The sequence below is a fragment of the Leptosomus discolor genome, chromosome 1, assembly GCF_034619465.1.
Source record: "Leptosomus discolor isolate bLepDis1 chromosome 1, bLepDis1.hap2, whole genome shotgun sequence".
Classification (NCBI taxonomy): Eukaryota; Metazoa; Chordata; class Aves; order Leptosomiformes; family Leptosomidae; genus Leptosomus; species Leptosomus discolor.
Genome location: NC_141391.1, coordinates 157,013,542 through 157,301,899, shown reverse-complemented (window position 1 = coordinate 157,301,899; position 288,358 = coordinate 157,013,542). Strand labels below are relative to the sequence as shown.

At 37.2% G+C, this 288,358-nt stretch overlaps 5 protein-coding genes across 7 annotated transcripts; 4 read left to right on the top strand and 1 right to left on the bottom strand.

Moving 5' to 3' along the window:
* The first annotated feature begins 80,863 nt into the window (after positions 1 to 80,863).
* IGF1 (insulin like growth factor 1) lies at positions 80,864 to 125,978 on the top strand. Its single transcript, XM_009958491.2, has 4 exons — positions 80,864 to 80,926; positions 85,273 to 85,429; positions 117,541 to 117,722; positions 125,919 to 125,978. The coding sequence occupies exons 1-4, from the start codon at positions 80,864 to 80,866 to the stop codon at positions 125,976 to 125,978; spliced, it is 462 nt and encodes a 153-aa protein (XP_009956793.1).
* Positions 125,979 to 170,721: 44,743 nt separating this feature from the next.
* Positions 170,722 to 180,333, top strand: PMCH (pro-melanin concentrating hormone). The gene is made up of 4 exons (XM_009958490.2): positions 170,722 to 170,833; positions 179,184 to 179,380; positions 179,861 to 180,062; positions 180,284 to 180,333. The coding sequence occupies exons 1-4, from the start codon at positions 170,722 to 170,724 to the stop codon at positions 180,331 to 180,333; spliced, it is 561 nt and encodes a 186-aa protein (XP_009956792.2).
* A 353-nt stretch (positions 180,334 to 180,686) lies between these two features.
* Positions 180,687 to 234,751, bottom strand: PARPBP (PARP1 binding protein). Its single transcript, XM_009958489.2, has 10 exons — positions 234,602 to 234,751; positions 224,066 to 224,296; positions 222,241 to 222,348; positions 220,590 to 220,760; positions 216,965 to 217,119; positions 201,532 to 201,715; positions 196,227 to 196,405; positions 191,766 to 191,847; positions 181,671 to 181,821; positions 180,687 to 181,021 (listed from the first exon to the last, which is right to left on the bottom strand). The coding sequence occupies exons 1-10, from the start codon at positions 234,749 to 234,751 to the stop codon at positions 180,687 to 180,689; spliced, it is 1,746 nt and encodes a 581-aa protein (XP_009956791.2).
* A 3,258-nt stretch (positions 234,752 to 238,009) lies between these two features.
* NUP37 (nucleoporin 37) lies at positions 238,010 to 262,243 on the top strand. The gene is made up of 9 exons (XM_009951899.2): positions 238,010 to 238,165; positions 240,387 to 240,511; positions 241,527 to 241,599; positions 248,012 to 248,106; positions 257,697 to 257,787; positions 259,607 to 259,788; positions 260,320 to 260,370; positions 261,166 to 261,259; positions 262,100 to 262,243. The coding sequence occupies exons 1-9, from the start codon at positions 238,010 to 238,012 to the stop codon at positions 262,211 to 262,213; spliced, it is 981 nt and encodes a 326-aa protein (XP_009950201.2). The 3' UTR covers positions 262,214 to 262,243.
* Positions 262,244 to 270,169: 7,926 nt separating this feature from the next.
* WASHC3 (WASH complex subunit 3) lies at positions 270,170 to 285,732 on the top strand. 3 transcript variants are annotated; one of them, XM_086468181.1, is made up of 7 exons: positions 270,170 to 270,248; positions 271,954 to 272,052; positions 274,375 to 274,440; positions 275,834 to 275,941; positions 277,469 to 277,576; positions 281,550 to 281,614; positions 283,987 to 285,732. In XM_086468181.1, the coding sequence occupies exons 1-7, from the start codon at positions 270,198 to 270,200 to the stop codon at positions 284,069 to 284,071; spliced, it is 582 nt and encodes a 193-aa protein (XP_086324307.1). In that variant the 5' UTR covers positions 270,170 to 270,197; the 3' UTR covers positions 284,072 to 285,732. The 3 variants fall into 3 exon arrangements, with proteins under 3 accessions (XP_086324307.1, XP_086324300.1, XP_086324294.1); XM_086468174.1 differs by having other exon boundaries at positions 277,466 to 277,576; XM_086468168.1 differs by having other exon boundaries at positions 275,834 to 275,962; positions 277,466 to 277,576.
* Positions 285,733 to 288,358: the final 2,626 nt, after the last annotated feature.

Genomic DNA, 288,358 nt, shown 5'->3' with positions numbered 1-288,358 from the left:
TTTGCTTATCCCTGTTTGTCGCAAGAAAACCTGCCCCTATACCTCTTTGCTCTGCCTTCCTTGCTTCTTGCCTGTGTCTTGGCTACACCTGTGGTAGCTAGCCAACATTGGCCAAAATAAACTGCTTCTCCATACTCATGTGTACTGTCAACTACACGCTACCTTTGAGACCTTGTAGCCATTGCTATCTGCTGTGCTCTCTGCCAACTCCCTACCATGTGTCTGGGCTTCAACCAGCCTTTCCTTAGAGGCAACCAAAAGATTTGGACCAGAAGCAGCAGAATTTATCAGCATGAGGAACACAGAGTCACAGTGAAAAGGGGAAAATAATACCAGGTACTTAATACAGGGAAATTGTTTTTCCCAATCTGTCTGAGAATTCCCTGGAACTAATAAGGAGTTTGAAAATCAGGCTTGCTGGATCCTCAGTTCAATGACTTTGAAAAAACACAGGAAATAAAGACAAGCCTCTCCAACTCTAACTCTTACTTGTGGTCTAACATGCCAAATAAATTACAACTCCAAAGTGGTCTTTCAGTCCTTTGGGCAGGTCCCTTTCTTCTGCTCAGCAGATACTTCTACCCTCACCCTTAGTACCTCTCAGGGATTCTGGCCAGTGCCGGGCATGGCCTTGAAGGTGATTCACAAAGGTCTGGGAACTGTAAAGAGCTGTCTGTAGAGAGTCTAAGAGCAAAGACATCTGCCAGCAACTTCTGCCCTGACTGTTCTAGAAACCTGGCAGAAATCACATGGCATAAATTTCTGGTCTGATCAAGAGCATCTCTGACAACTTTATGTGCTAATATTTAGCCAACCACCCTTCATGTTTCCTCTGTGGTTAAACAGGATTTGACCCTTGGGTCAAGAAATCTCATTCCTCACATTCAATTATTTCCCTCTCTGTGATTAACCTACCCTCTCGGCTTCCAAAGTGTGGCTATTCTCTATCCCACGTGCTTCTCTAAATTTTTGTGATCTTTGACTCTCCGCAGTTCTCTGACCTCCATATCTGTCATTGTTGCACAGTCCCGTTGCAAATATCTCCCTAATTTCTTCTGATTTGCACACAAACATGCCCACATTCATCACCTTCTGCAATTCTTCACCACTACCACAAGATCTTAGGAAGCAGTTCTCTCTGTGCTCTTCCTTCCTCTTATGGCTGTTGAAAAGCAACTTCAGATGTTTTCAGAAAGACTGGTTAAGCAATGAAGCAAAAAAAGAGGCATTTTCTTGCTCAGACAAAGTAGAGAATGGGAATGGATAGAGATATTCTAGCATATTGTGATCTTCCTATTTCATTCTTGTTAAGGGGAGGTGCAAAGACCTTTGCCTATTTTTTCCAGCAGCCCTTACTAAGTGCTCTCCCAAGCAGGTAACCAACTAGGACTTCGCCCCAAACAGGACTGGCATTCCATAAAGAGTTGGAAAATTTTGCATTATTCACCAGAACATAGAACCTTAGCCTTCATCAAAATACTGTCACTAACAAAAGCATTGCAGGAGTTCTCAAAACTCCATTACTCTATGTTTTCCCCAAAACTACAAGTTTTTTGTTTAGAAGTGTTTTATCCAGAGACTTCTTCTAGAGATTAATCATAAAAGGTCAATAGAAACATACTGCAGGAACAGAATAACTTTTGCATTTCAAAAGAAAAAAGAAAGCTATCTTTTCCTTCCAGATGAAAAACAACAAAGTGGAGTAGTTTTTAACCCCACAGAATTACAGCCATAATCTTTTTAACTTCTATTTCATTATGACCTTGACAACATGCAAAAGAAAGTGTTTTTTATGATCCAGGCTTGAAAGGAGGGTTTTATAATGAGGAACTTGATCAACCTTTGAGACAGACTTTGAAACCACAGAATTAAAGTGAAGAAGCTGGATTAAATGCAGACTGTTACCTCAACAACAGTTAATCAAACAGACAAATCATGGGCTATAAAGTATTTTTTATTTTGAACCATGCAAGTCCTTAGGACTTGACCTTATTACACTTTTTTTCGCACTGGTGCTGATACTTAGAATATGCAACAGACATAAGTCTTGAAAATAAACATCCTACATCATGTCAGGTGAGGATGTATGCTATCAGAGAAATGCAGGAACATGAATTGTTTGAATAGTTGTATCCAGAGCATAGTGGTCAATGGCTTAATGTTCAGATGGAGATAGGTGACAAGTGGGGTCCCTCAGTGGTCTGTACTGGGGCCAGTGCGGTTTACGATCTTCATCAATATCATAGGTGGAAGGATCAAGTGTACCCTCAGCGAATTTGCAGATGGCACCAAGCTGAGTGGTGCGGTTGACTCTTCTGAAGGACAGGATGCCATACAGAGGGACCTGGACAAGCTCGAAAAGTGGGCCCATGTGAAACCCATGAGGTTTAACAAGGCCAAATGCAAAGTCCTGCACCTGGGTTGGGACAAACCCCAATATCAATACAGGCTGGGGGATGAAGAGATTGAGAGCAGCCCTGCTGAGAAGGACTTGGGGGTGCTGGTGGACAAAAAGCTGAACATGAGATGGCAACTCGAACTCACAGCCCAGAAGGCCAACTGTATCCTGGGCTGCATCAAAAGAAGTGTGGCCAGCAGATTGAGGGAGGTGATTCTGCCCCTCTACCCTGCTCTGGTGAGACCCAACCTGCAGTACCGCATGCAGCTTTGGAGTCCTCGGTACAAGACAGACATGGACCTGTTGGAGTAGGTCCGGAGGAGCGCCACAAAAATGATCAATGGGCTGGAGCACCTCCCCTATGAGGACAGTCTGTGAGAGTTGTGGTTGTTCAGCCTGGAGAGGAGACCTTACTGTAGCCTTTCAGTACTTAAAGGGGGACTATACGAAAGATGGAGTACTGGCTTTAAACTAAAAGAAGGGAAATTTAGACTAGATAACAAGAAGACATTTTTTACATTGAGGGTGGTAAAGCACTGGAACAGGCTGCTCAGAGAGGTGGCAGAAGCCACATCCCTAGAAACATTCAAGGTCAGGTTGGATGGGGCTCTGAGCAACCTGATCTATCTAAAGATGTCCCTATTCTAGATGGCCTCTAAATGTCCCTTCCAACCCAAACTAGTCTATGACTCTACGATCCTATAACTTGTGAAACGGTAAAGTTACTGGACTGGAGCCTTAGTGTTTATTTGCTTGTGAGTTCCTTACCTATATTCTTCCAAGAAAAAAAAAAATCAATTAACCCACACAACTTTAGGTACAAAGGCTTTAAAGAAAAAGCAGAAATTGCATGGTAGCACAAGTGGAATGCTCTTTTAAAGAATGAAGGTGTTCTGTCACTCACACAGTCTTACAGCTGCTGTGGGGAATGAAGCCTTAAATTTTCCCTCCTTTGGAATAGACACATTCAATAAAATGTTTGTGGTCTTAGATTACCCCTTTAACATTCAGAAATATGAGGCAGAAAATATTGCACGTCATTCTTTTGTCTTGTAACAAGAAGAATGCAGGGGTACACACGAGGAAGACTTTCTAGGGATCAGCTAGAGCTCTAATAACTGATCAGGATGCACAACACCTGGATGGACTGTCCCAGGAGCAGAACAGGGAAGACAGTATCAGCGCTCCCCTTCTCTCTATGAAAAGAAAACACAACTTTGACCCTTTTTTGGGAAAAAAAGCGCTTACTTTCATCTGTGTACACAAGTGCTGATCCAAATCCACTGAAATCAACACAAATATTTGCGTGGACTTCAGAAGGCTCTGAATCAGACCTAGAGCCATTTGATCTAACTGGCATGTGGAGGTGGGTGCAGAGTAGGGCTCCTTGATCTCCTCACGGTTCTTTGCCCTCTTGTTCACCTCATTAGGTGATGAATCCTTGTACTACCAGTACCTAGGCTGGGGCCACTATTCCAGTAGTAAAAGTGGTCAGGAAACAAGAAGAGTGACAGAGAAAGAAAGGAGGGGAGGGATGATGGGAAGGTTATTCCCCAATGGTGCTGAGTAAGGATTGTGCTTACTGTTTCCCATCTGATCACTACAAAACTATTTATAACTGTCCTTGCAGGAAAATATACAAGATATTAATTAATGCTATACAGCAAACGGCTGAGTCACAATGTCCCACCCTCACATTCTCCAGCACTTGAACTCAGCCATCTAGGAAATGACAGAAACTATAAGGCACTTTTACAAAGAAAGTGCTCATATCTTTTAGACAGACTATGTTTGCCTGCTATTGGCTGCTGGAATCATAGCCTTCATCTCAATTAAGAGTGGTCACAAATATTCCCATAAACTCAGTAGTCATCCAACAGCGTGGTGTGAGCAGACAGATGTGTGATACAGAAGACTCAGAACAGAGCTGGCAGGTGAGCCAAGGAAGTTTTGGCTGTCCCTTAGAAAGGAAGACTTCTGCAATGTCATTTAAGCCTCCTCTGAAATCAGCTGCACTGCAGTGGCAAAAAAAAAAAAGCCTACTTTGTAAGACTTCCCAGCCAGGAGGAAAAGATCCTGTGAGATCCTCTGAACAGATGGACTTTGCAACTTCATATGCTAAGCCTACTTGTTAGCTAAGAGTTAAATTCAATTGTGCAATCAAAAAATATGGCTTAAAATCTGACTTCCAAATCAAACAGCCCTGTTCTCATCTCTTTTTAAGTTCTGACAGCCTTGCCTAGCTGACTGACTGCAGTTGTTACCAGCCTCAACCGTAATGCTCTATGCTGCCACTTGGGTTTCCTCCCATTTTATTACATCATCGCTTCTATAACACTGTTTCCAAACAGACCTGTTAACCAATAATGTGTTTTCCATTTATCAGTGAAATAAACAACATTTCGTTTAATATTAATCAATTATCACATGTTTGTCCAGGGAAAAGGGACACAGGAGCATAGAGAGTAAGGTTTGGGATTAAAAACATTTCCCATCTGGTGACTGAAGAACTATTTATAATTGGCCCTGTAGGACAACATGTAAGACACTAATAACACAAGAACATCCTGTAGATTAGATGTGCCTTATTCCTGCTCACAGAATACTTTCCTCTGCACCCCGTGATGCATTTTAACCCTATAATTGGTACAAGGTAGTTTTAAATTGCACTCTCAGACCTCCAGGGGCAATACAGTTCCAGCAAGACTAGCATCAGCACTGATACTGTATCAGCTTGCTTGGAAAAGGGAAAGGTATGTCCAGAGCTATGCAGGTAGTGAGGAAAATAATGGTGATAGGAGGAATGAATGGGGACAAGTGCAACAAAAATGTGGTATCAAGAGGCACATGGGAAAAGGAGAGGATATTAATGTCCAGCATGATCTGTGAAGGAAAGGGAGTGTTCAGACACTGCTGGAACAGAAAAACTTTCTGGAACAAGGTACTTATTCTTGGTTTATCATTGCAATGTTTGGGGTAGGGTTTTTTACCATTTCTGGTTTTATTTGATATTTAGTTGCAATTACAAGCCAAAATTAACAGCCCTACTTCTAGGCAATATAAAGTCAGATCAAACAAGCCTATTCCACAGTGCAGAAAAAGATTGCCTAGGGAGGCTCAGGAATCTGTGGATAGAGTGGAAATCACAAAAGCTAGATAGCAATGTTAAATCAGACCTAGTGTGGTTTAGTCTTTTAGGCCTCTATTAAGGCCATAACCTTAAGTTCGGAATCGTGACAAGGTGTAGGTGTTACAAAATGTACATACAGAATTAAAAGGCAATTGTAGAACAAAAGGACAAAACAGAAAAGACAGTGAGTGGTAACAACAAATATCCTTTCTTGTACCTTTCAGGAACATCATATTCTGAACATCATATGTGTAAGAATGCTGGTCAGAGGAAAAGAAGTATTTATTGTGCTTCAGAAAGATGTAGTACAGAGATCTCAGCCCAAGAACAAAAACCTGTCTCCATGAAAGATCAGTCCTTGGAACTCCACCTCATCCACAGCCTGTAAATTGTGGGATTGAGGTCCACGGTGCCTATATATTTTTAGGTATATCTGTGACAGAGGCAATGAGACAGAGGCCCTGATGCAAAGTTATCAAAAGTAAACAGAAGTCTCCCATGGAGAAATATTCAGTGCACTTCAAGAACTGGAGCTCAAAACTCCGAGTTATGCCAATACTTCCTTTTTTCTTAGCTATGATGAGTTTGTCCCTTCTCCCTTTCTCAGGTAAAGTAAGACAAGGTTTGCAATCTTCTTTCAAAATGTTCTGATCAAGTATAACTGTTAATCAATACACAGAATTAACTCAAGTTACTAACAGCAGTCTATTGTGAATAATAATATTTTCTTGATTTTTTTACCTTGTTGTTGCTTTCCCACATTGTTAAATATCAGGATGGTAGAAGATAGAGAATTTTACCCCTGAAAAACCCTTCTTGAAGTGTTTGGTTTCAATCATTGGGGATCTATGTTATTCATTTTTTGCAAACAAGAGCTTCCACTCCTCTGTCCTGCCATTCATTAGCTGAATGCACTTGGAAAACCACCTTCTCATGATTCCTTTCACCCTACCTCTGCTAGCACTACATCTCGCAGGAAATTTTGAGGTGGTCACACCTAGAGGCAGAGGAATACAATTTATCCTGAAAAGGACTCCCAAAGTGAGGTATATGGAAGCAGGTTATAAAACTTTGACAACCTATGTGTTAAAAACAACCTGAACAGACAGAATAAAGTCATAAGACAGCTGAAAATTCATTCAAATCCAGTCACTACAGATCAGATTATTACTTTGTCTTCATTATCACTAAAAGCAGTAGCAAATCTCCAAGCAGGTCTGCAGGGGCTGTGCAGATTTGATCCCTGCTGTTCATGGCTGCTTACCTCTGCACAGGTCTACCACAAGTAGAATCTTGGTTCTTCGCCTTTTTCTGTCCAGCACAGATCAGTTTTAAGATTAACTCCTCCTTGGACCTTGCAGCAAGGATCATACCTGATGTGGAGGCATGTCTTCATCAGAGCTATCTGCGATTCCATCTTCTGGAGATGTACAGTTTAAACAGCAGGCTCTGCCTAAAGACCCTCTTTAGCACTCCAAATTCTTTTGAAGAGGGATAAACAGAAAGGCAGCTAAAATATCACCTTCACAAAGAACATTGTCAGCTAGAGATCAGTGTCAGTGACACTGAATTTTTTCATGCTTTAAAAATAATAATTCCACAGGTTTTATTTTTAGGTCTGCTGAAAGGCAAAGCAACAACTAAAAAAACCCCACATTTTAATTTTATGTAATTATATAAATATTTATTTATACAAAAGAAAATAATGACATCTTTAAGCTTTCCTCTCTATTATTTAATCTAAATGAACAAAACTAAAAAAAGCAACCCTTGCCTGCTGCCCCAGGGTTTAAGACAACAGGTTACACTTAAACCAGAGGCTTAAAGAAACCCGGTAGAGATAGTCTAGATATTCCTACTATTACCCTGTGAGTTTTCGAAGAAAGCCTGCTGCAGCTGCCTGTACGATGGCAACCACAAATGCCATTCAGCACTTGAAAAACTATATGGACAGCAGGACTGGTGGAACACTGAAACAGACTGGCAAGCCTATGGGATCTCTGTCAGCAGAGAATCTTAACAAGAAGGCAAAAAAACATTTGTCCAGAATGACATGTGGGTCTGGCCTTGGGTCAGAAGAAGTGGCCTGGATGGCCAACACATGGTTGTTTTTCAGCCTATTTTCAGTGAATTTTTTGACTGAGATAATGGATTATTGGTTTTTTGCAAACTTTGTGTTCATGTTGGATGTGACTATGTTTATAATGTCACCTGCTACACCAAGCAGTAACCTTTATAAGTATAATCCTACTTGATTTCCTGTACCATGAGAACCCAGTTTCCTGTTATCACGTGTTTATATCGCACAATCTTTTTTTGTAATCCTATTGACAACCGTGATTAAACCAGTCGGTTTCTTCTTTACCTTCTCCCTTCCACTACCCTTTTAGTTATCAACAATACAGAGGCAGCTTGCTAATACTTCAGTGAAGAATGCAAAGCTAGCAAGAAGTAATCTGCCAGCAATAGTACTGAAAGGCCAGTTTTCTGAGTTTTCAGAGAAGGAGGATGTGTGGTAGTCTAGTCGCAAATGTGAATGGAAATAGAGTCACCAGTAACGGATTATAGTCATAGATTTACAGGTATTCTTAGTTTGAGAGCAGTGCATCACAACCACAGCTGTGCTCGCAGGTTCAGCTCACAGGTAGGAGTAGTTTAGTAGATGGGAAATGTTGCCAAAGCATATATCCTCCTGTTTATCTGTTTATTTATTTATTACTGATGATACACACTGCAGTACAATGCCGTAGAACAATCTTACAAGGGAAGCTAGAGAAGGGAAGGGTTCACAAGGTTATAACTGCAGTTTAAATCTTCCCTGGGAAGGTATGATACTTAATAAGTTTACCCCAGTTGAATTCTAGAGAAATTTCTCTGCAAGTCTATAAATCAACAAAGAGTATTAACATTTCTGGAGGAATCTAGGACAGACTGTGAATGCAATAGAGAATAATTTCCTGTTACAGTATCCTATACATTCTTATGCAAGGTTATCATTCCCAATAAATTCTGCAGGACTTTTCCATGAGAGGACATTATAAAAAGAAGTAATGGGTACATACAGTGCTGGCCATATCAAAACAAGAATAATAATGGGCAGATTTTTTTGAACGCATATCCAAACCAAATTCTCCACTGATGTAAATCATCCTGAATCAACCGAAGCTGATTAATAGTAGGTTAGGAACCCACTTCCAAAGTCTATGTTATTGGCTCAGAAAAGATTTGCAATATTTATTTTTCTCCCTAAAGACTGGATTCATGCAAGTTGAATTTTTAAGGCCAACACACGGAGTTGAAGCTGACGTACTGTCTGTTTGAAAGACTGGATGTGATCAAATAAAGATTTTTTTTTTTTTAGTCCCAGAAGATGAGTTTCAGTGGGTTAAGCCTAGCTACAGGATCCTAAAATATAGCACACATTTCACAACCTTCTTGTGTCATGCTTTTGTTATATCCATAAATTAAGTGGCACTTGAAAAAGATGCTCCCTTGACATTGCAAGACCTCTGACTCTTGAAAATGTTTCTGACCCAATGGGAGAAATAAAATGAAAAAGTAAAAGCAGCAATATTCAGGTGAATTCACTGGGGCAATGAAGGAGAAACTAAGCAATGAATCTGAATTCAAAATGAAAAGACAAACAACGGGACAGGCCTTGTACCCAAACACATGAGACTAATCCATCCTAACAGTCCAGGAGTTGCCAAAGGAAGGAGAAGACGAAGATGAGGTGCTGGCAATGGGTAGAGAAGGATTTTGGAAGCACGAATACCAGAGTGTTAGATGAAAGAAAATTTAAAAGCAGTGGGAGTAAAGTATTGGGTCACAGAGGGAAAAAAATGGGCTGAAGAAGAAAGGCACAGAAAAAAAACATCTGCAAGCAGCACTAGTGATGGGGGAGAAAAGAAGCAGGAGACACACACCCAGGTGCACCATTGCCAAGCAGCCTGAAACGAAACCCAGCATCATTTGTGTGGGGTTTTTTTCTCGCGCTCGCTCTTTAGATCAAAAGGAGAGCAGCGATGCAATCTGCTCTTTGCGCAGAGCGCTTTCAGCCAAGGGAAGGAGAGTGCATACACTGGAACATCTGTTCCAAGAAGCCACTTGAAAAATAATCTTATAATAGCATGGGGAAAACATCTGTGCAGCATGCACCAGACCACCAGTAGTGCAGCAGTGGAGGAGTAGAAGAGGGAAGGAAGACAGGAGGGAGTGAGGGAGACAAAGTGGAACACGATTAGGTCAGGGGCAAGTACCCCAGTGAGGGGCATGACCCACATGTGAAGAAACTGCTCATTTGGTGTCTTTTCTCTTCTAATCCTCAGCAAGAGGCAGACAGATTTCTCACCCACTGAGCTGTGTTTATTGGCAGATATTACTCAACATGTGCAGCTTTGAAAAATCCCAAGCTACAATCAATGTGTTTGAGAGGCTGCACGAAAAGCTCCCTGCCCTTGGCCTCTAGTGTAGCCCCCACCCCTTTTTCCTCAACTTGCTTTATCTCTGCTGATACTGGAATAAATGTGCTGGAAAAACAGTCACTGCTAGCTCAGGTGGGGAGAACTAGGAAGCCAAAGCACATTCACACGGTGGGTGAATTTGACCTTCTGTGTCCTTAATAAAAGACAGGGCCACTTGTTTTCACCTTCATTCTCAAAGCAAACAAATTCAGAAAAAAACACCCTAACCACACAAACATGCACACACACATGCAGTATGCAGTATGTTCTTGGCTTCTCCCTTGATCTGTTTTATTTCAAGAGAACTGTACACTTATAGCCGCCTCTGTGCAAGCATCAGCAGCATGACAGCAGTCAGGACACTTCTTATTCCCACCTTGTGACACATTTTGCAGCAGTTTTCTAAGAAAAACAGTGTCAAATTTGCTCAGCCATTGTTTGACTCTGGGTTCTTTAAACCACAAAACCCTTCCCAAATGTGTACCTTCTTACCGATGAGAAAAAGAAATAATCAACAGATCCTTCACATAAAACTTGCATACAAACATTTAAGTGATGTGACTAGGTACATAAAATTGAACAAGGAGCTACTAGGAGTTGAAGTACTACCTGTGTACATGTAAGTAGGTGTAGCCTTCTGTTTCAGTGTAGACAGGAGAAAAAGGCCAGTCTCCCTATCCCCCACATAATCAGATTTCATTGTGGGAAAAGTGATAGGGAAATGAGAAAATTTGAGTTATTTTAGAAGTCAGTTGTTATACTGATTTAACTAGATACAGAGACACATCAACAGTGGGCAGAAAAAGACATACTGCGTATTAGAACATAGCAAAGATTGGGTGTACCTGTCCACAGAGGCATGCATAGACGGGATATAGGATAATCAGATTGCTGTACTGGAACAGACTCCTCAGCAAAACGTACACAGTTACAGCTAGAGAAGTGTACCACGCAAAGCTCTTCTTTATACCAATCCTGTCTTAATGCTGCTCTAGATGCCTGTCTCTTCTGTACCTTGCCTAGAAAGGCGACAAGCAAAGACAGAAAAAAGCAGAAAAGACATACTGGGAAGTTAGGAAGAGAAACTGAGCAAGAGAGAGAGGAAGAGGCAGCTTCCCTCCAGATCCCAGACCAACAAAAAACTTCGTAAGTAAGCAAAGTGTGAGAAATCAGGAAACACCCAGGATCAAGACTTCCATCTGTTTGATTCATAAGGAATTGATCTTTTTATCATGCCCCACTGTTACATTACTGGTGCAGGACTTTCTCGCTGCTAGCAATGCTCCAAGAGCCTGTTTCCATGGGAAGATAGGAATTTTATTTTTCTTTTGAAATCTCAAAAATGTACAATGGAAGAAAATTAATTTCTTTTCAACTCTAACACTCATATTGTCTCTCAAAATTGTTTTATCAATTCAGATTCCACATGCCAACATAAATTAGCGTATGCATCATAAGCTTAAACAACAGTAAAAGGAACACCCGAAAAGAAAGCTGCCCTGGTTTGATTATATTGGCCTGAATCATACTTTCAGTTAAGCAGGTATGACTTGCTATGGAAACCAAGGGTTTGATCAAAAGCAGTTTCATTCCTGTCTTTTCTTCTGTGGGCCACAAATCCTGTGGACTGAAGTAATTTCCAGATAAGGGATGTGGGAGGGGAAGTCAGAGGAAATGAAACTGTATATATAGGTGGGGGCACACAATAAGGGCGTTGTAGGTAAAGACGAACAACTTGAATTTGCGATGGCAAGTGACAGGAAATCAATGGAGTGCTAATGTGTGGGAAGAAACAAATATGACTTCAGCAGAAACATTTAGGACAGATGTGAGGGAGAGAACAGTGGAACCGTGGGGCCAGGAGAAGCTTACAGTAACCAAAGCAAAAAACATCTGAAACACTGACAGCAACCTATTTTGGGAGTTTCCTCTTTTCTCACTCACAGACAATTCAAAATTTAAGTGAGCTGTTAGGTGTTATGTGAGCTTTAAACCTTTAACAGCTCCAAAACTAATTTTATGTTACAGTGTATTGTAATTGTGCCATGGGTTTTCAAAGAGAAAGCATCATGCAAGGCCGTATCTCCCCAATTCCCTAATCTCATTTATCTTCATGGTTGTCAACTGGAATATCATCCAAGAGATCAATATTCAGAATATTGTCCCCATTATTTAATTAGTAGAAGTACCAGAAATCCCACTCTCTAATCCCATGGTTCAAAAGCATTTGCTTAGGGTGAGTCCCACAATGTATTTCACCAGCATCAGCATTATGCCTGGTTTTCTTTAATCCTGAAAAAGCCTTCCATTAACCTAGACTAATGACTGATATTCCATGGAATCAGCATTTGGCAGGCTCCTTGCACAGTACCTCTAACGCAGCCTGGGCTCTGGCATGCTAGGCATGATTACCTGCGGGAGGAAACAAACACTTCTGCACCTCCTTTGCATGCTAAAAGAACTCTTACAGAAATGTTGATCCTGAACAGGATCATTCAGATCTTGGTAGAGATGTCTTACTTTCAGAGTAGTCATAAGAGACGTTCCTCATTCACTGAAAATCTGCAGCATGTTCTTCAAATTAACATCTCTTATACTGAAGGTGAACCCACCTCCCTTCTGAGTCGGTATCTGTTTCCATAGCTCCCTTAGATTAATGTGCCGCAATACCACATTGGTTATTACAGCTACTTGTGTAACACATTTAATGCAAAACAGAAAAGAAAAACATGGAAAGGTAAAGCTACCAGTAGCACACAGCTTTGTTCCATAGGCAGAGACACGTCTCCCTGCTAGCACAGCCAATTTTGCTTGTTCAGGGCTGCCTTCCTTAAAATTCATAAGTACTTTTTCCCCACAAGCAGGGCAAGTGATTTGCCTGCTGGCACATATTTAGAATTGTCTCCTACCTAAACATGATGAGTATCATGATGTTCAGTAACCAGTATCTCCCTTGGGTAAGTCGTGCAACTCCTTTACCACTTTTTTTCCCCAACCAGGCAAAATCTGGCTTTTATCCCCAAGAAAACAGGGAATAGCAACTAAAGTAATGTATTACTGGGGTTTTTTAGTTTTCCTTTCTTGTCACTTGAAATTGAATCAGAGGACAGAAGTTGAGCAGAATGTTTTTACCATTAGCTTATGATGGCATAGATAAAATTGCTTCTGGAAAAAAAAAAAAAAATTGTTGATTAACAAAGAGAAAAATGTGCTGTAACCCCAGCGAATGAATCAACCTTTCATTCCATACAAGTCTTTTACTTTTTGAAACGTTAAGGCAGAGGGTCCTGAAAAGTATGCTGTTCTGAATGTAATACACTGAAGAACAATTTTGAGTTAATTCACTCAGGCATTCAATGATACATATTTTGAAGCTTCTCAGACTATTCAGGTTTTACTCACGGATTCAAGAGTTGTAAATTTTCATACACTACATTTGACTGTAAAAGAAGCAGATTGAATGAGTTTAAAACAGAATACAACCTTCTACTCCTCCATTATGACGACGAAAACCTGGACCACCTCATGAATTTCTGGAACAACTTTAAATAATCTCCTAGATCTCAGGAGAGACCACAGGCTCATCTAGAGGAGGTGAAGATGGTAGATTCAGAGCATTGTGGTTCATTAGGTGGCACTTATCCTTAAATAAACTTGCATTCCAGTTTCATTCAAGCTGAAGAAAATGGGTAACAGGTTGCAAAGCTGTGTTCACAACCCAGAACCCTGACATGTACAATCTACTACTGAGTTTGTCCACTTATGGAAAAGACTAGGTTAATAAGATCCGCATAAGAGTGGACCCTGAGCCCAGGGGATTGAGTATGAGTGTCTTCCAAGAATCTCAAATGCAAAAAGAACCTTTTATCAATTCTGAGGGGCTGAGAAGGAGTCAGCCTTAATGATGTGGTTGTTAATATCGTAATACTTGTTCCTTGCTCAAGAGGTCAGTTCAAGGAGGAGTCAGAAAACAGAAAGCTAAATGGTAGTGTTGGAGGTCCTGGTGCTACTGAAGACTTATGCAGTGTATAAGGACAATAGCCTAAGAATCTCTTCAGTTACGGCAAGAAGAGTGAAGACAGGAATAAAATCTGTTACTAGCAAAAGAAGGAGTTTTGTGATTCTGTGAAATGAGTATGTGTCACTAGAAGAATAATTTCCAGTGGGTGAAACAATGTAGAGACCTGTCTCTGAACGACAATAGGTCTCTGTGCAGTCATGGAGTGACTAAAAGGGTCTACACGGTTGGATCAACAGTTCTCAGAAGATTCAATTTTTATTTCAGTGGATCAACACCAAAGACTTCCTATGGTTCCTGATGGCCCTTATTATGTCCTGAACCATAACTGAGTGCTACTTTGGAGAGTTGGTAGTACTAGTACTAGTTGGTATGCATCAAAACTGTGCAAAGATGTGTGTTATAAGTTAAACACTGTGGATTGTAAGAGAATGGTAGCCAAATCTTAATTCATCACCCTTTACAGTATACTGATGTAGCCTGTGGGACCAATAAGTCGTGGAAGTTAAAAAGCAAGGAAGAAACAAGAAACATTTATTTGAAGACTTTGGATTGAATTATCTTCCTTGAATTCACCATGCATTCTGTTGCACCAAAGAAAAACTCAGATATTAATGAGAAAAGACTTTCCAAGAATGGAGTCCTTGCTCTCTGAATTGTCTTACAGGTGTCTGAACTTGTCCTCTTGGATTTCAAATTAAGAACAAGAGGCTGCACTCAAGGTCTCTTCTAGCTGAGGAAGTGAAGGACTTGGAGGTAGCAGAATCTCCAGAATAAGGGATTCTTTCTGACAATAAGGAATTGTCTTCCTGACAATAAGGATTCTTCCTGACATGTGCCCTCAACACATGTGATAGGACGTGCAAGCAAGAAGGCCTTGTCACGAAAAAGCCACGTGGGACAGAGGACTAAACTATTCTGAGGCAGAGAACTAAAAGGCTATTGGAAGCTACGTGGCTTAACTCAAACTGAAAATCTCCTCTTTTCCCTGTTTGCCAGGAGGGAAGTTCTTGGCAACAAAAAAAGTCCAAGAAAACAAAGAAAATTGCTAAGTAACTAATGAACAAACTAACAAGCAAAATGACAGGAAAATGATCACAAGGCCAAAAATATTGCAGCCCGTGATGAGAGCAGAGCTACATTTGAAGCCAAAGGCAATTGAAGCAAACCAAGAAAGAAGAAGCTCACACCACTCTTTATGACCTCAGTGCAGAGTGCAAATAGAAATAGGGCATATATACACTGTTTGGGCACTCTAAATGCAAAAAGTACCTTGGCTTGAGAGTGCAAGGCACTTCGTCACCCCACAGTAGATACGCATATAGACCAACGCTGCAAGGAGCAATATGGTGTTTTACTATAATAAGAAAAGACTGAGTTCTCACTGTAAGTGTAAAACAGAATGCAACCTTAAATATGGCCTCACAGTGGCTCCACCATAATTGCTAGTTCCCTGCTGTGTTCCCTATACAGCAGGTCTAGTCCTGACATCTGGTACTAATTTAAGGTTCATCTGCTCTACAAAAACAAACATATTGTGGGGCCTCGTTACAGCATGCTTGTCCCTCAACTTGGTTAAACCACGTTCCATCTTGTAAAGTAGATGTGACATAACTGTTTGCATTTTGGCCCTGAATCACACTACAGATGTTGCAATGTTCAAGAGCCTGAAGTGGCTTAAACTGCAATGCTAGTGATCTACTAGGAAGCAGCAGCTCTTCCAGCTCCTTAAAGAGAGTGGCATTAACCCCTTACCCCCACTCCATAAAACTACTCCCATCTTGTTAAATATACTGATAGGCATAAATCTAACATGAGGCAGCTTAATTTTGGCCATGTTTTAAGCTGAGGTTATTTGATATCAGGTCAGAAAGTTTATGGGAAGTTATTTTGACCCTGCACATAAACACATCTGCCATTTATAGGTGAAAGGCTGTACACAGAATTCTCGGGCAAGAGGGACATGTATATGGAGATCTTTCTCCATTTGTTCACACATTCATTTAGATTTAAACATTTAGATTTGAGGCCAAATGAGGGGCTGCATGAAATGCACAAAACTTCGTGGAAAGTACCTAAGGCGCATCCACCTGCCTTAGCAAAGTATTTATCACAAATGCCTTTCTGAGTACCAGAAAATTAACAAAGATTTCATTCTAGGATATTTCAGTGTGTACATCCCCACTTACTGCTCCAGTGACTGCATGCTGACAAAGCTGCTCCAGTTCCAGCTATTGCAGAAACTTCTCATGCTCTGCATGCTGTTCATTCTCATGTGGCATTCTCTTTCACTTTTTTGCTCCAGCTACTGTTTCTCTTGCCAATAAAGATTAGCATAACCTTCAAGAAAATCTGGCAGAAGGTCACGGTCATTTCAGGGAGAAGTAAACAGAGTGAGAAAAGCATAGAATGGGATTACTATAAGAGTGTAAGAAGTTTTTGCCCACTATGTACAGGTCATGCTGTCAAATAAAAATATATTGGTATTTAACTCAGTCAAAACTTACATAAACTCTGCTAGACATCTGAGAAGTTGCATGGGTCTGGAATTCAGGACTGCATTGGACTTTAAAAATATTCACAATCTACAGTCTCTCACTCAACGTGGATTGTTTTTCTGTTACTTAGTGGGTAAGCAGCAGAAGAAATAAATTGCAAATATTTGGAATGTTTCTATTTGTCATTTTAAAATCAATACATATATCTTGTTATTCTCCATAGAGTCCTTCTCTGTCTCTTATGTAACCGGTAAAAGTAGATTTTTATTTTAACTTTAAGAAAAAAGAAGTTGATCATATCAGTCCAGGACTTTTTCCAAAAAACCTGGAGGGAGTGAGGTTTCCATATACCAGGGCCAAAATACAGATGTTTGGCCTAAAATTGGTTTTATTATTTTTATTTTGGCTTTTGGAAAAACAAGCACACAAGTCTCCACAAAAGAATACAAGTCTCCACAAAATAACACAAGTACATGTGTTCTCTCTATTACACTGGAAGAAAATGTAACGACTGAAAAGGACAAAATGAGTACGCCTGCTTTCTCTAAGCAGAGCTCTTAGAAATGGAAAAACCAAGCAGGCAGAAAACAAGTGTAATGAAGGGACTCTGACCCCGCAAGAATGTCCATTTTTTCCAAATGAACCAAATGGTCTAATAAAGGATATTACCTTCCCTATAAATCTTGCCTCACAGAAAACAAAGGCATAATGATTTCAAAATGCTTCCACAACAAGGAGCAGAAGCAGGCTATAAAGCAGCCAGGGCAGAAAACAGGGAGAGACCGAAGGTGGTGTTTAAGCTGTGTATCATTATGAGAGGAAAGACCTGAATATATGGACAGTAAAATCCTCCTGTTTGGATTTTTTATGAACAATTACAGGAATGTGTCATTGATGTTCACGCACACCACCTGAGGTGTGTGATCTTCATCTGGTGTTTGAACTTTGCTGACAATTCTTGACACAGGATGAGACTGGCTTAAACAATGAATAAAAGCTAGCTAATATCAAAACAGTGGAGTATAAATAGACGAGTTAGCAGCAGAGTTTCCAGAATTTGCAGAGTAGTGTTTATAAGCTTTGCTGTATACATGTGTTTTGCTATAGCAACAAGGATGCACCGTCATCATTTTCTATGACCAATACCAAATCTAGTATTATCTGTAGTCTGTCTTGTGAAGAGAAATTATTTAACCTCTATATGAAGTTCAGACTGGTAGCCAAAACAGGGAAGAAGTCCATGATACTGAAGTTCACGTACTGTGCATGTATGGGATTCCCCAGTGGATCATCTGGGTTGATACTATAGCAGATCTTCCAGCCTTCCAATAACAAGTAACTAAGTCAAGTTAGAAAATACAAAGATTAGTCTGTCCTCACTGACAATTTTAAGAGTTTCTAAAGTCTCTATCTTACCTGATACTTGGTAAGACATCAGAAAAGAACAGTCTACAAGAACTGATCTATTAGTTTAGCAGAGGAAAATTCAAAGAGATGATGTTCAGCTCAAAGCAGGGTACTCAGAAGTGCCCCAGAAGTATTTTGAACATGTGGCTAAGACGTATTCCACAATACACTACAGACAGCAGGATAATTTCTCCCACCCAACAATAAACACTAAAGGCAATTAAAAAGCTTTGAAGCTAGGAATATTTATTTATTTCGGGTGATGTTCAGCAATTAACAACATTCATCAACTAGGGAGCTGAGAAAAACTGAAAAAAGCTAACCCAGCTGATATTTTAGAAATGTTAAGCTGTTTTTCAAGTAAGATTAAAAAGCAGGCAAAACATAATGGAGTTCAATAGTAGGGGTGGTAGGTGAAGTAAGGGAAGACTTCTGTTCAATAAAACAGCAAGGTAACCTCTAAGGAAATAAAAGATCTCATGGTTTTATGACCTTCATTTCAGCAAAATACGTACCAGTCTTCTGGTTGACAGATGAAGTAGTCAGGAAGACTTAATCTACTCAAACTACACGAAAGGAGAGAATCATGATGACAGAATAAGACATACATATCCAACCGCATAAGCCAACTAAAAGGATAATTTTTTAATGACAAACGGAAAAAGAAATAAGTGTGCTGAGAGGTATTATTAATATTGCTGTGCGAAGTGTCAATAAAAGCATTTGGAAGTGGTCACGTAGGAGAAAAGAAATTATGTGATTAGTAATGGAGAAACTTGATGGGGTATGTCCTATGGGTTTTGGAGGATTGCATTTCCTGTCTAATGTGCTCCATAAAAGCTACAGTGGAAAACAACGTCAGATGTGGTAATATTTTGCATCCAATATTCTGTTATATGATTAGAAAGTCATAGATGACTGAGTGCGCACCTCAGTGTTTGTGGTTAAAGTATTAATTAGTTAAACAAACAAAATCAAAGTAACAGACTACTACATTTTACAAAAATATAGGACAAGCTTCCCCTCAAAAAATCTGGTTATTAAGAGCAGAAAGGAAAACTCTGTTACTGTGTCTTTCATCCTGCAGATAATTTTCTCAGTCTACACAGCCAGTAATACAATTTCATAAATTTCTAAAAATAATGTATCTTTTTCTTAACACAGAAATCCTACACGGGATATCAAATAACTCAGTAACATCCATTATCAATTACTCACCATAATGGACTTCATTATGATAAATAAGGAACAGTTAATGGCTTTTATAAAAATTGAAAAACTGAAAAATTGCCTAATGAAATGAGGTTTGATTTATTTAACGCAAACAGGATATGTCACCAACCCGAAATATCTCGTGTTGGATCTTTCAAAACCTGCAGGTTTTGAAACTTAGAGGAACAGCTGAGATTAGAGTTGGGAATATGCATTTAACTGAAGAAGTGCTAAAACAACTGGGAATTTTTCAAGAACATCTTTCTGGATGCCCAAGAAGCCAAGATTCATCAGATATTCAAAAAAGATACCTGAGCCAAGAAGATATCTTTCTTGGTGAAAGCAATGACAGAAATTGTGTGTTTACACCTGTATACATACATAAGCATATAGTACAGGTGCACATATACATCTATGTGCATGTATATACGGAAAGGGAATTAAAAAACAATAAAATGAGAATGATTACAAACTACAAATAGAAATAAGTGGGTAATTAAATCAGTAGGTCAAATGAATGAATGAGTTGTCATAAATCATAAAATTTTAAATAGTAAGGCATTTAAAAAATATTCCAGAAACAATAAACTCAGTGGATTAATTATAAGTCAATAGCTAGATTCAGACAGCAAGATGGTGAAGTGTGATCAAGGAAGAGCAGAAGCATTCATTAGGTATTCCAGTGGCATTTGGAATGAATCAAGTTATGTATCTACTTCTTAAGGTATTACTGATAGGTAAAAAATTATCCATAAATTACAAAGGAAGATGTGAAGTAGTCTCTGTGAAAATCAAACATTTACAAAATCACAGGCTCGGATATCTTAGGTTCAAGAGTTTTAAATACATTAGCTGAGGAAACCTCTAAATTACTAATATGATATTCTGGCAAATAGTGAGAAGCACTAGAAAAATTCCAGAAGATTGTAAAATTGTCACCATAGTCATAGAGAAAATCTTGTAGTAAATCTTCCACATCCTCAACAAAAAAGTGAAATTTACTAAGGCAAAATACTGACTATTTTGAAGGTCGTCTAAGATGAAAGACATGAACAGCAGACACCTGAATAGTGGCACTGAAGAAATTAATAACTCAGACTTGGAAGACAAAATCAAATGAAAAATAAAACAACCCAGAAAGTATTTCATTGAGTGTTACAGAGATAAGCAAAATAATCACATACATACAAAATAATTTCAATGATGCTGACGAAAACAGCTTCATTAAAACCAAAATCTGAAATTCACACCTTAGTATTTTAGTCAATTAGCTTGAACTTGAAAGAAGAAATTGAGACTCTTTAGAAAGAAATTGCGACTCCAACAATTACATAATGTAAGCATAGATATTTGCCATTAATTAATCCAATAAGCTGACCTGTTTCTTTCCATCAATACCTCTTAGAAAATTTAATGTTAAGTTTCAATAATCTAAGCAACATCCACCCAAAAGCGAAGATAAAAACTGATAGTAAATCAGATCAAACAACAGGCCTTGGGGATAGACAGAAAAGCAACTTGTATACATGTAGTTTAGAGTTCTAGTGTGGCATTTGAAGCAAGTACCCCACTCACGTCTCCTTACCAGGTGTCAGTTCAGACTGCAGACTCAAGTCAGAAACTCTGGTTCAGGTGACTACTCACCATTGCACAACAACTTCTGATGAGAAGACCGCATTACTGTAAAGTCTTCCAGGTTGTATTAACCACACATACAAAAACGCAGTGCTCTCGTGCTGTTGAGATCTAACAGTCTGGAGCACTTCTCATACAATATAAAATGACAAAAAATGTCTGTGCCTTCATGTGGTTACTGTACACTGGCTCTCAAGACTCTACAACTGTATTTCTTCATCTATACAACCTTTCTTCTGCCTCAATACACCTTCTTTTTTTACCTGACCTTGCTGTATTTGTTTCTGTATTCAGACTCTTTTTATTACCTTCTGTTTCCTTCCCACCACATTTTCAAATGCTTTTTTCCCTAATGGCACGGAGAAACTTCTCTGAAGACAATTCAAGGTGTCATCTAAGTCTCCAAGGACATGACACCTGTCAGCCTGCACTGGGAGAAGTCCAAATGTTCCTCCAGCAGAAGGATTACCCCATAGAAGTGTCATGGATAACTGTAAAAATGCTACTGGGTCTGGGAGAACTGGTGATTGGTGCTCAATAAAGTTCATGAAGAAGACTGGCATTTTCCTGAATGCAGGGATAACAAAGAGGTCTTGGAGATGGTACAACACCATTCCACTGTTATGGAAAATTTTCACCTCTTCTGGTTAGAAGCACTGTGCTGAGCCTGACATAGAGTTGGATATGTCCTACTTTGTCTAGCAAGATCTCCACATTAGAGACTCTAGACAACAGTGCAGCCTTTCACGCTCGTCCAGGAGCCCCACGACTAAAGCCTGCAGAACAGCCCTGCAAAGAAAGATCATAATCTGGGAAAGACTGCTTCTTGTCACAACCAGCATTGACAGCACCCCGTGCCAGTGGCCAAGATTCCAGTCTGGGTACGGGTATAGCTTCTTCACGCATGTCCCTGCAGTGGAAGGAAGGGATCCTAAGAAGTTTCTGGCAGAACTAAGGCATTAATCTTAGATCGGCAATGGAGATTAAAACCCTGAGTTTCATAGCTGATTTCATAGCTGACCCTGCTTTGAGCAGGAAATTGATCTGGATAACCTACTGAGGTCCCCACCAACCCCAATTATCCTATGATTTTTGACTTCCCTGCAGGGTCTTTAATGCCTTTGCACACAATTCAATTAGAGCTGTGAGAATTATCTTGTATTCAGAAACTAGCCATGTCAGAAGCCATTCATCACCCTTTATGGGTGCCTTTTCTATCTCAGTGACTGAAAAAGTCACACATAGAATGTGCTGTTCTAACGCAGTGCCCAAGATGTCTGTCCAAAGACCATTACCCTTCCTAAACACAGCAGGGCACAAGCTTTAGCACCTGCTGCTGGTGTAGGGAAGGGCTATAGGGAACAGAGCTGTGTTGTATCTTCACATGGCATCAAGAACTAACAGACTTGCTTTCGTTAGTGCCTCAAACTCCACTGCTGAAGAAGAGCTCCTACTGGCCCCATCTCCTTCTCTGGTGCCTTACCTCCTCACTGGTGCAGGCAGGAGGCAGTCGCAGAGGTTTAGCCTCAGGGCCCTGACACAGTACTTAAGACCTGAGGGTGCTGAAAATGGTGGGAATAAAAGATAGGAGTAGCAGACCTCACAGCAGTTCTTGGGCCACCTAGAGAGCAGATTGGAGCATGCTTGCCCATAGACTTGAGAGCAGGAAGCTGTGGAGAAATTGTGTGAGCAGTGGCTCCTGTGACACCTTTGGTCTGCCTGCAAAACCATGCTCCCTGGCTACGAAGAGTCAGCCAGCTGCAGGAGACACCAGAGAAGAAAAGTCAGATGAACCCCGACATGGGATCTCCATCCTCCCAAAATGAATGCTATCCATCCTCAGTGCTCAGAAATGCCCCTTAGGCATCCAGATTGGCCCAGGGGAGCAAGGCACGTCAGCAGGCTTCACACAGCAGGGCATCTGCTGGGGCCTTTCTAGTCCTCTCAATAATCATGAGTGTGTGTAAGAACTGCTGTATTGGCATTTTGGGGGTATTTTTAGTCCTTAGTGGGCCATACTATCTTACTAAGGAATTTCTGAGTTGTGGGCATTTTGTCAGACCCACTTCCTTTTCTGTCTTTTTCTTATTCACTCACCCCCCAAAGAAAATCTCCCTCCCTCTTCATCTCCTGACAAGTTATGGGTCATGTTGGCCCTCTCAGGGAATAAAAATTTATTGTTGTTTGAACACTTTTGCTGACCCGTTTCTGTTGAGCTGCAGGTGTTCCTCCCACTCAGATTTTTGGCTGTTGCTTAAAGCTACATGCCTGGGCCATGGGCTGTTGAACAGTGGTCCCTCTCTGACTTTGCAGGGGAATAGGCATGCAGAGAACTTGGCTGCTGAATGCATTGTGAGTGGGAGGATGGAGGTAGTTGCTGGGACTGAGGAGGTCCAGCTGTGAGGACCTTTAAGACAGGGTATGCAAGCCGTGGGGTGTTAATGGCCCTTCATTACGCTGGAAGGGTGTAGCAGCTCTAGGAATAGGTGCTTCAGCCAAAAGCATAAGCACAGGACAGATTAATCATTTCACTGAAGTGCTGAAAAAAGGGGGAACAGAAGGAGAGAAGCTCTTGTTTCAGTAGGGCAAAAAGCTTTCCTGTTTGAGGATACCTTTCCACCCAACAGGGAGTAATCAGATGGCTCTGTGCAGCTGTCTTTTATAAAGTCTTACACGAAGTCATGCAGAACAATAGTAGTTTTAACCCACTTCCCTGCCCTTGTGTGCCCTTCTCCCCTGTTATGTGCCAGTGAAATGAAGGGCAAGCAAAACCCCTCCCTTCCTCTCTTGCTTTCTTGGTGAGATAGCACCACTTGGTGCGCTGCAGTTTTTCAACTCCTTTTTTCTTCCCCACAGTAAACATTCAGGCCATTGCAGTTTTGTATAACATTAGCTATCCTGGGCTGGGCCCCAGAATGGAATATGCATACTGTCAATGCCATCCATAAGGTGCAGGAACAGACAGAGAGCGAAGGTCTAGTCTTTCAGATTGCTGTTTTTCAGATTACATGAAATTAATTACGGCCTTACTAAGTCTTGTCCAAAGTGAGATCTTGGAAATGTTGATAGTATCTATGTTGGGTCCTCAGCACTAAGTGCTTTGCTTTGCTAATCTATTTGTATAGCAATGCATACTTGCTAAAACAGTTTATACAGCCTGCGGTCTACTAGCTTCTGGATTTACTACACCCTCTACTTTCTATAGTTGTAATCCAAAACCACAGTTTTTGTCTAGTTCTCATACCTAGCAAAATAGGCATGTAAAATGCTTATTATATGCTTTTCTTTTCTGGAGGATAGGATGATTGTGAAACAATAGCTCTGAAAAGTATCAGTTATCCTGTTCATTTCAAGAAATTGACACTGAAACTAGAATGTGATCATTTGAATGGCAATATAAAGAATTATTTCCCTGTTATTTGTCAGATATAGGTAAGTAATGTGCTCATCACAAAATTCTACTTTGCTGCTTCTTTGGGTACACAGAACCTGATGTTTAATCCATCCTTTCTAGCAGTGAAAGCAGGAGCTTTTGTCCTACTATTTGTTAACAACTTTGCCTCATCAGTGGAGCAAAGAAGTGTTTAGCATTCAAAAGCACTGTTAAAAGCATCATTGTAATATATGCATGTCTACTGGAAAAAGAACAAATATCTTCAATTTTGGCACAGTTTTGAAGTACTTAACTTCGCAACTTCAACACTCTTGCAGTACTTTTTAGTGTAATTTCCTGAAATTTATCTTAAAAACTAGAAGTCTGACCTGAAGTAGTCTATTGGTCCTCATCCAAATCACAGCACTGTCCTTCACAAACTGAGCTAACACAATAAATGGCAAGAGTAGAAACTTAGAATCACAGAATCATAGGATGGTTTGAGTTGAAAAGGACCTTGAAAGATCATCTAATTCAACTCCCCAGGGACCTCTTTCACTATATCAGGTTGCTCAAAGCCCCATCCAACCTGACCTTGAATGCTTCCAACAATGGGACACCCACAACTTCCTTGTTCCAGTGTCTCATTACCCTAATTGTAAAAAACCTCTTCCTTATGTCCAGTCTAAATCTATCAGTTTAAAACCATTGTCCCTTGTCCTGTCACTACAGACCTTGGTAAAAGGTCTTTCTCCATCTTTCCTATAAGCCTTCTTTATATATTGAAAGGATGCAACACGGTCTCCTTGGCACCTCCTCCAGGATGAACAATGCCAACTCTCAACCTTTCTTCATAGGAGAGGTACTCCAGCCCTCTAACCATTTTTGTGGCCCTCCTCGGGACCGTCTGTAGTAGGTCCACTTCTTTCTTGTACAGAGGACTTGAGAGCTGGATGTAGTACTCCAGGTGGCATCCCACGAGAGCAGAGCAGAGGGGGAAAATCCCTTCCCTTGACCTGCTGGCCATGTTTCTTTTGATGCAGCCCAGGATACAATTAGCTTTCTGGGCTGCAAGTGTACATTGCTGGCTCATGTCCCATTTTTCATCTACTAGTAGACCCAAGTCCTTCTCCTCAGGGCTGCTTTCAAGCCATTCAACCCCCGGTCTGTACTGATGCTGGGGATTGCCCCAACCCAGATGCTGGACCTTGCATTTGGCCTTGTTGAACTTCATGATGTTCACATGGACGTACTCCTCAAGCCTATGAAGTTCCTCTGGATGGCATCTTTTTCCTTTAGTGAATCAACTCCCCAACTCAGCTTGGTATCTGAGAACTTGCTGAGGGTGCTCTCAATCCCACTGTCTATGTCTATGAAGATATTAAATAGTATTGGTCCCAGTAAGGACCCTTGAGGGACACCACTTGTTACTGGTTTCTGCTTGGACGTTGAGCCATTGAATATTACCCTTTGGACATGCCCATCCAGTCAATTCCTTATCCATCTAACGGTCTATACATGAAAGCCATATCTTCCAAATTTAGCAGCAAGAATGTTGTGGACCATGTCAAAGTTCTTACAGAGGTATAGGTAGACGACAGCTGTAGCTCTTACCTTGTCCACTGATGCAGTTGCTCTATTGTAATAGGCTTACCACCCTCTGTCTGAGCCTGACATTGATGACTGTCAAGAGATTCAATCTGCTAAGGGTTTTCATACCTACTTAACAGGCAGTACGGGAATGCAAGGACCAGAGTGACTAAGACATTTGCTTTTGTGTTTCCAGGCCCTTGTCGCCCAATTTACAGAGCCTTCCCTGCTCAGCACACCTCCATGCCCTCCCTGTGCAGCTCTTTTTTCTCTGCCTCCAGGATTCCAATTACACTTAGCCTCCGCTCTTCTTTCTTGTAGACCCTTCCTCCTCTACCTTCTCCATGATGTTTCAGGAGCAAGAGCAAGATTATGGAGAATACAGGTAGGCTGTGGATATAATTGCAGCAGGTAAGGGGGGAAAATGAAGAGATACCTAAACTGTTACTACCTATCCAGGATCAGCAGCAGTGCAGGACAGCCCTATGTAGAGGCAAAAATAGCCATATGTGCCCTATGCAATGCAGATATAGGCAATCATTTCAAGCTAACATGGAAACCACTAAAACTTTGCATGGTGTAGACACTGTTTTTCATCCACTGTCCTTCAATCAACTGCATAGGGAATTAATTTGAATGATTTCCTCGATGAGACTGAAGATGTTTCAAGGAGTTTCAATTGTCTATTGGCTCTCTGAGTAGACAAGGCATGCCTAAGGTATAGACAATATTCATAAAATGTGTGTGAAAGTTTATTAACAAAACTGTGCTGAGGATGTGTAGATTAAGACTATGCAAAAGATTACAAGTTGGCCAAAACTGCACAAATTTTCAAGGGCAAGTAAATGATTCATCCCTAAAACTCAACCAGTTCTTCTCACACATAACAAGTCCCTGCTTCAAAGTTCAGACTTGTGATCATTGTCATGGCAACAAGTGTAAGACAATGTGTAAAACTTTTTTTCAAAGAAACTAAAACTTAAATTTAACAAAACCAGCCACAGTCAAACAAGGAAATTCCAAACCAAGCAGTTTAATTTTAGAGAGTTATAAACAATTTTAAAAAAATCTTAAATCTTATAATGGAAAATGTCAGAATTTTCTTGCATATAATGCCTCTAACAAGTCAAAAGATCTTAAGCTATCTGTACTTCCAATTTCTGCAGCACATGACTAAGTGACAGTAATTTCTTTGATGCTGTACAAAACACAAATAATTTTCCTTCCATGTCTCGAATTACAATGCAGAATATAGTATTGTATTGTTTGTAGTATCTTGGGCATAAATTTGGATCCAGGACAATTACTGACTCCAAAAGGATAATGTTTGTAGATTTTGTGTTAGAAAAAAGTAATAAAGATGAAAGCAAGGTGAAATTAGAATGAAAAGAAAAAATGGCCCATTGAATTAGAATGACGTTGTACACCTAAGGGACAACACAGCAGATGAAAACAGGAGAGATATGAAAGGAAGATAATTTAGTTTGGAGTATTTCACCTTTCTTCTGCACATATCAAAGGATTCTATAAAAAACAAACAAACCAAAAAAACTCGGAAAACAAAAAAATATGTATTAGCTAATATTACCACTTTAACATCCAGGACAATTTTCTCCAATTTGTATCTGTTCAGAGACATATTTAAAATAACAGAGGATCACATCATACACTCTTAAGTCCTACATTTAATTGCACGCTTTTACTCCCAACCTGTGTATTTTCTGGGCCAAAGATCTCCAGCATATAATTCATCATATTATAAAGTTTCTCTTTTAAAAAAAACCAAAAAAATTACACACAGGAATTTCCATCGCTCCACTTGAATTACTTTAAATTAACAGTAACAAAAACGAACTCATAAAAAATGTGAAATTAACACTACTATTCAGCTTTTAGTAAAGCATAATTTTGTTTTTCTATGCATTGAAGTAATCTTCAGGAGCTATAGACTAAATCTTTGGCCATTATGGTCCTGCTCTGGCAGGGGGGTTTGGACTAGATGGTTATCGAGGTCCCGTCCAACCCCTAACATTCTGTGATTCTGTGATTATTTTGTAACTAACTAAACAACCTTTTTTGAGAGAGAAGTTACACGGCAACTTTCCCCTGGGATACGCTAACTTGAAAATGAATATAATGTTCTTTTTTAAGTAGAGGGGGAAGTGATGAGAGTTCTTTAGAATTAATCAACTAATAAATAAAAAGGACGCTTTTTATGGCATCCGAGAAACCTTGCAGGTCAGCAAATTTAAATAAGCAAAATTAGCATCCTAAATATTTATAAATGTCACATAAATCAAATAAGCTTCTAGTGTGGTTTTAGTAAATGGACCAATGTCACACTCATAAATACCAGCATGAGAACTTCACAGCTGAAGTACACTGTAGCAAAAATATCCAAGCACAGAAGCCTTGAATCATTAAATCCAATTTTCAGGTAGATGCTTCTCTGACAAATAGTTTGAAACACGAAATAATGTGAAAATAGGTTGCTAACCTGAAGTCAGATTTCATACTTTCCCTTTAGTGTCTTACAGACAGATGTTATCTTGAATACAGTGAAGCTCAGCTGATCTGCATCATATAAACATGTATAGATCTTAAGCAAATGAACAATCTTCACCAAAAGTGACCAAAAATATGAATAACAGATATACCTGGTGTAGAAAACCATTGCAAGGAATAAGCCCCTAAATTCTATGTGAAAGATCAAGTAGGTGTGGTCTTTTTTTTTTTTTTTTTTTCCAAATTAGTCACTAATAATCAATTTTGAAGGCAGGAATCAACTTCTTAATCTAGATTGTATCTAATCCAAAAAAATTCTATTTGAAGCGCAAAACTGCTTATAGTTCATATACTTCTAACCTTTACATGTAGAAGGTAGTCAACATTGGCTTGGACATGATGTAGTAACAATATCGTCAGGTAATTAGTATTTTAGTTGGGAATTTTCAGTTAATGTTCTTTTATGTATTTGAAGGTTTTCAATTCAGAACACATGACAATATCCAGCCTTGACTCTCTATCAAGATAGAGATAGAAATGGGCATTTTGAAAATAAGCTGGAGTGAAACTAGGCCTTAACAACATAATAGGCATAATCTAATATTAGCTGTTAGGAAATGAGGAATAAAAGTAGACATCTGTCTCTTAAGCAGTACTTTTCAAGCTGTATAATGGACCTACAGTGACAGAAAATACTGACAGAAATATTTTTCAAAAAATATCTGAAAAATCACCACTCGTCAGTGCCAAGTGAAATGTATAAATTGAAGACTACTAGCAGTGAAAATAATCTTACACAATTTTTTTCATATCAGCGCTACAACCAGAACTAATACCATAGCTAAACTGAAACATATTCTCAGGGCTTTAGGAGCTAAGTGATAGTTTACTGTCTGTAGCTTGAGAGACCAAATGAAACCCTTTCATTTAGCTGTTTCTAAAGCCTACTGAGTAAGTAACTTTGCAAAAGATGCTGTGCGGATAATTTTGAAAAATTGGTGTAGTGCATGAGGAATGGTTCCAGGTTGATTTTTACGGAACCTAAGGGCGAAATGCTGGTCCCACTGACATCAGCTGCAAAATGTGTATTTAATTCCAAAGAACCTTCAGCTTTAGCTGAAGACTTCTTCCTCCACAGCACAGCTATGGTATGAGCAGTAAAAATGTGTGTCTCACTCCGATCTATATCAAACACGAGACTTCAAAACAATGCAGAGAACTTCAAAACAATACAGAGATACCTTAGGGAAGAAGATAACTGTTTCTCCTTGATTTCTGGTGAACTCATCAATTAAGGTTAATTCTAACGGCTCTTTGTACTGCGTTCAAGTTGTGGGCAAATATTATACCAAATGAAACTTCCGATTTCTTTAACTGCTCTCCAGATAATAAAGCATTTTTGTTGCTACAGAAAATTCAGTCAGCAACTCAGAGATGAAAGATTCATTATACAGTAATAAAACCCACAAGATGATTTTTTAAGTTCTAATATCCAGACTTGTAGAAATTTAGGAAACAGCAAACAAGCTGCAGGTTTGACACTTGTTGGTGTATGACGTCTAAGCCATAGATTAGGTCCAAGAGCTCTAAAAAGGCACTATTATATTTCAAAGTATAAAATTTACCTCAAAGTGTCATTTAAAATGTTCTGGTAAAATGTACTGCTATGACTAGAGTACTATGGCCTTTTACTGAATTACGGAACTAATGTATTCCATAAGTTCATGGTATTCTCTTTTTCAACTTAAAAAAAAAAAAAAAAAAGACATCATACTTTCAGGTTTTTGAGGTAGAGTTAATTTCTGAAGAATTTGCCAAGATGTTCTGCGGATTTTTGCTGGTGCTGCATTTTAGCAGCACAAGCAAAAAAAAAGATTTTTCAACAGTTTAGTGGAAAATCAATTATAAATTATGTGAGGTACCTCCAAAATTTTCCACAGAAATGGGAACACATCCATTCATTTTCTGTAAAACAAAATGGCAAAGTTCCCTGCAAATTTCTTCCAATTTTTCACCTCGATTTTTAACTAGACTCAATGATATTCTTGTTTCATTTGGGCTTAAGACATCTTTTTACAAGACAGTTTTGTTTATTTTTCATGTGAAGTTTTCCCATTTCACTTAGGTGGTAATTTTACTTAAGTAGTGCCCATGAAATCTACTAACTCCAGTCTTTCTGAAATTGGGTTAACCTTTGCAGTGCATACCACAATGACATTTTGGATATCTGGACAACACAGCTTGTTTGAATATTCATTTGAAAAGGAAAAAAAAAAAATCTTCTTCCTGCAGTTTTTGTCAGGTTTTTTTATCACAGTGTGGTGGAGGTCTGTAAGTTTGAAAGAGGCAGATGAGAACTTTGTATTTGAAATTGCCAGAGAAGTAGAAAAATATCTGGAAACATGGAATACACTTTCGTGCCTTGTCTGCCTGAAGAAATTATATTCATTCCAGTAATCTACATAGCCTACTAACATTCATAGCCTGTTTTCAAATAAATAAAAATCCATTTTAAATGTAATTGGAATTTGTATAAGCAAAATAAAAAATAATCTGCAAATGCAAATCAAAACCTCATACGTACAGCCCTCATGTTGAAGAAATGGATGTCTCCGGCTCTATCAGCCTAGAACCACCTCTGCTTATATTGATGGGATAATTTTAGAGCAGAAAAAGTTCCACTTGAGAAGGAATAACAATACCCAGTCTCAAGATACATGGATGTACACTAAATATATTCGTAGTCTGAATGCAAACTAGATATATTCCTTGTATGGAAGCATTCTAGAGATACTTCCATAAGGGATACACCAATTCTATCTTCAGTTTCGTAAGTGCACCACTACTGCTAGTATTCTTACCATCAGTTCTTTTGAGAAGACAGAATAGTCACCCAAAATTAAAATAAAAAGAAAAGAAGGAAGGTACCCGAAGATCTTCAGGAAAGGACAGCGGATCTTAGAATCAAGTTTCAAAGAAATGAGATAATAACTCAACTGATTACTTGCTGTTTAAAATTCAATTTCTGTTTTTTCTATTTTTAACATTTACCACCCCCCCCCAAAAAAAAGTGATTACTCAATTTCTCTTTTCACATAGAAATATAAGAGAGCATTTAAAATACAAAACATAAGCAAATCAGGGGCCTTTCTGCCCCTCTCTCTATCACACACAGTTTCAGGGTTTATATGTCATGACATGAAACAAACAAAAATCTACATAGATCATATGCCAAATCACTTAATATTTTGAAAATGAAACATTTGCATTGACAGATTATTAACTTCCAATGTCATCAAAAGGAAGGAATGGCCCTGGTGCTTTACAAAATTGATTGATTCAAAAGCAATTCTTTGAATCGTAGGAAAATAAGTCTGCATACTAGGCCACTAACGCAGCATGATCTTCATGGGTGGTATCCTTACTCTTTGGATGGCTTCTTTTCAGTAATATTCCTTCAACACATCTATCTTAATTTTGTTCTGAAGACAACGAAAGTCATGGATCTGCCTTTCTTCAGGAAAAAAAAGGAAAGAAGCATCTCTTATTAACTCCAGACAGAACAAACCCAATCTTTTTGCCTACAGATCTCAAAACAACACTATGCCTAAAAGTTCATCATCTCTCATATTGCACCTTTTCTATACTTCTGTGTTGCTAAATCCTTGATCCAGGCCCTCATCATCTCACATGGGGATTCACTTTATCCAACCATGGCCTGTTAAAATGTACCTAATGCAAACTACTGGCTTTTGTTGTCTACAGTTAGGGTACACAGACAGGAATGTTCAGAGATAGATTCATCCCAGCCCACAACAGAGATCTCAGATGGCAACAACACATGCAGAGTCTGGATGTGAAGATCTGGAATAAAGCCCAACCCGAAAGTTATGCCTGGGTTCTGTGACTGAGTAAACAGATTAACATTGTTCATACTGATTCGAAAGAAGGTAAAAGAGATTAACATGGAAAAGATTAAGAGTCTTCGTTTATCCATATCAGTTTTGAGGTAACATCTGGAAATTGGTAGAAAGATCTTAAAGAGACAGTAGTTAAAGCCAGTGAAGTGAAGCATGTTTTAATATATCCGGCTGGAGTGTGACATTAACGCTCTGGCACTATTTTTCAAATTCAATATTTATGTTCATATAAACAGTATTTGGGGATATTATAATGATTATCATCACCATCCAAAGCACAACTACTACAAATCACCTCTCTCTTCCAGTTCTTTTCTGTTGATGTGCAACGCACAGCCATTTTTAAGACCTGGAAAATAAGTTCATGTGGCTTTCAGGAAAAAATATTTTGTTTCTCTGCTAGGCAACAATATATATATAGTTTCTCTTAATGTTTTTATTTAATCACTGCAACTGGCACATCTCTTGTGTCCTACCACTGAAACTGTGTCATTAATCTGGAAAAGGTCAACCACAAAGTAAAATTTTAAATTGAGTTAAGCACAGTTAAGTTATATTATTCTATAAAAACTGTGAGGCACATTCAGCACACTGAAGATCCGTCTAACCTTTCTATCTTTCCTTTTTGCAAAATCCTCATGGATTGGTGTGTCCCAGAGGGTCTTTGTTACAGTTTGTGAGTTTAATGCACCTCTAATCCATTGCGTCTCTTTCAGTGGTCCTTTTTAAGTCTTAAGACCTTGAAATAACATAATTTTTAGATAAGGAGTCCCTTATTTTCCCTCTGTCCAGGAGAAGATTGATGGTGTGGGTCCTCAAGATGATCTCTGCAAGTCCGACTTCAAGGAAGAACTTCTGCCCATGTTCACACTGGGACAGTGTCAGGACTAAGACCTGCAGAGTCACCTGTAACAGTGCTAGTTATCTTCTACTTAGAACAAGAAAAGCTTCAGAGAAACAATGCATAAAGCAATGAAAAACTTCTGTGCAGATCTAGTTTATCAGGCAGGCAATTATCTTCTACATGAGGAACACATATAGAGGTATTGGACACCCTGAGTAAATTACTTCAGATCTTTTCATGTCTCTCTCTAATACAGACGCTTGTCCTATTCTGGAATATATGATGTCAACTTTTCATCCGTAAGGGTTGGTACAGACAGTTTTAAGATCATGATCTGCCAGAACTCTTTAATTTAATCAAATCAGTATGGGTTATTTCTTAGAGAAAAAAGATTATGAATCACCCTTGGCAACTGAGGTTAATCACCCTGACAGCCTCCCTGAGTCCACGAACTTTCCCCTTTCCCCAGTAACCTTAGTACCACCAGAAAATGTTCCTTTACCACCTTTTTTATGCAGGAAGATAGTTCCTGGAAATCTCGGAGATATTTGGTAAGCTTTACAGCATTAATATTATGCTCTGCACATGCCATGTTTCCAAAGTATTCCAAAGTATGCTTTTTGGCTTCATTGTTCAAAATGCCAAGCTCCATGAAGTACCAGGCAATGTCATATTCTAGAGTGTCTTCATTACTAGAAGAATTTTAGTAAAATTACTTTATTACTATACTAAATTATAGTAGTAATAATTTATTTTAATACACACTTGCATTTTTTTCCCAGAAAAATATGCATCAGCTTTAATCTGGAGAGTTTAGAATGCTGTGAAAGGTGTTAATTCCTGATTGTTCATAGATTCTGTATCAGACATACATACCTCTGTCTGAATTTATCCCTAGAAAAGGAGATGGGAAGCTTGAAGGCTTAAGATCCATCTACTCTGTTATGCAGAGCATTTTCTCTGAAACCAAGAGAATTTTGTGTGAGGACCGAGTTACTAATTTATTTCTAAAACTCAGGAATACTTGTCTTTCATTTTCATTAAGAATAGTACAGATGACATTTAACCATTCTGCATCAGGCTTACACTGTTTCAGCTTCTTGAAGTGGAAGAGTTAGCTTTCCATTTATATGACGCTGATGATTATTGCTTGATTATCCACTTTATAAAACAATATTTGCAGTCAGCCTTAAAAGAGACAGATTCTAGCACATCCCCAAATTATACACTCAGCATAATGCCCACCATCACAAATTACATCCTATCAATGTTTACACGAGATAGAAACCAAGTCTAACGGTATTCTTCTGGCAAAACAAGCAGGCAGAGATGCTTCCAAGTATTGCTTTTCCACTACTTACTAACGTTTTCTTTTAAATCTTCTGTCAGTTAGCTACCAGGCCCAAGTTGAAGACAGTTTTGTTCTGAATTAGGTATCAAAATCAGAAGTGGTTCCCAAGATAGATCTGTCTCCTGTTCCTACTGCCTCTTTTCTTAGGTACTCTACTATTGACACTTGGTTTGTCAAGCAGCTCCTTTCTCTTCCTCTGTTCCGGTCATCTCAGACTTGTTACCTGAAGGCCATTATTTCCTCCATTTGAGGAAAGGCCCAATCTTCACCCTCACATCTCCATCTCTTCTGGCACCACTGAATATTGTTTTCACAGCAGCCATGCTAAAATTTGGTTCATAAATTTCATCTTATGAATGTGATTCAGCTGTTTATATCCTGCATAATCAAAAAGCGAATAAAGAGAGGGACAGTACTAGGCAAATCCTTTATTAAGGCTTAAAATCATCACGGTCCCAAAGCAAATTGTCTTCCAAGAAGCTTCCAACACTTAATCAGCTTCCAAGAACCATTATAGAACACTTCTAGCCATTAAGCATACTTCTATTGCTAGATACAAGAACTGCTATCCTAATATAATATGATACAATGTGAATAAACCTTCTCCATAATATATTTAATAAATCTACAAAAGTGGAATAGCAGATAATGGGCCACCTCAGTAAATCCATGAAAAGTACGATTTACTTGTTAGATTTCATTGCTTCTTGACTTTCAAAACAGATTATCCAAATGCAGCCTACTGCACATCAGAAAAAATAACCACATCCTAAAACTGAGATGAAAAAATGTGTGGGAATGTTATTCCAATATGAATTTCATTGGATTTTTTTAATTGATTTTCAAAAATAGATTAGCTCCATCACTGTTGAGATGACAGGTTTCAGTTATTGAAAGTCCTGAAACGTCTATGCGGATAAAGAAAGAATTACTGTGGTTATAAGTACCAGTATAGTATTAAAACATTGCCTATATTACTTGATTCAAGAAGAATAAATGTATATTTTATGTAAAGATGTCTCCTGTATAAGCTTGATATTGAAAAATTTCTTGCCCTGGATAGATATACTCTCTAAGGCAACTTTTGCTTACTGTACTTATTCCAAAGCAAGAAACATGATAGAAGTTCCAGTATTCTACATAATGACATTTGTATAAATCAGGCTGGATTTGTCCCTGAAGTTAAAATAAAATAACTCCCAGAAGAACAAAGAAAAATAATTTATTATAGAACATACACATCAATATTGAAAAATCTCCTTAGTTTCCAAAGTCTACCTTAGAAGCTATGAATATTAGTTAGTTTCTCCTCATAAAGCTAGATATTTCTTTTAAATTCAGTAAGAACTGTGAATTTCCTAAAAATACTTATATAACATACAAGAAATAGTTGAGGAAAAAGTAAAATCCCTGTGAGCTGAAACTTAATAGATTGCAGTTGGTTGCTCCAAACTGTTTGTGGTTAAAAACATTTTAAAAGCACAGTGTTATTACACTATGAGTAAGTCAGGTTTTCTTTCTTTTTTGTTTTTCCTCTCCAGTGTAATTTTTTACCAGGAATTGTCACCTAAAGCAAATCTTACATTAACCCAAATGCCAGATGTTAATTTCCATAAACTGCTTTTGTGTGAACTGCTTTTCCTGAAGTATCATGGAAGCCATAAGTCCAGTTTCAGGGGCATTGAGCATCCAAAGCTCCAGTTAAATCAGTGATGGCTATGGATACTGAGTGGCCTTTAAAAACAAGTTATAGGGCAATGCTGCTGACATAGAAAAAGTAGCCCTGGAAGTTCCTAGCATGGAGAACACCCATTGACTCATCTGGATATTTCCATACATGAAAGCTTGGAAAACTGCTTTCTGTTCTCAGATCTTAGGGCGTGCTGGGACTTCATTCAGTCTTATTATGGATTTTCTTAGTTTCCATCTCACAAGTACACATACGCATTTTAAAGTAAATTAAAACTAACCTCTGCGTTTATCTGTGGTTGTATGTGTGCACGTACATACATACATTCTTCTATATTGTGTTTTGAGGTAATAAACATAAACTCCTTTTGCTACTTAGAGTCCAGCCCAAAAGAATGGAAACAAGCTGCATGTACATATTTTAGTACCTTTGACAATAATAAAGTGATGAACTGTCTCCTGGAGAAGCAGCAAGACAACCAACTTACTACTATTCACCTGCCACAATATCACCTCTGTCATTTTGGTAAGGTCTTCCAACTTTGAGAATCTGGGCAGACAATCGCTTTCCTGGGATGTCACCTTATTTTTGGAAAATTCAGTCTTGTAAACTTTTGCTGTTCTCAGCAAAACCATACAGATGAAACACTTAAGTTTAATGTAGCTTGTACTAATGTTACCAGGAAGCTCTTTTCTCAGTCTGAGATTGCCAGAGTCCCTGCACACTTCTGCTAGCCTTCGAAAAGAAAGAAAGGTGGAAGAAATAAGTCTGGTAACATGTGGTACACTATGTCAGCTTTATACGTATTTGGAATTCCCCCACATTAAAAAAAACAGGTTGACTTCTTTGCGCTGTCAGAAAAGTACAAGGAAGTGATAAAAGGGGTAAGTATGTGGACCTCAGAATAGGTAAGAGAAACTGGTGTCCAATAAGATGACAAAAAATTAACACTTAATCTGCCAAATGCCTACTACACACAGCTCTGACTTTGAAGAGCAAAAAGGCATTGTTTCTCCCCCTGCTTTCTACAGATGTTCTGCAAAGTGAAAGCTAAATAAAACTACAAAGAAAGAGGTGATTTATACTGATTTATTTTGATGGAGGAAAAAATCCTTAAGACAGCTGCAAAAAGACACTTTCTATTGAACAGTATTAGACACTTTAAATTAGACAGTGTTGCGCTGAGACCCAAATCTGTATAAAAGAGATTTCTTCTGCAAATAGAGCTTTTAGACAGTGTTCTAAGCAATCCCTTTTAGCCAGTGGCTGGCACAGGCCTAAGGTCTTCCAGATCTTTTGAGAACAGGTCTGGAGATCACAGCTCCTAAAGTCTCATCACAATTGGCTTTGAAATACTGATTTACACCTTTATGAAAAGATAAGGAACGAAATAATTTTCCAACAACTGTTGCCTTTCTGAAAATAAGTCAATGTTTATTGACTTTCTGGATATACAACAAAAGCTTTTGAGTTACAAAAGTCACTTCAGTGAAGTTTTTTGGTCAGACAGAGAGCAAATTAGCTGTCCAAGACTTTTTCTGATCTCTCTGTCTCTGGAATACTTCTTTTTATTCAGCTTCTCTCCAGGGCTATAGGCATACTGTATGAATGTGAATGTTACAGTTCGTTCAGTGGTAAAGTAAAATTACAACTTTCCTATCCATTCCTCTCTCATTCCTGTCTTGACCGTTTATGGTGCTGCACTGTAAACAGATCTTTGAAACAAAAAAAAAGGCCACCCATATAGCTATATCAGCACAACAGAGGATGAAGTTCCCTACTTTTTTAGTCTAACTCGTATGCAAGTTGACATGGAAAAAGATACCGAAAAAGGTAACAAACAAGGCAACAAAAAAGGATCCCTCTGCAGCCAGATCAGTTCACTGAGCTGAGTTACTGAACAAATGGTCTCTCCCCAATGTCTGTGAAAGGGAGGTGGCAGGACAGAAACATACAGTCAGAAGACTGGGAAGGGAGAGAATGCTGTTTAAGTGACAATCCTCACTCATATTGCAATGAAGTGACCATAAAATCACCCCCTGAGAGGAAAATAGTGTATGGCATAGTGGTGGGGTGAAGCTTGGGTTTGGCACTTCCTGTTCTTTGCTTGTATAGGGACAGTAGTACCCATGGACTCTTCAGGTTCTTCTCTTTCTTCTCCAATTGTCCTTGTCCTGTTCCCCTCACTTATTTTCTCCCACAGATTTCTCCATTCCTTTAGTTTTCGTGAAACTGGGTTCTACCCGTACAGGAGAAATGCAGCATCTTCCTCCTCAAGGAAGAAATGTATGGGTTTGGTACGTATTTTGCTCTGCAGGCAGTCAATCCTACATTGGATTAATGTGGCAAGAAAAGGACTTTTTTTTTCAAACTTAGAAAACTCCCCCATATGCGGGAGGAAGAGTATTCTGCTGGAAGTGATTTGACTTCCAGCAATAGACTTCAGGTCTGTGACCTGAGCAGTCATTAGGAGGCAAGACTTCAACACACGATTTCAGTCAACAATCACATGTAAACATGAACTTATTTTGCTGTGTGATGTTACTCAGAAAACTAAGGCCTACAGTTTTAATATGAAGACATATTAGACAGTACTTATAGGTAGAATTGGGCAGACTTTTGTCAATGTGAACAGAGCCTGTAGTATTAAAATGTTCAAACATAGAAGAGAGCGACTATGGAATCAATGAAGTAAAATCCAATTAAAAGACAATAAAAGAGTTTCTAGTGTAAAAAAACCCACTCTTTTTTTTTCATTAAAACCACATCTCATATGAATAAAAAAGAAAGGAAAAAAAGTACAAAGAGATTTTTGTTCATTTGTTCACCTTTAACATTCAGGAGGACAAATAGTCTACAAGTTGGATGTGGTATGGACAGAAGAGGTATCATTCTAACTACTGTGGAACACTGAGCTTTTATTGGAGAATAAGAGCAATGAGTGCAGAATGGTGACTTTCTGTTTAAAATATTTGGAAGACAGGCTCACACTATGACCTGCTTCCAGTTTCCAGTGGTATTAGGGATGAAGCCAGTATAAATCCAGTTGTCACAAAAGAACAAGTTATAGTATATATTAAACCACAAAAAAATACTTTCAAATAACATTAAGGGTATGACTTAAGCCCACAAAAGCTAGGAAATTCAGAGTTAGGTCTGCAGCTCTGTCCTCAACTCACCCCATTTTGTTTAGGTATTATAGCAGATATGAAGTGAGCTACATGAAACATGATGGGTTTGGTTTACAAGGGTTAGCACAAATTTTGGCATTCATCTGTGATGGGTAGGTTTTGCCAGTTAAGCTAGAGCTGGCAAAGTCTTCTCATGGAGTGGAAGATTATGTGATGAATAAACCAGATCTCTGCATTAAATGTTAATAATACAATGTATGCCTCTGCTTACCTGATTAACTTTGTGATTCATGTTCCTGGACTTCAGATAGTTGATTTCTTTTGGAGACATTTGCTGGGAGTCATGATTAGTGGGCTAACCTGTGTCACATATACAGGTCTGGACTGAGTGAACAGGTGATCACAACGACTGATATTTGAATACGCAGAAGATAGCAGCCAAAACACAGATGTAGCAAAGTAGGTTGATAACTAGCAATGAATCTCTAAGGGAGAATAAGTGATCATTTGACGAAAGTGATGAGATTCAACTAAAAGGACACTTAAGAAGTAATAATAGGTTAAGAGATGAGCTCCAGAAGCAACTAAAAGCAGAATATAAGCTACAGAAGTGAGTTGGAGATTTTTCTGTGATGTCCAAGAAGGGTACGACTTGCATTAACTTGAGTTGAAGTTGTGACGAAAGAGAAACATACGCGCATGTTTTATTGGGCTCTACCTATGTCTTATGCTTGCTAAAGTGAAGAGTGACTGCTTTCTGAAACACTCAAAGCTTGTGTATGTTTGCTATCATGAGTTGAAAAATATTCAGGATTTCCACTTAGGTTTGACCAGCCTTTGATTCGTTCTAGCAAGCATTATGAGTAAGTCTTGCATCACTGCAAACACTCTATACTTCATTAGTTTGTCTGTGAGATGTATTACATTCTGAAGTGTGCTTACATGAACTTTTTGCTGACGTAAAGGCATCTACACAAGGGTTTTCATAAGTATCACTAAGTCAGGTGACTTTTAATTTTTCTACACTGCCAACAATGTAAGAAAAAAAAATTACACAGGGCCTTGGCTTCATATTCTAAATTATTTTTAAGGAAGTCAATAACAGCTCTCTTGGGTCCACTAAACACTTGGCACTGTCAGCCCCTCCAATGGATTTCACAAGAGCATGTTAGTGACTTCATCATAGCAGAAACATGTGGTGACTGAACCTCAAAGTTCATTCAGGTATTGATTCATGCTTTCCAAAAATTCAAACCATGGGCTACTTTAAGATTTCCCAAACATTTCAGAGAGCTGGGATAGGTCTTCAATTTGCAAGGAATTTCACAACTTGCTGAGTTTTAAGTAATTCCATATTTCTTGATGTGAGCTTCATTACTCTTCATAAAATACAGTCACCTGTGATTCTGTGCTTCTTTGCAATAGCTATGCATGAGGATCTGAATAATATAGCTCCATGCTTCTTGGGCTGAAATTTGTAGTTCAATTTCAAGAGATGGCAAAGATGGCAAACCAACTGATGTACAAGGGATTCACTTTCTTAAAACCCTCAGTGCTACTTTGAAATTGTGGTGATTACTATCACCTCAAAGGACATTTCTAAGGTTTGATTTCCTTACTCCTTAAAACTGAATTCATGTAAACATACTGTTGTCTGTTTATAAAAATAACATAAATGGACTGGCAACTTTATTTTAGCTGTCCTTCTGTCATCCATGCTCAGAGTGAAGAGGAAGAAAGTACAAAGTTACCATTGTTCTCCCATTCACATTTAGAAATAACGTACAGAATCTCATCTTCCTATGAAGTGCAGTCTCATTCAGGTTTCAGAGCTGGACTGAACAGTTGCCAAAGAAAAGTTTTTTCCTTTTCATTTAAGCCTATAGGTTTGCATCAGATTAAAAGCAAAAATTAGCTGAAACAGGCAGGCTTTACACAGTTTCCCTCCAGAGAATAAATTGTCCCATATTTGCTGGAAATCCAGTCTATTTCACCAAAAGCGTTTCAGTCTTTGCTAAACTCCATGTAAGACTTGGGGTTCGTTTGCCAAAAGTTTCATACTACTAAACAAATACCATAAGACAGATACTTTTTAACAGCAATCTACATTACAGGCATATAGAGAATCAAGTTACTGTGCACTAGATGAAATTCTGGGACATTTCATGTTTGTCTTCTTAGCCTCCTTCACATGCAAGGCAATATAATCTTTTTCCTTGAGACTTAAGCTAGGTTTTATTAATGTATGACTGGCTGGGTGAGAGGATACACAATTTCAGCTACAAAGACCGACAAAAGCTTCTATAATTCAACCATGTGCCCAGACATTCATATTTGATGACCTCATATTTGATTTGAGCAGAAAACATCCTCCCATGTTGTAAATGCTGCTCTGCTGATGCATGGTTTCTTGTTGAGCTAATGTGACTTTGTTGTGACTCCTCAGCCTGACCATGCTGAAGCCAATTTGTATAAGGCAGTGTTTTGAGGAAATCTTGATCCCAAACGTTATTGAAAAACAGACCTCAGTTTAATTCCCTATGGAGTCATTTTTGCATTCAGTAAACTTTCAATCTGACTCTTACCTTTCAAATATGAAAATATTTTAACTTTTAGCTTCAGTCAGTAACTCACCAGAAGAAAATGAACACGAATTAATTTACAGTATCATATTCTGAAACGTTAAAAAGCGTAGTCATTCAACTCAGAACGATGTTCACACCTGCCACCTGAAACTCTGGTAAATTCAGAATTCATTACAATCCCTAAGTACAACTAACGTTCCTTGAAAGGGCTGCAAATATTCTGAACAAGCCATGACCCAGTTTTCAGCACAGTTGTGCTAAACTATTTTTGTGTTTAAATAAAAATAACAAAAATGCATATTTTTGCATAGTTTCAGCACAAAATTGAGGGGGCAGAAGGGGAAAAACTGTGGGCTGAGATGAGTTTCACTTTACAGTTTTGGAACAACCAAAACTCCAAGTAAAATGAACATGGTGAGTGCATAGAACCACAGGAACCAAAACCAAAGTAAAGGTTGGAATGGAATGTTATTACAGCTTTTATATCTACCAGGGTAGCTAGGTACTATCTGGCCTCTATCACAATAGTATTTGAATAATGCATTTTGGAGCAATTTTTACATGTGATTCTCAACAATGAGGCCATTCCTGGAATAATATGTGTAATTCTGATGTCTACGCTTAAAAAAAGTTATTAAAAAATTGTGAGGCCTCAGGAAAGCAAAAGAAGAATGAACCACGGTGTGGCAAATTACTTTTAGAATGACAGAACAGAAAAGCTCACTCTAGTTAGTTTATCCAAGAGATGCTAACTAGGTGACCTGATAATAGTGATTAAATGAGAAGACTCTCAACAGAGGTTTTGTTGATTTATTTAATTAAAAAAGATAAATATCAAAAACTAATAGCTAGAAATTGAAACTTGACAAATTGAGAATAAAATTAAGATACAACTTTTGGGTTATCAAGTTAATAACGAATAACTTAGAATGTTATGATGAAATTATTCACTACTTTAAGTCATTGAATCAAAAACAAATGTCTTAACCACTTTTCCTAAATCCATGAAAAGGACCTTAACACTAAGGTTATTATGATAAGATTCAGAATAAGATTGTGATAACCTCAGGCACAAAGCAATGAAAAACAGAATGGAAAAATTCCTCAACAGAAGACAATGCAAGTTGAAATTTTCTATTTCTCTGAAATTTCTAATGATTTTTTTTGTTTGTTTTATTCTGGTCTGCATTCCATCAAAGTTAATATAATCTTTCCTGCTGACTTGAAAAGACTTAATTTAATGTAAATTTGAGGACTTCTGAAAATCTTACCCTTACTGTCACAAAAGGTGACATTTGACGAGGAGCTTGCTGTTTTTCTCCTTTACATTCCTTTAATAATAAGTTCCTTAAGCAATAAATATGCTAATAATAGTTCTCCCATAAGGTACTTTTGCTCTGAGAATAAAGTAACAATGCACACAGCCAGATTAGAAGCCTTAGAAAGTGGTATTTAAAGCCATATTCCTTGCAGCACTATTCCTTTCTTCCAGAAATATTCTAGATGATATTGCTTGCTGATTGTCATAAACAGAAGTGGTGGGAGAAACCCCTGCTTTGTCCATCAATGAAATGCAACCATCCTTGAGTGCAGCACAACAAAATTTCCCTGTGGTTTGCTCATCAAAATTATGCAGAATTTCAGGTAGGTTGCTGGATTAGCAAAAGCAATTATCTTGCAAAAAATATGCAAGTCATTTCCAGCTAGATTTCGGTTTTAGTGAAAAACAATCAAGAATTTTACCCTTGCTCTCCCAGAATGCAGCGGCAGTAACTCAGAAACAAATTCTTAGCTACTACAAAAAAGGTACTCTGCATCACCAGCAGTTGAGAATATTAAATCAAGCTGAAGCTAGGACACAGAAGTTCTTTTAGAAGAGGGCTGTTACTGACCCATTTTTAGACTCAGCTCCTCAGGATTATGATGGCTTTCCCTGTGTATCTTGCAATGATACTAGCTAAGCTACCAGAGGTTAACATGGGACAATGATTCAAGTTATGCAGTCAGTTGAACAAAAGTTACTCTCAAATTAGTGGGAGTTCTGCTCAGTTGAAGGACTCAGAATTTGGCCCAGTAATAGAAGGCCCTACTCTAATTAAGTTATTAATTTTTAGCCCTAAGCATTCCTCTTCCTCAGTGGAGTGTGCCAAGAAAATGAAAAAAATGAGCAGCACAGAAGAAGTATTAAACTTTAACAATGCTTTGCACAGACACAGGGAGGAATCTCAGAGCTATTTGGAAACAATGGCACGATCTGCAACTGGAGCCAGTAAATTAACAGTATATGAAAATTACAGATGTGTTTTTCATAGGGACCATCTCCTGTTCTTGTCAACTGAAGCTGTTCTCATGCCTCATGCTCCTATGCATACTGCTTAACCTAACCACTTAAATCTCACTGAAGTTACTGTTAGTTATGTGCCAGACATTGTAAATGGCCAGCTGGAAAGTCAGCTGTTTATTTCTTACATATTACTCAATTGCAGTTAATACATTTATACTTTTCATATTTAAAGTATAATTTAATTGAACTGTATGTTAACATTGCTTTGGCCTCAGTTCAATGAATACTTAAAATCTGTCTAATTTTAATTATGTATATAGATCTGTGATTCAGTTGGTCCATAATACATAACACCAAACAAAGCACAGCAATATTGCCATACACAGTTAGGTGTCAAATTCAGTTTAAAAACAAGCAAAAATACTTACAAAGCTTTTAGAAACAGTTATTTGCATTTTGAATGGATTTTTTTTCTAAAGTTTTAGGGTTTTTTCTAAAAAATATTTTCTACCTGTTTAAATCCTTTCAATTTATTTGCATGTAGCAGTACAACAGCATGCTTGACTGACCTGTATGTTCTTACTTCATGTTTTTTCCTCCTCTTGGAAGGTGAGGAGAAGATACTGATATCGTTTTTCCGGGCATATCTGGTTTTGGTTTTTTACATAGGCACATACAACTTTTAAATTCAGAAAAATACGTTGATCTTAAATAGGAACAGTGTAAACTCCCATCTGACATCTCCATCTCATGGAGAGTGCAGCACGGATGATGATACTTTAGGGATAAACTTAATGGGAATTCCCACTTTTGTGTGTTTGACTTTGAATAAATGCCTATGTTTTTATGATAACAAAGCATGAAATTGGCAACATCCATCAAGTTGCACTGTTTTGGTACCCATATGAGTCATGAGTAAGGCTGATATATCTTGATTCATGGCACAGACCAGTATCATTTAGAAGAGGAAGGGAGCTGGTAGTTGATTGTTCTTACTGGTTGTTATTGCCTTCAGCCCCACTTATTCCCAGCTGCATCGTGAATTTGCCAACCAATTCCAGTCTCTCTCTGATCAAATCTCCTTGCCTAACCAGTCCTTGAGTTTAACAGGTTAGATAGTTAGGCTTTTGGATTGGCTTCATCTCGTAGAACAGTGTGTATGTTGTCATGTGACTACTCATCTGCAAAGGATTAATTTTTTATTTACTCAGTAGAGCAAGGTAAGCATTTCTAATTAAATTCTTAATTTTTAGATTAATCATTAAACATGATTAATCCTTCTAAAGCCAGATTATTGAAACAGGTCCCAATCTAGAAGTCCCAATAACATTCCATTTATGATTAAAGGGAGCCTAGGTGGTCAGCCCAGTTTTCAATGTTTACATTACACACATCTATAGTAAAGTAAAATAAATTCTGTCCTTCACGGTCAGATTATATGTGCAAATCACATGGTGTCTAATTCAATAAAGGAAGTACAAGCATACAACTAAATCCCTAATAATTTTCAAGTAACAGATAAGGTTTGCCAGTTGCATATTCAAAAGTTGTTGATGTTTACCAGCCATGTCTTACTATTCTCTATACTAACGGACTATTGACCAGATTCAGAGATTATATAAAGTCAATGGAAAGGTAAGGAGGTCGTGACCACTAGTAATTATTAAAGTTAATTTCAGCTGCCGACTATATGAGCTAGCATTCTCTGTCCCTGCCATAGCAGTCTCATTCCCACTCCTGTGCTAGAATCTGCATGGCTACAGTGTCAGCAAACTAATTCAGCCAAAAAGTTAGTGGTCTGTATTTGGATTAGTTCTCTAAAAGTCAAGAAGCAGGAATATGCCACCATTGTCTGGGGATAGGTGAGGTCACCACTTTTGGCAGAAGCATCTACTTAGATCGTCTTCAAGTGATTGTGAAAGCACAACCTTAGCTACATGCAGAGAGCTAATTCTCATTATCTTCTGCATTGCCACAGCATGCAACCACTCATTCTCAGATTCCTGCTATAATGCAATGTAAAACTCAACACTGGGTGTCATTTGTTAGTGTCTGAGAAGTCATCTGACAATTGGGGAAGGACCAAAATTGCACTGAAGAGGTAAAAACCTTGGTGTTCAAGAGTAAACAGAATCAGATCAGTGGAAAGCTTCATTTTTAAGTGGGAAGAAGTTAAGTGAGGAAAAATCGCTGCCAGAACAACTCACAACATCCTGAAATTTTTGTTCAAAATAGGAAGAAAATAGACATCCAACATGAAGACCACTTTTTGACAAATTTTATATCCCTGCTCCAAAACACAAAGGTTCAAATCCTCTCACTTAAATAGTTGCAGTTTTTTTTCTTGATTTCGTAGAAATAACTGAACCATTCAAAGTAAAATTTTCTCCAAAAAAATCCTGTTTGAGGTAGACACATATCAATGAAAAATTTCATTAAATAGTTAAGTTTAGCTATCAAAACCAAGATTTTATAATGATACACATCTGAAAACTTTAATACTAGTGTTTCTAGTCCAAATAATAATACTTTTATTGTAGAATCCCGTGTATGAATATTCTGGTGTTGAAGTGAAAACCGAGCTGTGCAGAGAATATTGATTTTTTAAGTGTGCTTTCTATAGATGTTACATGAGCATCTGTAGAAATATATATGATGAGTGCTATGCAATAATAACAATAATAACCACATCCCATGTAATACTCATCCTTGCAAATATGTATGGGATACAGAACAACTGATATACACAAATAGCCCTTTGGACTAAGCATATAGAACTGTCATGGTGCAACTGCTTATGAACAAGTGAAGATACACCTCAGAAATAACTTCTAACTTTAGCTTTTATGTCCAATAAATAAATATTGATTATTATTAATTTATATCACAGTACTGTTTAGAATGTCCAATAAGGCACTCTATGGACCTATTGAAAACACCGTCCCTGCTTTCAAGCGCTTACAGGATTAAGCCTGACCTATTTATCATAAAGATACCGATCCAGATATTCACAGGATTTGTGTGAAGTAGCCTTTGAATTGCATGTTTCTCAAGAACACGTATCACTTCAAAATCTTCTAGGTAATATACTGGTAAAAGGAAATTTACCACACACACCCCTCTAAGCCTGATGAGGGCCCAAGGGCTAATCAAAACCACTAAAGGACTTTTAGCAACGAATCTGAATTAATCAAATCACCCCTGCTGTTTTTTGTTAATGTTTGGACAATCTAGCTTTTCTGCAGTATGCTCTTGCTGTCTGAGTAGAGTACAGGGAGCCAGAAACTCCTTGAGTTTTTTAATCCTGGCTCTGACACTGATTTTCTCTGCGGCTTTGGGCACAGAGTCATTGTTCTATAGTAAAACGCTTGTATTGGCAAGATGATGAACTACTGTAGATGATCTAATAAAATTTTTCCATCTTTAATTTCTATGATTCTGTAATGCTAACAACCCAAGTTTCAGCCTCTCATCTGAAGAGGAGGTAAGTACTTGCTCAGTTTGCCTGCACATAAAGAAGGATTAAAGTTAGAGGACGCAGGACTTCACAGGACTGAAGCTACAATGCATAATTAGTGTCTTGCTTAGAATCTCATCAATCAACAATACCTATAGGGACTGCATAACACAAGACCAGATTGAACAACATCCAGACAAATGCCTGCACTCTCCAGCTGTTACAATCAGCTCAGTTACACCCACTGGTTTCTGACTGAAGGTGGAGATTTTTATGGGTGACTCTAATTTGACCTAGGGAATGGACAGATGAATAATAGCTCCAAGTTTAAGATAACCCCCCAAAAATCCAATAATAACAATATGCATCTGAAAAATATTTTTTAAGATTTCTAGGTCTAGAAAGACAGAAGACATGCAGTAAAACTAATGGTTCTGCACATATAAGTAGCTTCATGTGAGCTTAGCAGCTTCATTCGCTGTTGAAAGAACTCCAGCCATACTAAATATTGTAGTAAACTGTTATGGATGCCATTCTGCCCTTCAATGTATGTGCAAAAGATTCAAAGGTGGGACTGCTGCTGATAATATATGAAAAATCTTACTTATCAGCTATACAACACTTGATGTGTCACATGGAAGGAGACAGTAGAAAAGAGAAACCAGAGTATGTTTCACTGAAGGACAGTTACAAGCAGATCTACTGAAAGACTTTCTCATTTTCTTATGACACTGAAAACCATCTTTCCCACACCAGACAACACAAAGGGGCAACTGCTTACGGAACTGTTTTCTAATGAATTATGTCAATGTTTGGCAGGGATTTGCCTCTCATTGTTTTAGCTGGCTATATTGTTGTTTCCATAACTGAAGTTTTTTTCTTAACATATTTCCTTTGATAAAGGATGTCACCTTGGTCCTTGGCTCCATTGCTACACATCATACCCAGGTAGACAAAGCAAAAAGAAGAGCGATTCTTGCTTGAACAGTGGCAATCTCTTTGCGGGGCCAACAAGTATTCGGACTTTCTTTATTCTCCACATGGAAGACAGGAGAGCGCAATACAGAGAATGTAGAGATATGTAGAGAGCTTGCTATTGTTGCAGGAGGACATGGTGATCTGCAAAATTAATGCTGCAAGCCAGCGGTGCATCAGGCTGGCAGGGGTAAATAGGGAGAGAAAGATGATTAATGTCTCTTTCCAAGTTACAGTGCATTTTGGGGTTTTTAATCATATGCCAACAGCCAGAGAATTACCCTTTGCAATCATGTGACTATACTAACATGAAAATACTAACAATGATGTTACATTGCTCTTATAAATGGAAATTCTGCCAAATTAATTTTCAGTCCAGAAAAGCTCTCTTTGTCATACTATTTTAATAGATTTATATGGCTTGTGTCAACAGACACTTGCTGCCTTAAATTAGTCTATAACAACATGACATTACCATGAAAAATCCATATAAGTACTGTTATTTACAGCAAATATTGGTGGAGTTGTTAGGTTAAGCAATCAGGCCAACTACAGAGGAATGGTTGGTTAACCAATTATCACATTTTCTTAGAAATGAATGCATAAACCTCAAGACATACCGCAGTTAAAAGCTATTTCGGTCACTGGAAAACAACTGAAAGACATCTAGAAACGTCTGGAAAAGGATACCCCTCCCCCCCGAACAAATTTACTTCATGCAAGTCACAAGAAAGTTATTATCCAAGCTAGGTCACTGACAAGAGATGTTATTAATGATCCCCTTGAAATTATTAATGCATTTAACAATCACTTTTCAAACTATAATATTATATCCTGGGAGAATACTGAATCATGCTGGTTACTTGGATGAAGATCAAATAAGCTTAGGATGAAAAGATCAGACTCTGAGAAAGTTTAGAGAACTTTGTGATTAATAAAAATTAAATGTCAGAACTACTTGATTTGCATTTAAATCCGCAAAAGAGTGTTGACTGGACTTTACCACATGATTCAGAATTATACAATAACTAAGCACACCTCTGCACTCACAAAATATTAACATTAATAGAATATAAGGATGAGTCTACTGCTATAGTTATACATAAACATGATACAGGAATATTGTGTGCAGGTGTTGCATAACTGAAACCTACCTTCAGTTCACAAAATGGACCTTTGGTAATACATAAGTGTTATGGCACCTTGCAGACAAGAATTTCTTGATCTCTCTGTTTACTTCCCAAGTAGTTTAATGATGAATAGCCTAAGTTTCTTATCTGATCATGTCATAATAAAATACTGTATGCATACAGGTTTTATATGGTATCTTACAGCATATGGTAAGACTTGCAGCCTGTTATTCTGTAACAATCCTAATTAAATTGTAAAAGATCTCATTACATTTTAGATACAATATGGACAAGGAGCAAGAAATTTTCCTATGAAATAAAAATGTAACCAGTACAACAGAGGTAAATTCTTGGAACTATTCTGTCAAGAATGATTTGGGGATAGTGAAACCTGCTGAGGAAATGAACACTGAACTGAAGTGCAGTTTTTCTCAACCATCTTTAGTTCATGTCTCACTTCCATTAAAAAAAAATCCCTTTATGCCTAATCTCAGTATGGCACCAAAACAAGAAATTGCAAGGCTGCTTCATGTTTCATCTGCCATTCAGAGCACCTCCAAGATGGCATATGCTTCCTGGTTGCAAAAGACATGAATAAATGCTCTCCTGAAGTCTCTTATAAACTGATTTTCTAGAATATCCAAGGCCAGGAGTCATGTGTCTTCTGTTTTCTTTCTTCTTATTCTTTCTACTTTGTCACCTGTGCTACTTGAGCTACTGCAGATATATTAGCACATTCTGTTACCTCTTAATGCATGAAAAAAGTTATTTTCTGAATACCATGCTCTTCTCTTATTTCTTTACTTTCCCTTTAGACCTTGCATCATACTTCCTGGAATCCTAACAAATTGCATCCATCACACTGGAAAATTCCTCCTCTGCTGAAACGGACTTTCATTACTACTCAGAGTCTTATTACCTGTCCATATACCTCTCAAGTCTGACCACAGTTCTAATGCAGATTAGGTAGGTGGTGACAGAAATATACTATTCACAAAATAGCATCCCATGAGCAGTTCACTTCCCTTTTTCAAATGAGTTAGAGAATATCTGTGAAATAATTGTCACAAGTACTACAGGTCAACAATGACCACCATGACTGGAACCTTTTCGAGTAGAAACTTCACAGGATGGCTGTACCTTGGCCAGTTGTCTCAGCTCTCATTCCTCTAAGTGGCCCCTGAGGTAAAAAGGAGGTGTTTGGCATGGAAAAGTGTGAGAATTTTGTATTGCTGTTGCCTGTCATGAGCCTATTTATGCAGTGAATAGATTATTTCTGTCCAGAATACAAAGGAAAACTGCGAAATATAATTATTTAATTGTAATCATATAATATATTTTAAAAACCAGCAAAATAAGTTTTCATGTTGACCATATCTATGAAAGCGTCAGTGGCAACAGACTGTTGTTCAAAGAGAAACAGCCTATTGCAAGGAAAAAAGTACTATTCAGCTGTTAGTGAAATATACAGTTAAATGTACTGTTGAACAGAGATACTACTTGACCACACAATAATTTTCTCTGCTGAAGTGAGTGCTTAATTAATACAGCAAACCCCTCTAAAACTCACATATAAAAAAGAAAAGCTAAAACCTCAGTGCTACAGGTATTTCCCTTTTTCGTACATACATTTTCTACTCCTTATCCATTCTTAAATTATAATGGATAATCAAAGATATTTATCGTGTTTTGGTAATGACAGAGAACTTATACGTCCTAAGATAGTGGCATAATTTGATATTTATGAAATGCTTCTTTATTTATGAAGCATCTGTCTAGAAATTTAATTCCTCCCACTGCAGCATTTCATTACAATTCTAACACAGATGAATAATGAACAAGATTCCTATCTAGGCTATTAAAATTTGAAAAACGAATACCCTTTGATGAATCCAAACCACTACCTCACCCAGCTACTGTATGAAGTTCTTAGTACTTTCGTTTATTTTTCTGTTTCCTATTTCAGTCAGAGAGGTTAAAATAGGAAAACCAAAAGCTGGAAAAGAAACAAAATGAAAGAGGGACAAGGGAATGGGTGTGTGAAACGTCAGGGAGGTTAAATAGCAAAAGGTTCAGATTACAGTGCATAAAGAGGCCAGAAAAATATTTTTAAAAATGAAGTTTATAATATTGGACAGAGAACTAAAAAAACCCAGAGAAGCAGCGTAAGGATAGATGCCAGCTGTGGGTGGGTGAGGAGAGAGAAAGAATAGGAAAGGCCAGATCTTGTTCCCACAGAAGTCAATAGCAAAAGCACTCTTTGACTTCAGTGGGAACTGAAGAGGCCCACAGTGAATGAAAATTCATTGCCACGAGGGAGGGAAAGGGAGGAGAACTGGCGTTAATAGATAAATGAACAGGGGTAGGGAAAATAAAAATTGAGAGCAGTAATTGAGGCCCAAGGTGACAGTCAGAGGAGCATCCATAGCCAAGGCTGTTAGGGAGCTGAAGGCCCTCAGCACATCACAGGACTGAGGGCCTGGCTGAGACCCAAACTCAAAAGCCCGCCCAACTTTGGCAATCAATGATCCCAGAACTGGGATCTTCACATCATTAGTGATTTTGGAAAGATTTTCACTAAATGTCAGGTCCTATCTCCTTTGCTTCACAGTAATTTAATGTAGTAACCACTGGGACAGTTTGTCAGGTAAGCTGCTGTTGACTGTAGTGAATAGAGTAAGGGTAGCACCAGAAGGCTTTGAGCATTGTACGTAGCACAGGAACTGATGTCTATGGTGCAGCCAGCTCAGAGCTTTTGCACTTACGACCCTGCTTTCAGTCACCTACTATATTTTACTTACTCAGATACCTTTACTATGCATCTTGTAACACTTCGTGTTTTTCCTAAAATCTTTAAAATTTTTTTTTCCCTCTTAGTTGCAGAAAAAGTTTGACCTGAGCATATCCCAAAGCTCTCAGAAATCCAGAGACAGATAAAAGGAAACCAGGCATTATTCCTGGGGTATGCTTCTATTTTTAGACCATGACTTTCTTAATCTTTGCCTTAAGACCAGTTAACCTACTATCCCCAAACCTCATAATTTCTTCATGAGCTAGCAAAGATTTGTTAAACTCACCAGCAAAGTATGTGTGTCCGTTCCCCCCTAGTGGAAGATTAAAGCTTTCTGCTACTGCAAATTACTTTGTTAGCTCAAGTGCTAAACAGCTGTGTTACACATTTCAAGAACCCAGACCCACTGATGACCCACGTGAGGATCCACACTGTTTTGTAGGAATGAAAGTTCAGTGGGTTTTTTAGTCTAATTTTTGTTCCTGTGTTGCTTTATGAATTTGTGATGTGCCTCCCTTGTGCATATGTATATGGATACAATCAAAGTCCATGATGATACAGTTCTTCCAAGTGAAGCCAGGTCTTATTTAGTGCATGGTGCTCAAGGCTGGCTGGTGACTGGAGAGCTAGCAAAGCCTTGCCATAAAGCATGACGTTGAGACTGAAACAGTGTAACAAGTATCTAAAATTCTGCTTCTGCATATTTACAGAGAGGTATGCCACTGTAAATAGGTCTTGTTTCAATATACATGCTTTCCTCAGCCTGATTTGAATCTAGAAACTCCCATCTATGTCTATTAAAAGGCTTAGTCCCACTGATTTCTGTTAAAACCTAACTGGCCGTGAAGGTGGTGCCTCCTGTTAGGTAATAGTCTAGTCAGTATGGCATTTCTCAGGGATGTAGGAGGTACAGACTCAATTTCCTGCTTCTTCTGAGGTGAGTCATACCCAGAGCTTCCACACAATAGACTTCTGGGGAATGCAAGGAAGGGATGGTAAAAACGCTGGTTCCTTTTGAAACTGTGCCACAACATGAAAGGACTACATGTATAAACTTTCTGGACAAATTGTTAGCCTACAGGTAACAGCAGGCCTGGATTAGAAAGCCCTGCACTCCATTGTAGGGTTTTTGTATTTTTAAAGGACTCCTTGTTAAGAAAAAAGCAAAATAGATATTCCCTATCTTAAGCAACAACTGCTCACTCATTTACTCCCTCATTCTTAACTGCATGTTCTAGCCATTAAATTAAGAAATTAGGGTTCACCTTGTCCTCTTTCTTGCCTGATCAAGTAAAGTTTGAATGCTTTTTTGCACAGAGGAATGGCTGTTGAGTACACATTCGATGCCTCTGTCAGAGAGAGGTGGAAGTTAACTAAACCTGGATTTCTAACATGCCAAGTGAATGCTTAACTAGCAAACTGTTGTATCACCAACATCACAACAACAGTACCATCAACTCCTTTGCTGCCTCCTCCTCCTGTCAAATTTGGAAATAATAATGTTCCCTGCTCTTTACTGAAAGCATGAACTTAGATACCTCACCAAGGGTAAGGGATAGAGCTTTTGTCCAAAGTGCAAGGATGTGTCCTCCTGTACCCTTGAGTAAGATTCTTAAGTTTCCACAGTGGAAAGACTTACACTACACTTTTGTTTTCAATAATCATCTATGTGTCATGCCTGGACAGCAGGCTGCTCAACTTGGTAGTCAATCCACATAGCCCTCTGAAATATCTTTACTCTCCTTTTACATCATGTACGGAGTCTGGCCACATAACTCAAGGGGTTCTGGAATCCTGTCTAAGATCACATATTCCTTTTGAACTAATCCATTGGCACTAATGCAAGAGCCCATTAGAAATATTTCTGCACACAGTAAAAGTTCTATATTCAGGACACGTTTTGGATGGCATAGGATAAATAATGCATAGGGTCATATATTGAAAAATGAGATTGTGAAGAACTACTGAATAAAGACCAACTATCAATGAGCCCCATTTGTCATAGCCACTAATGAGATTGGAGTTCTGTGGGAAAAGTAGTATGTGGCTGTCTAATTAAAAGTGCTATGTAAATGAAACTGGCATTATATCACACGTACGTAAAGAGAGCAAATTTACGTTGAAACAGCAACTCCACTGTTTGCAGTTCCTATTTTCTTAATATCCTTTAGTAAAGTTTTTTTTTTTAGATGTCAGTTTAGAGAAAGAAAGAAAAGTGTTGAAGGTTGTTATAAGGCTAACACGCAGATATAGAACATCTCTATATGTCTACTGAGTAAGAAACAGACAACACAGGGTACTGCCTGCAGGTCTTCAGAAGCTGTCTTGGATTTCTTTTCTGTTTTTTCTTACAATGATTCAAAACCACATAAGATGAGACACTTATTACAATTAATACACTGCGATAGGGTGTTATACTACACTGATTATCTCATCCATTTTACAGAGCTTTCATGAGGCTGAATGAGTTTATCGGCCTGGTCTTGCTTTCTTTATGCACTTTCAAGACGGGTTTTTACACAAGTGGAATTTTTGGATAGTGCAAGAAACACGCACACCTGTCTAACACACGAAACAGGTTCTGAAATCTTCCCATATAATTATTTTGAGAAGTGCAACACTGCATACGTAGTGAATTTAGATTAAACCTCATTACGATACTGTTATTGCCATTGCTTATGCATTTTACCCTGGTCCTCTCACTCCCCAGGCTGTCATTTTCTAATCGAGTGTCAATGATTCCCAGTGGTCTCTATTAACTCTTTTTTCATTAAAAGACCAAAGATTAAAGCTGAGCCTATGGGGTATTATCAGATGGGAAATATTAATTTACTAAAGCATCTGAACATTTGGAGTAAATTTGAAAACAGAACCATCTGTTATATAAACTAATCCAATAGACTCCACACTTTGTATAACCAGCCGCTGTCAAATAACAGATTATGAAACCAAGTAATAAATCTTAATTCAAAAAATATTTCTCCATTTGAAAGGTTTGAGAATTTATTTTTCCTTTCTTGTTTTAATGTAAACTTGATGCAAGTTGGCAGAACTCTCTGACCTGTAGGGGGTCTAGTATTCACTCAGATCCCTATGGGAAACTGTGGATGAAGTCTCACAGAGGTCAATTGCAAGGCAAGTTTTGTGATGCAGGCCTCTTGTGCATCAGTCACTTCTCTCATGCACACCGTGCACAAATTGCTGGGTCTGGTTTTGAGATGGGTACCCCATGCTGAAATACAAAACAAGGATTGTACCTACCTTTTCTGAGACTAGTCAAAATAATGAAAAAAAATCTTTCCTTCAGCTAAAATTTAAATTAATAGTTCAGGGCTCTATGCATCCTGGCTTGCGATCCCTGCTAAAGACAAACACCCTTTACAATAGTCAGCATTTAAATGGACTCCAAACAAAGTTTCTCTCTTTTTGATATGGAGATTATGGCTCCATGTACCAGCCACCAGTAGATTTCTCACAAGGTGCTAGGAATCACTCTGTTCATGGCAGGTGGTTCAACATGTGTAACCTGACAATTCCTGCATCTAGTGCATCTGAGTCTGCCTTTTCCTCCATTCAATGACATAGCAGAGAACCCTTCTCCTTCTAGTTTTTGGGTACAGTTTGTCCTCTCTACCCACATCATATCAAACTAAAAGAAGTTGTGTAACCCACCCCCTTCTTCTTTTTATACTAATTTATGTGTGTGTGTCTCAGCGTACCACTCAAAGAAGGAAAGAACTTTATATATATATGTGTCTATTTTTACTGAACAGAACAGAATGAGACAATGTGGTTAGGAAGGGTCCCAAACAAGGTGTGTTTACTAACTACAAGAAGGATTTTAATCTTTGGTTCCTAATACCCCTGTCCAAAATATAACGACAATTGTCAATTCATATTAGAAGAAAAAAAGTATTTTGGTAGTTGCTGTGAAAAGATTTTGCTTTTCTCCTTTTTTGTCTTCAGAACATGTGAGCTATAGATTCCCTAACAGGTACAAACAGCATTCTTATTTAGTTAGCTAATTATGAAACCCATGAAAAAAAATTGGATATTACTAGATGAGATACTGCAGATTCATCGGGGTTTAGGTCGCTTTGGCTTAGCTCAGGCTGCAGCATGGTGATGTAAGCCAACAATCAGATTAAACAGTGACGGAAACTTTTCAAAGCACTGTGCTGATATACAGTGAAAAAAGGAAAATAATGAAAGAAGTTTTTAAACACATTTTTTCCTCCTCATCTTTATATGAAGAACAGTATGTTACTTCTCAAGGCCTTCTGTTGCTTTCAGGTATCCCACCTGAAGAGTGACATACTAATTGCTACAAGCAAAGGAAGCAGACTCTTTTCCTAATGTGATATATCTGATTAAATATGTTTAATTGGGTAAATTCTACAAAACTTTACAGCTTTCAACGAAAGAACTATACTGTTAGCAGTGCTGCTTTTTTTTTTTTTTTTCATAACTTCTTTACTTCTCTGAACACACCATAATCAAAGACTGACTAATCTATTCCAGTATTCACCAAATCCGTTAATCACTCAGACTGCTTAGTTCACTGTCCAAGATAGTCTTTAGGAATACAGTGTACAATTGTTTTTCATGTAGGGGAGCACTGTCTGTTGGAGTAACATCACTGACAATCTGACCATGTTAATGATTAAGTGATCCAGAGTTATATCATCTAGCCATTTATCAGCCCTCTATATTTCATAATCAGGTATGGATTTCTGTGTTTCTAGCCTGCATGAATTAGGCACATTCTATGTGGAATTTTCCAAAAGTTTGCGTATTCTTAAAAATTCTAAATAGCAAGAAAAAAAATTGTCAATGGAAAACTATTCAGAGACATCTGTTTTCCCATCGATTTATTCCACAATCTCCCATTAGCATGTACACTGAAGGGAAAATAGGCTCTGCAGAATGCAATAAAAATATGTTTCACTAACTAAATAAATTCCTTTATATATTGTGGCAAGACAAATAAATAAACCCAGAAACTTACAGACAGCAACCTTGGCTGACATTTCAGAGAGTTGGAGACTTTAGCAATATTTTTTGCCTAACTCCATCCTAGCAAAGCCTTATCTCTTCTCCCAAAACCTCATTTCTCAACTCTCCCCTGCCCTCCTCTTTCAGGCCCACTTCCCAGTTTCTTTCTCTTTTTCCTTCCAAGGTGTGATTGCTCTCTCTGCTCCCCAAAGTCTGCTTCTTGATTGTTTTGCTCTGCTTTAATGAGTCCAAGGCTTTGCTCTGCTCCAGAAATTGCATTTACCCTTTTTGTTCCCAAGCACATCTGTCTGCTCCAAGCTTTCTCTCCTGTTCTGACCTTCCTGCACTTCAAGATTTTTTTTGCCAAGTTTATTTCTCTTCTGTCTTTCTAGTCTCTTTTTTCTTCTTTATTATTTTTTCTTCTCTCAGGGCACTAAACCCATGCCACTATTACTTTTTTTTCCCTTTAGCAGTGACAAGATAAAATTTGGGAATTCAGATTTGTAAGCATAATAAAATAGCAGTCAATGCCACATTTTTTTTCACCCTAGTATGTACAGGAAAGAGGGGGGCTTTTAAAAACTCACTCAATCTAGACACCACTAAAAACAATACAAAATTTCAAGCCCCATCTGTGGTATATTATCCATAGACAGAAATTCATATGGAAATGTCATTTGATTTTAAACTTACAATTTCTAACTCAATAATGAAATAGTCAATGATTAATGTAATAATACCTATTTATATAATTCAGATTTGATAATGTGGTATCATCTGTATGCTAATTCTTGCAAGTATATTGTACTATAGATTTGCTATTTCTTTCACGTGTGCTGTGGTGTACGATAAAAATTGGAACTTATTCTGCCTCTAAAATAAATAACATTCCTACCTTGTCCTTCACTGATGGACATTACTATAAAAAATCTGTTGAAGCTTTTATTATTTTGAGCAAAAATTACAACTTAATAGGTTATTTGCAGGTTGCTTTACATTTTACTTTGCTGCTAACAAAGGAATTAATATGTATCAGAGGAGAAGTGGTTCTTCCCTGTTCCCAGTGATGCTAATAAACATTTTGCTATTTAATTCACTAGCAGCAGGATTAGAATGTAGGCCAACACAATAGATATTTCTTATTTAAATTTGTTATTTTCCTAGTGCTCTATGCTACAATCCTTAGCCAAGCAAAACTCCTACTGACTTCCTGTATTAGGTCCATCTTTATTATTTAGCAGATTGACAGAACCAGAGTGGTACCATCTATTACTACTGGCAGATAACATTTGAATTCATCTTCCCCTTATTCACAGGATGATTCATTCTGTGTCGTACACACTTCATTTTTGATTTATGTAAGACATACATTTTAACATCCTTTCTGAGACTCAATTATTTAATCTATTTTTGTCATTCTATTCATTTGCTTATTCAAGTCATTTTGCATTAATAATCAGTCTCCATTCTTCTTCATTATTTAGTATTATTTGGTATAATGGAGTGTGTGCCAACTACGACTTCTGGATGAAGCTTCTGGATGAGTGACACTTTTACTGCTGAAAGTTAAAACATATAAAACTTCAGACAGTGAAAAAACCAAGATATTTGTAGAAGTACTGTCTAGTTTTGAACATCATAATGGTGATTTGAGCCAAGTTAGTAATAGCAGTACGCTTTTCTCAGCTATTTGTATCCATACAAGAAATAAATATGTTCTCCCCAACAAGTCAATACTGAGAACTGGAAGTGTAGTTCTTCTCAATTTTTTAAATACCTCGTTAGCTATGTGACAGGGAACGGGAGATGTTACTTTAGCAGAAATCTTGTCTATGAAGAGACAAATATTAAGCATCTTATTTATTGCTTAGTCAATATGCAATAATATTGGCTGCTCTCTCCTCATCCACCGCCTTTCTGGTCTGAGCAGGGTCAACGAAAGCAGTATGTCCATTCAGGTTTTGAATATCTCCAAGGATAGAGACTTTGTGATCTCTGCAGGCAACCTCCTCCAGCCTTTGAACACTCTTACTATAGAAACCTTTTTTCTTATGTTTAATCTGAATATACTGTGTTTCAGTTTGTTTCCATTGTCTCTTATCCTTTCAAAGGATATCACTAACAAAAATCTAGCTTCACCTTGTTTACTCCCTCTCCCTTTTACCACTTTGATAAGATGCCCCTAAGCCTTCTCTTCTCCAGGCTCAACAACCACAGCTCTCTGTCTCTCATCCACATGTCAGATGCTCTGGTCCCTAATTCATCTTCATGCTCTTCACTGGACTCACTTCAATATGTCAGTGCCCTTTTTTATATGGGGATGTCCAGGATGGCAGTGGAAAAAGGGAAAGGGTCACCTCCCTCCACCTGCTGGCAATGCTTTGCTTAATACAGCCCAGGACACTTCTTTGCCACAAGGGCACATTCTTAGCTCACGGTCCACTTGTCCACCAGGTCTTTTCTGCAAAGCTGATTTCCAGCTGGTTGCTCTCCAGCTTGTGGTGGTGAATGAGGTTATTCCTTCCCAGGTGCAGGACTTCACATTTCCCTTTGTTAGAAATCATGAGATTCCTGTTGACACATTTCTAGAGCCTGTCAAGGTCTCTGAAAGGCAGCGCAACCATTTAGTCTATCAACCATTCTAATTTTGCATCATCTACAAACTTGCTGTGTGTGCACTCTGCCCCTTTATCCAGATCATAAGTGAAGATGTTGAACAGTATCGGCTCCAGTATCCAGTCCTGGAGCACACAAATAGTGACTACCCTCCAGCTGGACTTCATGCCACTACACTTTGATCCCAACAGTTCAGACAGTTTTCAATCCACCTCACTGTCTATTTATGTTGTCCAAACTTCATCAGTTTGTCTATGCAGATATTATGGGAGACAGCGTTGAAAGCCTTGCCAAAGTCAAAACAAACAATACCAGCTGGTCTTTTTGTCCTTCTTGACAACAGGAGTATCTTTGCTGTCTGCCAGTCCTTAGGAATCTTGACCAACTGCCATGACTTTTCAAAGATATTTTAGAGCTGCCTTGCAATGACATCGGCCAGCTACCTCAGCACTCTTAAATGGTAATTTCCTCAGCAGTGTTACAACACATTTAGAAAGCACTATCAAAGCATTCCTGTAGCTAATTGATATGTATATGTGGAAAATAAATCTTGAATTGTGTGACAGATGTGATTCTGATATATGTTGTACACATCAAGAATTTAAATCTACTTCAGGTCATTCTTTCACTAACCATTCTCAGCAAAGCCAGTAATTACTTATACTTCCTATTCCCAAGATGATGAGAGTATCACCTGAGTTCAAATAAATCATGAAACAAAAGAAGAAGATAGTTAATTTCACTAAATAGGTGCCATTTTTTTTAAAAGTGTCCGTGGTAGGAAAGGATTAGCTACCTAAATGGTCAACAAGAGATAAGGCCAACTTGGCTGCTGCAGGTTAAATGTTAAGGTAAGCAAATTGTTGAATATCATGTTAGCAGAATTTCGCTTCTTGTCCAGAAAGAGTGTAGTTGGAAGAAGTGACTACTCAAATCTGTGATGTTCATTGTAATAATGCTAGACATTATTGGAGGTTGCCTTTTGGCACGAAAAAGTTAGTTCTCTCATACACCTTAAGTTATCTATAACAAGGTGTCAAATTCCCAAACCAAAAGAGTATCATTCTTTTTCGATACAAACCTCTACAAATTAGCTACCTAGAAGAGGCTTGCTAATCCTTCATCATTAGGCTGATACAGACATCTCAAAGATATATGTACTGTGAGCAGAGCTAAATATTTTTCTAAGGTATTAACAGTAATATCTTCAACATAATTGATTACCAGTTCCTGCATATTTATCCCACGTCACTGTTTCCCATATCTCTATATCTGTTCATTTTCTGGCTGCTTCCACAATTAGAGTTCAAAATCCGTTAATTACTCTGGTGACACAAGGAAACCAACGATGATACTCATAGTCTTTTAGGAAGATACGTATTCTTTTTCCTGTTTATAATCTGTGATTCCAGTAATCCAGTAAAATGTCCCACCATTAAGAACACTAAGAACTAGTAGCCTGGATTGCCTTCTGTAGCACAGAAAAGTAAGACTGAGAGTGCCAATATTATGCAATATATATATTTATATACCTATCTTAGAAATGTACAGCATCTATTTATTGATTGGAGATAAAATACATCTCCTAAAAACATACGCTCTCTTACTCCCAGTTTTTTTTTCTCCAGTTATTCAATACAGGTCTTCATGTTGGGGTATTATTGAACTACAGTATCTCTGTGATCTTTCTGGATAGCTCTATGTGTAGAGTTCCCCACAATGAAGACAATTCCATACATGATCGAGATGTTACTAGCACAATGTAAGCTAACAAACACAAAATCATATATTAAAGTGTTTTAAAGTGAGAAATCGTTAGATGTTTCAAGATCATTGAATCAGTTCAATTAATTTTGAATATTCCTTTACTAATTTGAGGGGATTCTAAAAGTATTAAAGCTCTTAAATTCTGTTTGGCTAAAATTTCACACAGTGGTAGTTTAAACCTTTTCAATGATCTCAGGATTAGCCTTAGCTTTCAAAGCTCATACAAGGGAAAGTTCTATAGTCCTTTCATCTGAGATCTTATTTGCTTTAGGATTATGAGATAATGCATCTGGAACAACATTCATTCATCCAGGTTTGTGGTTTAGCTGAAAGTCAGTCCAAATTCCTATGATCGTAGATGACATCTGGCTAAACATGCACTTGGGTCAAGTTTAGACCTCAGCCACTATAAAGGGCTATGGTTAGACAGCATGCTCAACTTGACACCTCCCAAACAGATGAATATATGCTCAGTCCACACCAATACAAAAAGTGACAATTTTTTTTTTCCTTTTTTTTGTTGTTCCTGTGGCTCAACATTTTCTTTCAACAACCTACAAGATTTATTGTCAAAAGCTTTGGTGGTGTTTGTATGGTGCTTTCCACAAGAATTTTAACTAAAAAAATGCTCAAACCTATACCTGTCGCTTCCTGGCATCATTCAAATGACTGATCAGAATTCCAGAGCATTAACCAGTAGTTCCAAAGGTAAAAACCATGTTGCACAATATGAGCAGGCAATCAATTAATGAAAGGGTAAAAAAAATGAACTAGTTCGACAGTACAGAACATGTCAGAAAGTCTGTAAATTCTATATCAACTAAAATTAATCTGTACTTTAGCCAAGCTGTAACAAAACTAGGGTGCTACAGGTCTGCTTGCACCAGGTGTTCCAGATAAGACTTCTTAGTGACAGGTCTTAGACTCTTTCATTCTCAGTACCCATTTTCTTGTACGGATGCATACTGACCTTCTCTCATCATTATTTTCTTCTGATCTGAATGAGAGACTGAATTGCATCTCATAGTTCCTCCAGGGTCTGGAACTGGTTAGTCTTGCTGGCATTTTTACTTGTTCATACATAAAAATCTGTCTTTCTGAATCAGCAAACCTGAAAAATCTTTCTGTATCTTACATCACTGCAGAACTGAAGACTAATATATGAATGGAAATTTAAAGAGGATCAATTCCAGTCCTCTCAGCTATTTAATGATACTGATTATGACACTATTCTGTTGAGTAAAGATTATGAGAAGTGTAAAATGGATGGCTGTATCTGTGCAAAATGTAGATGTTAGTCTTTCAGTGATAACCTATGTTGTTACATGAAGTACTGTTGTTAATTTTCTTGCTGGGTGTTTTTCTTTCATGTTAGTTTCGATTAATATTTCAGCAAGACATTGAAGACACACCATACTATTTTAAAGCAACAGTCCTTGCTGTCATTCCCCCTAGGCTAACTGCACAACTGATCCCCTTTATCTCACAAGATTTCGATGATCACTTCTTCAGTGGTCATACTACATAAATCTGTCCCATTAGGCTTTGGGATTCAGAGTCTTAATATTAACTACATACATCTGCTGGCACAAGTTATCACCCATGGCATTTGATGACTGGACAGACATCATAGCAAAAAATATTGTTTAATCAGAAGCAAAGTTTTTCCAAGAAAAATCTCTTGTGTACCACCTTCTGCCTGAAGTTCACTATCCCAAATGATTAACATGGTTGCACTTAGTAAATAGACAGTAGTGAAAAAGAGAATTTATGCTAAGAGGCAGACAACCCATGGAAGTACATGATAAGACAAGTGGATAAGAGCACATAACACAGGAGAACTATAAAATACTTGCTGCACTGCAAAATATAGAGAAGGAGTAAACAGAAAATTACACAATAAGACAGAAAAAAGGTGTCATAAGGCCACTATAGGAAGAGTAGAAGAGAAAATTAGATAAGCATTTTATTTAGGTTTTGTGGCCTTTTTTTGCAACATGTTATTCAGCTTGACTTTGGACAACTCTCAAGATATTTCTACAATTTTCTGCTTCTAAAAACATGCTTTTCTTTTGAGTGTGTGTATTTTCTATTCCTTGTGTGCTCTCTACTTGCTCCTACTACATTTTTAAGGTGGCCCTTTATGTTATTATATTTACAGGTCTTTCCTACTCTTTCTCCCCAGAGCATGTTTTTTAACTGCCTCCTTTTCCCTTTGGCTCCAAACTGGAAGTAACACCTACACTGTTGACGGCTTGGTCATGGTCTTATAATTACCCCCAGCTGTTTGTCCAGGAGGCTTTCTATCTAGAACTCTAACTTGTTTGATCACTTTTCTATCGGTCAGATGTGGAAAAGCCTGTAATCCCTGGCTTGTGCAGTAATTCATTTACTAAACAGATCACTTTCTGTTTGTGTATGAATTTCACTCAGCATTCTCTTACTTTCCTAAACAGAAGCTTCAAGTTCAGCACTTTCTTTCATTAAGCATTTCCTAAAGCTTTTTTTCTGGGAGTTGATCCAGTACCCATTTATAACAGTTTTGAGTACATTGATATTTGGTAATACTGCAAATAGAGTTTCATGTGGAATAAGGTCTTCCCAGGCAGCGTCATTGAGAATCGGGACTTTTTTTTTCTCCTAAAGTTCTGTTTGAGTTCCTTGTGTTGCTGAATGCAAAGCAAACTCATTTCTAAATGAACTGTTTCTAGAAATTTATCTTTGGAATAATATTTTTGGAATAAAAAAAATCCAGTCTACCATACGGGGTAAATGCATAGAGGTATATGGGTAAATGGGGTAAAATATTTTAAATTGAAATGATACAGACACATATATGTTTAGTGAGATAAAACTCTTCCCTGTAAAAATCAGCAGCTTACACAGAGTTAAATACCAGCCATCCAACATTAAGGCTATGAACACATTCTTTAGCTCAAATTCTCTATCTTTTCTTGTCAGTATGATTAAAGGCTCAGATTCAATGTAACTGATGTCTAAGGAACTTTAATTTTGCTTTGATAAACTGACAAAAAATAATTTCTTTAATGTTAATCCAAAGGGCACAGTGTTACAATGGACTCCTTGTGATACAGTAAAACATGTGAAAATCTGTTCTTATCTTCAGCAGCCACTACAATACCTTGCCAGATACAAGGGTACATGCAGTGGATTAGTCTGGAGCAATTAGCTATCGACACTTGGTAGTTGTTGCTATGGTGGGGGGAGAGGCATATATAAGTTCCCATAATGCTGACAGTAAAATAATAGCTAGTTCAGGTAGAACAGGGAGCATATGAAAGTAAGTAGGAGAATCCAAGGCCCTGCACATTAAGGACATCTTCTAACCAGTGTTGGGGGAGTATGAGGGAGTAGAGATGGTGGTGTTCAATTTCTGGGTTCTACCAAATTCACTGCTTTTGTCTCACTGTTCTAGCACAATTGCCTGGACAGACATGCATGCAGCCTTAAAACCTTTGTGCAGAGTAGTGCTATGCTAGTGCAATCATTATAAGGGAATTAGAAGATATGAAGTCTATAGCAGAAGTGATAAATGGAGTGCTGTCTTCATGATTCTAGGCCAGTGCTATAGTGTAGGATCACCTTTCCACCCCCTTTCTGCCTCTTCTGCATAAATATATGCATACTCCAGAAATGTACATACCAGTATTTCCTGTGGATATGTACATGACACGTGTAACACTTATCTGTATTTTAATTTGTTTCCTCTGATATTTTGTGCCTTGTTTCATTTAAGAAGAAATATAACATGACAGAAGTTAGGCTCAAAGGAATTCATCATGTCTGTATCATCACTGGAATGAAATGTCTCTTTCTCCTATCCCTTGTTTCCATTTTCATTCAAATTGGACGGAAGAAACAGCCCTAGCAGATTCAGCTCGTCAGCTATATTGCTGGTAAAAATCTGTTTGGAAACCAGATTCCTCCACATGAAAATGTGTGTGTTAATTAGCCCCTTTTGTGTCAGCCTGTTTCTGAGCCAAGTCTGAAGAGTCATTTGAGGGCACCGAATGTCTGTTCTGAAGAGAGGCTTACGTGATTGAGAGTGTCATGACCACTTGAAAAACTTTCTTCAAGGATGAGAACTTTTCTGTTGGCAACATGTTATCAAGAACATCTAGTCCAGCACCATCAAGGATTTTTCTGTTTATTTTAAAAACATACAGACACTACTACTCCTTTTGGTTGTAGCGATACAGGGAATTGAGGGCAGAAGAAAAAATGCTCAGAGGGAGACAGATTTAATGAACTAAATGCATTTTATCATGAATAAGTGCCTGGATTTAAGTGCCACAAGTTTACCTATCAACTCCTGCTCCCTCTGTAATGCTTTTAAGCACAGACCAAAGCCAAGAAATACAGCTATGGGTTATGAATTTCTGTACCTATTAAGAAGGCTGATAATGATCAACTGAGGGGTGTTTGTCAACCTATTACCAGCAGAAGGAATAAAGTCCAAGGGTCTCTACAGTATATGCACACATTTCTATTAAAAGGGTAGACTTAAATACCTTCTCTTTTTGGCTTTTGTGGCAAATAAGGACAATGTATTCCAAACCATCCTGACTTCACGGGCTCATATAGGGCCCAAATCCTCTGGATTGAACTGGAGTGAGCTAGGGAAAACTAACCCATTTCCTAACAAAACCAGCAAGTTTCTTCATTCACTTCCCCCACACTAAGTCCATGAACTCACTCTATCTTTCCCACCACTCTTGTCTCAAAGAGGCACAAGGGTTATTTTTTCTCATAACCACCCCTAACTGCATTTCTGAGAGGACACTGCTTCCTTCCATTCTCAGCAATTTCAGAGGCTGCCAGAGGTTGCCCCTCTTCCCAGAAGTCACTCACAAAGTCAACAAGCAGTTTACCCTCTAACTGTTTTGATGTTGGCCTGCCTTCCAGCAATTCTCAGTTGGCACATAGTCTCCTGCAGACTATAATCAGCTTGGCACATGTTAAAACAGCCATGCCAGGGCTATGGCCAAAAAGAGTCGAGTCAACTGCTGTGTTGCAGTTACAGTTTGTCTTGTTACAGTTTCAGCAGCACACTCAAGACCAGATTCTCCCACTGCCCACATTGTCTAGAGCTTCAAATCTCCTTTATGTGAAACTGAGAGCATGGCAGTTTTAACGTCAAGTTATAAACCTTAAGAGAGCTCTCCTCCAGCAGGCTCTGATTTCTTTACACAGCTTAGATGATCTGCACTCCTGCCAGCCCACCCCAGTATTCCAAAACATCACGCCTAACACAGCATAGCCCATCCTGGCCCAATCTCTTATCAGACTGCTTAACCCCCATACCTCTACACAAGACATGTCCCTTCCAAAACGCTGCTGAACAGACCAAACTCATAAGGCAGGCATTTTTTCCTTTGGAGGCAAGATGTTCACAACTTGGAGAAGGGTGTGATCATGACCTCAGGGACAAGCAAGAGGAAGTGGACTGCATCATTCCCTGGGAGGGGAAGTATAATGAGGCAGATACCCAGGTCTACAGTCATGAGGATGCAGATAAAGGCAGTGGAACATCTCTCCTATCTATATGGCCACAGTCCCCTTCCCTCTAAGGCACAAGGACAGCCTCGGTAAGGAGGATCACCATTCAGCAAAAGTCTGTGCAGACTGAACTGGTCACTGTTAATAGGATTAAATACAGAGCAGCACTGCTCCAGCTTAGCTCACTATACGTATACGGCACCAGGGAGTCCAGGCAAGTGACGTTGCCCACATGACCAAGAAAAGAGTACAGAGGGGGCGTACAGAATGTCCTCAACACTGAGCAGTAAAGTGACTGTTAAGTACAGGTTTCCCAAAGGATTATTGACAGATGTGGAGAAGGGGCTCTTCTTGACTCTTGTTTTTTTGGTTTTTGTAAGGCAGGATGTCCTGTTTGTTGTCATATACAGGAACTGTGATAATAGACATTTTTAATGAATATTCAGTGGAGAATTCAGTATGACAGAAAAGGCTAGTGGCACTCACTCTTTGCCCATTGCTCTTCTACAAACACATGTTGCTGTTAAGGGACACTTTTTCTCTTAAATACTTCAAAAAATATTGTCACTAAATGACTTGTATTTAAATTTTCTCGTTTTCCCTAATCAAACTTAAAAAATTCATTGACACTATGAAAACATCCAAATAAGGCAGCCCATCAAGGCATGAACATGTCACAGTGCTTCTGCAAAAAAACAGTGCTTAATCTGACTGTGATTAATATAGGTAGTCTTCTTAGGCAGATTCTGTCTGTATCGGCAAAAAACATTTTCTGCCTTTTGGGGGGGAGTGTTTCCATTTAACAATAAAGAAAAAAAAGTCTGTCTTTCAGGTTTCACTACATTTTAAGACTCTTTGTCTTCATGTAAGGCTAATAAAACCTGCTTAAATTGGAAAACAGAAGTGACTTTCACACTTAAAAAAAAAAAAGCTCATTTAGCTGTTTACAAAAATACTATTATTTTGGGCTAATGCCCAATATATCAATATATGTTGATACAGATGGTATATTTCCCTTACCTTGCAAGCCCAGTATCTACCAAGGTCAAGGTCTTCACTGTACTGGAATAAACAGTGACAGACCGTGCTCTTCCTACAGGTGTTCTGAAGAATGTTTCTCCACCTCCCAAGATCCTGATTTCTTTCTTTCCTGACGTTACAACCCTTAAGATCAATGTTTATTTAATATTATGAACAAGCCTGGACATGTCTATCTAACACAAGTCTAATAAAATGTACCAATGTTGCCGATGAGGCATTGAATGTCAAGTTCCTCTTGGAGGAACCTTTGAAATACAAGCAAGTAATAAACAAATGCGCCTTTTTTGTTAATATATGGCACTTAATCTTACGGTTTATCACAAGTCAGTCATTTAATGGTATGCTCAAATCTGTGTGTGGTTTGCTTTCTTTTTTCCTTTTGATACTTTTGGTATTAGCTCAATTTCAGAGTTCCTACAAATTTACTGTAAAAGATCTGTTTGACAATGAGAGAAGAAGTTGCCAGCCGTGCCAATTATAGTGATTTTGTGGTGTGGGACTTCAGGCCACTGGGAAATAAAGGCCCATGCCAGAAAAAGAAAACGCTGCTTTTCTAGGCATCTCTGTTTCTTTCACAATTGTATTCACATATCCAATTCAAGCTACGGCTTGCTAGTATGTTATCTAAAGAAAGAGATTAGGTTTACATTAGGACTTTTCTGAGTAATTGATATTAAACAGGGACATAGAAGAAATTTATTTTTTTTTAATCTTTTTTTTTTTTTTTTTTGCCTAGGAAAGTAACATCTGGAACAAATAGAGTCTTTAACTGATTATCATTAACACAATTGTGTTGTGTTCTCAAAAAGCTATTAAAAAGTGTTAACATGGTTACATCATGAACTCCAGCTGGTTCTTATAACACATGAATCAACTCAAACCAGAAATGTTCACATAATGTGTATTTAAAATACTGTATTGTAAAACACGAGTTTGAGAACATTTTCATTAATATTATGATTACTTACGAGTTCCAGCAGTTACTTTGAGGACAGATTTCACTACCCTTATCACACTGAACAGTATTCAAGCATAAATGTAAACATGTTTACAGGTCTGTAGGTAGTAAGTAAGCCACTGATCAGTTTGGATGGAAGAGACAAAAGCATAATTTTTTTCTCTTTTTCAAACCATTCTGTCTCACCTGCCTTTAAAAAAGAATCACACATGAACAAAATAAAATAGAGTTTTCATTAGTTTTGAAATTAATGAATATTCATAATCAGTATGTGGCTTGAAGGGTCTATAAGAATGTTAAAAATGTCTCCCTGTATAGAGACCCAGTGGAACATGACAGCTTTTTTTTTTTTTACTGCGCACAGTATGATATATCAGTGGAAGAAAGGAAGGAAAGAAAAACATAACCATCTGTATCTGCCAGAATAAAATCAGGTACTTAGGACATATCATTAACATCTGCTAAAACCTTCTCTTTTGGCATCAGTCTATGCCTTCACACCTTTATGGAGAATAACAGTACCAACTAAGACATTTCTTTTAGCAGACAGACCTTCTTGACAGAGCATCCCAACTAAATCATGAGAACACCTTGATTAGTTTGTCATATATAATAGTGTGATAGCCAAAGGCCATGTCTGCTGAGCTATGAAAGTATTTCACGCATTTGGAATGAAGATTGCTCTAGACTTCTCAATTCACCTGGCAGCCTTGAAAACCCAGTAGTAGTTACCAAGCACAAGTAATTACAAGCAACAATGCATCTAGATCACGTCAGATCTTTTTACATACAAAGTTATGTAATGGTTGCCTCCAGGAAGACTGAGTCACATTAAAATTATAGGAGGCTCTTTCCCAGGCAATATTTCATCAACAAGGTTCATGTGACCACCTGTGGACAGTGAATCTGAGAAGCACTTCTAAGTGCCCCAGTCGAGGTGCACATCTTGTCTACATCCTGAGTCTTGAGTTGAGACCTGAGCACGCATCCTTGTTTGCTGTTATTTCCAAAGGAAGGTGGTCCCTTGGTTGCCTGCCCTGTGAAGTGTAGACGCAGCCTCCAAAAACAACATCGCTGGTCAGTATGGCACTGAACACAACAATACAGGCTGTTTTTCCTATCTTTGGGCACTACATGCCATGTGCAGCCACGAAGAAGCAATAATAATTTTACTAAATGGTAACGAGGTAACACTTTTGTGGCAGGAGGGATAAAGTATGAACAAAAGGAGTGAGTCTTATGCTCAAAGCCCAAGAAATGACATTTTTGCTATTCAGATGGATGTTTTGCAAGACTGGAAATTGGTCTTGGAAATGCCAAATATGTGGCCACTCATGTAGCCTCGAGTCCATCCTTTTATTAACCTGTAATTATGTGACCACAGAGTATTTCCCCCAAAGAATTCCATCTTCATTCAGGGAAAAAACTGAATGTACAGTGGGGGCTAATGAAAGGGTTCAGGTGCAGCTGTAAATATTTTTTTCATATCATGTACTTGATTTTTCAACCATAAAATACCCTTTTTTAATTTAGAGGGGAGGGGGTGATATTTTTATATAGTAGCAGTGTTATAGATTCTTCTGATAGAAGACTGAGAGGGGATCTTATCAACACTTACAAATATATAAAGGGTGGGTGTCAAGAGGATGGGGCCAGGCTCTTTTCAGTGGTGCCCAGTGACAGGACAAGGGGCAACGGGCATAAACTGGAGGAGAGGAAGTTCCGCCTGAACATGAGGAGGAACTTCTTCACTCTGAGGGTGACAGAGCTCTGGAACAGGCTGCCCAAGGAGGTTGTGTATTCTCCTTCTCTGGAGATATTCAAAACCCATCCGGAAGCATTCCTGTGTGACCTGCTCTAGATTAACCTGCTTTGGTGGGGGAGTTGGACCAGATGATCTCCAGAGGTCCCTTCCAACTCCTATCATTCTGTGAAACACTGGCAAAACAGACAAATGTTCCAGTAAAGAACTAAACTGTAAGTTTACATGTATTTCGATACAACTAGAATCATATATATCACAATAAAAAGTAGATAGAAAAGCACCTAACGTCCTTTTTTCCATATAAATATGTTTATAGAATAAGAACAGAAGAAAATGATAAAAATTATCTGTAAAGATTAGAATAAAAGAAATGGAAAAGTAACATGCATATCCGAACACTGTAATCTTCTACAAAAAGATTCAAAGATAATTTTTAAAGTGAAAAAGAATGTAACTGATTCTAAGACAGTATGTTCCAATCTTGCTAGAGTCCATGGTTCACTCATGATTAGTACACTCAGTTTTAGGGCTTCTAATACTATACAAAAATATTCCAAGCATACATGACACAAAGCTTCAAACAAAACTTGCTGTGCCTGTTAAAATTTGCTCAAGTTTTGACAGGTTAATTTCGTACCTGCAGTCTTCATGCCAGCTCACATAACAATTGCCTGCACCCCTCTAACATTATGAAGAACAAAATACCGTGTCTCCTCCTGCAACCAGCATAAACCACATCAACACTGAATTCTGCTCTGCCTTGTTCAGCTGAAATGTGATCTTGTGCTCACAGCTGATCTAGCTCAGACTTGAGTTTCTGAATAAAGCAGTAGCATATAGATCTGGTATTAATGATTATAGAAACATTAAAAAAATCTGTTAAAGATCTGAGTCATTCAGCAAAAGACAGTCGAGTATTAAAAAAAGCCCACAAGCTTTGCAAAATATGGGTAGATACCATGCTTGTATGTATGCCTTCTTTTCTGTCAAAAGACAAAAGAATGGAAATAGAAATTTGTAAAGAAAGAAAAACCTTTTAAATCAAACAATAAGCAAAGATTTTTGTTCTACAGATAAAATCAGCTACACAGCCTGCTACACTTCTCAAATTGTAAAGGACTGTTTTGAAACACTGATGATATTTGGAACCATCTCAAAACTGCACCAGTATTCCGTTCTTTACCATAAAGATGATGCTGCGGTCCATAAAAAGAAAGCTTTTAAACAGTAACATTTTTCTAAAGAAGCAATAATAGTCTTGGATCTAGAAAATACCCTATGTAAAACAAAAAAAAAAGCAAGAAAAATAAAGATTTAGCAAACTAAAGATGTGACAGCCGTAAAACTAGACACAGAAACACGAATCTCCTGTTTAAATAAATAATATAGAATATGAGGTAAATCTGTTCTCATTCTCTTAATCTTTTGTGAGAAAAGCTAAAATTGTAAACAATGAAATAAGTTGGTTTAAGTCTTATTTCTCTCCATCATCTAAACTTCTAACCTGTGATGCTTCTCACAGAACTTGCCCATCTTTAACAAAGATAGTGCATGTTTTCTAACTTTGTTGGTTTTTTTCTTGTAAGAAAACCTCTCATATTCATGATTTTTTGTTCTATTTTTGAAAAAAGTTCTAATATTCTACAAAACACTGATGGAAAAGAGGTGAAACTATTACAGAAAGGGTGAGATTAAAATCGATCTTACCAATCTTAGATGTTACCCACCTTTTAGCACCAAAAGAAGTTACATCAGTGCTGCAGGTGCTCGTCAACCTGAAAAGCAACCCAGACAGGAGCCACTTTGCCAGCAGGATTTTTTCCTGCACAAGGGCATGGCTCAACCTATAGTCAGGTTCAGAGACTGGAAAAAAGATTCGTGCTAATGAGCCTGCTTGTAGAATCAGGACCCTATTCTATAAGTCAGCCATGTGTACATATTTAGACTAAGGATTATTTATTAGATTGTTCCCTAAACATCCCAAGCAATATGTAGCTAGCCTTTGGTGTCTGCCACCTCATGGGATGTGATTTCCTTTCCAGTTATATTCCACTATTTTCAGATATATTACTCCTCCCTTACAAGAGTTTAAATAACAGCACTACTTTCTTAAACAGCAGAGTAATGAAGCATAAACTTTTATCATACTTTAATATTAGTGTCATATAAAGAACAGTCGTTCCATAAAGAGTTTTGCAAAGAAGGTCTTTGACAAGAACACTTGTGAGTGGTGTAAAAGAAAAAATAAGAAAATAAGTAAAAGGAAGCATCTGTTGGGAGTTGTTCCAGCTATGCTTAACACTTTTGGAAGATGACAGAGACATAATACGCACAGGGCTAACACAGTAAGTTGTCACTTCCTATAAACATACAGAGCTGGTTTTTGGCCACGATGATGTTTTCCAAAAAATACGTAATGTGGCTTGCTCTGCTTTCCCTCTATGAGTCTCAGTATATTACAAAACATGTCAGAACTATTATTCTTGTTTCACAGACAGGAAAATACAGAACCAATTGGAGAAATGGTTGAAGTGGCTCAAGGTGATACAGTAATTCAGAGGTAGAAATGAGAATAAGAGCCAAGTTCAACACAATCATGATTAAGATCTGTTAGAGATCAAAGATACATCTTTGTTTTAATGCATTCACATACAGTATGTCCTGAAATTTAAAACCAGATATTTGCGAAGTTAGATTCAATGGCCTAAGCTGCCATTGCCTTTAACAAAACCTAAAAACACATCCAATGACAAAATAATGTTATCAAAGACAAAGGGGATTAAAATAAAGGGTGAAAAATACCTCCAGCTTACTAAGCAGATATTGCTTAGAACCACAGAATCCATGCACAAGTTAAGATAGATCCACTCCTATTTTGCTAAACGCAGAGCCTCATTCTGCTATAGTCCAATATACTTCATATTTTAAGATGAAAAGAGGGAAAGGAAATCTGATTTGGTCATTTGGTCAGACTATACCAGTTAAGATGACAGTTGACGAGATGGTTGCTATATCCTAGGGCTACAGTACAGATTGAGGTCTGAGCTTTAAATGACACTGATTAAGTCTTTGCTACAGAGAAGCACTCATGAATCAGAATCAATACAGCTTTTATTTGGGGCAACTTTGTCATTCTGTGGGTTCTTTTTAGTAGTTCAGTAGTTAAATGAATTATTCAGTAGTTGCTTAATGAAAGCATAGTTGACCAAAAGCTAAAAATTATAATTAGATGAGGTTGTTTATAGGTTTGGGTTATTTTTTTCATTAGCTTTTAATGTTTTGTTCAAAATAAACCAGAGTATCACTGTAACTAATAGGCCAAACCAGAGGTGACCAATGTATCTCTAACTTCTATTTGAAGAAAACAGAAATGAAAATGTCTGTAAGAGGGCTTAGTCTTTGAAGGGGCAGAATATACTGGCTTCAGTCCACAAAACACTGTATAAATTTTATGAGATAAGCCCCTTCTGTGTAGTAAATCATGGGAGCGAAGAGAAATGAACCCAGAAGAAAGAATCCTAAGCAGTGCAGTAGGAGTCAGATTAATTAAAAATGGACTAAGCAGATGTTCTTTTTGTTTAGTGGCATCTTATTTCACCTCCAAATAGTGTTTGTTTATAAATATAGACTTCAGAAAGTATTCCAAATTGTAACTCATGCAAAAAATCTTCAAGACAAGATAGAATAAATAGGCGTTTTTGCCATGTGCTCACACTGTTTGCTTTGTATGGAAATACGCAACCTGCTTGTGATAAAATTTACAGTATTTGGTTTGTTCCCTTTACAGTTCTTTCTAAGTCAGGAAACAGAAAAAAAAATCGCACATAGGCATTAGCATTCATGTGTCTAACTTGAAAAAAAGGAAAATACTATTAAATATATCTGCTAGATTGTATTTTATAAAATTCTGTGATCACAGATTAACCCTTGACATGACTCAGGAAAAAAATTAATATGTCTCCACATCTCATCTAAATGTGGAAGTAACAGTTTAGGAAATGAAAAGAATATCTAAGGCCATGTGTTTTTCTTCCTGTGATGCAGACTTTTAAGTGACTTGTGGAAATCTTCCTTCATCTGCCAGGGAGCTATACACATATGTAAGTAAACAACAGCCGATCACAATTCCCACTTCTTTTGCATTCTTTCTGTACATGGAAGCGCAGGGCTTATGCAGTCATATTTCTCGGGTTTCTTTCTTTGTTAATTCTGACTTTTTGCTTCTTTTAGGAATAAGAAAGCAAGTGATATTTTAAAGCAAAGATAATCTATTCAGTGTTTAACATTAGGAAAGGGACAGCAAGACTACAGACAGCTGAAACTGGGAATTTCCAGTATAATGGAAAATTCTGGTATTCTGATTATTCTGAATCAGAAGAAACTATTTCAAAATTTCCCACAAAAAAAAATCTCAAAAAACTAAAAAAATGCTTTCAAAAATGCTGAAACATGTTTCATTTGAGCTTCTTAGTTTTGTTTATTTAATTTTTTTTCATATTTTTAGTTTACCAGTTATAACCACGTCACGTCATGCCACTTAATAATAATTAATTTCCATAATATATAATATTTTTTAAAAAATATGTATTTAAATTGTGAAAACAATTTATCCAATAGTTGATATATATTACATTTGAGTAAGAAAATAAGATCAATATTCGGCTCTGTACTATTTTTAGCAGCAATTGTTTCTAAAACCTGGAGAAATAACCCATACCAATACAGGCATATTCAAAATGTAGCTACTTTAACTTACACAATAAATTAAAATTATACAGTACTTCATTTTATTCATCACAGTGTCCTAACGACATACTTTCTTTGCATCCTAGTTGGAAGCAATTAAGTCCTTGCCTTCTTGTGATCTCAGCAAAGCTATTATTCTTACTCCACACGGTGTGAAGTACTCAGTTTACAAGTCCATAGTTTAATTCTGACCTGTTACTAACACTGATTGTTTCTACAACTACTACCTATAAGCAGTAATTCTGGACTGAGGTTCTCACGCATCCATCCTGCTGTTGAAACACTTGTGTTTTTCTTGATCAGCGAATATGAAAGGTTTTAATTTACTTGATCCTAATTTAATCGTGAAACTTGCACTTTCCCTGTTTTGCCCAAGTGAGAAACCGGTTTTCATGGCACTATTCTATGCTTGATGTCTCTTCAATATTGCCAGTGTAATGACAGCTCAAATTGCATGCACTTAGCCTCCCCATCAAATTTGTTACTTGTTTTTCATGTAGTGGTGGAGCTACTTAGGCCATCATGAGAAAAAGTGTTTGAGGTTTGGTTTTTTTAAACAGCTAGTTAGCTTGAATGAGTTAGCAAAATGATTTCTTTCTTGATTTCCTAACTTTGAGCTTGATGAAAGGAATTTTCCACCATGTACTTGACTTATCACTAACTTCCACACAGCATTCCATATTAATAAAATTCTCCCTTTTACCTCTTTCTCCAAAGTTATTTCCTAGAAAAGAAAGCCAAACTTTTCCAATAGTAAACATGTAATATTTTACAAATCATTCACTAGAGACTATAGGAGCTAAACAATCATTTGTGTGTTTCAGGAAATAATACTAACATTGTAAATAACATTTTATCTTATCCAAAAGTAAGCAAGATGATTTATGAAGCAAATAAAAACAGACAGCTCCAAACCAAAAGAGGTTAAGCTGGAGGCTAAGCAAAGGAGAAGAAGGAAAATATACACTCAGATCATGCTGAAATTCAATGAAAATTGCTGTGTTCTCCACTTTAAAACCTCTTCACAAATGGATCACAAAAATAGTAAATGGCAGAAGACAGAGTATCTCTATTTATGAAGAAGCCAAAGGTAACACTCAGGCCAAAGGCTGCACTTGCAGGAATCTCAGATCAGCATGCCTAAAGAAGGCCTTATGGCGGGGTTCAGTTACCTGCAGGTGCTGAAGGCCATTTGAGATGCCCTAAAGTATGCAAGAAATCTATATGAGGTCAGCAGATAGGACACACTTATGGGAAATAAGTATCACTCTGTAGTGGAAGCTGGGGGCATGCAAGGTATCCCACAGCACAAAAATGACATTAGATGCCTATATTTAGGCAAATTAATAATGTCTTTACTGTCTAATATCATGATTGGGACCTCTAAAACAAACAAAAAAAAAGACACAAAAAATACAGTTTCCGTTGGCCCACTGAATTCAGTAACCAGTCAGTAAGCTAAGGCAGGACTGGTAAGACTTCATTCCTTCAAAAGGCTCTTCTGCTTTTTTGGTAGGGGGTGAAGAAGACAGGAGACACCTTATCCATGGCATTCAATATGACTCAATCATCTGTTCACACTGCATGAATCTTACTGCATCTGTGTATGTTCTGTGCAGGATAAATGTCCTTAAAACAACGTAATAAAAGACAATCTTGCCTCTGCTATATTCATATACTGAAGAACAGCTGTTCACCAGCCACTGTGTTTACTGTCTTATTTCATCCTCCCTTCTACCATGCTCTCAGCCCTACCACCCTCTCAGGTGATATCTGTTGTAGTGGTTCTAGCTTGGTTCCAGAAAACTTATAATCCCAATGTAAGAACAGGAACAGTTACAGATAAGAAATAACTGCTCATAGGTAAGAGTGATCTAATATAGAAGAGTGCAAGAGGATGGCACGCCAGTTGCTTTACTATAGTTCAGATTTTTAAGGTATTGTGGCAATGTTCCTACCTTTTAAGGAAGGATTTAAGGAGGGATAATATATTAATTAGGGTAATTGATTATTTGTAGTTTTGTTAACTGCCTACTGTAAAATGGAGCTCACCCTGGAAAAAAGATTGACACATGAGCTCTACAGTATTACAGCATGTTAGTGATATCTTAGGAGTATTAAAGTGCAAAAGATGAGAATCAGAACACATAAACTCCTAAATACCTGATTATCTATTGTCTCACACATTTCATATATCTTTGTGGCTATTATATCACTGCAGGTTATACTGAAGAAGCCAAACAAAGATATATAAATTATTGCCTTTTAATGTAGAATAGCTATACACATTCCAGTTAAATAATTTTTTTGGACCTGGACATCTTTTGTGAGTATTTTGATGACTACCATGCACTCTGTAATTTACAGGTGCATTTTATTCAAGGGAATGTGTGTAACTGTATAAGAACTCAATCATAAAGCAGTAATCATAGAGTACTTTATTCTAAATGGTTTATAAAGTAAAACCTGTTACATTTAATAAGGGAGAAATTAACAAATCTCCACTAGTTAACAGAATGGTGTACTGTCTAGAATATTATCACCAGGATAGAAGCTATATTTTAGGAAAGTAGTGATCCCCAGATCAATATATCCTGAGGAATGTTTAATTTCCTAGAAAAAAATTTAATTACTTGGTAGTGAGGAAAAGCACTGCACTAACAGTAAGTCTAAAAGTTACTACCAAAAACCTCTCCTGAATCTACTCTGTTTTCCTGTCTTTTCACAATATCACTTTAAAACAAGAACTAAAAGAAGTGAAGTGCATCAGAAACAGGCTAGTCAGGTGGCATGAGGATAGGAGTTCAGAATGGCTCCATGGAAAGAAACAGGATTAGCAGTTGCGTAGAGACACCACAATTCTCTGGTGACCCTGAAAGCGGCATCTTCTACTGTATGCTGCTCTCATGACCAAGAGAGGCCTGGTGAAACCTAGAGAAAAGAAAGCAGTGAGGAGTGAAATGAGGGTTTGAAGCTCAGGCAGTGGGGAAGAGATGAATGAGTGGGTTCCTTCTGTTACTTAGGAAGAAAAAGGCAGAAGTATGTGCACCCAACTGTAGTACTGGAAAAGTCAAAAATTAAGAATATCAGAGTTTTGTTAATTTGTCTTCCCACATTCTTCTATTAGGTCGGTGAAATAAGTCGTACTTGTGCTACAATTTGCAGCAGGCTACATCAAGCTACATGTCGAACGGTGCCGCTATTCAGTGACCTCTGAAATGCAGAGGGAAGAATAAAACAGACCAGAATATTAAAATACAATATGTGTAGTACAAATGTGTATTAGAATACTTGAAATATTGGTATTACCTAAACTAAACAAACTTACTTCAACCCCCCGCCCCCGTGATTCTGTCATTATGCTACATTAGAAGAAATCCCTTCCAAAGATTAATCAGCTTAGCTAACCATACACCATTTAAAACTGCACAGAGCAGAGTATTAGCCATTCATAGAGGATACAAATAACTAAACGTGTCCTTTCTGCCCGGCAAGTACCTTATAGTTCAAGTTAGATCTGAAAACTGAGAAGGGTCCTGGGCTAACGTGATCTCAATTGCTATTTTCAATAATAAAGTGCAGCTAGCACCTCAGCATGTAACTCCTATTTGAGTGGATGGGGATAGAGACAAAATGCAATGTTCTGAAATGGCTTTTATGGAAATCATGCACTGGTTGTGCCATGTATTTGGTCTCTGTAGTCTTACTTAATTCTCTACTTTGAAATGTCATCTTCTAAAACCAAAGGGTAAAAAGTACAAATTGTATCTATAAAACAGCATCACAACTTTATTCTCAACAGCTAAGTATTGAAATGCAAGCATACATTATAAATAGAAAAACAGCTGGCTTGGAGCATTTTGCAAGCCACTAACACAGTTGAGGGATTTGAATGACATCATAACCCGTGAGAGCATGTTGCTGGCCAGCTGGTGTTATTTATAATATACTCATAATTGAAGAAAAATAAAAAGGCAAAAGTTAGGTATTGCAGAACTGACAAAGTTGAATTCTCTCTTTCCCAGTGTCATTTAAACTGTTATCGAGAGTCATTATGAAGATTACTGCTAAAAAGGGGGAAAATCATCTTATGATTACAACAGCACATTGAAGATAAATGTCATGGAAGCCCCCCAAACTGGGCTACTATATGTTACTATATTCATAGTACTGTAAATTCTAGGAAATGGTATGACTTCTCCTGTGTGGTTGCTAAAAGATCACAAAGATATTTTGTCCTATTTACAAGTAGTGCCCAACAATTGTATTATTTTTAGCAAATTACAAACTGCTATTTTAGGGTTAATAGCACAGAGCATTGGAGGTTTTAATTGTTACTCAGCATATAGGCGTGCCAAGTTTAATAACATAAAGATGCATTAAGAAAAAAGCAGATAACTGCCCGTCTTTCTATGCTATAGAAATAAAATACCTGTGCCTCTATGCATAAGTAGAATGTGTATATATATATATAAAGGTATGCATACATACAAACAAAACCGTTACCTATATAATTTTTTATACATTTGAAACGCAGACACACACACACACACACACACACACATATATAAAAACAAATGAACACATAGCTATGTGAAAGTTAACCAGGATACATTTTCTTATTTTTCACGGCAGCACAAGCTTTTTTGTCTGCTAACCCCTCAGTCACTAATTCACATTCTTTTAAAGGGAAAAAAATATGCTTCTGTGCTCTAGTTTTAAAATGCAAAGGTATGATGTTATTTGTCACCATGCCCAAAAAAGTCCTTACTCGGTAACTTTGCCAGAAGAGGGAGAGAGAGAGAAGGCAAATGCTCCCCCAGCTGTTTCCTGTCTACAGTGTCTGTGTAATGTAGATAAATGTGAGGATTTTCTCTAAATCCCTCTTCTGTTTGCTAAATCTCACTGTCACTGCTAAAATCAGAGCAGATAGAGCCTGCGCAATGGAATAAAGTCCTCAATATTGAAATGTGACATTGCTCTCAACATCTCACATCTCTCTGGATTTCTTTTTTCTCATCATTACTGCTAACAAATTCATTTCCAGACTTTGCACTTTTAAGAAGCAATGGAAAAAATCAACAGTCTTTCAACACAATTAGTTAAGTGCTGCTTTTGTGATTTCTTGAAGGTAAATCTTTATTACTATTTCAAATAATTTTTTAGATTTATTTTGCTGTGTATTGTCTGCTTCTGGTTTGAAGAGTATTGTGCACTTTTCAATAACATTATTTTAGAACTGGGAATTATATATAAATTGCTGAACATGCAATTTCATGTGATCTGGAAAATGGCTGTATGTAATAGTTGCAATTACATAGATAACTGTAAGGGTAAACTACTGCAGATACATGTCTTAAATTTCACTTCTATTCAGAGAACTTTGCAATATTTCAGTTATGTCATTATTAAAGGGTCCAATTACATCATTGTCTATGTTGTTAATTAATGTTTCTGAAAACAAGAACTTTTAGCTATTTTCTGCAGGTGCAGGGTTTTATAGGAAAAAAGATATTATTCACATGTTAAGTTTCTGCAGTTTTATTTTACCCAATTATACATAGAATGCTCATGCTTTCACAGGGAAACTTTTAAGAGATGTTGTCACTGCAGCAATTTTCTGGCAGCATTGTAGCATTTACTTGTTTTTTGCTTTCATACATTAAAAGTAAATGTGAACTTCAGTTTGTTTTCCACATTAGAAACCAGCTGTGACTCTTGCTGACCTTGCATATTTGTATAGCTTAAGAAATTCTACATAAAGAAAATGGAAATTCTCCTACAAGTTCATCTCCAAGTTTTCCCTTGTAGGGAGGGCAGTTTCAGGAAAGTTTGCATGTGAAGTTTCATGTTATGACCCCATAATTTCTGCATATTAATATAAGCTGTCTTTAAGTAAATTTGGCTTCAGTAGGTGCATTGACCTCTGTTTCTGTCAATTGGCCCTAGTTCAACTTTCCATTATCAGCAAATTTATATCCTTCAAGAACTTTTTTTCTTTAATATTTTGCAAGGACACTTATGCAGTTGACAGAATTCTCCTGTTTTAATTTTTTAGAGCTAATTATTTTTTTTTAGAGTGCCTTCCACTTAAAACACACTTATCTCATTCCTTAATGTGATTCAAAAGAGCAGGTCTGTAATTGCAATGGATGAAACTGTTCTCTTAATGTATAAATGAGCATCCTTTCCAACAGATTTGAAAGATGAGGAATATTTTTTTCAAGTATTGAGCAAGGCACTGAGAGACATAAAAGTAATGTGCTAGTTCCTCAGCTGGTGCATCCTGCCAGCCTTCCTTGGAATCAATGGAACATATTGATTTAGGTCAGGATGTAGCCCAGATTCTTTAATCAAAGTTAGTAGTATTTAAACCTTGATCCATTTGAAAGTATATATACTTTATTTATATAATAATTACTAGTGGATACTGTTATTAAATACTAATGACATACTTCTACTATGGCTTGGTAATCAGATCCAACCTCTATGTAGCAAAACGTAATTTTGAATATTACTCTTGGGTTTTTTTTATATAGCATACGCTATCCATAAAAACGTTGCCCCATTCAAGATATTTATAATTATTGCAGATGTTCTTATAAGTTATTAAAATTACCAAGAATGTGAAGAATTCTTATGCACAAATTGTGCCAACTGATAGTTTGTTAGACGAAGAGGACTTTTGTAGAAGAGTTAAGAAGCAAAAGAGATGGAGAATGTTCATACAGGACATTCCTCTGTAGTGCCACTATTCTGGACTATTAAAAGAGGAATGCAGCAAAAGCTGGTTACTTTACCGAAAAAAGAGGAAATTCCAGCTGTGAAAATACGGTCAGTCATTCTATGCAACTAAAAGAAGTGCTTAACCAGGCTCATCCTGAACCTGTATTCAATTTCCAAATGTAATTAGATGCTTCAATAAACCCCACCCACATGCCAACGCATTTTCTTTTAAACTCCCAACTTTTTAGTCAAACTGGGGACGTTGCAATCACCCTGCCTGTTTGTAAAGAACCTAAAGCAATATTGGATTACAGCTTTGTATTTTCTTAAGACTATTCCCCTCAGACATAAATCGGAAGTTTGATTTTTTCACAAACATATTGAATCAACTAGTGTTATGTTTAATTAAAATAATGAAGTAAAGTTAAAGTTTTAAACTATGTTTTGAAATTAGTTTTGATGAAACAGCACTTAATTTAACAAATAACTGATTGAGTCTTAGGAACATGTGAGTCTGTTTTCTTTTCCCCAAAGTTTTTACTTGTTTGAAAGTTCTTGACTGTTTTTAAATTTGGAGATAAAGCTAGAAATTCTCTGTGGTTTATACTGTGCAGCCTTTTTGGCTTCCACTAAAGGAAAAACAGTAGATAATCTGTTCTGTTGTAGTTCAGTGCTGATGTTTATCTGAAAATGCAAACCAGCTGAAAAGTCTTGAAAAATACAAAATTGTTAAATGTCTAAGATTTATGTTTATTTCTGGCCCAAATGTCATGCAAGAACAACTTGTTAAATACATAATGTTCTTGTATTTGTAATGTCTTTCAGCCTTCTGAGGCGGTGTGCTGAACAGCTTTCTGCTTTACCTCCTCAGAACTGGGAACCATCTTAAACTGCAGGTGCATCACATTTATCTTAGAAATTCAAAAATATGGCAAGGGAAAAAAGAAATTGATGTTGTTAGGATATGGAATCATTACAGGAAATAATGCCTCATGTTATCATCATTCATTTATAATCTGATCTTCCTCCATCTGCCATTGAAGTCATGTCCATGTATTAAAGCTTGTTGGGTTTTGCATGGCAAAAGTGAATGGGAAAATAATTATTCTTTCTTTTTATGATATATCATGGGATTTAGATTTGTTGATTATTTTCACAGTGGAAATATAATGAAAATAAGGGGGATAAATTCTGACTTATTATTTATAGATTTGTCTCTTATTCAGTTTTGACTTAAGTTGAAATAGGGGACTCATCCAACAAGGTGCTAAGATCCCTTGCCAAGAAAATAAGAATTCTTAAAAATTATTGACTAGAGAAGGGTCAATACCCACTGGAACAGATCCCATATGAGCAGACAATAGATTATTTCATCAGTTTTTAAAAAGTTCAGTGAAAAAAAAAAAAGATTAAATGGTCCCTGAAGCCCTGAAAGAAACTTTAGGGAAGATTAATTGTGTTACTCCAATTACCTTGCACTAGTCTGCTAATACACAGCAGTTTTAAGCCAAGGTTAACTGTACATGCAAGAAAGATTTGTAACTTCTTACCTGACTGCAATACTAATGTTAACCTTGAAAGAGAATGAAATTAAATGCAGATTTACACCTTTTAAAACTAGCAATCTTGGCAAGTGATGTAAATCAGTTCAGAATATGCGTTAAGAACATTTTTCACAGTCCTGCTACTAAATATAAATAGCTTTTCCTAGTATTTAAAAGAAACAATGTTACCTTCTTTGACATGTTGGGTAAGATCTTTCGTTGACATAAATTAATATAAAAGAAGTGGATACATGGAATGGTGCAAATTTAAACCCCATGAGGATTGGCCTTTCTTCAGTCATGAGTCCAGGAAAAAGATATTTTGTGACCAAGTGTAAATGAGAAAAGATTAGATCACCTCTGTGTATACCTCATAGCCAAACCAGACTATGAGGATATAAAGGAGGTCAGTGAAAGTACAGCTGCTTCCATCAAATAAAAATACAAATCCTTAACACTCCCACTAGTGCTCCTCTTAATTTCATGAGTGCTTCCAAACATTAGCTTGCAAGTAACAGAGGACTATAAGAGTGATTGAATGAGGTCCTCTACTATGGAAGGTCCCATATCAACTCTTTTGTAACTTGGGCAAGCTCTAACTTGAAACTTCTTTTGTTTTGTCCCGGTATTTCCCTTTTTAAGGTGGCTGGAGGACCATGGAGTACTAATTATGAACCCTTTTCCTGATGGGCCAAATTTCCTGACATCCAGTTTAAAGCCATTTATTCTTGTACCAGTGCTATTCTTTAGTTTAAATAGCTCTTCTCTGTCATATGCCACCTCCATTTCCCACAATACATTCGCAGGCAACTGTCATATTCCCTCTTAGCCTATCTGGTCAGACAAAACGATTCAAGGTTGTCTAGTCTTCCTTACTCTTTTTGTTCTGGGCTTCTCTTTGTCTGTCTATTGCACTCCTCCATACCCTACTTTTGCAGTAGCAACCATAAATCATAGTTACTATAAGGTTCTCCAACTACATGTGAATATGAACCAAGAATATTCATCAGAGGAATTAAACAGTTTGCAAAACACATGGACTAGAATACGTAGATAGTTGTAAAATTATGGTGAGGCATTTCCTAATACTATGTTTCTTGTCTAACGAATTACAGTACGTATGCATTCTGAAGTCACATAGGTGAAGGAGTCATTTTCTTTAGGACTCTGTTGGGAAGCTCTGACACTGCTTTTGCTTCCTTGACAGGTGAAGATGCACACTGTGTCCTACATTCATTTCTTCTACCTTGGCCTGTGTTTGCTTACCTTAACCAGTTCTGCTGCTGCTGGCCCGGAAACACTCTGTGGTGCTGAGCTGGTTGATGCTCTTCAGTTCGTGTGTGGAGACAGAGGCTTTTACTTCAGTAAGTCAACCCTTTCGTTCATTTGACTGGTAAACTTTTCCATGTTTGCAACTGTTCTAAGTGAGCTCAGAAATGACCAAACTGGGCTGCTAAGTACAACTAGTATCCTCTATCTTGGAGGTGCCCAAGTCTTCAGTGACCACGATGTCTCAGTGAAAAATAAAGCTGTACCTGTCTTCAGCCTCTCTGGGTTTCTGACAAATTTTCCTTTTCAGACATGTTATTGTTTTTAACCACTTTCCAGCTGCTGATATTTCACCTGCTATCTTACCGCTTTCTGCTGACCTGCCACTGAAATTAAATGAATGAAAACACTTACTAGACCCAAAATATTCATGAGGCAGAACTGCATGTACCTGTTATGTCAGTGTCTACATCTGGTTTGAAAAAAAGAAAAGCTGTAAGGCAGCAAGCATAAAATTACCATATCCAAGTATTCACGTGCTTTGTCATTTAAAAACAGGTGAAGGGAAATTCATGCCTGGTGAGAGAATAAAGATTAACACCAGTACAGACAACAGATAAAATTAAGCCTGCAATAGTGTAGATGTATTAGTACTCAGTTGGATCAAGACCTAAACTTTGGAACTCAAAATCATAATATTTTTCCTTTGCTGTGTTTTAGATTGTGCAAAGCTAGAGTAACTCTTTTATCTCAGTACCTTCTTACAAGTGCTGACAAGAACAAGAAACTCAAATAACATAACGTTACTGAAACTTTTAGCTAGGACTATATTAATTCTGAGTTCATTCATTAATATATTTATTCAAAACATGCAAGAATTTGTGCTTTTAGAACCTCTGAAGCTACTGTTTACTTTTAATAATAATACGGGTTGTCTGAAGTTCTTGTCTGAAGTCACCTTTCCAAACAAGAATACAACTAGGAAAAAGAAATATGGGATGGATAGGCTATAAAACCAAGAAATTAACTGAAGGTGTTTTTTTCTATTTATTTTTATATTCTTTGTGGGGTTTAGCTGGTTTTTTATCTAGCTTTTATAGTACTCTTTTTGTCCTAATAATTTGCCTTCTAAGTTATCACTTTTGATTTTCTGCTCTTATCCAGCCCATTCCTATTAATTTCTATTCATGGAGTTATTGCTTTCAATATTTTTCTCAATATTTTACAGAAAATCCTGATTTCCTCAACGTACAAGCTGCAAACATTTTCATGGTCTTCTTGGCACTTTCTATTAAAGTTTACCTTTGAAACCGGGAGCCTTAGTTTCATATATCCAAAGTAACTTGTCAATAAAGAACCCTTCTTTTCTGTATTTAACACTTGAGCTATCGTTAATGAGCATCTACTCTAGAGTACTGTTTAACTTAATATTCTGGTGCTAAACACAGTATTAAAAATACTGGAATCTCTCATAAAGGAATTTGCATTTTTCTACCAGTTCTTTATGTGTTCGTTTGAATACCAAAATCTGTTACATTTATCAGCAGCTGAGTTACACTTGAAGGGCTACCTGAGTGTCCTACAAACATTTTCTCTTCGTGGCTGGAAAGAATGTAAAGGAAGACTTTCATCTCCCCCTCCTGTTTCTGCACCAGAAAACAATGAGAAAATATACTGCATCCTTAGAAAAGCATAGCAATTTTTTTTTACTGTGCGTGTATCTTAGGCATTTTCCATGTCATTCCTCTCCGGGTAAAATGTTTGCTGCTTCCTCAGAGAACTATTACACTTGCCTACCGCAAGAGTGGCTGTTACTACCAAACAATAGACTTACTGTTACTTGTACTCTATGTTCCTCAAGGTAAAAGGACGTGAAATGCTAATCACCAGCAATAACTCGCTTTGTTTTCAATCTCAGTTATTCTAAGTCTGCACAATCCATTTCAAAGCTCTACATTCCCTTAGCTATATCATCCTTACTTTAAAATACCAGGATGGGTTTGTGGAGTTTTAAAGGAGACCTTTACCCTTGCAATCTTGAGTTTTATCTGTAGGTATAGACTTCCTCTCTAGTTTTGTTGTTTTCTTACATTCTGAGTTTTCATTTGAAATAATATAACTGCTGACAGCATAAAGGTCTACCTTGTTTTGTATGGAAGACTGCATAGGTTTTGCTAATGAATAACCACTCTGTTTCAGGAAAGTCTTGCCCTGTTGTAATCAACAGACTGCAATTGCAACATTCAACAGGAAATTTATGAAGTTGATACATGGCCCTTGGATGCTAAGTAATGTGTGTCCTCTACCTGATTACTTCTGATTCATGAGGCAGCAATTTAATTTGTTTTATCCTCCTCCCTCTTACTTGTTAGTGTTTAATCTAAAATATAGAACTATAGAAAAGTAAGTCCAGTAACATTGGTAAAAAACCTTGAGATCCTCATGTCAGATATGCTACAGAATGCAGTACATTATTGGTAGTTAAAAAAGTTCTCCATTTCTTGTGACTTTTTAAGAATGCCACATAATTTACAGAAGTAAAAATGCAGTGCACTTTTTTCTGTTGTTGTGACGAGGGTGCCAATTTAAATTGTATTTTAAGTCTTCTATTCTCATATTCTGGTTCCTTTATATAAAGTATAATCAATGGTAATGTTTGCCTTTAAATTGCACAGGAAATAGCTGTGAAGGAAGGTTTTTCTTCCATCATTCTGTACTTCACTAGAGACTCCAAATATAAAGAATACCTTTTGGCTGAGGTGAAACTCCTGGTTCAGATTCAAGTTCAAAGCTTCTGACTATTCCTTGGAAGTTGTGGGTGGAAATGAAGATAGAAATAATCGAGTTACTTTCTGTTGAAAGTCCACAACCACAAGGTTATATCTACAGCTAGGAATGGAAGAAAAAAAATTCCTTTACATAGTCTACTCTGCCCAACTTCCTAGCTATAAAAGGAAATCCTTTACAGCTTCTGAAGAGGTGCCCCAGCTGCTTACCACACACAAAGAAAAGCATTGACTTCAAGAGGAAGTCAAATGTGGTTTCTACCACTCCCTTTCTTCATGGGGTAGACCGACAAAGATCATTTCTTAAAGTCTTTTTAGGGGAGAAAAGTGCACAAATCCCAAAATATATCATCTGCTTTTTCCCTTGGTCACATTTAGCCCCAGCCAGCACTGGCTACTTCTTGGACAGCCTTTTCTGTCCTATGATTCACCAGTGAAGAGCAGTTTGTTGTCACCTTTTGTCTAGCAACACTTTTCTAGGAGAACTTCTGCCACTCAAGTTCCTGTGTGCTAGCTTATGTTAGGAGAAGCCAACAAACATAGACATCGGCCGCAGCTACACAAGTGGCTACACTTAGACACAACTCTTCTCAATTAATGTCTTCCTAGTCTCAAAACTTCTGGATTCAACAGTCATGAAGCAAACAGCTGCTATGTTTATTTGAATTTTAATGTCTAGAAGGATCTACCATGCTGCTGTTACTGCAAAATTCTGAGGGCAGAAAATGTTGAGAAAACTGAAAGGACAAATTACAGGAAAATTCCAGAAGTAATAGCCCAGGCAGAGCGAAACTTTGCTTGAAAGAGTCTACTCTTATCGCAGGAATTTACTTTGTAGATAAATCAAAAAAAAATTTTTTTTCTTCATACAAGTTGAATTTGATGGACTTTTATTCATTCCTTCTCATGCTGTTTCCTGAGGACTGTTTCTCCTATGAGAAAGGAAACCAAACGTAGTTTGCCTTAAGAAGCAAATGCTATATTGGTTTTTCATCTAGTTTCTTCTCCTTTGAAAATATACCTTTTCCTTTTCCAATAAATGGATACCAGTTTGGCTAACAATACACACAAATGCCAGTAAAGAAATAGGTTTCTTATTTCCTTTGACACTTTTAGTCATTCTAATTTCTAAAGCCCAGGTTAGATGGCAATATTTATTTGAAAACATGCCAATCAGTTTCGTGAATTAAAAACCCACTTTTTTTTTCTGTTAAAAAGAATGGCTTTTGACTTATGGTAAATCTGAAACGTCTCTTGCACAGAAAAGAAGGAGCTGCATTTAGATACCTGACACAATGGAGTTCCTCTGATATTCTTCAGAGAATGGAGAATGATCTAGCATATGCTTTTCTGGTATCCAGCCTAATGCTCTCTGTGTCAACTGTTTTATGCAGAATCATCACGAATTTTTTACGACATTTTTTTCCACTATATATACGGAGGAACTGCTGCCTTACAAAGGAGGAAACAAAGGGCATAGTAATGGGCAATTACGTTTTGCTTCTTCCATTTCCCTTTAGTTAACAGCTTCTTGTTTCCTTCAGGAAGTCTGCTTTTAAAATGTTAGTGGAATTTCTAGGCCTGTCAAATCTATCAACATAATTACGAGTGTCATGGCACTCAGTTCTTTAACTACACCATACCTGTAGGAGCTATAATTCATTAGCTGCTCTCTGTGTCCCTGATTGAAAGGAATGTTAATGTTACAAGCCCAGGAGGGGCATGTTGAAAAGCTGCCATGGACACACACAGCCTGTGGTGTCAGTGACAGTCTTACAAATCTTTGCAAAGAAGTGCTGGTCATCTTGGCTATGTTCACACAGCAAGATCTGAGAGTGTTTTTTAAGTTCCTTGGCCTGGCTACATGCCCCATTTGTGTATCCATGCAAGATTTGAGTGTATGCCTCAATCTTTATCCCCAGGTTCCTTACCTCTTACAGGAAAGTTAACCTCTAAAGGAGCTAGGATGTGCTTTAGCCAAGTCTGTAGGGTCAGTGCTCAGGGAACCAGGACTGTAGGCACAGTTACTTATATATCAATATAATATTGATATTTCTCTGTAAGAAAAAAGACAGCTCTGGCTTCTGGAATGGTATCATTGTATAGTCAAATAACCGATATGTAAGTTTGGTGTGTGCTCCATTGCCCCTGGTAGTAATTGTTGAGGATGGTCTCTGAAAATAAGACAGTCTTTGAAAGAATTTTGTCCTTTTTTACCACATTAAGAAAGACTAGGGAGTGTTCATAAAGGCTAACCTTAGTTGAGTGAGGTTAATCTTCTTAAGTTACCTCTTCAATAACAGAGAGAGATGTTTTGTCTTCTTTCTCCATGGGTCACACAGGGAGGATAGGAGGATTTAGCCTCTAAAACACATTAAATTTAGACTCTGCAAACAGGTCTCCTCTACAGCTAGTTCTCTGGTTGCCAAGGATTTTGTAATTTTTCAACCTTTTCATTAAGAGGGACTGTAGTAGTAATGATAATTTTAATGAGGTGACTGAAAGCAAACCATTGATCAAAATTTCAGAGGGAAAAATCTCTGCAAAAACTGTCTACTACCAAAACCAAATAAGTACAGTTTCTCCAGAAGTTCAATTTACATATGTCATTAGCTGTTAGATATTAGAGATGCTAATGCTTTTTATGATGTTTGCCTTTATCTATGCACTAGACCAAGTTTCAAGTTTGGTCTTAAATAAGAGAAAGCTGTTATTTGACATTTGATTCCCTAACTGCTATATGTGTATTTAATACATTGTTTAGTCTCATGTTGGATAAAGTCACTCAAATAAGCACTTGGCAAGATCAGCATTAATTCTTGGCATAGCTGCCCCTCTTAGTTTTCCACTGAATCTTAAATATCAAGAAAAACCCTCCGCTGACTTCAATTCTGGCATACGCTTTATGCAATTGGCCAAAACCTTTGTATATGGACCTCTTCATTTGTTCTGGTATTAATAATGCATTTGCAATATTTGATCAACAGCAGCAAAGCAAATTATTCAGATTAGCAGAACGCCACAGTCTCTTAATTAAAACCTTTTGCATTAACTACTTGTCCATCTAGGGCAATCTACACAGGGTGCTCATTCAAAGAAGAAAGTTCATACAGCCATTCCTCTAGACTTTATTCAGCACTTTGGCTCTCATGCATGTTTCAAACACTCTCACATCACTAAAAATCAAACCAAGACTTAAAGCTGTTTTAATTTCAGACCTTTTTTAAAAGAGGATGGATCTGAACTTGTTTATTAAACCATACCAAAATGTTAATATTTCCCTATGATACAAGGTTAATTGTTCAAAAATATAACAACAAATGAAAGGGGTAACCAACAGTTAAGTCATTTCTCAGTCTAGAAATCAAGACAAAAGAAATACCACAAATGTATACTTATTGAAGTATATGCTAAATTTATCTCTGGTAATAACCACAGGAACTTCCATGTCAAAAAGAAGAAAGGCCGTTAATTCATACTTTCTTTGTGGTGCATTTAATGCAAAATCACTACTCAAGATATAGCCCAAATACTGGCTGTAATTGTTAAGTAATGACAGGCATATTTCATTATTGCATCAGTGGATGCAGTTCTGAGAATAAGAATTTTAACATATCCAGAGCCTTTAGCTGTGCATACCACATACTGACCAGTGGATCACTCCAACTTATAGGAAATTTTGCATTGCACTGTAAGTAAAAGTTTAAAAAATTGAATCAGGTTAAATATTAAATGCCTATTTCAACCAAAAGGCTGTGCATTAGGCACCAGTTAACACAACCATTCAGAATAATAGGATAAACTGCTTTTCTTACTGTATCAAAACAAGAAAAATCAAATTCCATCTTATTTTCAGACTACTTTAAGTTTTAGACAAATTACATAGGTGAGCTTATCTTGTCAATTTTATCCAAGCAACCTTCAGGTTAAATTTCTCATTGCCTCTCCAATGTCAATTCCTGGTAAATTGGTTTGGAATTCCTCAGAAAACTGCTTTGAATTCCTTAGTAAACTTAAATTCCTACAAAATTAGTCACAGATCTGAAATACTTGTTCTTGCTCTTACAAGACAGAGTGGAAGCTGTTTGCTTACCTTATATCAAATTGTTTGCTAGTGAAAACTGGAATAGCTTCCTTTTATCAAAGAAACAATTCAGGGCTAACCTCTTTTTTTTTTTTTTTTTTTCCTGAGTCTAGAGCATATTTATATATTTTCCCTCTTACTTTTGAAATTCACCTGTGATCCCAGCCTTCCCATCTATGTAATGTAACTGTTCTAAGTAAGAGAATGCCGCCAGACAGCAGACCCTTCTGCTTCCTTATGTGCCTATGAAAGTGCAGAAGTAGGGAAAGAGTGTCCTGTTAAAGCACATCCATTGGGAAATTATGGCTCACACCCAGACCTGAAATTATATGATTTTTTTTATACAAAACTATTTTTTTATAGTGTTTGTGTCTTTGTGTATTGGGCAAAAATTTACACAACGCTGAGTATGTAGGAAAAAAGAAGGGATTGGCTCAGACAATTCTGACTCAATCCAGCTCAGTGAATAAAACTGTTTTCTTTCTGAAAATAAATATTCTAGCAATATGTATTAACTATTTCTATCTCCAAACAAGTAAGCATTTAAGTAACATTCCCAGCTCCTATAAACAGCAACTTCTAAGTAAATATTACTGAAAATTGTTTTGACTTCAAAAAAATGTTCATTAACACCCATATCCTTTTAAGGCAATGAATAAAATCTTAATTACACACACAGACCCTGCATTTCACATGAAGTCTGTATTTTAAATAATATTTTTTAAAGTATGGCTTATGCAAATGTAGAAAAAGTTTAAGTGTTGTGGGGAAAGTGGTAGAGATGTTATGTTTGTGGATCTGAAAATATGAGTACATTCCTAATTAGTTTTGATGACTGTGTGGTGCTATGTATAATAAATCAAATTTACAACAGAGGGATTTTTTTCAGACTGGCATTAACTATGCTGAAGGTTGCTTTTAACTCAGCCCCATCAAAATGACTGGATAAGATCTACTATTATAATGAAATTTTTACAAATTCTTTTTGTAAGACTTCATTGATTACTTTAGATGACATGAAGGCTAATAAGGAGATCTATTTTAGGTTAACATAACAGGTTTAAATTGAATGTTTCATAGCTTGCAACTTCTGTAGACAAGTAAGATGTGATAATTTGTTTCTACATCCCCTGAATTCCTGAATTACTAGTCAACAGGTCTTCCATGAAAAAACTTAGTTTTTCCTACGTATTTCAAGTTTTATGTTTCTTTCCATTAAAGTTTCCAGCCTTTCACAGGCATATTTAGTTTGGCAGGAAGAATCTGGTGACTCATAGACTGAAGAGATTTGAGAGCAAGCTACTGAAAATGTATCTAATTTCTTCTTGTGTAATTTGGGAGCAAGCTACTGATAGTATGTCTAATTTTCCTAGTTTAATCAGATGTATTATTGGCGAATACATGTCCTGAATAAAAGCCATATTTATTCCTGAAATATATAGCTAAGATTAAATGCAAACCCATCATATATATTTGCTTTAAAACACCTCCTGTTTTTATAATTGTTTCTGGCATTTTAGTCAAAATCATTGGTCACTGAATGAAAACAGACGTATTAATGAAATAATTTGCATTATGACCTTATTTATATTTTGGAATTCAGTATTATTGAAGTATTCCTTACTGGTGGTCTTTGGTGCAGGATTTTGGTTTTCTTCATTTTTTTGAAGGGAGGATAGAGCTGTAGGAAGAATAGGTGATATTATTATACCTCCACGATTCACATAGCGGACAGATGTATTAAAAAGACTCTCATTTGCATCTTATGTTGTTGACTGTGTTGTTCCTTTCACCTCTTTTCAGACGAAAGGCCTTTAAATTCAGTTCTTTCTAGATAGACTATGTGTGACAAACACCATTTTAATTTATCCATGTATAGCCTAAACCTTCTGAAAAATAAAGACTAAACAGAGCTTGATCCAATATACACAAAGAGATTCTGGTTCAGATTCATTCCATCTACTTTTGGGCACTTAAATGAGGTTACAAAAAAGTAACTGAGTTACAAGCTTACTCAAGCTTATTCAACAGTCAATGAGAGGAGTAAGAAACTTTCAGAGCTCTCATTAAGTTCTGAATATACCGTAGGACACACTTTTCCTTCTCCACTAAATTAAGCAAGGAAGCTGTGGCAATTGTATCCTTAAGTTAGTTAAGTTGGTTGAGTAAGGACCCTCCACTAAGAGCCTAAATTTTGGTAGGATGAAACTGAAAAAAAAACAAACCCACATCGTGAACTTCATAGTGGAGATGCACTCATACAGACTTCGTATGGATGCACTCATACAGACATCATTTCAGACCAAAGCAAATCGAAGCTTATTTCAGCTGCCGTGGTATAATACAGTTAAGCAAAGACCCAGAATGTGACTTGAACAAATGCTATGAATAAGCATTAACACAATTTAGCTTATTTCAGGCTGCACTTAATATTGTGCATTGTACCATGCCCATTTGGTCTGGCTTGAGGGAAATAGGGTAGAAATGAAGGTAGTGTTTCCACTACATTCTCTCACTTCACAATTATCTATTGACTTCTGCGTTTAAAAGTCATGAAGGGTGACATTCTATGAGATACTCACACGAATTATTTTCATACACATGTAGAGTTCCACCAATATTTCAGGAATTAGATACAGTAGATTTAATGTAACTATCCCAAGATACAATAATTTCAAAAAGTGGAGTGGTCAAGATAATATAGTCATTCCAAAAATAATAGGAAGATATTTTTGTAGAATTTGACACTTTTTTTTTTTTTTTGGAAACAACGCAATGAAATTCTACAACTGCAAATCAAATGGTGTTAAGTCAACTACTATAATTTTTGTTACATAGTAATCTTATTTTAGTTTTTGAAAGCAGTAGGAGTTAATACAATAAAAGACAACTATTTCCTGTTATCGCTAAGATGAAGACTAACAAAATGAGCAGAATTCATAAGAGGTGGTATTATTGTCTGCTGCTCTTTTCAAACAGAAATTCATACTCTGACATGAAATAGGTGAAGCTCAGACTTGTGAAAAAAAAAGCATATTTTTTTTTAATAAATCCATCTTGAACCCCCCATCAAGAATCAAATAACCTGCAATGGATTTTGCATGCAAAACTATTATCTTTGAATTATGAAACAGGGAGGAGTGCCCTTGGGTTTTTTTTAGGATATAATATAAAAAAGCAGCGTATATCTAAACTTTCACATGGCAGAGAAAAGAGAGACACTGTCAAGGAAAAGTTGATATACAGTATAATAAAGAAGGGGTAAAGATGATATCGAAGGAGGGGAAAATAGTGACATTAATAATCCAGGCTGGCCCTGTCCAGGAGTTTCTTCGCTTCATCATCCACAATCAGGAGTCCATGGATACTTTCTCAAGCTTATCTGTTAACTTCAATAGACTTTGGCTCAGTGCCCTGTGGGGACAGTGTGAGTTAATTTGGGGAATTCTCTATGCTCACTAAAGAAAACTTTGATCACTGATTTTCCTAGGTCTTTTGGTCATAGGTATCATAGCACAACAAATATTTTCCCTTGACTGGATTCCCACTGGTTTCTAACTAGTCATCTGTTTTTCCTAAGAACTACCACCTGAACTCCTGATACTTTTCCTTCTGTATTATAAATATAGCAAATAGAGGATCTTTTGAGCAATCAATAGATATTACTTGTGCCTTAACTGAAAAGGGTACATGCACATCAAAAAACTCCTTGTTTTTAATACTCATTCAAATCATCGTGAAAGGTTTGTAGTGTCATTTTAAAGTTCATGTGCCGTTCATGGTACAAATTATTAAAAATTATCAATTCTTCATACATAAGTGTTTGATGAAGTGCCTAAATTGGTCTTGATTTTGTGGCAGGTAGATGGCTATATCTAAGACACTGAACACTAACTTTTCAAAAGTGTTAGTCTCTTTTCAAAAATTAGTACAAGTCTCATGAGAAGTCAATGAGACCTTGGAGGCTCCTAAAGGCATATGAGGACAGATTTTCAGTGGTTTTTAGGCACTGAAGAGGCAGATGGACACTCAATAGATTTTCCAAAAGCAGTCATGTATCTAATTTCCACTGAAATCAATGATAGGTGGTCCTAGGCAGGTTTTTTTTTAAAACCCTTCTAGGCATATGCCTGTGTTTTTAGTCGTCTCAATATCTTTGGAAATACGAGTCAGGGTTCTTAGCTACTTGTCTAAATTTTGCTTACGGAACTTATCGACTACTTGTGAAAAAGCTATAACTATTAAAAGCTCCTTAAAATAAGAATTGGCATAATGACTTGGCTTCCTCTCTGACGTTAAACATACTAATACGCTTAGTATGAAATCTTCTTATTTCTAGCATAAATATGTGAAGCATCAGATGAAAGCTAATAATTTCCCAAGTGAGCTAAAAATAATGAAGGCTGAATTTAAATAAATATTCTAAGAGGCATTCTGGAACAGACAGTGGTTAATAAGTACTGTAAAGGCTACCTTTCTACTAATGTCATCTGCAAGATGCCAAAGCCTAGACACGGACCACAAACAATACAGGATAAAGATCAAACATGAGAAAAATTATAATAATCACATGAACTTGGAGACAATGCATATTTTATTGTTTTCTTTGCCTTCTGACCAGAAAAATGTAATTTAAAATATCTCAAACTTCTTTAGGATGTCTTATTTTGGAGTTTCATGTATTTGTGACTTAGACTTAGTCTCCACTGCAGTAAGACCATCTGACAGCACCTAAATTTACTGCAATAATTCTAAATACATTGTAATATAAGGAGTAAGAGAATCCGCAGATTCCATTAAAAAGTATTAGTTTGTGTAACAATAAATGTTCCCATTCTGCGTCACCATATCGTATGCAACTCTTGGAAAAGTGTTTGTTCTGAACAACCTGAATAGATAAATATGATTCTGTTGGTCAAGTTCATCCTAACTGTCCTTAATTTGACTTTTTTCAGACAAAAGAACTGATAAGCTATCATTGCCATATTGCCAGTATAGATTGATGATACTTTTATAAAGTTTTCATTTTGCTGTTTCCCTATAGTCTCAGGAGATGGAGAGATGTCTCGGAAAACTAAGACCAAATTTGTATCAACAGTAGATTGTTTTCTTGCTGAAACAACTATAATCACAGAAAACTTGTGGCTGAAGTAGATAATTGAAATCTGAAAGTCTCATTGTTTCTTATTGTGAGCCAGTACAAAAAATCCACCTTTTCTTTGAACCACCTCTACCTCTTCAGTTTGCATTATATCCCAGTGCCATGCTGAAAGCAGAGGCATAATCCTGTTTTAAATCACTGTTTTGAATTCTTTTTAGACACGTTTAAACTACAATAATTCAGCTGATGGCTGCTTGATTTCAATGCAGCCAGTGAGAAAGCAAGAAATCCAATGACCCCAAGTTCACTGAGATTGCTGGAAAATAAAAACAAGGGTTTGGAAGGCCAGTGCTTCAACACATAAAGAAATACATTGAATACTTCAAAAGATATAAAATTCTTAGAACTGTTGGACAGGCTTCTGTGTGTGAACTTTCCTGTCCAAGTGGCATTGCTAAATACCATGGCACCAATCAGAGGGCTGACATCATGTTGTTGTGTAACTCATAACCATAGCAATGTCACTTTTTAACATGCATTATATGTGCATTCAGCAGTTTAAAATCTCAACTGTGTCAGATGATAAATAAAGTACAATTCAGGAAATTTATTTTGAAATACGAGCTCTTTGTATTTTTTTTTTAATAAGAGGAAAAGAAAATGTAAATTTTGTTAAGCCAATGTTAACACTGGAAGCTTGGATTCAGACAACAGACACAGTAAGAACAGGTTTCATCACTCATAGTAATATAGTCTAGTAAGAGAGCCAATCTTGATTATTTTAATGGACAACAATAAGCCTGATGTTCTATCTTACGAATGGGACATGATGCACCTAAATGCATGCAGTCAATAAATAGCATAGTATTCCAAAATTGCTGACTAAATGGTATATCTATTAGTCCAAGCTAACTCAGTATAAGTTACGCCCGACAACCATAAGCAATAGAGAACAGCATGTAACACAAACTGGGAATGTAATCCTCCTCTCCATTTCTTCAAACCTAAGCACACTTCCAAAGAATCATTAACCTCTTTCTGCTCTCACTGGAGTGACAGAAAATTGCCTCATTCTTCCGAGCTGCAGAAGTCCCAGAGCAGCTGTTGTGCAGAGCAGCAGCAAAGCACTGACCAGGAATAGTTTTTGTTGCCAAGTGGCTGGTGATAAACAGATTCAGTATTGCCAGGTACTAGTAAAGGGAATGACATGTACACTTTGGCTCAGGTGACAGGTGGTAGGGAGTATCTGGTGTTATCTGTTACCTGTCCTTTTAGAACATCAGTACATTGGAGCTGCAAAGAAGAGGCACTACCTTGAACCGGTTGTCCCTTTATGGGATCACAGTCACCAGCAGTGGTGTAAAGTAGCCATTGCCCTCTTGATAATCCGCCGAGACTACTAGCACTGCCTTTATGAAGCATAAAAATATGAAATAAAGGCTTATTATACCACATACGCTGCATATTATTCAATGAGTTTTGAGGCTGTATTTTCACAAAACAAGGGATGATACGCCCCATAAAACACCGTCATCTTGGGTAGACTGAATTACAGCTTCTTTGGCAAAGACAAAAGGACCTGAATTTCTCTGGTGACACATAACAAGACTACCACCTGGGCTTTTAACACCTGGCAATTGTAACCACTACTTGAAGTGCACAAGAATTCTGGACACAGATTACTTCCAGTATCAAACTCACAGTCACTAGATTTCTTGATATGCAGCATAAGATGATCTTGTTGCTAACCATTTTCTCACATGTACAGAAGATGTGTTTATAAACTTTGCACCCATAAAAGGAAATGGTGAGATGTTGAAATGTATGAGTCCAGCAGTACACAATTATGGCTAACACAGTCCTTTTCTGCGCAATCCATTAATCCAGAAATAAGACTTCTGAATACAATAAGCCTAATTGGTGTAAACTCTCTCTCACCTTTAATATTTCAGAGGACAGACCAAGTGCTTCTGTAGACAGGCAATGGATAAAGAATAAAGCAGCTGGGAGGGTTATGATTATTTCTAGCTTTGGGACTAACTAGGTTACATAACCTTGAACAAACCAATTTTATCTGTATTTGTCTTACTTTCATCATGTGTGAAAATGAGGCAATGGTGTTTATTTTTAAATACTTTTGAAATCCCCCATTCAGGTAACCATTCAGATCCATCCAAATACTATTTTTTAGAAGCTCACCCATATGTAACTCAACCACTAGAAGAGTTAAAGTTTTAAGCAAATGTCACATGGCAGCAAGGATGATAAATTATAAGTAATAGTCTATCAGACTTAGGAAGACAGTTCAGCATATACAATAAAAATAGACCTGTTTACATAAGGGATAAAAATTGGCTACTACTTTCAAAATAGAAGTTAATTTATGCAATATTACTGCAGAGAATCCCTCAAACTGTTTTTAAACAATACTGTAATTGTTACATAAAACTTAATGGCAAGTTAAGTAGATTGCCCCAGCAGGCCCTCTGCTTACTGCAAGTATATGGCACAGAGTTCATAGGTTACTTGAGACACATTCTCCCAGCCAAACGAGTCAAACAATAACACTTCTAGGCACTGAAACACTTTTCCTTGGATTTCAGCAGAAGCAGATGTGGGGCTGACTACACACTGAACAAGAAGAATATTTCGAAAAGAGAATGGCAGAAAAACACAAGCTCAGCTTGCAGTTTATCTGTAATCACCCTTGCCTTTCACCTTGACATAGCTTTCTAATATTACCCTCTTCATCTAAGATCAGTGCAAAGCTTCAATAAATTGGAAGTTCATTTCTTCATGTGTGCTTCAGATTCTTCTGCTTAACAAATTGATGCAGTTTTTCAGTCTTCATTTTACTTTGGAGTGTAAGTTCTGAGTCATCATCATTCAATTTTCTCCAAGCCTCCAGCTCGTGTTTTCTGGTTTTCTTCCCGGATGTGCCATAACAGTGGAATTGTAACACCTCAGTAAAATGGTGAAGCCTAGCTGACATCTACCAGCAACAAAACACTGTGCTCTCACACTAATTCCCCACACATTCCACTTTTCACCCCACTTTCCTTGCATCCTCAATAAAGTGGTAGAGTCTAGTAAGCAATTTCTTCCTGTTCTCTGCAACATTCTGCCAATACTAACACAGAGATGAGGCAATAAATCGAAACAGTCACCTCAGAGAAGAGCACGCTTGTCTTGCATGCTCTTTTTCTAGTCCTGTTTCTATCAATATTCCCATGAGATTAACTTCCCTGAAGTCAGTGACTTCCCTGCAGGTAGGATATCTGTCAGTTCTGGGTCAATACTGTGTTAATGAACTGTGAAGCTATTATTTTTCATTGTTAAGTAATTTTTGTTTGGGAAAATCAATTGAGAAAAGTTTTGCTCTTTCATGAGATTAAAATTTAATAGAATAAAATTTAACAGAATCTCTGTTCAGAAGTTCACAATACTCTTAAGTAGAACAATAGAAAAAAAATCCCTTAGTCTGAGCTTTGATATATCCATCATTAATTTAAAACAGTCAATACTCTAGTATATTTCTTTTAAAACCAGCCATTATACATCAGAATTACTTGCAGAAGAAAAGAAGGTGAGAATTAGCAGTAACAGAAAGGTGTAACAAGCAAGGCAGAAAAATTTATTCTGGAAAGAGGTAAAAATGATGAATCAAAAGAAAATATAATTTAAGACAGAGAAGCCTTTAACAGTTGCTAATAAAGTTCTGTATTTGGCAGCTACCTTACCTGAACTAGGACTTTGATTCCTTTGAGGGTGAATCACGTTTGAACCAGGTTTCAAGGACAGTTCTCCTCTGACAAACGTGCAGCACATGCAACTGTGTCCAATTTTTCTTACCAGATCTGGGTTGGACACTACATACTAGCAATTGCATGTCAGGAGGTAGCTACGTACTAATCTTGCAGTCCTGGTTAGCACAAACTGTGAAGCAGACTGTAAATCACCTCTACAGAAATATCACCCCAGATCACCTAACCACAAATTAGCCACATCTCATTTAACTTCTATCTCAGTAGAGTTCAAGAAAAAGGAAACCTCACCTCAATGTTCAGATGGGGAAATGTTAATATCAGACAGCAGGTTCTGTTACGGTAGCAAATGATAACGGTCATTATAAAGAGCAGGAGAGTTGCCAGATGACAACTCCTTGAAATTGTCATTGCGGGGGGGATATGAAAAGAAAAACACCTGCGGCAGCCCAGCTCTTCAGAGAACAGAATGAGTAAATACTTATATTGGACTGATAAACACCTATACCTACCTTTACTGAGAAATACCTCAGAACCTTGAAATTTTGCAATTTTTAGGTGAATTTCCATAGGCAGGACAAAGTTGTACAGATCTGAACAAAAGTAATTTCCTTTTTACCTCCCTAAATTCCACCTTCACACAGAAGAACAAGGGCTATTCAATAAAACAGCCATACACTTCAAAGAAGAGAGGTTTATGTTTAGTAGAGGCAAAACGATGTGGCTTTTAATCCTATTGTCAGAAATTACTCAATGGTTTTAGCTGTACCTTTCTCTCTCCTATTCCTTTTACAAGAAGAAAACAAAAAAACCCGCAAAAACTTACCGAAGATGCACAATGCACAAAACCCAGACAATTAAGGTTTGGTTAAGTTATAACAACATTAAGGTAGAGATTAATGTTAGAAAGTGTCAGGCAATCCGAAGTTTAGACATTGTTACCTGCTCCAAATATTAGTGTCAATAGCAATATTATGGTGACAAACAATCATAATTTATATATGTGATTACCAAACTTTGTGTTCTACTGCTCAGTTGATGATAATGTTATGGGATATTTAGTTTGCTTTAGCAGAAGTATTTGATTTTGAAACATTTACATGCGCTTTGTGTTATAAGACAGGATGAATTGTTCTTTCGGGATTGGGCTGCCCCTCACTGATTCCAGCTTGAGCTATACCAGATGCCATATAGCCCATCCAGAAGAGCTAACTCTTAATCTTTCTTCTTCTACATCCACTAAATATGACTTTATATAATTACACCAGAGCACTGAGACGGTAATGAACGAATAGTCCATGAAGAACTTTGGAAAGGTTTCAGCAATTTCTGTAAGGAAATGAGTCAAAATGAATCTAAGCAAGATACAGGACACGGTGCAATAATGTCTGGTTTCTTCTAAAGAAAAAGAAAGAACGAGTGTCCTATCACTGATATTTTATCTTGAGCTACTATGGTATCCAATGTGAAAATATACAACGTGAAATAAGAAAGTCTGTTCTATTAGGAAACAAAAATAGTACTTAATAATTACTACCAGCTTCAATGTTAGCAATACGTTTGAATATTTAAAGACTGCATTTCTTAACAGTTTTACAGCATATCACTTTAAAAGACCTTGTAGATATTTGCCAGATGTGATACAGTGGTAGAGAAATACTACAGCAGGGAGCTTATTTATCCTTAGATCACCCCATTCTTTTTCTTTCAAACCAGAGAAATGATTTCTGAATTTCCTAATGATCTTGAAAGATAAACATTGAAAATTAGAGAAGCTAGAAATTACTATATTAAAAGGAGCATTATATTCTTTAATTCTAGTGCTAAGAACATAAACCTTTCCTAAGTCCTACTTATCAGTACAATGACGTCATCCTGGAGTAGGGGAAAGGATAATCTTCCTTGTTGCTGCATTAGGATTGGAGAATGGCAAGGAGTTCTGATAAATATACTGCTCATCATGCATGTAAGTTTAAATACAACTAATACTAAACAGTCTTTTATATAGGATGGAACATGTTGTGGATTTTAAAAACCATATATTGTCTTCTATATTACTAGTATCTTTTCTCCCTACAATACAGCAACATGTTCCAAGTGTTTTTCAGAGCTTCCTCTCTGCGCTTTGCCTTCACTCCACCAGCTGTCACTCCAGCGACATTTCCCAAGCATGAAGCTGACAAAGAGCAGGGTAGGGCTTAAGTGCTTAAGCTGTGGAGATCAGTAGCAATATTTTCAAATATCCACATAACTCAGTGTTTTGGGAACAATTTCTGATATTGTTAGTTGAGTGGACAACACTGTTTACTACACAACCCCTGTCACTGTTCAGTTATTTTAGAAACTTAAAAGGTTACCAAACTACAGCACACAGCTTTTTTGTTTGCAAATTTCTTGTTTTTCTGTCTGTAATTCTCCTGGTTTTCTACCATAATACTTCATTTAAACTGGAAATGAAGAAAGCCTACCCTGATTAATCCTAAGAAATTTCTGCATAGACAATTAAGAGAACTATTAATAATGCAGAAAAGAGGCCAAAGGACAGAGTACAGGACAGATATTTGAGAAGTGTTTTACTTCCTGATTTGCAAACCTTCTCTACCACTTTATCTTTCAAATTCCAGAACTGTATTTGCAGGTCAAAGTTATCTGAAATTCTGGTCCAAAAAAAGGTCGAGAGGAGTTATCACATGGGGATGCCTTCCTCCAACAGTTAGGCTTCCTTCTCCCTTTCTAGTTCTTGTCTGTTATTTGAGCCACTGCGGTCCAAGATCCAAATAATGACAGGAAAACTACTACAACATCCAGAGCTAGCATAAGCATTTTCTTCAACCTGCAGAAATACTGATCCCACTACTGAAATTAAATTAACTCATCCACCCCAACAGCAGAAAGAAAAGTTGACATGATTTTCAATAGCCTCCGAAAACTTTGCCTAGTGACCATAATTTTAGGAAACATTCAAGTTAAGATTTTCAGTTTGCCAGCTGGCTTGATTATGGCATTTACCATTTTCCTTTGTATATATAAACAGAACAGGGAGTGAATCTTAACTTCTCTTTGTTCAGAAATAGTCCCGAAGTGTTTCAGTTCTTTCCACATTACTTTGGTAAGAAGCAGGGAAAATTGTCACAAGCCTCTCTGATATTGCTAGTGAGGTGCCAATATCATGATACGCAGAAGCAATTTCTGTGAAGCAAAGACACAGTGAGCCTGTTATGTACTATAGTGCAGGCATACCCTCACACTGCAGCATGTTTCCACTGCTCTGACTTGTAGGTGCTGCCACACGTCTAACCAAGTGTGAAGGAGCCCTCTAGTGTAAAAAAGCAACTGAACCTACCACCCATATTTTGCACACAAATAATGCAGCAAAACAATGAATACAATGCCACTGTCAGTCTCCAGGCACTCCAGCAACACACACTGGCCAGAAGATGCAGCAATTATATTAACTCCTGGATCTCAACACTGAGGGAAAAAACGTGTATATACTTACAGCTAGTCTTAATGGGCATTACAGATAATGTGATTTCAGGGCTAGTGTATGACCAGCCATAAAACCAGTCTTAATTGAAAAAGGACTCCAAAAACTTGAGAATTATGCAGAAAAAAACAGCAGTCCCTGTCAGATAAATATTTTGTTTAAATTTTTCAGTAGGCCTTGACCTTAAGAACAATTGATTACAAGCATTTAAAGGACAGAAAGCCTTTTTGTAAATCTCATGTACTAGGATAAATTTTACCTATTATGTGCTGATCACTCAAATCTTCTGGAGGCATAGACATTTTGCCCTATAATATAAATAATGTATAGGGAATTCCAGCGCTCAGATATTTTTGCTCATGATATGGCTTCATTACGACATCTCCATCACTCTATCTCGTATGATAGAGTAAAAAAATTCTATATATATCACGACAGCATGTAATTCATGTAACATTCACATAATACAAAAAGTTGAAGACACAAGAAGCCATTGGATCAGTAGCATATGCCTCTATGGTCGCTATAGTATTCTATCAAGACACTGCCTAGTAGCTGTTGGCAAAAGCTCACAGTCATGCAAATAGAGACAGACACGGAAGGATAGAAAGATATTCAGTCCCAAATAGGTCCATAGTATGCAGCTATTTCCTGCACCAAAACTTTTAGTTTATGCTTTGTATCACTAAGATTAGAAAAAACAGCAAGGATGAAGTTTACTTTGATTGTAGTTTATTGTCACTAATTCTAAATGAGATATATGTTAAATTTATCTGGTCTAAAATGAATATTGTTCTGAAGTTGTACAGAGAAAACCATATGCAATGGTTTATTTTTGTGTTTTTAATGTTTAATGTGATCGCAGTTGATTGCATAGCTGTTTTATGATGCCGGATGGAAAGTCAAAACAGTTATGAAGTTTGAATTGATAACAACTTATTTAATGCCCTGCTGTCTAACTGCTAGAGGGATAAACAAAGAATACCTAGAATGCTGGAAAGAGTTTCAGAAATTCATTAGAAAAGTTATGAAGTGACATTAGAAAAGAAGAAGTAATGCATGAGAGTCATAAGCAACTGACAAATGAGGAGAGATTGCAAATAATTAAGCAAAATCACAAGAGATGCAGTTTAGCTAACCATTTAGAAGCAAAGAAGAGAAAACTCAGACCCATTTTAGACAAAGAGAATTGTGAAAATGACTTCATTTTATTTCCATTTAGGATTTTATCCTGGATGCAGACCTGAAAGTTTTCTGAATTTCACAAATGGGGAAAGTTCTGCAAAATTAAAGTTGTCCTGGTTAAAGCCCTTACTCTGGAAATCTTACATAACTGCCACTCTCACTAAACTTGCTGAACTTCTCACTTCCAGATAGGTTGCACAGCCTCCTTGGGTTATTTTGGCACGTCCTTTTCTGGCTAGAAAAGAGGATTTCAGAGCAATGTAAAACAAAAAACAAGGGGAGAAAAATTAATACAAATTTCTCAAATCACAGAAAACTTTCATTTGGTATACATTTCAACCAATGGTTCAGTAAGAGCAATGGTCATCTTTTATTCAAAAGTCACTCTCAGTGGAAAGAACTCTAAAAAGTTTTGTATAGAAGGACTAAGAGAAAGAAATACTGTACTGCTGGCATCTGCATCCACACTCGAAGTGCATAAACACTAAAAGTGCAGGAAGTTACAAGTACTAACATGACTATACAATAGCACTTTTAGGAGGCAGAGACAGAAGAAATTGCATAGAGTATTCCACTTTTTAATGGCATTTGAGTGGCTAATGACAAAGTTAATTTGCACATGCTATAAAAAACTCCCACTTTTTAACTGCACATATATAATATCTGAAAATTACTTAACCTCTCCCAGACATTTGCCCATTCCTTTAGTTCTATCAAATTAGACAGAAGAAGCAAAGAAGAAATAATTACAAGGATCTCGGTGTTTTGGTGCGGGTTTTTTGTGTGGAAGTGTTGTTTTCTATCTTACTTGGTTCTGCTCACGTATATGAATATCAGATCTAATTGTAGGTTTAACTACAATTAACTACTTAAGAACAGTTATTTGAAAATATTTATGATCTTATTAAGTCAAATTTTGGGTACCAACAGAGCATGCCTGAACATAATTTTCCTTTCCTTTTAATGTCATATTTGAATACTGGATTATTAATTTCAATTACAGCTAAGTAACTTGTAACTACAGAAGTAAATATTTAAAGACTCACAACAAAAATATTTGCAAAGGCCTTAATACTGATGCCTATGTCCAAGAAATATCTTCAGACACAACTCAGAATCTATACTTTCAGATGATCAAAAGCTTTCTTCAAAGTCCTCCAGGCTTTGAGATTTATTAGCATTCAAAGGAATAAAAACTGAATGATAAGTATAGAAGGCTTGAGAATTAAAAATGGATGTGATTTCTAATAACCAATACAGGGATAAAAGATAATTTAGAAGTGCATTTCATAGGAATTACTTGGATCTACTTTCTCATTTTCTGTGATAACATGTAAGCCCTCCACTGGCCAAGTGTGCTTAAGAGAAATTTTTTTTTCATTTTTCCATCATACCTTTTTTTTGCATAACCACCATAGCTCCTGAGCAAGGATAGACTCAGTCTGATGAAGTGGACGTCATGATGTGCAAAAATACCAGCCCAATGTTGGGAAGAATGATTTTGTAGACTGAAGCACATCTAACAGAGTTAGCATTTACAGAGTCACCGTTAAGCTTACACATTAGTACACCAATGAGATAAATGAAAAAGACTACACCATTGTGAGCATACTTATTCATCCTACTTCTTTTCTGCTGAACTGGATTCCCTTGCTCAGATGATGGTGGATGCACAAAGTTGTGGGTCAAAAGAAGTCAGGGAGCTCGTGGAATTTAAAAGCTGGACCAACTTGAGTGTTGCCACAGCCCTTTTAAAATTTACGTTATTCCTGTGTGATCCACAGAACAAACCCAGCAAAAAAAAGGACGGCAAGATTGCCAAATAAGAGAAGCCATTTAAACACATCTTTAACTGATGGAGAGGTTTCAATCACTAATCAAGTCTAAAGAAGCTGGAAACGAAATCGTAAAAGAAAAGAATAATTCTGGTTACTTAGAAAAACTTCTCTTTAAATTGAAATGAACCTCCCTGAAAAGGCCATTGAAACTTAGCAAGTGAGAACTTAAAAAAATCTGCTCAGAAACCACATTCCCTTTTAAAAACTGTGACTGGAGAGGGCATTGTCAGCCTTGTAAAAGAAGGATTGCTTCCTATTTGCTTCATAAACCAGCTTTATTGCCTATAAGCACTTCCTTTTTCAACAATCCTACAGAAACCGTAGGTTTGGTATATAAGATATACTGGAACCAATTTCTCTCTGCACTATACCAGTGTCCTTTATAATCCTCCTGCATGTCTTCAGTAATAACAAGGTGAGCTGGATGGTCAAGGAGAACAAGAATAGATCCATTTATTATTCAGCAGAGACTTCTTTTTCATTATGTTCCTGCCACTAGAACTGATTCTCCCAGCTCCTGTTGCAGTATTAAATCACTAAAGAATGGTGCTACAACTGGTAGAAAACCACTGTGAGTGAAAGGTAAATCAAGCATAACAGCATATTTCAGCTAGGTTTAGTTCTGGTTTTGTTTCCAGACACAACTCACTGTCCCTTTCTCATTCCAATGACTTCATCCTCACTCACTAATGACTTTGTACTCCACTGGAAAGTTTCCCTTCTTCTTTTATTTCATTAGACAAGTTTAACAGGAGCATCATGACCTCAAAGGAATGTTTCATTTCAAGATGAGATTTTTACATGCCCTACTGACTCATAAACAAGATTTTTACATGCCCTACTGACTCAAAAACAAGGTTAAAGGAAGACAGGTATATAGTTAAACTGTTGGCCTCGTGTTTATGTCAATGAAGGTTCGGTTCCTGACACTGTCACAGCTTTCTCCTGTGCAAATTATTGATAGGTCGATTCCATAAATATCACTTAAATTAAGTACTATCTATCTCTGCGAAGAGCTCTTTTAATTTAGGATAATTTTTTTTATGATAATGTTTATAATCAGTGAAGATAATGTCTCTTAATCTTTCTGTCTTAATTCCCTTTCTGAATGTAGTGGTTAATTTGTCCTTGTTAATCAGGCATCTTGTAAGTCAATCTTCACAAGTAAAAGTGTCCCAATATGAAAAAAGTAGCAGACAATTAGAAATAAATTTTCTGGAAAATAATTCACATTTAAAATGTTGGCCGTAAGAAAACTACATGTTGGACTTTTATCAAAAGCATTAAGTCACTTACCACAGTAAAAGTAGTTTTTGAAGTAATTAATGTCATTCTGACTTGTACAGAAAAGTTCAGTAACTGAAAGTCTAAACAAGATTCAGACAATACTGCACAGGTACAAAGTTGATTCTTTTTCATTCCTTATGCTCTGTTGCTGCATCATTGTACAAGGTTGGATGCTTCTTGCTGAGAAAGACCTCGGCAATGATATCTGATCATTGATATCAGATCTTATTAAACAGAATTTATAGCTTCAAAGCTTAGAGCACATTCAAGTAAATCCACTGAAGTTAACTGCATTAGACAAATACTGAACTAGTGTAAGTGAGAAGTGAGCAAGGCCCTTACTTATCATCTTTCTCCCCCTGGTTTCTTAGTGCAAGGTAATGTACTGCTTGTTATGTGGTCAGTGGCATTAACAACATAGCAGTCACTCTGTTTCATATTGTACATTAGTATTTTGTTCTTATCTCCTTCAAGGAATCACATCACATCCATTCCCTGCAAATATCTCTAGATGCCGCTAAGATATTTACTCACTGAACTGTAAGGTTGGAAGAAAAAGCAAGTGATCGTCCATTATCATCCTGATGCAAAGCCTTACTAAGGGCAATGGATGTTATTTCATTGATCTTAATAGACCTTGGATCAGATTATATGTAAGTAATGTCTGGCAACTGATTTGTCAGGACTGCTCTAAAAGATTTCCCAGTGACTTCAGTGATGCTAGGTTTCCATCTAATTATAGTTTTTGCATTGTAATTCATTTGATAATCCAAATTAAAGGAAGTTTTACATTGGCTATGGAATAAGAAGGGTATGAAAGGTCCTGTCATGATTGATCATCCTTCCACCACACACAACAGTGAGCAGTAATTATTTGCTGTGACAGCATATACAAGAAGAGGAGAAAATGTATGCTCATTATGGATGGATGACTGTATTACCATTGTCCTTGACGCACTATCGGGGGCAATATTCAAACAATGACCTACTGGTTTCTAATTATCTTGTCCTAAACACTGATAAACCTGGCTATCCTTGTAATAGTGAATTTCTTTCCAGAAAAGCATTTCCCTTGCCAAAGTATATATTTTTTTGGCAGCATCTGGCACTTTCCAGCCCTGGAATCTGACGTAGGCTTGTAAATTGTGCTAGATTGGCAAGGTTTCACCCTCTAGAGCACTGAACTGGTGTAAAATAATACATTATATTGTTTCCCACTCTTTCTGCCATTTTTTTCCCTCAAAAGAATTCTAAACTCTGAAATTTCCATTTCATATCCCAGTGCAATACTCACAAAACTACAGGTCTTTCTCTTCACACGTTGCAACTGGCTCAAGAACTACTGTGTGAAGCATAATGGCTCTATCACATGCTTAGTGTACTTAATGGCCTCCAAAGCAGCCGTTCCATAAAACAGGCAGAGTACAATGCAGCTATATGGGGAGGAAATTGTTACAAGTGCTGTACTTTGGAAATAAATTTAGAGGAACAGGATTTTTTTTTCCAATTAAATACACAATGAAGAAAAAAAAAAAGGCTTCTGAAAGCATATCGCTAGAGGAAAAAATTACCTTCCTCAACTGTGTGGCAGACTAAACAAACACAGACATACAAATTAAAAATTAAGATACCTTTTGGAATAAATTTATACTTGTTTGCTGACTAACTTTAAAGAAGTGAAATAGTTCTTTACTCTCCATTTGAAATGTCAAAGAGTTTTAATTTCTTCATAAGGTGCAGTTTATACATCTTTATTCTTCAGGCAAAACACTCTGTGAAGTCTTGATAGATTTTTCTTACAGATCAGTACTAACTGAGTGCCTATGCTTTCCCAATCTTCCTCACCTAGAATTTCAGAGGAATGAGTCTTTAACAATGAGCACATCTTCTTACCTTAGACTCAGTAATTAATGCAATCTAGTATTCCAGAAAGCAGTAGCTCTAGTGGAATATCTCAGTATTAACAAATGCATATGCTTTCATAAAGATTTTACTTGTGCGTACTGATAAAGCTTATTGCCTATTCTCATGCATATTAAATTAGACTTCAGAGCTAGGGCATCCATTGATTGAGCATTTATAAATGCTAATACATGCTCATTTTGATGAATACAAACAAAAATCATTTTAAGCATAATTATTTTTTGGCACTAACAAAACATTGAAGGAAAATGGAAGCTAAGTATTAAATATTGTAGCTTCAAAATGCATGGCACATATTTATATGAAAATAAGATTGCCTACTTTGCGATGTTTAAACCTTGAGGTATTTCTGCTAAGGGACTTTACAACAGTTCACAAGATTTGTTGTTTGCATGTTTGTTTGTTTGTTTGTTTTAACAGTTCATAGAAGTATCAAAATACAGTTATTTCCTACTGATTGAGCATTGACTCATAATTTTCCAAATACAGATTAGAAATTCCAGAGTACCCTCAAGAAGTATTACCAGTATAACATTAAACCATTTGTCTAAGATCACAAGGAGATAAAAAGTGTTATCAACAATCTCTTATTTTGCATATGCATGCATTTATAATGCAAAAATAGACAAGAATACTAGCCTGATACACAGAACACAGTGATGGAGGTACATAATTAAACAGTAGACTGGCTGGTGTGGTTTTTAGAATGTCTGTCATTATATTTAATTGTTAGAATGGAAATAGAAGAGAATGACTTTATTCTCCACCAGTGACATAAATTTCGTGATTTAAGACAAACCACTTTCAATGGAGTTCATTATCTTTGAGTTCAGTTACCCAGAAGAAGTTGTGCATATACTTTAAGACTAGATCAAGTAGCTTCATCTCTAGTCAGTGAAAGAACATGGGCCCTTTCAGAGAACAAGGGTTCATTTTGTTTTAATTCAAAACAGGAATAAGTCACTCTCCAGACACACCTGCTTGTGGACTTGACTATCTTAAACTAGATCCCTAATTTTTAGATAGTAAAGCCGAGTAAGATGATTCTCAAGCTCAGCATCCCTAGTCTTCTCTGCCACCATAAGGCAGACAGTACATGCAACTCGAAAATACTCCAACCACCAGCTCCCAGTGTGGATCTAGTGTACAGGATGTGCTTGTTCAGTTACTAGATTGCAATATAGCACCACAGACTGTCAGCCTTGTTGTTCAGGCCACAGAAAAATTCTGCCTGACAGACCTACAGCCTCATGGTATGTTTACATACATATGGATACTGTAAGCTATGAACTAGACACAGTAGTAAATGAGAAAATTGTTTGTCATCACACTTCTCTGAAGGATGCCTTACAGAGGTACCCCAAAAATGCTATCAATGTTTCAAAATTGTATAAATTGTATTACCCTGACATTTTGATTGAAACATATCGAATTTCTCAGTACAAGATTATGGCACACTGACAGGTCAATAGCCTTTCACATGACTTTAAAAGCTGCAGTTACAGCTGAAAATTGACTCTAATAGTGGGTCAGGAATAAGTTCACTGTTTTTCAGGTTTATGATGTTTTTCTGAATTACAGTCTAAATGATATTCTCAGGTTCTACTGCTGGGCTAAAAAAGACACTATGTACAGCAAATATAGAGAGTCACATAAAAGTTCCAGGACACATTACCCCAGCTCTTCCTAGAGTCCTCTAAACAGTATATTAGCTTTGTGTTTATCCTCGGCTATTTCTCATTTCTAACGTTAATGCTACAACAGTAGATTAAAATTCTCCACAGAATGGATAGATAGTTTGATAGTTGAAACTTCTATAGTCCACCTACACTAATGCTTCTCACATTGAAACCATTAGTAGAGCAGAACCAATGGCAGCACCAGTTAGATATTTTGGAGGGAAGTGGGGGAACAGAGAAATCAAGCATAAACAAGCCCTGCTGAATGACTCCACTGACTTTGCATTATTTAGAGGGAAGTGCTGTTAGTACAGAAGCCAGCTGTACTACAATTCTGTACCTTGGCGTGCTTTCAGGGGGCTTCAGCACAGTGTAACTAGACTTTGTATCTGCTTGTAGCACATGGAAAAAACATTCACATATTTGGTAGAGTAGATTAAATAAGAGACAAAAATTTTGTTAAGTAAACTTTGACCTACATGATATGGAACCTCTTTTGAGCTAGCAGCTGACAAAAAAGGAAAGAAACCTCAAAGGAAATCAGTGTACATCAGCAAAAAGGAATGCCTAGGACTGGTATGTGTCCACAGGCAGCACTTTGAAAGTTGAGTAAATATAAGGAACTTTTTGATAACACCTGGAGGGCAGCACGCAAATTGTGTCAGAAGGATGAGAAAGAACTATACGGGAGCCCAGTATACTGACACAGCAGGATCAGTCAATACTTTAAGGCAATATCAGAAAAAAAAAAAAAAAAAAAAAAAAAGAGGAACAGAAAACTGGTATCAAAAATGCAGCACCACCAGACATTTATTTACTAATATGGATTTTGGTACAGAAATTAAGTGCTTCGTTACGTCAGTCTCTATGTAGGAGAGCACTCAGGTATGTGCTTACTGTTGAATATGTGCTTTAGTCCAACAGACTGTGTAGGAGCTTGCACGTTTGCCTAGGTCTAAGCGCATACTCTGGTAACTTGATGAACTGGGACTGTCTGACCCTGCAGTCCTTCCAGAAGAAGATGGGCCAAATACTGATAATATCCGTAGAAGTGGTAGTATCTCCTTGTAAACCTTTATCTCATCTTTGTCTGTGATAATATCTTTGTATACTGCAGCACTTAAGAAGACAGCAGCAGTTTAGAATCTATTGGTTTAAAATTAATTTAGAGATCAGGTACTTCTCAAAAGTAGAGTCCAGAATCATGATTACTGAAAAAGAAAATTTTTCCTATTTTCTTCTATGTATTTGCTCTGTCTGTTGTACAGCACTTTAGGTAATATCACTTTTTATTTCCTATGAATTTTAGGTATACTTGATTGCTTAGGTCTTTCAGAAATCTTGGGAAAACTTTTTTTTTAAAGAAAAAACATAAACCCATTTCACTTCATAATACTAATGTTAACTTTTTATGAAGGATGAGCATCTAGTATGCCGTGTAATACAGGAATATTTAAGTCTATAAATAAACATCAAGTATCATTGCTGACCACATTGTTGATGTGTTAGTGATTCCATTCCAAACTCGTTACATGCATCATACAAGTTTTAAAGAGCTGTAAGATATTATATCCTATTTCATAAAGTTATTACTCTGCCAGAAAGAAAACCAGCTCATAGATGTCTTTAGTTTGGCCACAGTAAAAATAATTGTGAAGTACGCTGAGATTTTCACCTGAAAGATTCCAGGATTCAGGATTTGTAATAACTATTTATGCATATGATAATGCAGAAGAAATGTTGCTACTGATTACTAAATAAGATAGGCAATGCTCCGTGGATTATTCGAGGTATTTTATCAACTTTATAAATGGTCAAATTCGGACACTGAAGAGTTAAACAGTTTCCATGTAATCAGAAAACAAGACTGCAGCTAGATGAGAATAAAACTCTAAAATTGACAACTTCCTAATAACAAAATAATTGTCTAAGTTCCTACTTGACTTATTGGGAAGACATCATACACAAATAAATGAGTGATGTTATTAAAAGTTAGAGTACATGGCTGTAGTTCCTCTACTTCATGTACCATCAAAGAAAGATCAAGGGTATTCCTGTTGAAATGATTGTATTTACCAAAAATTTTGTACAAGAAATGATACTGGTAGAACGCTGTATAACCCATTGCATGTCACTCTTTTATCTTATATCTTGAGTAAAAAACAATTAAGGAAAGAAACACCAGATTATATAACAGAGCTAAATTTAAAATGGCAAAATAAAAATGATTCTCTGTAAGTACAGGTTCAACACAGACAAATCGGAAAGAACAATTGGTTGTTAAAGGACATGAAAGATTTCCCCCCAAAAAATTACCTCTACCAATCAGTTCATCTTTGGCTTTAATCATGACAAAGCTAAATGTAAATTTTGAGACCTTGCAAAATTTACATTTCATTTGACTACTTCCTTTGTAACCCCTTCATACACTGATGGGTCCCACAAAAAGTGCTGCTATCAGTCATTAGACATTTATAATCTTGCTGCTCAAAGAAGGAAGATTTCTTCTATCAGGTTGTGCTGTTAACTCGTAGAAGCTCCTGGCCAACACATTTCATCTTATTCATTCTAAATTTTGTCACCTAGAGGTAACATTATCTACTTAGCATGAATGTCATGAGGAGCTAACATTTGTAAGATTCTTAGAAGTGCAAAATATTACTAATCCTGAAATCTTCTACTGGATTGATAGAATTTTTTTTTTTTAATAGGTAACTTCTTTTCTAGGTAGAAAGGTCATGATAAGCCAGATGAAACTAACCAATGAACTGTCCATCCTTATTTTTACTATTAGCAGTAGCCAGGGAATCAACCAAACATCTATGCCTGTTAGCTGCTATGAAATACCATTTGAAGGAAAATTTTTGAACAGGAGCTTTTAGAGTGTGTTTGCTTATGAAAAATTGGCAGACTGAGCAAAGAAAGGTAAGCTTAACTTATCAACTATTTGTACCTCCAGCTCAGCTGGATCTATTACAGAGAGTTAGATCTGCATATCTAGAGACAGAATTTGCCCTTCCATGTTTTCAATGGGAGCAAAACAAACTCCATATTTTGTCATGACTGCTAAATTTTAAAAGTGTTATGCTAAGACAACCCGATAAACAGACTTCAGAAAAATCTCAAGGGAAAAGCTTGTACTCTGTATTATAAATATTGTATTATATGGAAAAAACCCCTCCAAACTCTGTGTCTTAATATTTATAATACTTTTCAGTAATACACAGAAAACAACATATACAAATCAAAATATTACTGTAATCTACTTCTGGCTCGCTGTTCTGTTTAGTCTTATGAAACAAATAATTTAGCAGGCAATATACAGCATAGAGGCCCTCAGTGGATTGCAATATACCTAGTAAGCATGTTTTTATTTTTGTTTAATTTATAGTCCATGGAAAAAAAAAGACGTTTAAAAACCTGTTGTTTGGATTTACAAAGCTCATAGGGATAGTTAGTTCTTAGCTGACTGTATTGCTGGCTAAAATATTAGACATACATTACCACTAGAGGTCTTTTCATTTACGGATGTACTAAGGCCTCAAGGGTTCTCCATCAGTGTACGTATGTTTTAATCACAGAGAATTGCAAAATGCAGTGTTGTCTTCAAACTGACAACTGCAAGACAAGAATACGGATATTAACCTAGAATTTGCTGTATAAGCACTGGAGACAATAATTTCCCAAAGACACTGAATCTTTTTTGATACCCTTATCCATTATCTAGCTTGAGTAACTTCTTAAAATGTAAACTCCTGCCAAACTCTGTTAATTACAGATTGTTGGTCTCAGTGATAAATCCGAAGGAAAAAAAAAAAAGTCAAGAACAAAAGACTGATTAGAGCTGACTGAATTGAGTTCCTTCACTTTTTGGCTCCAAGTGCAATTTTCTTTCTTTTTTTCCGGATTTTTGTGTTCTTAACCAGTGTGGATCATTCTGTAAATAGAAACATTTAATGCTGAAAATGTCAAAACAAAACATTTAATCTTGTTGGAATTTTACTGTCTGAAAACAAATTCTACTACAATTTTAAAACAGATGTAGCAAGTAAGCAGCAACCTATTTTTGTGATTTTACTATTCCCTCATTTCTTGTTACTCGTAACAGGACAACAGTACATACAACTGGGTTGCATACAAACAAGCCCAGGAAACAAGGGGTCTGTAATTTTTGCATAGTATAGGAAAGAAATCAACAGTTACTAAAGAAATCATAAATCACTGGGAAAAAAAAAAAAAAAAAGAAAGAGAAAAAAAAAGAAAAGAAAGAGAAGGCTGTAAGAGTTTTATGAATGAAAATGTCACCCTTTACTGGAGCCGAGTGAAAAAATTTGCCAATCAAGTAGTTTCTACAGATGCCCAATGCAAACACAAATCACAGGAAAGACCATGCTATGTCAGTCCCATTTCCTATCTTGTGCAAAGCTATAGAATATAAAATCTGCTGCTTCTATCTGTTTCATCAACTATCTTCCTATTTTTGTTGTATTTCATTGGTTACTTTGTTACCTTATTTCCAGCTTCCCACTAGTTTTTGAGCTTGCAGATCTTACAGCCTATGCAGTGGTTTACAGTATTTATTTCCGCTTTAGAACACACTGACCTCGCAGAGTGGCTCACTGTAACTTTTTTCATTAGAAAATCTTGCCTACAACGCAGGCATGATCCACAATCTCTAAACACCAACCACTTCAGTCATCTCAACAATCAGTTTTCATCAAAAAGCTAAAGGGCAAATTCCCTTTGCAAGGCTGTTAAATATCAGATTTCAGCTTCCTTCCTCTCCATTTTCACTGTCAAGACAGTTAAGAAAATCTTTTAGTAAGACTTTTCTAAGAAGATAAAATTTTGCTTAAATAACAAACACCATTAGACAGAGATTAAAGATGGCCATTTCCAGGAATATCTTTCAAAGCTGTATTTGAGAACAGGGTCTTAGAACACATACACACAGGCAGCCTTTACAACTGTCATTGGTGATTCAGTTAAAATAATGCAACTTAATATGATTGCTTCTGAGATCTTTGCATTTTCTTGCTAACATAAAAACTTTCCATTTGTGTTTTGAATAGGTAAGCCTACAGGGTATGGATCCAGCAGTAGACGCTTACACCACAAGGGAATAGTGGATGAATGCTGCTTCCAGAGTTGTGACCTGAGGAGGCTGGAGATGTATTGTGCTCCAATAAAGCCACCTAAATCTGCACGCTCTGTACGTGCTCAGCGCCACACTGATATGCCAAAAGCACAAAAGGTAGGCCAGGCTGGAAAAAAAACACAAAACAGAAAACAAACAAACAAAGAAAGAAAAAAACCCACAACAACCCCCCAAAAAAAAACAACACCAAAACACTACCTAGTTTAGGAACAAAAAATTCTATCAAGTCTAGTAACGTAGCAAGCAACAGATGTGTTCTGCCCACAGGGACACTAACATTTAGTGGAGTTTTGGAAGATAGTGTCTATGATAGGGACAAGTAGGAAATGGTGTGTTTTATCTCATCTCTTAGAACACTGAATGAAACATGGAATCGCTAAGCTAGTAGTTGTGAGGTTTTGTCCTGCTTTGGGTGGTAAATAGCAATTACTCACATCATCCAATCATAAATAGCACCTAAGGCTTCATTCAAAAGAGAAAGCAAACACTGAATGTTTAACAACTGTATTATCCAGAATCTCCTCACTCACTCTTCCTTGTCAGGAAGAGAGAAAACACAGCTCTTCTGCTGCTCTTCTATTTTACATATAAATGAACAAATTATTTTTTTCTTTTCTCGTTGTTTTGGCCTTTTAAAAAATCATTTATCAGAACTAAATTAACTGGATAGTCATTACATACTTCATTGTAACTATTTAATGGTTAATATGTGTATTCTCCAAGCACTTCAAATATTTATTGTTATTATTTATATTGTTGTGGAGTTCAGAGTATCCACATTTTTGTTCCTGTCATACTAGATATACTGTACACACATGTAGTTAAATCTCACCTCTCCTCAATAGAGTACAGAAACCCCATATTAGACTAGACTACCATTAAGGTCATGTCCAACTGTCTCTCCTGTTTGAGTTCTGAACATCTGTTTCACATGTTATCTGTCACCTTCTATAAGTCTCTAGTGATATATTTTATTGCTGTGGATCCTTTCTGTCCTACACATATGTTGGCCCCACTCCTCCAGTTATCTGAAAATTTTTTCTTATAAGAAACGGAACCGCATGAAATCCTAAGATTTCATAGGAAGTCAGGAAATCAGCACTATATGCTAATTTCCTTAGTATTATCTTTATGAAAAGAACAATTGTAATCATTCCAGCATCCATTTCTTTCCGTAGTCAATCAATAGAATGGAATCCTTTCACCTCTTCCTCAAGAGTTTTCAACCTTTTAAAGTAGTGGCTGTATGATTATTCCTGGGAAGTATGACTGTAGCCATGAACACCTTAAAAGGCACAAACAACAACAAGTGAAGTCTTCTTCAGGTAAAGCTCAACTATAGACAAGAAAACCTTGTGGTTTATTCATATCTGGGCACACATGTTTAAGGTGGAAAAGAAGAAAATAGACTTGGCCAGTAATCTGTGTGATCCTTCCCATACTCGTTGCTAACGTGATGGGTAAAACATTCTGCAATTTCAAGTAGAAGGAGACAAGATACCTGCCAGCTCTCTGATGTGTATCCACACCACTTTCCTTGGAGGGCAAAGGAATGATGTCATTCTTTAGCCAGCTGTCCTCTTCCTAGTTCAAAAGATCAGCAGGAAAACACCTTCCTTACAAAGAAGAAGGAACAGAATAAAGGCCTTGCATCTTTCTGCAGCTGCAGGGGAGGTAGTGTTCAAGAGGGGATACTGGAAGAAGTAAAAAATTAGAGGGAGTATGTAGTAATTGAGAGAATCTACCTGCAGAAGAAATCATAGAGAAACTAAAAGGAGAAAAAATCAAGAGGGCAGTAAAAGGACAATGAGGAGCAGAGGAAAAGAAAGGGGAGGGAATTAGATCAAGGAGACTGAGAAGATGAGAAATATTGAAGAAGTGAATGAACCATGGTGTATCACACAGAAAAGACAGGATTTTGAGTAAAGGGGAGAGAAAATAAAATTAGAGAAAAATTAATATTAAAGAAAACAACACCTCTAAAGAAAATTGATGTGAAAAGGAGGAAAGAGGTGAACAAAAGCAGAAAAGTCATAAGTGCTTCTTGATGGGAACTTGGCAATAAAATAACAGAAACTAATGGGAAAAAAAAACCTGAAATCTTCATTAATATCTGTGGATGGAGAAATTTCAGTTGAGGAAACAAAAATACAGAAAGGGTAGGAGAAACTATTATTCAGATTTATGATAGATAAAAGGAAAGTACAGGGAAGGGAAAGAAAGAGAAGGGAAATGGAATTCATAAAAAAACACTATGTGAAAAAGCTCTGGTACATATTCTCATGCAATTATTTCTCTTCTTTTATCTTTTTGCAGTCAGCTGTACGTGCCTCCACTAATAAAGACAATGTTACGTTCATACTTTCTTCTTTGGATAGGCTCCCCCAGTATGAATGCATTTAGCTAATTGATAGTGTTGATATGTCACTGATTTTAATTAAAAAATAATTACTTTCAAGTAGAATTATTTTTCAGTTGAGCAATTTTCTTCTGCTTTAGAATATTTTTCTCTTTTAATATTATGTGTTATATATGAGATACTAGCTTTTGTATATAAAGTGAATATATATATGTAAGATAATATATAAGATCTCTTTAATATTTTCTTATTTAGATACAAGATTTAAGGCAGGATTAAGTGGAATATAGCAGATGTTGTACGGTTACTCTCAGATCCCAATCAGTTTCTTACGCCTTTCATACTTCTAACATAGTTCTTATTTGGCGTCTCCTCGTAACCTTTTTAATCAACAAATCCAGGATTTGGGTTTTGGTTTAAGTGTTTTTGTAGGTGGTCTACTTCCCCAATTCCTTGAGCAGATCATTCCTCCTATGTACAATTTGGTAGAATTACTTACTTCATTGGAGCAGGGCTGGTCTTCTGTTTATAGGTTATGTTAATGCTGATCTTTAGTAGCTACATTACAAATAGGCATTGCTACACGACATGCACAAATCTGAATGATGAGGGCCAGGACTGAATGATTACTGTGGGCTGGGAACCCAAAATAATGCCTATTTTCTGTTATAAGGCAAAACTAGTTTTAGTCCGATTACAGAGGCTGTATATGTAGAGTTTTGTTTGTAGCTAAGAAACAATTTCTTTCTGTATAGGACCATCATTTGTCCTGTTCTAAGACCTGTAGTCATAAATAAATATAAAAGTATATTGAAAAGTGAAAAATAAACACATTGTTACAATCTACTTAGAGGTATTACGTACACAACATACTTCAAAGTTTCACAAAAAAGAAATGAAGAAAGAAATCCAACCAACCCGGACGATTTGTTTTTTTCTCATTTACTGATCACTATCATAGCATCCTGTTGGCTTGCTTTGCCACCGCATCACAGTGTTCACTCAGTTGAGCTTGTTTACCAGGACCTCCAGGTCCCTTTCCACAGAGCTGCTCTCCAGACAGCTATATCCCAGCCTGTGCTGCACTCCTGGATTATGTTTTTCCAGATGCAAGACCTTTCACTTGTCCTTATTGAACTTCACAAGGTTCTTGTTAACCCACTCTTCCAGCCCATCCAGGTCTTCCTGTGGAGTGGCTCTTCCTTCTGAAGTGTCCACTTGTCCACTCAGTTAGGTATCACCAGCAAACTTCATCAGGGTACACTTGATCCCACCATCCAGATCACTTATGAAGTTATTAACAGTATTGGGTCCAATATCGAGACTGGGACACCTTGCTTGTCGCAGATTGCCAGTTTGAAAAGGAGCTATTTACCACTACCTTCTAGGTGTGATCAGTCAGCCAGTTCCCCACCCACCACACAGACCACTTGTCTAGACCATAATGCACCAGTTTCTCTAGGAGGAGGCTGTGGCGAGCCATATCAAAAGCCTTGGAGAAATCCAGGTAGACAATGACCACCACTCATTCTACATCAACTGAGCAGGCTACTTTGTCATAGAAGGTGATCAGGTTTGTCAAACATCGTTTGCCTTGGTGAATCCATGCTGGCTTTTCCCAGTCAAGTGCTTCATTCGGCTTGTGACAACCTCCAGGAGGATTTGTTTCATAACTTTCCCAGGGACTAAAGTAAGACCAATGGCCTATAATATCTAGGATCCTTCTTTAAGCCATCCTTTTAGATGGGGGTGACGTTAGAATTCTTCCAGTCTTCTGGGATTTCCCCTGATCTCCATGACTTCTCAAGGATTATGGAAAGCGACCTTGCAACAATGTCAGCCAGCTCTCTTAACACCCTCAGGTGGATAACATCCAGGCCCATCAATTTGCAGGGCTTAAGCTAATGTAATAGTTCACATGCCAACTCTTCATTCCCTGATGGTGGGACTGTATTTGCTTTGACCTGGATTTTTGTTCCCAAGGCCTGGTGCCCAACAGTGCTGGTAAAGACAGAGGCGAAGAAAGTGTTGAGAACCTCTGCCTTTTCAGTGTTGTTGGTGACTAATTCACCTCTCCTGTTTAACAGTGGGCCAATATTTTCTTTCTGTTTCTGCTTGTTGTTTACCTGAAGAACCCTTCCTTGTAGTTTCTGACATCTCTGGCCAGTTTCAATTCAAGATTTTGCTTTTCTAACTGCATCTCTGCACACCTTGGCAATACCCTTGTGGTTCTCAATGGGTATTCGTCCACTTTTCCATCTCTGGTACACTTCTCTCTTGATTTTGAGCAGACTCAGAAGCTCACAGTTAAGCCAAGGGGGTCTCACTCTGCCTACTTCCTTTACCTTTAAAGGGGATGAACTGGTCTTTTTTCTTCTTTGAGAGCATTCTTGAAAAACTCCCAGCACTCGCTAGCTGCTTTATCCTCCATGGAAGCTTCCCACGGAATTCCTCCCAGCTGAGCTCTGAGCGAGTTGAAGTTTGCTTTTCTAAAATCTAAAACCTTTGTCTTAGTCCTAACCCTCAGCATGCTCAGCAGGATTCCAGGCTCCACAACATTGTGATCACTGCAGCCAAGGCTATCACTAACTGAGATACTGCAAAGCAGGTTTTCTTGGTTTGTGAGCAGCAAGTCCAGCAGTACCTTTTCAGATTTTATCTAATCTTCAAAATTTAAATAAATACTAAGTGGGACTAAAAGAGAGAGGGAAAAGATGTTAATATTTTTACTTCAAGAAAATGCCACTAAGAAAACAGAAAAAATAATTGCATCATTTCTCATTAATCTTTCTAAAATTGGCAGATTCTTTTGTAATTGGCTCACTGTCAACTCACAGATACATTTACAGGCCAAAATATGCACAATGGCACTAATCCTAATTTCTATTACAGCCACACCACATTACCAAGCCAAGGAGGGAACCTTTAGGTGTAACAGATAGAAGAACTTGGCCTTTTGTTTTCTCTCATTGCTTACTTTACAGCCTTGTTGTTATGTTGCTGATCCCACTGCCACCAGAACTAAAAAGCTTTCAGAGACCCCAGAGAGTTCATAGCTAAGATATGTCTGTTACTACAAACATTAGACTTTCCATTTATTACTAATAAAGCAAGAGATGTCTTAATGCCGATACGAGGTTAGAACGTCCATCCTAATAGGATACAATGCTGCTGCATGTTTCCTGATACTCTTCCATCTTAGTTAAACAACCTTTACTATCACTGAGGTAGTTGTTATCCTTACGTTCATGCTGCCTTGTCTCCAAAGATCCATGCTTAAGGTGATAGTTTAGAAGTCTGTGCTTCTCTGTCTATGAATTGACTTAGCAAAGTTGACATTTTGCAGCTGTCCTCTTGAAATCCTTTGGGTCTGAATATCAGCCCAGAGGATCTGATAATGAAACAAGCATCACAGATAACGATTTTATTTCTAATTACCTTTTTTTCAAAGATTTTAGAAATAAGGGAAGCTTCTCTATACCACAGCAAATGCGGGTCTCGGAACCTGATTCAGGCATTCACACTTTTTTTTTTTCAGTGGTCTCAACGTTGCGTACTTGAAAAAATGTGTTATGTGGGTCAAAGCATTTTCTGGCACGTATGTTACTGCTCCCACCACCAGTGCCACTTCGTAGTTATTCATCAAAACGCTGATTCCAGAGGAGAAACTGTTCTAAAAGTAACCTGCCATCTTCCCTCAGTTTCAAAGCTAGCCTGTGTATTATGACAACTTTTTTCCCATCTACATGTCAGTATTACAGGTATAACTGAAACCCTCCTGTGTCTTAGTATTTGCTTTAGTTGGATGATATAGCCATTTTAAAGTCAGAGAACAATAGTAGTGGAGAGAATTTATATTGTCATTTGGGAAACATACGGTTAATTTTCAATCTAAGTGTACTTTAAAAGCCACTGCAAAGCAAAATCGCTGTTGTTTCATAATAAAGCTCTCACTGTCCATCACGAGTGTGCAGTCCTTAAGAATGTATGACTTTTCGCAAATAAAATGTAGCATATAACTTCTCCTATATGCTGGTAAACTCTCTCCAAAGAGGAGAACCTAGGGGCAGCACTGATGAGAGTATTTTGCTTTGTTGCCATGAGACAAAAAACAGGGCAGATGAGTCAAGGAATACCTGTTTTCTTAGTTGTTACCAATATAAGAGTTTGTAGCACAAGGCAGGATCCTTAACAGTGGCAGACTCCTGTGAAGTGCTGCAATGATGGTTTTGGTGAAAATCAGTGAAAATTGAAGGGTTCATCCAGAATGAGTACTTCAGGGTGAAAACTAAGGTACAACTTAAGGAAAAGTAAAGACAGAAAAGGTAGTTTTGGAAAAGCTGGAAGAGAAATAGACAATGAAACACCAACAATTATTTTAATTTATGGATAAGCAGAATTCTGTTGATATTTCTGTATCTGTATTCTATCCATGCTAAGGAAGATATTCTGTAGAGGTATTAGCAAAATTTGATGACAACAAGCCCATATCCTACTGAACTGATCATGGGAATAGTGACTAGATGATTAATCTCTTCTTCCTCATTTAGTATTGCATTCTGGACTAAGAACACCTAGAACGGCTGATTCCTAACACATTTCTTTATTATGGATACTTTGCTATTAACAAATTTGGCTTGTCAGTAATGATAAATCTGAGTTTGGCTCAATGTTCTTACTTGTTGGTTGTGTAATTAATTTAACAATTACTAGTACTCATAGGGTTTTTTCTATTCTGAAAATAATAATACAACTCCTATCCATCAGAACCGAATCCAAAATCAGTCAGAATGTAAGCTCAAGTTTTGAACTTTTGCTGGTTTCTGATTTAAGTTTAATAGATATTGGATGCAAATAGAAAAGTTATATATAGAATAGTATTTTATATCAGAAATTAATAAAAAAACCAACAAAACTACTATAATGCACCAAATCAGCTTCCGTTTTTTTCCTGTCCACCAGAAAAGCAGGCAAAAAATTAATTCTAAATTTTGGAGATTACATTTCCTTTTTTTTCAGGGCTTAAATAGCAGATAATGCAGTGGTAGAGCTGCACACACATGCCTCACCTTTCTAAGGGAGATTTTTTATTCTTGGCTTTTCTTAGAAGAGCAGACATTATTTCAGTTAACTAAGAATCTTACTTCTGATGAGGGTTAAAATATGGAGAGTCACTTAACAATTCTGCCTCTACTCTGGTACAGAATGTGCAAAGGTTTGGGCCCAGGTACTATTCACCAGCATGGCAAATAAGGAAATCAAACTGAAAGATATGTGGCACACTCACCACTGCTGCTGGAAACTGGCCTGTGCATGGAACAACAGTGAACTGAGGGCATTATTCATTCCAAAGCCCTCTTGATTTGCCTGGCACATCACCCTACCTCTTTTTGAAAATACATATTATTTGGCTGCAGCTGCTGCAGTGAACCCACACTTTTCACCTTCCTAAAGGACTTAGCCAACAAAAACCTTACACATCTAATATGCCATTTATGCAAAATGTAGGTGACCCAGTCCTACTCAGCAATTTTGAAAACCTCTGACCACTGGGTGCCAAACCCCAGGAGGCTCCTTAAATCCAGCAGTTAAAACTCTAATGTTCCCTGGCCCCTATACATCCCACTTTTGCAAATGTCCTTGTTCTGAAAGAAAGAAAATCTGGTACCTACTGTATGTCTAAGCCCATCCAGCTTCCAGTATGCAGTTGTTTCCTTTGCCAAGATCATCAATGACAGCAATCGGAGTGTACGTGTCTAGGAGAACAAGGAATCTAGCGTACAGAGTTTTGTATAGTTAAGTTCTCTGTGAACTGGCAGAAGGGCTCTAACAATTACAACATTCAGGGTAATTATTTTCCCACTAACATAAATTTTGTCATCATACAGTGTACTAAAACCTATCTGGAGTAATTATTTTTTCTACGCCTTCAGGAAGTGCATTTGAAGAATACAAGTAGAGGGAACACAGGAAACAGAAACTACAGAATGTAAGAACATGCCATCCACAAGAATGAAGAATGAATGTGCCATCTGCAGGATACTTTGCTGTAAATAAATTATTTGTTAAACATTGGAAGACTTAAAAAACCCTATGGTTTAATAAGCTTGATGCAATCTCAACCAATGGGCATTCTCCCAGTGAACAATGCAACTAAACATTCCAGTATTAAGTCTTTAGAGAGCAGAACATTTTAACCAGCCCAGAGCTAAAAAATTCTGTGGTTGATATATTACTGTTTGTTAACCTGTTTTAAATGTCCTGCACAAAATCTCTTAAAATCCTGTGCCCCTCAAAAGCCTACAAATTTATGGGCCTTTGATGGATCCAATTGCACTAAATTAACCTATGAACACTGGCTGCTGGAGTCATTCATCAGCCTTGTCTAAGTGGTGTTTTTTTTTTATTTGCACTTCTATACAAGCAACAGGCTGTTTGTTTTACAGTGTCTGATAACATTGTTTGTCTACCCCTTCATATTTGCACAGTTTGACATTCCCAGTAACAGCAGCAGTAAGGTAACATATACAGTTTTATCATCCATTTATTCCACCTGTGGCATTTTGACAGAATATGGGTTATAGATGCATTCGTTTTAAGACAGTTTTATTTTTCCTTCTCTTGCAAAGATGCAGTTTATTGCAATTTGTGAGACAAAAGATTTTTAAAAGCAGTTAAAGCATACATAGGCTCTCAAACCATTAATGATTCTTCCAGGTAATTATGTTGCAACAGTATAGGTAACTTCTTTCTTCCTCCATATAATGCAGTATGTAAAATTTAGCATATCAATAATACACATATATCAAACAGTATGTAAAAATCTCTGTTTTATAGTACAACGGTGCTATTTTATAGTTTGTTACATGAAAGGGTCTGGTCAAAACGGTAATAGGTAAAAGCGAATATGGAAACATCAAGCCAAAGATTAAATAACAAAATACTTTAAAAATATTCACCTTAAATGAACTAAAATAGCTTCAGATTCCAACATGGAAATAACTTTCCCATCCAATTCAACATGGAAATAACTTTCCTATCCAACCCAACTATTCTATGATTCTATGATCTTCAAAAGAATGTTCAGATACCTGTTTCTTTGTAGATGCTTCAATGGTGGTGTTTTCACTTACACTTATGTGGAACACCAATTCATAGACGACTAGGCCTGGAGAAGACACCCCTCAAATTACTTCAAAGGGTAGCCCATCAGGGCCTAAATCTTTCTGAAACACCAGCATTCTAGTCAAACATAACAGAGGGTTACTCAAGTTCTCTGCCATTTTAATTCTTCCCAGAATCAGATGCGACTAGATTGACTGTTAATTAGGCTGCTGCATCTCTCTCTAAATCAGAAAAGCTAATCTAATCACCAAATTACAGTGTAGAAAGAGTCCTCAAGAAGAGATGAACCATAACATCCTTCAAACTGCTACTTACAATAGCCTTTCACACGTTCTTGTGGGAGACATATATTTCTGGATAATCTCTGCCATGTAACCTTGAAAGGTACTGCACTGATTCTACCTTGAATAACACTGTGTCCTACGCTCCATTTTGGTAAATCAACTCAGTGCTAGATAGGCCATGCAGTAAAAGGGGGGGAGGTAGTCAAGTGTCCCACGGTGAGTGATAAACTTCTCTGTGAGAGAAAGGAAGTGAAGGCAGGAGAGAATGCACTGTTCCACCCTGTCCAGAACTGCAACATGGTTCCACTAGACTTATTCCCCCCATCACCCTGCACGCAGTAAACTCAGACAGGGTATGAAGTATCCTTCCGCCAGTCCCAAAGAGGGCAGGGAGAATACTGTATGGAGGGAGCAATTAGGGAGATGTTAGATTCTATCTGTAAAGGAAATATCTCTTTTTAAAGGCTCAAATCTGCCTTATTTACTACTACATCCATAGGAGTAGACGACTGAACTATTGATTAGAAGAGAAGAGAAGAATCTCTGCAGACTGCATATTGTACAGCTCCTGAATAGTTTCTTGTGAAACAGTCAGGAAAGATAGGTCTTAAAACTCTAACAAATTATTATGGCTCCTTTTTATTCCCATAGAAAATATGAGTTTCATATTTTTTCCAAGGAAAGTGCAATGTATTCCTATGCAATTCTTTAAACCCACCTCTTTCTGAGATGCATGTTTATAGGCACAATAGGCTGCCATCTCAATGTAAAAGCAGAACACTAAATGAATAAAATGAGTATGTCACAGCTGTCACTGACTGAGATAGTTATGTTGAAAAAGCAAGAAAGTAAAGAGAAACAGATGGGTTAATTAACATAAATTATTTACCACCAATTCAATAAGCAGAGGTAGCAATTCTGATATCTACCACAGCTCTTACAGGCTCTTTTTTAGCAGAGGGGATGGAGAGGGAAGTATTTTTACTTCAATGGCTGTTAAGAATTCTGAAATGCATTCTAAGAATAAGCCATTATTTTGATGTCACAGATACAATACATATTTCAATTTCATGTTCCATGACACTTTCTGTCCCCTGCCTCCTCTGAAGTTCTAAGGAGGAAGGAGGGAGGAAAGGTGTGAGCACAAAAAGCAATTTGCAGGTCTCTGTGGTGGCGAGTTTCTTTGTAGATAACATTTTACTGATGCACTGTTAACATAACTGAATAACCATACATCAATGTGCTATTTAATTCCTGTAAATTAATTCAAATTTTGGTCTTGAGATTCATCTCACATTCGTGCCACCATGTTTGTCCTGTTGAGAAATCATAGTTAGAAAATGTCACTCGTAGACAGCAATATCTAACATCAGAACTTGACAACTGTCTAAATAGGTTAGAACAATTCTTGAAAGAAACGACAATAAATAATGAATAGCTACAGGCTTCAAAGGCAACATTTTACTTTACTAGAGAATAAATGGGATCAGAAAATGGAGAGTGGACAGGAAATGCATACCTGTGTAAGAAATCTCCAGCCATAGGGCAAGGAGCACACAATATACCAGCCAGTGTGAAGGATAAGGGGCTGCGTTATCTTAATAATCTCAATAAATGTGCTACTTAGAGAAGTTGAAGCATCTTCCTCCCAAAAGCAGAAAGTAGTTTGACTTGAAAAACTTCTAATTAGAGAAATTGAAGGGTTCAGCCGAGTTTTCAAAAGCACTCCAGATATTTAGGAACAGGGCTCCCACTGGATGCCATTGACTCCTATAAATCACTTAAGTGTTTTATCCCATTCCCCATGCTTCCATATCATGTAAATCACATGACAGAAGTCACAGATTTTTGTGTTCTAGAATAGATGTAAACTCCAATTATTACACAGAACATCACTGAAGTACAGAAGTAAAAAAGTGAATTAAGCCTCATTGTTTTCGGTTAATTCAAAAAGGACTGCAGATCTAAACCCATTGAACTTAATATATCTCTTTCACCAAGGTAGCAAAATTTGAGCCTTATCTCTATAGTAACCATAATTAATCATTAAGAGTTTAAATAGAAAAAGAATAAATTCTATATTACAAATCTATTTGTAAGATTAAAGGGTAAATTAGTGGTAGGCTTTCTTTACAGAAGTGAATTCCATACACAACTAGTAGTTACATATAGTTGCCCCATAAGATGGTTGTTGACTTAGTATCAATGGTTAAAAATGACTAATGAATACTCTAGCCAAATACTGTGTTTTCTTGGCTCTCCATTTTAACAAGCAAGTGCATGATAAGACAACTTCAGAAAAGTGTATGCATATTTGCTTTACCTGTTACAGATTTGGCCAACAATGCCAAAGTGGTGCTATTGTTTTGTTTAAGAAAGTACTTGACTAAAATATAAAAGAAAGCATAAATATTTTTTTAATGTATGAAAATGACAATTATATAGCTATGGTTATTAAAATAGAAATACAACTAGCCATAACTTTTCAACTTTTTGTCACTCAGCAATGGCAAAGAAATTTTAAACTGATGGAAATGGGGCAGGAATGAGTCAAAATGCCACAAAAATTCATAGACTTGAAATGCGATTCTGAATCTCTACTCCAAGTCAGAAATACAGATGAAGAAAAGCATTTAGAGTCAGGGAACAATGGATATGACTGAAAGCCTGTTCAGATTAATAAAAGTCCTATATCATACCAAAGATTTTTAAGTCACACTCTAGCCTGAAATGAGTGTGGAGTTTGGCTTAATGTCAGCGGCATGATATGATGGAGATTTTCATTAAGCCCATGTTTTTGTTTTTCCTGATTACCTTCTGACTCATGGCATGCCCCTCAAAAGTCAATATTCTTTCAAAAAAAAAAAAGCAGATAAATGCATCTGATTTTAACAAGGAATGAAAAAAGTAAATATTCCTAACATGAAACTGATGCTCCTTTTAATTCTTACCAGTTTCAAATTGTGAGAAAAAGTTGAAATATATGGCTAACAGTCTGTGATTTTTTTTTTTTTAACTTTATGTGGTCACTATGAACATCCTAATGTGCAAAATTTCACATTTCATTGTTTTGTTTTCAAATGATGGTAAGTTAAGCCCAAATAGAGATTCTTGAACCTATAGGCTAGATAGAATACTTATGTTCTGATGAAGGTATAATCAATATATTTAAAATGTTTTATTTTTAGTCTGAAAAGGAATAGTAATAATTTATTTGGGGACTCAACCTGTACTAGTCCCTTTTTCAAGGATACTGTTCAATGCAAAAAAGTCTTCCAAACGCCAAACTTCTCTTCAAAACCAACATTCATTCCTCCCTCCCCCTCCCCCCAGCAAACCTAGTTAAAACACTATTGCAACAAAATTTTATTGTTTGTCTGTTTGTTTGTTTGGGGAGGGGGTTTTGGTTTTGATTTATTTTGTTTTGATTTGGAGGGCAGGGGTAAGGAGGAGGAGATGAGGCTTTCAAGTCATTAAGGTTTTTTTTCTCTCCGTTACAATCCACAAAAGAGAAATAATTTGCCTTGATGAGATCACTAATTATACAATTCATGTGTGAAAATAACATTAAGTAAAGCAACTAGATTAAAATTGTCTTGAAAGAAGGAAAAAGTTATTAACACAAAGTTTTTTACTGATTCTAATCCTACACTATACATTTTGCTACTCACAGCATTTGAATATTCTACCGGACTATAACTGTCCAAACACACAGTATCTAACATATATAAATCTTTGATTTTTTTCCATGAAAGGTGTTATGGGAATATCTGAAACTTGATTACATATAGTACAGTATAGAGATACCAGTCTAGCAGAGACCAAAACAAGAAGGACCTCCCTGATGCTTACATTAGGAAATCTTACACTAGTTGCATAAAGGGTGTGTGTATGTATATATAGATATATACATATATAGAGACACATGTATGTATATGTGTATATATACATATAATGTTATAATGTGTGTATGTGCATGTGTGTGTGCATGTGTATATTATGCTTTTCTTCTTTTTCCTTTCAAGTAAAATTTGAACTTCTTGCTTTTTACACATTATTTCTCATGGATTATATTCAATAATCCAATCAGAATCTAATTTTAGAATAACATTGTATATTATGGGTGTCACAAGTTAGATCCCACCTTTATTTTTCACTTCAAAAGAAATGGCCTGATTTTTAAATCATAAAACACTTCTTTTTTGTCATCAGGCAAATCTACTTATCTGCTTAAGTACAGATATAAAATACTAATTCTGCAGGCCTTATTATGAGACCATTGATTTTTTTTTAGTTATTATCTCATTCTTCTTCAGATATTTTAAGTGTAAGCATCCCTTCAAAGTAAGAATAATGGGTAATATAAACAGAGAAGAATGAAAATTTCTGTGATTTGATAATATCACCTCAATTATTCATTTGTCAATTAGATAAGAATAATTCATGCCTCTCTATTGTACCCTTAACTATTTCAGAAGTGGAAAAGAGTTAGCACTGTAAATTCCTACATCCCAAATTATTTATAATAATATTTGATTTCTCTGTATTCCTCAATAACTTTTTATTTTGCCAGCTTGGCTCATAAAAGTCACAAAAAGCATCAACATGATACTTCTGCTGCTAAACGTTCTTTCCCACAAATATTTAACATACATACACCCACCTACAATATTTACATATTCACACTTGATTGAAGTTCTTAAGAATCAGCACAAATATAGTCAGAAGATTTTTTTTCCACATTTTAATGGTATGAACCATTTTTCAACTCAATCAAAGACATTCCATCTTACTGTATCTTACATTCATTAGTATCATCTCATTCCTCTAAAGCAACAACAAAATACCTGCAGAACAAAAAGGACTCTATCTTGGTAAATAAGATCATGCTTCATGTACTTGTGCTATAGAAAAATGTTTAACCAGACGACTATATTTATAACTGATTCAATGAAATTCATATTTTGTAGTGAAACAGTCAACTTTGTAAATTTTAAAATCAAACGAATGTTCTACTCTTCCTGGTTTACTGACATTAACCTGACTTACGGTGTGAAAAAGCTCACTTTAACAACAATCAAAGACAATGGATCCAAGACCAATAGACTAAAGTGTTACCAATGAAAGAGGTACAATGTCCCTATTTTGTGCACAGGGATGAATTCTATTTTTTTTTTTTTTTTAGATTAGAATTTCAAATCAAATTTATACTAATACTAATAAGAATTATAATACTCTTGATTATTTCCACCTAGAGACAAGTTTGAATAGAATAAAGCACATGCAAGTTACACTACATGATACAGTATATAAATCATACGTTTTCATTTATTACCATCCTAAGGAATTATTTCAACTGAATTCTATACAAATCCTGTGCAAGGTAAAAAAAAAAAACAACAATTGTTAAAAGTGTATAATGATAATAGTTGCCTGATTAAACTAAGTCTCATCAAACATGAGTCATAAAGTGCTCCCCTGAAAGCATACTGGTACTTCATAATGTTCTGAACAGCTTCACCTGTAATCTTATACTTCACGTTGCTTTTATCAGAATGTGATGGTTCTGGTTTATAGTTTCTTAATCCTTGAAGTCTTTGGGTTGAATATTAAACATTTATCAAACCTCAGGATTTTAGGAAATAAAGTTAAAGTAGAAGAAGCAGCACAACCTGCTCCTGATAATCAAATCGTATATCAGCTTTGTCTCCTCCCAAATTATCTGCAAAGCCACCCAGAAGTGTTAAAAAAAGTGACAGATAGCCCTTGGGTTTCAGGAGGACAGCCTTTCCAATAGGACTATTAACTGCTCTCCTGTTCTTCACTGTTGGACTTCAGTTGGTATCCTGACTAAAACTGGGGTTTCCATGAAGCAAGCATGAATGTGGATACATGAATTTCTGATTTCACTACTGAATAATGCTACTATTAACATTTCAAGTCATTATAACCAAACAGTGACAAGTGTTAAATGTTCATTCACTAAAAACCATTTAAACTCTCTATTAAAGTTCTAACTGGATTTATTCTTTCTTTTCTATTTTCTTGTGCTTACTCATAATACAATGTCACTACTTGATGACAAATAATATTTCATACTGTGTATGTAACATCATTGTGTTGCAGAATCCCCCAAATACCTCAACAATGTCTTTGTTGCGCTATTCTCCCCATTTAGCACTTATAAGCTTTTCTAGTAACAACCAATAAATCATGAAACAGAGCTCTTGATATGTACAAATATTAAAAAATTCAAGAATTTTTGCTAGTTTGCAGTTCATGTAATGCCTTCTTGACATTCTCTTCCCCTCTCTCTACAAACTGTCTAGAACAGTAAACTTTGCTCCATAAATAATAGTGTATTCATGCTTTTAAAGGCTTTTATATGCATTTATGGTAGGTAAAGGTTGGAAGAGGTAGTTGACTGATTTTCACTTTTATCTACTTTGATTTCAGTAAAGGGCTTTGTCACTCTGTATACATAAAGGCTAATGCACCCTTTGGTTTGTAGAATGTACTGAAATGTTTGCAACCCTCTTGGTATCAGGTCCAAAATGTGAAGCATTACTGTTAAGAGGGTATCTTTCTAATGTATTTGTATGTATAGTTTACACCTCTGTGAGGTCTAATAAAGGATTATGGTTAATAAAAATATGCGTTGAAAATTCCTCATCCATATAGATTTTGCAGTAATTTGCATTCTTCCTTTCTCTTCCCTGGCATATACATTTCAATTCTCAGAATACACCAAATTCAGGACATACCTTAACAGGATGAACAGGCTTCACTCGTAGTATAAAACTGATATGGAAAGTTAACTGGTGGCTCAAGAGCCTTGATAAAATGAAGCGTCAGCAGAAGGAATTATGGAACCTATAGATAGAATTAATAGTAACGAACGACCAGGAACAAACTGTATTCACCCACAGATGAAGATATGTGAACTCTGGTATACTGCTATTCACTCCAAAGATCCTTGCTATGTGAGAACTAGGTGATAGCTAATGTACCCTTCCAAAGATATCCAAGGAACATTTAAGGAACTACAAACTATTACGCCTTATATCTCTATCACTTAAGTTGTTCTCAAGAACAGAATCTGTGGGTATATGTATAAATATTATATGATAGATATGGTATCTTGAGGAAAAGGAAGATGGTTTTTGTGAAGTTAAGCCTCAGAGATCTTCTTTGGAAGAAAGGACAAGCCTGTAGTCAAGGAAGATCAGGGTAATCTTGGATTTCCAAAATTTTTGTAAAGTAGGTCCCTCATCCAAAGTTCTTAAAAGCACTAAGCTGTCATGGAATGAGGGGGAAGTTCTTCATATGTGGGCACCGCTGATTAAAAAGCAGAAAATATAAATCGGAAAAAATGGCCAGTCAATAGTAGAGCGGGACCATATGTAAAATCCTGCTGCAACCTGTTCTAGCACCCATGCTATTCAACCTTTTCCTGGAGGTGTGAACGGGAAGAACACAAGTTTATGGGTGATATTAAGGCAAACATGTTGATCAGGCATGATTATGCCTTGGTAAATCTATGCTGACTGTTCCATCTTGCCCTTCATTTGCTTGGAAACAGCTTTGAGGAAGAATTTTTTCTATAACTTTCCAGGTACTGAGGAGAACTTGTATCCCCACAGATCTTGGCCCTCTCAGATGGGTGCAACGTTTGCCTTTTTTCAGTCACTTAACTCCCACAGTTGCCATAACCTTTCTAATATGATGGACAGCAGCCTCACAACAACACTGCACAACTCCTTCATCACCCTCAAACACATCTCATGTGGTCCCAAGAACTTGCGTATCTCCATCCAGTTTAAGTGCTCCTTAATTCCACCTTCTTTTATTGTGGGTGGTGCTTCACTCTGCCAGTGAACTCGTGGTTCTGGGAGGCCTGAGGGCAGCCTTACCATTGCAAATGCAAATAGACACAAAAAAGGCCCCTGGCTCAGGAATTTCCTAAATTGTAAATCAGTGGAGGGTAGGAAAGTTTCACTACATGTTGCCTTGCTCTAGCATTTTTCCCTGTATATTGATTTTGGTTACAGTGCAAAACAGTTTCCTGGACTATTTTTCCCATCTTATCTTTACTCTGACTTCTTGTATTTTTTAATCCTGCTGGCATAGTAGCCATTCTAGACTCTAAGTGAACAATTTCTAAGTGCATAACCCCTAAAGTGACATCCTTCACACAAAATTCTCTATATTTAAATACTCACAGCCAGTAATTTTTAAACCCACACTGTCCTATCATAATACTTGAGCAGTTTGTGGAGATTTTAATTTAAAAATAACCACCCAACAATAGTAAATGTATTTTCATTCTTACTTTCTGATGATGAGACGCAGTTAACAGAGACCACAACTTGTGGATTTGGCAACGTGACAAAGGAATGTTTAAAAAATCCCTTAATTTGTAATCTTAATTGCAATTTTTTGAAGTTTTTCATCATATGCATTCATACATTGCCACAAGTTTTCAATCTTGGGTGAACAACATGTACTTGTTAATAAATACGACTGTGTGGTAAGCTATGCTAACACAATCAAAATAAGAACACTCTACAGGGATTAAGGAAATGTCCAAGAAATTATTAATAGTTCAGAAAAAACCTAAAATTTTAGTGGCCAGCTCCTTTCTTCAGTTCTGCACTTACTCAGATGCAGATAATTTAATTTATAGAACCTTTTGATGAAAGAGTTGCTGTAGATTAACCAAGCCTGGATATTGACTTACTAGGAAATTATCTTATTTGTTGCCCTAATTTGGAATGGGGTTTAGAGCAAAGTTGAAGAGAAAAATCAATCTAGAAATTCTTTGCTACTTGAAGGCCAGCAGGACTTCTGGAAGCTTAGTAAAAAATAAGACTATCAACAGCAGCTGTTAAAAACGTCTTGGAAGAAATTCTTAATTTATTAGTGCAAAGTTTGCATTGTGTGTGGAGAACTAAACTGATTTTTTTGTTTTTACTCGGGCAACTTCATTCAGCTATGTGTGGTTTTTTCCTGTATTTTCATACTGGTTTACATTTGGTTAAAAACACCTTTATTCACACATTATTGTCTTAATTTTTCCTTACAAACTTCATAGAATCATAGAACAGTTTTGGTTGGAAGAGACCTTCAAGATCATCAAGTCCAACCTTTGTCCTAGCTCTATCAACACTGCTAAACCGTGTCTCTAAGTACAACATCTGCCCATCTCTTAAACACCTCCAGGGATGGTGACTCCACCACCTCCTTGGGCAGGCTGTTCCAGCTCCTGACAACTCTTTCAGTAAAGAAATTCTTTCTGATATCCAGCCTGGGCCTCCCCTCATGCAGCTTAAGGCCATTTCCCCTTGTTCTAGCACTTGTTAGTAGGGAGAACAGACCAACGCCCACCTCGCTACAGCTTCCTTTCAGGTAGTTGTAGAGAGTGATAAGGTCTCTCCTCAGCCTCCTCTTCTCCAGGCTAAACAGCCTCAGGTCCCTCAGCCGCTCCTCATATGAGACATGCTCCAAACCCTTTACTAGCTTGGTAGCCTGCCTCTGTACCCTCTCCAGCACCTCAATGTCCTTTTTGTAGAGAGGGGCCCAAAACTGGACACAGTCCTCGAGGTGCAGCCTCACCAGTGCCGAGTACAGCGGAACGATCACCTCCCTGCTTCTGCTGACAGCACTATTGCTGATACAGGCCAGGGTGTTCTTGGCCACCTGGGCACACTGCTGGCTCACGTTCAGCCGGCTGTCGATCAACACTCCCAGGTCCATCTCTGCCTGGCAGCTCTCCAGCCACTCCTCCCCAAGCCTGTAGTGCTGCTGGGGGTAAACTTGTATTTTTACTTATTATATCTCTTGTATATACTTTTAGATAAAGTTAATTAGTGGCAATTCTAAGACAATCTTACATCTCTGTGAAAAGGAGTTACTTCTGAGAAGTACGTTTGGCCAACTGAGAGGGTGGCAGAGCTATTATTCGTAACAGTTTGCACGTGTGCATCAGTGGTACACATATTTTCTGCTGGCTTTCTGAAAATAAGTCATTTGTCATCTTTGTTTTTCGACAACCAAAACATTGAGAAGAAATTGAGCAGAACAGGAAGAAAAGTGTTAGTCAAACTGAGATAAAACACAGATTAAAGCAGGATTTCCAGATTACCACTGGGTTGGTTTTGCTTTTTTGCAGAGTGCTTGGACTTAACCTTTAATACATCTATTTCAATTAAAATGCACTGTCTTTAGACCAGAGTCCGAGCCCTTCAGGACTCACTTTCTCAGCATGTGCTCTCTCCACTAAATAATGTTTTCACTATTTTTGTTTGCTTTTTCCTTCTCTTCCATATATCACCTATTCTTGCTACATAGTGACCCAGTGCAACAGGAGAAGCAGCAAATTCCCTCCCAGTCCTTCCAACCAAAAAAGGTGGTAAGTCTGTTGATTTGGGCATGCTGTCAAGAAGCGAGAGATAAAGGTTTGGATGCCATCAGGCTGAAAATGGAATCATATCAGGTCTCCCATTGATTCTATGCACACTGCAATTAGCTTGCAATTCGGAAAAAAAAAAAAAAAAAAAAAAAAAGGGCAACAATGCCAGCACAGCATTTTTTGCGTGCCTGATACTATACCATTAAGCATGCCCTTAGCCTTCTGATGAGATCAAGACCTTTGAAGACTTAAATGCTACACAGGATGGGTTCCAGCTACACAGGATGGGTTCCAGATTCCGGTGTGGTTTACAGAAGAGGGAGGAATTTTAATTCTTGAGGGGGAACAGCTCCGGGCACACAACATGTAGAGCAGGGAAAATCAGTTATTTCCACCATTAGCAGGCCACAGAGAAGCTGCTAATTTTTGTTCAGTTTGGGGCTAGGCGTTGGTATTTCAGATATAAATCCCTTTAATTCTTTCAAAGAGTTTATGTTTCTGTCACATCCATTGTTTGATTTCTAGTTCACGTTACAGAAGTATCAGTCTATTACCTGCATTTGGATTCATATGGACTTTATTGAAATTACTTGACTGCAGAATCCCTACAAAAATCTGCATTCCTACTGTGCAAGGCAGATAGTTTTCTTCATTTCACATTCTTCAAATCCTTGCTTTTCCAAAAACACTTCATATCACTGCCTTTCCTGCAGATCTTCATCTGTATATTGTTATCATTGATGGTACTTCCCAGGTTCAGATATTTTTTTGTACACCTAACTCATTCCTAGCTCTTAGAGCCAAATAAGTCAGTAAATTTCTCAGTAATTCAACATGCTGAACACAAGCCCATAATGCTTTAAGCACATCCCATTGTTAAGTAATCAAAAAATAAGCAATTGACTTCAGATAAAACACCTGAATTAGCCTTTTCTGCAAATATAATTTACTATCAAACACGTTTCCTGCTGTTCTTGTTCTGTCTTAACAGCATTTACCTTTTTCCCCCAGCTTTTAAACTTAGTTCAAATACTGCATGTTCTCTACTATACCAGCCCAAACAGCAACACCAGTTAGTATCAAAAGGTTTCCTCCTATCCTTAATTTCACTTTTTGCTCTTTCTATTTCATGCTGTCTGTAATCACAAAATCAAGATACCATAATAGATGAACTTGCAGCATGCTAACCCTGTCACTACCCAAGGACTCCAGTGAGTCAAATAATTTCATCAACATCTCACAAACTTAGATCTCATGGGGACATTTCTGCTGCCTTTCTGGGTAACCACTGACATCTAGGGTTTTCCTTTATATCGGTTTGAAGCTTGTATTTCTGTATCCTGCAGAATGCTGGTGGCCAGCAAGTGTGGCTGTAAAATACTGCTGAGATCTTGAGGGTAAGGTCAACCTGCTTTCTAACCATTCTATTCTGAGATGGACTGGAACTTTCCTGGACACTAAATAAAAAAAATCTCTAATTGGCATGATTTGTCTTTCAGTCTTTTTGCATTTCTACTTTCTTTTAACCAGGAAATGGACTGGTTCTTTAAACTTATTTGCTCTATGTGCCAGTGCAGTAACAGAATTACCAGTATAGCAAGGCCATCTGAGTCTTTGGCCAAGATTCTGTAAAGTACTTGAATGAGTAAGTAAATATGTACCATAAGCAGGCCCATTTAAAATGTTTCTCATTAATAAAAGTGGTGCTATTAAAATAATTGTAATTCTATGTCCATAAGTATTTTTCCATGTATGTCTATTAATATAAATGCACTATTATTTTTTTTTCTTTATTAACTCATTATATGTCTTTTGCTACTGCAACAGAAAGCCATACAATGAGTTTTATTCTTTTTTAATCTCTCTTTCAGGATTCCTTTATTTCCTTCACTGACATTTTTCAATAATATTTAATAAGAAGTACATTTAAACATTATTTTATTTAAGGATTTTAAATTACTATATGCCTTTCAAATAAATAACGAAGTATAAATTCAGGTTTCCTATATTTCATATAGCTCTGATTCTTTCCTCTATCAGAGTACAAATCACTTGATATTATTTTGTTCTGCTAATTACCTTTTTAACATATACTGTTAATAACATATATTTTCTATATTCCTTTACTTCTATTTCCTTATCCAGTGCAAAAACCATCAGATCCATATATTCTTTCTCTGCTTTTCAAAGAGGATTCTCATAGAGTAAGGTTCTTCACTGTGTCTTAACAACAGACAGACTCAATTTCCTTACACACCCTGGTTTTCTTTATGCAGCTGGATATTTGCTTTTCAGGTAATGCTGTTAATTAAGGAGCTGCCACCACCATTTGTTAAAGTTAGCTTCCTAGAAAGTATCTGTATAATCACTTTTAGCTCACACAATATATCCAAGATAAGAATACTCTGTAAATGTGTGTTTAAATTTCCATCTGAAAGTATTTTTCAAATGTATTGACAAATTATTACTTCAGAAAATGTCATTTATTAGATATCTTCTTCTAAAACTGTCCTTTCTAGCATATCTTTAGCATTCACCAGTAATGTAGTCACCTTCTTTCTCCCTCTCTTTCTTTTGCAACTGTTGCTTTCTGTGTGCACAAGTTTCTTTGTACAAAAAATGTCAGTGCTAAACATTCTTTCCCCATCCCTTGTGTTCTGTTAATTATATATCCAGAGAATCTCTCAGGAAGCATTTTCCATGCTATCTGGCTCCTGTGTGAGAGTAAGTCTAGGTCATGAAGAAGAAACTTTGTCCTCCCCTTTGCAGTGCTCACTATTCCTTCAAGCTTCCCAGCAGCAGACAGATACAGTAAGTTATTTGCTTAAAGCTGAAAATTTCCAAAGGATGTTACAAAACCTCCTTCATTAATGGCTCTCACATCCTCAAGTGCGGGAAATGGATGGCGATGTTTTCATTTTATTATGGGTTGGGCAGAATAACTTCCCCAGTATCGCTCAGCACACTAGCGTCCGATACAGGTAAATTGTTCCTGGCATCTTGCTTAAAAAAATCAGAGTTTAACTGATGACACCACAGTGCTTACCCAGCATCTTGTGATTTGTTCCTGACCTGTTACATTGGTTTCTTAAATTCTCTCAAGCACCAGAAAGGGTGAGAATCATTAGAAGTGCATGGGCACACGCAGCACAAGCTCATGTAGATGAGGGATTTTCCAGGTGCACAAAAAGCTGACTTGATGTGCAATATACAATTTTGAAAGGTTTGTAAATCTATCAAGGCAAACCATGGAACAAACAAAGGCAACTTGTATTAGGAATGTCTCTCCCATTCTGAAAAATTGCGTTCACTGTTTGGCTAAAAACAATACTTAATTTATAGAAATATAGTGGATTCTTTCCTGCCCAGCTTGCCCCCTTACGCAGAAATGTCTATTACTTGCCCAATTTCAGAGTGTACATACAGTTACAGACACTTCTCAGTAAGAGAATAAATCTGCAAAATGTTAACCTCCAAAGTTTCAGGAAACTGAAAGGGCAAATGCAAAAATGTAAAAGCTGAAACATAATGGTAATTATATAATACTCTATGATGAATGCCCCTCTGAAACTCTCAGTTTTAGAAATGTGTCATGTGGTGCCTCATTACTGAAGCCTGAACACATTATCGAGGTGGTATGCCATATAATTTGAACATAACATAAAAAATTGACAGTAACTAGTACAGATAATTACGTTATGAGATCATGAATGAATAATTCTTTCTACTTATGGAACATCTCATGGTGTTTTTCATAAGAAAATGAAGCAGAATTATCTTCATTTTGCATCAGACAAAAGTGAAAGACAAAATTCTAGCTAACTTGCTAAAAAACATACAGCTAGTCCCTAACAGAACCAAGAGCAGCACTCAAGAATTACAATCCTGTTTTTACATTCACTTTTAAAAACAAATATCTTGCTACAGACTTTCTATTATTCTAGATTTGGGAAATAAAGCATTAAGTGTAGGATAGATCTCACGGATGAGAAAGCTACTGAAATTAATGGCAAGTACTGTCAAGGCCTTTGAAATATTTATGACATTCTTTTCCAGTTACAAAGAGATTACCTATACTTATTTGTCATGGGACAATGCTACTTTATACATTTAAGTTTGTTGCGTGTTTCTTTAAGTTCACCTTTTAATCATTCCTAGTCACTGTTTCAAATTCTTTGTTGATGAAGAATTTAATGTGTTCTAAAATACAGGCATCAAGTCAACCCAGACTTTTCAGAGTAACTTCCGAGAAAAATCAAGCTACTACATTTATTTGACCATAGTGTTAGATAAACGTATCAGACATTTATATAGGGAATATACTTATCCCTATAATATACTTAACCCTTAACATATCATCCAAAAGTCAAGTATGGAAGGCTCAGACATCAGAATCTGCAGACTGCAAATTCAGAAGGTGAAAGACAGTAAGCTGGCAACGTGGCATCAGCCTAGAAGTCTGACTGAAAACACCATATAGTACAGTCTTCAGATATCACAGACTTCTAAAAAGCCCTACAAACAAAAACAGATACAGGTTTCTACAAACATTGTAAACACTTACATGTAGCAGTTTCAATTGCAGTTTAAACTATATATGTACTCCTAACAGTTTTATTTTTAGTATTCTTCGGCCAAAACGTAGCCTCATTGGTCTCCTGGAAAAACTTACACAGAAATTCAGCTACCAAAAGAGATGGTAAAGGGTTTTTGTATCTCTTTCCAATAATGTCTCAAGAAATCAATGCCTACATGGAACCAAAACAATTTTTCATTTACACCATGTAAGCAGCAAGTGATATTGAATTAGGAGAAATCAGCAACTGCTACATATTTCTCAACACTTGCTCTGTCAGTAGGGCAACAGACATTACTCTCTGTCAAGAGGGCAAAAAGCTTCAAAACAGACAAAAATGAAAAACAAGCTAGTTCAAGAAGATAACAAACCAATACATTTTGAATCACTGCTAACCGAGATCCCTCTTCTATCCATCATGTAGTTGGCAACATTTAAGAGTCTTGTAATATATTTATGAGGGAAACAAGAGCATCAGATAAACAAGCTGTAACAAGTACGTGCTAATTTACCAGCTGATTAAAGTTTCCAACTTTAATTGAAAAAGGAAATGCTTAAAAAACTCTCACTGTGAAAACAATTCCTTCAGTCTCTGGAGAATAAAACTGAACTCATATGAGAGGAAAGACTAACATGCAATTTAACAATGTCTTAACAAAAACAGGAGACAATGAAAAATGTAATATTCATCAATACTCCTAATGGCATTCACAAGGTTTTTTATGCTTAATCAAATGAGATTTGGACAGGTTTCAAATATGGAAAAGACAATACACTAAACTCACATGTCAATTATTTGTCATGCACTTTGCTCTGAAGACTAAGATTTTGCATATTTTAAAGATTTGGTAATGTTTAGATACTATGTCAAGAAGAAAGCAGTAAAAGCAGGTAAGCACTTCATTATTGATTGAAGAAAAACATCCATCTCACCTTAAATTAAAGATCTGAAGAAGATGAGATTAATAACTAAGAAATTATCCGCATGTTTTCCTATTTTAAAAAAGTCAGATGACTGCCTTGAACTTGTATTTGAAAAATATACCACAGAACATTTCAAGAATTTAAACTTGTCATTGAAAAAAACACTTTGATATAGAAGATTACGTGTGTAGTTTTTGTATTGACAAAACATTCAATTCAAAATTCTCATTTTGATGTTGTAGGGCACGCAGAGGAGCTAATCCACAGCAGAAACTTGAAGAGGAATGACAGCTGATGCAGGGACACCTCTAAATGTCAAGTTACAGCTTTGGGGTTAAAGCACTAATTTTGGTCATCCATATTAACAAATGTGCACCTAGCTCATTGTAGAATTTTAGATGTCATGAGAGACTGAACAAGTAGTTTCTGATTTCTATATTACAATTAATTTTTGTTAACTTTAACTTCTAACTACCTTAGCATCTGCTTGACTCACTAGATAGAAAACAGAATTTCCAAGAAGTTTCCATGTTTCTCCACTGTGGATTTGCACTCATTCATCATGCTTACATGTAGCCATTGAAAATTTTATTTTCCAGGCCTTCCCTTTAAGTAGTGGAGAAAGTTGCCCTCTGAAAGTGTCATCGTTTTGTCCTACCGTACATAGGAGGAACTTAGTAGATACTTACTATTTTAAATATTTATACTTTACCTTCCTATTAGTACAAAATCTAGGACTGAGAAATTGTGATAAGCCTTCTCATATAGCAACTGAGAATGCTTTATCACTCATGTAACGTGATATTACGGATCCAAAATTACAACTCCTCTGCTGAAGAATTTATCACATCAATACAAAAAGACTGCCATGAAGAAAAAAAAAGAGACTCTTCTATTACTTTACAAATAGATTTAATGATACAAAAATAAATACTCTTCATCTTTAACAAACAAAAATACTTAACTATTTATGCCATTTCTAAGGAAGCTAATTCATGGTTAAATGCACCTTCCAAACTAGGGGAGAAGGAGTGGAAGATAGAAAGAAAATATAGACATTTCAGAAGTGTTAAGGCTTCCGCTGGAATACTGTACTCAGTTTTTGCATCAAATTCTGTAGATCATGTTGAATGGAAAGAACCCAAAGTGATGCAAAAACCGCCAGAGGTCTAGGAAACGTGACATACAAGGAACATGAAAAGCTTGGGTTCTTTTAGCCTTGGAAAGAGATGGCAGAGTAAATAAAACACTGTTAAAAGACTGTTGCATTCCATTAACTGCATTGTCTGATAGGCAAGTGATATAAGGGAATCTATATCGTGAAAAAAAAAATTCAACATTCAGCAGAATGTTACAGCTATGCATAGCTGAGTTCAAAATTTATATTCTGCACATTTCTTTTTAATTCTGCATAGGAGTTACTGAAACCTAGTTTTACTGTAAATTCTGAAATTCATTATGCACATAGCATTCTGACAAAGCTACCAAATTTGCTGAAAATTATAAATAACCTACCTTCAAACCATTAAAAAATGTTGCTCTAAACTGGACACGTATGTAACATAAGAAGCCTTATTTTACACCTGACAAACGAGAAACTATTTCTTTCGTGCAAAAGCAGTAGCTGAAATTCAAAACAGGCACAGATTTCAGATTCATTCAGTATCCTTTCTACGGCTATATTATTTTAGGTTCTGTCTCTGGTGCAAATTCTCAGCAGACACTCAAGGCTATGCTCAACATGCAAAATGTTCTGCTCTCTAAAATGAGATTTTTTAAAAAAATGCATAATTTTGATGACTTGCTATCTTTCAACAACACAGAAATCAAGGCAAGCTCTCTACCTTTATAGTAATGGAAATCCTAAAAGTTTAAACACACTTATTACAGTGCCAGTGTGAAGACATTCACAGCTAGTAGGGTACTTCACTGTGGTGTTTGTTGTTGATTAGAAAAAAAAACCAATCTGATTTCTCTTCTTGGAATTCCACAGATGTGAAGCAGTCAAAAGACAAAACTTTTGCATAATGCAGAATTAAGGACAACCAGACAGAAAAGGGAAGTCAAAATATGCCAGTGGAGTGGGAACCTGCACATTAGAAAGTATCAGGCTGATATGAGCAAGAAAGAGGAGCAGTAGTATCAAAGAGAAAACACCCTGAGAAACTGATGCAGAGGGAAATTATACCAGGGCTGACTGATGAGAGTTATCTCCGAGGAAGCTTAAGCTGTGACCATTTGGTTCCTCTCCTCGTTGATTTTAACAAATCCTTTATTGCTTGCTTGCTTTCAGCCCGGCCTTCTCATTTTGCGCCTTCTCCTCCACCCCACCTCTTCCTCATTTTCTCTGTATCTTTATTTTTCTAACTTGTTGCAGCAATTGTAGCCTCAATATATTCAGTTTGGGGAGCTTCAGTGAATTTGGCACTCACCTGACTTTTAACATGACAGACAGAACCTTCAGAGGATTTTGAGAGAAGCTGCCGCTCCCTGACTTCAGCATAGCCAAATGTATAACAGCTCAAATGTGATGCAAGTCTGACTAACAGAGTAATACTACTCATATATGCTATGTGCAGTAGGTGACAGCAGCTCTGAGTGTTTCAATTATACATTCCTTATATTAGAAAATCAGAAATAGTTCAGCTATAAGCCTGCCTAAGAGCCCTATCCAAAAGCTAGTATGAGCAATGGAAACCTCTCCTTTCATATTAATGGAACTAAAGAATGATTTTAGGTTGACTGGAGTTTAGTTTTGTTTGTTTTACTAGAAAGAAATAAAGCATGACTATTCTGCAAAGCAAGTATTTCTGCAGTCCCATCAACCCTGCAACAGATAAGTGAAAACACAATCTGGGGAAGAATCATCTACAAACATTCTGAATGTATTCACGTCATTCAACTCAGTGAGGAAATCAAGCCTTTCAGTTTGGCGTCTTGTTTTGAGACTGGTTACTTGAACAGGGTATTGCTCTCTGTATGTTACAGCTAGAGGTCCAGCTCCTACACATAACAACTGGTCAAGGCATTGTTAAAAGAAAAATCCTGAATCTGTGCACAAGAACGAACTGGAAACTCATCCTTCCCAACATTATGAAAAACACATATGACATGGCACTGAGCTTTAGAGTGCTAACATTCCAAGGCTCATGCACCAGGCAACTTTCCTGTCAGCCAATTTTACATGCCAGATGTCTTAGAGGAAATGAGATCCTGGAAAGGAAAACCAATAGAAAAGAATACTAGGTTTATTTCATGAAAACATGATCAAGTTCTTTCAGTACAGGAAATACGACAGGCCAAATGCTGCACATTGAGCAAAACTCCCACTGTAGTCAAGAACTTTACTGATTAGAAATCATAGATTTTGGCTCAATGTGATTGATGCAAGACAGATCTGAAGTATTGTGCAGTTACTGAAAAATTTTGTACGCATAGTATTATCATAACATTCCCCACAATAACCAAGCTCATAAACACATAAGCAAGGGGGAAAGGAAGGAAAAAAAAAAAAAAAATTAACTATTAACTTAAGTGGGTTTCCAAATAAAGCTATATTTGATAAATGAAAATGTTACCTAAAAGTTTATCCAAAGAACAGTGTATGGCAGGAATTTAGAAAGCCTCCTCTATTTCCATAGCTAAATTTGCCTAATTAAAAAACTGTTCGTTATTCTTATAAAACTACAAATTAAAAAAGTAAGGTCAGAAAAGTCCACCATGGTGGTGAAGAGACATTATGGACTTAAAAAGACTTTGCAAAAAAAAAGAATTGTTTTGGTGGACTTGAGGCATGTATTTCCAACTTTTCAGCAAAAGGAGAAGTGTAAATGCTGCAAAAAAACCCCCAGAGGAACAAAGAGGATAAATTCTAATAATCTGGTAAATATTTTACAATTGAATCAAGAGTAAGAAAAACAAAGTTATTTTAATCCTTCCTGTGTTCCCTGACAACGTATGGCAGGAAAATAGTTAACTGACCTCATTTCAGTTACTATCAGAGTGTGCAGGAATCTATGAACAGTAAAAAGAGATGGAATTCATACATCATCATTTTCAAATCAATGAGGAAAAAAGAAAGCAAGGATGCTGTATCCCTAATCCTATTTAGGAAACCACAATACCTTAATTCATTTCATAGTCATGTGTTTTATTATTTATTTTTATCTTCTCAATTATTCTTTTAATGCATACTCCAAAGGAAAGGAAAGAGTGTTCTGCTATGATTTTTTTATGTTTTCATTTCTGGGTGCAAAGATTTGCAAGAAAGAAACTGAAAAACTCTTACACATTTCTGCAGAATAAGATTCTAAGATGCTTGACCAGAATGAGTTATCTCCAAGTAAACACCCAAATTAGGGTAAAGTTCTTAACATTTAGGACTTGCTACTGTATGTAAGACCCATGAAATGCCTTTCGCCTGGTCTTTTTCATTTGAGGTCACGTTTCTTGTCCCTTCCTGACATTCAGCTGTTGAAAGACAGTGCATAGAGGAGAGTAAACTTGCAGCATTTAATACAATTGGGGAATATTTATCCTGAGAATACAGGGGACAGAAATTTTGAAGAAGGAAAGTTAATTAGAAATATGATAGTGTCACTGAAAAAAAGAAATTAGGGAAAAGCATAGATAGCTTCTGTCAGTGGTTTTGCTGGAATTTTAAAGTACTTAAATAAAAGAGCAATTTCAAAAAGATTAACCAACAGTGACAAATTTACTGGGCCAAAAACTAGAAGTGATATCCTCACAAAGTCTTCTAGCAAGAAATGAGAGCTTAATTCCCTAGGGCCATTAGAATAACCTTAGCTTTTGGCATTTACTGGACAATTTCAATTCCCTGAATTCAAGTGGCCTTAAAGCATTTGGCTTGAAGGGGATTCAGGGCTACAGCGACCAGTTTGGAAAGGCTAGCTTGGAGATTTATTTTTTTTTTTAAGTCAGGCAGAAATGCTGGAAAAGGCAAAGGGAGGAAATGTTTTTAGGCCATTTTGAGGAGAGAAGAACAGATTATCAACAAAGAGGAAATGACTGTGTGAAGAGGGTGAGCCACAAGCACTAAGGAAGCATTGTAAAAGAAAAACCAAACACAATACAATCTTATTGTAAGAAAAAATAAAAAGAAGAAGAAAGATGGAGTAGGGATAGGAAAGGCACTGAGTAAGGCAAGATTTTTCAAGTGCTGATTATGTGAACGGACTGCTTTCACCTCCTAGTGGCAGAATTCAAAAGCAGAGTAGACCTTTTAAATAAAGGTACTTTAGTATTCCACAATATTAGTTCCAATCACTACACCTTAAATGTAGTACAACTGCAGACGCTTACGGTAATTTTTTAATTTTTCAAACTATAATGAGAAATATTTGGTCTTTTTGCTTTACACACTAAAGAGACATGCAGAGGACACAGGAGATATTTTAATAGGTGGGGAGGGGGGAAGAATGTGATAATGTTAAGGTCAGCAGTGGCATAACTATAATAAAACTATTAGGAGTAACAAAAATGTATCAATGAGGGAGTTGGAATAAACTTTAGAATTGTATTACAAAAATATAAAAGATTGTTTCCTCACCTATCCAAACTAATTTCCAACTTCTGACATAAGAAGAGAGGGTGAAAGAGCTGGGACTATTTAACTGTAAGAAAGATTTGGGAAGATCTTATGAATGTGTATAAATATCAGACACAAGGCAGTAGAGAGGACAGAGCCAGACTATTTTCAGTGATAACCAGTGAAAGGAAAAGAGGCAATGGAATGTAAAATAATAGAAATTGCACTTAAGTATAACAAAAAAAATTTTTTACTGAAAGGGTAGTCAACACCAGAACAGGCTGCCCAGAAAGGCTGTGAAGTCTCCACTCTTGAAGATACTCAAACCTGACTAGACACAGTCCTGAACAATGTGCTGTAGTTGACCCTGCTTTGAGCAGGGACATTGGTCCCTTCCTACCTCAATGATTCTATGATTTTGTAACAACAAAATAAAATAAATCAGGTTCTCTGAGGAAAAATATAGTAGCTAACTAAAGTACTTCCTTGACTTTATATTTACCAAAGGAAGTGCAATGGAGTTACAGATGCTTCAGCAATATGGTGACAGGTGGAGAAATCAGAGCACCAAAATCACCGTCTCATCCATTCTTAAAAAAGTTTGAAAGCAAGAATTAATTTGCATTTCTAAGTGTGGCCAATAACAAACAGATGTCATCTTAAAGTGTCATCAAAGCAATTTAGCTGTATATTTGATGGTATCAGACTTTATCTATTGTTAACAACATCTGCAATGGGGTAGCCTTAAGTAAATAATATGACAGAGCACTGAGATGATCTAATATTCTTATAACCCATAGAGCTTCTATCACCATTTCTTACCTATTTAAAACATTTAACTGTTGATCATTTTGGATCTTCTCTTCCCCAAGTTTTTGTTGAATTATTATTAAAAAGAACTTGCTGATTAGCTAAGACAGCAGCTGCTTCTTCATAACATTATCTTGATACCTTTACCATAAAATTGGAATCCTAATTACACGTAAGATCAAATAAGCAAAGGACATGCCAATAGCATGGTACCTTCTAAATCAAAATGTCCAAATCTTTTTGCTTTTATTGCCAAACTTCACATAAACAAAATGTAGGCTGGTGGCTGTCAATTAAGTGCAATTTGTAGATGTTTAAAGTTGCAGAAGGGTTAGAGGTGGCTAGAATGTGCCCAGATTTCTGTTTGAAGAAGATTTATTTGTGTTAGAACTGTGCAGATCCCAGGAGTGAAGTGTATTAAATGCAGACACTTTATTTTGACAAGATGTAAAGTGACCAATCCCTTTAATCCCTAGGAAAATAGAAGGAACTTATAAAGAAGAAAATTATCAAAATAATGGAGAATCGTCAAAATTATAAGAATATTCCATTGTTTCCAAGAACATTTTTCGTATTTGATCAACAGACACGTTTCCATAGTGGATGAGCCTTCCCCAACATTTCTTAACATCTTACTTGACCTACATTTGAATCCAACATTGAAATATTCATGTTCCTGTGTTTGCAAATTAATAAAATTCTCCTAGAAGTTTCTAGTCCAATGTCCTTGAAAGCACTTTGATGATGAAGAAAGCAGTAGCCAGCTGCTGCTTCACAGATGCTGAAAAAGCGTGGAACAAATGATACTGATTGTAATGATATGTTGCAAGAGCAATAGCAGCGAGCACTTCTGTTGAAGACAGCCTTCCTGTTAAACAGAAGACCAAGCACAGACTCTTCCTCTTGTTCTGTATAAGATGACTGCTACAGATTGCAAATCTCTTAAAATGCCAACAGGGTTTCTGACTAAAATTGAAAAGAAATTAGAAGAAATGCAGCTAAGGACCAAACAATATGAGCTAAGACTCCTGTGTTAGTGGAAATTATATAAAGCTTTCAGTTAGCTAGTAGGAAATAGGAACTGCAATCAGACAACATCCACGTTCAGATTTCTTAAATTTATGTTGATTTACTAAAGTTATTTTATTTTCCTTAACTTCTGCTGCTTGAGACTAACTTCGACTGACAGCTACAGATCTTACTTTCAAATAAAGATAACTTCCTAGGTTCTAAAAGAACTATCAACTTTTCTTAGAACACACAAGTATATTTGAGCGAAAACTGGAGATTTCCTGCTGCACAGAAAACGTCAACACCAAAAAAAAAAAAAAAAAAAAAAAAAAGGAAGAAAAAATAATCCAGATAAAAGCAAAATAAATATCAGTCAAGAATTAGTCAACATTTCATTTTTCCACTAAAGAAAAAAACATTCTTAGACAGTGTTTGTTGGCCTAGATTAGAAACATAATTTGACATGGTGCAGAATGAACTCATACTAATCTTGGAGGAAATACAGGATGTTGAGCCATCTTAGGAGAAATAAGTAATTGAATCTCATTGACAAATATTATGCATACAGAAATACTGACATTGATAGTAACACTTTTTTTTTTAAAAAAAAAAAGATGAGTTATACTGAACTAAACTCCTTTGTGGAGTCTCTCAAAAGTTATCACATTCATACAATGAAGATAAATGTGCAGTTATTACCACTGCTGCTTTATGTGACAGTTGTCTGAAGACATCTATAGCTTATAAACTGGGAACAATGAGATGTTTCCAAACATAGATCTTATATTCTGTACAAAGAAAAATGAAGTTTCGGAAGTGAATCACTGGGTAGGTAAATAGTTTTATAGAAAAGCAGTTCACATTCCTTGGTGAGAGAGCATTACATAATTTGGATCGCCTCCATTTGGTTAGTCAAGGACTAGTGGCTAAACTAAAGAGACAAGCAATTAATAACAAAAAGGGAGGGTAAAAAGTGCACTTATTTAAGACAAACTCAAATCACAAAGAACAAAATCTTGTCACCAAAAGGTATGTAAGAATTTATCTGCCTATCACCCAGGCTTTTGGAACTCCGATACAAACTACAATTAGAATTTTTAATTTCTGAACCCAGTTGATATTACTCAAAGCCGATTGGATGAGCTGCATGACTGAGCACTATCATCATAGAGTCTAACCTTTTTAAAGAGAATCAAGCAGATAAAAAGGGAAGAGCAACAATTTCTGTCAAAAAAAACCAGTTTTGAGATTACCAACAAACCTGAAAATAGATAGTCTTTAAAGCTTGTTAAAGTCCAAGATGTAATTCTTGTTAGTAGTTCTATGCCAAATCAAGAAAAGCAGCCTTCAACTTTGTTCTCACTGAACTATTTCACTGCTGGGGCAGTTTCAATCCCTTCACACTTAATTCACTGCCTCTGACAACAGGTGAAGATGTCAGAGGTACTTTGGGCTGAAATGAGAGGCAGCAACTGTACTATCTAACTCTGAGGCAAATATCACTTCTCTGTGCTGTCTATGTCTGGTTTTGGACAGGTGATATTCTATGAGCCTCCTAAAATAAGATCAGTTTTGGTGGGTCTTCAGGTATCTTTCCACTATCACTAAGGCCAAAGGTGCTGCCAGACTTTATACAAATCCCGACAGATGCAAGCAGAAGCTGAAACTTCATTTAAGGTCTTCCAGCAACCTTCCACCTCTTAGTTCCACCTCTCAGTTGTATGGACTGTACTTGACCATCATATTCATAGAATAATAAAATGACAGAATGGTTTGGGTTGGAAGAGACCTCAAAGATCATCTAGTTCCAACCCCCTTGCCATGGCAGGGACACCTCCCACTAGACCAGGTTGCTCAGGGTTCCATCCAACTGGTCTTGAACACTTCCAGGGATGGAGCATCAACAAGTTCCTTAGGCAATCTGTTCCAGTGTCTCACCACCCTCAGGGTGAAGAACTTCTTCCTTGTCTCTAGTCTAAACCTGCCCTCTCCCAGCTTCCAACCATTACCCCTTGTCCTATCACTGCAGGCCCTTGTAAAAAGTCCCTCCTCAGCCTTCTTGTAGGCCCCCTCCAGGTACTGGAAGGCCACTATAAGGTCTCCCTGGAGCCTTCTCTTTTCCAGGCTGAACAATCCCAGCTCTCTCAGCCTGTCCTCGTAGGAAAGGTATTCCAACCGTCTGACCATCTAGGTAGCCCTCCTCAAGGCTCGCTCCAACATCTCCATGTCTTTCTTGTGTTGGGAGCTCCAGCGTTGGATGCAGTACTCCAGGTAGAGCTTCATGAGGACAGAGTAGAGGGGAAGAATCACCTCCCTTGACCTGCTGGCCACACTTCTTTTGATGCAGCCCAGGATACAGTTCACTTTCTGGGCTGCGAGTGCACACTGTTGTCTCATGTCCAGCTTTTCATCCACCATATTGCCCTAGATACTCTTTGATAGGGCTCACTTGACCTTATGTTCTGCTTTTCCTGACAATCTTTTTTCCATCTTCTGATGGTATAAGACTTCAGTGACCTTAAGTAATATGGTTCGCTGAGGAAAATTCCATCTTGGCATTTACACATACCATCAGCTGAAGGATTTCAAAGCACAAAGCTCCAACTTGCCGACTTCCTTCTTCACAGGTGGGCTACTTCCTAAACTCTAAAAGTAAAACAGCTGATTAAAAAATGAACCCTGAGTTTTAGACCCTTTACCTGCTTTCTGTTTTTTAATTAGCTTTTCCATAGGATTCTTTCTCAAATGTAGTATAAGTGTAGAGCCTTCCCTCCACCTGGGGACCCAAGTCCAGCCAAAACCAGGTCATGCAGCAGAAGCTGTATGAAGTAATAAAGAAAAGAAAATAAATAGAAGAAGTAATAAAGAAAAGAACTACCTAGGATCATGACAAAGTTCTGCACAGTAACTCTAGAAGAAAAACTGTCAGAGATAGATTTTCCCTCATGATGGTCTATTTTAAAATGCCTTGAAACACTTCCTCCAACCACAAGTTTCTTACTACATTTTCATAAAAGTCAAGATTTTGATCAAACAATGTTTTATATTTTTATATATACATATAAATTCATTCTTACCACATCTGTAACTGTTTACTGCTTTCTTACACTTTTGGTGATCGGGAAAGTTGCTTCTAAAGGTTATTATGGGCAGACAAGAAAGATAGACCTCTAATGTATGTATCCTAAGATTAGAGAAATAAGGACATAATGATTCAGAATGATTAAATAATGCAAGAAACTAAATCTAGTAGTTGGATCCACATTCTAACAAGAGTTATTTTAATTATTTTTGGCACAAAATATGACTAAATATATTCTTTATTAATGGTCATAATTATGCATTTATCCAGACAAGAGACAGCAATGTCTCTGGCACAAAACAATTCAAAATCTAAGACAATCCTAGGATTAGACATTTATTTCATTAAAGCAAAGACAAGCAAAAATAAAGGGCACTGATGGGTATAGCCATAACTAATATAGACTGCTAGTGACAGTGATTCTATGACCATTCCCTACAATTTTTTCCAGTGTTTTTGCATCACACAGGAATCCACAATATTCCACGAAAACAAATAGGTTTTTCTACTAATTGCAAAATAGCCAGACACAGCGCAAACGCTCTTCTGACTAGCTCTTTGGTGTTAAATAGAAACAAATTAAGATTTCACGAAAAACTTTGGGAAAAAAACCCCAAATCTTTCTTACTTTTAATTAACAACTTAAAAAAATAAAATGCTAATTTTTGTTTCTATCAAAATACTATCATCATAAAAAGCAAACTTAAATGAAAAAAAGCAAAACCACTTTCCATTAAGAAAATTAGTTTCTTCACCTAGATCAAGTAGACTCACAGTCATAAATCTGACACAGAACTTGCAAAAAAAGAAGAGGTGAGGATTTTCTCTTTAGGCATCTGATATTACCCAGAAAAACCCACCTGCAGCTTAAGTACACTTTTTTCCTGCTTAGTCTTCCAGTGGCTTTCTAGATTTCTGACAGTCATCCAGATTCACTAGTAAATAGCAGCAAGAAGCTACAGAGAAGTTAATATCCTTTCTTGTAAAAGCAATGCATTTAAAAATCATAGTAACTTCAGTAGGAGTAAGTATTTATGGTCCCAAGTGCTATGAGTTTAAGCAAGCTCCAAAAACGTATTTTTGGACTATAATTAAGCACTTTTAAAAGAGATTTGGAGCCCAGTTTAGATCCAGTCTAAATTTATATTTAAACAGCTCTAGCCTACCCAATATACAGTCATCTAAGTTGGTTTAGTAAAGGTTGGACTGTTACAGTTTTGTCTGGGTTTGGTATTTTAACCAATTGAAAAATATTTTTAGAATAAACCAGCACATGAACATGTAAGAGATGTTAGGGTAGCATAAATTCTTTTAAGTGTTTATGGTAAGAATAGTTTTGCCAGGCGTTAGGACCTTGCACAAGTATACAAAGCTATCTTCTCATCTCCTTTAGGCAGCTAGATCAGCTGGTCCTATAAGTTCTCTCTCAGACCAAAGAATTCCGCAAGAAAACCTGTGGATATACCTATAGTGAGGAACAAGCTTGTGCCAAGAGTTATGCTCTACTACAACTTGCCTTGACAGAAAAAGAAGTTGCTCTCTGATATGCTACTTACATATACCAAAAAAATCCCACTTTGCAAAAAGCATCTTAACACCTTGAACTGCCTTAAAAAATTCTTTAATAGAATTTAGTTAAGAACTCTTCTAACACTCTTTGGTAGAAGAATACACAAAAGAATAACATAATGAGCATGAAATTTAGTTTGTGATAATTTTTATAAACACAAAAGCACAAAGACTGTTTTTCTCATTAAAATATTTTTATACTGGTTTCACAGAAAATAAATGTTGCGTGATCGTGATACACGTAGCTGTGCATCTATCTTTTTCTAACAACTTTGAACTGGCTGCATGCTTCAAGAAATTTGGTAAGGTGTAGAGATATCAGAGACAAGTTTCTACAAGTTTTATGTAATAATAATGGATAGAAGAATGAGATCCTCTTAATGATCCCACAGAAAGAAGGGCTATAGTCAGAACTATAAACATAAATGGGTTTTCTTTTTGTCCCGTGTAGTCTACAGTACTGATGAGTCATCATGATACTATTGTTAAAATACAACACAGGAACCAGTATCTTACTCTATTGCAAACTATTCAGTTTAAATCTTGCAAGTTCTGTCTTTTAAAGGATACATGCTTTCCCAGCATTGCAGCATTTTTCTTCAAAAGAATTTAAGATCAGGTTTTAAACTGCAGGTACTGTTACTATTCTCTTCTGGAATATTAGGAGTTTCTACGTGTCCTCCAGCCATGTGCATTTTCTGGCAAAAAAAAAATTAAAGCTATCCAATTAATATTTTTCCTCCATTAAATGCTTATAAAAGTGCCTATGCTTATGAAAAATTAGTCATGAAACATTAGTCAAGAGTTGTTGTAAAATATGAAGTAAAATCATTATAAGCAGTGTCATTGTATATCATGATTACAGAATACAAAAGCATCAACAAATATGTAGATTCAATTATGTTAACACCACCAAAGCTACAAAGTCAGTGCTGGACTTCAACAGTGCTAGTTTTAGTAGATGATGCCTCCCAGCAGCTGAATTTTATAGCAGTAGCCTTTCCTATTTCTTTGCAGTCTGGTGAGCCTGGGCTAAACAAGCTGATACTATTCCCTCTTTTCCTTGCTCCATATGGCTGCAAACAAAAGGAGTCTCCAGAACAAAAGAACTAACCAGGATAGTGTTGTGAACACTGGGTAGAATAAGAGTTCATGTAGTTTGGAGTAGAAACAACTGAAAGGTTAAAATTGGCATGGGGAATTTCCTCTCAGTTTTCCATAAGAAGTAAGAAATACATTCGTATGTAACAGTCATCAGTAAACAAAGCTCTAGGTGTACTTTTGTCTAGATTAAAGATCCTAAACTATTTGCTGCTAAAATAGGTTTGCATCTATTTATGCTGAAAATACCCCATCAAGATAAAACTTCTACTCCTTGGAACTGTCGTGTCAATTTTAGTGTAGGATAATCAAAGCCTATTAATCTGACAAAAGAATTTGTTTCACCCATATTTGGCCAAAATATTGTATAAATTGTAAAAATAATTGTTTAATTAAAATATTGCAATTTAGTTAATTAGCAGAAACTATAGTATAGGCCCTAAAGTACTGATTTGCTCCCTATAAATGAAATGCAGTTCTAAATTAGTGCTTACTTTCTTCCTTTCAAATATTCTTCTATGGAAAACTACCCATATAGTGAATTCTGAAGGAAGTTCTGTGAGTGAATTCTGAAGAAAGATCCGTGTATATCAGAACGCATTGGAGGTTACACTCCTTATATTCCCAGTTAAGGCTGCCTAAGAAGCAAACAGTTTGGGTCGGAAATGGAGATGTGCCCAGTCTCCTTAAAGTGTTATCTTGTCTTTTGAAAGAACTAAAAGGTAAATGATGACGAACTTTTTCTGATCACCTGCAATATTAAATATTGCCATCATCATACCAGTCCATTTCACATAGTTAGTAATGCATTAGAGCAACAGACAACAGAAAAGTGAATCCTGGCACAGCAGCAGCAAAGGCACCACTGTGTTCTGTTGACAATGGGGACACATGACAATTTCAACACGCAACCCAGAACCTTGCCATCACTGCTCTAAAGTCATATTCAAGGCATACATATAGTTGAATAGTGTGGGGAAGATCACAATTCTGCTGCCTGTGCTACATCTGTTCACAGCGACAAATTGCTGCTGCCTGGGCTGTGTTTGTTCAAGGACACAGAGGAATCGTTTCAAAACTCTTGAGTCAGTACCTTTTACCAGCACTAAACTCATGTTTTGAAAAACAAGATACAAAAAGGCAATTCAAATCTCTGATCATAATATGCAAAATCAGCTGCAGAACTCTGAGCAAAATATATATTTTTTCCTTCAGGCTATAATTCTTTATGTCACTAAGCTTTTGTGACTCACACCACCATATTGTACCAACAATGATCTCAAAATGCAAATTGCTAATGACTTCTTTTAGCCCAATATAAATCTAGAAAATAAGTGCAATTTGATGCAGTATTTCGAGGAGTACCATAAACATCTTTCCACATAAGTTTAAAATAATGGCAAGAGAAGTTTTATTTCATGCCCAAAGCTATTGTCAAACTGAATAGATAGGATGTAATACTTGGAAGACAGTAGCATTCTTGCATATGGTACACTACTTCAGAGTTAACACACCTTTTATGTATTTGAATGTGTATCAACAGAACACAAAAATGCTTTCCTATTTTTAATACATTTTCTATTATTTTTATGACTCTACTGTTTTATAACATTTGTCTTATTGTGAACAATAGCAAAAACAATATTTTAATTTTCAGGTTTAAAGTCTCAGGTGTATTAAGCCTATGCATGCTATTAAATCAAAATAACAGGATAACAATGAATTGTACAATGTGTAAGAATTCTTGCTCATAATCTCAATGTATATTTTAGTGCAAGGTTTTGAAGTTTAAACTTCACTGCTTAGAGCAGAGGAATTTCAACTGCTCTTTTGCAGGCTATATTATAACAGTAAACTATGTAATTTATGCAGTTAAATCAAGATTTTACATCAGACCCTGGAGCTCAGAAACCCAACCCATATAGTCTAACAAAGGTTAATAGGTGACTTAGTTTTTTCCACTATAGGAAAATAAAAGTTTTAATACTAGGGTATTTTTTCCTGACTAGCTAGCCAACAGAGATTGAAACTAATGATCAGAAACTCAATAATTTCATACGAGAAGTAAGGAGCACACTGTCAGAGTTGGGCTGCTTCTTTAATTTAAATCTTCAAACAAGGACATAGGTGATATTTAAGATCCTTACTCAAGGTTATTTACAGATATGTCTGGCATATAAGTCAGTAAGTGAAGTTCTAGCACCTAGGATATGTCTGAACTATCATGTCTTTAAAGGTTTACAATTTAGAAACTGAAAGCGTAATAATTTCTTTTATCTGCTAAACTCTGGTCTCTCCAGTCTTCCAGATATAGACTTCAATAAATACTACATGAATGATTCTTGAATGCCAATCAATGACTAATATATCTGTCTAGATATCTATCAGCGTATATCATTAAATAACAGAGTAAAATTAAGATTTTTTTTTTTTAATAAGTGATTTATTTAGTAAAACTTTCTAAAGCACCTCAGCAATACAGAAAACAAAGACTCATTTTCAGGAGATTCAGGGCTCTTAGATCTTGATAGGGGAGGGAGAGAATTGCCAGTAGCTGTGTGAGGGGCTGGTGGATCCAGTTGACGAGCAAAGGGCCTGAAGTAGTGTGAATGAAAATGAACACAAAATAGCTTAAGCAAGATCACCTAAAGTATTTGTATGTAAGCAAGGAAGTGCCTACAAGTTAACACTATGGAAAAAAACCTTCAAATCCTTTCTGGGAAATCAGCCTGTACGCTAATGAATAAGCCTTATGAAGAGTGGCTGAGAGAACTGGGGCTATTTAGTCTTAAGAAAAGGAGGCTGAGGGGAGACCTTATATGCTCTCTACAACTATCTGAGAGGACATTCCAGAGAGGCAGGTGCTGGTCTCTTCTCACAGGTACAAGAGAGAATGGATCAAAGCTGCACCAGGGCAGGTTTAGGCTAGACATTAGGAAATTTTTTTTCACCAAAAGGGTTTTCAAACATTGGAATAGGCTGCCCAAGAAGGTTGTCGAGTCACCATCCCTTAATGTGTTTAAAGGTCGTTTAGATGTGGTGCTTGGCCATATGGTCTAGGGGTGTACTTGCTAGAGTAGGGTTGATGGTTGGACCTGATGATCTCAAAGGTCTTTTACAACCTGAATGATTCCATGATTCTAATGCCCACTGAATGGGGAATAAAGATAAGGAATTAAGAGATCTGTGTGCAGCTGCAAGGCTAGGATCTTGTTACAATCATGGAGACTTGGTATGATGATCATATATCTGGAGTGTTGCAATGGAGGGTAACAGGCTCTTTAGGAAGGATAAGCCAGAAATATGAGACAGTGGAGTTGCCCTTTATATGAGAGAACAGCTGGAATGAATGGAGCCAAATGAGAGTTTATGAATAAGCATTAAAGAGCAGACCAGTATTATGGATGACATTATACTGGGTGTCTGCTATAAGCTACCTGACGAGTAAGAGCAAGCGGATAAGGTCTTCTGCAGACAGGTAGAAGTAGCCTCATGCTCACAGGTCCTGGTTCTTATGGGGGACTTGAACCACCCCAATATCTGCTGGAGAAACAGCACAGCAGGGCATATGTAATCCAGGAGGTTCCTGAAGAGCACTGAAGATAACCTCCTGACCCAAGTAACAGAGAAGCCAAAGAGAAGAGATGCTCTGCTAGACCTCATGCTCACAAACATGGGTTTGCTGGTGATGTGAAGGTCAAAGGTAGCCTTGGCTTCTGTGACTGTGAGATGGTGGTGTTCAGGATCCTGCAAGGAGGGCAAAAAGCAAGACCACAGCCCTAGACTTCAAGAAAGCAGACTTTGGCCTCTTCAGGGTTTTGCCTGGAAGAGTTCCATGGGATAAGGCCATGGAGAAAAGAGAGGAGCCAAGAAAGCTGGCTAATGTTCAAGCATCACCTCTTCTAATCTGAGGAGCAGCTCATCCCAATGAGCAGGAGGTCAGGCAAAAATGCCAGGCTGCCTGCATGGATGAACAAGCAGCTCCTGGCAAAACTCAAACATAAAAAGGAAATAATACAGAAGGTAGAAGTAGGCACAGGAAATCTGGAAGGAACAGAGACACTCTCTGAGCATGCAGAGATAAATTTAGGAAAGCCAAAGCCCACTTGGAACTGAATTTGGCAAGGGATGCCAAAGGCAACAAGAAGGGCTTCTGTAAGTACAGAAGTGCTAAAAGAAAGACTTTGGAAAACATGGGCCTGCTGCTGATTAGGGCAGAGGCCCTGGTGCCACAGGACATTGAAAAGGCAGAGATCCTGAATGTTTTTGCTCCCCAAAGTCTTTACTAGCAAGATTAGACTTCCAGAATGCCAGGCCCTGGTGACCAGGGGCGAAGTCTGGAGCAATGAAAATTTACCCTTGGTGAAAGAGATTCAGGTTAGGGAATTCTTACGCAAGCAGGACATACGTAAGTCCATGGGCCCTCGTGGGACATACCCTCATGCTGAGGGAGCTGGCTGATGACATTTTGAGGCCACTCAATAATTTTTGAATGATCATGGCAATTGGGAGAAGAGGCTGAGAACTGTAGGAAATCAAATGTCATTCCTGTCTTCAAAAGGGGCAGGAAGTAGGACCCAGGGAACTACAGGATGGTCAACTTTACCTCTATCCCAGGGAAGGTGATGGAACAAATAATCCTGGAAACCATTTCCAGGCACATGAAGGGCAAGTCCTCAGGAATACTCAGCATGGATTCACAAAAGGGAAGGCGTGCTTGACCAGCCTGGTAACATTCTATGATGAAACAACTGGGTTGGTAGATGAAGGGAGAGCAGTGGATATTGTCTACCTAGATTTAGGAAGGATTTCATCACTGTCTCCTATAAGATCCTCATAGAGAAGCTGATGAAATATGGGCTGGATGAGCAGACAGCAAGGTGGATTGAAAACTGGATGAATGGCTTGGCCCAGCGAGTGGTGATCAGTGGTACAAAGATCAGTTAAAGGCTAGTAACTAGCCATGTACCCCAGGGTGTAAACCAGGTTCAATACTAGGTGAAATCCTGTTCCACATCTTCATTAAAGATCTGGATGATGGGGCAAAGTATATCCTCAGCAAGTTTGCTCATGATACACAATTGGTAGAAGTGACTGGTATACCAGATGGTTGTATTACCACTCAAACGGACTTCAATAGACTAGAGAAATGGGCCAACTGGAACCTAATGGACTTTCACAAAGTAAAGTGCAAAGTCCTGCACCTGGGGAACAATACACAATATGCTGGGGGTCAACTGTCTGGAAAGCAGCTTGTCAGGAAATGACCTAGAGGTTCTGGTGGACAACTAGTCGAACATGAGCCGGCAGTGTGCCCTCGTTGCAAGAAACAGCTAACAGTCTCCTGGGCTGCAAGGTACTTAAATGGAAGGAAAAAAAAAAAAAAAAGTCAGGAAAAGTAACTGTCCAGTGTCATAGAATAAATCATTGGGACAGATGTGATTAGATTTCTACCGCATGCTCATTTTTCTAAATGGTGCTGAATCAACTAGTACTCAGTTTCAACCTAAACAAACACTTCCGTGAGTATGGGAACTAATGGAGCTTAGTTTGCTTCAAACTTATGTCATTATTATGAGTTCAAGTTGAAGCTTTTCCTGTAGTTGGAACTCTCATCCACATTCATTCACTAGAGTCGAAGAAAGCATAAACTCAGACAGAAGCTTGTCTTTCAGAAGAGACTCTCTCCTTCCAGCCACTTTAATGAAATGAATAGGATGTTATTTATCTGCAAGATCCCTACTTCTCCTCCACCCTCCAAACAAATTTGGTTGAAATTAGCATAGAGGTAGAAGCTGACAGCACAGTCTTACAAAATCTATGCACTCAGTGTGACTAAGTCTCATTTCCTTACTGAGTCAGGCTAAAACTCATTAGGTATACATCAGAAATTTTAACATTCCTTTTTGGGTTAGAGAACATTGAATTTCTTGTGGAACATCCTCCTTGTGCTCAATCAACCCCAAGTTTGTTGGTGTACACCTTACTATTAGATACAATGATCTTAAGGGGAGAATAGGAAAGGATGTTCACAGGAGCCATGATCAGCTGTACTGTTCTCACTCAGTGAAAACTAAAAGATGTTCCATCAAAAACAAATAGCATACATAATGCCTGACCATGGACCATAGGTAGAAGGAGAATAGCATCATGATAATTTTACGAATTTTACTCCTTATTTGCAGCTCAGACAAGGTTAGGTAATAAATTCAGCTTCTGTTCAGATACAATGTTAAGCCACAAGTACATTTCTCAGTGAATAATCTACAGGTGAATAATTACCTACGTCTAGCGAGGCACGTGTAAAATATGGAGTGCAAATGCTCTTCCTTTCCATCAGTTTTTGAAGCCAGCCAGATATAAAACTAAGAACTGAATGGGATGGTGTATGGCAGAAAGAAGTACTTGTTCCCCACCATTCTAATCAAGAATAGGTTTGTCTTTTTTTTTTTTTCAAATCAGTGTAAGATTGTACTACAGTTGAATTACACTAATGTAGTTTTTTTTCATTCAAGGGTAAAATTAAATGCCAGTGGCAAGAACTGATATTCACCACCATCATACTAAATTTCCTTGATTGTACATGAAAACGCCAAACTGAAACAGGGAAAAAGCTGTCATAATGTTACTGGCAACCCTATTGTAGTATACTACCTACCACAGTTATGCAACAGCAGTTGATGAACAGATATACAATGATGTTAAAAACCATTTTAAGAACTTCAATGGCGATAGAACAGTGTAATCATTGTAACACAGGGCAGTAACATAGGACCAGTGCTGCAAAAATGCAAGAGTTGCCTGAGTTGACTGGCTATACTGTTGACACGCATAACTTAGAAATGAGGTTAAGTGCTTTGTCAATATAAATTCACTTTTCTTTTTATTCCCTAAACAGGATGACGCAAATGTGATTATTTACTGTCTCATTTGCAGCAGTTCTTTGTCACCCTTTTCATAAATAGTATTCCTGCTACCAGTAGTCTCTCACTTTCAGAAGTACTTAGCACAAATATACTTCCACAGAATGAATTTGTAACAAAAAGTATTTTTATGGCTGTATATATATGCATATTACATGAAAGGTCACACTATAACAAGTGTGCTAGTTAAAATGTGATAATTTTACATCTGTGAATGCTTCAGATAGACCTGATTTTGACTCTCTTATTAAGCACTTAACTAATACATTTCACTTCTGGAAGTGACAAATGAAACCCATGAATAAATGACAGAAAATCTAGTTACATTATTTACCTCACCCAGATCTCAAATCACCATACACATCAGGAAAGAGATGATTGAAAGGATGAAGTTATAGGATTTAGCTCAAAGCTTGTCTTATTAGCTAACTGCAGCTCCAGCTCCTCTTTTAAACTTTTCCATTTATAGCTTAAACTCCTACAGTTGGATTACTACTCGTTGCTTTACTATTTTAGAAGGCCAAATTCTCCAGAGTGTTGCAAACTCAGAATATTTTCAAGGACTGCTGATATATTATACGGTAAACAAGTGAATTAACAAAGAATAAAATTAGTTCTATAATTTCCTAATATTTTTGTCAAAATTATCCTCCCAAATCCCTTTTTATCTTTAATTTATACTTTTAAAATTATATTAATGTTTGTAGCGTCTGTTCCTTATAACTTAAGAACAGATACAGTGTACCTAGGCACCTATAAAAAAAACATGTGTTTGTTTTAGCTATAGGCTCGTGAAGAATCTAACCCATACTTTGAGATTTTTGAAAGTGACTTTGAAATATGCTAGCTAAATAGCAAGTTACTAGAGCAGATATAGAAATCATTTACAGAATTCTACAAGCCTTATTACGCACAGAACACCCCACCAGGAGCAGTCAAGAAACTTAAAACTACAATGCTTATGAAAAATGCAAGGATGTTGTATTGGAGAGAGGACCCCAATTCTGGGTATAAATTAGACAGAATCAGTAGAGCATGTTACACTAATGGGGGAATGATAACAGATATAAAGAAAGGTTGAACTGTAGAAGTTAATGAATAGTTCATAACATTTGAAAGCATAGTTTTGCTTATTGTATACCAGAAAAATATACGTAAAATCAAATATAATACCCCTTGCATGACTACCTATGGCAGATGGACAACATTAAAAGCAGAGTTCTGGCTTCAAAATATAGCTTCTATTCTCTTCACTCCAAAGATTTTTGCTTATAAAAGATCAAATACTGGACTGCAGTTATACTCTCAGATATGTGTGCATGAACCTAATCACCTATGCAAGTATTTCTTTTGTTAACAGGATATATTTTTCGATGGCTGAATACATAGTCACTTGTGTTTAAACATGATTTTTGGGCAAATATACTATGCAGTTGCACTTTCTTGCTCTTAGTATAGCCCTCTGGATAGTTCACATGGGACTGCAAAAACTGAAGAGGGATGATCTCTCATTAGTTTTGTGACAATCAAGCACCATGTGAAAAACTGTGTATAGCATACTTCGTGCTGACCCAAGCTTTACACAGCAAAACACAGAAAAAATATATTTCTGCACGTAGCTTTTTTTTTCGTTTTAGGCATTACAGTTGATTCATTATTTACCAATTAAATCTTCCTAATTTGAAAACGTAAAGAACAGAAAGTTCATAATTTCTGTATGAACCTTTGATTAAACTGAGGCTTATCTATCAAAGAAAGAACTGATATCTCACCTATTCCCAAAAGCACAGAGCCATCTTCCATGAACTTTCAGAGTTACCTTGCATCTTCAACTCAATGTCAATTCAAAAAGTGCATTCCTTTCACAGGTCCTGCATACAGAATATCATTAAACAAGATTACAGTTCTATTGATACTGGAGCTAATAAACATGCTTGATTTTAATTTACAGGCTAACCATGCATCTCAGGAAAGAACACACAATTTAAAAACAAGCTATGTTTATAAAAAAAGAGTACAGAAAAATGAAGGAGGATAATAATTTTTATGAAGGTGAAGAAAAGAGGAGCCATGGTCCTCTTTTCAGCTGCAAAAATGATGGTTGACATGCAGGTAAAAGGTACTATCAATAAGCAGAGAGCTTCTGTTTGTTCAGCATGCAGAAGTCACATCAAGAAAGGACTTCTAGCCACAAATTAACATAAAAATGTAGCAGTAATGAAAGGAACCACTCTTACTCAAACAAGCAAAACATATAAGCACGCTTCTCCAAATACGACGTAGCTTATAGTCAGCTTGAAAGGGAAAAATCTACATTTAGTTCGCAGAATAACCTTTCCTCATCAGCAAGACCTACAAACATCTCCAAAACACAATCCAGTCTTACAGTCCATCGACTTGATGGTTTCCATCTTCACTAGCTGGCAGTAGTGATCTTCTAGGCTTTCCCTTTGGAAGCCTCCAAGGCCATACGTTCCTTTGCCCAGAGTAGCAAACATATCCCTTTTCTCTTCTGTAAACTAGAATTCCCACAGTTAGAATTCATATGTACATACATATCTGATCTCTTACTTTTTTATAAAAGTAGCCAGCTGTCTCCAAGATCCAGTGCTGCTAGGCACTTAAAGGTAATGTAATATTACAAAATTTATTATTGATCTTTGACTGCATTACCTGCCTTTTATCACCCTTTGCCAAGACTAACATGCCTAGCATTTGGGGGTTCCAATGACCTAACAATACTAGTAACCTCGCAGAGAAACATTTACACTTCTCCATGTGAATTCTCCCCCCAGATAGGAAATACTCTGACTCTAGGCTGCATTCTATTTAGTCATATGCCAATAACATTGGTTTTTTAAGCTTGTGACATTTTAACATGTAAGATCAGGTATTTCATTGCCTGGCTAAGCTAAAAAAGTCAAGTCAATGAAAAGATCTCCATGAGACACATTTCCCATCCCAGAATACTCAAAAATAACTAACTTTACTATGTTTTTATCTATGTATACATTTATACAGATAGTTCTGCTTTAATTAAAAGCTACTGCTGGTCAATACCAGAAGTGTTTTGCATTTATATTCATTCTGCTTTAGCTATGAGCTCTTTTAGACTACTAATACCTAAATATTCTGGCTGGGTTTGATCAAGGAATGCAAGAAAATGGCATTCGGAATTTTTAATTTTTAAAACAGTTGTCCTACGGCAGATAGTATATACAGAACATATTCAATGACACTACTTATATATTTCACGGATTTGACATTTGTGAGAGCATAAGACCTCAGCCTCTCCTACATGAAATTTCTGTATGCCAGAGATTCACTATGTTTTCAAACTATTGTAAATCTAGGCACATACACCCAGGTAACAAAACACAGTATATTTTCATTTGCAGATTTAGTTCAACATATATCATACTTTTTAAAATAAACAATGTAATACATCAGCAACGTAAATTTCTTATCTTTATATTTAGAACTATAATTAACACTTACTTTTTAAATAAAACCAACCTGATTTCTATTTCACTGCATATTCACTATTCATTATCTGAAGGCCAAATTTTGCTGTTTCCTAGAACGGGTATGTCTAAGTCTAATTATAAGTTTAACTTCAGCGATCTCTTTTTGTTGATAAAATGCTTACTGATTTGACAAGCTTCATCTCTAAATGATTACAAGTAGTAACAAGTTAGTGTTTAAAATGGGAAGGAAATGTTATATAAGCTTTTCTTGACAATTAAAACCAATTTTTCATTAAGCATTGCAGCTCTCACAAAAATATGTAAAGTTAATGACAATACCTAGTAAAATGTAGAGCTTGCCTATTTCTAATGAAAAAATATTCAAAGGACTGCAATTAAGTACTTCATCGGAAGCATGATTTTGCACAATTATCATGTGGCAAATACTGCCGGGACAATCTTATTCAATATAATCAACGTCATATGTAACTGTTTAGCTTTTGTACCCATTTTAGTATGCTGATGATAAACAATTTCCTTACCATTCTAGAAATGTTTGCTTGTTTATGAAAGAAAATTCAACAACAGGAAAAAATCCAGATGATTGCAATTGATACATTTTTCTAACATCAAAACACTGTTGGTTTTTAAGATTCTCTATGACTTCATCTACAAAAATATTCAGGAGATTATCTAATCAGAAATGATGGTGCAAGGAGAGTGTCAAATAAGGACTAATAGGTAAGAGCTCTTAAGCATCAGTTTACTATACAAATATAATAATGGTAAGAAACATTTTTTTTCCTCTTTCAACTTACATGTGTGAGAAGGTGGCAAAAGAACCAGCTTGGCTTCTACCCTGGGCATCTTCATATCTTGCACACAGTTCTTCACATATTAGTCCATGATTTTTGATAACATATATTCAATTTAAAGCAAATATTACATATTATGCATAAATTAGAAATAAAGTCAGACTCAGAAGTCAAGTAGATAATATTCTTTGTACAAAACTGTCAAGAAGTGTAGAACTATACCACATGAGTTGAATTCTCTGTATTTTCTCCAATTTCTGTTTCTATTCATGTTTAACAGCCTTATGGAATGTAATAAATATGCACTTGTTGTCCATTCGTTAAATATGAAGAAAAAAATTACTCTCCAGCACTTTCCACCAATGAATATAAGGCTATATATATATGACTTTCCATCATTTGTCACCAATAAATACAATGTTTCCATGTTCAAAAGTCTTGTATTACATTTTCTGCAATGTTCTATGGCTTTATTAAACATATTAATGTAAAATAAGTTAATGTAATTACATTTAAAAAGTAAAAGTCATGATAAATGTGTATGAAGCAGAAGTCACAAATGCTGAGGAAAGTTCTTAACAATTAAAATTGTTCTTGCAAAAAGCAGTGATACTGCCAGGCAGATATTTTTGACTTGCAAGACAGAAAGAACAAGTTCATCACTTCAGGTTAAAAATACATATGCTAAATGTTAAACTCAGACATTTATTCATTAAGTAAATGAACAAGAATAATTTTCATTACAAAAGATCAAAAAGAAAACCAGTTCACTTCATCACTTACAGATCATGTTGTTATTAAACTCATTTCCACTCACTTTTATATCCTGAAGAAAGCATTTTTGTTAAATATTCCAGATTCTTCGGTAGATGAACTAACAAACCAGGTAGATAACGCAGGTTAAACATACATCTACTGAAGCAGGAGATATAAATTAAAGGAAAGTTAAGCCAGACTCGACTCCATCTTGTCTTTGGTTTTTCCAAGCCAGTCCCCACAAACTCAGATAGTGTCTTTCTATACTCTCCCAGGTCCCTTTTTCCACTTTCTTTGTAATTATGTTTGAGTTTTGTCAGGATTCTCACTGATCAACGCAGGCTGCCTGCCACCCTCCCTCGACTTTCAGAAGGACAAATCTTGAGTTCAGAAGAGGTGACCCAGCAATCCTCAACTCCTCTCCAGGACTTCATCCTGTGGGCTTGTCCCAGCCAGAGCCCTAGGCAGAGCAAAGTTTGTTCTGAAATTTGAAGTTGTGATCTTGTTTGCCCTTTTCTCTCAGGATCCTGAACTCCACCATTTCATGGTTACTGCGGCCAAGCCCATGCCAATCTTCATGTCCAGTTTCTAATTATTGGCACCAGGTCCATCAGAGTGCTTACCCTCATCTTCAGTCAATCTGTATCAAGAAGTCATCATCAATGCACTCCAGATGTCTCCTAGACTTCTTGTCACCTGCTGTGTTACCCTTCCAGCAGGCAGGAATTTATAGATTTTACGATAAAATCCAATCTTAAAAGCTGATTATTCCTTGTCAGGAATAGCTTAGTATGTTTATTTAAAATTAGTGATTGTAATTATAGATGGCATCTGCATCAACAGGTAGCGGCAACCGATTCTTGATCATGACTGCATATTAGTAGTATCTCAGAAATTTTAAATAAGTTCAACTGAATTCAATCTTAGCAGTTCAGAAAAACAGCTAATGGCTAAAAATTCATTAAACAGCATTTTTTAAGCATGAAATCTGTGAAAACATTAGTACCTCAAGTTTCCAAAAACCTTGAATTAGGCTTGGGTAAGCAATGGGTAAATGCAATCTCTGTCTTCTATTTTGGTTAAGAAAAACATTTGTCAAAAACTTAGATGAGATTTCAAGACTATACTGTCCCTACATAACACTACTTAAGGCAGTGCTGGGGATATTTTTTTTTTCAATAGGCTTGTTATTTAGAGGGGCAAGCTGGTATGATGTGTGATACAGTAAACAAGGATTCAGTAGATGGCGAGGAACAAAATATATCACTGATTTCAGATCCTAAGTAGAACACCACTGGCAAATCACTATCTAAAAAGAACCACTATCCATACAAAGAAGCAATGAGTCATCCAGCTGAAGCTGCAATCTATATTGGTTCTATTCTTTGTGTATATGTACCACCTCCATTAAAAAAATGAAGATCTCTTATATAATTATCATGTGTACTCAGCTGTCTTATACTGACAAGTGTAGCATAAAGGGTAGGGAACTCTTGCTCCCTTAAAAGTCACTTACAGCCCGATGTTCATAGCAGGCAGTACCAGCAAAAATGAAAACAGAGTATGTTATGAGATGCATGCTGATAAGATCTCATAGAATCAGACATACTGTCAGCAAGTAATTATTCTTTGAATGTGAACCAATGTGGATACAACTATGAATGACAGACAGCATCCCCAAAAATGGTGAGACAGAGTAATTTCAGCTGCAAACAGTACTTTTATCCAAAACTTGGCATCTAAATGATTGACCAAGTCAAAGTATGTTTGGCAAAAGTCATTCCAGCATTACATTTCCCAAAGACGACAGCTGATGTTGCTTTGGGCAAAATGACTCTTAATATTTAAAATAGGAGGTATGCCAAACAAGTGCTAAACACAGGGATATACTAGGCTAACCATGTTAGCTGGGAAATTAACTGAGTCTTACAAAATATAACTCCAGCTAAGGCAAAGCTTTCATGATTCCACATCAAGGCAAATAATTACTGGTATTTCACTGACAAAAATGCTATCTTCCATGAAAGACATCCCTGATTAAAACAGCATTAGTTCATAACTAGAATGAGATAATTTAAAAGCAGGTTGGTTTTGCTTTTAAATAACTAAAATTTTGTGTATTTCTTTACCTTGTGGCATTGATCTTTGCAGACCTTGATGCTCATCCGTCCAGTGGACTGTTGCCACAGTTAACAATCCTGGTGCCAGTGTTTACAGACTTGTTCAAAGCTTGCTGAAAGCACTGGATAACAACAATCCACCCATCTGGATTGTCAACACTAAAGAAGCAGACATCTGCCAGAGTAATTTGGCTGACTCCAACAGCCCTCATTTATGGGAATTACAAGGCATGCTGGCATAGACGTACACAATATGTCCAGAAACTTATGTGATTTCTTCTGGACAGCTTCCATTGGAATCTCCAGTGTGACTGCCATTCTGTACAGTAACTCTTGAAAATTTTTGTAAGTATCTGGCTGTACTTTTGAGTATCAACAGCAGCACAGCCTCATCTGCAGACAAAGGTAATACAGTGTAGAAACTGCACGATTAACAGCCTGCAACTCCTCTTCCTCAGAGTCTGTGATACAGATGTTTCAATCATATACGAAGTTCACATGCTTGGGATGAAAAAGACCTGACTGTAATTGATGTAACAGAAGCAGGTACAATTTGGCTAGATTGCTGGCATAGATAACAGTCAAGAAGAAATGTTGCAAGGATACAATAGTCACGAAATCATGTCACTGCTAGATCTTGGATAACAATCACAAGTATTGCAATAATGATCTACTGCTGTAATTCAGATCTCAAACATTGTAAGGTTCTGTACACCACAGTGCTAATACCGTATGAATGGCAGGAGTAAACAGTAGAATAGTCAATCAAGGACTGGTATGGCAAACAAAAGAGATAATACCAGGTGAGTCCTTTGTAGGTTTTGAATTTCACTTCACAATAGCAGAATGAAAAGCTATCTGATTCCTCCTGCTAGGACTCAGGAGGAGAAACCCAGACCCACGTCTTAAGTATGTGACTCGGCTTACCACATGAAAAGCAGAGCAGAGCACTTCTGTGTTCTCTTTAGGCATCATAACTTCTTGTAAACACCTCTGAGCTTTGTGTTCACTTTAAGACTCACTTACAAAATGACATATCTCAAGAATGTACCTCACATCCAAAGCAGTGTAAAAATACTTTGTAGACCCATAACACGATGTTATTGCTTCACAAGAAACAAGATTCTTAAAACCTGACGTTTATACTGTGTCATAAAAACAAAACATTAGTAGAAACAATTCAGATGAAAACACAATTCTTTTAAAAAGGAATGAAATGTAAAAAAGAATTAAATAAAATACGACATTATTGATAAAAAAAATAGGTAAAAACCAACCAATTGTTTGGATATTTACAAAGTGATGATTTACTGTACGCCTGGTTTGTGAAAAGTAGTAGTAGTAGAGTTGGATTAATTTCTCTTACAGCCCCATCTGAGCAGTATGTCAACTCTTATCATGCAAACAGACTCAGAGGATACAGCTCACTAAAAGAATCTGTACTGACATGCATGGAACACAAATACACCTTCAGTAGAATTTATGGGTAAGACCTGTGACAATATTGGTAATAACATTCCTTTACTTTACCCAGACTTCTTTCCTATAAAGTTGCAAATAGAAGAACTGCTGCTCCTCTCAAGTCATAGTCCGTCTTACAAGCATCGTGTATTAGCAAGAGTATTTATTGCCCTTCAGAGGGCTTGATCCACTAACAGTTCCAGTAGCATTGGTCCAGCACTTTCAAGAGACAATACTTCTGAAGAAATTCTCCTGCCTCAGCGTTAGTTACGCAAAACAAATGACTCACCTCAGCACTATCAAAACTGTGTGAACAGTAATGGTGAAGAGTAGAAATTACAGGCATTTTAGCAGACTTGCACTGGAAGCCAGGTTCATGGTCTCTCCCAGATATCATGCACACAAATGAAGTTCAAAATTGCAGTTGCACGTCATGCTTTTGCCTGTACTTTTTCTTGCCTGAAATTCTCTCACCTGACTGTAAAGAACAGGGGCCCAGCCTTTCTTAGCCTTTTTATTATTCTTTTGAAAGACATTCCTGCTGTTGGTGGTTTCAGAAAAATTGACTGTGGCTCATTCACAATCATTTTGTGCACTAGGGATTTCTCTTAGAAATGCAGATTCTTACATCAAAACAGACCAATTCAAACACTTTTTACAGAATACAAATGTAAGTGCAAAGATGGACATATAAAATTGTATTGTGTTTGCATGCCATGGTTTTGGTAGCAGTGTAGCCATAGGGTACAGGGGTGGCTTCTGTGAGAGCTGCTAGAAGCTTCCTCTATGTCCAACAGAGTCAATGGCAGTCAGCTCCAAGACAGACCCACTGCTGGCCAAGGCTGAGCCCATCAGCAGCAGTGGTAGCAACTTTGTGATAACATATTTAAGAAGGGAAAAACACAACTGTGCAACAGCTGTCAGAGACGAGAGGAGTGAGAATATGTGACAGGCACAACTCCGCAGATATGAAGGTCAGTGAAAAAGGAGGTGGAGGAGGTGCTGCTGGTGCCAGAGCAGAGATGCACTTGCAGCCCATGGTGAAGACTGTGGTGAGGCAGGTTGACCTTCTGTAGCCCATGGAGATACAAAGTAGAGCAGGTATCTACCTGCAGGCTGTGGAGGACCCCATGCCAGAGCAGGGCAATACCTGAAGGAGGCTGTGACCCCATGGGAAGCTCAGGCTGGAGCAGGTTTGCTGACAGGACTTGTGACCTCATGGGGGACCCACGCTGGAGCAGATCATGAAGAACGGCAGCCCGCAGGAAGGACTCACATTGGAGAAGTTCATGGAGGACTGTCTTCTGTGGGAGGGACCCCACATTGGAGCAGGGGAAGAGTGTAAGGAGTCCTCCCTCTGAGGAGGAAGAAGCGGCAGATACAACAAGCAATGAACTGACCACAACACCTTTCCCTGACACCCTGTGCTGCTGCAGGTGGAGAAGGTAGAGAATTGAGGAGTAAAGTTAAGACTGGGAAGAAGGGAGGGGTGGAGGGAACGTGTTTTAATATTTGTTTTTTTTCTCATTACCCTACAACGATTTGATTGATAAAAAATTATTTTTTTTTTTCCCCAAGTCAAGTCTGTTTTGCCTGTAACAGTAATTGCTGCATGATCTCTCCCTGTCCTTATCTTGACTCATGAGCTTTTCATTATATTTTCTCTCCCCCATCCAGATGAGGAGGGAGAGTGATAGAGTGGCTTTGGCGGGCACCTAGTATCCAGCCAGGGCCAACCCACCACAAAAGTACAGCTTGTTTGATGAGGTACAGTTGATTGAAGAGAAACCAAATAGTCTAAAAAGACATACACAAAGGCCAGGCATTCTGGCAGACATAGCAAAACCTTCTAAAGGCAGACTGAGGTTAATAAAGCTTAAAAAAATTACATAAGGATTTCATCTATACTCTGAAGTCCAAAGCTATTCCTTGCATTATGATACTGATGAGCCTGTCTGCTTACAGATTTATCTTGAATCTAACAGCAGATAAGAAACTTATCTGAATCTGCTGTAATCAATATGTCAATATTTATAATTCTGTTATTCAATTTTTGCCTAGTAGTCTAGCTTTTATACAGCACGTTCACCATCACCACTGCTTTTTTATTCACTAAGAAGCTAATATTGCTTCAAGAATATTCCTTCCTTTTTCCACTTTACTGATTAATACGGAATCCCTTAATAGAATTACATATGGACTGTTTTGCAAAAGGTCTTTTGAAATAAGAAACTTAGTTGTTGGGAGGGGGGATTGGCTTCAGGGTATTTTTTGTTTGTTTTTAAATAGTGAAAAGAACAGTTCAATTAATTTTAAGCATGGTGTATTGGCAAATTATTCCCATGAGAACAGACCATTTTATTCAGTAGGAAGAATCCTAAGAAAGGATGAACACAGTGACCAATACACGTACCGTTATCTTTTGCCAGAAGGAATCACATGCCTACTCAGATCTTCTGTTGTACAACTCCTTAAGGAATGCGTACCTTTCTACGCAGTTCCTCCAAACAAAATTCTGAAATTCTTTTCAAAATAACAAACAGCAGAAAATATTTTAAAGTTTTCCCAAACACGAAATTTATTTGTAACACAAAAAAATGCAGCATTTCATTCTATGAATACATAGACTATAAGTCAACAGGGGACTGAAACAGCTATTCTGGATCTTGGGCAGAAATTCAGTAAAAGTCACCTAGTTTGCAGGGATTCATCCCCACCCTTTCCTTGTACATTCTCCTGCCACATAAACAGAAGATGACTTTAAGTTGTCCCAATATTTGGAGCTGTGCTCCTGCACAAGTCCAGAGCTGTCCTGTTATAAGCAGTATTGTGCCTACTTCATGTTAAATCAACAGGTTGATTCCAGATTCTATCAGTTCAGCACGGAGGAGCAAGGAATCAGTGCCAGGCAAGACTCTTCATTCCCTACAGTTAATAATGAAGTGTGTTAATTATCTCTGTTATATATTGTGAACTGCTGATCAGTTCTTTCCACTAATAGCACAGGGAATCTCCACTTTAATACCTGCTTCTTGGGTGGGAGGGTTTTAGAACTAAAACACTTACATTAGGTATTTAAGATAAACAGTCTATATATAATAAGGTACTAAGGTCACTCAAAAGACTGTCCACCTTCAAGAGAAAGTTCCAGGCTCTGGGTCGAAAATGAGTAAACACATGGTAAGTAATACAGCTAATACCCAAGAAGTAGTTGGAATTTCAGATACATGAGGTCATAACTTCCCACTGACCAGCTGTACCTAACTTCTTGTCAAATGTGCTTGCTAGATTTCACTTACATTCTAGTTTGAAGCAAAACAACTGGCCAGCCCAAAACCAGCGCAGAATATCTAGGATTCCTCTTCAAGTCTCAAGAAAGAACTGCAGTTAAGCAAATAAATCCTTTCTGGATTTTTTTTATCTCTATTTGTATCAGTGGTAAACAAAATGCACATACCAACTAATACCGCCACTCTATTCTTTTTACTCTGTCCAAGATCTTAAGAAAAGAATCAGGAAAAAAGAAAATCTATGCATGAGAAACTAAAACAGATTCACCTAAGTCTCTGACACAATGCACAGTGTATACTGTTAACTCTATTGCCAAAACAGATCTCTTAATAAAATAAATGCCACAATTTTTTTTTCTAATACAAAACATTCTAATACATTCAGTTATTTATCAAGCTAAGAAAATGCTGTGTTGTTACTCAAAACTAACCAAATGCTTTAAGTGCCCTGAAAATACCTCTCATGCACATAACTCCTTGCTTTTACATTCTGTAGGGATAAGAAAGACAGTCTGCATTTCATTGTCTGCTACTAGAGGATCACACAAATGAAGCAGCACACTATGAAGAGTTTGGGTTTGGTTTCAAATCGGTCTTCCAAAGTCTCAGTATGTGTGGCTTTTGGTTCAAACTACAAATATCTTCCACCTACACTCAAAAAGGACTGAAATACAGCTGTTTTATAAAATGTACAAGATCCAAACTAAAAAAAAAAAATCCAACAAAAAACAACACAAAACAAAACAACAACAAAAAAACCCCACAGCACCCTTTAAAATCAGTAGTAGTATGTTACTGGGCAAATTAACATCGACCAGGTAATTTTTGTGCTACTTTAAGGTTCAGTAAAATGATCTGTTAAGGTTGCTTAAATACTGTCTTGCATTGCAAAGTTTTTGGATTCTGATAATAGTAAAAAAATACTTGGCTTGATATAAGATACACTTGTTTTATTTATTGTTCAGTCAACACTGGGCATTAGGCTCAAACACTTGTACATGGCAATTACAATAGTTACAAGACCAAATAAAACGATGACAATTGTTCTGTAACCCATTCCTAGAAAAAGTCAAAATTAGTATGAGACAAATTCCAGGCACATTATCACCTAGATTTTATTTACTCACATATATACCACATCAGATTTCAGATGTTAAGAGCTTGTTTTTCATTGTAACAAGACCCAACGTAGAAGCAAGAAGAGTTTCTCAAAACAATTGTTATTGCTCTGTAAGCAGCACTAGTATATTATTTATTATAAAAATAAAAAGCCAATTTGATAAACGATGATAAAATGTAGACGCTAGTATATTAAAACATTCTATATTTTTACCAAAATTGATAGGTTCTAGATGAAAAGGAAAGAATGCAGACATCAGACTGTTAGGATTCCCAAAGGCATTATGAAGAGATGTACACAGTGCATTGCAAATCTGTAGGTGTACAAATGTTATCTACTGCTCTGAACAGGCAGAAGAGTCACTGAATTTATGGACATATGCTATTGATTTCTTAGCAGCCTAATTAGGAGGTTCTACTAATTATCACTAGAAGCACCTCAGATCTTCAACTATCCCTAAAAATAACAGCCAGTTCAAGGAGCACTAGAAGACACTAGGGAGAGCACTACAAGTTTGCCCCAATGTGATATTCTTCCATAGACATCAGCTTATAGACACAGTAGACAACTGAATAGACACTGTAAATGGACTTTGCAATTGATCCAGGTCAGTTGTTCTTATTTTAACTGTGCTTGTATTAAAAGAGAAGCATTTGAAAGCAAACGTGTGATATATGCTTCATACCTGTGGGTGCTATAGCTTCAGATAAGCAGCAGCTCTTGCCACATACACAATTACAGAGTGGACAGCTTGTTCCCCAACTCTCAATTCATATACCAACATATAAAGAGAAAGATTTGCTGTTGGTGGCAGCTCCAAAACACTCCTCCTGTTCTGCCTAGGCTGAGCTAAATTAAAAGTACCATTACAGAGCATGCATGGATTTGGCTTTATTAATTGAACAGAACTGTACAAATACAGAACGTGAGGGAAGAATACAAATTAGCAAAGGGAGGTTGGATGAGAAGTATAAAACCATATACAATTGACTTTCAAATTTGTCTTCTCTGTAGCCAGGCAATTAAAGTCAAAGAAAAGAAACCACTTCAATTGCCCTGAGGCAAGTACAGGCTCTACAGCAAGGAAATGAAAAGAATGAGAAGCAATAATTCTATTTGTCAGAGATGCTCTGCCCAGAAAGGATTAAACGCATTTTCCTCACTTGGGGAAAAGCTGGTATACCCAAAATGTCTTACTCAAAATCTGCTTAGTCCAGCAGGACATATTTTCCCATGAAACTTCTTACCAAGAAGTTACTTTGGCAAGACAGGCTGTTTTTCCAGAAAGTTTAGCAGTGAACGGTGATTAAAAATACCACAGTTCCAACAATGCTGGTCAGTTCTTCTACTTAACATCCTCAATCTGTGGATTAGTGTTGTATCATTGCCTGTTTTCAGCAGGAATCATTATTCTTTCCATTCTTCCCTAAGACTATGCAGCACTTATATTTCCTCCTTGGACGTCTTGTAACAGGTATAAAAACTAAATGTATACTCGCTATCTGTGACTACCATTGATATGTAGACTTGTCTAGACTATTAAATATCAACCTTACTTTCTTGTTCATACCATATCAGTGGTAGGTACTAGTGAAAATCAGTACAGTAAAAAAAGAAGAGAACCACTGTAAGAAATCACCTTCGTTAATAAAAATTAACATTTTGTTCCTAGTGTATGACAGTACAGAGAAAAAGCAGGAAAAGCAAAATGGAGAGCGAGGGAGGGAAACCAGGGGGATCTGGTACTCTTTCTGTGTAGTCAAGTTTCTTGGCCAGTTTCCTAGTGGCTGGCCTTGTCCAGTAGGATCTTTGGTTCCCTGCACTAACCTAAAGGTTAAAACAAGCATGAATTTAAGAGATGAGTACCAGCTAAGAGGTACACAGCCACTTCAACAGGTCATTTGTATCACTGACATTAAGAGATTAGCTAAATCTGAGCTGGCCCCATTTGCTTTCCATGTAAAATGACAAGAAAAAATGTTATGCAGAAACTCCTACCATTCCTTGCACAGGCTAATAGGTAAACTTCAAAGACTTTTTAAAATAAAAACTGAAGTTTACTTTTCTTTCTACATTCTTAGGAAGCATAGCTGACTATGTTATATTTTAGCTGGGAAAGGTCCATTTTCAGAAAGAAAATGCAGACAGATATAATTACTTAGGTATTAATAAAGATTTCTAAACATAAACTCTGAATAATATGACCTGATATAACACACATCGAAATACAATTAATGATTTCAGCTCTAACACAGTAGTGGTCTAAGCTATTGTTAAATTTCAAGCTTTTCAATCCTTTAGTGAATTAGTTTTGATCAAAAACTATGACAGATTACACCTTTACAACAGCTCCGCTTACTTATGTACATTAGTTCCTTTTCTTAAATTGCCTCAACTAGAGGTAAAGGTTTATAAACACCACAAATGGACATCACTGTTTCTGTGAACTTTGTTATACTGATCCATCAAAAGGAACTAATCTGTGCTGTTCTAAAAACATACAAAGAAACAAATTATTCATGCTAAAGAAATGTTTAAGTAGTTCTGAACAGATGGGATTAGAAGGATTATAGAAAAGGTTACTTCTTAATATGAGTCACTTAAAAAGAGTGAACTCATCAGCCATTGAAGTAGTTTCCATTCAATCTGTGAAATATATAAAGTGGGCACAGATAGAGAACATATTAATTTACAACTGGAAAAGCTTTCTTAAAATTAGAAAACTGCTTAACTTCTATGCAAGTGTTAAGTAACTAAGAATGTGTATCTCATCATACATGTTAATTCTCTCTCTTTTTTCTCAAGGTTTTCTACTCTCAGTTTCAAAATCTCTGCAAAAGGTAGAAGATGAAGATATGTTGCTAACCACATTAAGACTAGGAAAAACTCTTCAAAATGGAGACAGAACTGTGAACAGAGGAGCTATACCTTTGCTGAAGCATTACAAGACTGAAGACAGCAGTGTTTTGGACAAAAAGGATGACAAAAACATGAAGGTTTTGGTGAGTTTTCAGTTTTACATTTTGGCTTAATTGCAAAAAAAAAATTCTCTTTATAACACTTTAGAAAACAAGTACAATAATTTAAAGCAATAACCTGGTGAATATACAGAGATATCAGTTTAGCATACTACAGTCAAGAATAAATTTTCAACTGTAAGTATCTCATTCCAAGATTTCAAATGTGTAACTTGGACAGCTGAAAAAAAATCCGATTTTTACAAAACTATTTGCAACCAAAACCGGGGTGGGTGGAGGGGAGACAGGTTTGATTCAGAATGTCCCTACATGCAGCAACAGGTTTTTAACTTCATCAAATTTAAGACTCATTATTTTATAATGTTCTTTAGCATAAAACCATTTCAGCCAAAGACGTAATGCAGGTCATCACCTTTAAAACACTTGCACTGCTAAATATAAAGTATAAAGAGTGAACACAACTGACTTTAAATAAACTGCTACTCTTGTTTTCCCTTAAAACAGGACACAGGTTCCAGACATGATTTCTTAAATCGTGTTATGTCAATCAACTTAGGTAGAAAGCAACTGCCTTATCTTGCACTGCAGAGCGCCATGGCTTTTCCAGCTGACACTGAAACTCGAAATACTGAATCAATACAGGAAAGAGAGACTGCAGATGAAGAAAATTCAGCTAAATTCCCTATAGGAAGAAGAGAGTTTGACAGTAAGTATATTCTCATTATTACACAAAAATTATTTGGGTAAAGTATGACGTAATGTCTATATAGCAATTTGATAAAGGTTCATTTAGAAACTCCATGCCTATTGTGATTTGGTGCACAGCAAAGGAAGCATTTGTTAAAGTTTGTTAAATTACTAGTTCCAGAGGCCATAAAGAATTCTGGGTCTTTGATGATTTAAACTTTGATTTTTTTTTTCTTGTAGTGCTCAGGTGTATGCTGGGAAGAGTCTATCGACCTTGTTGGCAAGTCTGAAAACTACTGATCTACATGACCTTCTTTGAAGATTAAACATTTTATTATGGATTTAATGTAATTTGAAGTTACTGTGTTTTTAGTGTGGCGATATATAGTTTCCCATCACATTGTAGAGGGAAGTATAATTCATTACCAAAAAAGAAAATAGCTGTAATTACTAATGATGTATTGTTATAAAAAAATAAAAGACTTCTGCATCATCCAGACTTGTAAGTATTTGTCTAATATTACACACAAGCTGCTTCCACTTAGTTGAGTATGAAAGGAAGCAATTCATTAATTTCACTTTTCGCTCAAAATTTTACAACTTCTGAACCAATGTACTATGTATGTCGAAAAAAACCCCAAACTTATAGTCGAAAAAAGTGACTTAATTTTGCCTGACCAGCAATCAACTTATTCTTGCTCGCAGTTTTGCTCTGTTTTCTTTTTCTACCGATTTTACTGTCCAATTCCTTCTGAGGGTTGTCTGAAGTCTTAGGTCTTTTAGCATTTTTTTGCAAAGATGGTTCACTTTCCTTATCACAGATTACTTTGTCATTATTCAAATCCATCTGTTCATTCTTGGAGTTCTTGTTTCTTGGCTGACAACTCAGCTTTCCCATTTCTGTATAACTTCTAGTCTGGTGAACATTTTCAGAAATAGTTCCAGGCACTGGTACATCAAGACAGGAATTCATACCTTCTGTCATGTAAGAATATCAAAAACATATGTGAAGAAATAAAAAGTTACCTGGGATTATTCATCCTTTTTCTATCAGAGGACTGTCAAGTGATTTTTTTAATCAAAACTAGTGCTCTATCAACAAAATAAAATTATGCTGGTTATTTCAGTTACATTTGCTATGTAAGTAAGCGTACTGCCAATTTAAAATTACATTGCTCAAACCCCTGTAATATCAACTATCTTAGGCAAGTGGATTTATAACTTTAAGATGTTGGAAAAGATGCTGGAAGAGCCTAGAAATTATATTATGGCATGGTTTACAGCAGAGTAAAACAAATTTTCCCCTTTTTTAACAGCGATAACACAAATTTTATTTAACTTACTTTTGTAAAATAAGAAGAAACATTATGTAATATTTGTAAAATGTATCAATGGCTTTATCTCAAGAAAGCATCAATACATATTTTTCAAACAGATTTATATTTTCAAAGCATTATCATTACAATTTTAATGCAAAGACATTTAACTGATAGCATACAAAAAGCAATGAGAAACATCTGGTTATTTCTTGAAAACGTATTTATACTTGAGTTTTACTAGAGCCTTGTTTGCTAATATTTGAAATATTAGCCATCACATTTACTTATTCAACCCTACTACAGCTTACTTGTGAGATCCCCGGCTTCGGAATGTTGCTCTGGTGCAGAATGCATGCAGGTTGGAATTTGGCTACTGCTGAAGAGTTGCTGACCCTTTATTTCTCTCAACTCGTTTTTATACGTACATGCAAACTGAGATTTGATTGAAGATTGCCTAATCTGCAAATAATCTGGTATTAGCTTTAATTATTTACAAAAGTAAAAGACAACACGTGCAAGACTAGTAAAATAACATTTCCCCATTCTTCTGTCTGGAAAGCTTTTAGATCACGTAACGTATCAGAAAAATGAGTACACTCACATTTAAAAATATTCATGAAGTAGTCATTTACAAAACGTAAAGGCTTTCACAAATATTTTATTCTATTGAAGACCTAAAACAATTTTAAAATCTTTTTCCATCTCTTTCAGAAAGTTACACATTATCTTTTAAAGCTCCAAAGTAAGATTTTTCTGTCAAAGTTAGCTCCCTCTTTTGATAGACTGCAGACTACCATTTTGAGTAGCTGTCATAGCTGCTACAGTCAATTACCATACTTCTACAGGTCATCATCTTTGATATGTCCATTGATAAATGCCAAGTTCAGGATGAGTCTCACCACTTAATTTATATGCAGCAGAAAGCATCACAACACTGAAAAGGCGTGAGAGATAAACTAAGCTTCAACATACTTATACCTAAAACTGGAATATGAAGTAGTATTTTAGACCTTTCTTTGGCAAATTTCAGATTTCCCATTTACTCACAAAATAAAGTCATTTCCTCATTGAACGCCAATGTGTAACTCCACATTTGTCAAAACATACCCATATAGCATAAGTTGTCAAAAATCTACAGTATTGAAGAACACCATTGTAACTGGCTCTGCCTACTCATCTCCAACTCCTAGTCTTAGAAGCAGGGAACTTAGTCTCATGGCACAGGTAAATAAAAATATTTAGCTCAAACACAAAAAAATTAAATAAAATTTTTTCAATATATTCAATATATCCATATTTAATGGACTCAATGTTTATAGGTCAAAATTCCTCAGTTGACACTCAAGCTACCATTTCAAACCAGCTTAGAATTTCAGGGTCAAGCTTTGTACTTTCTGTCCAATTTATCACAAATGCTATAGACCCTGCAAGATGAATTCTGCCCTCACTTCCATGTGAAAGTCTACTGGATTGTACAGAAATATGTTGAAAGGTAGAGCATAGACCAGATAATTACAATATATTAGGATTTTTACCTAATAATTTCATTACAGCAGCACCAGTGAATTCAAACAAATATGAGCCAAAGAGGTGCTACAGGACAAATACCAGGCAAAAGAAAGAGCAAGAAATATTATCACAAAGGAAATGTTGCTATATATATAGGTAATAGGAATTATTTGTCAAACAACATGTTTACAGCTGCATTTCTGATTAAAAGGTTTGCATTATGCAAGTCTATTTCTTAACACAAGCATGTTTAAAATATTACAGTTCAGGTTTGATCCCTATAGATATATTTTTCTTCCAACTCAAAATCCCAGATTCAGACAAAGAAAAGAATACATTTCCAGAAACCTCCTTTCACAGGGGCCTTCAACCATAAAATTCAGTCACAATTTACGCCACTTTTATCAGATACTGTTTTCATGCATACAAGCTAACAGACTCTAGCTTTTTATCACTGAGATGTAATCTCTTCATGATACTACATTTGGCCAGGTAAACACACCTAGTCTTTTTGGAAAAAAAAAAAATCCATTTACAGAAGTGTAGCTCCTTCTGACTTATTATGTCTGTACACACACAGTTTTACTTTAAACTCAGTATTCCCTTCAAGAGTTATAAAGACCCAGTTTTCTCAGTTGTCCATCACTCCCAAACTGCAATTCCTCTGTGTCAGATAACAGCCTGAGAAAGAAAGGCAGATTTAATAGGGAGAACTAGCCAGCCTGACTCTCAACAATTCCAATCTTTTTGAAGTTTTAATCTACTCTGTACTTAAAACGTTTACCATAAGGTAAGACTATATATGTAGACGTTTACAAGGTTTTGTGAGCTTCAAGTTTATGCCTTAGCTCACCAAGTCATTAAGCGCATTTTATTAACTTTATACTCTTTTCAGAAACTGTTTTGAAGGATAGAGAAGCTATACCAGAATAAGCTTAGTATTTTGAAATAATTAAAAATGCAACTCTAATCTAGTTTAAACTTAATAAACATCCTATTGTACAATTACAATATTCAGAATATAAGGGGCTTTTTGTTTAGACTTGTTACTGTAATATTAATGAAAAATATTTTCCTGTATTTGCTATGTCTCTTAAACACTTCATCTTAATCCTTTAAAATTCCCTCAATTCTCAGTTACTGTTCAGCAAATGACACTCATCAAAAATTACGCAACAACCACTTGCACAGAGTTCTACCATATTCGTATCGCAAGAGGCAAATAAGATGCAATTTCTGCTAAGCTGATGAAGCTACAATAAACACAGTACAAAGAACATCAAATTTGAGCAAAAAAAGCCTGATAATTATCATTACAGAAGAGACAATAAATCCAGTTACTTTTTGGGACATCAGGGTTACTTTTTAGCACTCCCATCTGACACTTCACTAATTCACTTTCACTAATTAGAATATGTGGAGTCAAAGGACAGAAGTCAAGACCAAATGCTGGAAAACTTCTAGTACAAACCCACCTGTGTTTCAGCTTCACCGAAGCTTGAAATATGTCCGAAAACTTCACTCTGTATTGCATTATATACCATTTAGCCATTTGCAAACAGTATGTAAAGCTCTAAACAAATACAAGTGTTTCAGCTGATGTTAGTACTAATCTAGAGGGTACACATGACTCGAGAGTGCAAGACGAAATTTATTGAAGCAGTCAAACTTCCCAAACTTCCCAGTCTAGGAATGTATATTCACTAGTCAAAACAACTGCATTACACTGAGGTAGCAACAAGCAAATTTTAACAGCCTGAAGGCAAAACAAAAGAGCACAAGTTTAGCGCCGAATTAAAAATTAGAGTTTCACTGGAATGTTTTTAAAGAAAAAAAGAGCAACTTAAAACTTGACTGAAGCACACATAATTAACCCTGTCAACAGCTTGAAATAGCTCTTAGAAATTAGAGTTCTTTTACATTAAATTCCATGAAATCTACTGCTTTGAGGGCAACCACCCCAACGACCCACAGCTCTGGCAGACTAAAAAGATATTGGGACCTCAATTTACTAATCAAGTAGTTGCACACAAATGGTGTGCAATGAACTCATACTTACTATCCTCTCTTCTCTTCACAAGCAAGTGGGATGTTCCTGTTATCCCTATACAAAGAAATAAATTCTCCTGCAATTCAGAAAAAGGGGTTCACTATTATCGCTGTTCAGCTGGAAAAAAGTATGATACAATTTAAGACAGTATTTCAGCACATATAGGTCAATTTGTAGTCCTAATGCGTAGATAAAGCAGGACATTGTCCCACCTTGAGTTCTGCATCTAGAGAAGTTTTTCAGTTGCTTGAGATGCCAATATAAAACATTCACTTTTATATGAAAAATTAATAGTGCATGCTCTATTTATTTCTAAAAGTTAGTTGATAATCTATTCCAGATCTCCTTCCAGCATCTGCATACATACAGTACTGCCAATATTTAGTCACTAAGAATGTTGAGATTTGGTTTTTATATACTGGAATGGCATAATAGAATCTGAAAACCTACATCAGTAACAACAAACACATGTTTTTCTTTCTAGCCAAACAATTAGAGTACTATTTGGAAGAGAAAAAGAGATGAAAAGAGAAAATGTCTTTTTTCCATCCTTACCCTTGTCCTTTTAGGAAAAAAAAAATCAGAAGTTGAAAGAGAAAGTTGAAAAAGGGAAGGGATTGCAAAGAGAAGAGTAACAAAACTATAAATGGTAAGTATCACTGCCAAATCAGGGCATCATGTTATTCAAACATGAAAAGATGACCTTAATAGCTTGGGTAACAGAGAGCTTTTATCGCACTGAACTATCAATTTTTTCAGCCTGACATTGTACCAGCCTTTTGCTATCCCAAATTAACTTACTACTGTTTTGAGACCATTTAGCCCCATACTGGGTTTCAAAAGTACTCAAACCTCATAGCTATGGATCCTAGGAAAGTAGTTGAGAGGCTTTGTAGAAACAAAGATGGGGTTTTTTTTTCTACACAAGTGTGGTTTATCAACTGATACTAATAATAAAGCCTTTCTTCAGATTTTGTGCTGAACATAACCTTTTTGTCCCCTCCCCTCTCCTCCAGATACTCATTCTTAGCATAATCCATACACATTGAAACAACTAGTCACCTTAGTGTTCTCCATAATTATATTCCACTTAGAAATAAATATTTCTTGCTACAATAGATGAGACTACCACCTAAGGAAGACTGTTTTCTCTGTTACTATGAATTTTCTGCTCACAATTACAGTGGGTGTACAGAAAACACTTGATAACTTCCTGTTGATAGTTTTCCAAGTCACAGTTTATTTGTACTGGAATCATAAATAGGCAAAACAATTCTCTCAAGCATTTAGAAGACTAAGCAATGAAAAATAACAGCAGTGCATGAAGCTAGATATTAAGTCATTTTATACAGGCATGAACAAGTCACATGAGAAAGGCAGACTGGGATTTTTTTTTGCTTTGTGGAGCTTTTTTCCTTGGAAGGATTACTATACACAGTAAAATTACAATGAACTTCAAGCATGCCAAGATTTGTTAGAGTTCTTAAGCCACAAATTCTTTTTAAAACTAAAACTACAGTTACGTTCCCAATTGGAGGGAAATAGTGCCTCATATAGGAAAGGTTGTCTCCAATTACATTAAGAAAAAAAACATGCCAAACTACTGAAAGTCTTTGCAGCTGTTTCAGAGTAAATGTGTTAACAATGCAGCAGGATTTCTAAAACAATGTATCAAAAGGCCAAAACAATCCTAAGTTTACAAAAAAAAAACCTCTTACTCTCTCATATATTGCATGATCACAGCCTAATAGCTTTTGTTCCTTCCTTCTTAACTCCTGAAGCTCTCAGTTTCACCCAATCCCATGAGTTCAGGAACAGTATTTTAATATTTTCTGATGCAGAAGAAAGATTAAAATCTTATTATGCAACATTTTTCTTGTCTTAAGTTGCTCTTTAACCTAAACAAATCGGGTGATTGCAACAGTCCTTCCATTCATCTCTCTCACTAATAAGCAGCACTTACATAACCCCATTGAAATCAACAAAATAAGTAGTCAAGCAATAGGGTATCTACCCATTTGGTAGATAAATGGAAGTATGATTCAAAGAAGCAGACATAAGATTGGATGAACTCTTTTTAGGTAAAATACTTCTCTCCTGTCTAATTAAACTTTCTACATACTTTTATAAAGCAGAAAGGAATGATAAGGACAACTGACAAGAGACATAACTCAATAGATACTCTATAAACCTTTCTGAATTAAAGACTCCTTCCACAAAATACCATTCACCAGAAGACAAACAGTAGATAACAAACCTGAAACTCTAAATTGTCTCCCAAAGAAAGACTGAGTTTCTTATCATTACTTTTACCTGCTTCTGTTGGAGGGAATGAAAAAATGCAACATGCTAGCTCCCCAGACTTCTTTCTCCTCAAGCGATAAGAGTGACAGCTTTGCCTCCTAACAAACGCCGTTACAGTTAGGTGATTTTTCTGCATCTCTTCCAGTATTTAGTGAGGATTGAAAGACAAAAATATTTCTTTGTCTTTCACTGTTGCCAGGAGTTTGTTTTGGCACAACGTAAATACCCACAGACTTATTTTATTTTTAAACAGCAATTCCAGTTCATAGCCACCCATTTACTTTATCCGCTCTCCATATTGTTAGATACTAAACACATATGCATGATGATGTGCCCTGAGTCTAAATATTAACCATCAGCACTTCTCCACATAATTCTGTAGAAGCTGAGAGATCAGTTCCTCTTAAGGAAGGAGAGGTCATAACGATTTTTTTCCCCCTCTCTCTTTAAATTTAGAGAAGTGTTTCTCCTTCCGCTTTCTAGATATTCCTAGATTTCTTTATTCAACATATACATCTTGATGGGTCTCAGCATACAACCAAACTAATCATCGCTACTGTCTTTATCTTCCCCTCTCAAATATCATGGAAAAGACGACTTTTATATGACAAGCTCTAATGAGAGATCATGGATTTGTACTATAGACTAACCATCTAAGCACCTATCAGAGGCAGCATGGTAAGAAGGTCCTTAGGACAATTCTATGGAACTAATGCTACAATCATACATACTGCATAATGTCAATGATTCATCTGAGAAGTTTCTTGAGAAGAAACACAATGTTGTTATTGCCTTAATCCAAAAACAGATGTATGGTATCTCTTCTGAGTCAACTGTTAAAATGAATGCATCGTGCATAACAATTTAAAACTGTGAGTTTTAGAAGCAACCTGTACATATTTCAAGACAGGTGTATGAAACAATAATGAAGACTGATATTCAGTATAAGAAGGTGATAAATATTACTACAGCACTTGAGATCTATGGTCATTGACAAGGAATTAATTGTGCTATGTGCTGCACAGTAAAGATAGAAGAAAAATTTATTTCTACCAAGAGATATTACAATCCAAGACAAGAAATTTATGGATTCACAGAGAAAGGAACTGAAATTAGTTATTATAATGAGCATCCATCTCAACACAAAGCACTGCTAAGTTTTGGGGAGAGGTTGATTTAAAGGTACCGAAAAATGTTTTGAAGGAGGATAATGAGTTCTGCAGATACCTATAGGAGATCTTTTCAGCTATAAGAAACAGTATAGAACAGACAATTGAAAGAGCTAGTCTGAAAATTAACAAACGAACAATGAAGACTGGTATTGCAGGCTGAATGCAAGCAAGGATGGATATCTCAAAGCAGCAAATCAGAAATAATCAATATTGGGATAAGTTAAAAGAAGTAGCTTACATGTACTACAACTTAAAGGAACAGATTGAGATGCCAACAGAAAAATGGCATCTGGTGTCTAATCACTTCAATAACAACTTTTGTACAGCAATCTCTGTGAAGAAAGATAGGCCAAAACTGCAACTATCATGTCCAAGAAGAATACACAGCAGTACATTAAAAAGCAAAATAAACCTATAATAAATTGTAGTTGAGCGTACATACAGGTAAAGAAGAATATATTCCAGAGGGGTTATGGAGTGAAAAAGTAACAGGTAGCATACCATCCTCAATGTTAAATATAGCAGGAAAGATAGACATACCACCTCAAGATCAACAGCTCGGTATTCACAAGATGGTATAGAAGTAACAAAAGATGTCAGTTTTGAAGAAGGGACACGTAGGTCCGATGTAGATCTGTGAACTGTTCATATAAAGACAACAGCGGAACTTCTGTTTGTAGTTGCAGTCTGCTTTCTACCAAAGAATGTTCAGAAAGAGAAGAGAAGAGAAAGACAGAGCCCTGTAAAGTCTTCGTAGAAAAAGGAAGAAAAGGAGTAGAAACATGCAAAAGAAACTCTGTAGAAATTGCTAGAAAGGTAGAAAGAAAGTAGGATTTTATGTGAGAGGATGGAGATCAAAGATGAATGGCAGAGAACTATCTGAGTTTTAGTTAGAAAAGTCATTAGTTATTGGGCAACAGCAATTTTAGTTGACTGGAAGGAGAAGCAAGACTAAAGTGAACATAGAAAAAATACCTGAAAAATAATTCCAGACTTCACAGGAATACGTTGTAGTTTAGATAGCAATGTTTGGCTGATACACAGAGTTGCAAACATAACGTGAAACACTCAGATATCTTATCTTGATTAAGAGGACACTATGCTGATACATAATTGAGGAACACTTACACTCTGAACTACATGATTTCTTTTTTTCAATTTTTAAATGGAAAAACGTATCGAGATATTTGGCCTCAGCTCCATGCTGCACTTTGTCTTTCTGGTACAACAGGATACACTGGAAGAAAGCCATAAAGAAGACTGATTGTGATTACTAGAGGCAGTTTAGCAGCCTCAAGCCTGCTCTAAGATATGATTCCTACAGCCTTAAGCAGCCACTCAGTTTAACATGTTAGTCACACATTACCATCCACATTACTAAAGTAGAGGAAAAGAGTCCACCATCACAGATTTAATCTGCAAAAGATAACACTATAAAGCAAGCTTTGCAATCTTCTAAGATGCCAAAGAAAGTTTAGAAGTGTGAACCACAGACTTTCGACCTGTTGCTTGTTCTCTTTGAATTTTGGTTTTCATAAGACAAAAGGTAGTTTATATTGAAATATAGTCATCCTCAATTATATTAGGCACCTGGTGAGCATCAAAATTAGTTCTAGAAGTTGACTGAAAGATCTCAAAAATTATTGGCTACAAACATTAGCTGTTTCATTCTATTTTGCTACAGGTACATTGTATTTCATCAATCACAGTGAAGCAAGACTAGGAGAGGAGATTCTTGTATTGTATTAACAAGGATCACAGGAGTCACAGAACACTTAGAGTCAGGCACTACAAAAGCAGCGCAGGAGAGTGATGAACCTTTGCATGCAATTCCTGCTCCTGAAGTAGAACTCATTCAATTATTCAGAGACCTCTGAAAGAACTACTATTTGCACAGAAATTACTGTAGCTAATCTGGTATTTTTGATTAGCAAAAAAAGTATTGCTAAAAAAAGTTAAAATAGTTTCATAATATGAATTACTCTCGAGACTCATATTTTTGATAGTTTCTGTCAAAAAACATTTAAGTTTCCAGTAGAAGTCTCAAATGTGACAAGTAATTACTTTCAGATAATTTTTGTACTTTGATACTGAACAGAGCTGTTCATGAATCCAATTACAAAACCTCCACTTAGATAAGAAAGTTACCTATTTCAATGTATTATACAAACAGCGTACCACGTTCTTGCTATTTGATGAGTAAAGCTGCAATTTAAATATGCTGTTTATCCTCAAATTAATATAATGAAGATCTTTGTCAGCTTCAATCTTTCATAATTTGCCTGTAAGGTTTAAGCTAAGTTTCACCATAATTAGTGCATGTATCTAAAATGCCCATCATCTACCCCAACCCCATTCCAAAAAAGGCACTCAGAATGAAGTTGAAGTATATTTTAAACACATGCTGGAAATACTGACAGTGCTTTTCATTTTACTCACTTCTAATGACTTTTTAATTTTCAAACATGTAATATATTAAAATTCCCCTCATGTCCAGTAGCAGAAAGATATTTTCCATTGTGTTCTTCTAGAACTAATTCTGACGGCTTAAAACACCTCTGTTTTCTTCCTTATATACCAATTACATTTGTGTTTTTACCTGTTGTCAGGACTCAGTTTGTAAAAAAATATTGTCACTACTTTTACATAGCTCTCTGTTGAAATGCTGTGAAAGATACAAGCTCTGTCTCATTCCATAGTCCCAAACTCCAGTTTGACAAATTTGAGGAAAAAAGACTATGTAAAATGCAGTGCACTGGAAGGCCACAATTTTCAGAAACACTGAAGTTGTTCTTTTGAATAGTGATGCTCACAATACCAACACGCTCTTGTAATGTTCCATTTCATCTACAAAATAGCAAACATTAGCATCTTTATTTTATTGTTCACAAAGCAATGTTATGGAAATGTCCTCAGAATGTTAGAAATAAAAAGAAACCCCTCCCCAAAAAATGCAATAAAAAGTCATTATTACACTTTTAGAATGCCTATATTATCAGAACTGAAATCAGGTGCTTGTGTTGAGTTTCATCCTGTTTTCACATATCTTCAGTTTTATTTCTACAGTCCTGAAATACACAGATGGCTAAGTGAAGAGATATAGATTAACTCAGTATATCTCCATTAAGAGATCTTCATTAGGAAGTACTTTTAAGTTTAAAGCCTTTCTCTTCTGGAGTTTTAGGTATTTCCATCTGTATTGCGACACTGTTCAAGTTGGGCTAATTACCACAAGTTAATCACAATTACATTTCTTTAGCTATGGGATACATTTCAGCCAAGTATTTGAGAATTTTAATACTGTTGTTTTCATTTTAGCATCATTATTTCAGTGCATCTATAGTTGCATAGCAATTCCTACAAAGTACCTTAATCTGTTTTTCATCCATAGATTTCTGAATACGTTGTCTGAGAGGTCTTGGAGAAGATCCATGAGATTGTGCTGGAGATCTGTATTAAAAAAAAGATGTAAGTAGTATTTAGACCATGTAAAAGCAATTAGTTACAAAAAATAGTTGCCAAGTTCCTCAGAAACAGAAAGGCAAGTATCTTCACCCTCCAAGCCTTACTTTGTTTCGTCCCTTCCTAAGTAACCACATGTACACTGACAACTGAGGACAGCATAATGAAACCGAACCTACAGTTCTGAGTTCTGTATTATTCTGTGGAATGTTTACAACACTGTAGTTCCGTGGGCACAGTATTATTATTGGTAAAGCTGGCGATGAGTTACCAAGTCACCATTCTACTTCCACCCCCTTGAACAGCATCTGGTTGACATCCAGATTAATTTTCCACGTATCTACAGGCTTCTCAATAGAAGTACTCACACAAAAAAATTTTACAATTCCATCCTCCTATATTTGAGTATGTGAATAGTTATGTACATTAATGAAAAATTTTGATGGATACAAGAGGTGATTTTTTGCTCTTGAAATAAGAAGACCTACTCTGTGCATCTGTAAATAACTACCTCTCTGTTTCTGCTCGTGGCAGGCCAGTGTGTGTGTAAGGACAGTTTTTTCAAAAGCAACTTATTCTTAATTTTATTTATTTAGCTCATTTTATTCAATTATTCCATAAATAAAATTTATTTGATTTAGCACATTATTTTCTTTATTTCTGTTTGTCCGTGGTGCAAAATTTCTGGAGGACTTGCAATGTCTTTGATATTTAAACTGCCAAAATATGTAGTTTCACCATGCTCCCGTCTACACTGTTGTTCTGGTTCATGACTCCTCTTCTTAACCTGTCACAACAAAATTCTCAGCATCCCACTTTTCCAACTACTGATTCCTCAGGATAAGCAACCGATTAAATCATCACTGCTTCTCCAGTGCATGGATAGGTTAGTTTCCTTTTCAGTGCCACAGAAACAGGTTTTTAAGAGATTCTTTGTTTTGTACAGCAGATCAACATGGGTACTCCTTAAACAGAAGGAAATTTTTAAAAGCAAGAAATTAAATGAGTCTTCTTGCTCATTTCTGACTGGCTTTAATGGTAATAGGATAGGAAGATGATGGCAATGATATGAAAACCAGCAGCAAACAAAAAGTTGCCCCAAACCCTGAATACCTGTTGAACCTGCAAAACCAGAAAAAAAAAAAAAAACAAAAAAAACCACCCCAACAACAACAAAAAACCACCTTTATGACAAAAATTTGTGAAAATACTTAATCCATGGTCATGCAAAATTTATCTCTAATGCACAAATAACATCATTAATTATATCAGAATCCCCTTACTTTGATATCAATACCATCACTACATTTTTATGTTTGGTCAAAAAATTTAAAAATACTATGGGAAAATAGCATATTTCTTCCCTCCACACAGCTTCAAAAAAAAAAAACCGCAAAAAAACAGCAAGAGAATTTTGTTTGAACCTCTATACTGCATATCTAAAAAGAACATTTTCCAGAAAACTGAAATAAGGTGCTTACAGAAGGAAAACGTTTGACAGATATACTAAAGGACAGATTAAGAAAAACTTCAGCTTGGTTAGGATGTTCTAAAACACTGAGGATGTATTTTCAGTGCTTATATTTTTAGTTCCCAAATTACAATAAAAATATTTTTAATTAAAGCCAACAAAAAAGTTAAACACTATAGCTTCTTTCAGCAGTAGCTTTTTTTCAGAAGTTCAGTGCAGAGAGATGAATATACCAAATTGATCTAATAGTTTATTAAAAGAAGAGTAAAACAAAGCAAGAAAAATTCCTGAAATGCTGAGGTTTTGAAAGAGATGCTCTCATTTAACCTGTCTTCACCTGAAAACTAACAGTGCTCTCTCAAACAAACCAGAACCCAGACAACACTACTCACAAACTTTAAACATATTTTGGGATTCTTCAGCTATGAAATCTCCAGAAATAACAGAAAGCATCATGAAAAACCTCAGAAAAATAACTACCATGTGATCAAAAACTGTAAAACCATAACTACAATATGAGGTAATGAACAATTTGATACACAGAATCAGATTAGCAAAAAGAATCTGAAGACTGCAGCGACACGTACTGCCAAAGGTACTGCCATTTATCCTGTAAACTGTTCCAGATTTACTTTTAACAATAGCTTGGCAAAAATACTGCAATCTAGATCAAAAATTTGAGACATAAGCATTAATTAAAAAAAGTGCTGCACCATAGAGGTGCCTGCACATTGACGCAAATCAGAGTGACACCTTAGCTACTATCCTGCGTAGTATTAAGGTGTTCAGCATTCATAGGGCAATTGGAGCCTTACAGTAAAGCTGCTAGAGAAATGCAGAACACAGAAGATATGAAAAAAATTAAGAACTTGTTGTTTGCAAGTTTTATTTCAGTTTTTGAAATCAGTTTTTTATTCCTAAAACAATTCAAGATTATAGATTAAATACTTCAAATAAGTTACTTCTAAAGAAATTTTTTTTAATGGAAGCAAACAGATAATATTAAAAAAAATCATATACTGGAAAATAAAATCTAAACCAAATTCACTACTAAGAATTACTAAGGAAAACACAAGAATTGTCTAGGCAACAATATAAATTTCCAGATAGTAGTACCTGTTTACACCTACACTGAGAAGATTTGAGTCAAAAAATGTCTTATCCTTTCAGGGAAAAGTCAAGGAAATTAATTCAGCTGAAAAAAAATTAAATGAGGTAAGTGAAACCAAAGCCCTCAGTGGGCACTCTTCTTCAGAAATAAGTGGTTTAAAACCCATTTTAAACTAAAGAGTTACTTAAAAAATAATCAAGATTAACTCTGAATAACAGCAGTGTTTAATTCAGAAGAATTCATGTGGGCCTTGATTCCATTCACATACAGCATTAACCTAAATCTAATTAAGCTCCTTTCCATTCTGATAAAAATACAACCATGGTGCAATTTATTAAATTAATGAAACAATTTAAAAAGTAATGTAGATCAGTTTTCCTGAAGCTGAAATAATGGAAAAATAACAGACTGAAATCAGGGTTGTTTTAAGCTTGTTACATAATGAAATAAAATGTATAGCTACAGCTATCCACAGATATTTGAGAGGTGAAAGAAATATTCCACAATAAGTTGTTGCAATCCGCCTTTTATATTGAAAATCATTACAGGTTTATGTAGAATTCTTACTAGTGAAATTAATTCTTTTAAGTCTTATTAGAACGTCCTTGTTCCTTTGGTTTCATAAAAGAGGTCGAACAATAAATCTAATAGAACACTTAAATCCTTCAACTTTTATGATCCTCCAACTTTCAATTTAGGACCTATCACTATTTTTCTCATTCCTTGCTGTTATCATCACAGCCTTGCACCTGCATGGTCTGATAGTGTTATTGTGGTGGGCTCTCATGGGAAATGGCTGCTACCAGCATAAGTAACACCCCCTTCTTCCCCACTTTTCCTACCCTTTTCATTGTAGCTTTTCTTTGATGTTAGGGAATCCAAAAACATGCATGCACAGAGCTTAATAAGCAACTGACCACACCGTCCCTGCCCTGGTGAACATGTGCTCCAATCACCGCTAAAGGCACTAAAACCAGGGACAACCAACAGGGGGATTGAGCAGGTCCTTATGAAGACAATAGTTACCCTGGGAAAAGCACTACTGGGAACCAACCACTGTACTTCAGAAGATACTTGTCTAGGAACCCTGGTTGCTCTACTTCCCAAGTGGCCACCAGGAAGAGTTTTCTCTTTCCTCTCCCTCCTCTTTTGATTTTACTCTTCCCCAAAAGCAACTTTCATCATTAGAGTCAATGTATGCTATCAGCTACAGACCCTACTCATAAATCTTCATGCATGTGAATTTGTTTCAACATCATTTGTGCAATACTATCCTGATTGGTGAATCACAATATGAACAACTATTTAACTATTTAAAACTGTCTCCACAAAATAATTACTATGTAGGAAGAAAACAGGATACAATCCAAAAATCTCTTGTCAGCTAGACAAAGGAGGCATCTTCACATTTAACAGTAATCTAATTAGATACTGAACAGACAGTATTTGAACTTAGGAGTTCAAACTCTACTTAAGAGGTGAGTATTTGGAAGATTTGTTGCAAAGGATATTCCTTCATGGGTTTTGTGCAGCCCAGAAATGTACTAGCTCAAAAATTCCATATTACAAAAGTATCTTGAAGATACAGAAAACACAAATGAGGGGGTAGAAGACCTTTGAGTACTTGAGACTGTTCTAAGAATGCTTACCCTTTACACTTAACCTCACAACACACTGCACTTAGGTCATATGCTTTGTGTAAGTAATATCAATGCTTTATTAGCCACTCAGTGTAAGATCTTTAAAACCAAACCCAACACAAACACAAAAAAAACTAGTACTCACCTGAAGAGTGTCAAAACAGAGGTGATTCCAAATAAATGAAAGCATTCATCATCATATAATAGTTCTGCTTTGTTCTGGGTAGGAGGATTGACAGCTTCTTCATCCAGAAGAAATAGTAAGACCTTTACAGTATCTCTGCCACAATACACAGTGCCATGATTTATGGAATGCAGTTTTGGCTGAAAGTAAATAAAATTAAAAGGAACATACAACAGGAAAGGTCAACAAGCCAGACCAATAGCTCACCTCCAAAAGCAACCCATATAAGCACAAGGTGTGAGAATCCCCTCTTTCCCTTTCACAGTAAGCATTTATGGGGCACCTGCCCATGGGAAAGTTTCTTCCTCTTCTAAAGCAAGTAGTAGAGTTCAGATCACTGCCAGCTGGAGGTCTACACTGATCAGTAAGTCACATAGATAAATATACAAATCCATGACGAAACCACACAGCAGAAGTTAACATGTTATTTTCTCACAACAAATTTGAGTGCTATGGGGTACACAAACACATTCTGGTGAAGTCCAACTCCTCTGACTAACTGAATCTGCTAAAGCAATTGGTTAAAAGTGAGAGTTCCATCAAGATTTGACAACAGAGGTACTTGGCACAATCTCCTGTTGTTTGGAACAGGATGAATTCCTCACGATTTTCCACAAGAATAAAGAATTCCTTCAAGAAAATAATAATCCACATCTGGAAGTGCTCAATGCTACAGTCATCAGTACAGATGTAGAACACCACAGCTACTATGGGACTGCAAGAATTGCAGGTTTGCTATATTTTTTCTTTAAAAGTACTAAGAGTTCCACAGAGAAATTTAGTGTATAATACACAGTAGTAGATTTTAAAAACTATAGGCTTTCTTATTTACCAATAGACAGAAACATTGAATAGCCTGACTTGGTTCAGAAGGACAGGACAAGCAACGAACTGCATTTATCTAATCAGTTAACTGCTTTTAAACACAGTCTTGAAAAGATCAAATTCTATTTCTTTCTCTATTTGATTACATCAATTAGTGTATGTAGCTTTCAAGAAACCATAGCAACACATGTCAGTCAGTTACTATAAGTTATAATCAATAGCTAGAAATAGCAATTACAAAAATGGTTGTTACTTGGCTTTACAGAATTGGCCTATTTCAGTACCATTTAATTTCCTCAAAATTTATTCTGAACCTCTTCAGTCATTACATCACCACATCACAGACTATTATAAATGTCATGTGTGTCACAGTAAATTTGTCTTAATGAGAAAAGTACAAATTTGGCATCATTTTGACTGATTATACACAAAGGAAAAACAATAATCTTTAGAATACAACACAACCTTACTGCCAAAAGATGACCTTCAGAAATCTCGTGTACTACAACAACAGCGACTTGTTCTACTAAACATGGACTAAAATCCTGTTGTGCAAGGCACAATAAGAACTTTAGGTAAGACAACAATCCCTGCCATAAAAATCTTGTTTATTAGTAAGCTTAAAATCATGATTCAAGTTATTTTTTCATGAAAACAGTCAATCAGTCTTTCAAGGGTAGTGATCATTAGCTACTCCAGACTATTCTGGTTAGTTCCAGAAACACCAGCCAGGTTCCATTTACAGTAGTAATTTTCTCAGGAAGAAATTAATCATAATTCCTATTAGTCACTTGTGCAGGCTTCAACACAAAGTAGCGCTTCCTGCTGCATAAAGTAACTTTTCCCAGAGCTCTAGATTCTTATAAAACAGGTATTTGCAGGAAATCTGAGCATTGATGGAAGAAAACTGCCACTGCCAGGAGAAAAGCAAGTATCTTTCTAGCAAAGTAACTCCTTTCAGGTACATTTTATGAGGAAGCAGCCTTCCCAGGAGCTAGTGGGAGCATCATTTTCAGCACTGTAGTTAAGACCGTGTTTTAAATTTGCACTCAAAGAAATTATTCAATCTCTTACATATGAAGAAACATAAGAACCTATCAAAAATCAGAACTTATTCTGAATATAGAACAATTTTTCTGAAAAATAATAGCACTGGGATTTGGGGGTTTCTTTATAAAGAAAAAAGCAAAACATGATAAAAAAAACACTAAGCTGTATGTGAAACAGCACAGAGCATTAATCTTTTCTGTCCTGAGATCTTAATGGAACAATACAGGTGCTCTAATTTTTTTTATACAGCTCAAATTCATTTGGAAAACTTATGGGGTTTGGTTTGGTTTTTTTAACTAGTAATGGTAATCTACCCTTTATATGCTTAGTAAAATGTTCTGCCACACCAAGCTCCACTAACATATGCAATCTGATATCAGTCTCTTAACATTTGCCTAAGCTCCCTTTTCCACCCCTGAACTCTGCAGAAGTCACATATTTAGAATTATCATTAAAATATACATTCATCAGCCAATTTTCACAAACTTCATTTACATCAACGAAAAGAAATCCTCACACCAAATCAAAACAGCATCTTCACAACACCAAAGGCAGACAATTTACGCACACTCCACCCCTCGTTCCTTCACTAGAATTACAAAACCAAGAATTCCTCACACTAAATCAACTCCCTAGCAATGTTCAGTCCACACTTTGTGTGTTACCTCTCCTAATTACTGTCCATATCTCTAATTCCTCAGGCTTCACATTGGGCACCACAAAGGACTGTGTCGGGTTGACCTTGGCTAACCACCAGGTGTCTACCAAGCTGCTCTAAGACTCCCCCTCCTCAACAGGGCAGGAAGACAACAAATGACAAAAGGCTCCTGGGGTTGAGATGAGGACAGGGAGCTCACTTACCAATTATCATCGTGGGCAAAACAGGCTTGACTTAAGGACATGAATGTAATTCATTGCCAATTAATCAGAATAGGACCCTTCTCTTCCTCCTAGACTCAAATTCACTCCCAACTCTTTTACCTCCTTCCCTCGAATGGCAAAGGGGATGGGGAATGAGGGTTGCAGTCAGTTCCTAACATTTTGCCTCTGCTGCTCCTTCTTCCTCACACTCTCCTCTGCTTCTGTGTGGGGTGCCTCTCATAGGATACAGTCCTCCACAAAATTCTCCAGTGCAGGTCCTTCCCACAGGCTGTAATCCTTCAAAAACTTCTCCCCCATGGGTCCTTGCCACAGAGTGCAGTCCTTCAGGAACAGCGATGGGTCCCCCATGAGGTCACAGTTCCTACCAGAAAATCTGCTTCTCCATGGGCTACAACTTCTGCCAGGAACCTGCTCCAGTGTGGGCTCTCCACAGGGTCACAGCTTCCTTCAGGGTACATCTACCTGCTCTGGTGGGGGGTCCTCCACAGGCTACAGGATGTATATCTATCTGCTCCACTGTGGATCTCCACGTGCTGCAGAAGGCCAACGTGCATCACCATGGTCTCCATCACTGACTGCAGGGGAATCTCTGTTCCAGTGCCTGGAACATTTCCTCCCCCTCCTTCTTCATTGACCTTGGTGTCTGCATAGTTGTTTCTCTCACATATTCTCACTCCTCCCTCCCAACTGCTGTTGCACAGCATTTTTTTTACCCTTTCTTAAACATTATCACAGAGGCGCTACAACCATTGTTGATTAGCTCAGCTTTGGCCAGCAGCAGATCCATCTTGGAGACAGCTGGAACTGGCTCTGTCCAACACGGGGGCAGAAAAGGATTAGCTTAAAGCCCATCATCCTCTGCCATGTACTCAAGTTTCCCCACTGAGAACTATAGTAGAATCTGCCCATCCACAAGTAGATGGGATGTTCCAGCAATCAATTAACTTAAGAATTGGCAAAAACTTCAACATAGAACCACAGACTCATAGTAAAATAATTAAGTTCATAAGCTGCCCTCAGGTGCCCATTTTGAGAAAAATATTAATCCCATTGAGAGAAGTGTGAAGTTAAGTATTTAACCACATTTCCTAACAACATCAGGATACACCCATTTTTGCTATCTTCTGCCTCAACAAGGATACTGGTAAACATTTCCACAGAGTCATTAGACTAAGAACTTCACCTATGAAGAACAATAAGAAACACGAATCATTTTGGAGAAGCAACTTTTTTGTGAATTTCTCTGAAGAATGAAGTTCTATTAAAGTAATTTTAGCTGGATTATAATGATCTATTTTTTAAAAAAAATTATCAAGTAATACAATTATCTAAATAAAGACAAAACTTATAATGGTGATCAATTTTTCAGATGGGGAAGATAAAGAAATAGAAGGATATGAAAGGGAAACTGAGAAATACAGTGATGAAAGATTCAGGTGAAACAGGAAAATGAGGATGAAATATATACTCTAACTGCTCAGTGGAAACACACATTTAAAACAGTTCAACTAGCCACTAGGGTCTGGCTGGTTTCAGCTCTCATAGAAAAGAAAAAGCATATTGGAAGTCTGATTAAAATTTGTTAAAAATCTTATGTTACCGTGAGGTAATTCCAGTGATTTCATGAAACAAAACATTCTTACAGTGTACACACATTCAAAGTGTCTGTAAGTTTTTAAAAGTTTCCTGGATAAAAAACACATTACATTAGATACTTTATATATGAACAATGTAAAAAAAAGTTAAAGGTGGTTGATGTTTTCATATCAAAAAAGATCATAAAATAAACCTGACTATATTCAAAGTACAGAAACCATAAATAGAAAGTCTGTATTCTGCTCTCCACACCTGACAAAGAACTCTAAATATCCTGATTCCTTCCATGAAACTAAAATCATTTATAGTTTCATTAGTGTCTTGAAACACTAAAAGAGAAAAACTTACACATTGATTGTTTGGGGTTTTATTTTTATTCCCCTCCCACTCCACATTTCACCATGTTTTGGACTTCTTTCATATTTAACATCATTTTGAATGCCTTACTCTTAGAAATACACAGGTTTTAATTAGCTCTGCACCAAGTATTTTAATCAAAATTACTGATACATGTTCTCAAATCTTAATTCCACTTTCATGAGTTTTTTTCCTTGCAAATTTGTTATAGCTCTACTGCCTTGAAATTGGTGGCAAACCTGACAGTTAAAAGTATCTACATTTATAAAAACCATATGAACAAATTAAGTTTTGAAGACTATTCTATTTACAATTTTGAGGTAAGAAGTTTTGTTTAAGTAAATCAGTTTTTTGAAATTCACACTGTAATCCTCAAGTATAAGTCTTTTGAGTTTAAAACCATAGTGTAGAGGACATGATACTGCTCTGTACTATTAGGAAAAGATAATAGTCTATATAAAGTCCATTAAAAAAATAAAAAAGAAACAAAACAGGCAAAATACATTCGCTTTCTTGTAAAGCTAAATAGTATAAAGAACAAAAGAAGTCCCATTACCCGTGCTGGACTAACTCCAGTAGTGCTGGCAGTCAAGACTTCATGTTGTGAATCGATAATATTTTTAATCTTCAAATCCAAATCTTGTACAACTTCCTCTACTGCCTGACAGAAAGGATCCCCATTGCTTCGGCCTTTTATCAAATGCATCTTCACTGTTGACAGAATTCGCCCCCCTGCGATTCTGAAAATAGGCACAGGGTCACATCCACATTAATCTTGGCAGTACTTTAGTATACCTATTAGTGTTGAACATAGCCAGTCTTCACAGTTAATCAAAACTCTTCGGAGAACAGCTTTGATCTTTTAAATCAAACAGCAGTGTAAAAGTATTGTCCAACATAATGGTTTGCTAGAAAAAAAGATTATTAGGAAAGGTAATGAATTCAGCATTTAGTAATACCCTGAGCTGCAACACAAAACTGACTTCTCCATAAAAGTTCAAAGAAAAGTATGCTCTTTAAACCTACAGTTAGTGTTTTGATCATAAGCTGTTAAGTGTAAACAAAATGTTTCACTGGAACACGGATTCCAATTTAACAGCCTATTAGATTTTTGAGTCTCTTGTACCTCATGAAAGTGCTTCAAAATAACAACCTGCTTTCAATTTTATTTAAATAGATAGTAATTAGACTAGATGAACCTCATTGTTTGCCATAAAGGCACACATTATTAATCTCTTTTTTCATCAACTAGAAAAAACGCCTACAGAAAATAACTTACTAGTTCAATTATGAAATATCCAGTTTAATTATGAAATGTCCATGCACTTTGACGTCAAAAAAATAAATAATTTAATCTGATTGATATAGGGGCTTTATTTCAACTCTTATAGAAGGATAAGAAGGCATTTGTGAGTGCATCTAAGTTACGTTTAGACTGTTAATTTCATTTCATGGCCCTGTACCTTGAATCATCCACACTGCACATACGATAGACTACTTTTCAGATCACTCTTGGATTAGAACCACTAGGTCTCTCCCCAGTGAAACTCCTGAATGATAAGCAGTTACAGTTGTGCAGATCATGCTTTAATAGGCAGTACTGAGAGAACTACACCATGTCTTGCTCCCTCAGACTTGCAAGATCCACGTCCTATAAAAATGGAAATAAAACAGGCTGCCAGGTAGGTCACATTATCCTGAATACAAAAAAAAAATCAATTATTGAAGAATCACAAGAAAACTCAAAGATCTTGCATCCAAAAAACAGCTACAGAGACCGAGGCTCTTGTGACAGTGCAACTTGATTTACCCAGACGTGGTGAATGAGAAGAAGCAGTTACAATTCCAAGAAATCCACTGGCCATTTATAAGTGCATCTTTCCATTCAGGGGTTGAAAGTGTTGCCCTCAACAATGCTGCTCAAAATTAATAAAAGAACTTAAAGCTTATAGTGAAAGCAGAATAATCTCATTACAAGAGTGGAAACTCCAAGTGTTAAGAGTGAATTGCTCATTTTGCAAGTGTGTGGTGAGTAGGTGCAAAACCCATATGGAGGTACAAAGGTAGGAATCGAGGCACTACTGTAAACTATGACTATAAACCAGGTTAAGTAAAGCAGCTAGGGGATCACAGATCTTATTTCAGAGATGACCAACAACTATATTGAGACAGCAAGTGTCTCATGACTACTTCAATGAAGATTTAGTGAAAAACAAAATAAACCCCTTGAGTTAAAAGCTTAATAATTTTGTTCAGTACCTGAACAAAACACTAAGCGAAAGTTCAGGAAAATAAAAAAAAAAAGCATTACAAGAACCACTCAGCTCTCCTACATCATAAGGCATTCCTTCCCAAAAGCTTTTTGAAGTTGCATGCTCTTTGGAAACTTTATCATCAGTTCTCCAGTCTTCTCAGAACATGAACCCATCAGCCAGACTGACAAAATTGATTATAATCAAGATTCCCCTCATGCCACCATGTTTAACATCATGTATATGTAAGGACTTCACTATTTCCCCGTGACATTTTGCCTTCAGTTTCTTTTTTCTGCATATTTTCCTCAACCTTTTCAGAGTGTGGTACTCTATATTGTATTTTTAGCTCTAATTTATAGGGTTATTTTAATAGATTCCCTCCGCTTTTCCTTTTTCATATACAATTATTTTCACTTTCGAATACCAGCTAATAACACATGTAAGAATAAAGGAAGAAATAAAGTCATAACAAGAGGCACAAAGGACCTATTCTTTTTTTAAAAAAAAAAAATTATTTCCAGGAAAAATAGGTAGAACTCTGTGTTCAGAAAATACCCTGAACTGAAATTAGATTAAGACAGCACTCAGAAGTATCATAAACATTTTCTCTGTTCTTACAGGTATGTATTTATTGCCAGTGTTGAAGACAAGATCCTGTGCTAGTGGCCCCTTCTTTTGAAGTTGTATAATCACATTTCATATGTTTAAAGGCACTTAGACTCTCTGCAGTGACAGCAGTGACTAAAGAAATCAAAACTAGCAAACCTCCCCCAGCTTTCCAGTCACCATGTTTTTGAGAAAAAATTTCCAGTTAAGCTAGACATGCTTGTGATGCTAAGTCAGTTATGAGACTGATTTCCTGTCAGATATTTTTTGAGTTTTATAAAGCCCAAGTACAATGTCAAGCAAAAGCAACAAAAACAGTTCTGTTCATTCTGAACTCCTGCTCTAAGAATTTTCCCTTTGCCGTCAAATTTGCTTCATGATCTATTGCAATAATCATATTCCTTTTCCAATTAACCTGCAGTTTCTTTTTGCAGACTTTAAGAAACATTAGACACTTCTCCTGCAACTTCTAACAAATAGATAGGATGGCCAATGCTAAAAAAGGTTAGCCGGTAAAACCTTGCCTGTAACGGCAGAATTATTGAAGTTTTACCTTTTTTTCCCCTCTAAGAGTTAGGTTTATAGTCCAAAACAAAGCAGAAATACAGCATGTTGAGTGTAACCTAACATGAGTCTACCTAGCTCAGACACCAATAGTTATGATTTAACTATAACCATGGACTGCACAAAACAGCTCCACACTTATTCAGACACCCTGAACTCTTGAGCTGCTATTGGCACCTACAGTAGAATTGTTAGATGCGTCTATGATGCTGCAAATCACAGCTCTGCCAAAAACCCAGAGCAATGGCAATAGCTTTATTACTTCAGGTGGCATAGCCAAGAGTGAGACGATGACTAATTTTTCAACTCCCTCCATGCTCCTGGCCTACTTAGTCTAAAAGGATGCTTTGCAAATTGAAAGAAAGGTGTATTTTGCACACATTAAATTCTGAAGATGAATTTTAGAATTCTAGTTGGGAGACCCTCTATCAAATGAAACTCTGCATGTCTACATTCATATAAAATATAAAATAAGGGAGCGGACTTAGGTAAGAATAGGAATTGAGTCAGAGGAAAACTAGTTTGTTTATATTGTTTCCTGTTAAACTACGTGGAGGGAACTGGGCCAGAGACCTTGCTGTTTTGGCTTATTCTGCCTGGACAAGACTCCTGTAAATAACTTAGAAAACCTGAAGCTAACTTAAAGTTTGGTTTTGGGCTTTTTTCCAGGTCAAAACCAAGTATTTCCAAACAATTCTCAGCTTTAACTTTTACAGATTAAAGATTATTCAATTCACATTAGACTCGTAGGCTTGGTTAAACAGAAAAACTTGTGTTTTACAGAAATTTAAGCGCAATGTATGCACTTAGCCAAAAAAAAAAGTCACCATGTGAAGTCCCTCTGTACACAGGTCAAGAATCATCCAGATCTTAGTAAGGATAGTTTAAAAAAAAAAAAGCAAAAGGGGAAAAAAAAAGATGCTGGTGTACCTCTGCTCCAAAACCCACAATTCAGTCTAATCACAACAGAATGAAAAGTTCAAGGGGAAAAAAATAATTCAGTGCAAGTTGTCAAGAGGTAAGAAGAGAGCTCTGCTTAAGAAAAGTTCTGTCTCAGAGATGCACATAGGAACTGTATCCAAGTCTCCTGATGCTTCTTGCCAAAGTGCTTCATTTCCCTCAGCCCTAAACTGACACTTTCCAAAATAATACCCTCAAATGAGAAAAGTATTGTATTAAATGAGTAGTATTTGTCTCATAAATGCTGCACTGAACCTAGAACTCCAAGACAAACAAGCAGGTGAAGGGATTGGACTGAAGCTGTCTTTGAAAGCCAGGTTCGGTCCTTTCTGTCTACAGATATCTTCAGCTTATCTACATCATCATAATTTCCACACATGCATGTATGTATGCTGGAAGAAAAAGTATTATACATATAGCACTGGGCATCAGTTAATTAAGATAATCATGCCCTTAATTTAAACGCTATGCTCTCTATGTGACTTAATTACCTTGTAGCTTTTCACTGAGGGAAAAAACAAGTATGATAAAAACATTTTCTATGTTTATTTTTTTGCCTCTACTACCCAATGCCAACTAAGGATATTTGCTATTAGAAGTAAAGTTCATTTAATCTCTTTTTCTCCCCATATTTCTCCTTTTCCAGGAAAGAGTTCCAGTTCCCCATCAGATATACACAGTACTAACTGGAGCAAAGAAAAGGAAAAGTTTATTCATACTTCAACTAGAATTTACATAAACAGGCCAAGACATAAAATGCTGATCTAATGTGTGTGGATTCGTACTGAAATACTGTGCCACAGCTTATGCCATTTTGCACCAGGATATGATATAACAACATATGTTGTGAGATTTGTTTCATTAGTCTTGAATATATTTATAAAATATTGAATCCACCTCATTTGTGCTATTTCTTGAATATTTCAAGGCTTACTATAGAAAGCCCTAACTAACCATGCCTAGCAGTTTCAAAAAGTACGGTCAAAACAGTCTCAGCAGGAGAGGTATTCTTTTAATTTCTTTGTATAGGCCACCTAGAGCACAAATGGAGATGGCTAGGGCTCTGTCCATGTTTATAGAGTCCTTTCTGGAGTAAAGGGTATCACCTCTCTCCCAGAAAAGACAATTCACTGGATCAAAACATAACTTAAGAAATAACGATCTTGAAGAAGAAACTATAAATTAATTCAACAATAAAAATAATAGTTCTGTTTAAAGCAATCAAATAAGTTACCTGAGCAACTTCAGATCCACTAGTAGGACTTCATTGTTATTTAGGTTTAAAAAGATTAACTAAAAGCATAAAGATAAAAGTAAAATGTGGTAAAAATGCAACTTGGATTTTTGTAGGTTTATTTGTTTGTTGTGGTTTGTTGTTTTTTTTTTTTTTTTTTGGGTGGGGTTTTGTTGTTTGTTTGTGGGGTTTTTAGGGGTTTTTTTGGGTTTTTTTGGGGTTTTGTTTGTTTGGTTGTTTGGTTTTTTTACAGAAAGGAGAACCTATGCCAGATTGTTCTGATATTACTCTTTTATAGATTTATATTATGTAGAATATCAGTTGAACTTAAACGAACCTTAAAATATCTGGCATTGTACTAGAGGAAAAAATTTTATATGAACGGCACAAGGTGGAAAACTTAGTTTATCCACTTTGCAGTTCCTAACAGCAAGAAGGGCAGCAAAGGTTTGTTTTGTATATGGAATTACATGGGCAAAGTTATTTTGTGTTCAGATAAAAACTAAAATTCTTAAGTTCTGCTGCAAAAATTAATTCTGAAAGAAGAGCAAGAAACCTAATTGAATTCAAGAACGAACTTGATAAAGTAAACAAAGCAATATCATTTGTCTAAGGCAATAGAGAACTGGAGAGACCTTGTCCCTTTCTAGTCAGGGTGCCTGCTAACAAGCTTTCTCTGATGTTTCATTTAGATCATAGGCTGCTGACATGTACTAGTCTATGATAAAGGGCTTCAGTCTCACATCCATGGTCTTTTAAATCACATTGAAGGAGGCCTCATCAAATTCAGTTAGCAGTAAACATCTATCAATTACCATTATGACAGACATTGTAAAATAGCAATTTTTTAAAATGCTAATAACACAATCTTCTGTTCAATCTCACATGCAACAGTATTTCTTCGTTCAAAAGGTATGAACTGAAAAATATCTCAATGAGAAAACCCATGCTACCTTTACCTATGATAGAAATAACCAAAGAAAATCCATAAGAGTAATTATTAATGCTAAAAAAACAACCCTTTAGAAAGAACCACCTTTCACTGTCCGGCAGGGAATATTCAGACACAAAAGCCTGGATCCAACAGTAAGGTGGTGATCTCCCACTCAGTGAACTTCTGCTAAGTCCAAATGTGACCATCGGCGCTCTGTTCAGTACTCTGTAGTAAGTCCATAGCAGAAGAGACGTAGAATCAAGGACTCTTTCCCTTCTTTGATGGCCTGCACTATTCTTTATTTTCTTCAGCAGCTGGAAAGGGTCCAACAAACACTACCATCTTCCATTACACAGTCCCAATTTACACTCTTATTTCCTATCCACAAAAGCCAGGGCGGCCAGGTAGGTGGGTGAGGGGAAAGTATGTGATGGCTCAATTAAAGTCTATGTTAATGCACGCATCTCAAGCAACTGAACTATGACTTCACTAGCAGCCTGTAAGTATTTAGTTTTACAGACAATGTTCAGTTAATGTTTTTTTTAAAATTAACAAGTTCCCAAACATTTTAGATGAACTGACAGAAGTAACGGCTTACCATCTTCAGCATGTACCAGAACTAAAAGAGGAGTAGACAGTTCAGGTGGGATTCATCTCACCTGTCTCGTAGCCAGAGAAAACACAGATGTCTACATGTAGATAAAACAAATCACACTCTAAAAATGCCTTATTTGCATCAGTGCTTCTAAAGAGAGTCTAAAAAAAATATTAGTACAACGTAAATCTCTACTTGTTAACTAGGCATTGTATAAATCATACCTTCTGTCACTGGTTTCTTCTACAAAAAATATTCTCAGATCTTGTGCCCACTTGAACCCTTTTGCCTTACATCATCTGTGTCCCAATCCTATCTATATCATTTTCCATATGAAACCATCTTTTCTTATATTGAGGTAACTAATTTATAAGAAACTAATCGCATGCCTTGTCTATTTTGTTCCTACCCAGTTTATCATATAAACAAGCTCCTCTGCTTACCTAAAAATCTAAATGACATCGGGAAGAGCTCTTCTTACAGAACTAGGGCCTTAGTGTGCCAAGTTAATATGATGCAGAAGTGCTTTTATTTATTTTCTGGAAATACATCTTTCGTGGAAAAGACTAAAGTAGCATACAGAAAAAAAAAAAAAAAAAGGAGTTGAGGATATGGACAACATTCAAAACCTGATAAAAAGCAGAACAGACTACTGAAACCTATTCCAAGAACAGAAAATAATACATCAAAACTCTATTATACCAAGGTAAATGTTTTTGTTCTTTCATTTCAACTCCAACAGATGACAAATATATAGCTAACTTATGTAGGGGGAACAAATGTCTTAAAACAGATTACAAACACCTAGGGATCACAGGATGGGAGGGGATCACAGCCTTTCTTTGTTATGGATTTAGGAAGCTGTCTTAGAACTTAATACGAACTGAACAGTTACCCAGTTTTTTAATTTAGAACTATGTAAAGAGAGTAGCAATCTAATTCTACCCTCAAATGCAAAGAAGCAGGATGTCAATTAGAGTTTAATCTACCTGGGTAGAAGAGTGGGAAAAAATTTATCTAAGAAACAACACAAACCACAAATGTTCTTGAGAGAGTGGTAACTGTGACTTTAAAGCAAACCCAATGTTTTTCTAGTTCTGTTTTTCTAGTTCTGTTTGCAATGATTTTTGAAAACTAGTAGTTCATGCTAATTTAGATTTCAAAAATCAAAATTTCAACAATCAGTGAACTTAGTTATATTTAAAATCTAGATAAAAGTAAAATGTAACTATATCAAAACACTCATAATACTCAAAAATCCACCTCAAACAAAGGACGCATGCATTACTATAATTTTTTAAGTCACATAGAACCAAATACTAGGTGAAGACCCTACCCTAGGCCCTTTGGAGTTTTGCAGTTTATTAGATCCACAATAAAAGCGTAGCAAAAAAAAAAAAGAATCCTGTTGCTATGTATTTTTCCATGTTGTTGCTGCCACTTTTGCTGTACTGCCAAAAATTTCTATCTTTTAGTTCCGTGGAAGAAACCAGAATCACTCTTCCTCAGGAAGTGCCATCATCTAAAAGGTCTGGTACCTTCCCAAGAACATACTGCAAAAAACAAAGTTGGTGTTCTGTCAGTGTCTGCTCTCACCAAGATTAACTTTGGGTATTCTCCATACCAAGCAATGCTCCTCAAGTCCAGTGACAAGGCTATTATAAAGCTAAACAAGTATTCTCAGAACAAGATTCTTGATAGCAGCCATGCACATTCCATGCTACAGCTCCATTGTACCATCATAGCATATCCAACTTAATAGCTCCCTCTAGACGTAATCACTTTCCTGAAATTTGCTGAAAGTTATCAGGACTGGAAATAGGGGTAGGAGCTGCCAGGTTGCTTCCGAAATCTGGATTAAAGGGAGGCCATGGAAATAGATGAACTAGTAGCTTGATATCTGTATGATGGCATAACGGTAAGATTTTCAGTCTGGCACTGATAAAGTGCCATAGAACCATGGCCTCCATATCTTCTTTTTAGTTAAGTACATCAGTATTTCCATTATAAAGCTAAATGTGTAGGTAAAGCAGATAATTTACTTCAAAATTACGCTAAAGCACATTAGTCTGAAGTGGCAAGCATTTTCAGGGAAAATTTTTTAAGACTTTCTGATATTCTTCTATTTCTTCAAAATGCAAGAACATTTTTAAGTCACAATGTTTGTTAACACGGTAGTATGGTAATATAGTCTTAATTTGAAAGGTCATTCTATATAATCAGTAACTTTCACTGTAAATATTTAAACATCAAAATATTCTTCATTTCAGTGATGCTGTGAGTTGAGAAACTGAAGTTAGAGTGTCTAAGTTCTCGGTATTTTACTGAGAAACAGCACATTGCAAATACTCTAAGATAGCATAAAGAGCTTTATCCAGTAAAAGACAATAAAACAAGTTAGGAGGAGTATAAGCTCCTCAGGGTTACAGAACTACAGCTCCACTGGAATAACCAAGATCATGGTGGGACAGCCCGACAGCTGGAGTGCTGCAAAGGATGAATACAACAAGCTCTTCAGGAAAGACAAGGTGGGGGAGCATTCTCTATATACAAGAGCAGTTGCATTGGACAGACAAGAGGCTCATTGAGAGCTTATGTATCAGGATCAGAGTTTGTTATAGACAACCCAACACATATGAGGAAATGGGCAAAGTATTCTTAAAGCAACTCTCAGCAGGCTCTATATCACAGACCCTGGTTCTTACAGGGTACTTAATCGCCACTGCCACCCCACCCCCCAACATCTGCTGGAAGAGCATCACAATGTGATTCAAGCAGTCGTGATTAGGTGACTGGAGCATCTCTCTTATGAGGAAAGGCTGAGAGACCCTGGGTCTCTTTAGCCTGGAGAAGAGAAGGCTGAGAGAGGGTCTTATCAATGCTTATAAATATCTAAAGGGTGAGTGTCAAGGGTATGGGGCCAGGCTCTTTTCAGTGGTGCCCAGAGACAGAAAAGGGGGCAACGGGCACAAACTGAAGCACAGGAAGTTCCATCTGAACATGAGGAAAAACTTCTTTACCCTGAGGGTGGCAGAGCACTGGAACAGGCTGCCCGGGGAGGTTGTAGAGTCTCCTCTGGAGATACTCAAAACCCACCTGGATGTGATTCTGTGTGACTTGCTCTGGGTGAACCTGCTTTAGCAGGGGGGTTGAACTAGATGATCTCCAGAGGTTCCTTCTAACCCCTACCATTTTGTGATTCTGTGAAGATTTCTAGAGGGTGTCAGGTATACTGGATGGGCAACACACAGGGTTACACGCAGCTGGGTCTGTTGATTGATCAGGGATGTGGAGGAAAAAAAGTTAGATAAAATCAACAGCAGCCTTGGCTGTAGCAATCATGAGGTAGTGGAGTTCAAAATCTTAGGGGAGCAAGAGAAGCAAGTCGTAAAGTACAGACTGTGACTTTAGGGGAGCAAATTTCAGCTTATTCAGTGAAATGGTACATGGAATGCCAATTGAGAAATTTCTAAAACGCAAAGGAGCTCAGAAAAGCTGACATGTTATTAATGACAGCATATTACAAGCACAAGGGAAGTCCACCACAATACTCAGGCAAACACGTTGAAGTATCAGTAGACCTGCTTGGCTAAACAGTGAACGGATGACAGAGCTTCAGTGCAAAAAGGCTTTACACAGGATAGTGAAGAAGGAACAGGTTACAAAAAAAAGATCTAGAAACATTGCCCAGGCATTTAGGGGTATTGCCAGGAAAGCCAAAGCTCAGCTGGAGTTGAGACTTGCAAAGAATGCTAACGTAGCTTCACCTGCTGCTTTTATATTAAAAGGCTGAACAAAGAAAATGAGGGACCTTTGCTGAAAGGCAGGAGATTTTGAGACAGTGGACACCCCAATAAAACTGAGGTACTCAATGCCTTCTTTGCCTCAGTCTTCACCAACATGGTCTCCCAGGCCTCTGATTAGAGAAAGTTTTCAGAGGAGAACTGCCAACAGTGTGTAAGGATCAAGTCAGGGTTTACATGACAACGGAGCCCATATAAGTTCATAGAATCAAACCGGCTGCATCTAAAAGCACTTATAGAACTGGCTGATGTCCTTGTAAGGCCACTCTATACAGTCTTTGAAAAGTCATGGTGATCAGGGAAGGTCCCTGACAAATGGAGACAAGCAAATGTTTGCAAAAGAGACCAAAAGGACAGCTTGGGGAACCACAGGTTCATCGGCCTCACTTTGTTCCCTGAGAAAATAATGTAAAAAGTCCTCTGAGAAAACATTTCTGGGCATGTGAAGGATTAGGTGGTGGCTGGTAACTGTAAGCATGGATTAATCAAGTGTAAATTATGCCTGACCAATCTGTTTGCCTCCTATAATAAAATGACTGGTTTCACAGACCAGTGGAGAATGGTAGATGCCATTTACATCGATTGTAGGAAGGCTTTCAACATTGTCACAAAATATTGTCAACGTACATGTTTCGACACTACAGTCTGGATGGATGGACAACTAGATGAGTTAAAAAGTGGCTAATGCTCAGAAGGTAACAAATACATTGTACTGTATCTGGTGGTCAGTAACAAACAAAGTACCACAGGGGCCTATCCTGGAACCTGTTTTTTGTTTCTAAGTATCTTTGGCAGTGACTTGGTGACGAAAACTCATGCTCATCAGGTTTGCAGGTGACACCAAATTGGATGGAACAGTCAATATGCTTGAGGGCAGAGCTGCCATGAAAAGATACCTCTAAACAGACGGCAGGCACAGACTGACAGGAACCATATGAAAATCAACAGGACGTGCAAAGTCTTAGAAAGGGATAACCCCTTCCAATGATACAGGCTAGGGAGCAGCTCTGTGTAAAAGAACCTGGGAGCCTTGGTGCATGTTCAGCAAGCTAACCATGAGCCAGGAGTGTGCCTTGGCAGCAAAGAAGGCCAACAATATCCTTGGCTGCATCAACAGTAGCATAGCCAGTAGTCTGAGGAATGTGATTATTCCTCTCTAATCAGCACTCGTTGGAACAAATTTAGTATACTGCATCCAGTTTTAGGCCGCCCAGTCCAGGAAAGACACTGATAGACTGGAGCAAGTTCAGCAGAGGGCTGCCAAGATGGTCAAGGAGGCATGCCCTCTGAGAGGCAGCTAAGGGAACAATTATTCAGCCTGGAGAGAAGAAAGCTTAAGGGGACCTACTAACAGCTTTCCAATACCTACAAGAAGGTAACCAAGAAGATGAAGCCAGGCTCCTCATGTTGACAGTTATGGAAGGAAAAGAAGCAAGGGGCATAAATTGAAACAAAAAAGGTCCCAACTCAATATGGGGGCGGGGAGGGAGGGAGGGAATAAACTTTTCACCATGAGGACGCTGAAGAGGGAGATTAAAAACCTCCAAAGATAGAGACTGCACAAAGCTTGACTGGATAAAGCCCTGATTAACCTACATTGACCCCATAATTGACCCTGCTTGGAGCAGAATGTGGGAGTGAAAATTTCCTGATGTTCCTTCCAACTGAAATATTCTATGATCCTAAGTTTAAGGAGACCTATAGACAATGCTTTGCACACATTTGCACAACTTTCCAGCCACTTTAGAACACAAAACTCCAGGACTGCAAGAATGCTATCCAATTAACTCAGACATTCAGCACACGACCAGATAAAGTCTCATATGCTTTCTCTCCTGAAATACTACTGTATCTCCAGATGCAATCACGGCTTCACAAAGGCAACACAAATGAAGCAGCATTTTCCTTGTCAAGGGAAAGCTCAGTGCAGTAATCCACATGCATGACCAAGTCAAGCTGTGTAACTTCTACAATCGACTGTAGAAGACCGCTCACGGACCTGAGATGAAGAAACACTCCAAAGCATCACACAATGTGTTGAACGAAAACAAAGCTAACTTCAGATTTAAACAGCTGCTCATGTGAGCTGTGCAATAGTGTCACCTAGTGGTCAGCGCTTACAGCGAAGACAGGGCCCACTTGAAGCAGAAAATTTAGTGCTCATCTACCAATTCTGCTACTCCGCAAAATCAATGGGGACTTTTAAAGTATATGTATGTATACACACACATCTATATGAACCAACAAGTGCAGTAACCAACAAGACAAATGCCTTTCCATTATTCAATTTTGTCACACGTGCCTTTTACAAACTTGAAAAAAGTCATCCCAGAAATAGAGTAAGTTCTGTCTGGTCTAAGAGAAAAGGATTTCCAGAACGATGGATTAGTACTGCACTTTTTCATTTATATCAGAAGAGAGTTTCCAGATCCTCAGATGTATAATAATCATACACTTCACTAACAAATACAACATTGATATGTTTCTTGTCAAGAAACAGGCACAAGAAGCAGAATATCCAAACTCTCTATTTACTACATAAACAGTGTCCAATTCTTCTATGTACAGAATCTGTAAACAGTTTTAAGGTTAGAAGTTTTACAGCATTCTGAAACTTTAATATTCATGCTACTGATTCTTGAAAGATTAGTGATTTCTTCTAATCTTAGATATCTGGAGAATGAGGAGAGGCAAACTTGAACTATTTCAAAATTCCAGAGATTTGTAAGAATGTTCGTTCTGCTCAGTGAAAACACCTTGAAACTACCAAAGTTCATTATATCTTTCTGTTTCTCCTGCTATCAGGTCTGCTTAACATTTTGTGCCACATTTGAATCAAATCATCATAGTTAAATTTTCACTCTGACAGCTTTCCCTTCCCTCACCTCCTCTACTGTTCAGTTTCTTAGCCGAATGACTCGGGGATGAGAAACACATTTTTGTTATTCTCCACAGGCATCCTGGTTTGGCTGGGATAGAATCATAGGCCATCCATTAGCAGTTTCAAGCCAGTGAGGGCAGCTGACCCGAGTTAACTACAGGTGTAGCCCATACCATAATGTCATGCTCATTATAAAGGGAGGAGGCTTAGTGAGGAGAGGAGGCTCCTGTGAGGTTCCTCCTGCTTCTGCTGAGGACTACTCTGATGACAGCATATTCATTTGGCTAAGTATTTTCTGTTTGTACTAGTGGTGGTTTCATTAAATCTGTTGTACTTCCACCTACAGGTCCTCTCTCCTTTTTCCCAGTTCCCCTTCTCAGCTGGTGAGAATTCATCAGATGATGGAGTGACTTATGTTTAGGCCTGGGTACAGGCTAAATGTAGATAATAGGTTAACAGATATTTGGTTCTACCATATCTCCTGCTATGTTCAAAATATTCTTAAGCACATCCCATCCCTGTCTAAGAACTTCAATTTGGTTTCTAGGTTTCCAAAGCAAAGGAACTTTACTCAGGCAGATGAAGGAAGCCTTTTTTCAACATATGTTCTACAATACACAATAACAAGGCATTTATTTGGCTACTTTGTATTTTACACAAGCTCAAGTTTCATAAGATCTCCACTGTAACAAGATGAAACTGAAGTAACAGACTTCTAATCATTAAGTGAACAACAAAAAGTACTGCATTTTTCTTTTGGCAGAGCAAATACTGAGACCTGTTTTTTGCAGCTTGACTAATCTCTACATCAGACAAACACCAATACTGCAGATATGTCCTGTTTGCTCATAGATTTCTCAGCAGGCTTCTAAAGACTAAGCAACTGAAACTTTTGCTGCATTGTTGTTGTTTTTTTTTCCTCTGCTCTTTAGATTGCAGTAGTAACAGAACTAGAGAAATTTCTTGTGTAGAAGAATCTTCTGGAATTCAAAACTGTCACATCACAGCCAGGGCATACAGACAGCCCTCACTCATATTGCTTACCAAATACTTAAGAAAAATACCTTTTGGTTCACCAATGTTTTGACCCCTGTAGTTTCTAAGCTATATGCTAATCCTATAATATTTGAGAACTTCAGCATACTAATGAAGATTCTTTCAAAGACAGCCAACTGATTGGTATATTTCTATGAGTACTGAGCTACAACATAGGTACATATATAAAAAGAACAGCAGTATTTTTCCTTGGGAGGTTATAAAGCCTATACAGAGTACAAGAGATACTAGACACACCAGAGTACAGCCAGCTTCCATTCTTGGTCAGTGATACAACCAGCAACATCTATGTATATACATGCAACCTAATGTGTGGATTAGACTCAATTCAAACTAAAAAAAACAACTTCTTTAGTTTCAAGCACAGAACTATTACAGCTGGTTCACTAAAGTTGTGTATAGAAAAATTAGTGATTATAAATGGAAAAAATGACTAACTTCTATAATGGTTAAGGATATTTCTCTTCTCTATGTGCTAATGCCAGCACTCACCAATTCAAATTCCTATGTTACACTCATATTTCTCTGTAATTAATCTCACATTTGTAAGTCCATCCAAAAGACTAGCTGGAGGTCTTCAAAAACATTAAAAAAATCAGCAACTTCACCAGAGCCTTCCTAAGAAATAATTTTTATGCTTTGCTTATGTAGTTAAAAAAAAGAAAAAAGATTTTAAAAAAAAGAAAGGCTAAATAACCATTGTTATTAGTCAGCAGCAATAAAGACTCCTTTTTTATAAGGGTATATACAACGAAATGACAAAAATTAAGTAATCAATGACCAAGAAGTAAATCGCATATCAGTTTATGCACTTACCAGACCCACAAGATTGAAATCTCTGGAGGTTCATTTACAACTAGGGAACTAATGAAATAGATTGATTTGATAAAAATCTAATACAAAGAATAACTTCAAAAATCTATAAACTTACCCTCATTGTTTTTCAAATATTTATATTTTCTAATGAGGTTTAAGTTGTAAACATTTACTCTGAATTATTAAATAGGTAAATGATTAGATTTTCTTTCATTCTCCTTCCCAAGACACATGCACAAGAAAAAAAAAGGTGCTTAGCAAGACAAATATAACAAATTCTGTTACCTTGGATTTGAGATTTCCCCAACAATTTCTTGCAGCTTGTCAATAAAATTAACAAAGTTTGAAAGCCCCTTTACATGGATTTTTAAAGGATCAAATAATGAAGATGCACAGCCTCTTCCTCCAAGTTCTATGGTTCGGATAAAAGATGTTGCTATCTATTAGGAGAAATATTCAGAATATACAAAACTGTAGTTTGTACTACACAAAAATGTGGACATAAAATATACACATGTTAAAGTGAGCCTCTCCTACAGATTTGCAAACAGTGTATAACAGCTGGCTGACAGCAGAAATAATTCGACTGAAATCAATAGAATACCTCTTAACAGCAAGCTTTGTACATCTCACCATAAATATTTGCAAGATCAATACTCAAACAGTGCAGCAGTATAAAAAGAAACCACAAGCCAAAGCAAAGAATGACCCAGCTAATTTGATATTTACATTGGCCTCTTGACAGCTTAGAAAAAAAATTTATTAACACAGGGTATAGAACTTTTTTTGGTTGTTGCTGCTGTTTAAATGCTCATGCTGACCTCACATAAACTACTCTGAATATAAGAGGGCTGTCTATGACCCAAGAACAATTTTAACATAAGCATGTAAATGTTAATGTCAGTAGTGTATTTCTTTTTCAGAGGTGCAAATAAAAACAATGTATACTCAAAGCTTCTGAGAAATTATGACCGCTAAGACTTCTATCATCAGGTACTGAATTCTGAAAGTTTCCATGTAGTTTTATATAAGACCTTAAAACCAAGAGATGTCCCCAAAAGAATACACCTTAGAGGACAATCCCTCAAATTTTAAGGCAACGGAATAAAAAGCTTAGCAGGTCCCCAGAAAGATGAAGGTAAAGATACAATCCATTAGGGTTGGCACAGATGCAGTAATATTAATTCTAAGTATAAATTTTAGTTTCAGACTACACAGCTAAACCATAAAGCTCTCGGGACTGGAAAGAATACAACTGGAATTACTCTAGCAAAGAAAGTAAACCTGCCAGTATTCCTGCCGTTGTGCTATAGATTTCCTGTGGATCCAGTACAGTTCGTAGGACTTTGCCTTCCCAATAGAAAATATTCTGGCTTTGCAAGATTTCTACAAGACACAGCTGCCAGAAAAGACAACTTCTTTACATGGTAGAGAAATTTCCCCTCTGGCAACTGTGAGGAAGGGGTAATAAATCCAGTCCAAACACATACTTTTTTTTTTTTAATACAATGTTAACAGAGCATTAGGAGATAAAATAATTCTGGAACTGAGATTTCACAAATTTTCCATACTTATTCAACCATAGAAATCTGAGAATGCAGCTGCCTCAGTGACTGTTACATATCCACACTGTTTTTCCTTGGTCTGCTGTTGTCTGCACTGAGGCAACTGTGCATGCAAAATTTGATTATTTTGAATGAGGGACTACATTGGTTCTTTGGAGAAAGAATTCTTACTCATTTTATTTCAACTATTTTTGAGATGGCTCTGTGCTGACTACAACTACTGTAAGTATAAATGCACCTCACATACAAAACTAGATTCTTTAGCAGCAAGCCTCTCTGAGCACTGCAGTTGCTGTAGCTTTTTATATTGCTATACAAGGGCATTGAGGAAAGAGTGTACCACTGTCTCAAGGGTGTTTATTTCCCTGAGAAAACAATGAGCAGAAATGTCCCCTATCAAACATATCTTCAAGAGTATTGCAAGACTGATCAAGCTGGAAATGACTGGAAAGCATTACCCGCCCCAAATCCTGAGTCAAAGTTGAAAAAACGGCAACACTGCCCTTTCAAATCTTGGCCTCTGTTCTAGTGTACATGTCAAAGGCAGGGTTCTGTCACGAGGTTGCCCTAAGAAAAGTAGTTTGTACACAGAAATACTTTAGATTCCAGATGTCTTAACAGATGCACAGAAAAATGCTGGTTTACTATTTAACCAAAATACTAACAAACAGCACTTTAAAATTGAAACACATAATAATGCATTGTTAGTGGCTTGGTTTTGTTAATGTTCGTACTGCTTTGTGATATTTATTCAACCTAACCTCATTGCTGTATTGGGTTTCCATGGCAAGGTTTTGGCAGGCGTTGGGTGGAGGGCTACAGGGGTGGCTTCTCTGAGAAGCTGCTAGAAGCTTCCTCTGTGTCCAATAGACCCAATGCCAACCAGTTCCAACACTGGTCAAGGCCGAGCCCATCAGCCCAACAGTGGTAGCACCTCTATGATAACATATTTAAGAAAGGGGAAAAAAACCCCAACAACTATGCAACAGCAGCCAGAGAAGAGAGAAGTGAGAATATGCGAGGTCAACTCTGAAGGCACCAAGGTCAGTGAAGAAGGGGGAGGAGGTGCTCCAGGTGCCAGAGCAGAGATTCCCCATGGTGAAGCATGTGGTCCCCCTGCAGCACATGGAGATCCAAAGTGGAGCTGATGTCTACCTGCAGGCTGTGGAGGACCCCATGCCAGAGCCTGGAGAAGGCTATGACCCCACGGGAAGCCTATGCTGGAGCAAGCTCCTGGCAGGACCTGTGGACCCATGGAGAGAGAAGCCCAGGCTGGAGCAGGTTTGCTGGCAGGATTTGTGACCCCATGGAGGACCCACACCGGAGCAGTCTGTTCCTGAAGGACTGCACCCTGTGGAAGGGACCCACACTAAAGCAGTTTGTGAAGAGCTCCAGCCCCATGGGAAGGACTCACATTGGAGAAGTTCATGGAGGACTGTGTTCTGTGGGAGGGACCCCATGCTGGAGAGGGGAAGAGTGTGCATGGGAATAGTGTGAACAGCAGAGACAACATGTGATGAACTGACCCAACCCTTGTTCCCCATCCCCCATGCCACTGGAGGAGGAGGGAGGTAGAGAATTCAGGAGTAAAGTTAAGCCCAGGAAGAAGGGAGTGGTGGGGAGGAGGGTGTTCTAATATTTGGAGTTTTTCTCATTACCCTACACTGATTTGCTTGGTAATAAATTAATTTTTCTTCAAGTCAAGTCTGTTTTGCCTGCAACAGTAATTGCTGAACCATCTTTTCCTATCCTTATCTTGACCTATGAGCGTTTCATTATATTTTCTCTCCTCTGTCCAGCTGAGGAGAGGAGCAATAGAGTGGCTTTGTTGGGTACCTGGTCCCCAGGCAGGGTCAATCCGCCACAATTACTTTTAGAGATATTCAGTAAGCAGCAACATCTAGTCTAATGCCATCTTGTCTTTTTTCTTTGATAGGCATACTCATTACTCACTTGACATCATTTAGCAAGATTTCAAAAATTTAAAAGGAATAATAAACATGAATACAAGATATACCTTTTAAGATAGTAAACTTTTTCAGGATTTCATTCATCATTTGGCATGATCAGTTTTGACGCCTCTTTTTACAATATCATTTTAGAGCTCTAGAGGTACATATGTACACAACTATTTTTCTACGCATCTTTGGATCTCATGATCAAGCAAGCACTTATTCCTTCACATAGAATCTCTGTTGTGTCTTTTTAAACCTAGAAACCATGTTTATGGTGGTATTTGACTTTGCTTCAAATGTCAGCCTTGCATACGAGCTTAAAGCAACACTTAATGTTTATAGATCTACTTCATCACCTCTAATCTACAGCATATTGTATTTGACACATACCAGGAAAATTGACATTTTTCTCTTCTGTGAGGCATGTTTTAGGTTAGTGAAGGCTTCTCTACCAAGTCCTCTGTCAGGAACATTTAGAATATGAGCCAATGCCAGATCATCCTTGGAATTCACCAACACGCTTAAATACGAACAAATAAATTTTTTTGCCAGGACTGCCACCTGTATAAGAAAGCACCACACAAATTGGTCATCCTGCTGCTAAATTAAGTTCCTTTTTTTAAAAAAAGCTAATTAGATATGTACGGATATGATTTTTGCAAGAGTAAGAATTTCAAAGCGCTATTTTATGTGTGGGGATTCTGGAAGTATTGACAAAAGCAAGCATGAGTAATATGTTAAAATTGCATATATTGTACTTAAATATTCACAAAATATTTGATCGCTGGATCTCTAGCTATTAAAATTTGCTACCAATTACAACTTAGGTATCTCTTAACAGATATTCCTCTTCTACCCCAAGGCAAAATACTAGCACCATTAAACCACACAAGTATTTGTCATTAACTTCAGATAGGCTAAGATTTTAAACGACTTGCCAGCTCTGTGCCAGATCTAGTAATTTTTCCCTTGGCTTTCAGGGGTTTTCAATCACAGAAACTCCACTGATTGAGTCTGGACACAAATTGTGACCCAGGGCCACCCACGTAACCAAAACATAACATTGCAATTGCTTATATTGCAGCACTGTTCCAGACCCTGTAAGAACAACAGTCCCAGAACTGAAGAATTCACAGTTTTGTCACAAGCAAAGACCAGACCAAAAAAAAGGCAATTAACAAAAGGAAAGATAATGAGAAAACCCATATTTGCTGCAGAAATTACTCTCATTCAGTGGGATGTAAACAACAAAAATGTAGCCAGTAAAAAAAAAAAAGTATGTGTGACAGTCTGAAAAGATAGATTTAAGAGAAAGAAAAAAAAGGCAAGGAATATTTTTGTTAGTGGTAGAAGTGCTGTCTGGGTGAGAACCTTAGTTCAGAAAATACTTTCCTGTTCAGAAATATTTGGAGTTGTACCCAAATAATAAATTAAAATTGCTACTTATGAGAAAAGCAAGTTAGAAACTACTAAAGCTACAGCATTTCAAGCACTGTTATACAGTATTCTGAGATTCTTGTTTTGACAATTGAAAGGGTAAAAGGAAAGAATCTAGTATTCCCAGAAAGTCAAGTCCTCCACTGGGATAGACAAACCTCGTCTGCTTTGCTACAGCTACCACTACAGTGGCTATTCAGATTTCTTCTGTATGTAAGGGAGTACAAGCTAATAAAATGAAATCAAAGAAGTTTACTCACCTACCATTTCACTTTGCAGCACTGGGCAAATCATTTAACTCTTAGTCAAGACAGTGTTTGAGTGACAGTGTACTTGTAGAAAAATTCATTCCCTGGTGTTTCAAGGCAGATTAAAGCTACATCAAGTGCCTGCCATAAAAGGACTATCTTCCAGAATATAATTTCTGCAGTTAGCCCCATACATACACCTACAATATGCTTAGACACAGTGTTTGAACACATATCTTCTGTTTTTTTAAAAAACAGCAACATTTTAATACCATTAACTAGAAAAGGAAACAATGTTATATTTCATCTTTTCAATATATACAGAACACTGCAAAAGAAACAGAAATAATTTTTACCTTCACATCCTCCTGGCCCTGTCTATTTAGTGGTGTAGAAGGAGCAGGAAGAGAACCATTATTTTCTTGTACATTCATTATGCCAGAAATAAATTCCAATAGTTGAACCTTTAATAAAAAGATTAGAATAAACTTAAGTATGAAGATGATTAGAAAGCAAAAGTGGTATTAAAACCTGGTGAAACTATGTCTCTGCCAGTCTGCTAATGTTTTAGCAGCACTTAGCCCTTTAGCGTAGGTTAACGCAGCCCTTATAGTCTACTTTACAAATGTTTTAGTAGAGAAATGAGGTATAAGATTAATTTAGAGAACATATCTCAAACAGTCATGAAATACACTGGCACTAAAAGCAGATGCTTATGTTTTGTACAACATTTAGTATGTTATACCATGTTCAGGAAGAGCTCATTAACACACCCAAGTTCTCGATCTTCCCCATGAAAACAGGAAGAATTTTTTTTTTTAAATTGCTTTTTCCATCACTTCCTGAACTTCAGTTGTCCTTATAATCTCTTTTGTGCCTAATAATCACATGGGTGTTTGACTGTAGGCTCTCTGAACCTTTAAGGAAATAGGGAAGCTGGTTACAAGCATTCTTGTCATAGAATCATATAATAATTTAGGTTAAAAAGGACCTGTAAAGATCTAGTACAAATCTGTGGTTGAAGCAGCACCAGTTTGACCAGGTTGCTCAGTGATATGCTGAGCCAAGTTTTTAGTACCTCCAAAAATAAGATTACACATCCTTTCTGGGCAACCTATTCCAATATTTGACCACTTTTTCATGGACAAAGCTTTTTGTTCTTACTAAGGCTGGAAAGTAAAGAGTTTTAATTATGCTATAACTAGTAATTCATGGTATGTTCATAATATACCTCAGTTCAACTAACGTTCAGTTACTGATATAGCTTCCCTCATTAAAATAGCCATCTAATTAAACATACATCAAATTCAGAAGATGAAATAAACAGCAATTTGTTTAAGTCGGCAATGCTGGGAGTGGGCAGTAAAAGCAGACAATTACCTCCTCTAATTTTCATTACAAGCTGGAAGTACACGCATCTAAATGCAACATTAATTTTTTCAGTAGCAATAGAATTTGTCTTTTGACCTTTCCCTGCTCTAGAGAGCACAGAATCAAATAAAATCACGTGGAATGCTTGTGTTCCAAACTTAATTTCTACTTACATATATTTTTATCTAATAACAGAGATTAATCAAATTCATTTGTTACAGACTTTCATAATCTAAGAATGGAATATACACTAGACTAGCCTGGAGCATGGCCTCACATGCAGTGTCACAAGAATATCTGAACTGCAATAAACTGCAACAGAGCTGCTGACTGAGTGGCTGAAGAGGAACCTCTTCTGGTTTCTGGAAAAATCTGGCATGGAACTACATGTAGTATAGGGAATTTATTGCTTTTAAGAGCAAGGTATTTTTAAAATGATAACCATTAAAAATATTTTGACTGTATATCAACATAAAACCAAAGCTCCATGACATGTGTTAATCACTAAGCTTTGTTCCAGTCTTATCAAATCTCTACAGCTCATTTTTCAGTTCCATCTCTAGCAAAGAGGGATATACTCACAGAAGAGCTGTGGGACCCACCTATCCAGCAGGACAACAGAAAGAAATAATTTTTGAATTAATTTAAGCTCTCTTTAAAAGATTTAGTACTTTAAACTTCCCTAATAGAAGAGCAAAGTAAGTTGTGAATAATTCAGAGCTCCTGTGTATATTTAGAAGTGTCATAAATCCGTAACTGGAATCAAAAATGTCAAAACAATATCAGCGCTAAAACAAACAAAATACTTACAGGGGCTAGGCTTTCATCTTCAGATAGAAGTCCAAGTCCACAGCACTTCTGATACACATCTATTAGATCCAACATACTGCTTCTTGCCAAGGAGGCATGATAGGCTTTTTTTAGGTCAGTATAATTTTCCGGTTCTTTCATGTTTTCGTATGATAATCCCAGTTTGTCATGTAACAAATATTTCCAAGTTTCCAACACATCACTAAGTGATACTGTGAAATCTCCATGGTGCTAATAGAACAGAAAAAAACAAAAATGTATGTTTTGTATTCAGCATAGCTTTAAAAATTACTTTCAAACAAGCTGCATATATTTTTTTAAATTATTATCATTTCAATATTTACATTTATTATAAACACAGCCTTACTCATAGTTGAAGTTCTTCCAGCGCTTTCCCTTTACAGCTGACTTTTTGTTATATGCAGTATTTGTTACTAATCTTTAAAATACCAGGTATGTATATTGAACTTTACTCATCAGGAAAGACATATCAACTTTTGCAGGACTACTGCTGACATATTTAATTTTATATATTTTATATTTATTTATCAATATAAATATTTTCTATTTATTTATTCTTATATTCTCATGACTGGAGTGCTGCAATGGATGGCTATAAGCTCTTCAGCAGGAATAGGCAAGGTAGGAGAGGCAGTGGGGTGGCTTTGTACATTAGGGAGAGTTTTGATTGTGTCGAGCTTAACAATCGTGAGGACAAGGCCAAGTGCTTATGGGTAAATATGAGGGGGTAGGCCAACGAGGCAGATATTCTGATGGGAGTCTGTTATAGACCATCCAACCAGGATGAAGAGGCAGACGAGGCATTCTACAAGTGGCTGGGAGAAGTCTCAAAATCACTAGTCCTTGTCCTCATGGGGGTCTTCAACTTACCAGATGTCTGCTGGAAATAAAACACAGAAGAGAGGAAAGAGTCCAGGAGGTTCCTGGAGTGTGTGGAAAGTAACTTCCTCACACAGCTGGTGAGGGAGCCTGCCAGGGGGAGGTGCCTTGCTTGACCTGCTATTTACAAACAGAGAAGGACTGGTGGGAGACGTGGTGGTCAGAGGGCGTCTTTGTACTTAGCAACCATGAAATGATAGAGTTCTCTATTCTTGGTCAAGTTAGGAGGAGAGTCAGCCAAACCACAACCATGGACTTCTGGAGTGCAGACTTTGGCCTGTTCAGGACACTGGTGGAGAGAGTCCCTTGGGAGACAGTCCTGAAGGGAAAGGGGGTCCAGGAAGGCTGGACATTCTTCAAGGAAGAAGTCTTAAGGGCGCAGGAGCAGGCTGTCCCTGTGCGCCATAAGACAAACTGGTGGGGAAGACAACCAGCCTGGCTGAACAGAGAGCTTTTGCTGGAAGTCAGGGGAAAAAAGGAGGGTTTACCACTCTTGGAAGAAAGGACAGTTAACTCAAGAAGAGTATAGGGATCATGTTAGGTCATGCAGAGAGAAAATTAGAGAGGCAAAAGCGGAACTAGAACTCAATCTGACCACTGTCACGAGAGACAACAAAAAAAGTTTCAACAAATACATTAACAACAAAAAGAGAGCCAAGGAGAATCTCCATTCTCTATTGGATGCAGAGGGGAACATTGTCACCAAGGATGAGGAAAAGGCTGAGGTACTTAACGCCTTCTTTGCCTCAGTCTTTGAGAGTCAGACAAGCTGCCCTCGAGGAAATCAGCCCCCTGAGCTGGAAGAGAGGGAGCAAGAGCAGAATAAACCCCCCATAATTAAGGAGGGAGCAGTTAAAGACCTGCTTTGCCACCTGGACATTCATAAGTCTATGGGGCCAGATGGGATCCACCTGAGAGTACTGAGGGAGATGGCTAAACCACTTTCCATCATTTACCAGCAGTCCTGGTCAACAGGGAAGGTCCCAGATGACTGGAGGCTTACCAATGTGACATCCACATACAAGAAGGGCCAGAAGGAGGATCCAGGGAACTACAGGCCTGTCAGTCTGACCTCGGTACCAGGGAAGATTATGGAGGAGTTGACCTTGAGGGCACTCACACGGCAGGTGCAGGACAACCAGGGACTCAGGCCCAGCCAGCATGGGTTCACAAAGGGTAGGTCCTGCTTAATCAACCTGATCTCCTTCTATGACCAGGTGACCCACTTAGTTGATGAGGGGAAGGCTGTGGATGTCATTGTTGGAACTAGATGATCCAACCCAAACCATTCTACGGTTCTATGATTCTATGATTTGCAGAATTAGTTTGCAGCATGGTAGGCATTCACATCACAAAGGCAGTAAATACAGCTCTATTACCTTGCTTCAAACAGTGATCTCGGAAAACATATGCCATGTCAAAAAAAGAAAGAGTTCATTTTCCTGTGTTTGTACAGTTATACTTTAACATAACATTGATGGTGTTGTTACATAGATCTAACAAACACATTAAAGCAATGCACACCTATCCATTGCTAGTAGCATAACTAACATTAACTATACAGTACAGGCTACAATCTTATACCTGGCTTCTGGCCCACTCCCCCTGTCAAAATTATAAGATTACATTCCATGTGCCCCTCTGCCTTCTCCCCAGCCTCCAAAAAGGAAAAAGGAATTACAGTTTATCAGAAAATTAGCAGAATTAGAGATTACAAAGAGTTAATTTAAAAGAGCAAATAAAGTGGGTAAATGACAACAAATACATCAGTAGCAAAATAACTAACAGCATTTTATTAGCAATGGAAGAACCTTTTCCCATTGTAGGCAAAAAATAAAATCCAAATTTATCACAAAGTAACTTAAGAGGCTTGTATCACAGTTAGAAGTCCCTTTCCTCTTTCCAACTCGAGAGGAGTGCTCTGTTGTCCTTTGCTGGACAGAAGTAGAAAATGTATCAACAGGAATGACTAAAATCATGTTTAATTTACATATTAATTTATCATTTTTTTTTCAAAGGATTTACATCACAGTAGGGACATCTGCTATTACTACACTTATATGTAGGGGTATATTAAGCAATCATGCCTAAGCACTACTTAGAAGAGTGAACACTTAATTGTAAAACAATAAGCTTGCAGTTTTGTTGTGCAGTTCTAAACTAAAAGGAAAAAGGGAATAAATTTTTTAAGAAAAGTTATCTCTATGTGGGAGAACAGAAGAGACTAAGAATGAGACAGACTGTATGTAGTCCATAACGCTACTTGTAATGTCATTTACAAAGCAGAAGTAACTAAAGAACCGAAGTTGTTGGCAAACCTGGCATGGTTGGAGGTTACAAGTACAGCAGCAGGGCACAAATGGCAAACAAAAATGTGAAAGTGTCACAGCAGATAGGAACAGATAGTGGAGCTGGAATTCACAGAAACTTTAAAACAAGCCAAGTAAGCCCTGTTATTTGAGTCACAAACTGAGCGATGCATTACCAAAGGAAGTAGGATGCAAGCCAGCTACCATCCAGTTGTATCAGTAAGAACATAGAAGAGAGCAGTTATTGCTGCACTCTAAAAAAAAATAAATAATTAGGTACAAAATCCTATTTGTTTAACCCCTAACATTCTCTTTTTCACTTTTAGTAAAGTACTGGTTTTTCAAACCAATACTTTCGCAGTTCAGGGTGGAGCAGATTGAGGAGGTCAGAAATCAGCTCACCGAGTATCAGACATTTTAATTAAGTTTTCTGGTTCAGCACGGGGGTAAACTGCAAGAAATCTGAGCCTGTCTCTAGTGGCTGCTAATAAAGGACATGAGTGTGTTGTCAATGGTTAAAGACTGCAACACTGAGGAAGCCAGAAAATTGGTTTCAATCCCTGTAAACCAAGCCTTGCACTCGAAGAAAGAATTGCATTAAGATGCTACTTGTATAAGTGAAAATACATAGTAGCAGAGAATTCTGCTACTAATTACACTGAGCTAAAGGTAACAGAGACAAAACACGGGGTTTGGGATGCAGGATTACGTACGTATTTCTGGCACATGTAATTCAGAATTTAGTCCTTTATTCACTAATTTCTTGTAAGCCTGTTTTTCATCTCTTGACAACTGACCCTGGACTTTACTCCTGTACTGTTCTCCACGTTTCCAAAATTCCAGCTATGAGTTGCTAGTCTCCCCACACACCCATACCTTACCATATTCTGTGCCGGTTTTCACTTTGCTCCCAAATCATCATGTCTTGTCCATCGCAATCTCAGTTTTTTTTATAGCCATGTTTACTGCAGACCTTTCCATAATACCATACTCTCCACATCTTCCAAATGCCAACTTCCCCACCACCATTTCATCTTTCCCCTGAATTCTGTGACTTCCTTACTATTTGGTCGTACCCCCTTCTCTTTCACAATTAGCCTCCTCATTTTCATCCACACCCTGCTCTTAGATCTACATACCAGTCCCCACTTCATGCTGCTAAACTTTTTCAGCTGAGGTCCTTCTATTTGAGTTAGACCTCAGAATACATGCAGCAAGTAATTTTGCAACTGTAGCAAATTTTCCAGTTTTCAGCAAAGAAACAGAGTTCATACTACTGGTATCTAAAGCATTCCCCAGTATATGGCAGCAAAAAAAGCAGTATTATATGCTCATGTAATTTATTATGTAACATGATATAAATGTCCTGTGACTGAGTGACAAGCCTTGCTTTGTTATGCCAGTATCAGTGGATAACTCCTGTCTAGTGCAAAGTTTTTATTTTATTTTATGAAATTTTCACATTAAGCACCTTTAATCTGGGTAAAATAATTACCCACAAACACCATTAACAACTGAATACAAAACTAAATACAAGAACAGGTCAGGAGCAATTCTAATAATTTGTTCCAGCCCAAAAGATCCCTCCTTAGAGTTCTAGCATACTTAGCACAACTTTCCCGGTAGACCTGGTTAAATATATGATTTAAAAGTCAACTATTTCGGTATTGCCAAAACAAAAAAACTAAGAGTGAAAATGAAAGGGTACTTACTCATGCATATTACTTTCAGAGCACTTTTATGCCTTCTAATTTGTGCAGGATTACAATGAACCATGAACTTGCATGCTATTCCAGAGATTACTAGAATGATCGAATGGCCCATAAGTTTTCTGAAAAGCACTTGTTTTCCATTTCTGCCCCCCAGAAAATTAAACATGTAATCATATTATAACCCAATTTAAACTATCAAGACAGCAGTAGATTAGAGAGAAAAAAAAATTATGTTTTCTCACTTTGTTTTGAAACAAAATCCTCTAGAAGTACCAAGTTAAAGTACAACTTCAGTGTGGTATCTAATAAATCAAAAACTTTCCTCACCAGACCAAGGGCCTGCAGAGATTAGCAAAGTTTATATTAGTGTTGCAAAAATATTTTAAATCCAAACAAAATTGCACTACAGATATTAACCTTTATGATCAGGTGCTCACTGTGACAGTGTATTCTATTACTTACACAGTCAATTTGTCTGGTTTTAAAATGAATTAAAAAAAATAGCGTGGTGTTTTGCAGTAAGCATATGCCAACTGGCTAATAGCTTAAGGAAGTTCATAAAAGTTCCACACTTTCATTCCATGATAGACATTGCAAGTACGGTGTTTCACAGGCATAGAAACAATAAAGTATTATAAAGCATCTTTACTTCCTGGTAGTACAGTATGTTAAGTTTCCTGAAATCCAGTAGCAGAATTTCATGCCTAAAGACTTTGATTTTCAGTATTTTGGAGGTATTTCAAGATTTCTAGGGCTAACTACGTAGCAAAGCATCTTCTATTTTCTCAGAAAATTGTTTCAAAAACCAGAAAGCAACGTGTATTTCAGCAATATCATGTTCTCTTCTGCCTTCCCCAAACAAATAGATCACTAACCATTTTTGGAATATGTGTGTTCAAGACTGCTGTGCTTCACCACCACCCAAGTGTTCTCTCTAGTTCTATTATTTTCAGGCATATTCCTGGACTGCAGCATTGTTGTCTGGCATTGCCCTTGAGTTGTGCGACTCTGCAGTCTTGTCACCTCTGGTCCTACTGAGCCTTCACTGCTGCAGATGCTCTCATACAAGAGAAGTTCCCAAACAGTGGTACATAAAGCACATTATAGTGGTATAAAGCAGCATTTTGCATAAGTTTCCCATTTCACTAAACGTTGATAGTGTTCTGCACAGATTTAGAAACTGTTTCTAGCACAAGTGTATAGACATAAGCAACTGATAGTTGGTGCATTGCAATCTGCCAGAAGCAAAGCCAGTGAAGAGAGCAGAGGTATGCTCTGTTTAAGGAGGACTGAAGAGCTACAGTATGTATGGGTCGGTAGAACAATTAGTACTTGCAACAATAGGATCCTGAAACAAAGTAAAAATTGCACTCATCCAAGCAATAAACTATTACTTTCTAAAGTCAACTATAGTGGTAGTAAAAACAAGACAGAAAATTTAGCACACACCGGTAAAAAAGAAAAACCCAACACAAAAAAACCCCACAAAAACCCCAAAACAACCCCAAAGAACCTGCACACCACATTCTTGCTGCTTCTTCAACCCCTCAAAACAGAAACCTGTAATACTATAGAGATGGGGGGGTGGGAGGAAGAAGAGAAAGTCCTATTGATAGCTAGGGAGGATGCTTCAAGCTTTAAGAAGCAAGTTCTAATACTTAAAATAACTCCAGCTGTTAAGCAACACAAAAATACAAAAAACAATAACTTAATTACTTATTTTGTAACATAGGGTATAGGAAAGACAGTAGAACAGTCTCATATAATTTCCTTTTATAAAATTCCAATGAAATATTCATTACTTCAACCTTTTTTCTACAGAACTCTAAAAAAGAGCCTGTCCCTTGTAGAAGACTACTCAGAACTGGTGCAACCACAGCTGAGTACTGTGTCCAGTTCTGGACTCCTTGGTACAAGGAGACACAGCGAAATACTGAACAGAGTCCAACAACGTCCAGTGAATCATCCACAAATATGATCAAGGGACAGGAGCATGTCACTTACGAGAAAGAGCTGAGAAAGCTGGGGCTGTTTAGGCTGGAGAAGAGAATGATCAGGGAGGATCTCATCAATGTATATAAATATCTGAAGGGAGGGTGCAAAGAAGATGGAGCCAAGCTCCTTTTTTAAGGTGCCCAGTGGCAGGACCAGAGGCAGTGGGCACAAACTGAATGAAGGAGGTTCCCTCTGAACATCAGGAAACACTTTTTTACTTTTTTATGAGGGTGATTGAGCAATACCACAGGTTGCTCAGGGAAGTTACAGAGTCTCCATCCTTGGAGGCATTCAAAAGCCATCTGGACACAGTCCTAGCAACTGGCACCAGGTGGACTTGCTTGAGGTAGAAGCTTGGACAAGGTGACCTCCAGAGGACCCTTCTAACCCCAACCCTTCTGTGATTCTCTGAAAAATTAATCATACTGAAGAACAGCCAAGACAATGTCTCTTGGTAGCATCATTACAATATGTTACAAGCAACATATCATATGAAATTGATACAAAGTTTGTAGAAATCTCATTACCAAAAGGGAGACAGATACAACAGTTTAAGGGAATAATGTTATAAAACAACTTAACATTTTTCTTTCTTCGCAAACATGGAAACGAGATGATTTGGGAAAACTATCAATAAATACAGGATACTGAACAGAACATAATATTCTTCAGACAGTGCACAATGTGCTCTCATGGAAGCTCAGAGCAGAACTAAACCACACACCAAAACTGATTTCACCCAGAACCAGAAAAAGACAAACATGACTTTCTAAAGGGAAAATATATTTCTAAAATAAAAAAGGAAGCACTTTTTCCTCCAGTCTCATAGTCCCAGTGCTAGAAGAGAGATTTACAAACCCTCAAGACAAGTCTGAGAATTTAAATTCACAGACTCAGGAAAAATAATTGTTTATGTCTCAGTTTCCCCCACTACTAGCTAAACCAGCCATGGTCTGAAAGTGACAAGTGATTATTTGTCCTAATAACCTCTATCTCCTACCCCTTCTGATCCACAGGTGCAAACATAGTCAACTTCAAGCAATTACTTACAGATGAACTACAACTTGAAAATTGTTATTTCTATTTCAAATCTTAAGAAGGGTTCTTCCTCTTGAAAGTTTTCCTAGATTTTAGACCTATACTACTCAGTCTAGGTTAAAGGTATTAGCTTTCACAGCAAGAACATATGCCGCTTATCTTCATGCCAACAACTGTGCTACAATACGAAGTATTCTCAGAGGAATTCAAAGCATAGATTTTTTTTTTTTCCTTTCGTCCCTGCTATTTGATCAATGCTTATCATACTGTTTGCTAACCTTATTCTTGGTGAAATTTAAGACTAATAAATTATGAGACTTTTAAACTTTTCTGGAGTTCTCCAAAAAGCTCTGTTATTTTTAATTTCTACTGCAGATACAGAAAACAGTTAAAACTCCAAATCCATTAAAATTGTCCAGGCTCCTAAAGAAAGCAAACAGGGTTTTGCTGTTTGTGGTAGGTTGGTTTTTTTCCAATCCAGCCATTCAATAGCCTGTTAGTACAGTTATTTTTCTTGAAGTAGTTGACTTTGTCATAATAGAGTTCTATTCTATAGGTGTTAACAATACGAAATTAGTGTACTTGTATCTGAGACCTAACAAGGAACATGCCTTCAATTGTATTACTCTGCATCTTAGTTTGAAGTTTAGTGCTGAATAAAACAGCCATGTTTTACTCTAAAACTATAAACATCAAAATGGACATCCAGTTGAAGAAATTTAACTTCAGAGGCAGCACATGCAAATGCTAAAATCCACGTTTTAATCCACATACGCAAGACAAGGTTTATACATACTGCTAATTTGTCTTATTAGATCAACTAGTATAATCAGAAAAAAAAATAATTAGGTTTTGAGCACTTGATCTTTCTTCAGATTTGAAGTGAAAGCAGTATATTTCAAAATTAAGTGAGTTGAAAATAATACCTTTAATTTTCTTAGATCATCTCTGAAAGAAAAGATACTTTTAGAGAAGAGGAAAGTTTGCTGGAGGAGGAAAAAAAAAGGAGAAAATGGAATAAACTAGTTACCTCTGGGGGAAAGAAAGAACTTACCCTAAGCTGTTAGGACAAAAGTAGCAATGAACCATAACAGTGTCATCTTTACCATCGCTGTAATTTTTGGCATCCAACAGAATAACACATTGTAGTTCCCAGAGTTGGCGTTGGAAAATGTTTGCAGTTCTCCCTTGAGAATCACAACAAACATGACAAATACTGATTGTCTCCACGGGTAGTTTTGCGTTATTTTCCTTTATCAGTTCTCCAAGAGTTCATTTTGATGCACAACAATTTTCTACTTCTACCTACACGGGTATTGTGAGGACACTGGGATCCTGGCTGGAATGCATTACATTCTGTGAAGTACAAGTACAGAAACTTCGGATTCTAATATTTCTGCTGTAATGTTTATTACAGTGGGGATGAACTGACAAGTTTCATATGTAATGTTTAGACAAGAAATAGCCCCATTCTGCACATTTTAGGCTATAAAACTTTTTCTGGTGATGAATTCAATTAGGTTAAAGAATTGTTCTGCAAATGTTTCTTCCAAAATATAAGCTTCTTGCACTACAGAGGGGTAACTTTTCAAATAATACATTGCAACTAGGAGTGCACAAACTGAAGTGGGTTTTCTGTTGGCTTGGGGTTTTGGTTTTGGTGTAGTTTTGTTGTTCATGGTGTGTTTGTGGGGTTTTTTTGAACTAAAGATTTGTACTATGTGTTTAATTTACTCTGCAGCACGGGTAAGTCTTTCAACAATGATAATTTGTTTTCATCAATAATTAATCTTATTGACTTAAAAAGATACCTTTAGATTATCAAAGTGACTATTGCAACTGTTCTCATTAGATGAGACACGTGCAAAAGCCTGACTGTATGTTGCAACACTTTTTAGTATGTTTCAGGATTGCTAATGCTCAGCCTTCCAGCTGTGACAAGCCACAGCGCTTCTTACGGAGGCACTTAGGGTTACATCTCTTACCCATCATTTGACAGACACTCGTACACATGCAGAGAAGGCCATATATTTCCTACCAGTACTGGGTGCACACTCACAACTTATATGTATAGGTCTTCATCTGATGAGTCTCAGCAAAAACATCAGCCAAGAGTGGACTGCTGCAAGCACAACTCATGCAGCCTATACCAAATCAGCTTTATACTCATTCTTCTCATGTCATTCCAAAGCATTGTCAGAGCATTGAGAAGAAAGATGCATCCCAAATGCCATAGCTCTCCCACCCTGATTTACAGGACAGAAGAAACATTTGACGGAAATAAACAGAAGTAACACGATCAGGAAAAATACACTAGTATTTAATATTAAAGTTTAGAACTCAGATATGCACTTAAAACACTTCCATCAGCCCATCTGTCTTGCAGCTCTTTTTTTTAGCCCTGATTCAGCAGTGCGCTAAACCATATTAATTTTAGCACCTTGCTGCATCAGACCCTCAGTTAAAATAACAATGAAGTGACCAAAACGGCCATTTCAAGTAGGTGCATAAGCAAAAAGTCCAGTACGTGAAGAAAGTTTGAGACGTACTAAGTACCAAGAACATACTGAAAAAATGCTAACCTCTTTATTGACTTCGGCCATTGACAGTTGTAACACCATCAGCATGCAGTCTGCTCCACATACAGTAGTCCTTTCGGAGTTTGAAAATAAAGGCCATTGTCTTCTGAAACACTTGATCAAGTTTAAAATTTTTTGCTGGAAAGCAGTCATTGTCTATAGTGGAATATAGAAATAATTAAGAGAAAAAAAATTACTATAACTATGCCAGAGGCTTATGCGCATCTTCACCTTCCAATAAGCTGTGCAAATCTTGTCCTATCTTCTTGCAGGTCAAGCTCCTAGAACAAACTTTTCCCACTAAACTAGGAGTCTAGTGATACTTCCCTCGCTGTGACAGAGTAACTAGGAAGAGAAGGGATTAAAAGTGCTTATGTATGACACGTCTTAATGAAGATCACTTATTTTCCTTATAATTACACCAACATAACAGAATAAACATTATCACAAATACGACAGCCTTTTGTCTCTGAAAGCAGCCAGTCTGAATGCCCCAGCTTGTCTTCTCTACCATCCGCATTCACTAGACATTCAGACCAGTGTCTATCAGACTGTCTTAAACTTAGAAACAAGACATTTAATATTTCTAAGACTTACTAACAAAGACATCTCTAGATGCTTTTGTTACCCATATAGGTTTGGGTTTGTTTTTTTTTCATTCTATAAGTTATTAGATCCCCTATTTCTTTTGTCAATACGTTTCAGTATCAGTTTTGAATTTGACTATTTCATGCTTTGGTCTTTTTCACCTTCTTGCATTTGTTAAGACACAGGTACACCAGACTAAAAAGTTTGTCCTCTTTCAACTTGTTCTTTCCTGAAACACAGTTCCCTAACACTGCAATTACAGTACAGGAGCAACACTGGTACCATTTACTTTCAGAACAAGAACCCAGCCTTTCCCTTATTTCACCTAGCTCAGGCACAGCCCACAGCAGGTTTTTTTAGTGGTTGGTACCATCAGGAAAAATCATGGCGTGTGGGAGAGGGGCAGGGAAAGCAGGAAACATCAGGTAACAAGCAAGACTGTATGAGTAACTGCAGCTACTTACTCTCCGAAACGTTTGAGGGGGACAGCCTCCTTTGTTATTTTACGTTGACATGAACGAAACCTGCAGGTCATAGGGGATGAAACAGGGGGGCAGATGCGAGTCAGTGTGGGGCCGACAAAAATCCCCCCGGAGGCGTTCCTCTCCCCTTACTCTGAGGGCTTTCCAAGGGGCAAAACCTGTCACTCGGAGCGGAACAAGCCAAAAAGCCTGCGGAACGAGCCCCAAACCCTAAACCCCAAGGGCCGACACCGCCACCGCCGCCCCCATCCCACTCCCCCAGCTGAAAACTCCCGACTGCCGCCACCGCAGCGTGTGTCCCCCCCCCCCCCCCCTCACCACGGCCCAGCCTTGCGCAGCTCCCCCGCCTCGGGCACCGGGCGAGAACACCACCCCCACCCCCACCCCCATCCACACAGAGACACGCACACGAGAGAGACACGCACACGAGAGAGACACGCACGAGAGAGACACGCACACGAGAGAGACACGCACACGAGAGAGACACGCACACGGGAGAGACACGCACACGGGAGAGACACGCACACGGGAGAGACACGCACACGGGAGAGACACGCACACGAGAGAGACACGCACACGAGAGAGACACGCACACGGGAGAGACACGCACACGGGAGAGACACGCACACGGGAGAGACACGCACACGGGAGAGACACGCACACGGGAGAGACACGCACACGGGAGAGACACGCACACGGGAGAGACACGCACACAGGGAGAGACACGCACACAGGGAGAGACACGCACACAGAGCCGGCTGAAGCGCCTCTGCTTCGCCAGCGGAGCTGCCAGCGGGCGCGGGGGGATGAAGCCGCTACGATGCGTAACTGCCCCCGCCGGCGGTTTAAATTTAAACCCTCGGCAGCTGCCCAATTAGCGAGCGGGAACCGCTGACCCGGAAGCACAAGTTTGCTGCTCCGGGGGCGGGAGGTGCTGCCGGCTGTTGGCGGGAGAGGCGGTGCCGGTGGGTGGTTTGGGGCCGCAGAGGTGCGTGTGAGGTGGGGGTAGGGGGGCGTCCCGTCCCAGGGTGAGGGGGAACGCGGGGCTTTGCCTGCTCAGACCTAGGCCCCGGGCCCTCGCCCTTGCCTGGGGACAGCGGTAGCGCCGTGGGACCGGCACAGCCTCTGGCAGCCTCGCTCGGGAGAGGCAGCTGGGCCCTGAAGGGGAAAGGAGGGAGCAGGAGGTTGGGGAGGGGAGCAGGTAACGGGCGCACACGCGGCTCAGTCGCCCGAATTGTGTTTGCCGAAGGAACGGAGCTAATAGCATCTTGGTGTTTTCACTTAAAGCTAATCTGATGGCCTGTGTTCGTGGGAAGCCTTAAAAGAAGACAACTACGGATAGAGTTAAAATTTGCATTTGGCCTTATGAGCATAGCTATGCAAGTTTTAGGGCTAAAGTATTATGTTAATGTGATGGTATGTCATATTAATTAATAAATAAACATTGCAACTATGGAGAGCCTCTTTGTATCTCAGTGATGCCCGTGTCAAACCTGGGTGGCTCCCAAGCAAAATATTCAGTCTTGGATGCTGAGACCTTCAGGTTGTTAACACAGGAAAACCTGTCAAAGCTCTGAGATTTAAAGTGTGTAATTAAAGCTCTGATTTCCCAACAAGACTGAAATCTGTACTGGAACTAAAAGGAGTGATTCTGAAATCAGTTGTGTTCTTGGCCTCTTGTGTTCTAGCACAGGAACCTGATTTTCTGGAAAATAAGTTGAATACAGTAACGTACAAGTTCTTTGGTACACAGAGATGCGGGTGCTCTGTCCACAGTTGGGGTAGCTTAAGTCGTGAAACCATGTTTAAATGTTATGCCAGACAGTATTGTCATTTACAATTTTGCAGCTTTGATTAACTCTGCTTTTAGCTAGACGTATACATTCATTAAAGAGGTACACACGTAAAGAGAATTTGAAGGTAGTAATATATAATTTCTTGTCATTTGAGTGAAAATTTAAAAATTCTGTATGTGACACTTCCTGTGTGTGCAGTTACTTAGTTTCATCTCATGGGGTTGGGTTGCCAACAGTAGCACAAAATCTGCAGTTATTGCTGAAGTCTGCAGAAAAGGTTTTGAATGTATGTTGGTTAGGTTAGTTAATCTTTTGATTGATGAAACTACATGCTACACTTAAAAATAACGAGCTTGAATGCAGCTTTTGTGTTCTTAAATATGATGTTACAGGAAATTTTGATTTGTTGTGCCACAAATACCTTTTACGTTTTTTCTTCATGCAAACGAGTAATGTGTGCTTTTTAAAACTTTCTATGTAGGAATGTAGATTTTCATCCTGGAGAAGACATTACTTCCGTGATACCTTGACTTAGTCCACAGAAAATGAAGCAAGATTCTACCAGAAACACTGCTTACACCGTGGACTGTGAAGATTATGTGCACGTGGTAAAATTCAATCCATTTGATAGTGGAGACACATGTTCCCTCATTGCATATGGTGGCAATAATTACGTAGTTGTTGGGACTTGCAGATTTCAGGTTAGTTTGTCTTATTGTTGATTTTATTACTTGCTTCCTGAGACTTACTTTGCCAATACCTCTACTGGACAAAAACCCTGGTCACTTTCCTGTTTCCTCCCTTTCCCGTGTAATCAGGGGAGGGTTTTACTTTAACAAGTCTGGGATATTTGTTCTTCAAGAAAAAAAAAAAAAAAAAAAAAAATACACATTGTTATAAATTACTATCCTGCTGGTATAAAGTTCCTTTTGAACAGAGTCATAGAACCACAGATTGTTTTGGGTTGGAAGGGACCTTAAAGATCATATAGTTCCAACCCCCCTGCCATGGTCAGGGACGCCTCCCACTAGACCAGGTTGCTCAAAGCCCCATCCAGCCTGGCCTTGGACACTGCCAGGGAGGGGGCAGCCACAGCTGCTCTGGGCAACCTGTGCCAGTGCCTCACCACCCTCACAGTGAAGAATTTCTTCCTAATAGCTAATCCAGACCTACCTTCTGTCGGTTTAAAACCATTACCTCTTGTCCTGTCGCTGCGCTCCCTGAGTAGACTGCAAAGAAAACAGGAGCAGTCTACTGGAAGAGCAATCCCATTTTAGTATCTCTTGCTAATGTCGGTGACTGCTACCTGAGAACTCAAGTGCACAACTTTGGAAATATGTGACTTAATATTTGCTGTACGTTGTTCTTTATCATCTCAGGGTAATTTGTTCTTTTTTTGCGCAGTTATAATTTGTTCTATGTACATTTGCTCTTTAGATTAAATTATCTTCTAAAGCTTTCAGCTAGCCTGCAAAACAGCAAAGATTACATCTACTTTCACATTACAACTAAAGTATCTGTGTTAATTTTATAGACATTTCTTTTAAGGAAGGACTATAGAAATAATTACTTTTTTTTTTTTTTTGCTTTCCCAGTTGTTTTTATTGGATCTCTCTCACAGACTGTTAGAAAAAATAAATATATTTTCTTACCTTGAAATTATTTAGAGTCATTATATTCTGAAAATTTTTTAAATGTAAAATACTGTGTACTGTATATTTTAATACTGTATAAGATATTTTTTTAATTTGGGGTTTTTTTTGCCTAGATGCTTGAAAATCAACAGGAGACAACTGTTATCTTAGGAATCTACTTTTAAACTTTTTTTCTTCAACTTGCTTCTCGATTATACAGTGTTATTTTTGTACTTTATCTAATATGAATAACAGCATAACTGGTCTTTTTATTATTATTATTCCCCAAAGTCTTACTGTTGGAGATTTTCTGAAAAGCACCTTGTGCTGACCACAAAAACCTATTGTCATCTGTACTCTATCTCGTTGCTGGTGTAGCCCTTGAAAAGAAACTAATTAAAATTTTGACAACCACTGGTATGAGGTAGTTTTTCTATAATTTTCATATCCTCCCTTCCCTTCCACATGTGGAATCACTGAGTGTTTCAAAGTAGGAGAAGAAAATCCTGTTGTTGTTCCGTGCTTCAAGAAGCATTGAAAGAATCTGGATAATTTCATGCTTCCTCTGCTAGGTTCTTCCTAGCCTCTACATTATGCAGCAAGCATAGAGAGAGGTTCCTTACCTTAAAACAGAATCATCATATAGAGAAAAATTTGTAAATGTATCCTTTGAGCTGCTCCATGAGATGTTCTGAAGAGTTTTTAAAGTTTTTTTAGAGGTCAACTGATTGACTGAGTCCGCAACCCCAACTCTTGTTTCACCTTTCCCACCATCCACTGTGCTCACCAGTGAGAAGCTTAGACAAGTTAGTAATTTAGGTCATGTTGGATGACAGAGGGTACCTTTCTAGCTCCTGCTGTTTGGAGATTGTTGTTGTGGAAGTGCTAGCATTTTTCCATAGTGTAAAAACAACTTGGAGAGAAGATGGCTTGCTTTTGTTCCCATTGTTTCTTCTCATTGCAGTGTGTTCTTACATGCTGTTATAAGTGGCTTTAGCTGTATCTGTGAAGATACAGCTTGTACAGAGTGAGCTTGGCATCTTTGTAGCTCAGGTCTGATTTCTGTGCTCTGCATTGGCCTCTGGCTTGAGACGGCAATCATTTAATGTATTTTTAAACACTTACGTATTTGAAGTTAATACTTTCTTTATGTTCCAGGTTTTCACTTTGAGGGTGTTACAAAGATCCCAGATACATGTAATTTTGAAAGCCTTTCAATTTTATAGCAGTCTGAGTTGTTAGAAGTCATCAAGATGTTCCGGATTAGCTAACTATGGTATTTCTATAGGAGGAGGATGCAGAAGTGGAAGGCATGCAATATAAGACACTGAGAACGTTTCATCATGGAATCCGAGTTGATGCCATAGCATGGAGCCCAGAAACTAGACTTGATGCTCTACCTCCCCAGATACGGTATTTGTAATAAATTATTACAATGAATCTGTATCTCTTATCTGTTTTCCCTAATTCCTTAATATTGGACTAAGTTTAAGGCTTATGGGTGAAATCTAACTCTAGATATCACTGACAAAGTCTCTGAACATTTCAGCAGAACAACATTTTCATTCTTAGAGTCATTCTTTTTTTGTTTTGGTTTGTTTTGGGTTTTTTTTCTTTGTTCTACCTTTTATGCCCTTGCCCCTCCCCCCCGGTGAACTATCAGTAAATACCTTTTTTTTTTTCCCTTATTCATTATTTTAATGGACCTAAAATCTAGTTAGTTCTTTCTTTGTACATCTGTGAAGAAGTAATTTTTTAAAGAAATTTACTAAGGATGAGACTATTGTAATGGCCTGCTTATAGAGCTGTTTGTAATGGTCTGCGTAGTATGGGGCTGTGTTCAGAAGTAGGCCAGATGCTATTCATGAGGTGTAAATCTATAGGTGTAAATCTAGAAAGTAAGTTAACTATTAAATATGTACTTAAGAATTAAAATGTTCTCAATAGCTTGTAAGCATTTTCAAAATTATGATGTTTGATTACTGCTACATTTTTGTAGTCTTTTGTTTAAAATATGTTAGAAATTGGTTTTATGAATTTATGTTTCAGTAATTTAAAACACGGATAATAACGGTTCTTTTTGTGCTCTACCACTTAACTTCTTCCAAGAGAAGTTTCAATGGCAGTTATGAGGGAGATTTCAGGTAATCGATAGTTGATTCAGATTTAGCTCTGTAAAATGTTTTGCATTTTTTTCCATGAAAAAGTATTCTCGGCACTTGAAACACACTATTTTAGAGATAAGTTCTGATTATAACTCTGCTTGTCGCCAAAGCAGAAAAGTTAAGATAGAAGCTTTTGGGTTTTTCAAAATCTGAATTTTCCTTTGCATGTCACTTTGCGGAGTTAAACTGAAGGTCAACTGATACAAAGTCAGCTGTTGCAGTGTTAATTGACTGAAGGGCTGTTCTTTGTCTGTTGGGTGTAGGTTCTGTACTGCGGCTTCTGATAGGAAGTTAAGGCTATTTACTTCAGACCTGCAGGACAAGAATGAATTTAAGGTAAGGGCAGCTAAGCTGATTTTTAGAAAAATTTAGTCTTTAGTGAAGTCTAATCTTTAACTGCCCTTCTGCTCCATTTTGCTTAATGTACTGTATGAGTTAGAGCACTGAACTGACAGATCCTATACCCGTCATCTCGAGCGAAAATAATTGTATTGTATATATCTTTCTGTCTTTAAAGTGGGAATAACTGTAATTATCAGCTACAGATCTTTTGATTTAAGAGTATTTAGCTAACAATTTAACCAAATTGAAGAAAAGCAAGTAGAGGTTTATGGATCATCTAAAATATACTCATAAACAAAATGCCCTACAAGTGAGTTTCAAGTACCATGTTGGGTAAGCTTCCTTTATATAGACCTGTAAAATTTTATGTGGTATTGGTTATTGGAATCCTCTCTAAGAAAAGCAAGTTTAGTAATTACTCTTTCATGGGGAACTGGAAGTTGCAATTCGCCTCTTTCAAACAGTAGAAAATTTAAAGAGAATACTGAATTTAGTATGTAACTGCAGGCAGGTGCCATAGGTTGTCACTTGTTTATTTCTAAGATGGAAACAAAGTAAATGTCTGCTTCAAATACAATTTCACTTCCCCTTCTTTCAGTGTAGACGGTAGTGTTCTTGAACCAGTGATATAAAAGAGGCCACGTCTAAATACTGTCTTCACTTTATAAGCTGAAGATTGGTTTTCTAGAGTTGTCTTTTGTTTGCAAGACATGTCAATTCCTGTGTCACTTGGATGGATACATGTTCTTCAAAATTCTGCCTTTGAAACAACATCCAAGTCCTAATATTAGTTAGATGTTTGTGCTAACCAGTTTGAATTTGTTTTGTTGAGGTCTCGGCTAAGAATAAGCAAGGCTAGTTAATCCTAAAAAATCAGGGGAGAGGGTTCCTTCTGGTTTAGTGCTTTGGAATATGATAATGCCTCTTTTGGTGAGAGCTGTGTATAAAGGAGAAAATAAGACTTTCATTGATGGTTTGGTAATTTGTATTAGTAAGACTGATATTTGTCATACAGAAACTAAGTGAATTGCAGATGTCACTTATGTGGCCATACTGATAATGGAATGAATAAAGGCATGGCAAAGAAGTAAAGATGGATGTTACTAAAAACAGAATGTCTTTTCTTTAAAGAAAATACTTTTTATGTTACTTAGTACATGCACATACCCTTAATTTCCTTCTTTCACGTTTGGTCATCTTATATGTCTTTGTCACCCAGGCAGTGGGATAACTGACATAGTTACAATCAATCAACTTGGGTGGCACTTCTGACAAAGTATTTCTAGAAGTTCTTAATGCAGTTTGCTTGTGAGTTGATGTCTGTCATTTCTATTGGATTTAGATAATAAAGTTCCTTATTATGTATTTATATAGTATTTGCCAGTTTTATGACATTGCAGACAACAGGCTTTAATGTCAAGTTGTGAATTAAATCTTTTAACTCTTGAGAGGAATATAAAGTTACTTATTAATTATGTATGTCTATTGCAATTTGAGAAACTTATAGAACTGTTTGTAAGCATGCAGAAGAAATAGAATGGATGAAATCATTAACAACAGTGTAGATGATGGATGGTTAATAAGTGGAAATAATCAAACATATGGATGAACCTTGTATTGCAGGCTCTGTTCAGCTAAATTCAGCATCTAAATTCTAATTTTATTTATTTTGGATTAACGAGGGACCAGATGGACCGTCTGTTAAAATCAATGGGAAGTCTCTTGACTTCAGTGGACACTGGTTCAAATCATGGATGAGTGGGTTTTTTTCCCACATGTTTAATAAATATGAAAGTTGTTAATTATTTTTATTGGGGGTTAATTAGTGATCAACAATTTTATGTGGTTTTACCAAAAATTGAATATGACAATTGTGAAAGTTCATAACTTTCATACCTCTTCCTGTCCCTACATCATGTGGTCCTTAGCGAAAGGTACTCTTCTGTACCTTCCAGCGTAGGCTTCGTGTCTACACCAGCTTTCAGATGTTCCACATTGATGCAGGATACAGCCCAGACTTAAGACTAGGAATTACCAGTGGGATCTGCCATTTTGCTCATTAGGAACTAATTGCTTCCAGAGAAACAATCAGTATTATAACTTCACACAAACACACCTTTGATAATTCATGAGCTTAAACTTTTAACCTGCAAGTTCAAATAAGCAAGTTTATTCTAATGAAGAATTCTAGTAAGCTGTTTATTACTGAATTAGAATGAGACTACAAACCACACACTTTTAAAATAACAATAATTTTGGATGTACCAAATGAGATGATTCTTTTCTAGCTTCAATACGTGATCTATATTACAACCAGAGAAGCAAAGGGGGCGACTCGGTAGCACAGTCTGCTGAGTGCTGTTTTTTCAAAATAGAAGTTCTGTGATGTGTTACTGTTTTCCCAGCTTTGACAAGATTTTTTTTCTGGTACCTGACCAACACAAATGACACTTTAAAACATGCATTTCTAATTTAGGGGAATTTATTACATAGTAGCTTTGACTGGATGCCTAGAAATAAATTTGAAATGCCACATTTACATTTCCATTAAGGTAGCGATTATTTTTCATACAAAACGGTTCATTGGAGAACTGATTCATCTACCCTTAGGACTTCTTCCTACACAAAATGCTCTGACGTGCAGTTATAAACTTCTACTGCAAAACTGTGTTTATTACATAACACATCTGAATAATTTTTTTGATAGGTAGTTGAGTATAGAGGCCACAGACCATTAATACAACAGTTGGGCATTAGAACGTGGAATTTAGGCTGAACAGCCAAACAGCTGTAAGAACTAGAAGCATAAAAGTTATTTTGTCCCAGGAGGAAACAAGCAATTACAATATCGTAATTATTCAACTCCAGCTGATATGAATAAGATCCTCCAGTGTCTGATGTAGACAGAAGGATCAGAGAATTGGATTTTTGTCAGCTGGAGACATCATGGATGCCTCTTCACTTTTGACAGTACAGAAGACTAAAGATTGTTTGGTGCTTATGCAATGCAAATGAGAAGTGTTGGCTTGAATTTAACAGTAAAGCTATTAGCTTTGTTTATGCCACTTCCATCACTGGAATTAACAGTCTAAGAACTTCATTAAGGATGTTCAGAGACTGAGGAAAAAGTAAAAATCTATATTGTTACTGGATCAGACTTGGTCTAATGTTAAAAATAATCAGAAAACACCTAAAAATATATATTTTTACATAAGAGTGAGGAAAAAGGAAGAACGTGGACTAGTGTGTTTATACGGATAAGAATGTTGTCTTTGAGATTATCTTCTCAGCTTTTTGACCAACAGTGTAGAAAATACTTTGGGTAATCGTCTTAATTTCTTATACCTGGGTGACCATCATCCTATATACTTGTTGTCAAGAAAAAGTAACACCTAACTCTGATTTAAAGTCTGCAAAATCTCCGATGTTCGTAAATACTTGGTGAGCTATGCTGAGCTGGCTTTCAATAAAGTTTGATACAGTGGTTTCTTAGTCAACTAGTACCTCAAAAGAGCTGTTTTGTAAACCTGAGGTTGAGCTCACAGTGAACACATGGAAGACTTTGATCCATTTTACGGTGCACACATTACACGTGGGATTTTCAGGAGAGGTGCAAAATGTGTAAACAAAGCTGAAGGAAGTATGTGATTGCAGTCAAAATGTAATCCCTAAACATTTTGTCTTTTATAGTAAACAGTTAGTATGGGTTACTTCTCGAGGGGTAGACGGAGTAATCTTACTCTGTTTTCCCAGTGGAAAAACTGTCTTGATGTAATTATCAACAAGGAACTTGAAGCATGCTGAGTTTTCCATTACTTTGTCAATTCGACCAATCCAAAATTTATGGGTTGGATCAAGCCCAGAACAACAAACAAAAGGTAAAATATGACTGATGGATCTTTGTGAAATCTTTTTCTTCTTTTGAGGTTTTCATTTGGAAATGAGTTGTGGCTTCCTTCTCCTGCTTCAAATTTTGTTTAATAAAAAGCATATTTCATCAGAACTGTGGAAGTAAAATGAGGCAGGATATTTGAATTCAGAATGCTGAAAATTTTCAAAAGACTTGGCATTTCTGTCTAAATAGTTTAGCATCATCTCAGGATGTTTTATTTCTAGTATAATCCACTAGGCTTTAATAAAATTATGAGCTATTTGAAAAAATTAAGTTGGCTGCTGAAAATGTTTCTGTATTGAATTGATGAGGCATTCATAAAATTTTTAGAGAGGGGGATTTAGTTATTGTGAATGCTTGAGAGATATATTTTTTTTATCAGTTCTGCATTTGTTCCTCAGAATAGCTACACTTAAGAGAACAGACAGTGTGTTTTCCTTTCAGAAAGCTGTGGAACTGGTTGTTTTCCTTTGACCTTGTTTTCCTCTGCAATCTCTGTGTCATGCTGTTATCCAGAGGATATTTTCGTCTCCTTTTTATGATACCTTACTGGGCAAAACAAGAGCAGCTATGCCTTGAGACTTAGTGGGACTGAAGAGGATGGAACAGTAATGGATACAGCATCTACACATGAACATTTGCCTGACTTAAAATTTTACGTGAGATTTCTGTCAAAATGTTAAGTTAATGAGAGAAAGTATGGTAAATCCTCAAATGGAACAAACTGGTATCTTAACTAGCTACAGATTTTCTACTGAGACTAGAGGTGATTTATTCATACCTAGCCCTCATGTAAATGAATCTGAATGTACTTAAACTTTGACTGGACTCCAAATGAGATGACTTTTGCACACTTGCTTAGTGCTAAATGTGTATAAGTTCTTTAAGTTAGTTTTTTGAGGATATTGTAAACCTCAAAAGATTAGTGATGTCTGTAGATAAGTATAAAACACTTATTGAGAATGGAGAAGAAAAAAAAAAACCTCTTGATATTATGGCCAAGATAGCTGAAAAGCCTCTGAAATACATCTAACTTTTAATTTTTACTAAAACTGGGATTTTGCTTTTATTTAGAAAAGCTATGCTGCTAAGTTGTTTTTTGTTACAGATAAATTATTCTCAGTACTTTGAAATAAAAATGTCATGATTAAGAAGCTTCAGACAAGAACATTTGCACAGTATCAAGGTTCCCTTTGAAATCATAGAATCATAGAATGGTTTGGGTTGGAAGGGACCTTAAAGACCATCTAGTTCCAACCCCCCTGCCCTGGGCAGGGACACCTCCCACCAGACCAGGTTGCTCAAAGCCCCATCCAGCCTGGCCTTGAACACTGCCAGGGAGGGGGCAGCCACAGCTGCTCTGGGCAACCTGTGCCAGTGTCTCACCACTCTCACAATGAAGAGCTTCTTCCTTGTATCTAATCTAAATCTACCCTTTTTCAATCTATCACTACCCTCCCTGATCAAGAGTCCCTCCCCACCTTTCCTGTATACCCCCTCTAAGTACTGAAAGTCTGCTATAAGGTCTTCCTGGACCCTTCACTTCTCCAGCCTGAACAACCCCGTGAATGACTTCATGCTTTCTGATACAACTGTAAATATTTGCTTTTGATTGACAGCTGACATGTACATTACACCATGAGAGTTCATATCCTATTATTTGAGAACAGATGATATATTAATTCACAATAAAAGAAGAGTGTGCACTGTACCTCATTTTCTTTCCTCTTCAGCACAACAGCATATAAAGCAGAGAGCACAAAGCACTGTGTCTGTTCTTCTCAAATGCTGAATTGAAGTTGTGCTTGATTGCGAAGGTGTTGTATGGCTTGCGTGGTTTTGCTTGTGCTGTTGTTCCTAATTTTTGGTTTTCATAAAGTCTTCGGTGTGCATTGTCTTCTGTTTCACCTTCTGTCACTGAGAGTTTTTTCACTGTTTTTTCTAAAGGTAGCCTTTTTGTCTGCCATCTTTAGTGTACATATCCTCTTAGGCAATTTGTGTGCTGACTGCTTGGAAAAGGGTATATGCTGAAAAGTGGCTGGTTTATTGCACCTTCAGAAAAAAACTCTCTTGCTGCTTGCAGGAACGCCTGGTAAAAACTACTATTTAGAGACAAGAGTTATTTACCAGTAATCAGAGTTCTTCAAGTTCTTCACTTCTTGCTCATTCTCCTCTTTCTGAGATTTAGTGTCTTCTGCCTTCAAAATTCAGTGTTTGAAAGGAGGAAAAAATGTTCTGGTGTGATTCACTGATCTCTGTCAAGCAAGAGCATCAAACTGACCTCTGTGGTCAGGAATAGTGAGGCGTCTTTTCACCTACAGTATGAATCTACACATGACTTAGATATTTTAAAGAACTCCAGTTACTGATAAATACTTTTTTTACCTTCCATGTAAAATTATAGCTTTATCTTAACACTCATACATCTTTCCTTTAGTGGGTCTGTTAAGTGCATTGTGGACTGATGGAACAGTCAGCTCTAAGGTATAAGTATTTCTTTTTTCTGGTTGACAGACATTTGATGGCCACTCAGATTACATTAACGATCTGGTATTTGCTCCCAAAGAAGGTCAAGAAGTTGCAAGTGTAAGTGATGATCACACCTGCAGGTATGCTTTTTCTTTGAAACCTTACTGAAATAGTAGTGGTTGGCTTTTTCTGTGCATGTATGCTTTATATGCATGCTTAAATAAACAAGCATTTCTTTCTTTATTTTTAATGGTCCTTCATAGCCCACTAACAAGACAACAAGTGGACTAGGCTTGTTAACTAGGTTGTGGACTTGCTTTTTGTTGTGACTTGTGGTTTGGTGATTTTTTTTCAAAGCAACATTTTGAATTAGATACAATGTGAAGAAAACACTTCTGTCTTGGAGTTACATATGCTATCATTTCTCCTGCTGGGACAGGAATAAAAGGCATGAGAATAGGAGAGAGAGAGAGAAGACAGGCATAGCTCAGCACTGAACTGTACAGACCCTTTCTGCATTCTGTCTTCAGATGAGTCATGTTTAAAATCAGTATATGTATGTGAACTTGTCAGCTGACCTAAACTTACCAGGAGATGGGATTACATAGCCTAAGGACAGTACCATACTCATACAGTGGTACTGGCAGCTCATAATACCATGATTATAGATGCTTCGAACCCATGGATTTAGTTATTTGTAACTCAAAGTAAAGGGAAACATGGCTAAATACTCTGAAAAACACTGATTTAAGTTTTCTAGTACAGGAGTTTTTCCTTGTCAAAAGGTGCCCCATCCTCCTCTTCTAGTAGTGCACATGAATTGATAAAGCTGCTATTCTTATCCCTCCAATGCAGCTCACAGTTGGAGAGATCAGGAGGGCAGCTGTGCAGGCTTTGCAAGTCATTGCAGTAGCAGCAAGAGACTTGAGAAATCATCATCTTTGACTTTCCTTTGTCATAGCTGTGATAATTCAAAACTTGCCTCAGTTAAGGAACTGTTTTAGTTTTTTCTCTAACTAGATGAATTATATTTTCACTCTTTGAAGTTACCACCATATCAGTTCCTATATAAGTGACCAGGTAGTACTCAGGGGAAAAAGTAATTTTTCGCTTAAGCTATCTTCTACCTGCAAAGAGAGAAGGGAATAGCTCTTAGAATGATTACTGTGTATGAGGTTTTGTAAAGGGTAGATCATCAACTGGTATAAATCACAGTTTAGTAGTTTTAGTTGAGCTACTCTGTCCTTCATAGATAGAAAATCTAAAAAGTCTGTGATGTAACACCCCTAGGGAACTCAGAAATACTACTTTGACCAGTAGGCAGATTTTCCATAGATACCCTGTCCATATTTCCAACAAAATCGTTAGGAATGAATAGTAGAAATGTATGACCTCTTCATAGCTTGTTCTGATTTATTTCCTATCCTTGATTTCTTCATTAAATCTAAACTAATATTGGGCTTATTCAGCATAGAGTTGGTTGAATATATGGCCTTTTTTTGTTTATTTTATGAAATGCTCAGTGTTCCTGGGATGAAAGAGAATTGTTTTAAAACCAGTAGTCTAACTGATACTAAATTAAAAGGAAATAAAAATGAGATAATTAATGTATACTATCAAGATTTCAACTTAGTAACCCAGAAAGACATTTTATGCAGTAAACCATAAAGTCTTTGGTTAAAAGCCATGGGAAATAAGTAGGATTTTTTTTGGCTACTTGAGTTCTTATTTTTTCCATTCATGCATGTGGAGCATGAAGACTTTTTTATTGAATTTAAAGGTTACACTTTCAAAACTAATGGAAAATGCATTCCTTGGGACTTACCAAAATCATTCCTTCCTTACTGTGTAATTTGCTTCAGCAGTAATGTAAGAAGAGGAATAATTCTTCTGTCTGCACTGAGTTTCTATCCTGAAATTATTCTCAGGGTACATCATCTGTTAATACCTTTGGAATAAAGTTCTAGAACAATTAGTACAAGAACATGAAGTTTTGAGTGTTTGGGTACTGTTCTGATAGAGTTCCACTTTTAATAAGGTTTTAATACGATGTCTCGCTATGTACAGAGTATATACAAACACGTTTAGATCTTCCCTGGTTTTCACTCAGTAGTGACTTCAGCAGAGATTTCTAAGGAACTCAAATTTTCCGTTTATATGCACTAAACAATCTTGCCACAAGCTGCTGCAACAGTGACATCTCAGAGCTGGGTTCAGTCATTTTGGTTGGGAGACAGTGTAAGTCAGACACTTATATTCAATGTTCTTACCTTCAAATTGCTCCTATGTCATTCAGGAATTCTTGTTGTTTCTTGCACGTAGTCTTTGTTGGCTTTGTCGGTCTCACAACACAAGACTTTTTTCCAGCAGTGAAGTAGAACTGAATTAAAAATATTCTTGCATAAAAACAATTGCAGTAGCCATCTGTGTTATGTAGCTGTGAACACAAGTGTTATGTGCATTCATAGACAAGTGAAGAGGTGTTGGTGTGTAAATAAGCTGTATGCTTTAATAATATCGCATTTCATTGCATTGAGAATCTCAAAACTAATATAACCTTAAAAAGAATTGCTTTTCTGAAAGAAGACACTTTTGGAAGACTTAAACCCTACCATGTTGCAGTTACTCACAACTGTATTTATAATAAAGATTAAAATTCCCGTAGCTAAAAGTTACATCTGCGCAGTGGATTGAAAAATTCAAATCCTGGGTCCTAAATGTCGTATATTACTTCCTTCATTTTGTCCCAAGGACGGCTATGTTCCAAGACAGATGGAGCTGTTCATAAGCATATAGTTAATCTATGTCTTTGTCAGGATAGTGTAATTTTCAAATTTTGCTGTATTTCACTGTCTTACACTTCATAATTGCTTTACTCTTTCTTAAAAAATAGAAAAATAAAATAAAATTATTTTTTAAATTGGATTGCAAAATTGTAAAGAAAATGGTAGAAGACTGGCAGAGGAAATAGCTAAAATAACTACTGCTATATTAAACAAAAAATTGACTTAGTTTTATTTGTAAGTCATGTGTGTTAACAATTTGTGTACAATTGTGTACAATTGAAGTAAAAAAAAGATCTTGTGTATACATTAAAAAAAATTAAATTTAGGTTATTTATACATTTCTACTGAAAGCCAAACTTAGTCATGGCAGAAAAGAAAAATAAATTACGTCTTGGATTTAATCGATTTGGGTTTTTTCAAATATAGTTCTTTTTTCTTTGTGATCTACCTTTCATATCTCAGTTTCAAAATTCTGTATATTTATGTGTAATTAAAGTAATTTGCTTGTCCATTTCTTGGACGAGAAGAATAAGAAAAAATCTTTTATGATAACTTTAAGGAGTATTTCATTTAATTCCTTAAAATTATAAGGGATTATACACTTCTTTGAACATTTGCATTAAGTGTAGGAATGTGTGCGTCCCACTTTGCTAATGAGAACTGTATGTGCAACTCCCTGTGCACCACTCTTAAAAACAAAAAAGAAATTATCGCTGGCTTTTTCGTTATGATTTGGAAACACAATACAGGAGGCTGCAGGGATTCAGATGTACAAATCATTTTGTTCTGATACTTAATGAAGCCTCTGCAAAAAGATCATAGGAAATGTTTGGAAAACAGCACGAGCTTAAGAGACACCCCTCGGTTTTGGTAGTTTTTGACACTATCTGATGTTCTTGAATTATTTCATGCAAAATACCATCCTGGTAAAACCTAGTAGTCTCATATGCATGCTAAAAATTAACCTCTGACTGTTAAAAGGTTAATTCAGTCTGATGGACAACCAGTTCATACTCCATCCTCATACTGAACTGAAAGATTACTGACAGTGTCAGGCCCTTAATAATGGCAGTATGGCAATTTCTTATGGTCATCAAGTGCTGGATTGGCTTGTATTTAAAAAAGCTGAAAAGGGCTCATTCATCCCTCTCTCTCCCTCCCTGTTTTTCTTTTTTTTTTTTTTATTATTCCTCAAACTACATCTCCGCCCTCTCTTTTTTGTGTGTAATATAAAAGAACGTACAGTTGACTTGTCGTCCACTTTATCTGTGAACGTACTTACTCTTTGTTTCCTTTCTGAGTTCTGTTCAGTCACTTATGCCATGGCTCACGTTGCTTCATAGAGAAGGACTTTGTGAATATGTTTATCAGTCACTGTCAAGTTCAGCCTTCTCTGCTGCACATACCACAAAGCCAGTCCATCAGAAGGTTAGTTTTGCTCCCAGGATACAGATTTGGGGAAAAGGTTTAATATCACTAGAAATTAAATTAACTAGAGTCTCAAAATTTATTGTAGTGTTTCATCGGTTTTTAGGGGGTTTTAATCTGTAGTGTATTTTACATGGTACTGTTATGTCTTAGTTATTTTGTGTAGGTCTTTCTCTAGACATATGAAGGACAGACAATGGTAACTCCTGTTTAGTTCTTTTTATCTTGTGTTTTTTTAATGTGTGCCAGCACTTGTTGCACTTGAGTCTTACTTTTTTTTATTCAATAAATATTTCAGTCTTTGGATATATTGAAAAGTTGCCTTTCTCACTTATTCCTGCCTCCAAAATTGTATTTTATTTATATCTTCCCATTTCTCATGCACTCAATTACAAATTTTTGCCAAGATTTTTAAAAAAGGTTTCTTATTTCATGTTCTATCTTCATCTGTTTGTCTCATAGAATTCCCCAGTGTCTCTTCATATAAGAAATGTCATACCAAAATATTTATCCTTTCAGAGGTATGCTGATTACAATTATCAAGCTAGTTATGCATTATAATTGATGAAAATAAAGGAGAGTCTTGGGTTATTTTTAAGAATCCGGTCTTTGCACACTTTTCGCATACATCCCTGTATGTCCCCCAGATGTAATTGTACACAATTTCTGTTATACTTTATAGCCACAATGCAAGTATTAACCAACAGCTTCTGTTGTACTTCACAATCACTATGCGAGTACTAATTCGTCTCCTGTTACAGTATCCAGTCAGCTTAAAAAAAAAATAAAAAAATAAAAAAATCTCTTTCCAAATCAAATGTTTGGAACGTTATTTCAGTCTGGTCTTAAGTGTGGATGAATAAGCCTTTAGTTAGGAAGTCTTCAAAATATGTAGATGAAATGGTAGCTAATTCCTGTGTGACGCATTATGACTTATGTTAAGGGTCACACTGTCCTAGAACATAGTCTAGCCTATAAATTGTTTTAAATAGAACTCATTGCATTAGATTTGTTTAGCAGTTACCTTGTATTTTAGAAAGTCATTGGCGAAACTGTAGTTGAGCTTCTCAGTAACAGTCATACCACAGAAGCATTTAGTTTTACATCTACATTGGAAACAATAAGCTGATAACTCTAACAGCTAATTTTTCTTTGGTTGAAAGGATACAACTGAAGCTTCACATTTTTGCAAAAATACTGCTTAGTCTCTGGCTTTGCTTTAGATGACTTTAAGAGTATTTCAGTAGTAGTAGTATTGTGTATTTCTTGGAATGTGAGTGTGCATGTTCTGAAATGCATATTAGCGAAGAACAGTCAGTTGAGACCCTTGAGACAGTACATGCGCAGTTTCCTGCGTCCCCTCCTTCTACCAACATTGCAGGGGATAATCAGAATGGCATCTCCCAGTTACCAGTGAAAAATAGATCAATGCTTGCATGTCCAAGTCGCTGCTACAAGAAGCTAGAGGTAACATGGATTTTAATGCCAAAATCTGAAAGATTCTAATTACTAATTCTTTAATAACATTGATATTTCCTTTGACCAACAAAAGAAAATGGTGAACATGGGTCAACTTTCTGAAAGAGAGTAAATGTGTAAATACTATGAAAAGGCTTTTATTTCATGGATCAAAAATAAGTGAAGGAAATACTCTACAGGCACAAATATAGGAACCTGTATGCTGAGTCAGGAGGTGGTTTAAGATGGCTGGGCCTAGTGGACTAGCACTAGGCAGCACAGATGAATTTTCCCTTTCTCCCTGTGCAACCACTTTTGTGGCTTGTTTTGGACAGTATTCTGAATAGGGAGTCCTGCTACCTGATTCTGCTCCAGATTCTGCAGCAGTGAACTGTTAGTTGGGTAGTGCATTATCTGATTTATTAAAACTAAGGTTCTTTTATTTCGTCAGTAAAATAAAATAAAAGACCAGAAATTATCTTGAATGTTACACCTTTCTTTTCTTCTGATCAGCTAGAGGGGATATCTACAGTTCCACTTTAGCCTTCTGTTCTTTCCTGCCCAGTAGCCTCTTCAGATCTTTGATAACTACCTCCTCATGGAGTTGGCAGAAGACCTGAGATAAAGCCAGTGTTGGTTGTATTCTCCACAGTGTTAACTAATCTCTGCACTTCCCACTTTCCTTTTCTGAGATCTTCTTCTCCTCACTCCTTGTGCTCAGTGAGGAATAACTTTGCTCTTTCCCTCTGTTGTGTAATTTCTGTAACAGGAATCTCTCCCTTCTCCATAGTCCTCTAGGCCTTGCATAGAATGATAGAATGGGTTGGGTTGGAAGGAATCATCTAGTCCAACCCAATTCAGGGATGATAGGATTTTCCTCACACATGGAATATGTCTGATGGAGATATAAAGAAACATCATCAAGGTGTAATTAGGTATTATTAAAAAAAAAAAAAAAGCCACAACAAAAACACGTTGGGCATTTTCAAAAGTAGGTCAGACAGTACTCTCTGAGTAATGGTTCAAGTACAGTTGATCACGCTTTGTGGTCAGGAGTGGTATCAGATTTCAAGGTTTGTTCTAGCCCCCACCCCACTCACTAAAACTATTGGAAATCTTATGTTGAAATAATTCCCTTTTTTGCTTCCATCTTCTGGGGATTTGAGCAATGCCTGAAGGCTGCAATATGGTTTTGTTCTTTTACTGTTGCAAATGATGATTTTTATTCAGTTAGGATTTGGTTTTGCTCTCTAGTTAGAATTACTCAGAATTCAGAAAGTTAGAATATAAAATAAGGAAAATCTCCATTGCTACAAGACAGGTTTTCAGCTGTTCTAATGAATGCTTCACCAACTTTAATAAAAGTCCGTTGTATGATAAAATTACTGCACACATGCAGCATGCCATTATCCATATTCATGCATGCAGCATACAATATAGTTGTTCCAATGTAGTTTGAGTATCTTTGTGCTTTGAAATAACTGCAGTTGTCACTTGTTTGTTTAATCATAGGATATGTGTGACAAGAGAAATGTACTAATATGTCAAGAATTTTCTTTAACAGCATTTGCAACTGTCTGTATTTTGTGTTACTTTAAATTTTGTGAGCACTGCAGTGTATCATTTCTCAGTCCTTAGTTACTTAAAAATTAATTAATTTACTGAGCAGATTATTTTTGCGGCTTTCCATTATTCAAACTTCGGCCCTTATTTCAACTGTGGTTATTCAAACTTTTCTCCTTCAAATTTATTGTGGAAGCTTTTTTAAATATCAAAAAAAATACAAGCCAAATAACAAGTCTATACAACAGTGGTTGTGAGGAGGAGGAGAAGAGGGCAACGTACTGCAGGGTTACAAAAAATAAGGATATTTGGCGAAAAGACACTCGTTTGCTTTGGTATAAAATCATGGTAATATTAGTAAACTTTCAAGGGCTTTGAATGGGAGACAAAATGCTCAGTCTTTTTGGATTGATTTATATGATAGGAATGTGGACAAAACTAGAGGGGGGTTTAGCATCTGTAGCTGATTTGGTTATGATTACTGAGTAATTGAGTAACTGAAATGCAGTTTGGCTAAATCTTTGGTCTTTGAACATTTTTCACTTGGGTTAGTCACAAAGAAATATTGAAAAGAGTTAAATGAACACATATGTGATTGTAAACTTTCATACCAGCATGGACTTGATGCATTCAGACAAGGATCTATTTTGATATGTATTGCCTGGTTTGCTGGGGCTTTTTGCAAAATTAAATGGTACCATCTCTGTAATCAGTACAGAAAGAAGGAAATATAAGAGTGGCATTTATCCTTCCCCCCCCCATACTGTTTGTTACTAACAATCTTACCATTCTTGCAAAGAAAGATATACAAGTTTGGCATTTTATAAATAACAAAGTTAGGGAGGTAGAAAGCATAAATTTCTGTGTCAACACCTAATAATCTCACTCACTTCAGGGAAGGAAACATGATGGCATGCTCCTTTGGCCAAAATGATTCACCGTCTTCTGTTATATCATAATTTTCTCCCTGCACAGTAAATACACATGGAAAGTGTTGATTTGACTTGGACAAATCTACAAGGCAAAATTTTTGGCAGTAGAAGAAAGTATTGTATGTTTCTAAATTACCTAATCAAGTAGATATTTCATTTTTTAAACAGTTGTCAGGTTTTTGTTTTGACTTTTTTTAATAAGGACACTGATTCTTCAAGATTAGAGACCCTGTGTTTTCTACAGGGAGAACAAATATTTGATCTGTTGTGGTTTGGCATAAGAAAACACCAGTGTTCATTAAATATATTTACTTTATTCTCATATATTTTGTCTAGACTTATGATGTATTATTTAAGAGTTTTTTGAAATCTCTTAAATATAAGGCTCTAAGCACCCTGGTGAGATATAAACTGAAAAAGTCTAGAGGAAGTCAGCAAAAATCCTCTAGAATAAACAATAATAGTACGTAGCCACTCATTTAACTCAAAAGACTGGGCAGAACACTACTTTAAAAGTTGGCTGTTTCTAAGGTTTTGCGTGTCAGGGAGGAAGGGTATATATGTATGTTTCAGCATGCAAATGCATATAAATAATTTGCAGCCTTGTGGTTCAGACTGATGTTCACAGCTGTAATGTCTTTGTTGTACAACTGAGCTGCTGATTATGTAGGAAAGGAGGCAGCTGAGCAGTGGCCATGAGGTAAAATATTCTCAGGTTTGGTTTTGTTGCGTTGTATAAATGAAGTAGCTTCATGGTTCATTAACGCTCATATCGAATACATCCAAAGAAAACTCACTCATCACGTAACCTAGTTTTGGTGTTTAAGCATATGCTTCCTTGTCAATCCGTATTGACCAAATATTGATGATTTTTTAAGTATTTTTTTAACTGCTTGATATGTACTGTAGGTGCTTCTAAAGGAAAAGATTAAACTGGCACATGTGATTTATTTGTTGAAAGCTTGCCCAAGACCCTTTGTGAGCTAGTGTTATCTCTGCTGTAGATCCCTTTGTTTGCCTTAGCTTCATTCTTAGTTTCTTATATTTCCATTACTCAATCTTGTCTCAATGGAAATTCATCTATTAGACAGGCAAAATACTTTAGTGCACAGTCTTATCCTTTACATGGTGGTGTGAGTGATTTAAGTTGCTTGGTACTTCACTCTAGGTGGCTTTTATCAGTTAGACCAACACTGACCTTCCTGCTTTGTATTGTCTCACTGTTATTTATCGTATAGTACAAAGGCTGTAGAGTTGACTTATTAATAAAGTGGAAATGTATCATCTAGATTTCATGTCTAGACAACTAAACTTATCAAATTATTTGGATATTGCCCTTTTAAACAGAGGCTCTGTCTTGTTCATCAATGTTAAAAAACATTATCTTCAGCACTGACCACTTTTACACTCTTCTTGAAGTGGTAAAGCACCAACACTTTCATTTGGTCACTTCCTTTGTGAATGTGTTGAAGCACTGAAAGTTAATGTATTTGCAGTCAAATGGCAATAAATAGTTTAATATTTTGCTTTTTTTTTGGTTTTGTTTTGGTTTTTCTGCTTTAGGGTCTGGGATTTGGAAGGAAATGAGAAGGCCCATTTTGTTTTACGTTCTCCTGGAATGAGTGTTTGCTGGCATCCTGAAGAGGCTTTTAAGGTTGTGTTTTCCAGCTCTTCACTCTCACCACCTTTAAAATAACAGGAAGGTGGACTTATCTAAACTATGAATTTTTGATGCTGTAGTAAGATTTGACTTTTGGGAGCTAGAGTACATTGTAACTGGATATTGGTTGGATCTGCTAATGTGAAGTCACTGTAAATGAATTCTCATTCCCATTGTCATCATTTTACCCTCAGTGCCTCACTCCTCCCATCAGAAATATTCCTTCTTGATTACATACATCAATAGTTGTTGATAACTCTTCTGATGATTGCATATTAACTTACAGTTGCCAGAGAGAGAAAAGTTCAAGTTTTTCTCAGTCATGGTAACACAGTTCACCAATAACATAGACTCTTGCAAAGCATGCCAAGTTTTGAAAAGTATCTGTTTGAAGTTAGCAAGGGATTTTTTTGGTTGTTGTTCTCGCTTGGAATATATGAAATATGTGCTGAAAAATCAAAATGAATCAATAAACTGTGATTTTATACTTATCTGTTTATTGTACTGGGGAGGATTAATCAGCTGATCTATACCAAAATATTTAGCTTCATTAACGGTCCAGTCCTTGCAATCTTGGATTTATTATTCCTGTTATGACAATCAATTAACTGCCTGAAGCAGCTACAAATAGTTGTTCAGATTACCACAAAAACGCACACTTAAAACAGAGAAAAAGCAATGAAATAAGGTGTCAAAATATTTACATAGCAATAGGGAAGAAGGATCTCTATTCTCATCATGCTCTCCACCAATATCAATATCCGGTCCTTACTAAGAAAACTAGGAAAACTGTTGATTCAGGTGGTATCACAAGTGAATGTGTTTGCTACTGTTTGCTACTGGGCATCTTTGTTAGCACAACAAAATTACTAGATTTGCCCAAAAATATTGCAATGTTATACCAGTCTTACATATTAGCTTGCCTTTTCTTTGACCCTTATCAAAGAGTAGGCACAGGATTTTTTTTAATTTTTTTTTTTAAGAAGAAAGCTAGTAAAACTTGACAGACGTGATGGTTGTTGAAAAGCTTATTGCAGGTCAAAGTTCTTACTGCACCCTGGCCTTTAGTTGGCAGAAGAGCGTGTTTTGGTGACAGCTCTCTTTTTCCAAACAAACTTGGATGTTATTGGAGTGCTGGTTTTACTGCATCTTTGCCTTCCTTAATTATTGTTCAAGACTGTCTTGAGAATCATCATCTCATGGAGAAAATTTCTTTCATCATTTAATCAGGAAGCTTTTTCTACAATACTTAATAAACAACTGCTTGAATATATTACTTTAATAGAAAAAAGTTTAGATAAAATCTGTTGTAAACTGTTACAGGATGAAGAGATATTATATAAAACCTGTTCTATAAAATCAGTGTCAATGCAGATTCTACAGTTACACTGATTAATAGTGTTGTTTCCCTTGTACAGCACAATGTTTGTCAGTCAGTTCTTTATACTCAGAACAGGAACTTTTTAATTTTAAAAGAATTAACTTTTTGCTTTACAATTTTAAAAGCGCAGTGCATTGGTGGTTAAGAATGGTGCTTCTAAGCACCAAAATTATATACCTAGATATCTAAAGATATAGATAAAATAATGTAATCATTATGTATAACAACATGGCAGTAGTATAGATTAAAGTGCTTTTTATTTATTGGTGGAAGAGTGTTCAGGAGAATGTTTTCTGTACAAAGCAGAAAATTGTACCTATTTTAATATTATGAATATGTACTTGAAAGTATGCTAGGTTTGCTATAGAATAGAAAAGATACTAAGATCATTACATGTTAAGTTTGCAACTTTCTATTAATTTCTCTTAATAGCTGATGGTAGCAGAGAAGAATGGAACAATACGATTCTATGATCTAGTTACACAGCAGGCCATTCTCTCCCTAGAGTGTGAACAAACGCCGCTGATGTCAGCAGACTGGTGTTTAAAAAATACTCTTAAAATCGGAGCAGTTGCTGGAAGTGATTGGCTAATCTGGGACATCACTCGCTCCAGGTATTTTTATACGTGAGATAGGTTTCTTCATTCTCTTCTTAAGCACTACATGAAGGATGTGACTACTTTTCTAATATAGCACCTAAATGCATTATGTATTATATCACCTAATCATTAAGTAAATGAACATGCATCAGGAATTATGAAATTGAGACAGATCATTCCCTGGTATTCTTTGTTTCGTCTTTATCTGTCAGTATTTACCTGTTAAAAATAACATTGTCTTTTTATCCATTTGAGACAGCATCTCACTACTGTTTACCTCTTGCTGTAAGTTTTGTGTGTTTGTTAAAATTTCATTCCAAGTCATAAATAGATAATTATTGAACCATAGTAAATAGGATGTCTACTTCAGTTTTTCTGCTCCAGATTGAGATATAATCTGCAGAAATGCTCTGGTTTTCCCTCAGATTCTTCACAGAGAGTAGCCAATGTGTCGCCTTCACTGTTTAAATGATACATGCTTTATGATACTTACAGTATGAGCTGTAGCTGTTTGCAACTGTTTTTTACCTGAACTGTGTGTTTTAGTTACCCACAGGAAAAGAGACCCGTCCATATTGATCGAGCCAGATTATTCAGGTATGAGCGTTGTCTCTATTCATTGGTTCTTGTCTATATAAATCTTAGGTATATGCAAGCAGTTGTGAGTTTAGGGACCTGCTTGTGTCGCACTTAAACAATTTTTAGGGGTGCCTGGTCTATAAACTTCGTGAAATTTGTGAATGACCTACATTTAGTATATAGGTGTAACAGTCCCATGATTTCTTTCTGTTCTATGACAACATGCATACAGAGCTGTGGGTGGTTGTCTATGTTTACCCTGTATCTGGGGCTAAACTGTAACACTTGCTCTATCACCTGACAATCCCTCACCAGCCAGGAAACGGAATTGGGAAAAGGAGAGGAGATCCATGGGTTGAAGTGAAAACAGATTTAATGAAACAACACTAATACCAACAAAGGTATACAAAGTTATACTCGGTCAAATGAATATTCAGTAGTCACAACTGACAGGGGACCAGGGAGAAGCAGGAGGAATCCCACAGGAGCTCCCTTTCCTCAGTAAACCTTCCCTCCTTATAATGACTGTGACATTATGGTATGAGCTACACCTATAGCTAACTCAGGTCAGCTGCCCTGGCTGACTTGAAACTGCTAATGGCCTGCCTAGCATGGCTGGCCTAGGGTTCTGTCCCAGCCAAACCAGGACAGTGATGAATCATTTACAAGCCATTTCTCTGAATTTATTTCTCTGGTGTTAGTGGAACATCTGACAGATTCACGCAGTTAAGCACAAGGGAGAGAACTCCACTTTGTGTGCACTTCTGATAGCCTGATAGGGATATTTGAAAAGTACGTTCACGTTATTCATAGGTGGTCGCGAGTCAATGAAAATCTGTTTGCAACCACTGGATATCCAGGAAAGACCACTACTCAACTGCTTGTTCATCATTTAGGACATCCCCAGGTAAAATTTTGAGTTCAGCTTTTGACTGGAATTGCATCTGTTCTCTTCAAATCAGGGCCATAAATAGTTAAAAGCTACAATTAAAAACTAGCCCAAACAATCCAGACATGCTGCTTAGTCTACCTGTTTTATTTTGTTTTGAGTCATCCATACTAAGGAAAAAAAAAATCACACCACGCTTAAGCTGCTATTTTAAAAACTGCTTGATCTATATGTTTTATTTTGCTTTGCCTTATTGGTGCTAAGGGGAAGAAAAACACATTTAACCTATTTAATAAATTTTTCAGTATTTCTAATTCTAAAGAGGCTAAAGACAGCTGGTTGTGTATTTTATAGGTTTGAACTAATTATATTGTAAATCATTAATGAAAATATATCCAGAGACAATGAACACAAAGCATAGGAAATATTTTGGTTTTGCTGGAGTTAGTATACATTTGTAATGCTTACAGTAAAAATATTGCCTCCAAACATACTGCTTGTGAGTACACCTAAATAACAGGAAGTAGTTTCATTAAAAAAAGGTTTCTAAGTTTGAAAGTATGCCTTTAAAATAATAATGTTAATAATAATAATGCAAATAGTTGAAGGAATTTGTTATCATGGAATATTTTTGCTGTATCTTACTTAAATGTAGTAACTAACTACTGGAACTAAGTAGCAGATAATCAGATTTTTCAGTTGGATTTCTGTTGTATTTTAACTGTATTTGTTAAGGAGAACTAAATCTACGGGTTTTTTTTGTCTATGCAACTTAGTGTATGTGGTATAGAAATCATTTATATGACAAGTTGTATTGATAGTTCACTTTCTTTTTTCTTTTTCTTTTTTTTTCCAAAGCCCATTCTTACTGGCACTGCAGCTGTGGGATCTGGTTTGACATGGCATAGAACTCTTCCATTATGTGCAGTCGGAGGAGATCATAAAATTTTCTTCTGGGTAACTGAAATGTAAAATAAGCGTTTGCCTTCAATATGAAACTTTACAGCATAATGTCTCTTTTCTAATAAAACAAAGGAATTTACTCTTTGTACTGGTATTTATTCACTTTGAAACCATAAGAAAGGGACAAGTAAAATATGAAATGTTTGTGTTTAATTTTTAGCTTGCAAATACATAACAGTCAGGTGAAGTCCCTGGTGACTGGAAAAGGGGAAACATTGCACCCATTTTTAAAAAGGGTAGAAAGGAGGCCCTTGGGAACTACCGACCTGTCAGCCTCACCTCTGGACCTGGGAAGACCATGGAACAGATTCTCCTAAAAGCTATGCTAAGGCACATGGAGGACAGGGAGGTGACTTGAGACAGCCAGCATGGCTTCACCAAGGGCAAGTCCTGCCTGACCAAACTGGTGGCCCTCTGTGGTGGAGTGACTACATCAGTGGACAAGAGAAGAGCTGTGGATGTCGACTATCTGGACTTCTGTAAGGCCTGTGACACCGTCCCCCACAACATCCTTCTCTCTAAATTGGAGAGATATGGATTTGATGAGTGGACTGTTTGGTGGATGAGGAATTGGTTGGATGGTTGCATCCAGAGAGTAGTGGTTAATGGCTCAATGTTCAGATGGAGATTGGTGACAAGTGGTATCCTCAGGGGTCCATACTGGGACCAGCGATGTTTAAGATCTTCACCAATGACATAGATAGTGGGATCAAGTGCACCCTCAGCAAGTTTGCAGATGACACCAAGCTGAGTGGTGTGGTTGACACTCCTGAGGGGTGGGATGCCATCCAGAGAGACCTTGACAAGCTGGAGAGGGGAGCCCATGTGAACCCCATGAGGTTCAACAAGGCCAAGTGCAAGGTGCTGCACCTGGGTTGGGGCAATCCCCAATATCAATACAGGCTGGGGATAAAGGGATAGAGAGCAGCCCTGCTGAGAAGGATTTGGGGGTGCTGGTGGGCAAACATGAGCCAGCAATGTGCGCTCGCAGCCCAGAAGGCCAACTGTATCCTGGGCTGCATCAAGAGCAGCGTGGCCAGCAGATCGAGGGAGGTGATTCTGCCCCTCTGCTTTGCTCTGGTGAGACCCCACCTGGAGTGCCTGTCCAGCTCTGGAGTCCTCAGCACAAGACAGACATGGAGCTGTTGGAACGACTCCAGAGAGGGCCACAAAAATGATCAGAGGGATGGAACACCTCTCCTATGAAGAAAGGGTGAGGGAGTTGGGGTTGTTCAGCCTGGAGAAGAGAAGGCTCCAGGGAGACCCTATTGCTGCCTTTCAGTACTTAAATGGGGCCTATACGAAAGATGGGGACAAACTTTCCAGCAGGGCCTATTGCAGTAGGACAAGGAGTAATGGTTTGAAATTAAAAGAGGGCAGATCTACAATAGATGTAAAGAAGCAATTTTTTACACTGAGGGTGGTGAAACACTGGCACGGGTTGCCCCAAGAGGTGGTAGGAGCCCCATCCCTGGAAGCGTTCAAGGCCAGATTGGATGGGGATTTGAGCAACTTCATCTAGCTGAAGACATCCCTGCCCACAGCAGGCAGGTTGAACTAAATGATCTTTAAAGATCTCTTCCAGCCCAAACCGTCTATGATACAAGAGCTTTTGTAAAATTGGTTATCATACATTTGATACTTCATTACTTCCCTTAAAATAAAATGTACACTTTTTTTAACATGCTATTTTGTGTGAAATGAATTTTTAAAAGTGTTTTTTGAAAGAGATTTTGTATCCAGCAGTCTCCGTCTGGCAATCTCACTCAAATACTTTGACATGTCCAGAGTACCTCCAGAAAGAACACCTGTCTTTATATTAACTTTCCTGACCGTCACTATCTTATACGAAAGAAATGCAATAACGTACTGTCATAAAATATTGTCTGGAATGTATTTGCTGAATAAACTAGTTACAACTAACAGTGAAGAAGCTAATGGTATAATCAGAACGAAAATTTTAAGAAGTATTATTTCTCTTAAGATGACAGAGGGATTTACTTCAAGTATGCCAAATAGCGTGGGGGGTTTTTTCTGTTTACAGCCTTTTATTTTCCAGCCTTTTGCAGGAAAATCAAAGACAGTCTGCTTTCTAGAATTGTATTTTTCTTGTCTCTCCCATACAAGACCCAGAAATTAAGTAAAAGAGGAAAGAGTAAAAGAGACACCTCCTGTCTTCAGTATTCTTTTTGCATGCTTTTGCAAGTGAAGTGATATCAAGATGTTCAGCTAGTGTAACAGCTCCTTACAGCATCGTAGCCATCCTTATTAGCAGTAGTTAGATTTTAAAATATTCTTTTGTTTGTCCCTATTTGTGCTGGACACATACAACCAATTCAGAATTAGGACAGCAAAAAGTGAGATTACAGTCACCTTCTAAAAATTAAGACCATATTTTATTTCTCATCATTTCTTATCCTTGAGAAATTTTGCTTTCCAACTGCCACCAAAATTTACCTAAAAGATTAATATAAGTCCCTCAGAGGATCCAGTCTTGACTGGTGCGTGCTTGAACTGTACAATAAGCAGACTGGAGGATGTTTCAAGGTACAGCATTTTGTTCGTCTCGTATCCATAGTTTGACCAGAGAGTACAGGCTTAATGGGAGGTTTAATTGGCTCATAGAAACAGCTAAAAATCTTTGTGGGTCTGAGAGTTAATTCAGAAGCCAGGATGCTTGTTTTTAATGCTCTGTTTTTAAGGATTACTTAAAACTATTTACCAAGGACTGAAATGATCTTGCCAAGTTCAAAGCTCTTCGTGTTACTTCTTTCCAGTATAAAATGGGTATTTAGAAAAAAAGAAAAAAAGAGCAGCTAATGTTTTTAGCATGTTCCCCATGTTCTTCCATACAGAACAAAATAATTAGTTAATCCTCTGATGTTGCCTTAGCACAGTACTTGGAAAACTGAAACTCAAAGAGCCGTTTTCCATTTTCAGAGAACTGCAAACCATTTATCATTTCATTTCCATTTTATTTTTTTAAATGAACCCACACAACACCTGCCATTTGTATTTCTCAGTCTATTTAACTGTCAAGGGTTGATAATTCTCTGAACCTTCTGTTTGCTAAATTTGTACATGTTCTGACATACCTAGATTATTGAGATAGACTTTTTTTTTAATTCAGTTGAGGGAAAAATCATTGAGGCAGTATCAGTTTCATATAGAAAGCTTTGCCAGAATACCCTTTGCAAGCACGGGTTTAGAAGATGCCATGGGAAAACAAGAAAATGTTAATCCACACTCTGACCTTTTCAGCTGTTCATTGGACCACCTTAGTAAAAACAACTGTTGCCCCTATGGAGGATCAGGTGACACCATGTCTGGAAATTTTTTTGGATCAGCTTTTTGTTTCTGTTTAACTTGCTCTCAATTGTATAGCTATTTCAGTTCTGTGCTGATTCTAACAGAATATTGTGTCTTGGGACCTGTAACAGTATATAAGCATACAAAATGCATACGAACATCGTAAGTTACAGTAGCACTTGCCAGGTTTTTTTCAGCTTTTGCAGTTTTGTTTTGCAATTGCCTAGAGGCTCTGATCTTGAGCAACATAAAAATATATGTAGCAGATCAGTTTCAGTGCTTTGAAACCCATGCTGTTGCCTTTCCCACCGAGTGTAGGCTAATTACAAGACAAAATATTTTTTACTGATGATGAAGACAAAGCTTTGATCAATTTTCTGTACACACAGCTTTTGCACTTCAAGTTAGCCTCAGCCTCTCTAAGGTTAACATCTTCAAAATACCGATGTTCGACTGAGCTGCGTTTCAGTAACTGTTAAACAGTCTTTAATCTTCCCTTTACTGAGGGGTGGAGCTACGTGACTGTCTTTAAATGCCTGCATCTGTATGTACACATACGTAGGGTATAAACTGCCAGCAGTTACCTACTGTAGAGGGTTTATTCCTTAATTTGACATTTATCATCCAGTACAGGTGCTGCTAGAAAATACATTTTCAAATCGTACACTGTAAATCTGGATATTATCACTCAATTATTTTTTATAAATCCTCCCATTGGAGGTTCAGTCATTAATTGTTCCAGTTTAACAAACCAGTTCAATTAAAACATTTTGAAGAGGTTTTGGAAAAATTTGGATCATTTTTCTCAACTCTCTGTTTTTCACTTTTCATACCCTGCATTTCCTAATTCCAGCTGGGAGAAAAAGGGCTGTGTTGCACTTTTCTATGCAGTTTTTTGGCCAAATTAAAAGCAGGAAGTACCAGAAAGTTCGGAAGAGCATATTCTTGTGAGATTTCTTGGCCAGCTTTACAGACCAAGAGATCCAGATAAGATTTGACTAAGCATTGACGTTATTAAATTTCTGTGGAATTGCCTGGAAAACTTGTATTATGGACATTTTATGGTAAATGAGATTAATTCTTATTTTAATATAACTTGGGGGGGAGGGGTTGAGGTAATTAAGGTGGCAAGATAATTCATTTAGCGATTTAAACAAACAGCTCCTCTGCCCAACAAAAATTTGCACAATTCCTATAAGCTAGATTAAACCTACTAAACTTTGTAGGCTAACCCCCTGTTCTTCCTTTGGGAGGTGTGAGAAATGGCCAACTACACGTCAAGCTCCAAAACACAGTATGAAACACAGGTTGTTCAATAATTCAAACAGCATGGGCAAAAAGATTTCGCTATAGTTTATTAAGAGAGTAATAATGATGTGCATATGACAGCAGGTTAGTAATAAATATATTGTGAAAGTAATAAATATAAAAGAAAAGCTTCAGCACATAAATGAGAATTTTATGTAAACTTGCGTAACGGATCTAAGTGCTCTGTGTGCAGCTACCATGGATTCTGTATATGGGTTTGTAGAATGCTTAGCAAACTGTAATAATTTGGAAGTAAATTGAGAAATTTGTGAAATTTTAAAGGAAAATTAGCATAGCACATTTGGGTTCTGATCTTCAAGGTATTAAAGTAAGTAGTGTGTCTTTATTCATCTCATCACATGAGAAGCTTCCTACTGATAGCCTCAGACTATGGTAGATTCTTAACTGCTGTAAATTTAGATTTTTTTAAAAATTATTATTAAATGTAGCAGTATTTAGATGTAACCATGAAGAATTTTCACCAAATATTTTCTCCACTACACTCTATTTGGATTCACTGCTGTAAACAAGGACCGCAGATCACCCTAATTTGTGTCAGAATTTAGATGAAGTAAAGTTTTATTTAACAGGTTGAGCTGTTGGTAATATTTTGTTCCAATGTTATAACAAATGCAACACACATCATCATTCTAGGACTTTTTGTTTGGAGAGCCTAGACTCTCCAAAACCTAGCCCAGACATTGGGGCTGGGAATTCAGTGTTCAGTTTGACATCACGTCTCTTTTCCAAAGGGTAGATTCTTTTCTGAATTGATTATTCCTGGGTAACATAGTAATGAATTCTGAGAGTCAACGATAGTTTTCATGGAGTAACACAATAGATGAAATTTTCATATACTGTTTGAGCCGGGGTTTACTTACAAATGCAAGTATGCTCAATGGCCTGTCTGGAACCCTGTCTTTCAGGATTTAAAGGTCATTTCTCATCTCATTCATAGTTAATCAGCTTGGGGGTTAGATGCATGATCTATATGCAATTGCCATTCCTGATGCTCCACAGAGGCAACACGTCCTCAAATGTTTAATGACTTGGGTTTTAATGGCTTTGATCCCAATCAGCCGTCTGGCTGAACCATCAAATAGATGTCTTAGCTCATAGAAGACCTGTTGAAGATGCAGAAACCAGATTATTTAATATTATACAAGACAGGGTCACATATACTTTCTCACAGCTCACAATCTCTTGTACATAACTGTGTATAACTGTAGAGATCACATTCAAAACTTTATTAGCACAGGTGTTAGATAAATTTGCAGTACCAGGAGTTCACATCCCATCCCTAAGCTTTCACAGGCCTATCAGTTTCGGCCAGTAGAGCTCAATCAAGCACAACATAAAAGATCAGAAGTGTGTCCAACAAAGAAGCATTTCTGTTGCTTCCTTTTGTGTAAGCACTGAAGTACAGGAATCCTTCCTAAGGTGATTACAGCCATGCTTTTGTCTTTCTCAGAAGATCCCTGGGTCATTCAGTGCTTGTTATTTTTATTCTCCACATTCAAAGTGTGGCACTTCACCACCCAAACGATGCATAAGAGCAGAGAAACAGTTTCATCCCTGGTGTTTCTCATTATTACTTTGATGACTGACAGCTGCAGAAGATGCTTTATCTTCCCAACCCACATTACCCAGGGCCTTGCCCTGACACTGTGATGTACGTACTGGTGGGAATCAATGTGATCTGAAGCAGGACCACATGTGGGGCTCCCTCACCTCACTGGGGCCCGCCTTGCTGGCCTGGCTGGGGCCCCTCAGCAGCAGGGACAGCTTACAGGATCTACCACACTGGTTTGGGGACACGCAGTCTGTTGGTGACCCACCTGGTTGATGACGTGAAGGCTGTGGATGTCATCTACCTGGACTTTAGTTAAGCCTTTGACACAGTCTCCCACAGCATTCCCCTAAGAAAGCTGGTGGCTCATGGCCTAGGCAGCTGGACACTAAGCTGGATTAAACACTGGCTGGATGGCCGAACAAGGAGAGTTGTGGTGAATGGAGTTAAATCCAGCTGGCGGACGGTCACAAGTGGTGTTCCCCAGGGCTCAGTATTGGGAGCAGTCTTGTTTAACATCTTTATCGATGATCTGGATTGAGTGCTCCCTCAGTAAGTTTGCAGATGACATTAAATTGGGTGGAAGTGTTGATCTGCTCGAGGGTAGGAAGGCTCTGCAGAGGGACCTGGACAGGCTGGATCAATGGGCTGAGGCCAGCTGTATGAGGTTTAACAAGGCCAAGTGCTGGGTCCTGCACTTGGGTCGCAACAACCCCATGCAGCGCTACAGGCTTGGGGTTGAGTGGCTGGAGAGCTGCCCGGTGGAAAAGGACCTGGGGGTACTGGTCGACAGCCGGCTGAACATGAGCCAGCAGTGTGCCCAGGTAGCCAAGAAGGCCAACAGCATCCTGGCCTGTATCAGGAATGGTGTGGCCAGCAGGAGTAGGGAAGTGATCGTGCCCCTGTACTCAGCACTGGTGAGGCCGCACCCCGAATGCTGAGTGCAGTTTTGGGCCCCTCACTACAAGAAGGACATTGAGGTGCTGGAGCGTGTCCAGAGAAGGGCAACGAAGCTGGTGAAGGGCCTGGAGAACAGGTCTGGTGAGGAGCGGCTGAGGGAATGGGGGTTGTTCAGCTTGGAGAAGAGAAGGCTGAGGGGAGACCTTATTGCTCTCTACAACTGCCTGAGAGGAGGCTGTAGTGAGGTGGGGGTCGTTACTCTTCTCCCAAGTAACAAGTGACAGGGCAAAAGAAACGGCCCCAAGTTGTGCCACGGGAGGTTTAGACTGGACATTAGGAAAAATTTCTTTACCAAAAGAGTAGTCAAACCTTGGAACAGGCTGCCCACGGAAGTGATGGAGTCACCGTCCCTGGAGGTGTTCAAAAAACGTGTTGATGTAGCACTTGTAGACATGATTTAGTGAGCGTGGTGATATTAGGTCAACGGTTGGGCTTGATGATCTTAGAGGTCTATTCCAACCTAATGATTCCATGATTCTATGACACCTCGGGAGAACCTGGCCACGACGGCTTGGTCTGCGCGCTGCCCTGCCGCAGGGGCGGGTTACAAACAGACGGGCGGAGGCCGGAGGAGGTGAGGAGCCAAGCGCTCCGCGGAGCGACGGGCTACGGCCCGGCCCTGCCCTGTGGCTCCCGCCGGCGCCCGCCCTCGGACTACGTTTCCCATGAACCATTGCGTTGCGAGCGGGGACTGCGAGGACAGCCCCGCCCTTCTCGGGGTGCAGGTTTTGTTTCCGGGCCGAGGTCAAGCAGCTGTGTGGGGAGCGCCGGGGGCTTCCGGGGTGCGGCGGGAGGTGGCCGGGGGTGCGGGGCCGCTCTCCGTCCCGCGGCCTCCGCCGTGCCGGGATGGACGAGGACGGGCTGCCCATTGTGGGCTCCGGCATTGACCTCACCAAGGTACGGGCTGCGGTGGCCCGGGGGTCCGGAGCTGCCCCGCTTCCTCCCCCGGCGGCGGCTGAGCTGGTCCTGGTGCCGGGCGAACCCCGTCACCCCGTCCCCCCACCCCGCTGCCCGGCCCGGCCCGGCGGTCGGGCTCGCCCCTGACACCGGCCGGGGCCTCGCCGGACCCCCCGGGCGCCCTCAGCAGCCGGGGCGCTCCACCGGCGCCGGCGAGGGGAGCTGCTTGCGGGGCGATGGGCTGGGGCTGCCGAGGCGGTGTCGGCAGAACCTGCTGCCTCTGCCCGCGGCAGAGTTGCCGCCGCGGGGTCTTGCCTTAAGCCGTGTCTCCGGGAGCGCGGGATTACCGTGTTCCAAAGGCTTTTGCTGCAAGTTTTGTGACAGTGCTGTGTGGCAAGGCTAAGCCATTTCAGTCTTAGAACTGTGAGGCAAGTTCACTGCAAAGCTGCTTATTCATGTCTTTTAGTGAAAAAAACAACATTTTTTAGCTTTGTTTCTCAAATACAGAGCATAAAGATAGGACAGTTCCCGTTAACCCAACGATCTTTTCATCCTCTGTGCTACCCCATAAATTCCCAATAAGGTCGTGAGCACTGTTTGATGGTTTTGGAACTGCAGAGTAAAACTTGAGCAAACCCAGCCGTACAGGTGCACAGACTGAAAACTTGACCTATCAGAAACAAAAGTCTCACAAAAAATCAGGACATCTTAAGATTGGCAAAGTATAGTGAATGGCTACGCTGACAAATGGAAGACCAAAGAAAAAGTCAAGTTCAGAGAGTTACTATATTCACGAACTGTTGTTCATGCAGCTGAAGCTTGGCTGCAAATATTTTGTCTGGTTAATCCTTCACTTAAACCAATTACAATTCCATAGATTAATTTCCTGTGTGAAGTTTAAAACTAAACAATTGTCCAAGGTAGTTAACCCTGAGGCACTATAGTTTTATACATGAACATTTGTGTGAATGTTCCTGATTCCAGGCTTTATAACGGTGTAAATAAAAATGCCAACTGTCCGTTATGCCAGGGAGCACCAGACTTTTTTTTTGACAAACATAACATTCTGCCTTTTAGTCTGAAAAGGATGTGTGCATCGGATCTGACGTGGAGGAGTGATACAGAAGTGTAATTTTAGCATAATCTGGGCTTGCAAATAAGAAAAAGTGTAGGTAGCCGCTAAAGACTGAGATGGCAATTTCACTACTGTTGGGTTTGGGGTTTTTTTTGATTATGGTGTTGGTTATAATGGAGTATTTGTATGAATGACCAAGTTTGCTTTTCCTTCTTAAGCTTCAGAAGGGAAGAATCTGTTTTTGTCTGCATTTTAAAAATTTTAACACTGATTTCAGGAACGTTCAGAATTTCATCTAAAAGTGTTTTCTTAAGTAAGGTAACAGCCCTTCATTTATGTGCATCTTGTTGCCTTTTCTGTGTATCCTGCAACTAACTATCATGTTAGCAGAATTTTAGTGAAAAAGGATTTTTATACGTGTATATGTATATATATATTAAAAATGGTTTGTATATATATATATCTCCAAGTATATGTATAAAGTAAACATATAAACAGTGCAAGCATACTTAAGGCAGATTTGTAAAATAATTTCTTCTAAAAAATTTGCATTTTTAACAGGTCTTTGAATCCAAATATAAGAATTGACATCTGTGTATAATCTAATTTTCTTATGTTAATTTAACGCAGGTTCCTGCCATTCAGCAGAAAAGAACTGTAGCATTTCTAAACCAGTTTGTGGTTCACACAGTGCAGTTTCTCAACCGCTTTTCTACTGTTTGTGAAGAGGTATGTTTATTATTTTCCTAGCTGTCGATTATACAATGAAAAAAATCCTAGAAATGAGAACCAATCACTTCAGTACTTTTGATGCAAGAAGACTGGTAGCTTAAACAACAAAATTTAGTCTGCTTTCTGTTCAAGGTTTCTCTTGAGTAAGTGCTTAAGACAGATTTTTTTTTTCCCCAAGATATCCACATGAACTGCTGATTATACCACACTTAATCCTGTTTCCTTTTGCATTTGGCACAGTCTTTGAACTTTTTAGTACATGGAATTTGTTCTGAGCAACTCCCTCTGTGGATATCGTCTTGTTTTGGAAGAAGGATGCTGTATTCCTATGGTGCTGAATCCCTTTTGGCAGTCAATATCCCTCTTATCTGTGTCCTAGGATATTGCATCAAAACTTGCTTTCAGGTTTTACAAACTTTAATTTAAAAGACTGATACACTAAGCTCTGAATGTAAATAATTGTGATGCAGAAAAAAAAAACCAAACAAAAAACCCCCAAATTTTTGGCAAGTGATTAGTATGGAACATGAAGCAGTTAATTTCAGTGTTTTGTAAAAAAGAGAAGAATAAGAATATTTGCTGTTAACAAGTTTTTGTGGTGACTTTAGTGTCAATGGAAATATACCAGACAGACTGTCAGGACTAGAATTGTCCGCTGAACAGGTCAAGAGTGCTTCCTCCCTTGTAGAAAGCGTGCTTTCTAATGTGGCTTTGAGCTTAACCTTTTTGCCATTAGTGGTTTTTTGGTAACTGTTCACTGGTTTATTTAACAGACTACTATCTAGCCCTCGCCAGCAGGGCTAGGGCAGCGGTCAAATCCAATTAGACTAAGCTGTGTAATCTGAGAAATTCTGTTATTTTTTAGTAAAGTTTGAAGCCAGACCCATGACAAGTATAAAAATTTGGCTACCACATCAACCTATGGAGCTTCAGAGGAAAAAAAATAATTTTTTTCTAGATTTTTAATCTAGATATGTGGGGCAGTGTAACTGCCTGGTGATGCTGTTGTCACTTGTCCAAAATTCAGTTGTCACATGATCTCAATATTACCTCTTACATAGGCACTTTGGAAATCAGAACACATATTTTAAAGCCACCTTGAGGCCACAGCAGCTCTGTGAAACAGTCTAGTTAACAAAACCGTTATTAGTTAACTGAAACATGTTGTTACCCAAGAGACTAAATAGTTGCTTTATAAACTCCTCGAAAAGTTTTTGGTATTTATCAAGTACAGAGGTGTTTTTAATGTGAAAGGTCCCAGTCTAAATCAACAGAAGCCAAGAAATTAAAAATTAGGGCTGACACCATCCTTAACTCTAAATTTCTTTGCTCTTGTCTAGTCAAACTGACCCGTAAAGTTACACAGCTGTCTTTTGTACATCTTTCATCCCCTTTCTCCAGCTACGTGTAGAACACATAGTTTCTTTCAACAGGAACTAATTCTTCTTCATGAACAAAGAACCATCTGTAAACAAGTCAGTGCACTATCCAAAAAGACTAACTCTTGTCAGTCTCTTTTTACTTTTTCTAGCATGTTGGCAGAACTGCCATTTTCTTAGGGTGTTAAAGTTCTGCTTCAGAGCCAGGCAGAATCTTGCCAACGTGCCAGAAAGCTGTCAGAGTGGTACATATCTGCCAGCCACCGTGCTAGCCAACTTCCCTTGGACAGGTCTGGTGGAGTATGGTAGTGATTAGCTAAAGGAGTGACAGTTCTTATAGAGTAATTTAGAAAAACTTGAGTTGTATTTAAAAAAAAAAAGAAGTGTCAAAATTTGATTGAGGTGCACCTGGAGCATATAAAGCTTCTGGTTAGTTCTGATTTCACTGTGCATTTTGACTATACAGGACTTTCAATCACCTGCTGTATTCTTTATCAGGTTTTTCTACTTTGTATTTGCTCAGTTACATACACACACGTCACATCTTTTCATCTTCCACATTTGGAAAAAGCTTTTAAGAAGGATATTTTGGTAACTGTGAGAGAACAATACGTCTAGCATTATTCTCCAGTTGCCCAAAGTAACGCCCTGTTTACTTTGGCTTTCTTTTGTACATAGTCTATCTTCATTTCTGTCAGTCATTATTTGGGAAAACTAACTACCTAGTAAAATTATTTAAAATTTGAACCACTGTAGCTACTGTACTAAAAAGGGATGATATTACTTCATTTATTTCACAATGTTATCATCTCACTTACACTCCACTCTGCCTTCGGCAGGTAGAAGACAAAAGTGATTTTGTTTAGCTAGATATGAACTGTGTTATATGTACAAGTGGCCTAGGGGAGTCTTTTCACATCCTAATTGTTTTCTGTTCTAGAAATTGTCAGCGCTCTCTCTCCGTATACAACAAATTGAAACAACACTCAATATTTTGGATGCAAAGGTTTGTGCATGTACAGACTTCGTCTTCTAACAGTGACAGCCTCCTACATGACGTGAAGTAACTTCCTCTTCATAGTCTGAATTGAGCGAATAAGTTTTCATAAGGATTCGAAGGAGCTAACACAAAATGAAAATTCTCTCTTGCGTGCCTTGCCACTTCTATTGTGTGACGTTTGAACATGTAGTTGATACGGAAGAAAGGAACCAACAGCACATAGTGGGAGTGTTGGTTTTGTCTCTGTTAAGCATATTGAACAGGAAGGGGGCACTTGGATCTTGAAAGGGCAACTGAATTGTATGGCAGATTACTTGATTTTATTGCAGACTTTCGTTTTAAGAAAATGGAGAGGAGTTTTTCTGTATTAAAATACGCAACTTCTATTGCAGGGTTGCAGGACAAAATTGCGCTTGCCACGCAAAGCCTAGTAGGAAATTTTTGCCTCCTTTGTAGAGAGAAAGTATCTTTGTGTTACTGGACTGTAAGGATTTTAACTGGTATAAGTAACTAGATAGATGCCTTGTAAGCCTTTTGGTATTGAAATGTGCCCTGAATTGGATCTCAGCTGACACAAATGTGTCTGATGTATCTTCTTTAGCTAAAATGACAAAAAGGATATAATCTATAGCCATGTATTATCATTTAATTTGCTAAAAGAAAAAAAAAACAAACCACAGAACCAAAAAACCACCCACTGTAAGGTTTTAACCAACCCTTCTTTCAATAACGATGGAAGCAGTTTTGATTGGCTTTTCTGGGAGCAGTAGGACATTTTGAAACGGTTCATGAAGATCTTTGTAAAAAAAAATACTGTAGGAGTACAGACAGTGCTCACTAACTCTTATTTATTTAAAAATATTTGGGAATGATCACTATTGATAATTTTTTCAGAATTCTTCATAATCATGTTAAATAGAATTTCCTTCAAATAGATATGCAGCCCCTTTAATATCCACGCTCAGCATTTCCTTAAAAAAGAGTGAAAGATGTAGGAAATTGCAAAGTCTGTAACCAGTTATCCAACCAAGAGCTGTTCTTGTCATGATTCCTTTCACTGTAGAGGAAGTAGCAGAGAAGATGGCACGTCTCTTGTGTAGTTGGTAAGTGCAGTAGCAAAATGCTGAGGTCTTGAAGCTTTCCTGCACTCTGACCCATTGTTAACAGTGAAAACTCCAATGGCGTGGTTTGAGTTTTTTTTGTAGAAGCCACATGAATAGAAAAATCTCCTCTTCCCCCCCCCCCCAATTAAAATACCAAAACAAGTGTTAAAAAGTTATGATTTTACTAATGTGAAACCTACCTGAGAATATGTGGTAAGCGGCCTACTGCAGATTTTATTGTACACATGGGTTTATGATATGCTCGTTGCTTATTTGATGATGTTTTGTACATTCAGTTATCCTCTATTCCTGGCCTAGAAGATGTCAAATTTGAAGTGTCCAGTGCAAATATGAATAGTGTTACAAATGGTCCTGTGGCCCAAGCTACTACGGATCAACAGACAGCTGTATCACCTCAGTCTGGAGTAAGTAATGAAGCGTAACTAATGTATCGAAGGAGTATACCTCTCTATGTCAAGTTTCTGGTCTTATTTGAAATAGATGGAAGAGGCAAGTCTATTGGAAGAGAGCAATCAACTGTAAAGATCTAAGGCTACTTTTTTTGCTAATGAAGCAGTTTTAACGAATGACTTAAAACAAAAAAGGGTATGCCCTTAAAACAAAATAATGGTAAATACCTCTTTCCTCTTTTTCAGTCTCACTAAAATATGAATGTGAGTTACATCAGGGGACTGGGATGGTCATGAGTGAAAATAACAGTTCAAATCATGTAATTCCAACCCTTTTCACCTTCCTTTAGAATGTGAACTTTCAGCTCAAATTGGAGTTCCTAACATATTTTATTTTAAAGAGGTTGTGACAGTGAATGTTTTCTGTATATTATCATCCATGTACAGAAAATGCCAGCTTATAATAAGTGATCAACTTTAAGATCCTGCCCCTGCAGTTAATTTTTTCTTGGGTTTTTGTGTGTGTGTGGTTGGTTGGTTTTTTAACCCGGACTTAAATCCTGTGATCACCACTTCACTAAGTGAGGCTTTGTGGCTCATTTGTAGTTTGTTCCCCAGTTTCCTATTATAGTTTCTTTTCTTGGAATCTTCAATTTCAGTCTCTGCTCATTCTCTTATTTGGTGGAAGTTGCTGTGGAGCAGCAGTAGCTGACTTACTCTGCTGCTTTTCCCTGGCTGTTAAAGAGAACTAATTTGCAGCCAGCAACAAGAGAGACAGAATGTACAGTTAGCATGGCGTGTTTCAGTCACCTTAGAGAATGACCCCCCCTTATTTCGTTTTCTTTAAAATGTTGCTCCTCTCAGATATTAAAGTAGGGACAGATATTGCTGAAAGGAGGTTTCCAATGGCACTTTCAAATGGTTAGTTTAATAGCAAATACACAGTTTTCTGTTGTCCTTTAAATAGTACTAGTCTTTTTTTATTTTTTTTTTAAATGAATCACTCTCAAGGATTCTTTCATTTCAATATGTTATCCTTTAGGTTAATGGTTTATACTAAAAACTGTAAGTTTAAAAGTTATATGAAGTGTATGAAGCATTTATCAGGGAATCAAATATTTGAGGAAAAATGCATTGGACGACTAGAGGAGTTATATAGATATAATCCTTTAAAAATTATTTTTTAGAAAGTGAGCAGTTAAATTTAGTTCTGTTTTATTCATTAAATACAACAAACTTAACAGAGCTGTTATAGGCATTTGTTGTAATGTATTGTGCAATAACTTAAAATTGTGTCTAAAAGTAGAAAGTCGTACATGTAACAGTGAATAATGAAAGGGCTGGGGTTTGTGTATTCATGTGTCCTGGAAATCTCTAATACTATGAGTGTAGATCAGAATAATCTTGACGAAGCAGAGTTGCACTTTACCCTTAAGTAAAAAATTTCATGGATTGAAATCTCTCCATGCTTCTGGTCTGCATAGCTAACCATTGAAGTGTTATCTTCTTTGTGTGCAGCAGAACAATGTACATGAAGACGGGTTACAGAAAACAGAGGTAGTAACAGAAAATGTCAGAACTGTGGCCAAGGATCCAAGATATGCCAGATATCTCAAAATGGTACAAGTGGTAAGTCAGTTCTCTTACAGTTCTTGGGTACTCCGTTATTTGTAGGTGGAACATCACACACAGCTGGAAGTGAACTTTAGATGTCTGAAGACATATATTGCAACAGTAATCTTTAAGCTAGGATAACATCACAATATTTCTAGCACATCCTCTCTAATAAATGAGTTGATGTAATCCCTCAGGCAGCTTCAGGCAAGATCTTTCTACGGAATTCTGCCCATGTACTTGTGAACTGAAGGTGTGAAGATGTGTAAATGCGGAGTGATGTTAGCTGGAGTCACAGAAGATACTGCTGAAAGTGTAGTTATTCTGGCAGAATTGGTGTCACTCCCTACACGCAGACGTGATTGCAGTTTGGTTTTGCTGTAGGGTACAAAATACAGCTTTGCTATTGTAGTCCAGAGCAGGAGTATTTGATATTTCTGTAAGGTTCAAAATAGAGATACTGGAATTACTTTTCCGCTTGTTTCTGCTTCAGTTTCCTGTTACTCATGATGCAGGTTTTGTTTAGCTCTTTACCTGTGGGCTGTTCTACAGATAAATAGGAAATAAATGAATGTAATCTTGATATTTAGATGTGTAGAAACAAATGGAGTGAAAAGGTGAGTGAGAGACTCGTGGTGACGTTTTTTAAGAGCTCTTTTTTCTTGTCCACAAAATTAAAAATGGGATTGGAAACAAAGAAAAAAATCTTCTCTGTTTTCTAACTGTCAGTGGAAATTTTCCTCTAAAATATATATTATAATTCTGGAAAATATGACTGTGTCTTAGTATTAGTAAAATGTTGCTTTTGTTAAAACTAACTTCATGGTTTCACTCTCTCTTCAGAGCAATTATTACAATTGATGGGTGATGTTCCAGGTCTTATTTTTCCTTTGAATCTCAAATTGGCACTTTATGGGTAACTTATTACAAACCGTTTGGAAAATCTAGCAGTGAGGTAGTAGCAGAGAGTAGAACGCTACGTTAGTGTGTTGATTTAATGCCAGACTTCAAAGTGGATGTGAAAGTGCTGGATGGTCTAATTACTTGTGACTTTTTTTTCGGTGACTGCTAGAGGAGTGAGATCTCACTTTCCACATTTCTCCTTTGTACTGGCAGTTCCTGGTGACTCCTCTGCCAGTTTTAAACAGTGTGGTAGGAAAGTCAAACTAACGTACTACAAATTAATGTGTGGTTTTGTATTTGCCAAACTTGTCTTCTCATCCAGTCAAGTGTTTCAGTTAGTGTCATTGATTTGCCCAAATTAAGTTTCTAGCTGAAGATTTGTTTCAACTGATCATGTATTTATTGAATACAATATTTGTGGTATTTAAGAATTAGCACTGTGAAGAGGTATTTCTTTTACACTACAGAGAGCTGTTCTGTGACACGGTAACAAACTCATTTCCACGGAGTGCAGTTGAGCATACTAAATTAATATTTTTTTCAGATATACAACAATAGTATTCAAGCAAACCTTACAAAAGCAGTATCGTATTTGCTGCAATAAATGCTCAGAACACTTCTGTTGACAGTGTAAGAGGAGCAGTCTACGATTTCAGATAAACTTAATGTTTAAAGTACAAATAATTTCGCTTGATTCTAAACACCAAACATGACTGCGTAAACGCCAGGATATTGCCTGGCCTGACAGAGACTGATCCTTGCTTTAAAGGACTGAAATAAAAACCAAAGATGGAGAGTGCACTGATCTTCAGGAATTGCCAGCACTCATGGTATGCGACTTCTCTCTGGACTGTGGAAACCCAAAACCTATTTTGCAACAAGCTTGCTACTTGCACTGTGGCTTCTCCGGGACCTGCATGCTTCCCGAGCTGCGGGGCCAGGCTGGGAGTAGGGCAGGGGTACACTGTGCTGAATGTGTGGTGATTTGGGTTATTTAAAATCTTAACTGGGCAGAGACAAATGCGATGGAAATTTAGTGTTGGCTTCTATGTTAGAAAAGTACACCTGTGCCATTTCAGTGGACCTGTGTGCTCGTTGTAGTTGCTGTTTAAATTTAAAATACTTGTCTGTTTTATTTTAGTAAGATTTAGGGTCACAGCAGTATCAGGCTCCGATATTCCAGATTGAAACTTGTGAAAATATGAAAGATGAAGTAATCGTAATGCTCTAATTGTATTGTAAACAGATATAGGTACAACCTTAATTGTTTTCCTTCAGGAAAAAAGTGCACTGTTAAAGGGTATTTTGATTAAACTTAAGAATAGTTTTGTAAATCTGTGATATATGAAGGTACTGGGAGGGGGTTTTTCATATATATTTTGATGCTTACGGTTTTGGAATAAAACACTTCTCCAAGTGTGAACGTAAGAACATAATTGTTTCCAGTCTATTCTTAGGAGTTCATATGCCAAGCTTCCTTGCATTGAAAGCAAATATGAATTCTGCTTTGCCTGATCTGACTCAATCTTTTTTCCACTTGGTTTGAATTGATGCATAAACACTTCATCAATGGCTTCTAAGCTGGGGAAAGGAACCCCAAGAGCAGTCAAGCGAGGGAAAAAACATTGGATAGTACGAGACAGTGTATAGACACATAGTGCCTGGTGTCCAAATCTGTGCTAGAGTAAGTGAATATTTTAAACTGTCATGAAATACTCAAATGCTTTCCCATTTGTAACGTACATTAGTTGTGAATTACTGAGAAATTCTTTATTAGAAGCTAACACCTTGCAACTATTTTGAGTCACGTTTTTGCTGCTGTGCCTAATAGATTGCTGAACCTGTGTACCTGTCTGTGTGCTGCTCCAGAATCTTCATGCACAAGTCTTGATTGTGGAATTGCACAAGGAACACACAGTAAGGCAGCTAGCTCAGCTCTCACTTTGCCAGGTTAGCTGCTGCAACTGTCACTAGTACCACATGCTTCTCTGGAACATTAGTCATGGCTGCCCTTTATTTTATCACTATTTTACTTACTTTGGACAAAAGATGTTTGTCCTGTGCCAAAAGAATCCCACACTACTACTCGTTTAGGTTGTGAGGCCTCTCCTGACTTTCCTAGGCCACTGGTAGCTTTGTCCCTTGGAAATCAGAAATTGTAGCCTCTTTTTTTATTTTCTTTTTGCCTTTTTTTTTTTTCCTGTCTTGGCATGCAGTGGTCCAGGTGGTATTTCTGATGATTTGCAACAGGGAATGGCAAAGCAACAAGTTGTATTTGAGCAACTCTAGTGGAAACATATGAGCAGTTTGTTGGAATGTATCTCCTAAGATGATGTGGGTCAGTGTTCCTGGGTATGCGATCCAAGACGAGGGGATGTTTAGGTGTTGCTGAGTAAAATAAAGTGCAGAAGCTGTGGAAGGACTTGCAGTGAAAGGAAGGAATTTTTTTAACACCTACATAGTCGGCTAAAATCTGTTCACAAGTCATGGAAGATTCAAGCCTGACTGTACAAGCACTTGTATTCAGGGGAATCGCTTTTAAATTGTGCTTCTGTTCTCGTGTCCTGTTTGCCTTTTTCTGCATGCTTTTTAAAGACTTTTCCAATTTATAGCACTGCCTTAAGGTATCCTTCCGGAGCTGTAGCAGATGCACTTCCCTGGTTTTCCTCCCTCTTTGGCTGTACCTTCAGCATGTCCAAGTCTTCTTCATCTTTCTAGAACAACTCTTTTCTGCTGTCTTTGTGCTACTTTGTGCTTTCTTCACATTCTTATCCATACACATAACTCCAGCTTTCTGGTTTTGTCTGCATGGATTGCAAATATATCTGTCCATTCCTGTTTCTCTCCCTGCAACTTTCTCTAGATCTTTTGCCATAAATATAAGAAGGATTAAAAGGGCCTTTGATCTCAGTCATTTCTCACTTCTAGGTTCCTACTGATGGCAACTGAGATTATCATTCCATGCTCTTGTTCAACAGGTGACATGCATAAATTTGTATGAAAGTGTAGCCTAAAAGAACCTGTGGAATTTAAATCACCTGTTTGTGTCCAGTAGTTTCATATGACTGTTCCTCCTCCTACACAGGGTGTTCCTGTAATGGCAATACGAAACAAAATGATTTCTGAAGGGCTAAATCCAGATCTTCTCGAGTAAGTAATTTGTAACTTTCAGTAGAGCAGGAATGCAACCATGTGTTTGAAAAACTAGGAAAAATGAGTGCTTAGAAAAGCTTGTTTATGGTATTGTTAATCTGAATTTTCAGCATTATAATAGGTTTTGAAGTCTTCTGTGAAAGATTTTTTAGCATTTTATAGGGCTGAAGGGAATAAGAGTGAGAAATAAGAAAACACAAGTAAGAACATGTGCAAGACAGGAGACAGGGTTATCAAGCATGGTTTTACTATATGTGTGTTAAATGTGTTGTATTTTTTACTTTGCGTCTCTGGTCTATACCTTTCTGTAAATGCTACGATTTCTTTGTGTTTGGATGGATTTTTACAGTCAATAAAAATAAGATAATAGGTTAAAATTTCAAGAGCTTTTTTAAAAAAGTACCTGCTTTTGGATTGTCTGTTTTGGGTCGAGACTGAAACGTTTTTACTGTGGGTTGGCGCTCACGGAATGTGTCTGGGCTTTGGTCTCAGAGTCCATCTTCAGAGATTCTGAGCAACAATAATGCTTAGGCAAAATTTGTTTGAAATGTTACTGGTTTGAAAACTGCATAGCAAATCTACCTGGTTAAAGAAAGCTAATTATTTGGCAAGGTGCATAATGCACAATATTTTAAGGAGTCAGGGATGACCTTTCTTCTAATTTTCCTGCTTTCTTGTCTCAATACCATAGACTTTTATTTTTAATATATATCTTGCCATTCACACCACATTGCTTGGGCCTTCGGGTTCCTTAGGCCTGCTCACTCAGTCCCAGTGAAAATTAGGAAAATGTATGTATTGCTGTATGCTCAGGCACTTACTGCAGACTGTCCCAGCTACTTGCCAGTAACTGAACGTGGGTTTTCTGTGGCTGCAGAGATGCTAATTCTAATAATATAGAGTTGTTTATACTCTCTTCCTTTGACTGTTCTGTTTCTGTTATTGCTCCTTTCTGAACTTTTTACAGAGTTTGAAAACTGCCTATTCTATCAAGCTCCCAATTTGTCTATTTTTAACTTTTGTGTCTTACTCTTCCTCACGTGCCTGTCTACAATTCCAGGAGAGTTTGTCCTGCTCCCCTGAACTAAAGGAATTCATTGCCATCTTCCTCTCCATACTAGAGGATAGTTTTTGCACTGGTCTCTCCAGATCACATGTCTTTGCACAGCTCTTCTGTTTTGTCATTGCCACGGCAACAAGGAATAATATTGTGAAGTGGTATTTGCATGAGAAAGCAAATGCCTTCTCAGTTTATTTTAGAGGTGTGCAGGGGGGGAGGGAGAAGGTGCTCTCACGGTTCTTTAATGAACTTCTTGGTTTTGCACCCAAAATGTAAGAAACACTTTACCTTAGGGATTTCCAACAGGGAATTTATAGTAAACAGAACTAAAGTTGGAAAAGAAATTCTGTGACATGACACACAGGGGTAGCCCCAAGATAAATAACAATGGGACAAATAACACAATTGCTGGCTTAGTTTAGAATGCAATGTTTTATCAAAGAGAGCAGTTAACTGTCATACAGGAAGCTGGTTTCTGTGAAGGTCGTTCTTCCCTTTCCCCAAGTATAATTGCGTGTATATTTTTTACCTTGGTGCCAGAATTTACCAGACGCAGTCTTGTTTGTATTGTCAAACTCATTACATACTTAGGAGGGAGACTCCAGGGAGAGCCAGCATCTTCAGTCAGTAGTGTGTGTTCGTATTTAGATGCCTTGCTTCTCTCCCCTTCATTCCCAGTAGATTCCCTGAGCAAATGTTTTGACACAATATTAAGATCCATCTTAAATACTCTCTTCAAAAGTAAATACAAGAGATCTGATCATTTATAGTCAATAAAAATCCCGTGGCTGCTCTTGCATGTCAAATTTAACCCAATGGTCTAGCCAAATTCCACTCTGAGTAATTCTTTTTTGCTTCTCTAAATTATCCCTGCAGTTTTTGTTGGATACAATATTGTTCATTTCCTGTCTTATTTTTTTCGTGTACTATTTACACTGCTTAATGTTGTACAGCGTGTTCCTTTCAGTCCTAGAACTTCTGAAGATTGAAAAAAAATTGAATTAATCAGTATTGCCTGCTTTCAACTCTTTCTACAAGTGCTTGCCACTTCTTAGTGATCTCTTGTTATTTCCAATACCTCAGAGCTGTGTGTTCAAACTGATGCCTACAGAGTTGTGGTGTCCACTGAGTTACAGCTTCTAGTGTTTGTCTTTCAGTTGTAAGTGAAGCAACACCAATAAGGTGTGAGTTTGCGAACCATAAACCGTTAATGTGTTAAATGTTGTGGAAATAAAGTGCACGCACTTGTGCTGAAACTGTAGTTAGCATTACTGTGATTTACAACACAGAACACTTTTGTTGCCTGCAGGACCCCAGATGCCCCTGTGCCTGCCTGGGGAGACGATGGGAAAGCAGAAGACAGTTCTGATAGTGAATCTTCGTTTAGTGACTGAAGAGACTGATTTTGGCGTTTGGAAACCTCTATTAAATGCTGATGTGTTTGGAGCTTTAGCAGACAATGGTTTTGTGTGGGTCACACGGGCGACGTGATTTATCTTGACAGCATTTGTAAGAACTAAGATCTTGCGTGTTCTCTCTCAGAAAGTTTGAACAGGCAGCGTGTTTTGACCTGAACCTTTCCACCATGAAAATTAATCGTGAGATCCTTGCAATTTTTATGCTGCATCGTTTCAGATTCCTTTCCGATTCTTCTGAAATTACTTTGTAAAGCTCTACAAATTCCCTACCTCTAAACCTCCAGGTCTCTAAGACTGCATTCTGGCCATTACTGGATTTTCTGTGTAACACATTTAACCTAAGTTGCCTTCTTTCTGTCCCATAACTTACAGATAAAATAACTTCTCAAAATTAAATTGTTTTGTCGATGAACTGTATTTTTTTTTCTAGTATGCTGTATTCTGAAGTGACGTAACAAGAATTACATAGAAGTCAGCTATCTTATGGCAATTGCAAATCAGTGGTACTCTGTTTTGGGAGAAACTAAAACACAAGTGAAAAATATATTAAAAGCCAATCTGAATCTATTTTCAAAATATATGCTGTTATTTGATGTCACATTAGAGTCTGCACAAAGGTGTTAAAGAAATTCCTGCTCTGTAGAATAGTTGATTTTTCAGGTTACAGGTGTGTAGAAAGCTAAAACTTTGCAGGTTTGGTTTGAAAATGACACTGTGAAAGAAGCAAGTGACTGGCAGGTTAGTAATGGAATACCAGATCCTCACTACTTGTTCACTGTCACGTGGGTCAGTAGAAACCACTGTCCTGACTGCTGTTGGGCTTATTTAAAAGGAGCTATGGCTGAGTGGTTTGTGTAGGATAAGAAATCACCTCCAAGTTGGTACCTTTGCTGATAATTTCAGCAAAGAAGCCAAAATTCAGTTTGTATAATGGTAAAACTACGTTGCTGCCTCTTGAGGTATGCATTGGGGAACAATATAAAGAAATCCACTTGGAGCCTGGCTGGCCCTGAAGGCTTCGCTCCGAATTACTTAACTCCATGAGTCAAAAATGACATTTCGTTAAAGAATCTTCTTTAATGTAATTTGTTCCACATGAAATTCTTCACAATCTATTTGAATTCCCCAGATTATTGTGATTATACCAGAATGCTGTGGGCCAGGCAATCATTTACTTTCTGGTATTTCACATTCTTCCTGGGACCAAGAAAAGACTAAAACGAAGCTCTAAGTATATAAATTTGTTAGCTTTTATGAGCAAGTCATTATGTTCTCCCTTAGTTATTTATGCCACGTCGGTAGGTTAGCTGCTTTTTTTTTTCCTCTGTAACTTAAGCATGACTCCCGTTTGAGTCTAGCAGATGTATTTAAGCTCTTCGTAACCTGTAAATCAGAGTAATGCTTGAATCCCTACGAAAGGATATATGCACTAGAGAATGTCTAGAGATGGCATTTCAATGAGGAGTTACTTATTATATAACACTTAAACAAAAATATTCACTAGTTAACACTTGGTAAAATTTGACAAATATTAACATATTAGCAATAAGTATTTAAAAATAAATATTATAATGTTATTTCAGAAAGCATATATTAAACCACTGGTGACTTTTTAAAATCTATATTTGAAAACTCATTGAAGCAATCTGTGTAATTAAAGCTATGCTTTGTAAACCAAAGTTGTGATTCTATTTTATTCCCATATGTTGTTTTAAACAAGATAATAAAAATTCTTCTGAAGTCTCTGCAATTCGTGTTTCTCCAAAACTAGTTATGCTGAAGTTGCATCGATCTGCTATCTGAAGGGGAGAGTTTTGAAATTAGGAGTTTGGAGTTTAACCTAAGCCGTGTTAGCACTCTGGCTAGAGGAGGACTGAACATCCCATAGCCACTATTCTAACAAGAAAGTTTAAGGGAGACTGAAATTTATCAGGACTCATATTAACCTAGGTAAGGAAGTACCATGATTTAAAGAGTTTACTTGAGACATAGCAGTTAATTATTTTTTTAAAGAAATAAACAAGGTTACCGAAACAACTTTAAGGGGGTATGACTTTCATTGTTTATCATTTTGAAGAAGCTTTTTGTGTAGAGTAATTTTAGTCTGAAAAACCTAAAGTCAATTGTCTTTTGCACCACTACAGATGTCTTTTAATATGGAATGTAGAAGAAAGCCTCTAGCCTACTGTCACTTGTTAAAATGAGGGATAATTAATTGGTAATGACATATGTCACAGAATAACAATTTTTATTAGTAGGCACAGTGAATTTAGTTGCTGAAGACTTGTGGGGTTTATTCAGCATAGCTGTTTACTTTGGAATAGTGCAATCTTGGTAGGCTTGCAGAAACGTTAAGAAAAGTCTTGCCACTTTGTCTCCTCTCCCACTTGAGCAGTAGGAGAAACTGTGAGGAACCAGGGAAAAAAAGATAAAACCTTCCCTTTTTCCTTACAGTCCATCAGCAGCCATAGTGCTTCCACTGCCTTTGGAACCTCTGACCAGATTAAGCTCCTCTGTTCCTGCCAGTCTCATCTGCTAAACACATCCCTGTACTCTTAGGTGGTAGCCAAATTCAATCTGAGGTGTTTCAGCTTAGGACACTTGCTGACACAAGAAGCTATTAAGTATGGGAAGGTCGGTCTGAGACCGAATTGTGTCAGCTGTGCTAGTCCTCCTTGATCTACAGCGGTTTTCGAGTGAGATGGTGCTAACCCAGAAAGTTGGAAAGTCCTTAACCGCAAGCTAAATACTATAAGCAGAGAATATTCCAACTTGCTCATTATTTGCCATCTGTTTTGGAACAGAAGATGGAGGGAGTATTTCAACTTGGCTGCATGGTAATCAGATATACATAATACTTTCAAGTGAAGAAGTCCATTTTAAAGTGACTTTTATTTTTTAAAAGATTCCAACAGCAAAGAACTTTTGAGAAGATGCAGTATACATTAAGAGGTATCAGTCATACACGTCTAATATACACAAATTTATATGGATTTAAAATCATCCGGGGCAATACTACAATTTATAAGTGTGAGAACCACTTCAGCTTGTTGCTGTTCAATGCATCTGTTAATACTAATTATGTACTATTAGTAAATTATGTACTCAATGTTTAAACAAACTTTTTTTTTTATTACCCCATCACCATCTTCCTCATTTTACAGGTGAACTAGAGTGCAGAATGTGTAAAGGTCCATTTCTTAAAGCTATTACAGGCGTGTAGGTGACTTAAGACTAGGTGCATATCTGTATTTACATGAGTGAAACCTCAAACAACTGTCAAAGGCAAAACCAACATCTGGACATGATAACTTTATACTGAAGTCCTAGTTTAGCACTCTTAATGATTAATCTGTTCCCTCTCAACTCTCCTGTTCAGCTACATTTGAAAAGAAAATTGATGGGTCTGTTTCCAAGCTGGGTCTCTTCCTCTCTCTTGTTTTTTCTTTCCAGTGTGTGTTATTTACACCAGCGAGTAAGTGTATAGTTTGACAGTCTGTGAAAAAAAGTCGGAAGAAGCTATAGCCTGTACTTGGAAAAGGAGAGTATCACTAAGATCAGCACTTCAGATTGCGTGCAATCAGGTCGATTTTGCTTTCCATAACGTTACGTAGCAAGAAACTGAAGTTCATCACGATCTTAAGCTTTCTGGGAATCCAGAGTTACCTCTGAAAAGCTGATACGAGGTTACAGCGTTACAATGAACTTGTCTGCAAAACCGAACATATATTTTCTTACTCTTCAGAAAATTTGGCAACCTGCTGTCTTCATGTGATGGTGTCGCCGTTCAGTCCAATTTACAGGCAAAACAGGAACTGCCACATTAGCTCAGGCTTGTGACTTGCTTAGTCTTGCAGTTCTGTCTCTGGTAAAAATCAATACGGAATGCTTTAACGGAAGATGTGAGGAGTACCGCAGTGCTCCGGCAGTCCTTTTTCCTGCCACCAAGATTTTACTCCAGCTGTGAGCAGAGATTGATGTTCAGTGCTAAATGACAAGTTTGTTAGCGCTTCCAAAACCATTTGCATTAATTTAGGAAGCTCTGGATATTCCTGCCTTGTGTTTGACTGACTAAATTTGCTAATACAATATTGTTTTAAGGGAGTTCCATGGACTAGTTCATTATGGGGAAACCAAGCAGAAAATTAAAGTAACACCCCATGCCATAAGAAAATGAGTGACAAATGAGTTAGCATAGGATGTGTCTCCACATACTTATTGTGAGGAAACAAGTTTAAATGGCTATAAATTAAAATACAAGTC

Excerpts from the sequence above, each read along its gene's own strand:
- IGF1 (XM_009958491.2), top strand. The coding sequence starts at position 80,864 with ATGGAAAAAATCAACAGTCTTTCAACACAATTAGTTAAGTGCTGCTTT. Across the intron at positions 85,430-117,540 it reads AGACAGAGGCTTTTACTTCA|GTAAGCCTACAGGGTATGGA; the intron begins GTAAGTCAACCC and ends TGTTTTGAATAG. Across the intron at positions 117,723-125,918 it reads ATATGCCAAAAGCACAAAAG|GAAGTGCATTTGAAGAATAC; the intron begins GTAGGCCAGGCT and ends CTACGCCTTCAG.
- PMCH (XM_009958490.2), top strand. The coding sequence starts at position 170,722 with ATGGGAATTACAAGGCATGCTGGCATAGACGTACACAATATGTCCAGA. Across the intron at positions 179,381-179,860 it reads ACAAAAACATGAAGGTTTTG|GACACAGGTTCCAGACATGA; the intron begins GTGAGTTTTCAG and ends CCCTTAAAACAG. Across the intron at positions 180,063-180,283 it reads AGGAAGAAGAGAGTTTGACA|TGCTCAGGTGTATGCTGGGA; the intron begins GTAAGTATATTC and ends TTTTTCTTGTAG.
- PARPBP (XM_009958489.2), bottom strand. The coding sequence starts at position 234,751 with ATGACTGCTTTCCAGCAAAAAATTTTAAACTTGATCAAGTGTTTCAGA. Across the intron at positions 217,120-220,589 it reads GAAAAATGTCAATTTTCCTG|ATAGCAACATCTTTTATCCG; the intron begins GTATGTGTCAAA and ends TTCTCCTAATAG. Across the intron at positions 201,716-216,964 it reads GGGGAAATCTCAAATCCAAG|AATCGCAGGGGGGCGAATTC; the intron begins GTAACAGAATTT and ends GCCTATTTTCAG.
- NUP37 (XM_009951899.2), top strand. The coding sequence starts at position 238,010 with ATGAAGCAAGATTCTACCAGAAACACTGCTTACACCGTGGACTGTGAA. Across the intron at positions 238,166-240,386 it reads TTGGGACTTGCAGATTTCAG|GAGGAGGATGCAGAAGTGGA; the intron begins GTTAGTTTGTCT and ends GTATTTCTATAG. Across the intron at positions 248,107-257,696 it reads AGTGATGATCACACCTGCAG|GGTCTGGGATTTGGAAGGAA; the intron begins GTATGCTTTTTC and ends TTTCTGCTTTAG.
- WASHC3 (XM_086468168.1), top strand. The coding sequence starts at position 270,198 with ATGGACGAGGACGGGCTGCCCATTGTGGGCTCCGGCATTGACCTCACC. Across the intron at positions 277,577-281,549 it reads ATCTCAAAATGGTACAAGTG|GGTGTTCCTGTAATGGCAAT; the intron begins GTAAGTCAGTTC and ends CCTCCTACACAG. Across the intron at positions 281,615-283,986 it reads CTAAATCCAGATCTTCTCGA|GACCCCAGATGCCCCTGTGC; the intron begins GTAAGTAATTTG and ends TGTTGCCTGCAG.